Consider the following 288,358-nt stretch of genomic DNA (forward strand, 5'->3'; position numbering starts at 1 on the left):
TTCTAACCTGCACTAAACATCCTACATAACAGCAGTGATAACAGGGTTGGCTGTGTTGGGAACACTTGGGGTGCTTCATAAAGATTTGAAGATGGAGCCCATCAGTTCTGAGTCTGGGTTTTGGATTCCTTTAGCATCATCAGAAACCAAAGGGATAACAGGCTAGAAGCTCACAAGATGTCAGGGAGGGAGCAGAACCTGAATCTTCAGACTGGGAAGCCGTACATCTTCCTTTGGGGATGATCACTATGAATGAAACAGTAATCTAGAATTGAATGTGTGGGGCTTCACCACCTATGGGTATAAGTGGGCAGGACCTGTCAGCAATAATCCCCAAGAGGCGGTGGTGACTGGACCCTGACTGCAGGGCACCATCGCATCTTCGTTCTTGAAAGTCTTCCCGTTGTACCTGAGAATCCCTAGAGTACACCCCCCCCAACCATGCACAACAGGAGCTGTTTCACCTGGGAGAGGTGCCTCAATGCCCCTGTGCAGCTGGTGGGAGACACCTGCTCTCTCTGAGCCTGCAGGGTGCTGGGGCTGCACGTGGTTTGGAGGGACCAGGTGGGTGATGGGAGGAAGAATACCTCATACCTAAACCCCAGGCTTCTTAGCAGAGCTATCTGAATCCAGATAGACAAAATTCAGCCTCTTTAGCCTTTGGATCTAACTGCCCCCTCCTCCCTTACTGAAAGTCAATCACCTGACATAAGCAGGAGGAAGATGGACCTGCCCCCACTGTTCTCTTCACCACAGGGGGCCCGTATCTCCTCTGGTGCCCTGGCCCATCTAACAATAAGAGATGCAAAAACAAAAAGCTGGTATCTAGAAAGAGAAGAAAATTCTTTTCTCAATATTTTATAAAAAGGCCTAATATGGGGCAAGTATGCAAACTGCAGGCTCCCTGGACCCTCATCCCACTGCTTGCACAAAGATCAAATAAACCCGGGCTCTGCTGGGCCACTTGGCTGCAGTTAATTTGTTTACCCATTTCCACCCCAGAAAACACATATATTATCTCAATTGATTCTTATAAGAACTTTGTGTTGAGGTCAGTGTTTTTATCCTGCGTACACTGCTCAGAGCGTAGAAAAGAGTACCAAATTAAGGAGGCTTAAGCGTCAAGTGCAAAGGACAGTTCCCAGATGGGAGCTGGAAGCGTCTAAAGCTTATGCAGAAATATCAAGGGAATGAAGTGTTTGGCTCCTGGGGCAAATGTGCATGTGAGCATATGTGTGTGTGTGTGTGTGTAGACATGTGTGTGAGTGTGTGTGTATATTTGTGTGTGCATGTGTATATGTATGTTTGTGTGCACATATGTATGTGTATATATGTTTGTGTGTGCATGGGAGCAGGCATCTGCATATGTGTGTGAATGCATGTTTGTGTGTGCACATGTATGTGTGTGTGTATGCATGTTTGTGTGTGTATGAGCAGGGACACTGAGGTCTGGCTGAAATGCCCTCTTGGAGGTCTAGGCTGAGAATGGAGAAGGTAAATTGTAAAGAATCCGGGCTTAGAGTGGTTTCATTGTTTCTTACCATAACAAGGGCCCTCGAAAGCTCCTGGGCACTGTGCCACCCTTCCTCTGGCCAGGGCACAAGCAATCCTGGCATGGTTTACCTACCTTCTGGTGAAGTTTCCAGGAACTGTTTCTTCGCTGACCGTCTTCTCAGTTTCCATCCAAGAGAGAGGCTAGATGGAGGAGGTCAGTGGAGCGGCAGCCATTCCCTTGGCTGTCCTCCAGGCTGTCAGCCCTAAATGATCAACACGGAGGAAGGAGGAAGAGCTTTAGCTAAGATGATGTCAGATGCTCGGGCGAGACGGTGAACAGGGGAAGGGGTGGAGGAGCCTGTCCCCTGCTGTGGAGCAGGTGTTGGCTGCCACGTGAAGGTGGGGAGAAAGGGCTTGAGTGGGCATCTCTGAGAGGCAAGACAGCAGAGAGAATGACACGTGCTCATCATCCAAGGGCCCCACCTGCTCCTGAGACCCCCTGAAATCAGTTTATCTTCTCCCACATCATTCCTAGGATGAGGAGGAACCTTCTGATGCCAGATGGCTGACCATCAGGACCAGCAGTGAGGATGCAGAAAGCAAGTCCTAGAGCGAGTTACAGAATAAGGAGAGAAGCAAGGAAATAAAGGTGGAATGTGAGAACAGGTCTTGTTCTTTCCACACCCATCACCTTTCCTGGCAGTGATTAAGCACTTAATGAGGGTCAAGATAAAGGGCAGTGAGTTGGGACATCAGGGAAACTCTAGGAGGTGGGATTCAGGATACAAAGAAGAGGAGAGGGAGGAAGGCAGAGAAGAAAGGACATGTTGAAAAAACTGCAAGCAAAGCAAGGGGGAGTTGTGGGGGAAGTACAAAAAAAAAGGCAGAGAAGAGGTGTGTTGGGCAGGCCTTCAGTGGTGAGCTGATCTAGCCTTTAATTTGATAGAGGAAGGTACCACAACCCACAGCAGTGAGCACGTGCAGAATGCTTTGTGATGGAGAGACCACGGACACTGGAATTCCCATGGAGCCCCTTAGCAGCTGTGGGACCTCAATCCACTAACATCCCTGAACCCCAGTTTCTCTAGCCATAAGATGAAAATAGAAGAACCCCATCTTAAGAGTTACTGTGAGGACTGTGAGAAATCATGGCTATGTAAGTAATAGCACAGAACAGCCCTAAGGCAAGGGTTCAAAGGTCAGCTCAGGCATCATGTTATGTTTCCAGTGCCACATAACAAATTGTCATACGTTAGTGTGTTAAAAAGCCACTTACATTTATTTGCTCAAGTTTCCATGGGCCAGAACTCCTAGCACCACTTAGCCGGGTCCTCTGTTCAGGGTCTTGTCAGGCTGCAGTCACGGTGTCCACTGGGGCTACAACCTCATCAGAGCCTGGGGTCCTCTTCTAGCCTTGCTGGGTGTTGGCAGAATTCAGTTCCTTACGGTTATAGGACTGTGGCCCTCAGCTCCTCGAAGCTGCCCAGAGTTCCCTGTCACGCGGCCCTCCCCACACTTGGCAGGGCCATGCAAGACTCCTAAGACAGAGTCTTACATAAGGCAGCATAATCATAGAATGACATCCCATCACCTTTGCCATATTTTATTGGTTAGAAGCAAGTCTCGGCATGTTCCTCCTTGGGGAAGCAACCTAAATGTCCACTGACAGAGGAATGAATAAAGAAGATGTGGTACATATATACAATGGAATATTACTCAGCCATAAAAAGTTATTAGCCATAACTAATAAGAACCTACTGCATAGCACAGGGAATCCTACTCAATACTCTGTAATGACCTATATGGGAAAATAATCTGAAAAAGAGTGGATATACGTATATGTATAACTGATTCACTTTGCTGTACAGCAGAAACTAACACAACATTGTAAATCAACTATACCCCAATAAAAATTAATTTAAAAAAAAAGAAGCAAGTCACAGGTCCCCCTGCACTCTAGGAGGGGGGATTATACAAGGATGTGACTCTTAGCTGTCACCCTAGGGTCAGTCCCTGGGCAAGTCAATCTTCTTGGGCCTCATTTTCCTTCTTTGTAAAATGACACCATAAGACAGTTACTAGAGTTAAATGAATTAATATCCATTAAGCTCTAAGACCATGACTGGTCCATAGTCTGTATTACATGCCTTTATTAAATATTTTAAAAATAAATTAAATTTAAACATATCTGTCATGCAGCAAGCACTCAAAATAAAGGAGTGATGTCTGAGGTCAGGTGGCTATGCTAAAGGTGGGCCCAGACCCCAGCCCCCCTTGGATATGCACTCCATCTCTCCCTGCTGCCCCCTCTCTTAGGAAGCAGATGGTAGAGGAAGCTGGGAATCTGAGGTGAGGCAAGTACAGGGTTTTTCTCCTTTTGGTCAGTTGTCAGAGTGCATTGTTTCCTTCTGGGGCCCTGGGATTCTCCCTCACGCTCAGTGTGTGGGCTCAGCGCACCCCTCCCCCGCCTCCCCCAGACCCTGTGGACACAGCCCCCCACCTCCCTACCTCCCTTTTCTTTCTGAGACAGCCAGGGCCTGGCCTCCCAGCCCTTCCCTTCCCATCCCTCCAGCAGAAGGTCAGACAGCCCCCTCCCCCAGAGCTCTCCCTCTTTTTAATCTAATTTATGCATAGCATTTCTCATATTTGCAAAACGTAAAAAAACAAAAAAACCCTTAAAACTAAGAGGCTGTTTTCCATTCCTGAGGTGGGCTTGGCTTGCTGCCACGCACGCTCCCATGCATATATTTGAACAAGTTTGATTCAGTGTAGCTGACACAGAAACCACTTAGCCGTTTCTCCTACATCATCCTAAGTTAATACTCCTGACAGGCTGCAGGAGGCCTTTCAGCAATTTTTCTATTTCAGCTTTTTTCCTCTGCCTCCCTTCCCCCTCCCCAGTCTCCCGCACTCCCTCCCCCTGCTGGAAAATTTGCTTCCACTCAAAAGCTGACCAAAGCTTTGCAATTTGTAGCCACTGCATCTTAAGACCAAATTGAAAGGCGAGCAGCGGCTATAAATGGGAACAGCGCAGCCCCGCCTTGAAGGGCTGGATTCTATTTGTGCTGGAATGGGAGGGGCGGCGGGGGCGGGGGTGGGGGGATTTAACTGTTGCAGAAAGATAAGAGATTTGCCTGCTCCACTCCCTTCATTGGGGAGCTCTGACTTAGTGGGCTGCTGCAGCCCTAGGCATTCTCTAAAGTTTACCTGCTTCAGCTTCCTTCCGAGCTGGTCTGGCCTTTGTGTCCTGCACTGGACACAGGAGAGATTTCCAAAGCCCAAAGGGAGAGGGCTGAATGGTGCTATGTAAATACATCTATATTCTCCCTGTGCATCTCTCTCTGTCTCTTTATCTCTGTCTTTGTCGCTCTCTCTTCCCCCTGTCTCTCCATCTCTTTAGCTCTTGCACACACGCGCGCACACACACACGCACACACACACACAACCAAGCCTTGTGTAGGGGCCCTGATGCACACTTTTGCCTTCACCAGGCCCTCCTCCTTCACTCCTTTCATCCACCCCTGACCCGTTCTCATTTCCCAGTGCATCAAGCTGCCCTCAGAGTTCATGTTCAGCAGGATAGTCTGTGTGTGTATGGGGTCGGGGGGCGGTGGTGGTTGCAGATTGACCACTGAACTCTGTTTCACCCTAAAGTGTTGCCTCTTTCCTGGAGAAAGTGGTTGTGGCCCTGCCGGGGCCACCGAGTCCTAGGCTGGCCCCCTCTCAGCCCTGGCTGAAAGCTGACCCCTGACCCTGTAGCCCCACACCAGGAGGCCGGCTCTCCCAGGCTGGGCTGCCAGCAGGGGGCAAGCTGGCCTCACAGCCGCTGGCTCAGGAGACAGCGACAGGCGGCAGGGAGGCAAGGGGAGCGGCTGCAGCTCACCTTGTGCGGGGCAGGCAGTTATTTAAGGCCCAAACTTCTCTGCTGCTGGCATCGTATTTCCTGAGAAGGAGGCCTAAGACTCAGGGCCAGCCAGGAAGAAGCCTGGTTGAGAAGCATTAAAAAGGGAAGCATAAAATCAGCACAAACTGCCTCTGGGATGCAGTGTCACGTTACAGGTGAAGGGCCTGGGCCACCGGCCTCCCCCAGAATAACAGTGAAATACAAAGAACAGCTACCGGGATTTAACTTCCATGCCTGTGATCTCCTTTCTTCCACCACAAACATAAGCCTTGCTATTATCTCCATTTTGAAGATGAGAAAATTGAGTCTCAGAGATGTTAATTAACCTGCCGAGAGAGTCACATGGATGGGAAAGGATTTGCTCTAGAACTGGCTGACCTCTGCTCCTCTTCATGGGTGAAAACCCAAGGCATCCTCCTCGCTGATGCAGGGGCTATCTTGCCCTCAGCCAGCTGTCTGCTCATCCCTGCTACTTTGGAGCATACAGTTAAAGGTGTCACCCCTGTAGGCTATTCTCACTTTCAGAGGGAGCTCAGAAAGCCTGGAAAAGGTCCATACTAAGCATATAATGACGCTTTGGAGAAGTGACCCCGGGCAAGCTGCTTATTATCGTCTCTGCCTCTATGGCTAATCTAAGAAATGTAGAGATAGGACTAGACCAAGGGGCCTTAACCTGGGGTCCATGAATGGGTTTGGGGAATCCAGGAATTTCCTATAAATTGAAAAGAGGATTCACGTGTATGGTTATTTTGTACACGTGCCTGCGAAATAGTTGGTAATTTCCATTAGATTTTCCAAGGGGTCTGTGAGCAGAGAAAGTTTGAAAATGAATGTACTAGATGACCTTCAGGTCGCTTCCAGATCTGACACTCTGAGACAGAAGAGTGACTGTTTAATGAAGGAACTTCACGACATGGTAGGTGAGGTATCTGATACCTACCTGCCAGATACCTCATCTGCCTCAGATACCTCATCTGCCAAACCGTAACATTTAGGTGGATGGTAGTCCAGCTGTGAACAGAGCCATGGCCTCAGGTCATCACTACCATCTCCGAGCCTCCCTGCTTCTCGCTGGATGACAGATATTCTTACATGGGTTTGTGTTGCTAAAAAAACAGGGAAAAGCATTGCTCACAGGGCACTCTGGTGAACGGAGCACCCCCAACTCAGCCCACTGGGGGCAGCAGCCCACTGGTCATGTCAGCTGAATTCCATTTCAGCTGCCTGTCAGTCTCACGTGGACCAGGGCTTTCTCTAGCTAGATCACCAGAGATACCTGCAGCGTCCTCTGCAGAAGTTTCGGAGAGTGCTGGAAAACACCCACGCCTTCTTGGGGAACCAGAATCCCACACTGTGTTGGGTGAGAGGGAAGTAAATCCTATTTTTCTTTATCCCAGAAAAAGAAACTTATGTGTTCTAAGATCAGGTCAGGTTAAAATAGACATCATCTTTATCCCTGATGAGAAAGAAGATAGAGGGTTGTCATAAATTAACCTCAAAGTGAGTTTAAGAATGTAGGAAGTGGATGTGGAAGGAAAGGATGGTTCTGTCTGCTTTGCATTGTGATGGGGGGTAGTTATGAACCTAAAAGTCTCAAATGTATTTGGCACCACAGCCTTCACCCCCAGGCACCATCCCTGGTCATTGTCAGAAACTCAGTGACTGAGAGCCGCAGCCAGACGGCCCACTTTTGCCATCCTAGCTCCTCCAGCCTGGTCAGTTTCTTTGTCCTTCATATAACCTGTGAGAGGTCTTCTCTGCATGTCAGAAGACATTCTCTCCATGTCTCTGCGGTGTCCAAGCACAGGATAGGAGTTGGAGACATCCTCAGGTACCAGGAAGCTCTGTCAGACAGGCTGGGGCAATGTCTGGACCACGAGGAATGGCTTTGTGCTATGCTGCTTTCATTAATGTAAGCGAATAGGATATCATTTCATAATGACTTGACTTTCTCTCTTATTTTGTAAATATTGGTGTAATATGAATTGTGCTCAAGTTTCCCTAAAATTTATGTTTGGATCCCCTGGGATTTGAAATTGGACTTCTTAACAGGGCTCCAAATCAGCCAACGCCCACCCGTCCAGGGAGCCCCGTGCAGCACTGGCATAAAAGCTGAAGTTGAGAACAGGAGAATCGGGGATCTGTAGACATATTGTGAAGCTCCAGGGTTAAGCAGGCAAAAAGGAAAGGGTTTGATTCTGAAGCGTATGGTCAAAGGAGATGGGCAGTGTTCAGTATCAAGAAGGAGCTGCCAGGGTCAATGGGAGTGACATGGAGAGGAGGTGGGGCAGCCTATGATATGGGGATTCAGAGGCTGCCATGTGTGAAGGTGAAGATGCAAATACGTGCTCATGATCAGAGAGGCCTGGCTGGAGACAACAGGGTCCCTGGGGTTTAGGTGCAGAAACTCAAAAGATTGGTACAGAAACTGAGGTAGGGACCCAGTCATGAGGCAATGGAATACTGGACAAGTAATCTAGGTGAAGACTCCAGTCCAGACACTAGAGCTCATGTATACCAGGAAAGGCTTGGCCTTGAAAACCAAACTAAAAATGCTTCTGAACCATAGCAAAAGGTCAAGGTCACCTTGATGCTGAATTCTGAGGCTGGAAGTCCAATAACATGGTGCTGGTCGATTCAGCACCATTGTGAGAGCCCTCCTTCTGGCTTGCAGACAGCCTCCTTCTTGCATGATGAAGAGATAGCTTTTGTCTCTTCTTATTAAGGCACTAATCCCATCATGGGAACACTAACCCTCACCACCTTGTCATCTAACCCTAATTACCTCCCAAAGGCCCCCATCTCCAAATACCATCACACTGGGGGTTAGGACTTCAATATATGAATCTGTGGGGGACATAATTTACTCCATCGCAGGCATTACACAGCAAGTTGGCTCAAATGGCTCCTGGTGGTGGAACTGTGGCCCCAGCTCCAGGGAGAGGAGACAAGTAGAGGCAAGAGCGTTATCTCAGGAAGAAAGTAAAAGAAAACAAAATAATTGTCTTCCCACATAGAGGCAGAATCCAGGGTAGTTTCTGGTGAGCCATTCTGAGTCCTCCAGGGCTAGAGCTGGACAGTCAAGAAAGCTTGACCAAGGTGCCAATCCCAGCGACACTCCACCATTTGAGATATTTCCAGAAGACACAGGCTTTCCCTCCCAAAGAGACATACACGTGTAAAAACTCCAGAGAGGCTGCAGATACTAATTTCCTGGGTAAGAATGGGGAGCCAGGCCAGGCTGCCCCAGGAGATGCCTACGGCAGAGGGGGAGTGAGTATGGGCTGGAGGCAGGGTGATGCTCATATAGGCTTGATTCTGCTTGGGCTTCTCAGGGAGCTTCCCAACCCATAGTTGACTGCCCAGCCAACACACTGATGACTTTCCAATGAAGGTGTTACAGAGACGATTAGGTTTCAATTATAGGAGTGAGTGGATGAGCTCTTTGCCACCCTCTCCAGCCCTGGCACCTTAACCTTTCAATGTCCCTTGGCTGAGATCCAAGAACCCTTGTCTTCACCTGGCAGCTGAGCTGCTCTGGCAACAGACATGGTGGGAAGAACATAGACTTTAGAATCAGACTGGAATTCCAATGCTGACTCTCCACCGACTAACCGTAAAACCTTGGAACAATGACATAATCTCTCTGAGCTTCAGTATATTCATTTATGTAATGGGAATAACAAAAAAAAAATAACAAAACCTATCTCATGGAGTTTTAATCAAGATTCGCTAATAGTAATTACAACAAAAGCCACTGTGCATTTACTGCGCTCCAGGCACTGCTAAGTCACTTAGGGCCATCGTCTTGTCCAAATGGACCATGAGCTTCATTTCAGTCCCCTTAGTTTTCTTTGCCTGGGAATGGCCAGAAATTGGCACGTGGGCACATCAGGCAATAGCTGCATAATTGTGGGTCTTTTGTCCACAAGGCAATGACTAGCCCCTTAGGGGCTGGCCTGGCAAATCTGATTCTATTCCATGAAGCCAGACGTAAGGGTCTAGCAGGTGAATGTTCTCATTGTGAATTTAGGAAATCACTGGCAACTGCATGTTTACCAGGAAAGGGTTGGCCTTGGAAACTGAACTAAAAATGGTTCTGAAACATGGCAAAAGGTCAAGGTTACCTTGCTGCTAAATTCCGAGGCTGGAAGTCCAGTATCATGGGCTGGTTGATTCAGTTCCTGGTGAAAGCCTTCCTTCTGGTTTGGAGACAGCCTTCTTCTTGAGCGATAGCCTTAAACATGTACCCGAGTCCCTCACTCTGCCTCACAAAGACCACCACAATCTGCTTTGGATTGCCTTATTCTTAGCTCCCTTGACCCTTCCCTTTCTTTACCTGGAAAGCTCCCTCAAGAGTCAAGGCCTTGCTTAAACTGTATGTTTTACATGGGGCCATCACAGATGCTCTTGGCCAGAACCCAGTGAACCCTTTTCTTTTCTGCTCTCCTCATCTATTTGAAACTTCTGTTTTAGTCCTTATCACATTTGGTCTTATCTCAGCCATTTGTGGATGAATCTGCCCCCAACACCTGACTCTTATCCTCTGGACAGAGCAAATAATACCTTACTTATCCTTTTTTTCCTGCCCTCTCCTCTAAGAATGGAACCTAGCAGAAGATACAATGAATGTTTGTGAAACTGCAGTTAATTGAATTGAGATCAGTCTCTATGTCTCCTGACATGTAATATAGTCTTGGGGTGGAGGAGGAGAACATTTTGGAAGGTTCCAGGGCTAGAGGGGCAGGGCCAGGATGGCCTCAGATTCCTAAATGAGATGAGAGTCTTGGCAAGTCCACTGGCCCTGCTAGGGAACAAGGACCAAGAATGCTCTATTCTAGGTTGGCTTTGGACAAACAGTGAAGTGGGCTTACCATCAGGAGTCTCCACTTTACTTTCTAGACCCATTTTCCTGACTCCATGCCCCCATCACCTCTTGCTCCTCTAGTGCCCCCCTCAAAAGTCTTCCCTAAATAGTGCCCCAAGCTCTAGAACATGCCATCTGCTCTGATCCTAAAACCTACTGAAAACTTATTTACCTGGTTTGCATCTCCTGAGAGCTTTATTTTATATGGAACTGGATCTGGCAAATGAGGCCAGTCAAGTGGCATCTACTGTCTTTACGTAATACTCCTGATCATGGGGGTAGGCAAGAAAAGCCTTGGAGGGAACCTAGCCCCCTCCCACAACTTCCCTCACCTCCAAGATCTCCCCAAGGGGTCATAGTAACTGCTGGATTGGAAGGACAAGAGGGGGCAATCCCTGAATTTGAATGGCAGATCTCCCTCTCTCCCACACTCACCCCCATCCACTTGAGGACTTTGCCCTTCCTGACAGTGACACAGACTGCTCTGCAACCCCCCATACCCCCTCCCCCCAGTGACCAGCAAAGAGCTGGGACAGAGCCTGATGCTCTCAGACAGAAGCAAAGCTGGTGGATTTTCTCTCCCAACTCGTCTCCCATGGTTTGGACAGATCTGCCATTGCAACTACCATCTCTCATACGTGTCTTCTAGAAGAGAAGATATTTTGTTATGAATCCCACCCCTCTTTCTTCTGACACTAACAACTTGAATGATACTCTCCAAGTGAAAAATAATGTGTTCGCTTGCTGAGCTTCGAGACAAGTCCCTTTTCATCTCCTCCCCATCCTTCCAAGCTTCCTGTTGCCCCAAGCCTCTGTCATCTCCATAACCAACAATCTGGAGCTGGCTGTCTCCAGGGCTCCAACCCAAGGGAGTGAGTCCGGTGGAGATTTCCAATCTGAGACAGGCTCATGTGTGGGAGTGGAGATTAGAGGACAGAGAGTGTTGCCAGAAACTGGGGAGAAAGTGCTAAGGAGGGTTGAAATGTACAAAGAAATGGAACCTTGGACAGAGATGGCAAACTCAGCTGAAGCTTGCCTGGCCCCACCTTGGGGCGCGTGCCTCTCTGTGACTCCACCACTCAGGCGTGACAGCTTGTGGCCAGAGCCAATAGGATGCTCCTGGCAGCCCCGTCCCCAGCATCTCTCCTGCTCTGCCCTCCCGCATCTTGCCCTGGCAGCTCATTTGCTTTCAGCAGCCTCTCATTTCCCTGTGTTGGTTTAGTCTCAGGCCCAGACCCTGTTCAATATTTGTCTCCCCGGCTCCACTATTTGCTCTCATTTCCATATGTTTAACATACATATTAGCCGCCTCCAGCCTTGTCCCATAGCTGTCAGTGGATCTTTTCAGCCTCAGGCTGGGTCTCAAGATCACTGGGCACCCTAGTTTCTGCTGCTTCCCTCTCCTCCCACCAGGAGAGAACTGGGGGGCTGAGGCCCAGAGCCAGGTGACTTGTGCCCACTCATCACTCCCACCTCCAAACCCCAACACACAGGGGACCCAAGTCTGGTCAGCAAGGCCTCAGAGCTTTCCCTTGGGCTTCTCCCAACCCCTCAAGTTGTCCATTTTTGCTTCTTGCAACATAATATTGATTGATATTCTAGAACTATCATTTTTCCTTTAATGAGAAGTCACGGTAAGAATACAATTAAAAGTTCTAAAAATGGACTCTGTTGCCCAATTCTGAGTGTCCCTTTCCTTACCACAGCCATCATCTTCTACTAAACTCTTTTTATCCTCCCCACATCACCTAGGCCAAGCTGCCTTCCTCATAGGAGTTCAGAATTATCGACACTTTGAAATGAACCTTAGAGGCCATCGAATCCATCCACTGAGCCATGGCTTGACTGCTCCTTCAGTGATGCTCCCAGCATTCCCTGAGCTCCTCCTGTGCTCCAGGCCCTGGACCAGGTGTTGGGGATACAGGATGACAGGCCCTAGGTCTCACCTGGAAGAAGCTGACATCTAATGCAGGAGGCAGAACATTCTAACTGCAGTGGAGGACCCTAACTTAACCAAGGGCACCAGCAAAGGGTCCCTGCAATCCTTTAGTAATCAATGACCTCAAGTTACGGGGAACTCACTGCTTCCCAGAGCCTCATTCTTTCTCTTTCTAAGTCTTGACACACATACTTGTTTCTGTGAATATGTTCCTATTGCCTGGAATTGGCAATCTAAAAATTTAGTGAAAAGTTTCATTAGCTTTGAATGAATCCCTCTGACTCAATGTCCCCTTCTGTAGAAAAAAGAAAATCAAACTCAGTGATTTCTAGAACTCCCAAATCCTGTTGTTTCTATAGCAGATTGTTCTCAAACAGGCCTCCCTCTGCATCCTCCCTGCCATGCTCTAACGCCCACCCTTGTCACCTTTTCCTGGCTTTTCAGTAGTGTCTTGTCTCTTCTCACTTGAGCCCACCTCCATGCTTCTGTGTTACCTTCCTTAAATGCTGCTCATCATGTCAGCCAGGCTCCCCATTGCCTCTAGGAGAAAATCGACACTATTTAGCTTCAGACGTATTCAGGGTCTTTTATAATCAGGCCCCAGCACACCTTCTTCTTACCCTCTGGCACCACGAGTTGTCTCTGCCATGATGAACTTCTCACAGTTCTCCAAACATGAGAGTCCATTTCAAAACTCTGTGCCCATGAGTGCAATTTCCCCTCAACTTGAAGTGCAGCCAACTTGAAGTGCTGACAAGCCCCTATTTTTACTCAAAGCTCAGTCCAAAGCCTGTTCTCCTGAAGCACGTTGTTCACACTTCCATGATGGCAGTGTAGCCACTCTCCACATGGTTCCACCATCACCCTCTTGCCCTTGTGTTGTCCCACCTGCTTTGAACAGGGCTGACCATGTAGCCAATAGGATGTGATGTGACAATGTGACAATGACCCAAGATAGTTCTGAAAGACATTGCAGCTTCCACTTGCCCTCCCTCTTATCGCTCACCTTAGGGAAGCCAGCAGCCTGTGGGGAGGCCACAGAGGGCAAGAACAGAGGCCTCCTGCTGACAACCACATCAACTTGCCAGATCCTATGAGTAAGCCATTCCTCTAGCGAGTCCTCCAGCCCCAGTCAAACCTTCAGATGACTCGACCCCAGACGACATCTTGTCTGCAACCTCATGAGAGACCCTGAGCCAGAACTACCCAGCTAAGCCACTCCCATTCCTGACCCACAGAAACTGAGAGATGATAAGTGTTCATGGGTGTTTTAAGCCACTAGGTTTGGGGGCTCTTTATTACTCAGCATTAGATAACAAATACAACAACTTTTACCCTGTTGCACTAAAATGGATCTTTTTTTTTTTTTTTTTTTTTTTTATAAGAACAGTCTATTGGTCTTTTTTTTTTAAATTTAATTTAATTTTTATTTTATTTATTTATTTATGGCTGTGTTGGGTCTTCGTTTCTGTGTGAGGGCTTTCTCTAATTGCGGCAAGTGGGGGCCACTCTTCATCGCGGTGCGCGGGCCTCTCACGATCGCGGCCTCTCTTGTTGCAGAGCACAGGCTCCAGACGCGCAGGCTCAGTAATTGTGGCTCACGGGCCTAGTTGCTCCGCGGCATGTGGGATCCTCCCAGACCAGGGCTCGAACCCGTGTCCCCTGCACTGGCAGGCAGATTCTCAACCACTGCACCACCAGGGAAGCCCTAAAATGGATCTTTTTATAGACCTCTCTGTCCAGTCTGTCAACATCTTTGAGAACAGGGCAACCTGTCTTTCATTGTTAGGTCTATAGTAAAATCTGCATGATGCAAGAAGTAGGCTATACATAAATCCTTGTCTAATGTATTAATTAATTACTAATTCACTTTTTAAACCCTAAAGATATAATCTGTTTCTCTTCAACTTCTTGATACTTCAATTTGTCTCTCTTTCAGGGTCAATCTGTCCCCTGTTTCCACCTCCATATGCTATAGGGCTTTACATCATATATGCAGTTTGTAAAAGAACTTTTATATGCTGGTTCAGTCCTACAATGACCTTCTGAAGTTGGCAGAGGAGATATTATTATTAGGCATGTTTTACATATAACTGAATGGAAGTATAAACAAGTTAAGTTGCTTGCCCCAGTTTGTAAATGGTAGAATCCCAGTTTTCCTGACTGGGAGCCCAATTCAATGTCTGTGTGTAACATTCTGCCCACAATAGGTAAGCTGGAGGCTGCACATGCCTCTGCTGCTTCCCCCTAACAGCCCATTATGGGGGCCTCTGAAGGAGCCCAGCCCCCTGCTCCTAAATAAGGGTGAAGGCAATCATTCATGCTTAGAAGGGTCCCCTGCCGGGACGTCCTCTTCTTCCCAGGCCGGGAAGCCAAGCCATCTGGGGTATGGAGAGACAGAGCCCAGAGCCTGGGCTGGGACTTAGTGTTCTGGTTCTTCATTATCACCTACTAATGCTGCTGAAGCCTGTCGGTCTGCACACACATACTGCAGCCTTCCTGCAAGGGCTGTGCTTGTGTTTGCTTGGAGAAATTATCTGGAAAATAACCTCTCTCCCAGGCATCTAGAAATAGTTCTTGATGCTATCTCAAAAAACAATTTTGGAACCATAATATAGAAGAAAGCTGAGGGCCAGTAAATGCCTATCTGGCTGCTTCCAAGGGAGACCAGGAAGGATTTCTAGAGCAGCCAATGCCGCATGTTACTGCTAGCGTGTGGAGTTGAAAGACCCCTGGCCTGAGCAGCAAAAGACCTGTTTCCCAGTCCCAGCTCTGGTCCCTAGTAGCCGTCTGATGACACGTGAGGCACTCTGACTCTTTGAGTCACATATTTTTCATCTATGGATTGTCAGTCATCCTACTTTTCATATTAAATCACAAGATGAGTGAGCGGATGGGTAAGTGGAAATAATACTTGCCATGTACTACATACATAGTATGTGTTACACACTATATTAGGCATTTTGCATCCCTTAACCCATTTAGATTTTGCAGCACTACCATGAACTGGGCATTTTCCCTACTTAGTCACTAACAGAAATCTAGAGTGGTTAAGGAAGCTTTTCCCCATGCAGTAAATCAGTGTCGAGCAAGGATGCAAACCTCAGCTCTTTCACTACACCGTGATGTCAAGTAAGAGAATATATCCTAACACGCTTTAAACATTCATTTAAACATCCTTTAAGAGAAATGAGTTCATGTAAAAACAAAAGGATCTCATCATTGGAAGGAACAGGGAATCTGGAATTAGACCCAGTGATCTGTGCCATTCTTCTTAGTTCTCCTCCGTCAACTCCCTGAAGCAAAGACTACACCCTAGAGGCACAGAGGGAGGAAGCCCTCCCCTCATCCTGTGCTTCTGCAGATGAGGGTGATAGGACAGACCCCCTCACAACACCCCGTCCCCAGATCAGCAGAAGCCCTCTTTTACCTTCCAGTCTGCAACTCACCTTGGACCCTAGACCTTGCGGAGCAACCGAGATTCATGGTCTTTCTGCGAATCTACAGGTGGCTCATTTCTGCAATAGTCCCTTTTCTTAAAAGTTCTGCCCATGAATTTTTTTAAAGTAAAATTGATTTAAATTGATTCTATTTAAATTTTCTTTTATTTTAAAGGTTTCACCATGCCTCTTAGGATAACTGCAACCTCTTTATGTGTTCAAAAACGGACTTGGGATCCTGGATTGGACACACATACAACTCCTTGTAGGTCATCACAAAGATTTTTCTTTCCAACTTTAAAATTCTAAATCCTGTCAATCCCCCACTCTCTTCTTATGAACTCTGGGATTGGCACAGAGCCCAAATCACACCTGCTTAATACTCAGGACAGAATGCAGAATTCAACCTTTCACCTGCCAGACGTTTTTCTCCCAACCCAGATTTCAGACCTCACTTGTACCTCTGTTTGTCTGTCCAGGGCTCCCCAAACAGAGAGCAAGCTCTCTTCTTAATCTGGCCACCATGACTTTGAACATGTAGCTGAACTCTCTCTGGGCCTCAGTTTCCTCTTGGTGATAACTGCCATAAGCCCTCCCCACAGCTACTGTGACAGTGAAATTAAAAATGCCACATAGTGAGCCACGCCATCCATGCTTCTTGCAGCCACTGTGCTGAGTCTTGCAGTCACTCGGAACTAGACTTTTGTTTGTCCCCCAAATGCTAAGTTTTGGGGAGGGACTCAGTCGACCGCTTCAATTTTCCCTGCCTAGTTTTCCTGGCCCTCATCCTCAGCCCAGCCCCATCCTTCACCTGGCTAACTCATTCACCTCGTATCCTGGTTCTACTCTACATGTCACTTCCTCTAGGAAACCGCCCTGGTCACACCCAGTCTTGGTTGGGTCCCCTCCCACAGAGGTCACCCAGCATCCTATCACCGTCCTCAAATGGGGTTGTAGTTATCTATCCATCAGTCTCATCCCCCAAACTCTAAGCTCTGTGAGAGTCAAGAACACATCTGCCTTGTTCATCACTGTATGCTCAGAGCCTAGCAGAGTGGCCAGCACCTAGTACCTGCAGAAGATACACAAAATAAGACCACTTGCCTTGCCACCTTCCCCAGGCTGTGATGGGGAGTAAGAGGACATCTTTCAGCCACTTTATGTCTCTTGGCTTCAACTTCCTTATTGGTGAAAAGCGTAGTTTGGACTAGATGTTCTCTACCATTCTTCCTGCACAATAATCTATAATTCTGTGATTCTAAATAAGGTAATTCACTAAAAGAACATGGAAAACTGTCACACTTCAACCAACAGAAGGATTATGTTTAACGTTACTATTACTATTCCATATGGTTTTTCTGAGCTGTGCATCCTGGCAGCTCATGCTCAGAAGAGATGCAGCCTTCCTCCCAGGGCCAAAAGACTGGTCTTGCCCACAACTGCCCACAAATCAAGAGCAACACTGTGATGGGCCCCTATGGGTCCAACCTCTTCTTTCTTCCTTCCTCAGAAGAGCTTTGGGAAATTTGTGACAACTCCTTTATCTGCTGACATCTGAATATCAACGAGACAACAGTTAACTAGCTAAGACTACATGGACCAAAGAAACCGATTCAGTTCTGTTTATTCTATTTTATGGGTTTGTTAACATAGCATTTTTGCTAACCTCTAAACTTTGGTTTACCAGGTCTTACCTAGAAACTGGAATAAAACGTCTCAAATGGCAAGCAAACAAACAAACAACAAAAACAAAAAACCAAAAGAAACAAAACCCAGCCCTGACCAAACTGAATGGATCAGACCTTGCCCTTTCGGACTGTAGGTGAAGAGTTCACTGAACTTTCACATTTGGCCTGTTGGTTTTGAGGATCTCTTTCTTTTTACAGCAACCTTATAAAAGGAAATAATCAAAAATCAATATGCAAAAAAAACCCCACCAAAAAACAGAAAATACTAAAGGAGAAGAGAAACCAGACAGTCAGTGGGCCTGAAGTTTCAATTAGAATACAACGGTTTAATGCTCCCAAAGACCAGACTATTGTTTCTTATCAGATTTCCCCTTGAAGGAACAATTGTGAAGCCAGCCTATCCAGAGGAATGAGCTGTCACTCCGCCAGATGAGCAAACACCATTGATTTTAATGTGTGTGAGGGAAACAGCGCCCAGCCCTCCCTCCTCCCACCCTGTGCCTGGACACTACTCGGCGGAAAATGACTCCCTGTTTGGTTAAGGCTGAAGCTGAATCTGGCCTCTGTACACCGAATTAAATCTCGGAAACAGAGTTTTGGGTGAAGTAGAAAAGAATAGCTTTATTGCTTTGCCGGGCAAAGGGGGCCACAGCGGGCTAACGTCCTCAAAACTGTGTGTCCCAACCCCGGGGTGGCAGTGGGGGGCGGGGAAGCGGTTGTGAGGAGTTTTATAGTCAAGGGGGTGGAGTTACTGATAAGGATCGGAGTGTGGCAGGGCCCGCTTCCCTTCAATCCAGAGATCATCTGGCGTCAGGTGATGATGGGCAAACTGTGACCTTCTCTCTGGAACGAAGAGTGCTTCATCAAGTAGATAGCACCTTCCTTCGGGTGGGGGTTTTAGTTCTGCAGAAGAGCTCAAGGATAATGATATGTGCATCCCTTGAAGGGGAGCCAGGACCCTGCCCCAAGGCTGCATTATTTTTTCTTGACTGCTCCATCCTTGTCTCTGTATCCCCTCCCTTCCCTGATTAGCAACTGTTTGAACTTGCCCTTTGGGACTCAGGGAAGGAGACACAGAAAACCTTTTGTGCCCAGGAACCCCACAGGGTTCTGCTCAGTTTCACGGCTTGGGGGGTTGGTGGGGAGCATTAAGCAGGAGGTGACCAGGGAGGGTCCAGCGCCGGACGGAGGAGTACTCCATCAGACCATGCCCGGGGAGCCTCCAGGGACAGGGCGAATGCTGAGTCATGGAATGTGGGCTGTGGCCATGGAGATCCAATGGTGGGAAGGACTGGGGAAGGGGTCCCAGTCCCCCATGAGTATGTGGAAAGGAAAAACTAATGTACCGTCTCCTGGAAATCTGTGACAGCCACCAGCTGGGAGGTCTGCACTGGCCAGAGCTGGACAGGAGGTGATAATTAGGGCCAGCAGCTTCCTCAGGGCCTGCTTCAGGGACCTTGTAATCCATGCTCAGCCTCACTGCCTCCACCCATGAGAATGGATGAGTTGAAGAGTTTGTGTTGGTTGGGAGCTTGGCCAGCGATAATCCATTATCGGAAATGAGAGGCCCACCACTCAGAGAGATAGAGGCAGTTCCCTTACAACCAAGGAGCCTCCTCCACATTCCCACAAAGAGATTCTAGGGCTTATCATCACTAGTCATTTCTGCTGACCCAACACGCAGGGGTTTTCTCTTCAAAGACCATGACTTCAGATCTGTGGCCTTCTCTGTTTATTTGGTTAATTAGTAGGCATCAATAAATATTCATACCACTCACTGACAGATGTTCTGCACCAACTGGGGAGTAGACAGCTGAAACAAACTTACGGCAATAATACGAGAAGCAACTCTCAGGTAACAGATATCCAGAGATCAGTTATGTAAGGGGCTTCCATGAGCCCAAATAAAATCTAGACAGAGAATATTGGGCACATGATCAAGTAAGCATTTCTTGAACTTCCCTACGTAGTTTGCTGCCTTTGCACTCAAGGGAGGGAAGAGCAGTCTTTGTAGTGAAAAAGGCTCCTGTCTGAAAGCTGCGCTCTGAGGTCTGGTTTTCTTAACAACTCAGAGTGATGACATAGCCCAAAGTTTGAATAACCCTTGATGGCTCTGAAAGTTTTTCCATCTACATTTACAGTCTACAAAGTGGCGACAGTGGGAAACTGAGACCCCCAAGAACGTGATGATGAGGGAATATGGTTTTCCTCTGAGAGTTAAACCTAGTAAAATCTATACACAAAGGAAGTGATTAGGCAACTGTGGAAGTCAACAGAGATTATCTGTAATTGTGGGTCTCAAGTATTTGGGAACACACAAAACTCCAGTCAAGGTGGTCTGGGAGCAATCTCAAGGAGATAAAATTGGAGTGAGACTGTAATTTGGTAAGAAGAAACCTAATCAGCTGTATTGTGCCCTCCTAAGGGAAGGACCATTTCAAAGACTGGCTTGTCAGGCTGATACAAGTGTCCGTCCATCTGACAGGCAAATACCTGCTGTGGAGACAGATGTGTCAGGCTGTTCCAGCCAGTAAACATTTGAGTCATAGAATTATTTTTTCTGCTTCTGATTCCATGATCCTTGGACTCCCTTCTGATGATTTTCTTTTGCCCATAGAGCTTGCTGGCAGAGAAAGAATGGGCTGGAGAGGCCAGAGCAACTTCAACGCCCCCCTCTCCCCATTTGGAGAACCATTTCTACAAATTCCGCTGGACACTTGTTAGTGTGAATCTGTCCAGTTGACAGTGTAGGGCTGATGAGGTCCCGGACCCAGAAAGGGGGGAATCTTCTAAGGAAAACAGCAGCTTTCTCAGACCGCACTCCCAAAGAAAGATAGGTGTTGAATCAACCTCTTCTTTCAGAAAGGCAGCAGTTGGTCCTCTAAACCCCACATGTATGACAGAGATCTTATTATTATCTGTCCTATTTACAGTGAGGAACTAAGCTCAGAACAGCTCAAGGTCACGTAGCACGTGGTGTTTTGACTTTATATAATCCCAAGCCTCCCTTGGTACAGACAGGTCTTCACATCATAGAAAGAGCCACAGATGATTTCCAAAATCCCCACCAGTCTTTTTCAAAATCCCAGGCAAACACTCCCCACAATCCTAATCAAAAGGGCTGACCAGATGGAGGAAACCCCATCAATCAGATTTTCTTTGTAAAGACAGATGTCAAAAGGAGGCACACTGAAAACACCCCCACTGCCTACTGTTCCACATCCTGGCTGCTACGGCCTCTGCTTCCTTTCTGGGCCCTCAGGTTCACTTCCAAGATCCTGGGCATTTGGGTTCCTCTTGCTGAGGACCAGGAAGCATGGCCAGGAGGTATCCATCAGCTTCCTCTGAGCTGGACCCTTCAGCACTCCCTCATTGTCACATATGGACCTGGAGCCCATGAGTGGAGAACAGCATACAGACTGGTCCCGAGCCAGTGGCATCAGGCACTTCGGGGTAGTCAGAGGAGCAGATCTGCTCTCCCCCTCCTAACTCTGCTGGTCAGCCGGACACCCACTGGCCAGTCTCCCAGGGAGATATAGCCGCAGGGTCACCTCTTTCCACAATCTCTGTAGCTGTGCTCTTAGATAATTAGTGCATCAGGATCACCTCCAACATCCAGGCTTTCTCAGGGCCACTGGCCATCTGAATGGTGCTGGTGGGGACAGCACAGTCTTGGGCTTTTATGGGGCAGATTAGATTCTGAGTTGTGCCTTGAAGCTTTTCCTTCTTGGTCCTGATTCCCCACCAAACCCTAAATCTGCCCTTTACTCGAACCAGGACTCTTGCTTATCTCCCCACAAAGCTTTTCTCTCCCCGGAAGAAGTCCTTCTCTTCCCTCATCTCAGCAACTCTTTCCAGTCTACCAGCTCCCTTCCTCTCGCTCCCTCTGGGGCAATGTTTCCCTTTTAAATTTCTATCACCATCATTCAATGTCTGTTTCTGCTTCCATTTCTTAAAGCCCCGGGCAGACCCCCAAATCCAAACCCCAACCAACCAATGTCCCTGCTCCCTACGCTCCTTCTTTCCTCCTCTTCTGGTCTTGGCACTCAATCTACCATCTCTTAAAGTATTTGTGCTTGACCTGCAGGAGAGCTTCCCCGTGCTTGGTTTATTTATTTCTGAGAAATGAGGTTCTAATTATGGCACATCGGTGCAGCAGAATGCTATGTAGCCATTTCAAATGATGGAGTAAGAAGAAAATGTAATGAGGTGGAAAAATGTTCACAAAAATATATTCAGTGAAAAAAAGAGACTACAAAACGGTGTGTACAGAGCTCGCATTTTTTGCAAAAAAAAAAAAAAACAACAAAGCAAAACAAAACAAAACAAAAAAATGTGTGAATTTACACATACATGATTGAAAGGATATGTCCCTAAATGTTCATGTGGTCATCTGAGCATCTGAGTTGTGCTATGAGTGCAGATGATATCTTCTGTATGCTTTTCTGTATTTTCGAATTGGTTTCTCAATGAGGTAAGATTACTTTTGTAACAAGAAATAACACAATAAATGTGCATTTTTTTCTTGAGACACCAGTAAAATACCTCTCCATCCCCTCTCTCCTCTGTGACCTTTCTGGCTTCATTCACATTGGCAGGTAGACTTGTTATTCTCAGCAAATGAGCCAACTGAAATAAGACTCAATTTATGCAAGCAGACTGTGGCTGTTTGTAGTGTAAAAAAAAGTGGTGTCAGCACCAAATAATGGTCCCTCCAATTGTCTGAAAGGCACTGTCTTCTGCAGTCTGTCTTGCTCTATACTTGGACAGGCAATGTTGCCATCAGAATTCTTACATATAACTAGAATCCTCTCTTTGCCTTGGCAAGGCAGCATTATATAGGGGTTACTGGTGTTGGTTTTTTTTTATTCCTAGATTGACAACTTGGGTTTGCGTTTCAGCTCTGCAACTTACTGACTATTGACTTTCTGAGCGTTGGTTTCCCCATCTGGAAATTGATAATAATGACAGCACCCACTTACAGGGTTGTTTTGAAGACTGAATAAATATAATCAAGTGCTAAGCACAGTGCTTGGAATATAGTAAATATTTAACAAATAGAGTCATTATTAACCCCTGAAAACCCTTATTCCTTGGAGAGACAAGACTTTGAATTGTTTTTAGTCTTGTATGCTTGAGCTTGAAGAAAAGACGTAAGAGCAGATTTTGACAGCTTAGAGAGGACAAAGTGGGGATGGCTTGAAGTGGATGGTTCTGTTCCCTTGTTTTTATTTCAGAAATATTTACAGACACAAGTCCCCAGCCCATAAGCAGTTTAAGTTCATTCAAAGAAGCCATCTTTAAAAAGATCACCTTTGACCAGTCTAATATTGCTGGGCCCTGAGCAGGAGACCACATTCCAATAATGATCTGCTTAAAAATCAACAGAAATTCTGTCCTTTGGTTCAGGGGAACAGAACCTGAGTGTTCAAAGGAACCTTAATCCTCATGCAGTCCAACCTTCAACCCGATGGATGTTTGAATCTTTCCTAAAACATTCACACTATGTCACCATCAAATCTGTGATTCACAAGTCATGCCATGACTTGACACTGAAAAAGTAAACTCTGAATGGAAGTTCTTCCTTGTATTAAATCTAAATCTGTGTCTTTGTAGCTTCCAACTTGTTGAAAGCTACATTTCTAACACTTGGAAGGAAAAGAAAAGGCTAATCCTTTTCCCTCATGGCATTCTTTTAAATATTTGCAGCCAGGGACTATGTATTTCTCTCAGCTTTATCTTTTCAGACTAGACAGCACCAATTTCCAAGATAATTGCCTATGTGTAAGGCTTTGTGGATCTCCGCCACTCTGGTTCCTCTCCTCCAGACTTGGTCTAGCAAAATATAGCGTCTAGAACACATTCCTCCATCCTTGACGCCACTTACACAGGATGTGATGAAATGGTCACCTCTGTTACTTTAGACACTGCAGTTTTGTTCATGTAGCCAAGAGTGCATTTGCTTTAGGTGACCACAATGCATTTACTCTCAACTAAATCCTAGGTATTGTTTGTTTTCCTTTACAATTATATTACAATCATCCCATCCAATGATTGTTAAACTCCAATCCTAAACTCAATATAAGATGTTACATTCTCCTTGGTTAAATTTCATCATTTTGGATTCATTCCATTATTTCAGCTTGTCAAGAACTTTGGGGACCTGATTCTGTAATCCAGCATATTCACTAACCATCCCCAATTCATGTCATCCACAAATTTGATGACTATTGCTTCTGTCTTCATAGAAGTCACAGATTAACGTTTTGACTAGCACCGAGGTAAGTCAGAGCCCTGGGGAATGTCACCGAAAACCTCTCTCCAGTTTATCACCGATCCAAATCTTTGGCTCTTTCACTAAGTTATTATCTTTCTAAAATCCTTTTTATCATTTCTTGGTACCTCTTAGGATAGAATAGACTAAGATAGGATAGATAGGATAGGACAGGATAGGATAGGATAGAATGTAATGGGATGCAATAATTTTTTTCAGAATGTCTTAATGAAATCCAGATACACATTTTCCTGATCTACTAATCTAAAATCCTTACTTAAAAAAGAAAAACAAAACAAAAAAATACACAAGTCTGACATGACATGCTCTGGGAGAACTCACTCTGGAACATAGGATTCTCTTGTTTCCTTTCCTGGATGGTCTCAAGCTATGCTTTTCTATAATCCATTTTACAGTTTTATTTTATTTCTCCTTCCTTTTTTGGAAATTGGCCTAACACTGGTCCTCTGGTCTCCTGACAATTCTGTCTTCTCCAAGATTCCTCAAAGATCACAGCAACCTCAGGAATGTGATTTAGACAATTGTGAAGTTTAAGGTGCTGAGTCCAGGAGATTTATATATGTTTAGATCAGTCAGACTTTGGTCATAATTTATTTATTTATAATTAATTTACCCATCAGGAGCTGAGAAAAGTAAATATATAAACAAATAGAAAAAAAAGTTGGAAAATAAATCTGTCGCTTTGGGTTTGGAATGATTTCTTAACTGTAATCCCAAAGGCACTAAAACCAGAAGGTGAAACTGATGGAAATTACTACATCAAAGTTAATTTGGGACAACTCTGAAGGACCATCCCAAGCTTCCTGCGGGCTGGCTGAGGCTTCTGCCACAGCCGCATCACAGTATGCCATCCGCCTCTGCCCAGTCCTGCATCCGGTACTCCCTTCCAGGTATGGTTCCTGCGAGCACTCCCAGAAAACCTCCTGCACACAAGTCTCCATCTCAAAGTCTGCTTTCAAGGAGCCTGACCTAACACAATTGGCATCAAGAAGCAGACTTTAAAATGGGATTTTAGAGTTGTACCACTGTGTAGATTCAGCTGTAAATGAGGCCTGTCACTGGTGGTGGCTGGAGTCCTGGCATCCCCTGGAATTCCGTAGAGGGAGAATTATTATAATTTTTACCAGGTGGTGAACTGGGATGAGGTACCAGTGGAAGGGGAAGCATCAGAGGGTGAAAAATCTTAGGCATTTGAGAAGTATCAGGAAATAATAACTTTTGAACCTATGGGATTGAATGGTTGTTGCTGAGTGCTGTTGATGCATTGGAGAAAGACAATGAAGGCTGAGGGTGATTAATCACCAATTTAAGGCAAAGTGTGAAAGTCAGAGAGCCTCCTTAGCAGCATATAAAGAGGGCCCTCTCCTGCAGCAGGAGGCAGAAAAGGCTGAGGATCAGGCCACAAGCTTAATTATAAGGGTAGCAAGACATTAGAAAAGTTTGAATTCTTGACCTCAGCAAGTCTGCTACACCAAGGTCAGGGATGCGACTGGAAGACAACGGAAACATGAGTGTTAGGATGGGGACATCTGTGTTGAAAAACTCAACTTTTAAACCCCATATTCCCTGAATTCTATAGAAGTGGCTCACTCCTCTCTATTAGAAGCTGACATTCTCCCTCCTCTTGCTTAAAAGTGTTGCAGAGGCCTCTTATTTGCCAAACACACACCTCCCTCAGGATATAACCCCACCCACCTGGCCTCTTTGGTACAAGGCCCGTAGTTAAGGTCATGTCTTAGTATAAGGTAATTGGGGAAGTTCAGGGCCCACCAAGGGAGAAAGGGGACCACATGTCAAAGGGGCTATGAGATCTAGTCTATGTGTAGCAGCAGAAGATGGGACTGACTCCTGAGAGTGTTGGGTCAAGGGTGGCCGAACATAAAGTTGTGTAAGAGAGAGTTTATTCATATGGGTGCATCTGTCCAGGACGCAGGACTTAATGTCCTGGCCAGGTTCCTAGGAAACAGTGCTAATACATTAAAAGGATGCATCTTGGAAGACTGGAAAAAGAAATGGCCTATGCTAAATGAAGTAGAAATGCCAAAATTGCAGTGGCAGATAATGGAAGAAGCTAAGAGAAGTGGCCATGCTAGAACAGGTCCACTATATAAAGCAGGAAAAACCCATCAGCTGAGTAGGTTCCATGGGAGAGCCTTGAAAGGCACTACATTCATCAAAGCAGTAAGGAATGCACAGGTGACAGCACAGGTGCTATGGACTGAACTGTGTCCCTCCAAAATCCGTATGTTGAAGCCCTAAACCCTAAAGTGACTGTATTTGGAGATAAGGTCTTTGGAAGTAATTTAGGTTAACTGAGGTTATAATGGTGGGACTCTACGGTTATAGGATTAGAAAGCAAATTCTCTCTCTCTCTCTCCCTCTCTCTCCATGGGCATGCACTGGGAAAAGGCCATGTGAGGACATGGGACATAGTGAGAAAGTGGCCATCTGAAAGACAAACAGAGCTCTCACCAGAAACTGAATTGGCTAGAACCTTGATCTTATATTTCTAGCCTCCAGAGCTATGATAAATAAATTTCTGTTTAAGTCACTCAGTCAATGGTAGTTTGTTATGGCAGCCTGGAATTTGCTAATACAGAAAGGTACCAAAATTGTTGAAAAGTTCAAGCCTGGCTGTCCTTTGCAGGCTAGAGCTTATAAGAGAAGACTCTGTTATGGAACTGAATTCCCTAGTAGGAACAGGGATGACAGAGTCATGAAATAATAGAGGCCAAGGAGTGGCATTTAACCATCTAAGGCAAGGTGGGTACAATGTCATAATGATTGACAAGGTCACTGTGGCAGCCAGGTAGAGGTCTGACCTGCAGAGTGCTATGAAGATTAAGGGACTTGTCATATCAGTAAAAATTTTAGGAGTCCAGTGTCTGGGGCATGCCAGGAGATTCCCTTCAAAGAGCAAATGATTGTTTTGCCCATGCTGCAACAATAAGAAGGAAGTACAATGCTTAATAGGCCTTCTGGTGCTAGAGGAAACATATGCTACACTGGAGAGTCCATGTCATGGCTGAAATGGAAGGCCTCCAGCTTTGAATGTGGCCTAGAGCAGGAAAGGGCTCTGTAGCAGGTCAGGCTGCTGTGCAAGCTGCTTTAAAGCATGTGCCATAGACCTCACAGACCCTATGGTACTAGAGCTGTCTGCAGAGAGAAAAGACACCACGTGGGGTCCATAGCGGGTCCTCATGGAAGAATCAAAATGTATCAAGGCCATACCATCTACAACAGAAACTACTGTAATACACCATTTGAAAACCAGCTACTAGCTTGTTAATGATAGAAACTGAACATCTAACCATGGGGCATCAAGTGGCTATGCAGGAGAGCTGCCCTTCATAAGCTGAGTTCTATCAGTTCTACCAAATGATAACTTTAGGCAGACTCAGCAACTACCCAACAATTCATTTGGAGGTTGAAGCAACTCCACATCAGACACAAGCAGTGACCCACAGGGGCTTTTCTTGACACTTTTCTACTCATTTGACTATAAATGGACATGTGCTCCAGTTACAGCCCAAGAAGGGTTTGATGACCAGAAGTTTAAATCCCTTAAGGACAAACGTATGGGTCACTGCGGTCTGTAAGTCTCATAGACCAGCAAAGGTGCTGATTCAGGGCAAGAGAAATTTAAAGTATATAACAAGTAGGGAGAAAATAGGTTTCCTGAGGAAATGAGAACAGCCAGAAACTTGGCGAACACAAATCTCCATCTCAGAATCAATTTCCAGGGAACTTGACCTAAGATAGTGTTAGTTGTTTCGTGATGATTATCAATCTACCCACTTCTATGCTTTTCTCCTACTATGCTCAACTGCTCAGGTGTGAGCACAGAAAAGGTGGGTTGTTTCCTTCCAGATGAAGGTTTTTCAAAGTAAGTGAAATGGAGAAAGTAGGGAACAATTGCTTGGAAGTTATTGAATAAAAAATACTAAGCTGGAAAAAGCAGGAAGTGAAGACGGGAAGGGACTGATGGATAAAAATAGGGTTCAAAGGCTTGAAATTTTGAGGTCAGAGTACCCATGCATGGAAGTATTTGAGTAACTGGGATAGAAGGATAGCAGGTTATAATATAAAGTGAATGTTCAAGTACATGTATTTTGGAGGCAAAGTTTCTGGTGATGACGTGGTCCAGCATCTGATCCTGGAGCAAATGGCTCAATAATAAGGTCACTGAACATTAGAAATTCAAGGAATCAAGATAACAGGTGTCTAATGTGTGGTCCATGTGGTTGTTGACTTTGCCTAAGACAAGGAAGGGCAAGTATTGAAAAGTAGAAGATGATGAATCAAGTGTTAAATCTTAATAAATAAAGAAGCATGACAAGGATCTCCTCAAATGATTATTAGGTGAAGGGGGAGAAAGCAGTGTGGTCATTTGGTCTGAGCCTTAAAGGCTACGGGCTTTTACAAAAAAGAGAGAGGAATCGTCTGGAAGTGGCCATGGGAGACAAAGAGAATGGTTACCAAATATCCCAACTCTGAGATATGAGGGGTTTGAGAAAAAAGACCTCAATTTGATAGAAGTCAGCCAAAGTTTAGTTAGAGCAAGAGACAAGAAGGGAGGAAGCGTGGAGTTTAACATTATTTATCCAGAATCACACAGACTGCAATTGATAGAATCAGGATCCGATCCCAGGCAGTCTGATTCCAGAGTGCCTCCCAGTGGGTTGTCACAGAAGGGAAATTGAAAGAAAATGAACAAAGCATACCTTGCACTCCTATTGATGTTGCATCAATTAAGTACACCTTTATAAGTGCCTGGTGGTCAAATACCTTTGAGAAATGTCGATTAAACTATTGCGTCATGGAATCAAAGACACTACTGTGTAGATGATGGAGGTCTTAGCGTCATAGAGAAGATGGATAAAATGCGTCATGAAATACTTTTGTAATACATGTAAAGACCCAATCTCAAAAACATATATGGGCTTACTGTTGGCAGACTCAGACCTCCTTTTGTATTCTCTATCTCCACTCTCAAGGGGCGAGAGTCCTCAGACTGCTAGCCTGGGTCACCCACTCTGGGCCCTGGTCTGTTATTACCTCCTATCCATAGCATTCTGCACTCTGAAACTTTGTTTCCATTCCATCAACAAGGGTTGGCCAAAGTGCACACTCTCCACGCATTACAGGTGAACTAGCTTGCTAAGACAGTAGCATGTGATTAACCATTTAATAACCATTTTCCTTTAAGACAGGAGAGAAACTATATTACAGGTAACATATACAACAGTTGTAAGACACACCTGATTTATGAATCTTAACGTGTGCAAGCTAGTATTTTTCCATTTAAGAAAGTAAAAGGGCTTCCCTGGTGGCACAGTGGTTGAGAATCTGCCTGCTAATGCAGGGGACACGGGTTCGAGCCCTGGTCTGGGAAGATCCCACATGCCGCGGAGCAGCTGGGCCCGTGAGCCACAATTACTGAGCCTGCGCATCTGGAGCCTGTGCTCCGCAACAAGAGAGGCCACGATAGTGAGAGGCCCGCGCACCGCGATGAAGAGTGGCCCCGGCTTGCCACAACTAGAGGAAGCCCTCGCACAGAAACGAAGACCCAACACAGCCATAAATAAATTAATTAATTAATTTTAAAAGAATACCGACGCCTGAACTATTACCATCCCACCCCCACCCCACAGACATTTAAAAAAAAGAAAGAAAGTAAAATACGGTATTTAACAAATTTTATCTTTTCCTTTTTTATAAATTGAGACTATTATTGATATCACTTGGGATGCTTTATATTAAAATTATCATGTATATGTGAAGGATGGTGTGGATATTAAATGACATTTTTAACTAATAACAGACAAGAAAAAAATATCCTTTAAATGCCTTAATGTGTTATCTCACCTGGAGGAACTTGAAAAGAGGTCACCTATCACTCGGTGACCAAAAATGCAATTTCTCAGAGCAATGAATATGTGATCCTGGGAATTTTAGGCCACGCTTCAGAACATAGAGGATTTATGTTTTAGCAGGTCAGACATTTATTGTCGTCTTAAAATCTTACCAAGTAGATATTAGCCAGTCATCTCCATATGTATCTGGGATCTGTCCTGTCTCTTGCTTCCCTGCAGTCAATCTGTCCCTTCAGATGACAAAAGAGGCTGCCCAGGGCTGCAGAAATGAGGTTCCACCTAGAGTCACTTTTGTTGTTTGTTTATTTATGCTCATGACATGGGCAGCGCCCAAGACTGTCATGGGGTGAAGCCCAAGGTCTCAGCATTCTTCAGTCTGTGCTGCTCCTTTGGTCAGCAGAAGCCTGGAACAGCACAGGCTATGGTTCCTCTTCCACAGCCAGCTGCAGCCTCCATACACCGTCTCACCAAGGAGCCTGCAGCTGAGAGAGGGGGCTATGCCTGCGGCTGTAGGGATTGATTGCCTGTTAATGCAGGGGGACAGCTGCATTGTCTCATCTTGACAATGCTGCTATTTAACATCCTCAGGGGCGGGCACTGTCACCCAACCACACAGCTAATGAGGCTTGGCACGCCCAACTCAGCCTACCCTCTGAATATTAGTTAACTTCAACGTCTGCAAGCACAAATGCTCAGGAGGTCCACGATGGTGTGGTATGATGTACAGTGACTCTTGCATATGGAAGTGGGGCCCCTGGAGCCTCCGACTTTTTGGAGAGAAATCCATGCTAGGCATGGGGGCACCAAGGGGACCAGAGAGATGAGCATTTCCCAGGCCTTCCTCATATAGAGTTTTGCATGAAAGTCCTAGAATGGATCTCAAAGCACTTTTTATCAGCCCTCAAGCCTGGAGGTGGGGCAGGGGTGACTTGGCTAAAACAAATATGGACATAAAAAACTTCACCCCAAGGCTTCTGGATCCCTAGGTCACTGCCTCTTCCCAATAGAAAAGTCTTTCACCTAGAGCCTATTCCAAAAGAGGATGTTACCTTGATCTTACCCAGGCTTAAGCCACGGAGTCATCCTTAATTCCTCCCCCAGCTTTCCCTTACCCTCCATACACACTCAGTCACAGTTTTCCTGAACTGAGCCCCATTCAGCCCTCCTTTGCTTTCCCACATTTGCCTTGGTTGAGTTCTCATGACCTCACTCCTTGATCATGGCAATATCTTCCAAATGGTCTCTCTTCCCCCAGGATTTCCTCCACCACTTTCCCTGCATGCCACTCCTAGTTTCAGTTTCTGAAAATACCTTTTCTTACAGCCTTTCTCTGCTCAAGAAGCTGCCATGGCTCTCCATGGCCATTGGAATAAGGATCACACGCTAGGTTAACATTCAGACCTAATGACCTTACTTATCAAATCTTCAACTGTTTCCTATGCACTTCCAATCAACATGGGCACCTCATCATCTCCCCAAAACTGTAAGCATTCTCCCTTCACACTTAAGTATTTCCTCCTCCTCCCATTTAGAAGTTCTCCATTTCTTTCTTCTCAGGCAAATACTACACTCTTTCAAGCCCAGATCAGTCTTGCTTCCTGCACTGGATACTGCAACTGCTCCATCTCTCACACCTCTGGCCTCTGACTTCTTATTGTCTTTACTGAACTTTTATGCCTTTGTTATACTATACCTGCATTTTTAGTTGTAGTTGTGCAACTGTATCCTGTGTCTTTTCAAGCAATTTGTAAATTGCATAAGGAAATTGCATAAGTATGTCTCCACTTTGGTCTCCCATAATGTCTAATAGAGGACTATATCACAACAGGTGCCTCATACGTCCTCACTCTACTGAACTGTAGGCAAAACTCAGGTGCACTTCTTCTCTCAAGCCAGCATTTATTGGCACCTTCTCCATGCACCCTCCAAAAGTTGGCACTGATGCTACAGGAAAATATCCTATAACTCCTAAAACCAATTATAGGTATCAAGTCACTATTAACCATAAAATGATTCAAAGCCCATGTATTTCAAACAACATGAGGCTCAATCAAAATCCAAAGAAGAATCAAGAAAATTCTCTAAAATTTATTATAATGGGATTGGTGTACGTGGTGAAAACACTTCATGGTTCAGTCTAGGACATTGTGTAATACACTCAAAATCAACCACAGCTCAGCCCTGTACTAAGTTATATAACATTTCTGAGCCTTGGTTTCCTTATCTGTAAGACTCGATAACATCTTGCTTCTAACAGAGTGGAGGATTAAATGTAAGGGCAAGTGTGAAAGCTCTTAGCATGATCTCTGGATATGGTAGGTGTTGTTACATCTTTTGTTTTCTTCCTTGTGATTGATCACCCCCAGAGAGCACTGAGGAAAGAGCTCCGTGCACCATTAGCTGTCCTATGTCGTGCAGTGGGGTCAAGGTGATGAATAAGTACCCGAGTCTTTTCAGAAGGACAGAAGGATTCACCAGCCTCACAATGTTTTAGTTGATGATAGCGCAGTAGGCCCTAAAGCAATGATTTTTCCTCATCCCATGTCCACCTATCTGACCCTTTTCTCTAATTTCTGCAATTAGGTTGACCAGCCTTCAGACACTGGCAGCCCAGCTCCCTAGAGCTTCCCAGGTCCTCTCTCTGTCTTGTTCTCTGCTGCAGAGTCTGGGCTGGGGCTGCAGAAACAGGCAGGAGGGCAGGCAGCTGAGCTGAGCGCTTGAATTTCATTCCCCACCCTGTACCCCTTTGAAGGCAGGACACGATGTCCACCCTGAATGGGCCTTGAACAGAATGTCCTGTTAATTCATGATGTATTCATAGAGCTGTCTCTAGAAAGAAAAAATTATAGTGGATAGAGGCAGTTCAGAGATTACAGGAAAAAAAAAAAAAAAGGAGAAAAAGTGTTACTTTTTCACCTCAATGCAGCAAACTGTCCTCCCAGGACATCTGGACCTCGGTGTGGGTGTGGTACCCCCTCATACAGACCTTTATAAAATGGCTTTCCCTTCTCCGCTTTGCAACAGGAGGGAATAGAACAGGCCACATCTGTACCATTCACCACCAATGCCCCTGGCATCTCACAGATTTCCTTCTTTCTGGGAGGAAGATGGCATTTCAGACTTGACAGCTTCTCTCTTAAGCTATGTGCTTGCTTTGATGATACCACCAGGGCTCCCTCAAGGGTGGGTTGTTATGAGCAAGGACTGCTCAGATAAATCAGGGTGATCTAGGGGAGAGGAGTGGGATTGGGGAGACTGTTTGGCTTACTCTCTACCAGACAAACATTGCTAGGAGAATCATAGCAGGGAAGCCAAGGGGGGGTGGGTCCAAGTGACAGAGCACAGGAGTAGTGTCAGGGATACACCAAATCTGATCTTCCTCTGCCTCATCAAGACAAAAAGCATCACTAACTGGTGCTCTGTAAAGCAGGATCCCTCAGCCCTTGCTGCTTCTTGCACCAGGTTTATCTCTATAAGTTTGTAGAAGTAAATCTTCTCTCCTCTGCCTCGACGAAAGCTGTTTAGGATGAATGGTCTAACCAAGAAAGCAAGCTCAGAAACCTGACTTCCACAGCAGGTTTAACTACATTGTTGTAGCCGGGGCAGAGGGATTAGAGGAAGCAGATTTCAGCAACATTTAAGGCAAAACCCAAATGATCGTAGCTGCTCACTACAATGGAACCACCTGTCCAATAAGGCAGTGAGGTCCACATTAATGAAGCTGTCCAAGAGGGGTCTGGCAGGGTCATTTGTGAGAGTATTCCCTGCCGGGTGGGAGGTTGGACCAGGTGGTCTCCAGTCTCAGGCATCTTCTAATTCTCATCTTCTAGGGGAAGGACAAACTACCCATAGAAGCTGATACGAGGGGACAGAAAACATTGTATTCAACTCAGGTCTGGCATACAGATGCACAGGGCTTAGCATTGGAGGCTCTGTGCTAGAGCTCCCTCTACTTCTATCTCCTTCTCCAATCTAGTCAGTCAGTTCTAGACAAGTTCCTATTTCCTCCTCTGGTGGAGAGGAATATTAAATGTTAATGGCATTCTTGGGGGAAGGCCTTTGCTTGGACCACCATTTTGTGGTTACTCGGAACCACATTTAGACAGAAAGAGAACAGAGGTGACAAATCGTGCTGACTCCAACCTCTTGACTCCCATTTCACTCATGGCTTCTGCTGGAAACTGATGGACCTCTAGGGAGGTGCCCGGTGATTCTCCCAGAGATCCATGCCTAAGGGACCACAGACATATCCCCTAGAGAAATAGCAGAGAGCAGAGATCCCCACTGTGAGTTTTGGAGTCAGAAAGACATGGGTTTTGAGGCTGCCATCACCACTTTACCAATTGCCATCCTTGGTGTGACCTTGGTCAAGTTATTATACCCTCTGAGCCTATTTCCTCATCTGTAAACTATGGAAGATAGTACCCACCTCATCGGGATTTTTGTGAACCCCTGTATACATTAGGTGCCTAGCACATCCTAGGTGTGTAGTAAAAAGTGGTTATTATTATACCATGACATTCTGCTCACTAGCAGTTTCTGTTTCCACATGTTCTGTTGTCCTGTCTGTTACCTAAATCTGTGTCCCTATCTGCAACCAGGCTCTGCTCTCCATCACTTGCTTCCACTCGCCTCTTGCATATTCAAGGACATTATCTCAGCAATTCTTCCCCCTACCCTTGCATCACCTATTTTTTTTTCATTTTCTACTGAAACAGTTCCATCAGCATACAAAAATATTGCTATATTGTTACTTCTCTCATCTTAAACCCTTCTTGTGATCCTCACTTCCCTGCCAGCCACTAACCTATTTCTTTGCTCCCCTCTGCAGCAAAATCCTTGAAAAAATTATCTCTACTCACTGTCTTCAATTCCTCTTTTATCATTCTCCCCTAAACACATTCCAATCAATCCTTTGGCTACACCAGTCCTTTGAAACTGCTCTTATCATTGTCGCTGACCATCTCTGCACTGCTGGACATGTCCTCATCCAAACTGACCCTTTAGTAGCTCTGACCCAATTGATAACCCCCTCCTCATTTATACATTTTCTGTGCTTGGCTTTCAGGACACCACTGTCTCCTGATTTTCTGTCTGCTTCACTGACCATAGCTCAGGCGCCTTTGCTTCTACCTAATAATGATGGAAGGGGGCGCCCACTGGGCTCATTCCTTGGGCCCTCTCACCTCTATCTAGTCTCAACTCTTGTGGCTTTCAGTTTTATGGCCTTAAATAACATCTGTATTCCATTAGCTCTCAAGTTTTTATTTCCATTCCAGATCTCTCTTGTAAATTAGCATTCCACTAACAGACTAGCATAGTCAAACTTCACTTGGATATCTAATAGAAATGTAAAAAGTATCATGTCAAAAAATAAACCCCTTATCTTCCATCCCAAATCTGTACCCCCTGGAGTCTTCTTCAGCTCAGTAAATGGCAACTCCATTCTTTAATTTACTCAGGTCAAAAACCTTGGTAGCATCCTTGACTCCATTCACTTACATCATATATCCAAATCATCAGGAAAAACTGTAGGTCCACCCTTAAAAATGTTTCAAAATATTTGAAATATTTTTTTAACAAAAAAAAGTGTTATTGTTAACACTTGTAAAGCTACTACCCTGAGCCATGGTCACCTCTCACCCAGATTACTGCCATTGGCTCCTGCCTGGTCTCCTAGCTTTCTCCATCACCCCGCTTCCGTCTAATCTCAACAAAGCAACAAAATAAAACTCGTGAAAGCAGATTAGTCCATGTCAGTCTCCTGCTCAATTTCCTCTGATGGCTTCCCATCTTACTAGGAGTAAACCTGAAGTCCCACAATATTCTCTAGAGTTCTACATGATCTGGATCCCTGCTGGTACTCTTACGTCATTTCTTCCCATTCTCTCCCTCTTCTCCACACCAATCCCCTCACCTTCTTGCTGCTCTTTGAGTTCTCCCGGTACATTTCTGCCTCAGGACCTTTGCAGGGGCTCCACGTAGAACAGACACGGGCATATCTAACTCCCTTAGTGCCTTTCAGTCTTTGCTCAAATGTTCCTGTTCATGAGACCCTCCCCAACCACCTTATTTCCAAGTGTAACTCCCTACCCTTGTGCAACACTTCCAATGACCCTTCCTCATGTCTATCTTTTAAAGTTTTTCTATAGTACTTATCTCTTTTAATATACTATATAATTTACCTACTCTTTATATTTAGTGTTTCATATTTGCCTTCCTCCCCTCTCTCCACATCCTGCTTGCCTATAAACACCATCAGGACAGGGGGCTTTGTTTTCTTTACAGATTTATTATCAAAACATAAAAGCAGTGCCTGGCACAGAGTAAGCACCCAGCAAATCTCTGTTGAATGCAATCATTAATTATTATTAAATCATTTCATTTCCCCTCACAATAACACATTTAGACACAAACCTGGCTCAAAGAACTATACGCAAGGGTCCATTTCCTCAAAGATCCTTGCACAAGGCAAGGATAAATCAGGTAGTCAATACTGTTGTGTGACTAGCAGGTCTAAGGGGGTCAGCTACACCAGCGTATATATTAGAAGGAGTCTGGACCATCTTCCTAGTAAGGGTGGCTTCTCGGTCAATCCATCTACGTAGCAACTGCACTACTCATTGTGAGAAGACAGGAGACGTTAATACAAGGTCTCTGCCTAAAAGGCAACACTTAGCCACATAAACAATAAGCAAACAATACCAAGAAGTATATCATCAAGTGCTAAATTGGTAGTTATGAGTCTAAGTGTTGTTAGGGGTTAGAAAGGGGAGTAATCGAAATGCACTGAAGCTGTGCTCAGAGCTCCAGGCCATCACTCCTCACGTTCCTTGAGGGCAGAGGCTACGTCAACTTTTAATTTTCTTTCTATTCCTTTTTCTTTCTTCCTTGCTCGCCTACTTGCCTGCCCCCTTTCTTTCTTTATCTTCCTTTCCATAGACCTAGCACAGTGATGTGCCTGTAATAGATACATAAAAACTGCTTTCTTTGTATTTTCCCTAACTTCTCTCCAAAAGGATTTAAAGTGGCTTATAAGGATATAAAATAAACAAATAAACAAGCTTAAAATAGGTGACAAAGAAAAAGCAAAACAAGGGGAGAGACATAAAGTGGACTGAGAAATGAGGAAAATACTAAATTAAAATACAAGCCACAAACGACCATGCCTTTGCAATAGATGAACCACAAATTTGGCTGCAGGGTTTCACATGGACTATTTGAAAAGGAAAATCTGATTAATTTATGCAATTTACACTGTCCTTATGACAAAAACATACCAATTGTTCAGCAGATACTAAACTATTCCAGATCCTTCAGAAATACTGTGTATTTCCCCCTAGAGTCCTCACACAGCAGATACGTTATAATGTAATAAACAGTATCCTCAAGGAGCTTCTTTGTGTAGACTCAACCATGAGTGTCACAGGGCTGTTTATTGCACACATATTTTCAACTGTTTGGGAGTATTCCTACTTTGTTAAACTTAAGGGTTATGGACAACCGATACATTTAACTGTGGCCTATGTCTGTAAATTTAACAAGGTAAAAGGGAGTAGGACAATTTTAAGAAGGGGACTGCTCTTAGAACTTTATAGTTTATAAACACTTACCTTACACACACACACACACAGAGTCTTCGACCAAGCTGGAAATAATCTTATCATCTCTTGCACGTGCTACATTTTATACTTAACATTGTAGTGATATCTGTAGTCCCTTGATTCCTCTTGCTAGATTTTAAGTTCATCAAGGCCAAGTGTGAAATGGCATCTTGTATATCTTTATATCCCTCACAGCGTCCAGCATCATGTCTTGTTCTAAATGAATAGAATTTTTAATTCAACAGATATTTATTATTTTTCTACTAGGTGTTAGACACTTGTTTAGCGATGAACAAAACATGAAATTCCTTACCCTCAGTGGAATTTACAATGAGGGGAGAGATTGAGACAAGACAGATAAGAACAGCAATAAATTAGTAAATTGCATAGTATATAAGAAAGCAAAATTTGTTATGGAAAAAAATAAATAATAGAGTCGGGAAAGAGGGATTTGGAGTGTGTGTGTGTGTGTGTACGTGTAGGTGTAGGTGAAGTTGGTGGTATTAACTAGCATAGTCAGGGTAGACCTCATTAAGGAGATGAGACTTAAGCATAGAGTTAAAGAAGATAAAAAAGTTAGCTAAGCAGGTATCTGGGGGAAGAATATTTTAGGCAGAGGATACAGCCAAGGCTCCAAAACAGGCCATATATATACGGATATATATATGGATCCATTGAATGCATATATATATGGATACATATATATATATGGCATGACCTAACCCCCAAATAATTTTGATCTATTGGAATTAGTGTTAAGGATAACAATATAGACAGAAGTATAAGGCACACAGAAAGACAAATATGGAATAATAAAAATTCTTACATTCTCTGCAATAACAATGGGTTGTTTAAAAAGTAGAACTGTATATTTTCAATGACAAATAATATTGTTGTGATGGTCAGGTTGGAAGGAAAATGTCTTAGTCAAAATAGGCTAAGTGAGGCTGCAGTAACCCTGAAATCTCATTGGCTTAGTGCAAAATGATTTAGGTCCCACTCTTAAATGAGTCTGCATTATGACATGACAGCAGTTCTCAGAGGAGATAAACCTTGTCAAGCTCATAATCAACAACAATATCTGGAAAACGTTGTTTTATACCCTGGATCTTAAAGAGTTAATAAAGTGTTGGTTAGAAAATGCTTAAACCCATACTCTTCAATAAGAACTATATATGCATTACCCCCATTTATTTAATAAAATTACATAAAACAAACTACATATATTCTACAGGGGATTTCTATATGTTCGGTATGTTAGAGATGTTCTGATACAGACTTTTAATTTTTCATCACTAAGGATTCATCGAAAAATTTTATCAATATGTACCTGAGAGAAAATCTCTACCCCATAAAACTTTTTCTCCTTGTAATTCCTTCTGATATTTCTGTGATCTACCTGTTGTTGACTTGTATTGGTCAAAGCCTCTATGTTTAATTATTTTTATCAGATTTCTTTTTGCTAAATTCAGATATCTTTTAGCCTCCATCTTTAATTGCTCAAGCCTTGGATATTAAATAATGGAATGAAATTATGTATTTGGAATAAGTTATACAAAGATGATGGACTATTTTCTTGCTTCATTTTCTGCTCATATGGTTTTCTGCCATTCCATATTTGTGTACCATCTGCCTGTTTCTTCTGGTCTCTAACCCTGCAAAATGCACTCAGCCTCATGGATCAGAGACGGAAAGAGTCTTGTAAGCTTAGAAAGAATAAATTCCAGATTGGGGATGAGACTTACTCATTGGATAAAAACATGGTTTTGGACTCTGGTAGAGTTCAAGATTCCTCTCCAGATATGTTTTTAAAATGTTCTGGAGTTATAATTTTAGATTGTAATGCCTTTAAAACTTTGGGCCCATCCAAGACTTTTAGAATAACACAGCTTGAAAGAGATGTGTTAGTTCTGGAAGTTTGCCTGGGCTTCAGCTGCTGGAGGATGGGCCCATCCTGATGGAATCCCTGAGGGTCGAGAATGGGATAAATAAAATGAAACAGAGTCAAAGAGAATTTGGTCCATTTATAGTGAGACTATAAAATAATTTCAGAAAGTAATTTAAATTTCATTCATCTGTTGTAATCAGTCTATGAAGGTTGACTTTTTCTTTCTGAGTTCTTTTAGGTCACTGCATTTTATTAGAAAGTCGTCCGTTTTAGTAAGATTTTCTAACTAGATAATACAGGTTTGAAAAGTGTATTTTTTGAGTTTCAAGAAATATCCTTAGGATTTCATGCTCTATCTTAAGGATGTTTGTGTTTAATCTCACTTTTTCTTGTTATTTATTATACTTACCAGCTATTTATCAGATAAGTTTTAAAAGGCTCTTGGATTTTTATTTCCAATTTCTATTGTTTTTCAATATCTAATTCATTAATTCCTGTTCTATCACTGTTTATAATTTCTGATTTTTCTATCGTTTTGGTTATTTTTCTAATTTCTTTATTCTTGAATTCTTAATTTTAAAAAAATTTTATTCTTTTTTATTTACTGAAAGCAATGAGATTTGAATTTACCTTTATTATCTGGCAATTATTGATAGAAAATGTGACCAGAAAATGTCTCCTTTTAGGAACTTATACTTTTCTTTGCGATCTAGGGTATGATGAATTTTTTATAAACATGTCATGGTTACTTGAAAAAACATATATTCTCTCAAGTTACACATTTTGATATTCATCCATAAAATTAACCTTACATGTTACATTATTCAATCCTCTCTATCTTCATTTGTTCTAGTCAATTTAATCTAGCAAAGACTGAGAGTTATGCTAAAGTCTCCCTTTTTTGTGTGATGCAATTATTCATGAATTCCAAAGTCAATTAAAAAAAATTTGTATTGACGTATAGTTGATTTACAATGTTGTGTTAGTTTCAGGTATAGAGCAAAGTGAATCAATTTTATATATATATATATATATATATATATATATATATATATATATATATGCATATATATATATATATATATATATATATATATATATATATATATATATATATCTCCATTCTTTTTCAGATTCTTTTCCCATATAGGTTATTACAGAATATTGAGTAGATTTCCCTGTGATATACAGTAGGCACTTGTTAGTTATCTATTTTATGTATAGTAGTGTGTAAATGTTAATCCCCATCTCCTAATTTTTCACTTCTCCCCATGTTTCCCCTTTGGTAACCATAAGTTTACTTCGAGCTCTGTGAGTCTGTTTCTGTTTTATAAATAAGTTCATTTGTATCATTTTTTATCAGTCCACATGTAAGTAATATCATATGATATTTGTTTTTCTCTGACTTACTTCACTTAGTATGATATTTAAAACATGAATATTAATGACCGTTATATCTTTGTTATGAAGAACGACCTCATTCACCTGTGAACTTCTTTTGTCTTGAATTCTCCTTTGTCTATTATTAATAACATCTTTTCTGCATTTGTATTTACTTGATGAATCATTATACATCCTTTTATTTTTAAATTTTATGTGTAATTTTGTTGTAGTTTTAGCTAACTAATGGTATATAGTTGGGCTCTACAGTTTTGTGTTTAGTGCTGTTTTAACACAATCTATAAATCCATGTATTTTAATGTGGGCATTTAACCTTGTTGCATTTTTAAATAATATTTTTATTTTAAAATCTTTTTTATATATTTAACTTCTTTTTTATTTTATTTTATTTTTTGGCCGCACCACGCAGCATGTGGCATCTTAGTTCCCAGACCAGGGATCCAACCCACACCCCCCTTCATTGGAAGCGTGGAGTCGTAACCACTGGGCCACCAGGGAAGTCCCCTGAAGTAGTTTTAGACTTACAGAAACATTGTGAAACTAGTACAGATTCCCATATCCCCTACTCAGTTTCCCTGTTATTAACTATTATTAACATAGTACATAACTAATGAATCAATATTGATACATTATTGTTAAAGTCCAATTTTTCTCAGATTTCCTCAGTTTTACATGCTGACCTTTTTCCGTTCTAGATTTCATCCAGGATACCACATTGTTAAATTGTCATGTCTCCTTAAGCTCTTCTTGGCTGTGACAGTGTCTCAGACTTTCCTTGTTTTTGGTGGCATTGATAGTTTTGAGGACTACTGGTCAGATATATTGCAGAGTGTCTCCCAATCAGGATTTGCTTGATGTTTTTCTTAAACTTAGATTATAGGTTTGGGGGAGGAAGACCACAAAAATAAAATTCCATTCTCATCACATCATGTCAAGGGTTCTTACTATTAACATGACTTACCTCTGTTGATATTAACCTTGATTACCTGATTAGATAGTGTTTGTCAGCTTTCTCCACTGTAAAGTTACTCTTTGATTTCCTTTTCCATATTGTACTGTTTGGAATTTAGTCTCTATGTGCAGCCCACTCTTAAGGGGGAAGAGGTAGGCTTCATCTCCTTGAGGGTAGAATATTTACCTAAATTGTTTGGAATTCTGAACAGGTGATTTGCCTATTCTCCCCCATTTATTTATTTATTCGGTGACTTCTTTTTCATATCAGTATGGACTCATAGGTTATTTTATAATTTGTGTTAATTCAATGTTATTTTGTTTATTTTGTTGCTGTAATCTTTGCAGCTTTGTCTGTTTAGAGTTCTTTCAGTTGGCTCATGTGTCGCTTTGACAAACCCCTATTACTGTTTCATTTGTTTGTTGCTTTAGCACTTTCTTACTTTCTGATACTTTAAGATGCTCTCAACAAAAATCAGATCGTATAATTTATTTTTCAGAAACCCTTCATATAGTTTTGTTCCCCTGACTTCTGAAATTCTTCCCCTCACTCACATGGCTCCTGTGTAAAAAGTGTGAATCTAAAAATCCATAGATATGACAGCTAACTTTGTCAATAAAAATGAGATCAACAGCTCAAATTTGAATCATTTCATGAAATGCAACTAAGTAAAATGCTCTGACCGAAAAGTAATTGGTCAAAATTCCAAACCTTTAAACTACTTGATCATGACAGTATTTTATTTTATTTTCAGTTTGCTAAGAGTACCTGTCGGTCAAAATAAGAATTACTGTAGTTCTAGGAGACTTTAAAACAAGTCTAGAGCAAATAAAGAAATAAAATAATCCAGTTGTACTGATACTACTTCAAATTGTAGTATAAGTATTTAATACATATTTACTCTATTTGTTTATGTTTTGTTATTTTATACGTGTGAATTGTTTATATGAGTCAGTCATAAATATATAATCACCATTTAAATTATTAAAGTGAATTTAATTTTTTTTGTAGTCAATGTTTAATGTTTTAAGAAAAATTAAATTTGTAAGTCTTGTTTTAAAGAAAAAGGTGCTCCAGACTCATCTTGTATATTTCTTGCCCCAGTCCTAAAATCAACAATTTCTCAAGGAGCCCTGCTTCCTTTTACTGGAGAATGGTATTAGAATCCAAGATCTGGATTCTAGACCCTCTAAGCAGACAAACAAGGAAATATGTATCATTTATTTATTTTTAACTTTTAGAAAATTCTGTAATGATTATAGATTCACAGGAAGTTGAAAAAATAGTACATAAAGTCCCTTGAATTCTTTGCCCAGCTTGCTTCAACTTCTATAACTGTCAGCTTCGATATAGTATAAGCTAACCTGGGAAATTGGCATTGCCACAATTTCATTAACTAGACTACAAACTGTATTCAGATTTTACCAGTGTTTTACACCGACTCATTTGAGTGTATGTGTGTATATACAATTCTGTGCAATTGGATCCCACATGTAGGTTTGTAGAACCACCGCCATAATCAAGATATAGACCTGTTTTCTCACCCAAAGGAACTCCTTCGTGCTACCCCATTATAGTCAAACCCACACTCCCAACCCCATCCTTGTCCCCAGGAAACCACTGATCTGTTCTATATTTCTATATTTTTGTCATTTTGAGGATGTTGTATTTAGAATTATGCTGTGTAACCTTTTGGGATTGGCTTTTTTCACTAAGCATCATAACTTTAAGATTTTTCCGAGTTGTGTTCATGACCTACTTTTTTCCTGTTCATTGCTGAGTAGTATTCCATGGCATAGATACGCCAGGGTTTGTTTAACCATTTACCCACCAAAGGACATTGGATTGTTTCCAGTTTGGGACTATTGCAAATAAAGCTGCTATGTATATTCCTGTACAGGTTTTTGTGAGCAGAAGTCTTGATTTCTCTGGGATAAATGTCCAAGAGTGCAGTTGCTAGGGTCATACTATAAGTGCACGTTTGATTTTATAAGCAACTACCAAACTACGGTCCAGAGTGACTGTATCATTTTACACTTCCATCAGCAATTCACACCAGATCTACCTTTTCCACATCCTTTTCAGCATTTTATCTTATCTTTTAAAAAGTTTTAGTCATTCTAGTGGGTGCATAGTGATATATCACTGTGGTTTTCATTTGTATTTCTCTAATAGCTAATAATGTTGAACATCTTTTCAGATCCTTATTTGCCATTCGTATCTCTTCTTTAGTGTTTTTTTTTTTTTTTTTAACTGTTGGTTTTTTACTGTTGAGTTTTGGGGGTTCTTTATATATATTCTAGATAGAAGTCCATTGTCAGATGAGTGGTTTGGTAATATTTTTTCCCAATCTGTAGTTTGTATTTTTATCCTCTTAACAGGACATTTCATGGAGCAAAAGTTTTTAATTTGAAGAGGTCTAATTAGTCTATATTTAATGGAATTTTTTGGTGTCATATCTAAGAACTCACCTAGTCCTAGGTCTTGAAGATTGTCTCCTACGCTTTATTCTAACACTCTTATGGTTTTATGCCTTACATGTAAATTTGTGATTGTTGATATTTATTTTGAAGACTGATATATTTTAGTATCTTCTGTCATCTTACTTTATGCATTATTCCTTTGGTTTCTTTTGATTTTTTTCCTCCTTTTTTCCCTCCTGTGAGTTAGCTGATCTACACATTACATTTAGGCTATACAATTTCAGTCTGCAAAATAATTGACTGTGTTTTCCTAATTATTAATACTAATAAAGAAACTAAATCCAATAACTTTGATCTATTTAAAATTTAGCCTGCTTCTAATTTTTTTCTTTCCTCACAAAATTATTATTCATATTATGTATCCTCTCTTACAAGAATATACTTTTTGACATTTGTCTTACATTTTATAACCATAACAATTAATTAGATAATTCTATATTTACTTAGTTTTATTGATGATTAATAATTCTATTTTAAACAACTATCATTATTTTTAATCGTTTCACTCATTTCCATCATTATTATTCATTATCTCCTCAATTCTTTGAGTAATTTTAATTCGTAAGAGATAAATTGGTGGTTACATTTCTGAACCACATCTAAAAATAACTTTTTCTGACTCTCACATATGAATGCTTACTCTTGGGGATATGAAATTCTTAGGGCTCTATTTTTTTCTTTTGTTTTGTTCTTCGTTTTAGTATTCTGGAGGCATTCTATGATTTTTTGATATTTGGTGATGGGGAAGAGAAAACTGGGGATATGTGAAGAGTGTCAGATGAGAAATCTTAAGTGAACAAGAGAGCTGAGGGCCCTGAAAGGAAAGGAAGTAGCAAGTTCCAGGAAGGAAAACTAAATCAATAATTAAATGTTGCCCCAAAGGTCAAGTAGGTTGATCACTGACAAAAGTTATTGGATTTGCAATTAGAAAATAATTTTAACCTTTGAAATAACAATTTCAGGGAAATGTTGAAGGGGGAAGCCTATTTCTGAGCCCTGGGAAGAACCTTAGAGATCACCTAGTCCAAAGTCTTCTGTTAGTCAGGGAAATGACTTGTCCATGGTCCTTAACAGACACCAGGGCCTGACTCCTGCTTCAGTGCTCTTTGTATCTATGACAAGACCTGAAGTGAAGGAATGAAGCCTACAGAGAAGAGGCAGAAGAGGTGGTCCGGTGGAGGGAAGGAAGCGGCAACAAAGAGCAGTTGAAAGGGGTGAATCCAAAGACATGGATCTCTGAAGGAGGTGGGTAAAGCAAAATTAGAAAGAGAGAAAGAGGGAGAGAGAGAGAGAGAGAGAGAGAGAGAGAATGAATACCTGGGATGTTCATGTCTTACAGACTTTAGATCAGAGACCAAAAAAAAAAAAAAAAAAAAAAAGCCTCCAAAGAGCTCACTTATCCAGGGTCAAAATGGAGGCTAACACAATTGCTTTGCTAGACCTGGAAGACAGGAAAGGAACATGAAAACAGGTTGTATCTAGAAAAGGCCACTTAGTACTTTAAATTTGCGCCCTCTCCTGTGGAAGCACAGGTGCCACTGAAAGGTTTCAACCATAGCTGAGTTGATAGAGCAGCTTCATTATATTCATTGCATTCCTCTGTTGCATGTGGCAGATATCCTAAAAACCCTTCTGGCATCAAAGCCAAGCGATGCACCTAAACTCTGTGGATTGGATCACAGTGGGACGTATGGAGGAAAGCAAGTTCTACTTAAGTTATCAGAGTGAAAATAGGTCCAAAATATAGAAAAAGCCTTCAGTAGAATATGAATATATACTTATTATATATAACATGTACATATATATGTACATTATATATACCTATATAATACGTATATATTCATATATATTTTTTCACATATATATATATATAGATACAATGAACACAGTCAAACTCACTACCAGCTAGAGTCGATAACTTACCTCAGGTATTAGGCAATATCTATTTCACCATTCCTTTGATATTTTACTGCTTAATTTTCCCATTTTATATCATACTTAACTTTATATAACATCTTAAATCACACTGAATGTAGAAAAGCTATATCCCCTCCCCCCCCCACCACACACGTACACATCAATAAAAGTGGAAGCATGAAAGTACATCAAAACAAAGGAGTGTGTCTCTTATCATTGCAGGGTCTTTGACAGTGGTGGATCTGTGCTGTCCTGCAGGCCACAGAGGCGCTGGGGTCAGTGATCTTCTCTGCTGGATCCCCAGCAACTCCAGTTTTGCCATCTAGTAAGCAAACTGGGACTGCTATCCATTAACATTTTTCAGTCTTTTGCAGTGTACTGTAATTTATCCCTGTCATTTAGACCCAGGCAGTGGTCTTTAGCTTATTTCTGAGATCTTATTACATTTTTTATTCATAGAGAAGTAAGATTTAGGTATCGAAGATCAATAGCGACCTCCATCATGCTTACATTTTTAATAAGAAAGATGTTGTATGGAGACAGACTGGTGTATTTGATTTGCTCAGCAGCTGGGCTCATTTCAGACAGGTAAGACACTTTGCTTGCATTTCACTCTGTCTATTCTCTCCTCCAGTCTCTATGCAATATTCATCCCTCTGGGAGTGTGGTCTCTGGCACTGGCATATCATTTCACACCTGATTTGGTCCAGCCAGACGTCAAAGAAGGGAAGAAGTCTAATTATTGGAAGAGGTCTTGAGAAGCAAAGAGGTCTAGACTTTCTTTGGTGTCCTGGATTCCTTCTGTGGTGTGGGCTGTCTTGGCTCAGTTAATATCAACACCATCAACAAGAACAATAACACTAGGTGAATGTTTTCCATTTACAAAGCTCTTTTTTCCATACACTGAAGGTCAGGATTTCCTCTCCCAAATCCACCATTGTCCAGCACCAACTGCTACAGCTTAACGTTCATGCTTCTCTCACACTGTAAGTTGTCTTAATGCACTAATTACTCTAGTGCTCTGTCCCACCCAAGGCAAGATTTTGTTTTCCTTTTCCTCTAGCATTTTCTGGAGGAAGTAGAGAAAATTCTCAGAGGTTGAGAACAATCAGTGTTCCTTGAGGTAGAAGGGCAAGAACCAAGGAAAAATTTGCTGTCAAGCAGCAGGGCTGACTCTGCCATTGTCCTGTAATGACCTGACTCTGTAGTTGAGTGAAATCCTTCAGAGTTGTCTACAAATCTCTCATTGGCCTGAGATCAGGTGAGGCCAGTAGACAACTTTCCCAGTCTTCTTCTTAGTGACTCCTGAAATCCACTCTCTCAGATCTTTTTTCACTTCTCTGACCAATTTTTCTTAGTTTTGTTTTCTCATACATTCTCCTCTGTCCCCATCCCTTAATGGTTGGACTCTCCAAGTTTCCATTCTTGGCCTTTTTATCAATGTACATGCCTTTGCTAAGCAATGTTATCCTTTCCATGTTTTTCAACTACCTCTATAGGCCATTGACTCCTAAATAATTATCTAACTCTAACCACTGCTTGGGCATCCAGACTGCATTTGTGATTCTCTACTTGATGCTGCCATCTTGAGCTGCCAGAGGCATTTCAAAACCAACATGTCTAGAACAATTCAATTTTCTTCCCCAAACTCTACTCCTACCCCTGTCTCTAATTGATTGGCAGCACTCAGGCAACCAATGTACATTATCTTCCCTTATCTCCATTTTCCGTCTTCACCTCCCTTGTATCTGTCATACTTGCCCCCTTACCCCATGTCAGGCCTCAGCTTTCTCTTGTCTTCACTGTTGTAAGATGAGAATACCTTGTCTTTCTACCTCCTAACAGGCCTTCCAGACTTACTGGACCAGGACACAAATATGATCCTGCTGTTGCTATAATAAGAAGCTTTATTGGCTTCTTGATACTTTTAAGAGAAAATCAATCCCCTCAGTATGGTTCCAAGCCTCTCCCCAATTTCTGCAGATGCCCCACTTTCTCCATATCATATCTTAATACCAGTCATGCCAAACAGTTTGCAGTTGACAAACTATGCCTTGCTATTTTATACCCATGAACCTTTACTTTTGTTTCTTCCTCTGCTGACCATATCCTCCCATTGGCTATCCCTCCTTCCCTGTCCACCTGGAAAACACCGCCTCACCTTCAAGAGTCAGCTGATGGTTACCTCTCCCTTGAATTCTTTCCTGGCTATACCACTTCCTTCCTTCCCCCTGGGTAGAATAATGCATTTCTCCTTTATAAACCCAGCAAAATTTCTACTATAGTGCTTCATTGTATTTATGACCTATTTCTGTTTATAGAATATGTTAGTTTTCTTTGTATCCCTACAAATAGTGATAATAATAGCAAATATTTATCAAACACTATGTCTCAGGTACTGTTTCTTCCAATACAGTAAGTCCCTTACATACTAACTTTCAAGTTGCTAACTTTCAAAGATGAGAACGTGCATCTGGTTCCAGCAAGGAACAAGAACCTGTGTCATCAACCCATCAACATCAGGTGTGAGTGAAATTGCAGCTTGCCCTCCATCTCCTATTGCTGCCAACCCTTCATCTCTACCATCTCCCACCTCCTCTCCATCCTCCAGTCAGTAACTCTTCTTGCTTGTTCACTCCACGCCAGCCCCTGTGTGCCAGCTGTTGTACTGTACTACTGTACTTTTCAAGGTACAGTAATGTGAGATTAAAAAGGTTTTCTTTATTTTTTGTGTTTGTTTTTATGTATGATTTGTGTGAAAAGTATTATAGACCTATTACAGTACAGTACTATATAGCCAATTGTGTTAGTTGGGTACCTAGGCTAACTTTGTTGGACTTACAAACAAATTGGACTTACGAACAAATTGAACTTATGAATGCGTTCTCAGAAGAACTCATTTGTACGTAGGGGACTTATGGTACATTAATCTTTACATGAATTAACTTGATTAACCCTCACACAACCCTACAATGTAAGTATTACATTGGCTTGATTTTAAAGATGAGGAAACAGAGGCACAGAGTGTTTACATAACTTATCTCAAGGTCACACAACAAGTAAGTGGCAGAGACAGGCTTTAGAACCATTTGGTCTGACTCCAAAGCCTGTGAGTTTAACCACTACATTTTACTGCCAATGTCTAGCATATAATGTGCACTTAATGAGTGTTTACTGGATGAATTAATGAGATTAGATGCTTGGGAAAGAGCAAGATGGAGGCCAAAACTTATGAAGGGGAAGCAAAGCCATGGGCTAAGCAGGGTCACGTAATCTATCAGGAGCATTAATCTTGGCTGGGAATTTGCAAAGATCAAAGCCTATGGACATATTGTGAGGCGCAAACTAGGGATTTGGCAGGAAGGCAAGGTTCGAGTTCTGGAGCAAGCTCACAGCAGACCAGATGACCTCATGGGGTCCAGAGCTAGTACCGTAGCAGCTCCTTTGAAGAGCTGGGGCCAGACTCTGATGGCCTCAGAGGCAGTCACCTGACCACATGCCTGAGAATCAGCAAGTCGCCAGAGAGTCCCTCCCTGCCTGTGCAGACTCCAGTGAGGGGAGCCCAAGCTCTCCATTGATCGTGGGCCCACAAGGGCAGGAAGAAGTTCTTGTGTGACTCTGAACCTTTCAAGTCCAGCAAGTGACTCATGGTCAGCACCCATTAAGAGTAGCCTGGGGAAGGTGGGGTCATGCCCAGTGACCTTTCTTCCTTCTGTGGTTGAGCTAGTGCTACTTGCTTCTCTGTGCCTGCCCAAGTCCGGATAGATTAAGCCCTGGCACTTTCCCCACTTCTTCCCAACCCTCTCTCCCCCTTCTGAATGCCAACCAATGGGCAGCCTAAACATGTTTCTCACAGTCTAATTAGCATCAACAATAGTTCAAGCTAATCTCCATTATTAATGGAGAGACAAGGTTATGACTGGGAGAATTATAAATGGGAATAATCGAATGTGATTGAGTCTGGAGCAGCCTCTATTGAGCAAAGCTGGAGGGGGAACAAGTCAACTCATCCTCTATTCCTTTCCTTTCTCCTAACTGGGCCCCCCACGACCCTGGCCCCGCTTCAGGCAGCATGAATACAGAAGCGTCAGTCTCAGTCAGTCTCATCAAATCAGATTCCATCCACAATGCAAGCAGTGACCTCTTCCAGTGAATTACCGTTATTAGATTTAATTACATAATAATAGTTACACAATGGCCTGGGGCCCTTCCTCTTCTCCAACAATGCCTGTGCATCCACAGTGACAACATCCTTAGAATGGAACCATGTTTTCTCTCCTTCCTTTCTTCCTTCTTCTCCAAAATCACATTCTTTTTTAAAATTCTTCTCTTTATTGTTCTTAATGTCCCCATTTCTTTCTTTTTCCTTTCACCCTGCCTTCTCTCCTTCCTCGTCTCCATCTTCTCTTTCCTTTCACTCCCTTTCTCTCTCCCCTTCTTTTAGTTTCTCTCTCCTCCCTCTCCATTCTCCTCCCTCTCTTTTACAATTCTTATGTAAAGACCAGGCTTCAGGAAAGCCACAGACATCTTGGCATTTACTCCTACCTCCCTTTATGCACTTGTGTAAGAGAAAAATGTGGTGATGATTTTTGTCGTCAATGGGGGCTTCTTTCTCTTTGGTACCACTTTAGCAGATGCCTTCCTGGTTTTACTCTAACATGACATCTCCAAGTCTTCATGAGATGATCCTTCCTTCCTTCATTTTTCCCTCCCTCCCTCCTTTCCTTCTTCCTTCTTCCCTCCCTTTTTCCTTTCAATAAATCTCTAAAATATACCACGCACATATAGGTATGAAAATAGAAAACTATGAAACAAAAGCAGATCTACTTCACCTCTGAACTTACTATCTCTTTGCTAAATGAGCTTCTTTCCCAGCTAGATTATTCAGTAAGTGGTTCTGACATCCTGGGTTGGCTTTACATGTTGAAGTCTTTTTTTTCTTTTTTATCTTTCTTCCTTATTTCCTAGATGGAAATTGTCAACAAGCTAAGCTATGATATTTTTTTCATTTGAAATCCTCCTAATATTCTGATCCTCTCCAGCCTCACGTCCACCAAACAAACCTGTCTCTAATTCACCAACAGGTTTTGTTGGGGCCCAATTCCCAGCATCGCTCTGATATCCAAAGCCAAGGGCTGAGTTCTAGACTCTAACAGGGTAAGACTTCTTTGTGCCCAATGAATGTGAGCTAAATGATAGGGGGTTTTTTATATTCTCTACTTTGAAGAAAAATCCAGAAAATGTAGTTGTAATTATGCAAAGCTGAATGGTATAATCTTAAATGCAACCTATTCCAGTCTACAGCAATAACAGAGACAACAGGTGGATTATAATCTGGCTCTATCTTTGGACCTGTACCCAGACATATCCTGGGGACCTGATGAGAATTTCAAAAGGAGTATAAGGGCAGCATTTGGTGGCTTAGAAAGCGGTCAAATAAGACCAGGAAAAAATCAGAGAGAAGAGGCCAGTTTTCACTTTTATGTAAAAGCTATTAACTCTGTAAAGCAGCAGAGGAACAGAAGGAAGAGAGAGAAAGAAGGATGAAGTTTGGCCAAGGCAGGAGTTAATCTATGAGACCATGTTGGCACTTCATTAGGATGAGGAAACACTTGGAGTTGGGAGCTTTTCTAGGAGAAAGGATGATTTATTTCCCCTTTCATTTATATATGCAACCCAAGGGTCAGCAAGATTTTTGGCATTCATATTACATACAGTTCTAGCTATTTCAGCAATAATCTTCAAACACCCTTCTTCTGATAGCATGTATTTGTAAGAGGCAGACTGCAACTGTGAAAAGAGCACAGGATTTAGAATCCAAAGACCCGGCTTCATGACATCACCAATTATTAAGTGTGTGACCTGGAGCAAGACACAGTGTTTCTGTGCCTCGGGGTTCTCTCTGTAAGATGAAGATTGTAATAATGAAGATTAAAATAACATAAAATTATATTCATATTTATATCTATATTTTGCTTGATGGTACAGGTTTGTTGTGAGGATCACAAAATATATGATAAAGTGTTCTGTGAACTGTTGGATATTATTCACATTGGTTATTGCTTTATATCCCTCACAGAGCTCAGCTCTCCAGGTGCTGGGCATGTATTAAGTTGCAGAGTAAATATGTGTGGACGGATTGATATCTGCTTCTATCACTTAATATAGACGAGAATGATTATGGATGAAGTAACTGTTTCTAGTCTATGAAGGTCATATGACATTCCCCCCACCCCGAAGTGTGGACCGAAGAAAACCAGTGTAAAGTACAGCATGAGGATTATGGCTGGGTATGCCACTGTCTGCAGCAATCCCACGTGTGACCTATCTCAGTTAGCTGAGATTGTCTGCCTCCACATCAGAAGACGCACCCTACCTTGAAATTTTGAATGCCTGTGTTTCAGTTTGTTTTAGCCCTTTGAGGGCACACACCTTATCCTGCGGTGTTTTAGTTTCCTGGGTACTATCTGAAATGTGCCCTCCACAAAGCAGGATGACAGTCTTTTTTTTTTTTTTTTTTTTTAATTGAACTATAATTGATTTACGATGTTGTGTTAGTTTCAGCTGCACAGTAAAGTGATTCATATATATATATATATATATATATATATATATATATATATATGCATAATATGCTTTTTCAGATTATTTTCCAATATAGGTTATTAAAAATAAGCATAGTTCCCTCTGCTATACAGTAAGTCCCTTTTGTTTAACTATTTTTTATATAGTAGTGTGTATAAGTTACTCCCCAAAGTAAGGATGACAGTCTTATTCATCTTTGTATTGACTGTGTCTGGCCTGGCGTCTGGCACAGCACAGGGACCCAGGTCACAGGTGTTGCACTGAGTGAAATAAAAGTCATCTTGGCAATAAAGTTTGCTAAGCAAGCTAAGAAGAAAGGTTGAGATTCCTCCTCTTTCCCTTGAGAATCGGAGTGATTGTCATTCAGTGTAGATGTGAGCCAGGAGCAGAGAGTTCAGGTGTGACTGTGAGTAACTCCTTTCCATGGTCTGCGTGTTACCACCTCTGGGAAGAGGGGAGGGTGTGTTACTCCTTCCTCGGTGCCCTCACCACATTCTATTCTCCCGTCCAATTTAGGGCCATCACAATGTACTGCTTACATACATAGCACTGCTTAGAATCTGGTGGCTTGAGGGGCAGGGATGGGACTGTTTCATCTCAGAGCCAACCTAGTCCAGTCCTCTGCTTCCAGACGGGGTTCATACCTGCACACACCTCCAGGCTGATGCATGTGTTCAAGATGCAGAGGCTACTTGAAAGTTAAGATCTCCTTGTCTCCAAGACAAGAAGCTACGCGGAAGCCCAATTTTCATGACCCATTCTTTTAGGAAAAACATTGCCTCTCCATTTACTCCAGAAAGGAAGGAAGTAGAGGCAGAAAAAAATAGCAAGAAAGGAATAAAGGATCATTGAGTTCCTATTATAAGTCAGACACTTGGCTAACTATGAAATCTCATCTAATTCTCATAATAAATCGGATTGGGCTGGTGTTATCCCCATTCTACAGGTGAGATATTGCAGATCAGAGTGGTCGTATGACTAGACAGTGGTGGAATCAAGACTGGAAGACACCAGAGTTTCTATCTTTGTGCCATTCCTGTGGACCCTCTGCATGGAAGGCTTAAAGCTCTAACAGGGCAAAGACATGGGGTCGGGGTCCAGGGCTGGCTGGGGTGCACCACCAGAGCACAGCTGTTCCATCTAGTTGGAAACCCACCCAACATTCACCCTGGAACATTCACTCTCCTGTAAAAATCCAAATTCAGTTGTAATTGTCTCTCAATTCTATTTATTTATTTTTTAACATCTTTATTGGAGTATAATTGCTTTACAATGATGTGTTAGTTTCTGCTGTATGACAAAGTGAATCAGCTATACATATACATATGTCCCCATATCTCCTCCTTCTTGCGTCTCCCTCCCACCCTCCCTATCCCACCCCTCTAGGTGGTCACAAAACACCGAGCTGATCTCCCTGTGCTATGCGGCTGCTTCCCATTAGCTATCTATTTTACATTTGGAAGTGTATATATGTCCATGCCACTCTCTGTCTCTCAGAATTCTAAATTGTTGATATACTTTTTTTCCTCCACTAGAAATAAACTGAGTTCCTGATGGGAATGAAATAGGGAATTGAGAAATGTTAAGAACTTTAAAATACACAATTTATTGTGCCACGAATTGTATTTTGTTACTGAGATTCTTCTGTCATTATGTGATTTTGGAGAAGGTTGGGTTCTTTTTACATGTGTTTTTTCTCCCTGTTCTCCAGGGAGCTTGTAGTACTTAAAACTGTTGTATAATGGATAGTATAATCACTGTAAATTAAATGTGCCTCTGCCGAATTGTGTTTTATGTTAATTCCATTGTGTGGTGGCAGCTGCTTGGGAAGAAAGCTATAGATTGGCAGAGGACCTGGGTTTCCAGCTCTGCCAAGTGCCCACGGCTACAGGTTCTGTGCCACAAGTGATGTGTTAGCCCAGGAAGGAGCTAGTGCTTTGAAAGGGGTGGGATTTGTACCCCATGAGCTGGACTGGGAAAGAGTAACATCAATTCCCAGGACAATAGCCAAAGAGATCTTTTCTAAGGACCATCAGAAAATAGGGCCAGGAAAGGACCTTGGTCTAGTCCATCCCAGACCCAAGACTCTGAGAGCAAAGTGATTTCCTAAACATGTGATCTATCACTCAAATTCCAGCTATCCTAAGGCAATCACCAGTGAAACCCTCAACATCAAAAGGGGTCTGTGAATTTGTTTAAAAATGGGTTGGACTAGAGGCCTAACCAGTCAAGGCCCCCAGAAGATGCTCACTGAGCATGGACCCCAGGAGGCTGAAGACATTAGTGTGGAGAGAGCATTCTGGAGGACAAACACCTACTTTTGTTTGAGTTGAGCATCTACTATTTACCAGCCACTATGCTGATAAATATTTTCCTACTTAGTCCTCACCGTATTCATGAGATATCAAAATTATTAGCCTGCTTTATAAGCAAAGACATTGATTTGGGGGGAGATAAATTTGGCAAAGTCACATAACTATAATCGGTCATGCCAAAATCACGACTACAGATTGCACGTTATGTCTATCAGAAAGAGTCAAGCTGGGTGGAGAGGGCAAGATGAAGGAAGTCCTGCAACCAAGCAGAGAAATGAAAAGGTGATCAAGGGCCACAGAGGTTCCTGAGTGTGGGAACAGTGTGACAAACTTAGCTCCTTCCAGGAGGTCATAGGAGTATGTGTGCTAGAGAGATGTGTATGACGCATTAAAGCTGAACATGGAGGCAAAAGGAGCAGAATTCTATGTAGAGCACGTGCCTTGATCTGCTGATGCTGCCATAACAAGATACCATAGACTAAGTGGGTTAAGCAACAGAAATTTATTTCTCATGGTTCTGGAGGCTGGAGGTCCCAGATCAAGGTGCCAGCCTTTTCGGCTCCTGGTGAGATTCTCTTCCTGGCTTGCAGATGCCTGGCCACTTTCTTGCTGTGTCCTCATTTGGCAGAGAAAGAGGGAGCTCTCTCATATGCCTTCTTATAAGGTCACCAATCCTATTGGATTAGAGCCCACCCATGTGACCTCATTTAACCTTAATTACCTCCGTAAAGACCCGTCTCCAAATACAGTCACATATGAATTGGAGGGATGCAAAAACATTCGGTCCGTAACAGCATGGTTTTATTTTTATTAAAAAAGTGCATGTGTATATATATATACATTACTCTATATATTTACCCTTGGAAGCACAGATAACAAAATATATATAAATATTAGAAATGTTTCTTCTCTTTGCTTATCAGTATTATCCAATTGACCTGTAGCAAGTATGTTTTCATTGTTTGTTAAAGAACAAAGTTAAAAATAATTTGAGCCTATTTGCCCTGGGGCCCCAGTGCCTGCCCAAAGCTGTGTGCGCAGTGACTGCCCATCTGCTCTGCCCTGCCAGCTGGCTCCAGTGACTCCTGCTTAGGAATCAGGTGTGGGAGGGGCAGAGAGGACATCCCCTAGCTCCACCCAATTTCTCCCTGCTTCCACTTGTTTTCCTTTACATTTCAGGGTCATCCCTCCTTCCCTGCCTATCTCAGACCTTGATGTCACATTGAGACCAGGGACAGCTGCCCAAAGGGCAGGCTTGAGATAAGCAACAGGCTGCCTCGGAATTGATATGCAAGAAAGAGCAGTGGCAGCCTTTGTATCAGAGCCTCACAAAAGCAATTCTCTGCAGTTGATATAAAAAGCTGTCAGTTCTGGTTTAAGTACTGTATTACCAGCAAAGATTTATCTGCCTCAAAGCCAGGCCTCACGCCACCAAGGGAATAAACAGCTCTTCTGCTTATCTGTTTCACGGAGCACAGTATTTCTGCGGTCGTCTCTGCCTCCAAAAGGACTTTTTTTCTTTGCTTTCCCCAGTTTGTCTCCAGCAATTTGCAAACACAAATCACTCACGCCCAAAGATGATGACAGACGCCCTGGTCTACAGCCCTCTCACCTAGTGTCTGGGGAGACCACACAGAGAAAACAAAGATAAGAAAGAGGGTCTTTTAAACTGGGAGCAAGTGGGAATATCAAATCTGTTGTGGAGAAGCTCAAGGATATAGAGGGGCAAGGAAAATCCTTGTGCCCTAAAACATTAGTAAGAGATTGGCTGGTTTTGGTGGGGGGAATCCTGTAGAATTCACTGATAACTGCAACTTTCAGTATTCCTCGTATCCTTTATGGTAGCCTAGATAGCCAGGTGTCCTGGTACACAGGATATGTAATGATATGGTAGCCTAACATGCTGGATACCAGGGTCTGGCACAGAAGAGGGTAAGGTCACATGAGGCTTTGTCACTTAGAAGATCCTGGCTTTATGGAGCTCTGGGCCCATTTGCCATCCAATGGCCATGGGACTCTTTTTCCAACGGGGTCATACCTGCTCAATCACAACGACAGTTTCTTTTTCTGTGCAGTGAAGATGCCAGGAATATCTATCTCTTCTGTCTCACATGGGTGTTGTGGAGATCAAAGGCTGTGAAACATCAGAGTTTAAATGTCACAGATGTGTGCATCTGCGTGTGCTCGTACTGTGTATCTACTCACGGGGGCTGGAAACTTTAACAGAGAACAACTTCTTTCATTCTACAAGTCATAGCAGATTTAATTGGCAAGTGCTCCTAGGAGAGCCAATAGAGGGGTTTAAATCTGTGGTCAGGTGTAAATGATGAAGATTGGAGCTTTTCCTGAAAGCCCTGTGCTGGGTGAGATGGCTGAGTGCCCAGGGGAGGAGGAGGAGAGACAGAGTTTCAGGAGAGGGAAAGAGCACAAAAGTGGCAGAAGTGGAAAGGGTATCTGAAGACGAAATTCCCTGCCTATAGAATTGTTTTGTTCCCACCTGACTGGGTCTCAGATTTTCCAAACCGTATTAGCGAGGCAGGGGCACTGGAAAAGCTGGGGGAAGGAGGGTGTGCTGGAAACCCTCAAGTGCCCACCAAAGGCACAACTAACTTTAAAGGAAAAGTGGTCTCAACAGTTCCCTTCTCTATAAGCTGTAATGGCTTTTGCAGTCTGCTTTATAAGCACAAACAGCCCTGTCACAGTAGCCATGGCCGGCTGGCCTGGGGACAGGAGGCCAGCTGAAGACAGCCACACAAGGGCGGGGAGGGGGGGCCCTCCCAGGTGCCTTTAGCCTGACCTACAGGAACTCTGACCACTCTGGGTGAATAAATAAAAGTGGGCCACTCCCCAGGGTTCCTGCTGGGCTTCTGGGTAACTTCCATTGCTGTTTTACATTCCGATGCATCCCTGCCAGGAGCACAGGTGCTCACATTTCCAGTTAGGGGCTCAGCCTCCAGGCAGCCATGAGCTACATAGATTTGTGTGTACACAGAAGGCCACTTTTCCCAGGAACTTGGGCAGGATCCAGCCCCACATCAAGGCAGCACCTCCTTTAAAGTATCACCATTGTACATGAATGCTGCTTAGGAAAAAAACCACTTATTCTCTTAAGTCCCCTTATTGGTAGAATATTCCACGGCTTACATCAATTGACTGCAGCATTTGGTAGGGTGTTCTCAAAGATTCTGATCTCAGAGAATATTGGTGTTTCCTTTGGGGGCAGTGGTGGTGGAAATAGCCTTGCTATGCCGTCTTCTGCCCTATCTTTCATTTATAAGCTTCCTTCCAAACACTATCCGGTCCAAATACTATCTTGTTCCTGAGACAGGCATTGGAAAAGCTGGGTATCTTCCCTGAGTGCAGTGGTCTGAACAACACTTGAAGCGTCAGTGAAGAATTGTAAGTATGTATTGGGAGGGGAGAGAAGACTGACTGCAACAGAGAAGGCATTACCTAATCGGGTACAGCTACCTATAATTAAACCTGCTTAATCAGTCCTTGATCCAACATACACTTATTGAAACCTATGATGCGCTCTCTGGGTCCTGGCCATATAGAAGGTAGCAGGTTTCCTGCCCTCAAAGAAAACACAGTGCACAGTAGGAGCTGCAATGGAGCCATGCTAGAAGAATGCCAGATACGAGGGAGGTTGAACAAGCCAGGATGCTTTCCTCCTCAGCACCCAGGTCAGGTCTCTGATAAAATGTCAGCAGATAACAAAGGAAAGTAACCAGATTCCAGGTTTACAAAAGAGCTTAAGAAAAGAAGCTCAGAGGAATAATACAGAGTGTTGAGATTAGGGAATGGAAGTAGTTTGGTGCAGTTGAAATAGAGATGGAGAAAGATGGCAGGCAGGCTTGGGTTGGAGTGGGGTTGTATGGGTACCAATAATGCACACAGAACAACCGGCAGTTGTTGTTTAAGAATGCAGTAGTAATAGGCAGCCCTGTTGCTTGACTATCCAACAGTCATCCCTCCCCTCCTTTTCATTCTCACTAATGTTATAGAGTTTCCATGTGATTTAGGCAAGGCTCAGGGAACCAGTCTTCCCATTCCTCTGGCCCATGAGTGGTTTAGACAGGGCATATAATGTGATCCTACCCAATGAGACATGAGTTATTCTAGAGGTCCACTGGAATGGATTTTTATGGCTCTTTAAAAGAGATGTTCTAATAGAAACAGTCCCCTTTCTTGTCTTTTGATTTTGCATATTCATACATCATCTGGAACTGCTGTGGTTATCTGGGGACCCAAAGGGGAACCAGTCCAAAAAACCAAGCCAATACCCTGAGGATGGAAAAATGAAAAAATGAAAAGAAACTGGTCTCTCGATGCCACTGAATCAACCAAATCTAGAACTATCTTGTCCCCACACTTATCAGTATATAAAATAATAAAATTTCATTATGTGTAAGCTGTTTTTAGATCAGCCTTCCACTATCTATAGCCAAAACCATCCTAACCGATCTACAAAAGGGTATGATAGATTCAGCTGGGCATGTGGATTTTGAGGTACTTCATGGTTAATGGAAAGGTATATAAGGGAGCAGTTATTAATGAAGAACTGGAGCTTGAGACAAAACAGATCTGAGAACATCTGTACAGAGGTGGTATTTGAAACTATAGGTGGTTGAACAAGATGATGCAGCCAACATGGCGCATTCAATGCCACTGAGAGGATAGAACGATGCTTCTTAATGATGTGGAGAGTTTGAAGAACTGTTGGCTTGCCAACAGTTGGTGGCCATTGGTTACTTTTTTTGGGAGCAGCTTTCATGGAGTAGTGAGGTTATAGACATCATGTTGTAACCTTGATGTCTATCATGGTTGTAGACATGGGTGTAGAGGGGTGTAGAGAGAAAATGGGAGCAGAGAGGGTATCCTATATTTTCAAAAGTCTGTTGGAGAAGGAAAAGGAGGAGATAAAATGGTAGCTTAAGAGAACAGCACTACTGAGGAAAGAGATTTTTAAGGATGAAATGATGGAAGCATGTGTATAGACAGAGAAAGGGGCTGGTGGAGACACTGAGAGTAAAGGAGAGGGGAGATACGGTGCAGTGGCAGGAGTAGAACAGATGGAGCAGAAGAGGAGGGATGGCTCCTCCCCAGAGCTTGAGGGAAAGAAGATGAAGAAAGACTCTGGCGAGGAGGGAGGGTCACACTGCACAGTCCTTTATAGATTAGAAAGCATGTTTGCCTATATCACCACATTCAGTCCCACCAAAACCCTGTACATTGAGTACTACCATGAACTACGTTTTATTTTATCTTTTTAAAGAAATTGCAGCTGACCCTTTTTATTTTTTAAATTTTTTTGGCTGCACCATGCAGCTTGTGGGATCTCAGTTCCCCAACAAGGGATTGAACTAGGGCCCTCGGCAGTGAAAGCATGGAGTCGTAACCACTGGACCACTGGGGAATTCCTCATAACCTACATTTTAGAGGTAAAAACCCTGAGGCTTGGGAAAGCCCACAAGCAGAAAATTATAGTGTTAGAGTGAAACCAAGCTCTGCCAGACCACAAATCCTGAGCTCTTTTGTTATACTGGATCAGGCCAGTTGATTCCTTCCTGGGAACACAAAGTGGAGTAGAGCGGAGGTCCTCTCTGGCTGCCCATGAGAGTCTCTGTGCAACTTTAAAACACAGAGTACTCGACTCTGTGTTTCATGCCCCTTTGATGTTCTGATTCTGTTGGCCTGGGGTAGGTACTGTATATCTGTGTTGTTAAAAGCCCCCTACTTTTGAAAGCCTTAATTCCTAGGAGGCTCTGATTATTCATCCTTGAAACCTTAGCATAGTATTCTGTGCATGTGAATTTCTCAGAGTATTTGTGGAAGGATAGAAGGAAGCAGAAAGGAAGGAAAGGAGAGAGAGAAGGCAGGAATATCTCTCTTTTATTTCATCCATCCCCACTATTCCATTGACCCAGGAACCCTTATGTCCTCATCTCTGGGCTTTAACTTTGCAAATGGACTATATTCCAGTCCCCAATCCCAGACTTCGTCTTCTGAGAACAGATGCTCTCCTTCCTCTGACCATCAGTCCATGAGCTGCTTCTCAGCTAATTCTCAGGAACAATTTGCTATGTGTCTCCAGTTAAGTTTCTTTAACGTCCTTTGATGGAAGAGTTGAGAAAAGACATGGTGGAAGACATTCTAAAGAAAGGGCATGTAACATGAGGGCCAGGTACCTGCAGCACGCCACCAAATTCTCCTTCCTGGAGCACGGCTGTGAGCCTGGCATAAATGTTCATGAGGTCACCTTCCAACAAAAGCGCCTGTAAGTTCCCGGAGAACTAGGACTGGAAGGGCATTATACACATGCATGTGTGCATACAGGTTGGCATATGTCACTTGAGCTAAATATTGTGTGCAGATATGTGAGCGGACTGACCAAACCTGTAAGACTCTAAGGTTACCCCATCTCCTAAGAACTCAAGAAGTTGTAAGCTGTATCCCAGCAAGTTGCAAGCTGAGTCCCAGGTGGGCAAAGTGAACAAAAACAGGCTTTATAATATCATTTCTGTTTATTATTATTATTGTCACCTCTGTGCTGTCATCTGCCATGGAAGGTCAAAAAAGAAGCTACATTTGGAGGACTTCTCAGTGTTTGTTGTCCTTATTCTCAGAAAATTTTAAAAAAAGAGGAAAAAGAAAGCTCTCTGCTTTGCTGTCTTCCAGCCCAAAAAGCATGAGGAGTCAGGGGCTGTACCTTTCCCCGTTTCATAAGTCTGCCCAGTCCCATATATTTTACATGCCTGCACAATGCATTTTATGAGGCATATAAAAACCAGACGGGAATTATCTCCTTCCTTTGTACGGGCTGTCTCTTTTTGGGGGCGAGATAACAGAGACCTGTTTCATTTTGCTGCTTGCTCCTGGATGCTCTGCCATAAATTGAGAAAAGAAGCTCTTTTTAAAAAATGCTTTCTTTGACCCCATTGTCACTGGGAAACTGCAGTGAGAGAAATACCATTTTCTGTAGGATCTCAGTTTAGAGCAGAGCAAGTCAGGGGAGAAGTAGTGCTTTTTCTTTCTTTTTCTTCTCTTCTCTCCTTCCCTTCCCTCCACTTTTGTTCAGGGGAGGGGGCCGGGGAAAGAGCGCAGGTCTCTCACTTAGAGGAGGGGCTGTCGAGTGGTGGATATGAAGAACACAAGGAAGCAAAGTCCTGGCTTTTCTGAGCACCCAGCCCCCAAACTGGGCAGACAGGGGCGCAGACGCCCACAGGAACGTGTTCATTCAGCTTGAGCTTTGTGGCGGGTACATTCTGCACATTATCAAATATGCGCCACCAATATTTCATTATTGGCCTCCTATGCGGCCCGGTCCACGCCTGGGTGAGCCTAGAAATTAAATTGTACTTTTACCTCTAAAGAACGTTGTTCTTGCCAGTGCTGAAGGGGAGAGATTGCCAGGCCACTGGGTTGTCAAGTGATGTGAGTGGAGAGCAGCAGCGTCGGATGCAGAAGCACTTCTGTTGGGGCTGGTGGGGAAGTCTATTCATGGTCCACATTCTTGGAGCTGAAAATCTCATGTCAAGCATTTTCAACCCCCCTCTTTGTGTGACTGGGCCAGAAGGTGAAACTGTGGTACCACTGCTACTGCTTGGAACTTCTCTTCTTATAAGATGAATTTCCCTATACTCTTTTCTGCCTTCTCCAGGCACCCTCTGTTAAAACCCAGATACCCCATCCTACCCTCCACCTACCTAGTAGGTTATGTGTATTTTCTCTGGTAATGTAGCATGGATGAATTGATCACATCTTCCCTTTCTAAAGGAAGTCATCTGAAACTGTTCAAGGACACTGAATATTAGAAGGGATGGGCGAACACTGACCCCCCCCGCCCCCCAAAAAATGCAAAAAACAAAAAATGAGATAGGAAACACACTGAGTTACTATTCCAGTTTTTCAGGGACTGACCTACGCACTGAGCATCACTTTTGTAGCTGGTAGACTGCTCTCTGCAATGTCAGAAGAATGAGAGGGTGGCGCTATGGCATAAAGGGGCAGCTGCCTTGCACAAGCCAGCCAGAGCCAGAGAGGCTGGGAAGGGCCAAATGGAATAACATCTGTGTTCTTTTCAAAATCTTAAGTCTGATCATGTCACTTCTCTGCTCAAAAGCTTCCAGTGGCTTTCAGCCACTTGGAATCCAATCCCAAGCTCTCCAACCTGGCTCCTGGTAACTCCCTCATTCTCAGTTCTCCAGCCTCACTGGCCTCTTTGATATTCCTAGAATAAGAGCCTGTCTCACGGACTGTGGTAGAGACAATGCTACAGGCTTTTCACGTGACTCCCGTTTCTTGGGTACACAGGAAGATGCACAGGAAGATGACCTTTCCCAACCTTGTGTGCATTAGATGGAGGGCTGTGAAACTGTGTTCTGCAGAAGGAATGTAAGCAGAGCTTATAAGTCCTGACTAGTCCCAACCCTTTAGAAATCCCACATGATACTCCTGCTCTCCATCCCCAATCCATAGTGTCCTCAGAGGCAACAGGCCACAAATGAAAGAGTTAGGTCCTCAAGTCACTGCTTGCAAGAGACCTGAGAAGGGGAGGCACTCCACCAGCACAGGACTCTGATGTGAGTGAGACATAGACCTTCGCTATGTTGAGTCTGTGTCAGGACAAACACATCGGTGCTAATCCCATCTTCCATGATGGCTTCTGGGCAAGAAGACTTCACACCATCAAGTCAGGGCCTTCATGAGAATGGCAAGTCCTGGTTGATAATTTCAGACATTTAACAATCTGGAAAATAGAAACAGGGTGCATGATGGCTGGAATGTGTTTCTGGAGTTCTCATTCACTCCATACCCAGCACTGATGTAGGATCCTTGGGGGACTCCAAGATAAGCACATACAACAAAGGGTCTGCTCTCAACTTTGCTGGGGTATTAAGCCTTAAACATATAAAACTTTGAGAGAAAAACAAGAAATATATGTGATATGTTCTAGAACAGATAATGAGTGATGTAGCTGCTCAAGAAGAGAAGAGTTCAGTTTTGCCTGGGGGATAAGCAAGGGATTTATGGGAGGATGATAACTAAAGCTGATTCAAATATGGATCAGATTTAGAGAGGCAAAGAGATATCAAGAATGTTCTTATGAGATCAGGTATATTTTGCTTGATATTACTGTACTTCATGTATGGGAAGTAGGACACCAAGTACCTAGATAACACTTGAAATTGTCTAAGACCTGGAATTCTGAGGCTTTGCCCATCATATTTTATGCAGGGGATCTGGTCCTCTCTTGCTCATTCCCTAGGGAAGAGGAATGTCTCACATGGAAACCACAAACATTTTCTGCTCCAGTGCCAAACTCATAGCTGAGAACACAATAAGACTCCTCTTTCTCCAGCTCCGGGTGGTACCAGTAACAGCATTTGCAGTGATTTTCTAGATTCCTGGAATGGGATACTGCAGAATGGTCAAATCTTAGAGGTGCCCTACTGTGGCCAAGACAAGGTCCTGGGGTCAGTGCTCTTCTCCCCAGACATCAGAAAGCAGGATGGAAAGGATGGGCCTTGTTTGATGATTGAGAGTACTGAGATGAGAAACTCAGGGCCATGGAGGCCATCTCTCACCCTTGCTCACAACAGCCTTGGAGACACAAGAGGGTAAGGGGAGGAAAGTGTCTTTAACTCATTACTTTGGGATTGCTGATAGGAGGCTTTAAGTGGGTGATATCACATTAAGCTGAAACCCCTCAAGGGGTGTCTATATGTATGATATTCACCCCTGCTTTTACTCATGAACATTTCTACATGAGGTTGTTTTAAGAAAGGAAAGAATGTAGTTCATCCTAAAGTTTCCATTTGATCAGGTTTTGTAATGAGATTTTGGTCACGAACTCTGTGTATTTCTATGTAAGTTAATACACAAATAGAGAGTTACGCAGATATTGGTATAAAGATAGATAAGTAGATGGATGGATACATAGATAGATGATAGATGATAGATAGATAAATAGAGATGGACTATAGATGACTTCTCGCCATATTTATGCATTCAACATCCTAACTCCACTTAACAGAAGCCAGTCTGTGCTTTCTGAGCAATTATACATGCAGACACAAACCTCTGCAGTGGATGCCAGAAGGACATCATGTCCCACCTGAATGCAGATGAGGTCTGGAGTCCAAAGGAGCCCCAGTCGCCTGCATCCACAGAGGACAGACAGCCACTGTTGCACCCTCAGGTACAGGGCTCTTGGCCAAAGATCTGAATATGCTGAGCTTTTTAGAGGCAACAGCTGCTGGAAGCCAAGATCTCATTAAACAGTTCTTACCCACAGAGTCTTAAAAGTCAGGACTCTGTGCCCTCCAGCCCTGGGGGATGCTCTGATCCCATGTGTTTATTGACAGAAGCCAGGTTTCTGGCTGACACCTACCTGGGCTTCCTCAGATCTCCTAGCCAGACTCCACCATCCTGAAGAGAAACAGCTCAGTTTCCAGGCTCTGAAAATCTGCATAAGGTGATGAAAAACCAAGGCTTTCTCAAAGCTGCTGGTGGGGTGGCCCTCTTCCCTCTTATCTCCTGGAGCTGTAAAGATCATGAAGAGGAAAATGAAGAGGAGGACAGGAAGGGAAAATTCCCCAAGCCAGCTGAAGAATTTGGCCAGTGGCTAGCAAAGAGAAGAGAATGCTTTAGAAGAAGGGGAATTTATTCATGGACACCTGTCACAGACTGTCATTCCTCTAGCTGAACTATAGTCTGAATTTTACTATGACATACGTCATTTCCTCCTGGACTTAATAACTCTTCTTTATAGGTTTCTTCCCACTCATAAATAAAGCTCATTCCATATGTATATACTACAAAAGGCCTCCCTGTTCATTGGGAGAGGTAGGTGCCAGCTCCATTTTACATAGGGGTTTTTCTATGGTAACCCCTTCCAAGGGGGCACCTCTTTTCCCTGGGGTAACATCAACCTCAAGGAAGAAGATTCCTTTCTATGTCCTCACTGGGTGCATGGGGTGAGTCTGTCTGTCAAAGATGGAGAAGACCATGAAGAAAGGATATTTTCTTTCAAAGAGCCAATAGTGACTTTCAGGATGGGTCCAAGTGCAGCAGAACTGCAGGCACAGATGCAAAGGGATTTATGCCTCTCCTTGCTGGGGGGAAAGTTGGGCTTGGACAACATGTGCCTGGCCAGTTTTGCTGGCAGATTTAAGAGGTTACAGATTCCAAGGAGATGGGCCAGCTAATGGCAGCCAGAGCCCAGAGATGCTCTGCAAGGCTACTACAGATCTGGGGAGTCAAGCTGGGAGACTCACTTACCCTTTCCATTCTGCTAGCTCTCCACGGAGCAGTGATCCTTGGCATTTTGAATTGTGACATCCCATCTAGGTTGGGTTTTGGGACACTAGTTCCCTTTCTACTCTAATGTGGCAAGATAACAAAGTGCATTTCTTAAACTATGAATTACAATGTTCTCAGGGTTTTATACATTCTCAGAAAGGTCCCCATAAATATTCAAATTCTAATTTTAAAAATGTAGTTGGAAAGGACGTTAGCAAGCATTCTTGTCCAAGATCCTACCCAAAGAAGTAGATACCTCCACAGCAACCCTAACAGATGGGCACTCAGGCCTTCCTCGTCCTCCTAGCAGGAGAATCATAAAAAGAATCAGTTGTTATCTCCACTGCAATATCAAACTTTAAAATATATTACAATTCACTTGGCTTAAACCGTATTTTGAAATTTTGTCATTAAGATAGTGAACATTCCCTGGGAATTTAGCCTTTTAGGAGAAAATATATCAATAAAGTGTTTAATGGCACAGATTATGTGCCTTGAATTATGCTAGGTACCATAATTACAAAAATCAAACAGGTGAAAATGTAAGAAAAATCTTGTAACCTCCTAAGATAAGAGCACTGAAAGTCAAAAATCAGTGTTCACAAGAAAGTGGAAAATAGCAAGTGTTGGCAAAGATGTAGAGAAATTGGAACCTACATACATTGTTGGTAGGAATACAAAAGGCAGCTGCTGGGGAAAAGTTTGGCAATTCTTCAAGTTAAATGTAGAATTATATGATTCAACAATTCCACACCTAGAATATACCTGAAAGAATTGAAAATAGGGACTCAAATAAGTACATCTACATGAATATTCATAGCAGCAGTATTCACAATAGCTAAAAGGTGGAAACAGCCCCAAAGCCCATCAATGGTTGAGTGGATAAGCTGTGTTACATTCATAGAGTGAATTATTTTTCAGCCATACAGGGGAATGAAGTATTGCTACATGCTGCAACGTAGATGAATGTCAAAAACAGGATGCTTAATGTAAGAAGACAGACACAAAAAGTTGTGTATTGTATGATACCATTTATATGAAATATCTAGACCAGGTAAATCCATAGAAACCAAAAGCAGACTGCTGGTCGTCAGGGCTGGAGTCAGAGGAGAATGAGAAGTGACTGCTCAATAAATACATAGCTTCCTTTTGGGGTGATAAAAATGTTTTAGAGGTGGATAGAGGTGGTAATTGCACAACATTATGAATGTAGTAAATGCCACTGAATTGTTCACTTCAAAATGCTGAATGTTATGTTTTATGAACTTTACCTCAATAAAAACTTCAGAAAAAAATTTTTTAAAGATCTCTGCTCAAGTCTCATTTCTAAGACTAATATTTCATGTGTCTTTGAGCAAGACGATTCACTTCTCTGAGCCTAAGTCTTCCCATCTACATGTAACCCAGGTGAAGCTGTTCTGCCTTGTGGCCAGTCTCAGCACCATGTCATATCTAGAAGCACAAGACTGATATCCCAAAAGAACAGAAAAATACTTAACAGTATTTCTGGGTTAAAAATCATCACTGGAAACTGCAAGAATTTCTCTCACCTACTATGCAACAAAATGATATTTTAAAAGAAAACTATCTTCCCTTCCTCCACACTAGCAGACAGCAAACAGACACATAATTGGCCCATCACCTTCTTTTGTAAATAAAGTTTCATTGGCACACAGCCATACCCATTGGATGATGCGTTCTCTGAGGCTGCCTTCATGCTACAATGCAAAGTTGGGCAGTTACAACTATGGCCCACAAAGCCTAATATAATTACTATCTCGCTATATCCACAAAAAGTTTACCAACCTCTGTTATAGAATAACCTAATAAGAAATTGCCAACAAAACAAGAACTTGTGAATGAGATAATAAAAGAATAAAATGGCATGGAAAATGAGATTGAAGCTCTAATGAAAAGAAAAAACTGGTGCCAAAACATCATTCGTAACCAATAAATCCATTGAAAAGTAGGGAACCAAATTACTGCCACAGAAAAGTAGCCTAGATAATTATTGTGAATATTAAGGACAAAAAATTTAATTAAATTTTAAAAAAAGAAAGAGATTAAAAGGCCAAATGCCACTTAAAAATCATAACTCTCACCTCTTAATGTTTTTAAATCTCCCCTTTTAAACTTAAAGGACTCTTTTAGGAAAAGCTTTCCGCTGTGGTGACAGAGTTATTTGAAGTTCAGAGATTCTTACAATTTAACAACAGGTTCTTTTTCTTTATTTAAGCTCAAGTAAAATTAAATTAATTACATTTATTTCAAAATAGGATCTATTATGTAACTCTGTTTCTCTAAAAGTATATCCCCACTTCTCTTCTATCTGTATATTTGCAGAAAAACATGTTGAGAATGATGTTCACTTAGTTATAATGATGATCATTTCTGGGTGATATAATTTGTAGTGATTTTTTTACTGTCATTTTTGTATTTTCCTATATTTGTTTAAAAAGTTAAATCATTCATTCATTTTTTTACAAAAAGAGGTTTTTTTCTTTAAAAAAACTCAAGGCCAATAGGTAAACTGTTATCTTTTTTCCTCCCAGTTTTATTGAGATATAATTGACATAGTTCACCGCATAAGTTAAGGTGTGCAGCATAATGATTCGACTTATACACATCATGCAATTATTACCACAATAAGTTTAGTGAGCATTCATCATCGCATAGAGATACAAAATTAAAGAAGTAGAAAAGAAGTATTTTCTTTGTGATGAGAACTCAGGATTTACTGTCTTACCAACTGTTGTATAGAACATACAGCAATGTTAATTATATTTATCATGTTGTACATTACATCCCCAGTACTTATGTATCTTATAACTGGAAGTTTGTACATTTTGACTGACTACATTCAACTCTCCTTTCCCCCACCCCCACACCCCCTCCCTGCCTCTGGAAACCACAAATCTAATCGCTTTTTCTATGAGTTTGTTTGCTTGCTTGCTTGTTTGTTTTTGAAGTATAATTGACCTATAACACTATGTTAGTTCCTGTTACACAACGTAGTGATTCGTTATTTCTATACATTTCAAAATGATCCTCACAATGAGTCTAGTTACCACCTGTCACCATACAAAAATATTACATAATTATTGACAATATTCCCTACACTGTATGTTTTATACTCGTGACTCATTTATTTTGCAGTTGGAAGTTTGTATCCCTTTATCTCCCTCACCTATTTCTTTCTTCCCCCATCCCCTACCCCTCTGGCAACCACCTGTTTGTTATCTGTATCTATGACTCTTGTTTCTGTTTTGTTATGTTTGTTCATTTGTTTTGTATTTTTACATTCTGTGTAGAAGTGAAATTATATAGTATTTGTCCTTCTCTGTCTGACTTATTTCACTAAGCGTAATACCCTCTAGGTCCATGCGTGTTGTTGCAAATGGCAAGATTTCATTCTTTTTAATGGCTAATATTCCATTGTATATATATATACTACATCTTCTTTATCCATTCATCTATTGATGAGCACTTAGGTTGTTTCCATATCTTGGCTATTGTAAATAATGCTGCATTATTACATAGAGGTGTACATATCTTTTTGAACTAGTGTTGTTGTTGTTTTTTTCCTTCAGTTAAATACCCAGGAGTGCAATTGCTGGATCATACGGTGGTTCTATTTTTAGTTTTTTGAGGAACCTCCATACTGTTTTCCTTAGTGGCTGCACCAGTTTGCATTCTCACCGCCAGGGCAGGAGGGTTCCCTTTTCTCCACATTCTCACCAACACCTGTTATTTGCTGTCTTTTTGGTAATAGCCATTCTGGTAGATGTGTGGTGATACCTCATTGTGGTTTTGATTTGCATTTCCCTGATGATTAGTGATCTTTATCATCTTTTCATATGCCTGTTGGCCATCTGCATACATGTATTTTTCTTTGGAAAAATGTTAAAGCATTATCTTTTAGGTGGTGGCATATGGATGATCATTACCTTCTTCCTTGTAACTTTGTATATTTTTAAATGTCCCTGATTTGTAACCAATACTTTAAATAATATTTTTATTGATTTGTTTTTTGAAATTGCCCACAGTACATAGCATAAGCAAGGCACAAAATCCATGTTCATTAAAAAAATTTTTGACACATTTTTCTAAAATTTCCCAGGGGGTGTTCACTGTTCTCAAGGACAAGAAGATTTTAAGATATTCTTCACACGCAGTTACCTGTAATTTATTTTATATTTTATTAATTGCAGTAGAATCACAACTGAATTCCTTTGTAATAACAAAGAAAGAAAAAAAAAAAAACGGTTTACAGAGCTTAAGATGCCCCCAACACTTTGCATTTTATGAGAAACTGAAATATCCAAGTTGTCTCCACCCATTCTTCACCCCAGTCCTTTCCACCACAGGACAGCAGTTACCCGCCAGATGTGCTCCCCCTAATTCCCCAAACCTCTGACCAAAGTGAACCCAGGCTGTTCTGGTTTCCCTCATCCCTTTCTCCAACTTTTGTGGAGTTATTTATTTCTTCTCTCTCTCAAGTAGCGCTCTGTCTTTCCTAATGAAAACGACTTGAACCTTCTAGGATTTGTTATCCTTCTTTCTACCAGTGACCTAGATCAACCCCATAGAAGGGCAGCCCTGGCAGTGCAGAGGCAAGGAGAGAACTGCGGATACTCAGAAACAAGGGCCAATGGTCTCCAAGAGCTCTTCCAGCTCTTAATTCTGCTTAGGACTATGCTCTCCCCCCAAGGAGACTGCAATTTCTTGAAATCATTAAGAAAGAGTACGGGGGATATATAAGTCCTCAAATGTGTTGCTATTCATTCAGTGAAGAAGGGCGAGCAACTGAGTGGGCTGGAATAATTGGGTAAGGTGACCTGGAGAAGTTAGGGCTTGGGCTGCACCCCCAAAGAAGATAAGGCTTATGTCAATGAGAGGGAGAAGGAGGAAGGGCATTGCCATGAGAGAAACGCCATTAGCAAAGTGCAGAAGTGGGCAGGGCATTTCAGGCTCTGGACCCAGGGTGAAAACCACATAATTGGTAGGGGGAGCAGAGAAGATATTGAACTGGGAATAACAAGAAAAAAATTGAGAGATCTAGTGTCCATAATCCTATGTTGAACCATGGTATAAGTATTCAGAAATAGGTACTAATTGATAGGGTCCCATCCGCATTCAGCCACAGCAAGTCTCCTGTAGGGAATCATCCTTCTCTCTTCTCCCTCTGCCTTAGGGCCTCTCCCAATCTCATGGCTGCTGTACCAGTCCCTTCCCTCTTATCTTTTACTCCGCTAAGATAGGGAGGTAGATGGAGTTGGGTTGGCAGAATGCGCATGGCTGATCAGAGTAAGAAAACACTGGCAAGCAGAAGGAAAAAGCCAAATAGAAAAAGGAGAAAAAGGAAGGAAGAAATTGGCCCTTCTCTTTTCCTCAAACTTTTTCTCACACCCTGGAGTTTCCAGCTGTTGACAGGAAACTTGAGTATCATCAAACAGTGTGTGTTTGATGCAGACATCCATCCTGAAGCCTGGCTGCCCTCCTGGGATACAAGTTTGTCTATCCAACTGCCTACTTTGGTAGCTTCCCTTGAATGTCTCGTAGGAATTAAACATCAAGCTCACCATGGCCAGAACGGAGCCCATCTTCCTCCCCATCATTTGCTCCTGCTCCTGTGTACATTTTCTCACTTCCATCCTTCTAGTTATCCAAGTTGGTCACCTCTCTCTCCCTCAAGTCCCACATCAAAGTGGCTGCCAGGTTAGTTACAGTAATCTCACCTCCAGAGCTTCTCTTGATTTCATCCCATCCTTTTTCACTCCCACTGTCATTGCCCATTTTGGTCCCTTGTTACATCTAGGACAGTTATCTCTTAACTGTTCCCCCTGTATTCATCTTCATCCTCATCTCTACCACCTTTACCACTTCCTTGATGCTGGGGCTAGGGTTGGCTTTCTAATGCCGCAAGTATTATCGTGTCATGTCTTTGCTTAAAAAATCCACGTGGATCTTCATTGCCTTCAGCAAAATGTCTAGATTCCTTGGTATGCTATATCTGGTCCTCTGAATTCTGACTCTATCCACAGTTTTGGCCTCATCCTTCACTTCTTCCCCACAGCTAATTTACCACTCCATCAATTTGCTTAGCTTTTACTAGTGGTGTTCTTATAGCTGCAATGTGTGTGTTAACTTCCATATCTCTCCCTACCAAGATATTTTTGTTTCTTTCAGGCTCATTCAAATTTCGTCCTCTTCCTTGAAACCATGCTGGATTCTCCCCAGCTAGAATGTGCCTAGAACACTGAAAACCACAATGTATTTTGGTGAGGGATGAATGATTCAATCAACCGATTCCATCAAAAGATGGAATTCTTGCCTGTCTTTGAGGGATTCTCTTGCATTCCAAGCCATTTTTTCCTGCCCAAGCTGAGCTCCCCCAGAGCCTGTCTGTTCTGATCGATCCACAACACCTACTAAAGTATGAATGATGCACCAGTTAAATCTAGGATTTGACTACTTTTCTTTGCAAGCACTTCCTCTCAGGGCATGTAAAAGCAGCTGCAGTTTGGGCTTCAGCACCGTGCTCTAAGCCTTCAGTTTGACACTCCAGGTATGAAGAAACTCTAGTAAGTTCAAAGGCAGATCAAACCTGAATGCAATATTTAGAGGGTTTCTCTAAGGCTTTGTTCCTGGACCAAAATGTTTAATGTACATGGCAACTCCCTTGGTTCTCCACGGTGGGCAAGTGCTGGGAGACAGGCTCCAGCACCGGTGAGATTTGTGGCTTCTTCATCTGTCTGTTCCCTCCCAGCTAACCTGACCTGCAGGCTTGGAGAGCTTGAGGAGCAATGACATTAGGATGCCTGCCTGAAATTCCTACACTAGAGATCCATTTCTTCATAATATTACATACTACGAATTAGCACATCCTCCAAGGGTGACAATTACGTCATTACTGCCATACCCTGAGACAATCTTTACTTTTGGATGACTGAGGACCCTACAGCCCTTAGGGAAATTAACAGAATAAAAATGTTTGAATTTGGGCATAGAGGATATGAGCAGAGTACAGAGGAATCCTCCATAAGGCACCTGGGAGCAATTTAGGCAGCTGCAGAAAGGCTTTAGGATGTGAAGGTGGAAGGGACAGAGGGGTATAAGGGAAGGGAAGTAAGAAATTTCTGCAGAGGCCAATAGTGTCGCGTGTTTGTTAAATGGTCTTACAGCTTATAAAGTCATCTGAAATGTACTCTTTCTTTTGATTCCCACAACACCACTATGGGTTAAGAGAAAGCAGGTACAATTTTCCTTCATTTCATAGGTATGGAAATGTAGGCTCAGTGAGGTTTGGTAACTTACTTTGGGTCAACCAGCTAGTTAGGGACTAATCCAGGATTCCAAACCAGTCTTCTGATCCCTAGTCGAGTGACCTTACTACCACATCACCCTGCCTCTGAATGTGTATTTCCAGTAGCAAAGTAAGTCTAGCATACAACCTGTAAACCTAGCATCTAACCAGCTTTCTATAAACTGGTTACCGGGTCTGGGGACCTAAGGGGGACTCCTACAGACCTGGAGACTTACTTCCTCCTCTATCCCCTGGTCTCTCAATTGACAAGTTCTCAAACATGATCAAAACATGATTAATTTTACTAACCTTTGTGGACTTCTGACACCCACGTCAAAAAATCTGTCTCCTGGTATCCATATGCCAACAAGCACCCCGTGTCAAAATTGAACTCCAGTGATGATTAAAATGGCTGCAGTGAGTTCCTGCCTGCTACTCCTGCAGCCATATTGAACTATTCAAAATGATAATCTGGCATGTGGCAGTAACTCAAACTGAACAGGTCCATCACTCACAGAGGGGGAGGTGCAGCCCCCAGGGTTCCTGTGTCTTTTGCCAGAGCCAGTATTTCCCCTCCAAGCCTTCACTCATCCTCTGCACAATTTATTTCTCCAGGGTATCCTTCATACAACATCAACACTGCTCACTTTACCCAAAGAGTCAATCTCCAGTTGCCAAGAGAAAGGGAAGGTTCTTTGGGGGAGATTTAAAGAGAGGCTTAAACTCAAGGTCTGCAGTGTGGTGCAAGCAGGAGAAGGGAGGGGTAAAGTTGGAATGAGAGAGAAGGCAGTGGATGGACCCTGAGAAGGGACACAGGTGAGGGAAGGTGGATGAAGTTGGACATGTGGGGAAGAGAGAACAAAGAACTGAACCAATCCAAGCCCCTCCCCACTGCATCAGGCAGCTGCCTGCATTTGCTCTTCAGTTTCTAGAGGCCCAGCTCAAGTCCTGTTGCCCAGGAGTGGGAACTACGGAACACCACTCCCAGGGATTCAGAAATCAAAGAATTCTGGGATGGCTCTTAATAATAACAACCAAAGCCCACAGATGTTGGGGTTGAGTGGACTCAACTAATAATAATTCCTTTTTTCCACCTGAATTCAGAATCGATTGAAAGAGAGTTTCAGGAATCAGACAGATGAAGATATATCAAAGCAGTGATGTTATTACCAATAAAGGCCAGGCTGGAGACTGTATCTTAATCAGGTTAGACCAGTTGGCTTAATATAACTCTGCCCTTGATGTTGGTTATCCACCAGCCTCAGAGAGCTCTGGAAATTCGGGTCTGCCCCTGTAGACACACCAAGAAGAGGAGCTGAAAATACGTGCTTCCTGTAGGCCGTCTGGCTAGAGACAGAGGAAGCAAGAGGAAAGTAAGCATCCACATGAGCTCTACTCCTTCTCCCAAGTTCACCAGTCAGAGTGGTCAGAGTAGGGACAGAGGCCCAAAGAGCTCTCCCAGTGGAAGAGCCTCCACCTGAAGCAGCATACTTGGGGAATAGGCATCCAGTCCCCCAACACCTAACATTTGTATGTCCTTTACAGAGAAAAACACTGCAGTCCATTCAGAAGAGAGGTATTTATAATAATCCTCCACATGGTCCAGATGATGATTTTCATACCTACTTTGTCAATGAGAAAAATGAGGTTCAAAATAATAGGTGAATTGACCCCAGTCACCAAGTGGTAGAGCTGGAATCCAAATCAGATTTCTGACAAATTTTTAAAGCAGGTTTCAAAACATTTAACAAACAGGTCAGGCCAGACATTCTTGCACCCAGAGTTGTTAATAACTACAGGAGAAGTGAGCAGGCAGACTGGCTGAGTTAATGCAGGTAGCTGAAGCCCAGAGAACACGCTGTCATTTGACAAATACTTACCTACTGATGCCGAATGCTGTGCCGCACACTGGGGACAGAGCGGCAAGCAAGACAGGCATGATCCCTGCCTTGGAGAGCTGGGGTGGAATAGGGAAGTGTCTAGCATTCTAGAAGACCCTTTGGGGAGGAAAGCAGCTCACAAGGGAAGCCACCTGCAGCCTGGGGCTCACAGAGATGCCGCTAGGCTCACATTCCAAGAGGTCACTCCAGACTCAGGGTCAACACCAATGGAAATTGGCCTTGGGTCTTGGGTTTGAGAAGCTGGATCTGGCCTTGGGGTCCAGTGTAAGTGAATGAAGGAGTTGAACCCTGGGTCCCCGTTAAACTATAGCAGCCAGTCTGACTATAATAAGGGAAAGCTCTTTGCTCTGACATTTCATCATTTCTTTTTGTTCACATTTTTTCCTGTCTGGCTTATTTTATTTTTCTCTGCACCTCTTAGTAAAGTTCCTTCTCAAAAACTCCAAAATTTTATACAATAAACCAAAATAAAGGGGAATTACCCATGCTTAGGTTAGCATTGCTAGAGAAGGACCTAGAAGTTAGATGTGGTGGTAACCAGAGCCAAACCTTGGAGACCCTGAAAAAACCAGTGAAGTGGGCAAATGGTGTGATAAAACCTCACAAAGGGGTATGGTGGGGGGATCCTGGGCAGCTTCCAAACAGCTAGTTTGGTTTGAAACCCACCTAAACCCAGAGCACTGGAACACAGGCTTTTCTTCACTGGGCGCTCCAGGTTCTCCCATTTTCAGGTTTGCTGAAAAGGCAACTGTGACCAATGGCTGGAAATTACTTCTGAAATGCAAGAATGGAGAAACACAGAGGGGGTTCTGTCAGCATTTATCACCTTGTGCCATTTTGAGGAGCCTCATGCCTCAGTCATGTTTTTCCAAAGGTGTGTAGTTTCCCCAAAGGGCAGAAAGACCATGCACTTCCCGTCTAAGTGTGATGATGTTCCTCAGTGGCTCTGCATAGCCCTTTCATTAGACACGCTTTCCTGAGTCTATCCTGTGGATAACAGGCCAGTCAGAGAGAGCAAGGCAGGGTTCAGCTCACGCTCAGTGCAGAGGACTATTTGGAACAGGTATGTGATGTCTTATCAGAGAGTAAATTCATCATTTTTTTCAAGTCTTCCCGATGTGCCAAATCTACCTTAGACTTGACAGTTATCATCTGTGGATCCCGTTATCCTTGTATCACACCTTAAAGGTTTTCTGGTTGGCTTTTTCCTCCCTCAAGATGTTTAACTTTTGGACAATAAGTGCATCCACTCTATGGGTCAGATCAATGAATTTTTTTAGCATCAAGTTATTATTACTTGTTTAATGAAAATTATATAAATATCATGTGGAGTGAATCAACAAATATGGATTTCCCTGAGTAGAGTATCTCTCTAGATGTCTGGTATAAAGCCTACTGCCTTTGCTATCAATTAATCAAAACCTATCTATTATTTTATTTGTAGTTTCTTCAACAGCCTTATTGAGGCATAACTGACATACAATAAACTGCACATATTTTTTTCTTCCAGTTTTTTTTGAGATATAACTGACATGCAGCACTGTATAAGTTTAAGGTGTACAGCAAAATGATTTGACTTACATACATCATGAAGTGATTATCACAGTAAGTTTAGTGAATATCTATCATCTCATATAAATACAAAATTAAAGAAATAGAAATAGTTCCCTTGTGATGGGAACTCAGGATTTACTCTAACTTGCATGTATAATGTACAGCAGTGTTAATTATGTTGATAATATTGTACATTACATTTCTAATGTTTATTTATCTTATAATTGGAAGGAGGAATTGGATGAAGGCAGTCAAAAGGTAAACTGTACATATTTAAGAGAACCATTTGATAAGTTTTGACATATAGCACACCCACGAAACCATCACAATAATCAAGATAATGAATATAAAGCCCCCCCAAGTTTTCCTCCTGACACTTTTCCTCCTTCCTGCTCTCCCCACTCCACCACCAATAAGCTTACTATTGCCAAGGAACCCATAATCTGTCATTATAAATTAGACCGTATATTCTATTAATTTATATAGATGGGATCGGACAAGATGTATTCTTTTTTGGTCTTTTTTTTTTTTTTATTTCACTCAACATAATTATTTTCAGATTCATCCATGTTGACATTTATCAACATGGGTGAAAAAAATGTCAATAAATCATTTCTTTTTATAGCCCGGTCGTATCCCACTGTATGGATATACCACAGTTGAATGATCCCCTTCATCTGTTTATGGACATTAATTTAGTTGTTAGTTGTGGGTATTACAAATAAAGCTGCTATGAACACTTAAGTATAAACCTTTGTATGGACTTAGGCTTTCCTTTCTCATAGGTTAAATACCTAGGAATGAAATGGCTAGATCATATGATATGTGTATTTTTAAATTTTTAAAAAAGATATCCAAATATTTTCCAAAGTGGTTGTACCATTTTACATTCCCAACAAAATTTATGAGAGTTCCAGTTTCTCCATAACCTCTCCAATACTTAGTAATATCAATCTTTTTAATTTTAGCCATTTCAATAGGTATGTAGTGGCTTCTTATTGTGTTTTAATTTGCATTTACCTCATGCTTAACATTGCTCAGCAAATTTTCAGTTTTTTTTTTTTTTTGGCATCTGTGTATCTCTTTGGTAAGGCGTCTGTTCAAATCTTTTGCCCATTTAAAAAAAAATTGTCTATTTTCTTACTATTACTTATTATTAATTGTCTATTTTCTTACTATTACTTACTAATAGTTTTCTTACTATTGAGTTTGAGAGTTACTGAATATAACTCCTTTGTCAGATATGTAATTTGCAAATATTTTCTCCTAGGGTATGGTTTGTTTTTTCATTACTTGAACAGGGACTTGGAAAGAACAGAAGTTTTAATTTTGATTAGGTTCAGTTTATCACTTTTTTTTAATGGAACAAGCTTTTGGTGTCATACCTAAGAAGTCTTTGCTTAACCCTGTCACAAAGATTTCCCTAAGTTTTCTTCTAGAAGTTTAATAGTTTAAAGTTTTACATTTCGGTCTATGATCCACTTTGAGTTAACTGATTACTATGATGAGAGGTATGGATCAAAGTTTATTTTCTTGGGTATGGATGTTTAACTGTTCCAGCACTACTTTTGGGAAAAACTATCATTTTTCCACAGAATTTCCTCTGCAACTTTGTAAAAAATCAGTAGTCCATATTTGTGTGGGTCTATTTTGAGGCTCTCTATTCTATGCAATTGAATTATTTGTCTATCTTTATGCCAAAATCATACTGTGTTGATTATTGTAGCTTTATAGTAAGTTTGGAAGTTAGTTAGTGTTAGTTCTTCAACTTTTTCAAAGTCGTTTTGGCTATTCTATACCCTCTACATGTCCATGTGAACTTTAGAATTGACTTTTCAATTTCTACCTAAAAGCTTATTAAGATTTTTATTGGGATTGCATTGAATTTATAGATCAATTTGAGATCTGACACCCTAACAATATTAATCTGCCATTTTTTGAACACGGTATGTCCCTCACTAATTTAGGACTTATTTAACTTCTCTCAGCAGTGTTCTTCAATTTTCAGTGAATAGGAAATCTTTTGTCAAGTATTTTATATCTTTGATGATATTATAAGTGCTATTGTTAAAATCTCAACTTCTGATTTTTACTTGCTAGTATATAGACATATAATTGACTTTTGTACATAGATCTCATCTTGCAACTTGCCAAACTCACTAGTTCTGGTAGAAATATTATATATATTATATATTATACATGTAATATTTCATGGAATTTTCTACATTATATATTATATATAATATTTCATTCAATATAATTATATATTATATATAAAATTTCATATAATTTTCTACATAGATATTCATGTTGATATAGACACTTATGTTGTTTGTATATAAAGACGTTTTACTTCTTTCTTTCTTTTCTTTTTCTTGTCTTATTGCACTGGCTAGCATTGCCAGCACAATGTTGAACAGAAGTGGTAGGGTGGACATTCCTGATCTTAGGGGAAAAGCACTAAGTAAAATGTTAGCTGTAGGATTCTGAAAATTATCATTATCAGGTTAAAGAAGTTTTCTTTTATTCTCAGTTTGCTGAAAGATTTTATCAGGAATGTATATTGGATTTTGTCATATAAAGCATTATCATAATTGCTTAAAATGAGTGATAAATGTTAAAACCCTAAAAATAGCCAGAGAAAAAGACACACTGTGTACAGAGGGATAAAGAGAACAGCATATTTCCCATCAGAAACAACATAAGCAAGAAGATAGTGGGAAAACATCTTGTAATTACTGAAAGAATAACACTGCCAACTTCACTTTCTATACCAAGTAAAAATATCTTTCAAAAAGGAAGGCAAAATAAAGACATGTAAAATCTAAAAGAATTCAACACCAGCCATCTGGAACTAAAAGAAATGCAAAAAGAAAATGATACTAAATAGAAATACATATCAATACCAAGGAGTGAAGAATACAGAAAATAGTAACTATGTGAGTAAGTATAAGTGTATATAATTTTTTCTCATTTTATTTAAGTTACTTTAAAGGATAATTCATTGTTTAAAGCAAAAATGTAGTGCTGTGTGTATGATGTGTGTAGAAGGAAAATATCTGACAACAATGGAACAAAAGAAGAAATAGACATACACCATTGTAAGGTTCTTATACTATACATGAAGTGGTACAATATCCTTTGAAGGTAGACTGATAAGTTAAAGATGTATCCTATAAATCTAAAAACAATTATTAAAATAATACAACAAAGAATTATAGCTAATAAGTCAACAAAAGATATAATACAGTATAATAAAAATTAATCAATACAACTAAAATGAGGTATCACCTCACACCAGTCAGAATGACCATCATCAAAACGCCTACAAGTAAGAAGTGCTGGAGAGGGTGTAGATAAAATGGAACCCTCCTACACTGTTGGTGGGAATGGAAATTGGTGCAGCCACTATGGAGAACAGTATGGAGGTTCCTTAAAAAACTAAAAATAGAGCTACCTTATGATCCAGCAATCCCACTCCTGGGCATATATCTGGAAAAGATGAAAACTTTAATTTGAAAAGATAAATGCACCTGAATGTTAATAGCAGCACTATTTTACAATAGCCAAGACATGGAAGCAACCTAAATGTCCATAGGTAGATGAATGGATAAAAAGGATATGGCATATATATATATAGGAATACTACTCAGCCATAAAAAAGAATGAAATAATGGCATATGCAGCAACATGGATAGAACTAGAGATTATCTTACAAAGTGAAGAAGTGAAGTAAGTCACAAAGAGAAAGACAAATATCATATGATATCACTTATATGTGGAATCTAAAGATATGGTACAAATGAACTTATTTACAAAAGAGAAACAGACTCACTGACATAGAAAACAAACTTATGGTTACCAAAAGGGAAAGGGGGGATAATTTTTTTTTTAATTAGTCAGTACAAAAGAAGATATAAAACGAACAGAGGGGGGGCAAAAGGAAAAAAACTGGAGCAACAGATTTAATCCATTCATATCAATAAGCACATGAATTGCGTGTTCATTCAGGTCAGGACTGTGACTTCTCATTTCCCCCCATGACATCTAGCATGGGTTACAGACATGGGCTTGTGGAATAATTACTATCTCATTTGGACTTGAGCACAAAAAATTGTCATCCCATTTTACTGAAGAGATTGAATTGTGAAGTTCAGTTACTCACCCAAGCTCACACAGAAAGCTGTAGCTATTTCTGGCTATAGCTCCATCTCCAGATTCCAAGTCTGAGCTGTTTCTATACAGCAAAAATTCCCTGTGGAAAGCAGCAGGAAGGCTGGGGGAAATGGGACAGAGGAGAAAGAAGTACCACAGCTCCAGAAGTGGCAGACTCAAGGTGAGAAGCAATCTCTTTGATCTTCCTTCCTTTGGCCCACCTGCTCCTTGGACCGGGCCATGCTTCATATCCGCATTTGCCCTTCTGGCCTTCTCTCAATGGGCTCAAGGTACTACATCTGCTCATTCAGGCTCACTATACAAGGGTACCTGATGAACTGAAATCCCCCGGATCCACTTCCCTAGCTATGCTTCCTGGTACATGGCGAATGAAGAACATCTTCCCAATTTGTCCAGAAATTCCCTCTGGGCTAGCAATGGCTCTCCTATTCCCCTGGCCCATCACTCAACTGGAAATTCCTTGAAAATAGAAGCTGCTGAACTGTGCTTTGTGCTCTCACAGAGGATTGTCACTCAGGGTCCAGCTCCTGGTTCATGATCCTTGCTGAAAGGCCCTAGCCTTATCCCAAGGCTAATGGGGGTACTGGTGTTTCTCCTCCCTACCTTGGTGTATGTGCATGAGCTGCTGTTAGTTATGACTATGGCCACTCTGACTCTAGCAGTCAGGCTGTTTTACTCACTCACTGACTTTTCCTTTCCTTTAACCTCCTCCCTCCCTCCAGGGGTGGGGGTGAATCTGGTTTCACGATCTCCCATCTTGAATGGCAATCAGTGTCCCACCAGATGTGACGTCTCGTATCCTTGACTTTATCTTAATAAATAATCCAACGTATTTAGCAGAAACATTGCATCTTTGTTTAGGGATTAAACCTGGAGATATATTTAAACTCCACTAAGCACTGATAATCCTGAAAGGGCTGAAGCAATCCTGGTAGCATGATGGGGCCACAGCAGTTAGTGCGGTCACTCAGCTGCAGATGTTATTAAAGCAGCTGTCTGTGCTTAGCGCAGAGCAGATAAGGGAAGAGCAGTATGCACGTGGACATGTGTACACAGACTCACTCCAGCATTCCTGGGTGCATGCAAATACACATGCCTATATACTCGAAATGCACGAACTCATGTAATTATGCTCGCCATCCTATGCAAATGCATATGAGCTTGCACACACACTGGCATATATGAAACATGTCTGTTCATGCATATGTAAGCATATATGCCCGCTCATGTAATTTTGCAAGTAAATGTAGATAAGTATCTATGTGTACATGCAAACATGACCACCTCCCAACACTTCTGATGGTACAAATACTCAAACAAACAGCTGTTCTGAAGCCATCTGGTACAAGGTACAATGCTGAGAACGTGAGTCCCTGGGCTCTAGATGTGCAGTTTTAGACCCAGTGCTCTGGGTCTGCAGTAGATGTTTCTTCTTGCATTTGTGCACAGTAGTCTCTATCTCCCGGGAGTTGTAGCAGATCCTTCCTTGGCTGCCTTCTGATGTCAGGAATTACTTGGAAACCCTACTGCAGCCAGATCAATTCAGTATTCTTTTGCCCCAGGAGTTAGGACACCTGGTGCTACATAAATTAAAGCATATCAGCTACCTGCCCACACAGTCGGCTGTGAGGCCACTGCCCCAACCACTGGTGGCCTTGATGTTTCTTTCATTTATTCACTCATTGTCTCAGCAGGTATTTCTTGGGCTTCTCCTGGGTGTTTTGTGCAATGAGTTGTACAAGATGGAAGTACGTATAAGGCATATTTCTGTCTTTCAGGCTCTCATGGGAGGGGATACAAGGCCTACAACAAAGAATTAATTATGTCACGATAAAAAGCAGTCACATAATGGTACAGTAATGCTAAGATTCCAAATGAGCAGGTGTCAGGTGTCCCCAGGACCGTGTTTGGATGTTCACTAGAGGGACTCACAGGACCCAGCATATAATTGTACTCATGGCTAGTATTTATTACAATGATGTAGTAAGGATACACAATTGGATCATAAGGAAAAAAGGCACATGTGGCTTCTGGAGGAACCCATGTGCAGATTTCCCCAGGCTCTTTCCTTCCCAAGACTGAGTACACAGCACACACTCTTCCCCTAGCAATAAGAATGCAGCAACACATGTGTGACCTTTCTGCCCAAAGAAGCCCATCAGAAACTCAGTGCCCAAGATTATTATGGGGGCTGGTCACATAGGCACATACCTCTGCATATGCCTAGCACAGACCGAAGCTCCAGTCTCCTAGAAGGAAAGCACATATTCAGCACAAACAGGCTAGACACAGTAAGACACTCTTACCATTTTGGGAAAGTATTTTATGACTGTAGGGACCTGCTTACCATCCAACGACCAACCTTGCAAGCAGGCTTTTCTAAGGACAGCAGAATCAGGCCTGCTCTGTCAATTCTTTTCTGCACAGAACAGTAAGAAAAAGTGAGGAGTCCCAGGGAGAGAAACGTGAGCGTGAGCTGGGCATCCCAATGGAGCAGAGGGCCCTTGAACTTGGTCTTGAAGGCTGATCGGGATTTGAACAGGCAGAGAGGACTGAGGTGGGGACTTCAACAGCTCAGTCCCAAGGGAGAACAGAAAGGTATCTAGGAGGCTGGGGAATGGAGGGAAGAGGCTTCTTGACCTAGTCAGCCAGCTGGGATATCTTGCATGAGTTGTAAAATCCACTGAGCAATGGGGATTTAGATCGGTCCTGAAAGAGCTATAAACTAAGAAGAGAAATAGACAAACAGCACAGCAATCTCAGTAGCAGGATGGAAGGAGAACTCAGCCCTGTCTGAGGAAGTCCTGATCATCCATATCTAGCTGGGACCTGAGGACCAGGAAGGAATGTGCCAGCTGAAGGAGGATGAGAAGGAGAATGGGGTCCCAGGATTGCACATGCAGAGGCTCAGAGGAGAAAAAGAACATGGCAAGTCCCACAATCTCCACAAAATTATTGTCCTTGGCAGGCTAGGGAACTATGGGTAAGCTTTTCCTTATTTGTTTTGTTGCCAAAATAAGGTCCCAATCATCAGAGCCAGGTTCACATTTAATTATACAGGCCTTACGTTGTTTAATGCCCATTGAAATATGTAGCCGTTTTATAGGGAGGGCACCAGAGTTCATCACAGGTAGGGGACTTTCTTGCGCTTGTCTTTGATGCTTCCTTTCTCTAACTCACATCTAATATATCAGTGAGTCCTCTTGTCTCCACTTCCCAACACATCCCCAAGCAGACTGTCTCTCGCCATCTGTGCTGGTGTCACTGGAGTCCAAGTCACCAGCATTCCTCTCCTGATTTCAGTGCAGCATCCAGAACGTTCCTCTAAAATGTAAATTAGATTGTATTTCTCTCCTGCCTAAAAACTCATACACATTCATCATTGCATTTGGTATAAAATCCACCATGTCCTAATGTCCCAGGGATCTGGACCCTTGCCTACCTCTCCACCCTTGGGGCATCACTCCCCATGCTATTTGCTGGGCTAAACTCACCCTGGTCTTCTTTCTTGTCCCTGAGACACGCCAAGCTCATTCTTACCTCAGGACCTTTGCACATGCCATTCCCTCTGCCTAGAGCTCTCTCTTCCCAGCTCACCAAGCTCCTGGATCCTTCTCCTGATGCAGTCCCTGCTAAGAAGCACCTCTTCAGACAGAACTCACCCAGCTTCTCTAGCTCAAGTTCCCCCAACAATACTACCCCATCTCAATGACTTACTATTTGGTTATTATGTCATTTTCTTTATATGACTACTTATTGCAATTTGTATTTTTTTTTTCTTATTTGGATTTTGTCTTCTGTCTCCCCTCAATTTCAGTGTAAATTCCTGATGGCAGGAGCCCTGTCTAGCTTGCTTATCCAGCACTTTAAAATATGCCTGGCACTGTGCTCAACAAATATTTAAGGAACGGATGAATGGTGACTCAACTAGTAAGTGGCTGGCCTGGGGCATTTCTGTCTTCCATCTGTGTTGAGGCACAGAACATACAAAGCACTCTAGCAGAGGGATGGGGTATGCCCGGGGAAAGCGTCACAGAGAGGAAACCTGGGCAGCCAGTGGACAGCAGGACAGTGGGTCCTGAGGAGGCCTGCAGCACATCTAGGGGGGCAGAACAGGCGTCTGCAGACAGTCCCTCTACAGGCAGTATGTGGGAACCCAAGGACACAAGCTGAGCAAAGAGCCTTAAGAAGAAGGAGGTAGGATCTCTGTGGAGTCCAGATAGGTGGTCATAAGGCTTATCCAGGTTAACAGGACTTTCTTATTGACAGGGGAGGAAGGCAGCAAGGAAGGAGACTGAGGCAGACAGGCAATGTCAGGGGTGGTAACTGGGCACTAGCTGCTAGTCTGGACTTTAGGGTCAGATCTGACTTCCCTGGGAGAACTGGCCAGAGAGGTAGGCTTGATCCTGGAGAAACAGGGCACCCAGCAGAGCAACAGTTCAGAAACCTCGATCTGCGTGGGGTGCAGTGGGTGGAATCACAGGCATGGGTGTTTGGGGTGTTTGAACTGGACCATGAAGGTGGTGGGTAAGGAGCAAAGGAGGAGTTAGCATAAAGCCCAGGGTTGGTCTGAGAGGCCAGGGAGGCAGGAGCCTGCATGAAGTAGTCATGAGGCCACAACTGTGGCCGCTAGGAGGCAGCACAGGGGGGCAGGGAGCATGGAGACCATCACACCGGGAAGCCAGGCACAAACTTCACTCCTTCACACTTTTGCCAGGGTCAGCCCTAGATGGACTTTTCTGGAACCAACAAAAACAGAGGCTGGAATAGGGCTTTGGAAGCGCATCTCTTTAGCAGGAGAGAAAGCCATGCCAATGGCCCTTCTCACTGACATCCAGCCAGGCGGGCCCCATAAAGGCCAGGAGCTCGGAAACTGCAGCGGTTTTCACCAGAACTCTGCTCCAACTCTGCTCAGAGTCTGGGAAAGCTGTGATTGTGTTCTTCTACATTTTATGGCAAACCACTGGCCTCCAGATCCAGAGGGTTAAGCAGGGGGAAGCAAGGGAGTTCCAGGGTCTACGAGTGCAGCCCTTCCCCACGTGCAGTAATTAACAATGGAAGAACCCTGCCTGTTGGAGTCTCTGCGGCCCGGCTGGGCTGGCGTCCACCCTCTCACTGACAGGAACAGCACCGCTCTGTTTGCACGGATGGGACTGCCCAGCAGATGGTGAATCAGACCTCGATGTCTCTCTGTGTGCTCTGTACATTTTACTTGTTGGTAATGAATTTACAAATCCTTTAAGTACAGAAAACAGAACCTTCCCACGAGCTGAACAGATGGGAGAGAAGGCTTTCTAAAGGCTTTTCAAAGTAGCCTTTTTTTTCCCCCTCCTGGTTTAACATCTCTCTCTATGTCTACAAATGCTTTAATAGCTGGAGGTGAGGGGGAAATTTGCCTTGCCTTTCTTTCTTTGGGTCCCTGGAAAATACTGGGCAGGCCTGCCTGCCACAGCCAGGAACCCATGAGCAGGATAGCGCCAGATCCCGGCAGGGAACCTTCACCATCCTATCGATACCTCCTGGAGCGTGTGTGGCACAGTCCACAGAAGGAAGAAGGGAAGGAGAACTTCTTGCAAAGCTGACGACACCGATTGATTTCTCTGGTGGGGCAAGAGCCCCAGGGTTCCTTCTAAGTCGGATTGATTGAATGGCTTATAATTGCAAACCTGTGGTAGATTGCATTTATGGCCCCAATATTTTACCCTTCCCTTTACAATATCTCTCTACAGTGGGCTCCCACCTCAGATGGGGTCTCTTGCCGCACCCCCCCATCAACCATGTGACTTGCTTTGGCCAATGGGATGTTAGCAGACTGGAGGCAAACAAAGGCTTTAAATGCACTTGCCCAGTGAAGCTGGTTCTCTTGCTCCATGAAAAGGACATGCCTAGGCAAGCTTGCTGGTTCTAGGAGGAAGAGAAGCATGGAGTGGAGTCAATCCTTTGCCAGCTAGACAGGAACACAGGACGAGACAGGTAAATCACGATCCCACAGTCAAGAGTCTAGAGGACATACGGTATTTGTTTTTCTCTTTCTGACTTACTTCACTCTGTATGACAGACTCTAGGTCCATCCACCTCACTACAAATAACTCCATTTCATTTTTTTTATGGCTGAGTAATATTCCATTGTATATATGTGCCACATCTTCTTTATCCATTCATCTGTCGATGGACACTTAGGCTGCTTCCATGTCCTGGCTATTGTAAATAGAGCTGCAATGAACATTGTGGTACATGACTCTTTTTGAATTATGGGTATGCTAACACATATATATGGAATCTAAAAAAAAAAAAAAAAAATGGTTCTGAAGAACCTACAGGCAGGACAGGAATAAAGACACAGACATAGAGAATGGACTTGAGGACACGGGGAGGGGGAAGGGTAAGCTGGGACGAAGTGAGAGAGTGGCATGGACTTATATACACTACCAAACGTAAAATAGATAGCTAGTGGGAAGCAGCCGCATAGCACAGGGAGGTCAGCTCGGTGCTTTGTGACCACCTAGAAGGGTGGGATAGGGAGGATGGGAGGGAGACACAAGAGGGAGGAGATATGGGGATATATGTATATGTATAGCTGATTCACTTTGTTATAAAGCAGAAACTAACACACCATTGTAAAGCAATTATACTCCAATAAAGATGTTAAAAAAGAATGAAAAAAAAAAAAAGAGTCTAGAGGACAGTCTTCCTTCTACCCTCAGCGTCCCCAGCACAGAGCACCCCACCTAGAACAAACAATAATTACAGAAATGGCTAAGGTTTACCAAATGTATATGAAACGAAAAAGGATAATCGTTACAGTAACCTTACATAGTTGTTTGGAAGGGTAAGTGAAAGATAACAAACCTAAAGCATTTAGCACAGTCCTTGGCCCATGGCAAGCACAGAGTAAATGTCAACTAGTGCATTATCTACACGCATTAACTTTGATCATTAAAACCACCCCGAGTGAAATACTATTATCTCATGTTACAGATAGGGATGTTGAAGCATAGAATAGTTTAGTGACTTGGCCATAATTACACAACTAGATAAATGAAAGAGCTGGGATCAAACTTCACATTCATTCCGCGATGGAAACAATCGAGAGGACAGTACAAAACCAGATGCAGGATAAGTACATGTCCAGAATTAGAACACACAGAAAATGCTGGTAATACCATAAGGGAGAAAACTTAGATTGGTCTGGAGCAGAGTTTCTCAGACTTGGCACCACTAACACTTGACGCTAGATAATTCTTTGTTTGGGGTAGTCTGTCCTGTACATGGTAGGATGATGTTACCAGCATCCCTGACCTCTACCCACTAGATGCCAATACAGCCTCCTCCCCAAGTGGTTACAACATTGTCGCATGTCCCCTGAGGGGCATAGTCACCCCACATAGTCATCCCCACTGGTCTGGGACTCTCAGGGAAGGTTACAAATAGAGGGTAAACGTCAAGATGTCCTGATAAGAATACACATAGCAATTCCCCGGTGTGAATTTCAAGGACCAATAAACATGTACAAATTAAAAATAAATTAGGAGAGACCATGTCAGGGCAAAAGACAGTCCTTTCTAAGAAAGCATTCCTGGCAATTTTAAACTAATACTCTAAAAATAATACCATATTTTTGAAAGTTTATAACAGGAAATTTATAGAATCCAATTTGGATGTAAACTATACTGTGTGTGTTTACTTCACAAAGTGTATCAACTGCATATCTCTATTAGTACAAGAGGAAATGTGGTCCAAAAGTACGACTTATTCTGGTATTTTTATTTAGCTTTACAGCATGCTCCCCGCATGGCGGTTATTGTTATCGTTTTAGCAGCGACAGTGATACTGTTGATATGGGCTGGCACCAGAATGAGAACTGGCATTTGGTTAACAGTTGCCTTGTTTGGATACAGTCTTCAGTCTCATTCATCGTCTCATATTTCTGGCTTCCCTTAATGTGGAAAAAAAGACATGTGCTGATTTACAAGATCTAATTTCCCTTTGATAACTGTATTCGTTTCCTAGGTCTGCCATAACAAAGTACCACAAACTGGATGGCTTAAGACCATAGGAATGCACTCCCTCACAGTTCTGGAAGCTGGAGGCCTGAAATCAAGGAGTCAGCAGGCTGGTTTTTTTCTGAGCATCCTAAGGGAATCTGCCCTATGCCTCCTTCTTAGCTTTTGGTGATTGGCTGGTAGATCCTTTGTGTTCCTTGGCTTGTAGATGCATCACTTCAATCTCTGTCTCATCACATGTTTTCGCTGTTGTTTCTCTCCTCTTATAAGGACACATTGTAATCATATGGGATTAAAGACCCACCCTACTCCCACTATAATTTCACTTTAACAAATTACTCCTGCAATGACCCTATTTCCAAATAAGTTTACTTTCTGAGGTACTAGAGGTTAGGATTTCAATACATCTTTTGGAGAACACAATTCAACTCATAATAATAACCTATTCTGTGGGACCCACTTTTAGATGACATCTACTCCACCCAATCTACCCCCTTTATGAACATTGCCCCCTCTGATCCGTAAAGGAATATGGCTAGCAGAGATCACACTCTTCTGTAATCCTAGAATCCCATATATTCTAACAACTCTTCCACCAAATTGTAACTACAGGATTTTGCTGCTACCCTGCCATATGCATTGGAGTTGTTTTTCTCCAACATCAGGGGTGTTTTCCACTGCCTTATCCATCCCTCCTCCCCAGACCCCCTTGTAAGCAGCCATGATTTGCATTTGTAGAATGATGACAAGAGAGGTAGTTTCCGTCTGAGGTCATGGAAGAGGTTTTGCTTGGTTGGATGACAAGATGCTATAATAAAATGCAGCCTTTCTTCTGGTATCACAATATGCTGTTGTTGTCACGTACTTCGCCTTCGAGAAGCCTCATAGCCACTTAAATTAGAAGTTTGCCTCAGTTACCAAGCATGTAAAATTTAGGTTAGTATGTAAAATTTCTAACTGCCCTGAAGTGGGTAAAAGGTAAATGGAGGGGAAAGAAGGGGAAGGGGAGGAATTGGAGGAGGTCCCAGGAAGGCAGGCTGGGGCCGGGGGAGGATTATCCCTGCAAAGAAAGAAATAGTAACGCTAGATAAAATCAGTGGGAAACATTTCTTAGGGACTGATATTGAAAAAATGGGACAAGAGAGTCAATGACAGCTGCCTATGTAGGGCATGAACTGGCATAGTGGTGATGGAGCCTAGCCAGCTGGGACATGACTTAGCTCCCATCAACTTGGGCAAGTGCTGAGAGGAAAGACCGTGATGAGTGTGGTTTAGTTCTCAGCTCTAAAATTTGTTATTGTAGCAGGTCAACATGGCCCTGTAACCAGGCAGATCCCTGCCAGGGAAATCCTAGTGATAGTAACAAAGAGACCCAACCAGGAAGAGTCAACTTCAGTGCATGTTGAGGAAATAGCTCTGACTGGGTTAAGCGTCACTAGCTTAGCCTCCCTGACCTCATCTGTAAAATGGGGACGTATGAAAACCTCTAAAGTTCTCTCCCAAATGTACGGACCCTGCATTAGACCCCAGGGATAGAAACAGAGGGGAAATCCCCTCCTAGTGCTTTCTCCGACCTGCTCTCTCTTCTGCTCCTCTTTGATAACTTCCCACCTTGCTGAACCAACTGTGGGTTTCTTGTTAGAGCTCCAGCTTAATAAATGCCTCCATGGCCGGCAATTGATTTTCTAAAAATGTAATATGCATGCAAGCTCAACCACACAGCAATTGAATGCTTCTCCGCTTAAAATCAATTGTAAAAGTGTATGTAAAGCTACAATAGTGCTAAACTCCCCATAATGAGGTGGTTGTGCTAAGTGAGCATCTGATTTACGAAGTGGCTCAGCGGTGCAGGGCTGCCTCATGCCACCTAATCAGGTGACAGCAGGACATGCGTTGGCTCCCAGGTGAGCAGGCAGCCCTGGAGGTACAGCAGCAGGACAGTGGCAGTCAGAGTTGCAGGGGGAGAATCTGGGCTCACAGGTGAGGGGACACCCCTTATTCAGGCCCCCTTCCTTCTTTAACCTCTTCCCCATCCCACCCCCAAAATGGAAATTAAAGCTCAGAGGACTGGGAGAGAGCAAGAGGAAGAAAGGATAAATAAAGAGTGGGCAGGCAGACAGGAGGCTGGAGGGCTGGATCTAGAGTGTACGCAGGCATTCTAGCTGGGCAAGAATGGGCTCCCAGGGAGGGAGTATGGCAGGAGGAGTCTGAGAGCCAAGCCATGTGTACAGGTCTAGCCTCAACTATCTTGCACAGCAAAGCTCCACGTCCTCATCTGCTGGACAGGAGATGGGTGCAGAGGGCTGGGATGGGTGTTAGCCATGGGGTTGTTCTCTGAAGGATCTGAGGTTCAGCTCAGGGATCCTTCACCCAGTGGGCCACCTCTGTCACTCCAGAGCCCTTCAAATCCCCAACATATTTCCCCACTCTGCTTAACATTTTCTAAAATACCGCCATTAGGTTAGTCTTTCCAATACAACTCTTGCATCACATCGGGCTCTCTCCCTCTGTTCTCTTCTTTAAAAAGCAGATATTCCCAAGAGAAGTAACTCTTAATACCCTAGTAGTGCAGGTACTCCTAGGGGAATTGGGGGTGCGGCCTGGAACAAAGCATGCATCTTTAGATATGGACTCAGCACCCAGCGTGTGCCAGACCCTGAGCAATATGTGTGGGCACGACATACTCTCGCAGAACCCCCAGCTTAACAGTTTAACAAAGAAGAGGGTTGCAATCCCAGATCCCAAGCACCGAGGGAGGCATGACGAGGTGGGGCAGTCATGGGGAGCAGAGTCAGCTTTACTACTTAGAGGAGGAGGAGCTTCATGCTGAGTCTTGAAGGAAACGTAAGATTTGGTGACGTGAAAGAGGGGGGAAGAAGAACATCTCCAAATGCAAGGAGGCCACACCACGCAGACCTGCCGGAAGCCATGCTCAGAGCTATGCGTAGCAGGGCTGGAATTGGCATCTAGAGAAGAGGCAAGAATTATGGTGGGAGAGATTGAGATGGATAAGGACTCAGCCTGGCTTGATGACTGAATTTGCAGGGTGCGAGGAAAGGTCTTCCCCAGTCTAGGATATTTTCCAGGTTCCTCTTTCCCTAGAATCCCTTAGAATCTCAAAACTGTCCCTGCTCTTCAGTCCTGGACCACCTAATGGACCAGAGCCTTGCTCTATTGAGTGGGTTTTCTCCCAGGGTTGTGGGATAATCACTGAATCCACCTCTGGACAATCCACCCACAGGTGGCTAGTGACTCCCTAGATACTTTGAGGCTCTGCAGCAAGGAAGATGCTCGAGGTCATGGTGATGGTGATGGGCCCTCACTCTCTTGTCTGGAACACTGGAGGCTGACCAGGAGTTCAATCTGTGTGAGACTAACCATATACTGTAGTGAACTGTGGAGTCACGCAGACGGCCCCAGTTCTGCGACCCCCAGATGGTTATTTCAACCTCTGTGCCCCAATTTCTTCATCAGTGGAAAAGAGATTCTAGCAACCTGGATTTGGGTGTCACTGTGCAGATTAGATGAGATATGCATGTAAAGCCTTCAGCCTAGTGCTTGGCACAGAATAAACACTCAGACTAGCTAAAATGATAAGATGTTGTATAAGGACAGAGATCTCTCCTCATAAGGGCTTTCCATCTACATGGTGACACAAATAACTGTAACACAAAAGAAAACTCACCATGCCACTAGAGATGGGGACACGTTTTGGACTGGTCTCACAGAGGGATGGCCATTGGGTCACTCACATCTGAAGGATGAGAAAGATTTGACAGACCGATGGAGGAAGAAGGGGTCCATGCAATAATCATGACCTACACACGACAGCGGGCACTGCCTTAGGCTACTCACATTTCTGGTTTTCCAAGCTGAATTTAGACCCTGGGACCAGCAGCTGAATCTTCCATTTCTTTGTGTCCCTGGTGACCCCCCCCCACGTGCCCTGTACATGAGCTGCTCAGGGAAGAATTGCCCATGATGATGCGACACATGGCTTGAGCAGGCAGCAAGCTCACAGAAGAGCCAGGAAGGGAGACCCATGCCCCCAAAATGCCCCTAACAATGCTATCTGGCCTCAAAAGCAGGCCAGGTTGCTGAGCAGATGCACCTGGGCTGGAACCCTGACTTCACTCATTAGAGGTGTGGCCCTTCATCTATAAACTAGGGATAATAACAGGAGGAGGCCATGTGCTGATGCATGCCACGTTCTTAGCACAGAGTCTGGCGTGTAGACATGCACAATAAATATTAGCGTAAAACATAAAACAACAAAAAATAAAATAAAAGCAAGTAAAGTCACTTAAAATGTTGATGTGGCTCAGCTCTGCTTTGAGACTGGGGCTAGAAACTTGGGCCTCAGGCTTTTACTGATCTGCCCAGTGTCAGCCCAACTTCTAAGGAGAGGACAGTCCCAGCCCCTTGGGATGTTTTCCTTCCTGCTTTTCTATCAACAGTGGAGGTTGTTGATAGAAAAGACTTTCCCCAAGCAGACCTGAAGCAGGGAGGGAGGTGACTAGCAACCTGTCCTAGGGCAGGGCAGGATTTGCCAAGCTTCCTGGTAGAAACCAGCAAAAATAAACCTTTAACCCTGAAAGGCAATTGATTGCTGGGAAAAAAAAATTTACAAACAATTGTCAAAAGTAGCGTGGACTAGTGGCATTATCCCATTTTATCTTCAAGAAGGAAACTGGGGTCTTAGGAAGCAAGTGACTTTCCCTAATAGCATGTGGCTAGACCACCTAACTGTTACTCTTGTCTCACTTTGCCTTCCATCTGGTTCCTGAAGTGTCCTAGCAGCAGATGGAGAACACGAGTGCATGTTTGGCATGGTCACTGCTGCTCTGTGTGGTGAGGGGAGGACACCTGGTAGGGTCTGCCTTGGCCCGGGCAGAGCCCGCTGATGAACACTGTTGCCACACCATATGCTCAGTGAGTCCTCAGCCAGTGCCCTCCAGACCCACATTGGCCACCTCTGGGGTGGGTACACTTGGCTCAGAGACAGGAAGATGGGTTTGAGGGCCTCTGGCAGTCAACTGGGTTCTGATTCACTCATCCTTACCTTTAAGAGGAAGTTGTTGCTACATCGTTAGCCCAAGGTGATACTGATCATCCCTGCTAGACCCCAAGGCTGAATCCTTCTCCAGGTGGGTTTTTGTCAAAGACCTCTATCACTCACCCTCCTTTTCTCCTTCATCTCTCCGTAGGTGGGGGGCACCCTATAACTGTCATCTAAATGGCAATACTTTTAAGAGTGAAAGGAGGTGCTACTTTGGACCGGATGCCAGGCCAACAGGTATAAAATGGGGGGCACAATCTAGGCCAGCCAGACATATGGTCCCCCAAATAAGGACCCATCATATCCAACCCTGTTTCTTCCCAACCCTCCAATTGAACCCCCCCACCCCGTCTTGATGGCAGAGGCCCTTCTTGTACCCCAGTGCAGTCACAAGAGAGCTTCTTCCATATGGGGAGCAATCAAAGGAGACAAACTTTCCAGGGAACTGGCTCTTTGTCTGCCTAAATGTTCTCTCTTGGGAAAAAAGAACCAAAGAAGTCTATTCCAGAGATGTCCTAGAAGGAAAAGTAGGGGAGAATGATGATTCTGAACAGAGCAGGAGTCCCCAAAAGACAAAACACTCCAATGAATGCCTCTCCCCTGACTTCCAATGGACAGATTCTGCCCAACCTTCAAAGTCCAGTGCACATTCCTCCTCCTCTGTGATGTCCGCCTGAATTTCCGGGCACAGGGACCTCCTTCCTCAGATCTTTGTAGTTCTACTCTTGGGACTTGTAATATGCCTTATCCAGGCATCTAATCACTTATCCTTGAGTATGCCTTTTAGCATACTAGAAGGACAGAGCAGTCTTATCATTAGATTTTTGTGATATATATACGTGTGTGTATATAAAATGTATGTATTATATAATATATTGATATGTGTGTAAAAATATATATTTTGTATTATATATATTCCACTAAGTTTATATACATTCTGTTAAATATATATACATATAAACATATATGTGTACATTATATATATATATATATACATTTATATATATAAATGAAAAGAAGAATGGAAGTTTAGATGGAGAGATGAGCCTACTGAATATAAATTTATCTCAAAATAATCAAGGGAACTATCCCCAGAGAACAAGAAGTCGCTTTACCTAGTAATGAGTGATGGAATTTTCACTGTGGAGAGTTTCTAAGTTTGGGAAAGGCTGACACTTGTGCTTTTTACATCTGGACCTTTGGTTTGTGACCTGACATTGTGAGGATTTACCCAGGTGGTTTCCTGGAGGCGTTTGACCTTGAGAGGAAGAGAAACAATAAGAGAGTAAAAACAGCGGTAAGACCAGCTATCGCTGTTCAGTGGGCAGAGTTTCCTGGAAAGGGTTACTCACTCCTTTTACCAGTACGAATAGTGGCCTTGGCAGTTGGGTCATTAGCACCCACTTTTGACACTCTTCTTTATTGATTTCTGTTGGGCTTCAGCCCCTTTGCCAATCAACTGCTTAGAGACAGAAGATTGGACACAGAGATCTACTAAGATCCCGTTTCAGATTTCTAAGATTCTGAGGATCATTTTCGAGAGATTTCCTGTTTATTTAGGCAGAGATGGGTCTTTGTTTTTCAAGCCTCCTGCTTCCAGCCTCCGTGCGTAATAAAGAATGCCTATGCTTGCATTCCCATATTGAAAGCTTTCTTCCACAATTAAGTTGCTAATTAGAAATTATTTATTCCCAGAAACATATGCACATGTACCACTGCTCAGCATGTTGTTTTCATGATCACCCCGATGCACCTGCTGCTCTTTAAATGTCCCCATCACTCTAGCTCTGTGCACTGATTTCGACAAGCACCCTGCCCCTTGAATCCCTATCTGAACAGCTCTCATAATCAGTGTATGCCAGAGACCGGTTACTTCGGCTCCATCCATCTTCCCAATGGTGGTTTGTCACTGGTCGGTATGTGCTGGAGACAGTCATGATTGAGATGACTTCCTCCACTCCTCCAGTGAGGGTAGAGCTGGGTCAGTGACTACCGAAGATTAGCGATCTCTGTGAACCGTGTGAGGAGCCTCAGGAAGCCACAGAGACCCCAAGATGGCAGCCTCAGCATAATAATCCAATAGAATTTTTAAAAATCTACTTGGTGATCTCCATGAGTCCAGTGGCTAGTAGGGAGGTCACAAATTTGGACGCCTGTAGCATCTCAACTCTTGTCTTTTTGGTGTGACTTATTCTCATTTAAAAGGGCAGTTTTCATCAGCTGTAAAACAAAACCCAAGGAGGTGTGTCCAGAGCTTAGAGGAAAGGGAAAAGTCTGACAGAGAATGTTGGAACAATTAAATCCACTGTTGCTCATCTAATTTACAAATTGGAATCACCTGCTCAGGGTGTGCCTAGCTCACTCCATCCCTCTCTCTGCAGCCTGATTAAGGATGCCAGGCAACTGACTAGAGCTCCCAGATATACATAAAGTAAACTCCCTGATCTGCAAGCCGATTCACACAACAGCTTCCCTAATAAAGCATGAGGTGAAGCTGCCAGGCACATCTGTTTTTATCACAGATCTTCAGCATATCCTAGGAAAACAGGACAGATAGAGGCAAGGCTAGCCCCAAATGAACTTATCACATTTCTGCGAATGGGCTCAATGTTTAAGATGTGGCCCCAATCACTCAGACCATACTGCAAGTAGAGCTGGGTTCAGATGTAGAATTAATTATGAAATTGTCTAATTCATTTCTTGAGCAAACTTTTACTGAGTGTCCACTCTGTGCCTAGCATTGGGTTAGGCACTGAGGATGTTCACCTAGGGGAGGAAAAGGAAGTCATACAGAGAGTAACTACCACACAATGTGATAGGCACTATAACAGAGGTTATTTGCCAATTGCTTGTAAGACTAGAGTGAGGGCATGACCATCTCAGTGAGGAGAGAAAGGATAAAGAATCAGAAAAGTCTCCACAGTGGAGCAGTCTGGAGGATAGAATTTGGGGAACCATTATGAAACCTGAGGGGAAACCCTAGCTTGACATACATTACACCTTCTCTATATATTTCTAGTATATAGCTATCTGTTGGGTGTGGTGACAACTCACTTTTATTTTCCAGTCACCAACTGAGTCTGGAGTAGTCTTATACCCATACCCATAGTGTTATTTGCCAATGTTCAGACTCTACCCCCACCCCTACCCAAGTCCCTTGAGTGCTTTAGAAACACTATTTGCTTTAGTCACTGAATGGATACAGAACCTAGTCTTGGGGATGAGGCCTTTTCAGCATCCCATGCCCTTTTCCAGGGTGCTTCAGTCTGGAAACCACCCCCAGTTTCCTGAAAATCTTCTGATTTCTAATTGTCATCTCTTCCTAAATGAATGGTCTCTTAATACTCTTCATATCTTTTCAGGTCAGGGACACCTAACAATAAGTGGTAAAGCACCTTGTATAATGTCTGGCATGTAATAGGGGCTCAACTGCTATTGTTAAACTTATCTATTATAATCATGTGCTCACTATCTATAGGTAAGAGAGGGTTTCGCTCCCCTTGAAACTGTCATCTTCTGTCTCAGCATGTACTACCCACAACACACAAATTATAATATTTACACATAGGACTGTCCAGACATTAGAACATATACAATTACATTCAATTCACTATGCCAAGCCACAGATAGAAAGCCTGGTCCTATCTCTGTCTGGGAGCTCACAGGCAAAATGCTACTTGAATTCAGGACAACATTCTGTGCATTTCCCCTGATGGAGTGAGAAGATGAATCTGCCAAGGAAGGAAATGCCTCCCCACTCAAAAAATTCAGAGTGAGATCCAGCTGTGTTTTCCAGAAGGTCCCAGTATATTCTAAGAACAAGAGAATTCTCTGACATTTCACATTTCTCTTCCTTTGGTAGAGGCAGAATGGAAGCTCCTTGATACAGATATACTTAGTCATCTTGGAGTTACTGGTCAACAATGGGGAGAGAAAAAGAGCCTATGAGTAGGATCTCTCATACTCATACCTGGGGGTGGGTCTGAGAGACTGGATGACTAGCCCAAGGCCATAAAGGACCAGGTGAGAACTTAGACTGGACATGGGGGTAAGTAGCTCTCAAAGCGCAAGTCTGAGTCATAAATGGTGATACTCCCTTAATATTCTATTCCCTGACCATCTACAGAATGAGAATGAGGAAACTTGAAGGCAGATGAGGATTTTCCCGAAATGGCAAAACAAGCCACTGACCCCAACCCTTAGTCCTTAACCTGATGGGACTCCCAAAAAACTTGCCCAGAGTAGTATTACTGATCTACCCCAAGTCCTTCATTTTATAATCACAGAGTACATGATTCCCAAAAAGCCCATATTCTAATTTTCTTCTTTTTGCACAAAACATATCCTAATTAAGCATGTTAAAAATATTCCAGAAGGTTACTTTTATAAAAAACTGGTACAGAGGAAATGAATTATATAATTTTGCTCAATTATATGTATTTCAAAATCTGAAAAAAATAGCTAATTTTCTAGGAAAATGTAAATTACCAAAGGTGACCAGAGTAGAGATGGACAACTTGAACAGATCAATTACCAAAAGAAAAATTTGATTAAAACATATATATATTCAAGGAAAAAAGTTAATAAGTTTCACTGACTAATTCTGTGTAACATTCAAATAATATATGCTTCCAGTGCTGTTTTAAACTTCTCCAGAGCACAGAAGCAAAAGACCACTTCCAAATTATTTTTATAAAGTTGGAATAGCATTGATAATAAAATTTTGACAAATCATGAAATAAACATGTAGACCAATTTCACCTGATGAATATCAGTGAATATCAGTTCATGAATCCTGAATGAAATATTAGCATAAAGAATCAGACAAAAGATGAAAAGAATAATTAACCATGACTAAGTGTGTTTATTCCAAGAATGCAAGGGTAATTTGACTGTTAATATAATTGGCCATATTATTAAATCAAAGGATAATCTCCATAAATGCTGAAAGGGTTTCAGATAAATTCACCATCCTTTCTTGACCTAAAGTGTTTTTTTTTACATCTGGGTGCCCCCTTCAAAAAAAAAAAAAAAAAGTGTTTTATACAGACACACTTCCTCATTAAGGTAAAACTTCATATATCTCAAAAGTTTCATGCTTAATGGAAAACCACACTGGAAGGATTTCTATTAATGTCAGGAACAAAATAACGATGTTAGTATTGCTACTATCATTTAATGTTGTTTTAAGTTGTTATTAAATTCAACGTAAAATAAGAGTGTAACTAGAAAAGAAAGAGATTTTTCATTATTTTGGATTATATAATTGAATAACTGAAAGTTCTAGAACATCAGCTGAAAATCTCTCATAAAAGAATTCAATGAGGTGTCTCAGGGGAAAGCAAAAAATATATAGTTTTTCATACAGTTGGAAGCTATAAAGGGTGGAGAGATCTTATTTATAATAGGCACTCAAAAAATGTATCTAGTAATAACTTTAACAAATGTGTAAGATTTACATGAAGAAGAAGGAGGAAAAAAACCTTTAACAAGCGTTATGAACTAAAAAGAGACAAGAACAAATGGAAAGACCTGTTCTGTCTTAGGAAGACTCAGTCAGATGAAGATATGAAGTCTGTTTAAATTATTCTGTAACATTAAAATTTCCCCACCAAATACACCAAATTTTAGACAAGCTAAAGTTTACAAACAAGGTAAACTTAAAAGATTAGCAAGAAAAAGTAGGAAAACTCTAAAAAACCCACAGAGGACTATGAAGGGACTAACTTTATCAGATACTAAAACGTATTACAAGGCTACAGTAATTAACACAGTATGGTACTGAGTCAAGAATAAGTATACCAATGAAATGGAGTGGAGAATCCAGAAATACAACCAAATACTACATAAAAATGTAGTATATAAAAATTTACTACATAAAAATGTAGTAGGTGATAAATATGGTTTTGCATATTAGTTGGAAAAAGATAGGCTATTCAATAAACTGTGCTGATAAGATAGCTATCCAACAAAAACTTGAAATCAGAATGCCTACCTTCTACTGTACAGATTAATCAACTCCTTAAATATATAACATGGAAGCACCAATGTACTAGAAGAAAACATGAGAGTGTTTTTGTTTTAATAATCTTAATTTTGAGAATCTATTTTTAAAAGATTTAACTACTATTATAATTTATCAAGATAAATTTTGCTACATAAATTTCCATTTTTTCTCAGTGACAAAAATGCCATAAAAATCCAAATAAAATGAAAACCACAAAATATTTTTAGTATTTATCCTAACAAATATATAAAGACCTCTTACAAGTCAGAAAGAAAAAGACCAAAAATTCAATTTAAAAATGGACAAAAGTCATGAGCAATCATTTCACAGAAAAAAATTACAAATGTCTTCTAAACATTTAAAAAGATGTCAGCCTCACATGTCAGTATGATGGAATCTCAATAATACATCCTATTTTACATATTATATTGCTGATAAATAGAATATTTAATAACACTATTTGGCAGGACTATAAGAAACCAAGTATTTTCACTCATTGTAAGTCATTGTGTAACTTGGTACAATATTTTGAGGGGCAGTTTCATAGTAACTATTGAAGTCAAAGTGTATACATCCTTTGAACCAATGATTTCTTTACTAAGACTTTTCTGCAGAGTAACTTGCTCGTGTAAAATCAATGTGTATGCAGGGGTTATTCATTACAGCATCCATTGCAATAGGGAAAGAAATCTAAATGTTCATCAAAAGGGAACTGGTTAAATAAATTATGATATATATTTACAATGGAAGATTATGCAACCATTAAAAAGAATAAAGCAGCTTTATAGATACTCATATGAAAAATAAACTCACAGTGCAGTTTTAGCTTTAAAAAGCAAGGTACAGAGCAAGGTGATTAATGTACTACCCACTTACTTACAAAAAAAATGAAAAAAGAACAAATGTTTATAAGTTCTTGCATATGCACAAAGTTGCTCTAAGACATACAAGAAATGTAAAAGAGGTTCCCATCAGAGAGGGGAACGGGGCAGTGGGGAGACAGGGTGCACAAAAGACTCACTATCTCCCACTTATCGTGTTCTACTTTTTGAATGTCCTACTACATACATGTATCCTTTATTCAAAGTACTAAATGCCCATAGATTCCCTATGCCCAGACAGGCACTCGTTTGGGTGACACTCATCTGTGTCATCTGTGCCAGAATCAGCCTTGTGGTTCTATGGCTCCTATTCACGGACCCCACTCCAAACAGAGCCCTCTATTCACTGCTTCTTCCACATCTTGTCTCTTCCCCATCCCGCATCTTCTCTGGTGTTTTCATCCTTGACTGCAAACATCTACCCTCCCACCCACACAACTTCAAATCCTGCCAAGGCTTCAACACCAGATACAGTCACACCACCTCCCTCGGGCTCTTCCTCTCCACACCCCAAGATCCCTCCTTCCTCTGAACACATAGCCCCTTCCTGACATGTTTCCTGCTGCCAATTACACTTTCCTGACTTCAGCATAGTGCCCTGAGATCACAGATGTGTCCTACTCATCTCTGTAACTCCACAGTGCCTTAAAGGCAGTAGGTGCTCAACCAAAGAGAGAAGATTGATGACTTGCTCCTACTGCCCTCCACTGATCATCTCACTCAGCCAGCAATTCCGGGGATCTGGTATGATCCAGACACTACAGGGACCGAAAGATCCACTTTTACATACTTGACCAGTGGGCTGGCTGGTGGGGCTCCAGTGCCTTCAAGCCTGCCCCTTCCTCTGACTCCAAAGATCCATTCCAGGGCCCATCTCACCTGTCCTCCTTAAGCCAGGAATCCCATGAGCCCCAGAAACCCATGCTCTGTATCCCATAAGAGTTGGAAATCACTCTTTCTGCTGAATTTACTGTGTATCCCAGATACACCACTTTCAGCCTCCAGGACTTAAGGGAATTCAGAGGAGAGATGGGGGAAAACAATGCATGCCCAGCAGTATAATCAGATCTGACAGGTTAGTTTAAACACCAAAATGCAATTCCGACTGGATCAGAGAGTGTGAAGATGGGCAGGGTTAGGAGGCTGGGGACCCAGGCCTGGCAGTCTGGTTGAGTGGGGTGTCTTTTCCTTCCTTAATCACTGCCCCACCAAACAGACCTACAAAAAAAAAATGGCAAGAATTAGATGACAGAGAGGATGAGAAAGTGTCAGTGAAATAACAGTGGGAAAAGGTTGGGCTTTATGATGGGGAGAGAGCCTCACTGGTTCATGCGGCTAGTGTCTAGGGAGACTGGGGGTCTGAAGAGGAGCTCTATGCCCTCTCCTCTTCCGAGGGCTCAATTATTCATTTTGGGGGTGGCTTCTTTTTCCTTTTCTTCATGCCCCTCTTATGATCTCTTTGGTGCAATGTTGCTGTTAACAAAAAATACAGCATTTTTGAGACAAAGTGTGTGAAATCCCTCTTCCAGAAAGGAGGGCTTTGAAGAAAAAGCGAGTGATCAGAATAAAGAGAGGGACCCAGGAAGGAGGGGCTGGTGGGAGGCGGGGTGGAGGGAGGGGGTTGGTCTGGGCTAGGAGGGTAGCTTTGATTTCTCTGCACAGGCTTTTACCTTTTGTGGTTTCTTTATTTCATTGTTGGGGTGAGGGGAGTCCTCTGCCAGGGTGTGGAGTGAAGTGGCTGAGGAAGGGAGGTGAGGCTGCAAGTCTTTAAAATGATAGACTAGATGCCAGTGACTCTCCCCACTCCATCCCCAAAGGGCATCCTCTAGAGTCACTGGTAAGGGTCTGGCAGGGAGACAGGCCTCTTCCCATCCACCTTCTCCAAACACACCCACACTCACACCCAGACTCACACTCATGCACACACAGTCATACACTCACACACATTCCCACACATGCACACACTCATATGGCATCTCCACATCCACACACACACACACACACACACACACACACACACACAGGGAGTCAGACCTGACAAGATTGTTTGTGCAAATGTGATCGACGGCAGCTTCTGTGATATTCCTTCCCTGGAGCCTATGACACGTCCTTCCTCCAAAGACCCCCCCAGCACCAGGGCCAACCCACCCGTTTCCTGCAAGCCCTAGGCCTCTGATTTAGGTCAAGTTTCTCTCCACTGCCCTTCCTCTGGAACTTCTCCACTCCTCTCCTCACAGCACCTGCCCTCAGCTGCCTAAACTAATCCCCTTAAGCCAAGGCAATAATGACTAATAACAGCTTCTTATGCAGTGGATCTCAGTGAGATCTGAACTTTAGTGTGATCCAGGCTCATGGCCCAAGTTGCAGCAGTGATGGGGGACTTCCAGACCTCAGCAGCAGGGTGGTGCAGAGGTTCCAGGGAGAAGCAGATGTGGGCGAGTCTCTCCCTTTCAAATCATACCAAGTGTCCCATGGAACATGAGCTCGGCCTCTGAGGGGGGTAACTCCACTAGACATCCCTTTAGAGTGTTCAGACTCCTGGAAGAGGGAACCATCAGTCCTAACAGGGTAGACCCATCCACGCTGGGTCCATCAGAGGGGAGTCTCTGGGTGTCCTCAGAAGGCCTCCTGTCTCCAGAGACTCCAGGCATCAGAAAGGCATTCCTTCCACCCCCCGATATTCCATAGAATAAGTGTTTCTTAAGATGATGATGTTTCAGGGCAAAGTCAGACACACAGACTAATTGGGATCTTCCCCCAAGTCAAGGACCACTGTGGATAGGTCACATATTTGTTCAGCAAATAGGACTTGAGTGATATGAAAAATACTATTCCACTCTTGCTGGACCCTTCAGCCCAATCCAAACTTAAATCAACAGGCTCGTTTCCCATTGCTGAAGGTTTTGGGGGGGCAGTGCATAATGTCCTTGGTTTGTCAAGTTCCAGGTCCCTCATCCTGCCTCCACAGCCTGTGAACAACATACTTCCTCTTTCCTCCCCTACCTTAGTAGGAGGACTCAGGCTGTCTCCAGGGTGAGAATTAGAGCAGAGTGAATCAGGGCACAGCTTCATCCAGCCCCACCACTTACTAGCTCTCGGCAGATTACTCAATTGCTCCAACTCTTGGTTTTGTTTATAGGTAAGTGGAGTTTGCGACTCTCAAACTTATAACTCCAGCACAGACACCCCTCTCCCTGCAAATGGTAAATGAAGCAAAACACTGCTTAACGTTTCTACTTGGATATATAATAGGGATCTCAAAACCAGAAGGTCAAAAGCTAAACTTCTTGTCTTCCACCCCAAACCAGCTCCACTTGTCTCCTCATCTTGGTGAGTATCAACTTGGTGGATATCTCCTCATCTTGGTGAATATCAACTCCATCCCTCCACTTGCTCAAGCCAGAACTCTCAGAATTGTCTTTTGCACCCTATAATCCAATCTTCCAGGTGTACCTTCAAAATATCCAGAAACAACACTTCTCCCCACCTGAATCTCCACCACCTTGCTCCAAGCTACCATCATCTCCTGCATTAGCACCCCTCTGGTCTCCAAGCTTCCTAAGATCCCCATGATATGGCCACAGGAAAGTAGTGGAGTGAGCTTATTAAAATTCAGTTGTTTATGTCACTCAAATCCTATGAAGAGTCTCAATGTCACTCAGAGTAAAAGCCAAAACCTTCACAATGGCCAACAAGTCCTCATAGCCCCTGCTGCCTCCCAATCCCCACTCAGACCTGATCCTTTACCTCTTTCCCCCTGGTCCTTTCTAGCCCAATCACACCAGGTTTCTTGCTGTTCCTGGAACTTACCAGGCACTCTCCAGCCTCAAGGTCTTTGCACTTGCTGTACCTTCTCCCTGGAAATCTTTTCCTCCAGATCGACACATGGGAAACACAGGCCCCATCTGTTTCATGAATTTGCTCAAGTGTCGCCTTCTCAGCCAGACCCTTCCTAAAGCCCAGGCCCTGGCACCCTCCTCTGTCTTCTCGACTTTGTCTCTGCCCATGGTCCTATTACCATTTAGCACATTTTTAAACTTATTTATTTGTTCATTGTCTCTCATTACTTGATCTCCTTGAGGGTATCAATTTTGGTTTGTGGTGTTTACCTATGTATCCGCAAAGCGTAGAATAGTGTCTTTTATATGGTAGTACACAATAAACCTTTGTTGAATGAAAGAATAAATTAGTGGTGTTTATTAAGCATTCACTAGGTATCAGGCACTTTGTAAGCACTTTGTGTGAATTAACTCCTCTGGTCTTCACGCTGACTCTGTGAGGTAAGCATTTTTCGTAATCCCTGTGATATGAGTGGGAGCCTGCTGTAATTTGCTAGGAAGAAGAAATGAGATGATGTATACATAGGAAAAGCTCAGAGTAAATAACCAATAAATGGTGACAATGACTATTATTATCAACAGCAAGCAGGCAATCTATACTCACTGAGCACTTCCCCCGCAGCCAGCCCTATGCTGGGCACGAGAGGGCTGACGGCTGGGCTGGATGGAGAGGGAAAGTCCTCACTGAAAAGGGCCACGGAATCAGCCTCTGACTCAGTGAGAAGTACAGTCCACCTGCCTCAGGTGCTCTGCACTGAGCTGGGTGAGGGTCCAGGCTGAATCCCCAATGTGAGGGGCAAGCCCACTGGCAGGGATGTAGTGGGCAGGGAGGGGTCCCTTTCAAGCGGTGGAAACAGAGAGGGAGAACTGCGTTTCAGTTGTGTGCCTGGCCCGCCCGCCTCACCCCACTCCCGCCACTCAGCTGTCCCTCCTTGTGTGACCCCAGAGGATAAGCAAGTCCCCTCTCTTGGCCTCTGGTTCCTCATCTGTAAAAATGGGGATTGCACTGCAGCCTTCTAACGTTTTCCTTCAGCTCTGAAATGCTGTCTTTCTGCTTCCTCTGGTCAGAGGTATCAGAATATGCAAAACAGCCCAGGTGGCAGTCTGCCCAGTGGGCAAGATTAGAGAGAGGCTGAGGGCATACACTGGGACTGTGCTGGCTGGCAGGGGTAAGCTGGTACTTCCCAGGGGGCACCCACACGCAGGCAGGCCAGTTTAGACCTGGAGCCCCTCAAAGTGCTGACTCCTGACAGCCTGGCCTTGCTCATTCTCTATGTGTTGAACTTCAAACACCGGAGAGGCAGCAAGTGGGGGGATTTGGCCATTATAGTCTCCCTCGTTCCTTTTCCCCTTCATCTCCTTCAGGACAGGATTATGGGCTGCACCTATTAATTCTTGTCTGGAAGCAACAAGCTAACCTTTTTTCTTTGTGGAGATTTGTTGATTTATTTATTTATGGCTACATTGGGTCTTCGTTGTTGCACGCAGGCTTTCTCTAGTTGCGGCGAGCAAGGGCTACTCTTCGTTGCAGTGCGCAGGCTTCTCATTGCGGTGGCTTCTCTTGTTGTGGAGCACCGGCTTTTGTTGCGGAGCATGGGCTTCAGTAGTTGTGGCATGCAGGCTTCAGTAGTTGTGGCTCGTGGGCTCTAGAGCCCAGACTCAGTAGTTGTGTTTTGTGGGCTTAGTTGTTCCACGGCATGTGGGATCTTCCTGGACCAGGGCTCAAACCCGTGTCCCCTGCATTGGCAGGCGGATTCTTAACCACTGTGCCACGAGGGAAGCCCTGTTTGTGGAGTTTTATATTCTCCTTCTCCCCTCTTCTGCTGCAGTGGAGGGGATGAGAAGCTGTTCCTTTCCCCAAGAAGAGCCTGGATGAAGGCTTGTGCTCTAAGTGAGCTGGCTGAGGAGTCAACGTGTGATTCCCCAGGCCTTCTCCCCAAGGGCAGTAGTACATGGAAAAACAGGTGAAGGAGGGCATGCCTGGTACTTAGGACCCTCCTAGGGGGAGACACCTGTAAATCCTCCTCCCAGTCTGCCCCCCAAGGACAAGCAGAACACTCAAAATAAAACTGTGCCCAGGGAACTCATGTATTCACTCATCTGCTTTTGGCTAAGGGCCTCCCAGTTCCAGGCACTGTGTGAGGCCCTGGATGCAGAGATAAACAGCACAGCCTGGTGGGGGAGCAGACAAAGGAAAAAGGACAGTGTAATCCGTGCTGTAAGTGCTCTGATACTGGAGAGCTCAGGGGGCGTCAGAGTCTGCGCGGAGAGACGAGGAAGTCTCACCACTGAAAGCGATGCCTGAGTGGACTTCTGAAAGTTAAGCGAATTATGGGAGGTAGGGAAAAGCAGAGGAAACAAAATATAAACAGGCTAGTGGCTAGGAGACTTAACATCACAAGGCAAACAGACTTGCAGGCATAGAAAACAATCTTATGGTTACCAAAGGAGGAGGGGAGGGATAAATTAGTAGTTTGGGATTAACAGATACACACTACTATATATAAAATAGATAAAGAGGACTTACTGTATAGCATTGGGAACTATATTTAGTATCATGTAATAACTATAACGGAAAAGAATCTGAAAAAGAATGCATATATATATGTATAACAGAATCACTTTGCTGTACACTTGAAACTAACACAACATTGTAAATCAACTAGACTTAAATTAAAAAAAAAAAAAACTACAAGGCAAATTTCTCCAATCACATGGACGTCCACATGGCTGAAAAGAACGGTACATATGGGAAAGAAGCAAGAAATGATTAAAGAGAGAAGGGAACACTATATATCATGCCAAGGAGTTTGGATGTTCTCCCAAAGAGATGGGGAAGCCACTGAAAGGTATTAGGAAAGGACTGACATGACCAGATTTGTGTTTTAAAAAGATGACTCGTGTTGCAGTGGGGAGAAGAGATGGGATTGTGGTTGGGCAGTTGTGCAGGACTGAAGACCAGAGGGAAATCCATGAGGAGAACATTCTAGCAATCATCCAGGGCACACTACTGGAAGCTGAGCTAGGCAGTGGGTACGGGACAGACCAGAGCCATATTTAGAAGGTGGAATTGGCAGATCTTGGAAACTGACTCAACGATGGATAGGGGTGGGAGGAAGGAAGGAGGGAACCGAAGGAAGAAGAAAGGGAGGGTGGAAAATTCTAGATCACTCATTTTGGTGACTGGGTGGATGGTAGTGACATTTGCTAAATGAAAATATCCAGCACAAGGACCAGATGTGCAGGGAAGATGACAAGCCCACTTGCAGAGAGGATGAGTCAGAGGTGCTCACGAGCCAAGTAGAAGAGGCTGAGAAAGCAGTGCGGTGGGTCGCAGGAGAGAGGCTGGGTTGAGACAAATGGACAACACAGTGGTCAGTTACAGAGGCCACCCACGGCCCTGGGAGTGGACGCAAATTTCCCTTGCGATTTTCATAGGCTGGAAAGAGAAGCAGATGAGGATTTAACTCCAGGAGATGCAGCTATGAGTTGGAAAGGAGCCCCACACAGGAGATGCAAACATCCCTGGGTGCAAGAAGGGAAGCCCACCCAGAGCTTTAGGGGATGCCTCCGTGCCACTGGCTACTCTGCTTGCAGAAGCTCTGACAGAGGGAGAAGCTCATCAGGTGTGTCCTTCCGGGGCCCTGGCTTCTGCAGCCGTCATCCCCCTGATAGCAGAGACTCTGCAAGCTCAGCACTATCCCAGGGTCCAGGAGCAACCGTGATAAAGGCCACCTTGGACAGAGCATCCATCCCTCTCACTGCTGGGAGGAGGCAGAGTTCCAGCGCTGAGAGACGAGCCCTCCCTCACAGCTGACAGCATTCCCACCACGCCCCAGACCTGCTCATGAGTGCCTGCATCTAGCTCCTGCCTCAATCCTAGGGCCGAGTTACTGTTCTGACACACTGCCTTGTCTCTGCAGGTTCTGAGGAGTCCAATCAACCTTGTACCTCACCTAATCCTGGCTCTGAGGTCCAGGTCTGAGCCCCTATCCGGTGGCTAGAGCCCCATACCCTACAAGCAAATCAGGAGGGTGTCTGAGGCTATCTGCCCGCAGGTTGGGTATCTGGACTTCATCGTTCCTGGAAGTGTGTTCCTAAGTTTCGTCTTTTGGGGAGGATGTTCCAGGGAAGCCTACGTGCTTGGCCCATAACTAGACGCAAGCTTGTCAATGAATACTGAGCTTGTCAACCAACTGAGCCAGTGAGGTTGAACCCCGTTCCTCCTCAGAAGGAATCTCGGGGCCCTACGTCAGGCCTCTCTTTGCCTGCGCCCATTATAACTGACCTGTGTCTTCTCCAGCGCAGGCCCCCCAGACCCTGGATATGATCGTGTGCGTCCATCTCCTTCATGCTTCTCTCCATCGATTGCGAGACAGTTCCCACAGCACTGCCTGAGTACACAGCAGTCACTTAATAATGATTCTTTGACGGCAGTGGTGCATACAGTGATCGTGCCGGTGGACAGGATCAGCTGGAGAAAAAACTTCCCTTCCCCAAGCTTCTTGCTTCCTTGATTCCCTCCCTCTCCCACCCTCTTAAAAATAGCAAAAAATCCTGTTATCTCTTCTCCCTTTCTCTATCAGATCTGTTCTTAGAGCCTTTATTGTTGTTAAATTGCAAGACTGCCAACAGCCTGAAGTGCTCTCCACTCCAGGAACGTGGCTGTTGAAATGGGGATCCAGGGCTCCTTTGCCCTTGAGAAAGTTGTTGTCTAGTTGGAAGGAGGGGCTTAAGGTCTCCCAGGTGGTCCGCTGAAGAGCTGTGCTTACTTCTAAAGTCTGTGCGTTCAGCTACCTCGTGAAGGACCTTTCAAGAGAAGGGAAGCAAAACAACCATGTATCAGTCACCTCCTGTGTGTACCCGGCCCTGCACAGGATTTCAAGTCAGGCATGTATCTCAGTTCATCTTCACCGAGGGTGTTGGGTGGCTACTCTAGAGGTTGGCAGAATGCTTCCCCCTTTGGTCCTCAGTTTTCTCATTCGAATGTCGGAGCTTTGGACTCAATAGCCTCTGAGAACATTCCAGCTCCTTTTCTCCACCCCCCCCCCCAGAATAATGCAGCAGACTTTGGGAAGCCACTTCAGCTGGAGGAGGACCAGATGAGAGGTGCAGTCTGCACGTACCCTGAGGGACTTTCTCAGGTTGCCTGCTCAAGGTGTAGGGGTAGGGGTGAGGGAAAAGGCAAAACTGAGAGCGGGCTTGAGAGGATGACAGTGAGTCAAATCTCCGAGGAAGATGGAGAGCATTTCTTCTGGGGCTGATCCCCTGCGGTCTGGGGGTGCAGGCAGTCCTTCTGTGCCTCTTCCCATGAGAAAACGTGTTTGCTGCCACTTCTCTTTCAAGAAGGCACAGGCACCTGCATTCAGGAAACCACAGGTTTTGGTTTTATTTAGCTTCCCAAGAGGAGGCAGGATGATCCACTGCACTCGTTTTCAAGCTGTTTCTTTGTTTGATCAATGGGACCCTTTAAACTCTGACATGGGGGAGGGGCTGCTGTGTGTGAACACTGTGTAGCAGGCAGGCCAGGCGGATAGGTCCTCCCTACCCCACACCCACTTCCTCCCAAGCCGGCCCTGAGAGAGCACTGAGGATTCCCCAGAGCTTGGACGAGGACTCTTTGAAAGCAATAGAGCAGCTAGTGATAGATAACTCGCAGCCAACAACAAAATACAATCTTACACCTCAACTCGTTTAAAGCAGCAGAGATGTTACAATCTTGCTTAGCAAGAAATCTATCAACTCCACAACCTCACAAGGACCAGGGTGTTTTGTGTTTGTCTTCGATGCTGTGCCACATCCAGGATGTTCAAGGCGTGGACGTTTCCTTTAGCTGCCTCCCCTCATAGTCATGAGAGGGCTGCCATGTCTCCAAACGTCACTTATAGAGGCAGAAATGGAGCCGCATAGTCTTACCATCTTTTTAAAAATTAGGGCACTTTCCCAAGGGGTTCTCTCCTCAACCCTCCCACCTCTCATGGGCTGGGGATGCTTCACACGTGGGTGCTGGACATCTTCAAAACCCATCGTGAGGGGGTGAGGCTCTTCTCCCTTGAACTCTATGACTAAGTGGAGAACGCAATGCAGATTCTACCAGGACTGGGGAGATGAGGCCCTTGCATAGCTGACCGGCAAAGAAATCTAAAGAGGAACAAGCCTACCTCATCCCAGGATGGGAGATTTAGGATGCACCAGTCTCTGCTACTAATTGGTGTTTACCTGCTTGGGATCTCCACCAGCCACTTGCCTTTTGCTTTTTTATCCCACCAGCCTTGGGGTCAAATCCTAACTGAGGTCTAAGCCCTTTCTCTCCCAGGTAGTGAGTGTGGTTGTGAGCCTAACGTCAGCTGGAGTGAGAGGATGTGCCGCTGTCCAGGACCAGCAGGATGGCGCAAGGGTCCCTGCACCTTAGTGTCCCCATGAGAGCATGTCTCATCATCTGGCTGCCCAGGCACCAGGCTGGAAGGGTGTGCATTATGGCACGAGGTGAAGGGAACCCTAGTCATTGGAGCTTTCCGCATGCGGGTACAATACAGGCTTTATCAACACGTTGCCACTCTCTAGCTGTGTGGCTATGGCAGGTTACTCAATCTCTCCAGGGCCTTAATTTCCTTACATATATGCAATAGAGATGTGAGTGTGTGCATTTAATATGTAATATATATAACTATGTATGGAATGTATAACTTCACAGGCATAGGTGAGACCATCTGGGTAACACATAAAGCGGTTAGCACCCGGTAAGTTCTCATGAAACAAGATCACATCATCGTTCCCACCACCATCGTCATCATCATTATATGGTTCCACACACACATATTTATATATGATTATACATAATTATACCATCAACACGGCCTCCTGATCCCCAAACGGACATCTACACAAGGGGGCTAGAAGGGGCAAACTCCAGGAGGTTTCAGCCCCCAGCACTGGGAGACGGCTGAACTGCTGGGAATGGAGGAGATGGACACACTTTTGGCAGAAGGTCCATGGGTGGGAGGAGAAACAACCCCAGAGCAGAAGCAACTCCGTAATTCGTCGGAGGCTTGCACTTTGTAGGCTCAGCAGCAGCCGTGGGAAAAGGAGGCGGTCAGCAGGTGGATAATTAGCATCATCACATTAATCACACCAAGCCACCCCCAGCAGCCATGAGTGCCCCTCACACACACACACACACGCACACGCACACAGAGTTACTCCTTCCTGACCCCCCTCCCCCATCTGCCTTTCCCACCGCTCCATTGCTCCACCCTCCCGGGCTGATTCTGAGGCCCAGGCTGCCTGGCTGTGTTGTTGATCTTGCCTGGAATCAACACTAGGGGAAGGGAAGGCACTTGCAGGTGATTCGCCTCAAGCTCTAGGACCGGCCCCGGGAAAACTAGCGACGGGGAGGAGCTGGGAGCGCAGGATTGTCTGCGCTTCCTCATCCAGAACACCAGGCAGGGAACATCAGGCAGCCCATATGCTGCTGTCTGGATGGGTTTGGGGCGTGGAGAGCCGGGTGGACAGCGCTCGCCCCCTGCGACACTTCTGGATGCGGAAGTCAGCCATGCGTGCAGCTTTGATAGGATGGAGCTGCATGCATCCAATGCACAGTCTGGAGCCATTTCCAGAATGTTCTCCCCTCAAAATGCTCAGCCTGACTAAATTACCTTTGCTTTCTGAAAGTGCAGTTCTTCTAGCTGGGTTTTCTCCCTCCCTCTCTCTGCATACTCCTCTTTCTCAGGCCCCCTCCTTCCTCTGCATACACTCCGTACTTCCTCTCTGTGTCCAGTTCTTCCCCCCTCAGCACTGCCACCCACAGCCCTTCTCCAGATGCCCTCTCTTCTCCTCTGTCTGTGGGACCCCTTCTCCCTAGTGAGATCCTAGCCTGTCCTGGTCCCTGGGCTCACACCTGCTCCAGCCCAGGGGGACCCAGCCCTCAGCCCCCTCCAGCTCCCCGTCCAGCTCTGGCCAGCTGGTCCCCCAAGGGGCTGCCTTCTATAAGTCGATTCCACGAGCACCCGGTGTCCTATTGATGTGACCAAGCGCACGGCGAAAGGAGAAGTGGCTCCAAGTCCGCGGGCCAAGCAGAGACACGAATTGCCCCTGTGTGTTGGGGCAAAAAGGCAAGAAGAAATGGGAAAATCTCACTGTGCTGAGTTTCTACCCCAGACCCTCAGCCCGCACCCCAGCTCCACCGAAAGGCAGCAGGAGGCTCAGTGTGCAAGGATCTTGCGGCAGCAAAGACAGGTGAAGAGGTCAAGTCCAAGTGCACCCAACCACGTGCCTCCTGTTTGCACATTTGCAGTTACATAGATCCGGCCACCCCCAACATGCCCCTGGATTTACAAACACATTCGCTCGCAAGTGCCAGCTGACCTCCCCTGTCAGTACCCAGATGCGCGTGAGCATATGCACACTGATCCAGTCTCCAGGCACTGCCTGAATGGGGTCTCCCTGGATGAATAGACAGTGAGGGGCCTGGCGCTGCCAGTGACCGAGGCACATGAAGGAAGTCCCACTGACTTGACACTGGAGAGCACAGGGAATGATGAAAGAGCAAGGGAGGACAGAGTCTCCACTGGAGAAATAGAGCCAAGGCACACGTGAGTAAAGAGATTAGCCTTTATTTCCATCCCCTCCCAGGGCCCGGGGCTCCCCGGGCCATTGTAGAGCCAAGAAAACTCAAGAGAGTTTCTCTCTGGGAGCTGTGGGTGCCTGGAGTCAGGACCCTCAAGCTGAGAACAGGGGCCAAGTGGGATAAATCAAAGGGACTCAAAAACAAGGGAGTGAGTCTAAGACAGGTATTGGAGACTGAGGCTAAGGCTGGAGGTGGGAGAGCCAGGGAGGGGAGAGTAGAGAGTTGCAGGTGGTGTGGGCAAAGCGGAGAGACGTTGTGGGGATATACCTAAGACAGACCCACGTTCTTTGTGCAAGGCTGTCTCAGGCACTCCTGCCTCAGACCCCATGTTTTCATAACCAAAACTGCCAGACAAATTTAGAAGTAATTCCTAAGGGAGCGCAGGGCCTCCTCTGAGGATCCACAGTGTAAGGCATGCGTGTTCTGGCAATACGAAGACCACATCCCACCACAGTGAGGTCAACCCCACTGACAGAGAGCCTGGGGCTGGCACTTTCCCTGGGAACATGAGCCAGCATGTGACACATCTGCTAGCATCAGCTAGTTGCACTTGGATGCTTGTTGGCTTTCCATACTCTTACCTGATTCCAACTTTTCAGCCCTCTCCTTCCCTTCTTGCCTTCAGTGTACAGGCTTTTGCAGATGCCCCTTTGCCTTTCCTGTGGACAGAGGGCCTCAGCAAGGTACAAGCACACCTGCCTGGCTCTCTGAGAAAAGGGATATGGGGCCATTTTCCTCCTCATTCCTGCCCCTCAGATCCTAGCAACTTCACAGGTGAGAAATGTTCTCTGAGCTCTAGGTACACAGACTTCCGATTAAATTGAAGGAGTTAGGTGATGAACACCAATACAAAGATTTTCATATTTTTTATTATAAATAGCTCAAATATTTAGTCCCATTTCCAGTTTAAATGGGTGAACCATAATATTGATGGTTTGCAGCGGATACAAGATGAATTGAGCTTCTCTACCAGCTAGCTGAACCACTTTTAATGGGGAATATATCGAAGCTATAAATTCCTGCAGACAGGATTGCCATGCAATAGCATAATATATCTCCTATTCAATCTTTTATACATTACGTTTCGTCCTGCATTCCAGTGGATATATTTATGAATCTGGAGTCTTTCTGTGAAGAAGCACCAAGTACCTCCTCTTTGCCTTCTCTTAGTGTGTTCATGGCCTCTGGAGATAGTCATCCTCGTTCTTGTTCTTGCTCTTGATAGGAGAGCTGGGGTGTGGTACCTTGATCCTCATGGGTGAGTTTCCTCTCTGGGAATGAGGCTCTGTGGCCCCACACCTTTCTGCGATTTTATTACCCAGTGGGAGGCAGAGGCACCAGAGGAAATGAGTGGATGCTTATCCTAAATAGGAGACCCAGCCCATTGCCCTCTCTCCTGGCAGAACAGTGGATAGCATCAGGTACATTTTTGGTTCTAGGCACATTTTTGACAGCATCAGGTGTCAGAGGGTAGACCCTCTGCACCCATAATGCCCTTTCATTGTTGTCATGGTTTTTTCCCACCAGACAATAGTTCCTACAAACCTGGTCTCTCAGTTACCACCCCTACTGCCCCCATCTCCAGCTCATGAGCTGTATGGAGCCAAAATGTAGCTTCATTCTGAGAAAAAAGCAGTCCCCCAACTGGGGTCAGCATCTTTGAGATGGCTCCCTCTGGATCTGTCTCTAAGCCTTGCCGCTTCCTTCAAAACCTCAGTCATCTTCAGCACTATTGTCGGGGAGAATGGTACTTCCAGGGATGTGCTGGTAAATATGTAATTACTTTAGTGTGGTTATTACCTTTGTTTTTAATGTAATTTATTTAATTGTAAATTTATATCATTTTATTTTTAGGAACAGCTCTGTTTAACAACGGGGTCCCTGGATTTCTGAAAATGGAACTATCAGCTCTCAGGAGCTGAGAGGAAGGAGCTCACTCTGGATACCCCCAAGTCTCATAGAGCATGGTCTTGAAGACTAAGTCACGACCCACATGCAACCAAAGCCTGGCACAGAGGAATCTCTACTTTAGGGATAGTTGTCCACATTAATAAGAATGAGGGGAAGGGGGAGGGAGGAGGAGGAGGAAGTTGGTACTGGGAGGTAATTAGGACCATCTTCAGCAGGGACGCTCCAGTGGAGGAAGGCTCGTGACCCCTTACCCTTCTGGCATCGGAACATCACATGGTAGCTTCCTCATTTGGCTCCTAGGAACTGCTCTGGGAATTCCCCAAATGTCACATACAGCTACTTTCAAATCCAAGGCCAAGGACCACATTCCAAAACAAAATAGAAGTGATCTTTGCGTTACTCCTCATCACCCAATAAATGGTTCCCAAGTTGACTATGAGCAGACGTACACAACCAGCTTTATTTTCATCACGGTAGACCCCGAGTGATTAAAGGGCAGTGACAAGGATACAAGGATGGAGCTCTTCTCTTTGGTGAAGTGTGGCTAATATGAACACCTGCCTCGTAGGGTTGTCGTGAGGATGAATTGAGCTAATCCATGTAAAGTGATTAGCCCAAGGAATGTTTGCTGTGGCTCTTGTTGTGCCTCTTAGGCCTGAGGAAACCTAGTCTAATGGCGTAGGAGTTCGGCAACTGTTTAGAAACAGTGATTAAGTGTCTGACCAGATTTTATCCTCCTTGTATTTTGAACCTAAGGGATCCCAACCTCTTTCCTCCTTCCCCTTTTTTTTCCACCATATTCATTGGTAGAAATAAAAGCTCCCTGACCTAGAGATCCAAGGAACCAGGAGTGTATCCAACTGGGCATTCACAGCGTTGAACATTATCTGCTACTGCCCTCCCTCCCCCCACCCATCTTGCAGGACGACACTGAAGATTGGTCCTCTGTTGATCTAAGACGATTACTTTGTAAAAGACTTTCTAGTGTACAAGACACAACTGTGTCCAACTGTATATAGCCACCAATGAGTTTGCTTTGTTTTTACTTTGCCTTTTGCTATCTGTGTCATGGCTCAATATGGATTTGTGTTTATACACATTTTATTTGTATGATTTCACGTTAAACCTCAAATAAGTGCTTCCTTATGTGGAAAAAAAAAAAAAAAACAGAAAAAGCACAGGATCTGGAGTCCAAGCCCTGGGTCTGACAACAGCCCAGCAGCGTGCTGAGCAGCTGAGCTCAAGAAACCACTTCGCCAGTCTCAGCATCCTCAATTGAGAACCAAGAACAGTAATTCCTAATTCAGAGGGATGCTGTGAGGAGGAATTTAAAATTCTTTGTAAACTGATCTGCGCTCTACCTGGGTTAGTGGATTCTGCTGTCGGTGTAGCAATATGTGCCCTGCAAAGCATTTCACGTCCATTATCTCATTGGAAGTTTACAGCCTTAAAGTAGGAGCAGAAAATGGTGATCTTGAAGTGGCTGAGTGAAGCTGCTGGGCTGGACTGAGAGCTTCTCATTGGGCTGAAGCAGGAAGTACTAGGGACAAATAGGGTGAAGCCACATTGAGTTTCGACTTCATAATGCAGGTGAAGTGATGTTTAGGATCTCTGAACAGAGGAAGGATATGTAATTGAATTTGCTGAACCTTGTCAAGCTGACTTGCTCTTCTGTCTCCATTGCTTCAGAGAGCCAGTTCTGGAGTTTAACATCCAGTCATGTGCTTTGCTCCACCCAGATGTACTGGGTATTGGAAGGTACTTTTCCTGGTGCCCCAGAGTTAATAACAAGACCCCCAAGCTGGCAATAAAAAGGAACCAAAACATGCCATGCTCTAAGAGCTTCCAATCATTGGAGCCAGACCCTACCCCTACCCAGACCTAGTGCCAGGTGGCCCAGCAGGCTCTGAGTTACCAGTTCAGTGAGGTGGGCAGTGAGGGTCTAAGAGCCAAAGAGAACACAGGTAGGGATCTGCTGTGGTGCAGAGCACCTGTGCTTGAGACAGCACAGTGGTTTCAAGCAAAACCCTGGGGGCTAGCCTACGCATGCTCAACTCTCAGTTTTGCTGCTGCACCAACTGTATAACCTTGACCAACTTGTTTAGCCCTTCTGTGCCTCATTTTCCTCATCTGTAGCATTGAGATAATAGTAGCTGCTTCATATAGTTACTATGAGGATTACACGTTGCTATGGATTGAGGGTTTGTGTCCCTCCAAAATTTATGCACTGAAGCCTGAACCCCCAGTGCAATGACATTTGGAGATGGGGTCTTTTGGAGGTAATTAGGGTTAGATGAGGTAATGAGGGTGGAGCCCCTTTGATGGGATTAGTGCCCTTGTAGGAAGATGAAGAAAGTTTTTTTTCTCTCTCTCATTGTGCACATACACTTTCTCATTTTTTTCCACTGGTATGATTTATATTTTTGCCTTAGACTGTTATTTCTATTTGACTTAAAGTCATTTTGGGCTTTTTCTTATTGTATACAAATAAGCTGATCTGTTAATTTTTTTCAGTTTATAACATTTTATTAGGAAAATTTTCTCTTTTTAGTTATTATTGATATATAATTGATATGCAAAAAATTAGATACCTTTTATGTGTGCTTCTTGATGAGTTTGGACAAATACATACACCCATGATACCATCACCATAACCAACACACTAAAAGTATCCATTACCTCCAAAAATTTCCATGTGTTCTTTTGCGTATTTTTTGGTAAGAACAGTTAACATGAGCTCTATCTTCTTAACATATTTTAAAGTGTGCAATACCATATGATTAGCTGTAGGTACAATGTTGTATAGCAGATCTCTAGAACTTATTCATCTTGTATACCTATTGAAAAATAATTCCCCATTTCTCCACCTGCCAGCCTCTAGCAACCACTATTCTATTATCTGCTTCTATGAGTTTGACTATTTTGGATCCCCCATATAAGTGGAATCATGCAGTATTTGTTCTTCTGTGACTGGTTTATTTTACTTTGCCCAATATCCTTTAGGTTCAAACATGTTGTCACAAATGGCAGAATTTCCTTCTTTTTTAAGGCTGAATAATATTCCATTGTATTTGTATACCACGTTTTTTCCATCCATTTATCTGTTCGTGGACATTTTGTGTCATTTCCAAATATTAGCTATTATGAATAATGCTGCAGTAAATATGTGGGTGCAGAAAAAGAGAACTACCATATGATCCAGCAACCCCACTTCTGGGTAGATAGAAAAATAATTGAAATCAGATCTCAAAGAGATACCTGTACCTTAATGTTAATTCTTATCCTAATAGTGATTTTCATTTTAGCATCCACCCTTACCTCTGCTCTTTCCTTTTCCTTTTCTTTTTTGTACAGAATTTCCTCTGATCAGTTCTTGAATCCAGACTTATTCATTATCAATACAAGTAAGCATCTGACTGCTTCATGAGGGCTTATAGTGTGGTCAATGCCAAGCATTCATATATAGAAATAAATACCGTTTTGTATCAGGTTTTACAATTCCAAGCGTAGAAAATATGAAAGTGAGGGTCCCTCTTATCCCAGTCCCCCAGTTTCCTTCTCCTAAAGCCACTAATGTTAGCTGTTTCCTTTGTGTCTTTCTAGAGATACTCTATGCATTTACAAGCCAATGGGTAGACAGATAACCAATGATAGATGTTAGATAGATAGATAGATAGATAGATAGATAGATAGATAGATGATAGATAGATAGATAGGTAGATAGATAGGTAGATAGATAGATAGACACAGAAATTCTTCATTTTTTTCCTTATGTAAATGGTTGCATACTATACCCACTATATTACAGTATTTCATGGAGATATTTCCCTGTCAGTACTTGAGAGTTTCCACATCCCTCTGAATAGATACGGATCATTCCACTGGATGGTGATCATCATTATTAACTAGACCCCTATTGACGGACATTCGAGTTATCCAAGTATTTTTCCTTAGTATATGCAAAATACATTAAATAACAATATTATGCACATGTGCTAATGCAGTTGCAGGATAAATTCCTAGAAGTGGAAGTGAAGAGTCGGAGGGTATACACAGGTAATTTTGGTAGAGAGTGTATAATGAAGTTCCCACCAGTGATGATTAGGAATTCCCCTTACTCAAAACCTGTCCAATATATTGTGTCATCAAGCTTTTTCATTTTTGTCAGTCTGATAGGTATCTTATAACTGTAATTTCGTTTTCTCTCTTCATATGTATTATTTGACATATTTTCATACTTAGGGAGTATTTGCATTTCCTTTTATGTGAACGCTTCATATTCTTTTCTCATGTTTGACTTGGACTATTAGGCTTTCTTTTTTCTTAATCATGTTTAAGTACACGTTATATTCAAGACGTGTTAAAAATATTTTCTTCTTTGTCATTTTTTATTTTATTTTATTTATTGTATTTTTTCTGTAAAGAACACTGTTATTATAAAGCAGAAACTAACACACCATTATAAAGCAATTATACTCCAATAAAGATGTTAAAATAAATAAATAAATAAATAAATAAATAAATAAATAAATAAATAAATTTATAGGAATTTGGGGGAAAAAAAAGAACACTGTTACATTTGAATAATCTAATTTTCAGTATTTTCTTTTTAAAGATACTTGAGTTTTGTGTCAAACTCTAAAAGAATTTTCCCATCCTGAGATTATTAACAACAAAAGAACATTCTCATGTATTCTACTGGTATCTTCTTTGGTACAATGTTGGTTCATTGGAATACATTTTGGAGTAAGAGGTGATTTGGAAAGCAGATTTTATTGTTTTCTGGATAACTACATAGCTGTTCCAACATTATTTATTGAAGAATTTACTTGATGCCTTTTATCTCAAATGCACTATAGCAAAAAAGACAGGCAGTAGATCCTGGTGGTTAAGAGTATGAACACTGGATCCTGACTGCAGGGGTTCAAATGTCAGGTTAGACTGAATAGTAAATTCCCTATGTGTTAGTTATTGTTATTATTATTGTTACTGCACATTATTTTCCCCTATGCCTTGTTGCTAGTCCTAGAACCTTCTACTTTAGTCTATTGATCTTTGTAGTCCTGCGTCAGTACTACATGCCTCAAATTATTGGAGCTTTGGAATATTTTTATATTCGTATGTTATCATTCTGGTTGCTATGATAACCAGCATGTTTCTTTCAACAGTTATTAGTATATATGAAAGATTCTGATATCTGAATATGTTTTTCTACCAACCTCCTTACCAACTACTCTTATGGTTCTTATAGTTTATAACTGTCTTATGTTGATTCACTTCCTTTCCCAGCTATACATTGATATAGTCTGCAATTACTAAATTTGACCTCCTCCTTTTCAATATTTATACCACTTCTTTCTTTCTCTTCTTTAACTACATTGGCAAGTACCTCCAGTAGTGGACATTCTTATCTTGTTTCTGATTTAATGTGACTGTGTTACTCTTATGCATAATCCTGTCTTGAGGATAAAGAATAGATACCAAATTAAGGAAATATCTGTCTATTCTACTATATTAACACTTTTAGCATGAATGAAGTTTGAACTCTACCTTAAATTATTTTTCATAATATTTTTATCTATAATATTTATATATCTATTGTGAGTTATATTCATTATTCCATCCAACAGCTAGGTATTGCATGCCTAGAATATGCAAGGGACTCTTATGAGCCCTAGGAATTCAAGAGAAAACTTGTAAAATGGTCCCTCCCCTCAAAGAGTTCACATTTGAAACAGGGAGTCTGTCAATGAGCAAATAAACAAAAGGTTGTAAAATATGATGTCAGGTACTATGTCAGTGTTATTATAGTAATAGGTTGCTTAATATTGCATTATTCTTGCATTCCTGTATGGACTAAGTTTTTATGATTGAAAATGGCTAGAAATATTTTGGATTTTCAACATGTTGTTTAGAGACAAGAAAGGGAATGTTACCAAGCACCCTTAAAGGCAGTCATTGAAAAAAGTAATTTGTGTGCCCTGATAAGGTCAGACAGTTCATTAAACTGATTACAGAAATTTTTCATGGCATTGCATTAAAAATGCTGAAAAAGTAAGAATTAGAGAGTGACTAACTGGTTGTTTCAAAATGCACAATTTCTATGAAAACAAGGAGCGTATGGGATCATTTTCTGGGAAATGGTTAGTGAAGAAAAAATGGGAATTTAGCTTCCCTAGACTATCTGCTGTGAATCACACTCACTGTCGCCTATGAGATATATCATCAATATGCTTCCTTTTCTCTCTTTACCAAACTCTTTCTTATCCACCAGACAGAAAGCTGCCTCTGTTTAGAAACCTCTCTGATTTGGGGCTTCCCTGGTGGTGCAGTGGTTAAGAATCCGCCTGCCAATGCAGAGAACACGGGTTTGAGCCCTGGTACAGGAAGATCCCACATGCCGCAGAGCAACTAAGCCCACGAGCCACAACTACTGAGCCCGCATAACACAACTACTGAAGCCCACGTGCCTAGAGCCCGTGCTCCATAACAAGAGAAGTCACTGCAACAAGAAGCCCGTGAACTGCAACGAAGAGTAACCCCCGCTCTCCACAACCAGAGAAAAGCCCACGCGCAGCAACCAAGACACAACACAGCCAAAAATAAAATAAATAAAATGTATTAAAAAAAAAAAAAAAGAAACCTCTCTGATTTTCCCTGTGCTAGTTGCTCCCACCTCTTTGGTACCAATGGGCTCTGTTTATTTCTCTTTACACTTATCACAAGACACTAATGCTTTTACTTATATGTCTGAGGTAGATTACAGAAGTACTGGATTACAGAAGTATTGCCCCCAGTATGTTCACTACTCCTTGCACTCACACCCTAGTGTGGTCCACACCGTTTTTGACTCTGGGCTTAGCTGTGGGACTTGGTTTGGAAAATGTGTCAATCACAGATGTTCTGTAAGCAGACTTAAAAAATGCTTATGCATTGGGGTTTGCAGTGTCTCCTGTTTAGGACACTGAGACAACCATCTGAAGAGTCCATCCCACTGGGGGTTGAGAAGACCATGGGGATCTGAGACAAGCCACCTGGCCAAAGGCCGTACACCAGCCAGCCTGCTTGATACATGAGATAACTCATCCTATACCGTCCAGTCCCATCCAAGCTGCCAACTGACCACAGAGATCAGTCAAGCCAACTCAAAGCAGAAGAATCACCTACCTGACCCACAGAATTGTGAGAAATAACAAATAGTTGCTGTTTTAAGCCACAAAGTTTTGGGGTAGTTTGATACACAGAAAAAGTAAACTGTTCCTCTTACTCAATTTTGACCACTTTGAAGGTCAGAATGATGCCTTATTCACTGAATTCTGGGTCTAGCACCATGCTGGACACATAGAGTCTGCCTGACTAATATTTTTTAAATGGAAACCCTGAAGCAGCAATTCAGACTTCACCATATCCCATGCCATATCAGCTAACATGCTACCACTAGTCACAAACTTCCCCTGTGATAACACATATCATATTTTCTGTGACTCTTTTGTGTAAATGTCTTCCCCATTGGACTGAAAACTCTGTGAAAGCAGGGCTCTCCTTTGTGTTTACTCACCATTGTGTCCATTTAGCACCTAGCACAGTAACGTAATAGGCCCTTGGCAAATATTTGTGGAATAAGTAAACCGACACCATTGGCATTTGCAGTATTCAGTAATGTGGCCTGGTGGGAGAGGCAGGATTAATCACTTCTCTCCCCCCAGACCCGGCCTCTGGAGCCTGTGGTCCCCTCATGGCATTACCAACAGGCATGCATCCCTCAAAGGGAAAATGTGGATGGGACAGAGAAGTGGGTGGTGGTAGCCTGAGGGGACATTCTTAGAAGTCAGACACAGGTGGTCATTTTCTCCTGAGTCTAGGTGGGTACTAACATGCACAGTGTACAGTCCTCTCCAATGGGCACTAATCTGGAAAGTTCCCTGGTCAAGGAAGGAGCAGTGGCTTAAGAGTCAAGAGACTGGAGACCCAGGCCCTGCTCTGCTGTGTGACCTATTTCAACTGACCTAACTTCTCTGGGGCACAGGAGAATGCCCTACCAGCCTAATACACCATCTCAAGGGAATGTAGTGAATAGTATGAAATTGCTTTGTGAAAATAAAAGCCAAATTGACCACCTTCAACTCGTAAACAGGCTGTGTCATGTTTCGGAGTGTGTTTGGAAGTGGGTATTACATTTTCCCAAAGAAACCATATTGAAAATCATGGTTAGGTTCTCTGGCTCCCACTCAAAATCCCATTTAAATACCACAGTGTAACTGAAATAACATATATATGCAAAGAAAAACGACAAGAAAAATACTGCTGCAGTACTAGTAATTAAAACAAAAACAATACCAGGAGCGGTGTTTCTTATTCATCTCGAATGCTGGTGCTTGAACAAAAGTGGATTTAATTAGAAAGGAGGGGGAAAGGAGTATGGTTTTGTGGTGTTCCAGGGGCATCTTTCAGTCACAGATTCAGATGCTCCAATATAGAGTCGGTGACACTGTGTCCCCCCAATGCTGGGATGTCCCGTTCTCAGTGCTGCATCCTAGGTGTGTGCCTTTTGCTGTGAGCTGGTCCATATTTTGAGTCACAGGTGGATATGAGGAAACGAAAAGGAGATCATCTGGTCGAGAGCTGCAAGAGAAGAAAGAGGATGCAAAGAGGGGATTGCTAAGCCTGAGAACAGCAAAGCGACGTTTCTGAGACTTGCTATGCAACATTCTAGGTAAGTCTGCCATGTTCCCTTGTTCTCCATGACAATCTGCAAAAGGCTTTTCCCATTTTGTAAAGGAAAGCACGGAGTCTGGACAGGAAGGCAATTTGGCCAAAATTTCCGTGATGGAGACAGAGTTGGGTCTCAGGGCTGCCTGACTCTAAAGCCCATTTCCTTTCTTCTCTCTTCCTCAGTGGGTGAGGAGGACAGAAGGAAAGGAGAGCATTATTTCTAAAGAGATGTTGAGGAGGTCATTTGAGGCTCCCTGCAAGGTGTCAGGAGGCAACATCCTTCCAGGGCCTGCAGTTGTCAACCAGAGCAGGGCACTGAGGAGGCTTCAGGCTTGGGGTGGGAAAGAGAAATTCACAGAAAACTATCTGCAACAAATGAGGGCTTGCGAGTCAGGCTTGTGACTCTAGCCAGAGCCAGAACAAATGCAAGACACCGCTAACCAGACAAATACAGCCCCTACCCTTAAGAAACTGCTGCCTAAAATCAATGATCCGCAGTGAGATTAAATCCATAGAGAGACAAGGAAGAGAACAATCTCAGAGCAGAGCACAAAACCCTAAAGGAAAGAGGTTAATTAATAAATAAAGCAAAATTAATGATAGAAGTATAGGTGCCGAGTGGAAAATGCACCTTGCCAAGAAGATGCTTTCTCCTCAGGTAAACAACCAGGAAGAGAGCTCAGGGAGGAAAAGAAACTTTGCAAATTATCATTTTCTCTCATGTTGATCAACCCAGGGGTTCTCGCTCATAAAATTAAAAGAAATAAAATTCAACTGTAACCAGCTCCCCAGGGCTCCTCAGAAGCGCTCACGTGGCAGGGAGGGGACAGGCGGGAGGAAGCACATTAGGCTCCTTCATCACGTTCACTTCTGTATGTTCACATCTGTATGTACCAGTGATGACCAAGTTATAGGATCAGAAAGAATCAGCATCCTCCAGGTACAGGGCTCTGATGCCCTTGGGCTCAGGACCACCCACCTGGACCCCAGACACATCCTCCAAGCTGAGGGTAGCTCTCCCTTCCTTCCATGGCTGCATCCTTCCAGCTCAGCCTGGCAAGTACGCACATGCAGCCACTTGCTCTGTGTGATGGCACAACAGTGCCATTGGGCACGCAGATGTCCCCGGCAGGGTGCCTGTGCTCAAAGAACCTATGACCCAGCTGCAGAGAAAAGGCTGATATGGGGGGAGCAACCAGAGAACAATTTTTAGACACATTCCATGCACTTTCTCTGAGCCCTACCACCCAATTCATTCCCTTCCTCACTTCCTCCTGACTTCCTGGAATCCTCACTGAGATGCCCATATTTGCAAGGCATGTGGCAACCTCAGAGCTTTGGGTTTCCCAGATGGAAAATTGATTGATGTAAAAAGTGAAGAGGCCAATGAAACCTAGCTCTTCACTTTGCAAGTTAACTCTGCAAATAAATCACTCATTTGTTTTAAAAAGTGATTGCGAAAATGCAAATATTAGCGGTTATCATTGGTGGGTCAAAGGTGACATCAAAAGTGGAGCAGAAATTGGACTGCTGGGCCATCCCTGATATTTGTGCTTAATACCAAGTGAAGTGTACGCTTTGAGAGAGAAACCTTTAGCTTAACGACCAGAAAATGACTCTGAGCCCCTAGCAGCTCAGCTTCATTCCTCTCTCTTAAAGGGCATTGACTCTTCCAAGCCTAGAAAGTAGTGCAATAACAAGGGCTTTCCTTTGCTCCCCCTCCTCCTCCTCATTCTTTCTTCATCCTTTCTCTGTCTTGGTCTCTCTTTCTTTCTCTCTCTGTCTCTCTCTCTCTGCCTATGTCTCTCTGTTTCTGTGTCTCTCTCTCTCTCTGTGTGTCTCTCTCTGGGTGTCTCTCTCTGTCTCTCTGTGTTTCCTCTCTGTCTCCCTCTCTCTCTGTAAGTGTGTGATCAGCTGGAACATACAGACTGGAAAAAAGAGGAGGAAACCCAGAATTAGAAGAGCAAATAGTGGTTGATTATCAGGCCCACTAACTACCAGACATTGAAGGAAGCATTTTACAACCATGATCTCAGGTCTCATAACCACCCTGCTCCTCCAACATTCTCTCCAATATATTAAAGAAGAAACGAAACCTCTGAAATGTCAAGTGCCCCACCCTACATCCCACAGCTGGTAAGTGGCAGAAAATAGATCTGAATTAACTCACTTGCCTGAGAAGCCCAAGCTCTTTTTTGTTTTGTTTTGTTTTAACATCTTTATTGGAGTATAATTGCTTTACAATGGTGTGTTAATTTCTGCTTTATTGGCACGAAGTGAGAGAGTGGCATGGTCATATATACACTACCAAGCTCTTTTTAACACACTTTACCCTCGGAGCCCTCACTTTTTCAGAAGTCTGAACTCTCTGAGTAAGAATCTCTGGCTGTTGCACTCTGATGTCTCTTCTCATCCTTTCTGGGAACACTTGTTTTAGTCCCAAGTTCAGAATTTTTCACCAAAATAATATTCAGGAGTGTTAGCCGCTCCACACAGAAAGAAGCCAAATTTAGGCTACAGTGGTCCTGAGGGTGACTGGTAGAGGGGTGGCTCTCCTTCCTACCTGACAACCTACCACCCCTGCCATGGTCTCTCTGTACATCAAAAGACAGTTGGAAGCCCTTTGAGGCACCCCTTGGATATCCCCCTTTCCTAACCTGTGCCCTCACCCTTCTCCAGGACAGCTGCCATGTGAGAATACCTTCCCCCTGGTGGCTGATTCCTAAGTACAAAGAACATTCAAAATGAAGGGCCCTGGGAGGTCCTCTAGTCCTGGGGGTTCTACACATGGCCAAGCATGCCTGTCACCTGGGGAGCTCTTAAAACAGGTCATTTCCTGGGCTCCAACTCTCACAGTTCTTAGAGAGTAGGTTTAGAGCTCAGAAACTTTTACTTTTTGAAGCTTACTGAGTAGTTCTGCTGATTGACCAAATTTGGACTCTCTTATGGGCTGAACTGTGTCCCCCCTAAATTCATATGTTGAAGTCTTAACCCCCAATATCTAAGGACTATATTTAGGGACAGTGTCTTTAAAAAGGTAATTGAGTTAAAATGAGGTCATTTGGTGGGCCCTAATCCAATATAACTGATGTTCTTATAAGGAGAAGAGATTAAGACACAAACACACAAAGTGGGACCGTGTGAAGACAGAGGAAGAAGAAATAGCCGTCCACAAGTCAACGAGAGAGGCCTCAGAAGAAACCAACCTACTGAGCCTTGATCTTAGACTTCCAGCCTCCAGAACTGTGAGGAAATAAAATTCTATTGTTTAAGCCCCCAGTCTGTGGTACTTGATTATGGTAGCCCTAATGAACTAATACAAGCATTTTAAAGTTAGTTCAGCCTTCTGGTAAAGATGCAGAAACTGAAGTCTAGGAAGGTCAATTGACTTACCCAAGGTCACTGAACACATCAACAGTGAGCTGAGGTTCAAACCTATGTGTACTGACGTACACCCCAGAGCTAATTCTGTGACCCTATATTGTCTTTAGGGACCAGAGAGCCAGACCAACCTCAACCCTCCATGAAGACTTTCTTCCCTTAGGACTGGTGGAGTCATACTGATACCTCAGTCCTCTGAGAATCTATAGTACTAATTATCTGAAGCCTCTGTTCAGCACTGGACAGTGCAGGCTTTGTATGACAGTCATCTGGCCTTCCCTACTGACTCATGTCCCTTTGTTATTTAGAAGAGTGCTTGTGTAGGTAACCTGGAAATGTGGCAGCAGGGGGGCACATAGAAGAGGAGATGGAGGACCACAAGGCTCACAAGACTTCTAAAAGGAAGAGCTAGAGCCCCTGAATCACTTACGTCGGTTCTGCCTAGGTGTCCACCATAGACCTGGGTCTAAGTATTCAAAAGGGGCCACTATCCATATACATCCTTTGAAAATGCAATTCCTCAGTCAAAGGACACAGTCCCAATTCTGTCACTAATTTTCTCTGTGATCTTGAATTCATCACTTAGATTATTCATGCATTCATTTTTTCAGATGGAGAATGGGGGAAAAAGAAATACCTGCCTCACCTACCTTACAGACATACAGCGAATATCAAATAAGATAATGTACAGGAAAGCACTTGGAAAAGTATAAAAATGTTATTCAAATATGAAATGTGACAAATCCTTCATCCTCAAGAATATATGTGGATCAGAATGAATCTCTGTCTGGAGGAGGCAACAGCAATCATAGTAGAAATGTAAGGCCTGATTGATGGGCAGTCTACATGAGTGGCTTTCAAATTTGGGGAGAGAACTGTGGTGCGTAATGAAAAAAAAATTGAGACTAGAAATCCCAGCCCCACCAGGAACAATGTGTGTGATCTCATATGGGCCCCTAATTCCTCTGAGGCTATGCCTCTCATTTTCTAACATGGGGATAATAATTATCTTGCCTTCCAAACAAGGTTATTGTAAAAATCAAACAAGATTTTATATATATATGATTTTATATATATATAAGATTTTATATATATAAGATATATAACTATATATAAGGTAAATATATATATATATATATATATATATATATATATATATATATATATATATATATATATATATATATATATATATATATGCCTGGATTTAAAAGAATACTATGTTAAGTAGATTGAGGACAGGAACCAGGGGGTGTTAGGGGAGAAACTGAAGATCAAGAAGTTTCTAGTTGGAGACACTACAAGTTTAGCCACAAAGTACTCTGACCAGGTAGTCAGTTAGAGAGTATTAGAAAGGGCTTGGAGGTAGGGAATTACCTAGATAAGCAGAAGTAGACCAACCAAGAGATTAAATGTAAATTCAGCAAGACATCAACAGGGAAAGACAGTGTGACTTTCAGAATTACAATATCAGGGGGTTGACTGGAGCAAAGCTAAGCCATTTTTCAGGTATAATACTTGAATAAAACATGCAGGTCAATATTTCCTCGTAAACAGGGCAGCAGTGAAAAACAGATATAATTCACACTGTGGACAGGAGTTAAAAACCTTGGAGTGAGACAGAATCTAAAAGCCTGATTAATTATTTTACCTTTGTCAAACTGAATCGAGCAATGAGACTGTATTTGTAATTTGGTCACCTATCCATATAGTTCATCCCCTGATTGCTCTAAATATTCTTGTCACATGGTTTTTATTCCCAACTACTTGTGTATATAACACCTTGAATTTATTAAAGGGGAGAAAGTAGTAAGAACTGTCCTGTGTGCTTTGAATCCACTAGACATCTATTAAATGTTCAATTCTCAGAATACCTTAGAAAATTATAAAACTGGAAACCTGTGAGTCTTATAATTAAGGAAACTGAAGCTCAGAGGTTAATATCTCCATAAAAGATGATAATTAAACCCAGAATTAGGCCCAACTTAGAGTAACAAAGACTTGAAAAATGGTGAAGTCTCATGATAGAGGTTTATTTCTCTCTTAAGTAAAAGAAATCCAGAGATCCACAGTCATCAAGGACCAGGCTCTTACTAGCTCTCTGTTCTGCTATCTCTAAGGTGTGGTCCTCATATTTATGGTCCTAAAAGACTGCTAGAGCTCCAGCCATCACCTCCATGTCCAAGGAGCAAAATAGAGAAAAAGAAGAAAGACATTCTCCCCTCTTTTCTAAGTGACTTCTCAAAAGCCCCACACTAGATGTCCCCTTGCATCTCATTCGCTAGAACTTAGCCACATAGCCTCACCTAGTCACAAAGGAATTCTGGGAAATGTAGTCTTTTATCTGGGAAGCAATGTGTCCAATTAAATTTGGTTCTGCTACTATATAAAAGGAAGTATGAATATCAGGAGGCAACTAGGAGTCTCTGCCATACTACAATTTACTAATTCCAAAGCTTGTGCTCTTTGGTAGTAACAGAACCCCCTAAAATACATCTGTTTGAGGATTTCCCAGACCCATTTGAACACATGCAGTGTCAGCTCAATCTAGTCCTGCTGCTAGATGGGAAAATAAAAACAACGTATTTTGATTGCTGTTACTATTGCTATTATTTAGGACACAATTGGCCTCAATGGAACATAGCGTGCAGTGAACATTGACGAGAAACCCAGGAAGTTATCTTCTGCCTGCTCAACCAAGATACAGCTTTTACGTATGGTCATGAAAATTATGGTCAGAAATGCTTCCAATATAAATGTAATTTGGAGGGAGAAATACCAAGACTGGAAAGAGAATGGCTAAAATCTAAGTTAAATTTTGTTCTCTCTGTTGGCTTTCAAGCTTGCTGAACTGAACATTTCAAAAAGGAAACAGAACAGACAAATTTTACCATTTTGAGAAAACAGGTCTAGATGTATCTTGCACCTATAAATGATCATGAAGACATACCACGATTGCAACAAAGCACCTTACAATCACATATGGGGCCGGCATTCTAGAAACCAGACTGAAAAAAACACCTATTGTGTTCACTCACTGCATCATTTTCAGAGCTGTAGCATCCAGTTAGGTCTGGGACAGTGGTGCTATGTCCAGCCCAGACCCCACAGCATCCCTCAGCATGGCTCTAGAAATTTGTCCTGGCCCTGTTCTGCTTCATTCCAAAGCCAGTCTAAATGAGCTCTTTCTGGACATTAGACAAGTACCCTGAAAGCTAGGGAAGGTTTCAACCATCCCAAACGGAGTCATCTCACCCTGGACATGTTCCTTCCCCTGTCTGGACCTAAATGCCCTCACGTATAAAATGAGCAAATAGACCAGTTAATCAGAGGTCCTATTAGCACCAAATTTCATGAGCACTGAAATAGGTCACAGTGTAAGCTTTGGGGAGAGAAGCCAAGAAGTGACTCAACCATTCTAGTTCTTTTTAAAACTCCCACACTATGTAGGTGAATCTGTTTGAGAACTGTCCTCCAGCACCCCATTCAATCCTACAAGAAAAACCAGGCATTCCCCATTGTTTGAGTCCTCTGCCTTGGAACCCTGGGTAAGGAGCCTTTTGCTGTCTCCAGAGATGCCCAGAGGATAAAGACAGCACAGTGTTCTGAGCTTGCTAAAAGCCTGAACTCTTGACTCAGCCGTAAGTTCAAGTCCCAGATCAGCAGCTTCCTGTCTGTGGTCCCTCAGCAACTTTCTTAACCTTTCTCTTAATTTCCTGATCTCTAAAGTGGAGATCATAATGACACCTGTTGCTGTTAGAGTGAATGACATGATGCACTTAGGACTCCTAGCACAGTGTCTGGCACATACTAAGCATTCATCCAATATTAACTATTATTTGAAGCCTTACTTACAACACTTAGAGACAGAAAAAAATTCTGCTCCCTGGGAATCTGGAGTTTGTGAGTTGCTTTGAGCCTTCTGTGCCTTAAACCTCAGAAAAATCTACATGAATTAAAATGTTTTGTCCCCAGTCTGGCAGGAAATAGTCCACAGTTCCACCAAATAATTCAAAACCCGTATCAGATAGGGTGTGTGTGTGTGTGTGATGCGATGAAAGAGGTGAACGAAAGGAATCATGTTCTCTAAAAATATAGGGTGAAATCCCTGGCGGTGCAGAGGTTAAGACTTGGGTTTTCACTGCTGTGGACCCCAGTTCAATCCCTGGTCAGGGAACTAAGATCCCACAAGCTGTGTGGTGCAGCCAGAAACAAACAAACAAAAATATGGGGGGTGGGGACACTAGCAGCCACTTCCAGGAAGAATCAGCTACCTGTAGACATTACCTGAAGCTATAACATAAAGTTCATCTTAATCAATGGAAGCAACATTGCTGAAAATCCGGTGATTTTCATCTGGAGCTGACAACATGGTAATTTATATTCTGCACAGCATAACCAAAGAGCTTGTTATGCAAACACAGGCCACTGATTTGACAAATCTCCTGGAAACAGAATTAATGTCTGTATTCTGTGCAGAGATGTAATTTATTTTAATATTTTAAAGAGATAATATCTATCTATCTATCTCTGTATATTCAGGGACTGAGATATATGCACACATCGAGATATATATATTTAAATAGAGTCGAGCTTGGGAGCTGGGGCTTGTGTGTTCTGCATTAAGAGGTCCAAGAACTACAATGAAAATGGCATTGCTGATTACTACCAGCATCTTTCATTTGGTGTGTTTCTCTTTCTATTCCTGGTGATAACATAAATATTATTCTTTTGTGAAAATGCTTTATTTATGGTGCCAGAGCAAGGAACGCATTTCATGGTAATTGAGGTTTTTTGATGGAGAGCAAGCTGAGTTCTGCCCAACTGCAGAAAAAGTTTTAATTGGGTGGAAGGCTCCAATGGGTATTTCCTAGTCACCTTATTTTCTTTTTTAAAAGGAAAGGTTTTGTTAAAGGAAAACTTAGCCCTGTCTGGTTATAAAGGATTGATTCTGAAGGTTGGGGATCAGTAGAATCCTGACCTCACCCCACCCCCTGCAAAATATGAGACCAACAGAGCTTGGGGAACAATTCCAAAGAGATACATTTTAATGGTTTCCCTCAACAAAAAGTGTATAGCCCCTCTTTTGGGGGGCGGATCATTTAGGTCCTGGGCTTCACCAAAGTTTGACAGGTATTTGCCTTCAGAAAGAGCCTTTAATCCTTGTTTTTTCCAATGGGAAATAGAGAAAAGAATTGGCTTCTCACCGAATCCTTACAGCCCTTCATCCCCTCTTTTCATTCACCTCCCATGTCCATTTCAAAACTATGATTTGAGGAATTAAAACCATTCTACCCTGATTCCCCCAATCCCCTTGAGTCTGAGCACTTCTTCCTCCCTTGTCTGACTCCCTTGTGGAGAAAGCTAATCAAACCTGCCACATCTGTTGCTGCTGCATAGCTAAGGGGCCTAAACTAGAAATCGATGTTCCATGGCCCAGGGGACCCATTTTGCTGTTTTCTCTGTTAATGCCATGTCAGGAGATGTCACCAGGAAGCCAGGCTGCTGAAAAGAACATCAGTTCCCATTTGGAGAGACCCCTGATGGCCCTCAGGCAGGTGAGGCTGGGGAAGTGTGTCCCACCGGGAGGCGCTGAGGTGGGTAGACAGTGGGCCTGCTAAGCTCTGTCACTTCTGCTGACCGAAGAAAACAGGCTCAAAGGCAGGGAGGCAGGGGGCTGCCCTCTTCCATGGTGGGAGTGGGCAGTGGGTTCCCCCAGTAGGGGCCCCGTCTGTGCCAGGGGTTAGCCAACACAATGTGCCAACTCCATTTCCATCATGGCCCCGCATTCACCCCACCCTCACTCTGTCCAGGTGTGTTTTGAGAAGCAGGTAAATGTTAGAAAACAAACAACACAGGCTTTTACTGAGTGTGGTTGACCAGATGGCCTCAGAAAGCAGCCTTGGGACAACCATGGTCTGTCCAGTTTCCCCACCTCATGCCCTGTAGACTGACCCAGGTTCATTGTACACTCCCTGACCACCCAGATCTCCCAGTGTTCTCAAGGTTTTTCTTCCCCCTGCCTGTCCCTCACTTCTCACTGCCAACTGGGTCCCGGCCCTCAGTGGAGCTCTGGTCACTTGCTAACCACTCTGATGGTCATGATGCAGAATTCAGACTTAGATTTAACTGGCAGTTACGCAGCAGCTGCTGGGGTCCAACATTGCTCCATGTGCCATGTACCAATCAATCGGAGTTTCAGGCCTGGTTCTGCTGCCCATTGTGACCTTAAGCCGATCAGATATTGGATCAGGGTAAACATCATCTCCTCATTTAAGCCTTCCCAGACCCTAGCCCCTACCTCTCTCACACACAAGGAGATGTTATGTACTCCTTCATCTCTGCCCCTTCAACACTCACTATTTCTATAAGGCTGCAGTGCCTCCTACCCTTCTATTTCTCTCCATCCCATTTATGAGATTTCTGAGCATGCAGATTGGTCAATTTAGAGTTGTATACCCAATGCCTAGCATAGAGTTGATACTCAGTAAGCACTGGTTGAACACATGAATGAATTCAAGAGAGAAAGGAGATAAAGATCGACACACCACCTGGCTTTTCAGCTACCTCTCCTATACTTGCTAGAGTAAGGAGGAGGTTGATGCAGAAATTGCTGAAAACTTGGGTTTTGAGCTAAGGGTCCATGTTTCCAATTTATAGTTCATAGAAGAGATTTGAGAGCTTAGCAGAACATAGTAAGTATTCCCTACACTATAGCACACTGGAAAAGGTATTTTAGTCAAAGTCTAGACCCTGATTCTAAAACAATTCAAACCAAATCACTTAAAACCACACAGACGTTTTCACTACCTGAAGCACATTTCTGCTAAGATATGTCTGTGCAAAAATAACGTGAAGTTTCCTCTTGGGTGGTCATTCTTTACACATCACAGAGAATAAATCTAATTTACATTTTTTGTTGTTGTTGCTCAAAATATTCAGGCAGGATTGATGGGACTGGGGTGATGCAGGAGGGCAGAGCCATAGCCTGTGATCATTTCATGGGTCTTTCCCTATGAGGCTGGAAGGTAGCTCATCCCCCGCCCTCCAGAGAGAAAGTGCAAGAAAAGTCCTGCAGAGATCAACTCTGTACTGACTTGAGGGGTAGGATTACTTGGCTCCTGGCCCTCCAGGGTGTCACTCTGGTTCAGCAGCATTCACAGTTTCCAGGAAAGCAGTCTGGGAGGGCCCTGAATTTACACACAGACACACAGCTACCGAAGAAGTGGAATTTTTGCCCTCTACCTCATGCGGTCCCAGAAAATCAGGAATTTCTCCAAGACCATTCCATATAAACCTCACATGCAAGAGGTTTGACTCTAGAGACAGTTACCCAGAATAGAAGCAGAGCTCCAAATTGGGCCAGCAAAGAGCATTACCCAGGGAGAGGGCAAAGGAGGTGGGTAAGAGCCGGAACTAAATACATCTTAGCTAGAGGGAAGAGCAGAGGAGATTTTTCTCAAAGCAACAACAAGGAAAAAAAATCTCTTCAGGTTCAAAAGAGGGAGGTGAAGTCTGCCATGCAAGAGGGCTTTCTAATAGACAGTTTTTATCTTGACAGTGGTGTCCTCTTAACATATATTTACTTTCCAATCACCCAGAACTGTGTAATTAACCTGTCACTAGACAGTGCTTGCCACAATAATGAATGGATAAGGATCTGAGTCCTAATAATCAGCCCAGTAGAGGGAGGGGGGGTCCTTGTTCTTATGACTCGGTTGACGTGTTTCTCTAGCATAACTTTATCTTCCTCACACTTTTATTTCCTCTATATTGGGGTGTCACCTCAAAGGAAACTTCTTTTTAATACGAAGATGTCCTAGGACCCCAGCTCATACAGAAGAGAGTTAGATGCTTTGAGCGTGGCAAGCCTCAAGATGAGGGGGTGATGGCATCATAGTTTTAGATGAGCAGAGTTCTCACCCCAGGACTTTGGCCTATGGTAGAATAACAGAGGAAAGGATGGATTTACCAGAAGAGGGCCTGGTGGGAGCTAGAATTGGGGTGTGATTCTCTTAGGGGTGCAGGAGTGCTGAGCAAAGAAAACAGCCCTGTCACAGAGCATGGTCATGGAGCAGGTAAATATTAACCATGTCTTTGATTTTCTGTATCCTGATGCTTTGACATCTGGGACCTTGCTGACACTGCAGGGGCAGCCTCTCCCAGGCTTAGCTAATTCCTAGAGATAGTAAATAACTAGCCAGGGTGCATACCTTTCAAATGCACACCAACTGATCCAGTCCCATCCTCTCAACCACTCAGTACTGCATCCACTTATCCCGATAACCTGAGACAAGGCACCAGACAGGAAGGGACAGCCTCTGTACCCCAGAGCCTGCTGAACTGACTCCAACTAGCCAATCTTAAAGTTGCTTACGCTGCCTCACCCAAATCTTCTTGCAGAAATTGCAATAAAGGCTCTTGCCCACAATTTCCCCCTTGTTCCCTCTGCCTCCTGACCAACCCTCTTTCCCCTCCCTCCACCCCTAGCCGACGGCGACATGGTGTGGCCCTTTCTCTTGGGAACTGTGAGCATGACAAACTATCTTTTTAGTGGTAGATGTCTATTGATCCGTTGGCCTCACCATACCTGAATAATAAAACCTCTGTTTTAAAACAAGGCTTCAGGGGAAGCTGTGACATGGTGAGCATGAAGGCGTTCTGGGCACTCACCAGTCAGTGCTGATGCCAGGAAACCCATTCCCCATAGACTGATGGGCTGAGGCCGTGGACATACTTCCTTTCTGGTCCAGATTGGCTCAGAGAACAAGTGGGACTGAGCCTAGAAACAGGGAGCACTAGAGACCACCACTGGTGACAGCAGGTCAGGGAGGAGCTGCGGACAAGCCTGACATGGTCAGCGTGAATCAAACACTTTGAAGGCCACTGTCCTGGGTTAAGAGACAGAAGCCCTTGGTTCCAGTTCTGATCCTGCCACTAACTGCTCATTCTGATTTGGGGAGAGGATTTAACTCCTCTGAACATCAGTTTCTTCATCCGTCAGGTGGGGATAGTTGTGCTGATAGGTGTGCTCTGCTCACTGGAAAGGTGAAGTTAGACAAAGGAAAGCATTGTATAAAGAAAACCACCATCATCCTCAACATGTCATAACTGTAGTTTTGATATTATTATTCCTCCTTGTTTTTATTTTCTCAGTATATCCACCAGGGGAGGAACTACACGCTGTATTTATCTGCCTGTTACTCAGAGCTTCACATGGCGTAGATGCTGGAGAAGGTCAACTGATTCAACAAATAATTACTAAATTTGCCCCAGCAAATTGCCTTTTTAAATTTTTTTGACATTTCAGAAATAAGAAGGGAAAAGAGAGGGGTGTGTGTGGAGGACTGTGGAGGTAATGACACCTGGGGACACCATGATAAGTTTCTGCTTCCAGGCACCAGTATGTTCACACTGTAGGGCTTGATGGCCAGGGCTCCTTGACCCAGACAGAGAGGAAGATCTCTCCAAGCAGACGTCCTGACAGGCCTTCATCTTGCCTTTCAGGAAGAAATTTGATTAAAGCATGGGTCAGAGCTGGGAGGGGTCCAAGGATGAAGCCGGTGCCGTGGTCATCCAAGCAGCAAATCCAGACCCCTCTCTGAACCTCTCTGAGGGACCTGGGCCCCATTATCTCCCGCCGCCCCTCTCCACACTGCAGGTAGACTTCGAGGCTTCCTACGTGAAGACGCGGTCCAGGCCACGTGATTTGATTTCTGGTCAATGTCAGTGCAGAGCCACTGAGATCCCATCGACAGCCCACAGCTGGATTCATGATCGCAGGCTGGAGTGGTCCATTCATTCATCTGGAGGTACCCCCGCCCCCAGGCCATCCTGTCTGCACTGTCATGTAAACACGGGCCAGAGTCGTGACAGGGACTGAATTCTGGAAGAGAAAATCTTTCCCTTTCTCTTCTCTTTCCCTTTTGTTCTACCGTTTATTTCCTTCCCTCCGGAGTCAGGCAGACGTGGCTTTGAATCGGGTGCCTGTCATTTCTCAGCCGGACCCATCACATAACCTCTCTGAAGGTCACCTGCATTGGTGGGTTAGTTAGTGATAACACTCATGTTATCTCATGTGTGTGGCTGGAGAGAATGAGATGTGTGTGAAGGGCACAGTTCTTGGCACCTCGTGGATGGTCCATAAACCCACTTTCCTCCTTTCCCTCAGCTTCAGCCTTTGGTCTCCCTCCCTCTCCTACATTTTTTTAAAAACCAGGGCTTTTCTTTGAACAATCTGCCTGTTTCCAGTCTCAGATGCTTTGTGTAGTGCAACAGCGGCTGATGCTGCAGATGCCTTGCTAATGCCCCAAGGAGAAGCCAAGACTAGAGACAGGCTCTAGCCTCTTTGTTTCTGTTTTTGAAAAATCTCTCCCCCTGAGGGTGCAGCCTGGGGATTGGGAGATGCATTAGGGAGGTGAAAGAGAAGTGATGCCAAGGTTCCTCTAGAGATCAGCCCGTAAAAATAATGGTTCATGAAGAAACTTGCTGCCCCTGGGGACTCCCTGCCACTGCCATCAACATCTGCTGGCGCGGTTCCTGAGAGTCCCATAGCTGCCCTGGCTCCTGGGCCCTCAGACAACCAGGAAGGAGGTGTCACGGCTACTCCGACTGGTGGGAGGCCTGCCCTCCCCACAGCTGTGGGTCAGCCCAGCCTCTGGGGCCTTACGCCCCTCCCTCCATCTTCTCTCCTGACAGGTGTGCATTTCACTCACCTTCCCTCCTAAGTGGTCAGACCCAAGCCCACGGCCACATCACCATCACCCCGCCAGCTCCCTCCGCAGGCTGGCTTCCCAAGGCAGCCCCACTTTTCCTCTTAGGGCTTTCCTGTCTCTCTTGCCTTCTCTTCCCTGCCATCAAACTCCTTCTCTACTAAATCCAAATCCCTCTCAGCTAGGTGTCACATCTGAAAGAGGCCTGATAAATTAATCCCCATTAAAATGTCCCAGCTAAAACTGACAGCGGTTTAATGTGCTTTTAGCTTAATGCGTTTGAGACCCTCCCCAGGGTGTTAGCCTTTTATCAGGGGATTCCTTCAGACACAGCGGAATGTTCCTCAAAGATGGAGATGACGCAGCCTTGTGTGCAGTGGGGACAGCAAAGGAAAAGCTTGAGGGAAGGAGGGCTCTTGTGGATCCTACCACCCAGCTGGCTACCTACCCATTTCTGAGCACTCCTCAAACATGTAGTAAGAGATTACTCTCCACTGGGCACTCTGCTAAGCACTGGAAGATTGGGAAGAGGGGGAAAACTGGGAAAGATTAGTATTTTTTGATTTAATATTCAACGTTTATTCAGCTTTATGTGGTAGACCAGAGATTGACAGTAGGTAGGCTGTATATGAGAGATGGAAGCAAGCCAAGTTCCATGACCCTCTCGTGATGCATTGCAAAGCCACACCCTAGTGCAGAGAACCACGTGTTCAATACCTCCCCATCACTCCCATGCCCCACACCTTAGCCAGCTGCAATCAGCATGGACTTTGGGAAGCCTGCCCTTGCTAAGTGCCCAGCACTAGTCAGGCACAATCTCATGAGGCACAGTGGGGCGGAAGCAGCCACTGAATTCATCTGTAGGGCATAGAAGGAAGGCAGGGGCAGGGAAGGTAAGCGTTCATGCTGCTGCATCACATTTGCAGACTGTTCATAGGGAGGAAAGGAGAAGCTAGTGGGCAGTGAGCAGCTGGCAGGGACGACAACAGGGCATGCATTCTGCATCGTACTCATCACCAAAGAGCTCTCGCAGGGCATTGCCCTTCCGGCTTCTATCATTCCAGCGTTGTCTCCTCTGACTCAGAACGGCAACACTCGATTCTATTGGGCTGGCAAAAAAGTTCGTTCAGGTTTTTCCGTAAACTCGTACGAACTTTTTGGCCAAACCAATATAACCTGTTTACATGGGTTCCAAGCATCTCCTGTTTTCCAAGGCGTTCTACCAGTAGGAAGTCTATTATCTCTCCATTACATGATAGAGCATCGGCCGGTCAGATTATATGATAATATGTCCTACTTGCTGGTTCAGAAAATATGCTTAATGAACCTCTCTAACCATATGGTGGGTTTGTCCTTTGGGCAGGATACAGGATTACTAAGGAATGACCTAGAGGTATTTCTCCAGGCATTTTCCACTAACTTTTCCTCTCCAACCACGCTTCTCAGAGGACACAAACCCCAGGACCTGAATATGCGCACACTGGTGGGGATGAAGTCAGCTAGTTCAAGGACCCGTCTCTTTGTGGCGCTGAATAGATCCTCCCCTCCTCTACTGGGCATCGCTCACCCCCTGAACTCCTCCAATGACTCCTGCTAAGGAAGTCCTCCACACGTCCTGCCCCTCTGCTTGCAGCCTCCTAGCTTCTTGTCCAAGCTCATTAGATTCAACCCAGGTCCACATTCTCTGCTGCACCCTCCCTCCCTGATTCCCTGGCAGGAGGATTGAGGTGACCTTTAAATGTCACTTATAAATGCCAGCTGGTGCTAACTGGCTCCAAACATCTGCACAGACGTGGTTTTCCCAAAAGCCAGCCGGATGGCAGCGCTCAAGCCCAGGAGAGGGGAAGCTGGCTGCTGGGGACAGGTCTGTGCCTGGAGCAGGCACATGGCCTGCACTCAGCCAGAAACCCCGGGTTCCCCTGGCCAGACCCTCACTGAACCGGGAAGGTGATGTCTGTATTATTAAATGTTAGAGTTGGAAGGGTCCTTAGAAACTGCCACCCTTCACGGTTCCTGGGACAAAACCGAGGTCTCAAGAAAGAGGTCAAATAGATGATTTTGAGAGCCTAACATCTGCCAGGAAGTCTGCTAGGCACTCATCTCACCCTATACTTTCTTTTTACTGAATTAATGAATGGATGGGTTGTTTCAGTTAATTCTCACAAGGGCTCTGTAAGACAGGAACCATCCTCACGTTAAGATAAAGAAACACACAATCTGTGAAGTTGAATGAGTCGTCTAAGGTCACGTAGCTAATAAGAAGTGAAGCCAGAATTCAAATCTAGGTTTGCCTGACTCTAGAACAATTTCCAGTGGTCCCCCCTGCTCCCCAGCCCTCACTCCTTCTCTCTTCCCTCATCAGGAACGGGTCTGGAGCTTTTGATTGCTCCATGCCCACTGATGATTTTCCTGAGTCACTGGTTTCATTCACAGTTATTTATTTATCAATTAGCATTCTCCTGTTCTACTGCCTGAAGCTTTCATTTCCCATTACCCAGCTTCCATGTGTTTGTCAGAATGAATTGCCTGCAGGAAGAGTGGGAGGGATGAGTGAGGGGGAGACCCTCTCTCAAGAGACATCCCACTACTAGACTACAATCACTGAACACCGTGGGGATGGTGCACCTTTCCCCTTGCTCTCTTATAAAGGGGAATCCCAAGACACAGCATGGGGCCCTGAAGAAGGCCCTGCAGGAATCATAAAGGGGAAAATGCTGACGGGTTTGGGGAAGGCACTGGGCCTGAGAAGTGAGACCCTTGGGCCAGATTCTAGTGTGACTCCAGCTAACAACAATTCAGTTTCTTGTTAGCTCAGTGAGTAACACAATGGGCTCCGAAATGTGCCATCCTGCATATCCTCAGTTTTCCACCAGACATCTCATAAATGCGTATAAGAGAGTTCCTGAAAAGTAGCCCCTGGCTGACAACACAGTCATGGCCACCTTGCCTCTGAATCATGGCAGAGTCATTATATAAAGAGTCCCAGCACCTAGTCCCACTCTCCTAGCCTCTTGGGAGGCTGGAAGAGTCACATGAAAGGGCCCTTAAGAGAAAGGAATGATTCTTAAGGTACAAAAAAGAAATTGGATTGTTTAAGGCATATCTTACATCGGCAAAATTTGTCACATTCGACTACTTTTAAGTGTCATGAAGCTATTAAGGTTCATAGTATCCGTAGGCCCCCAACTTACAAGTAATCAATAAAATAAGAGTCAGACTGGACTCAGTGAATTATCACACTGACCAGGTTTTTTTCCAGTGACTTGTTTATTCATTCACTTATTTTTTTTTAATTTATTTATTATTTATTTTTTATATTCATTTTTGGCTGTGTTGCGTCTTCGTTTCTGTGCGAGGGCTTTCTCTAGTTGCAGTAAGCGGGGGCCACTCTTCATCGCGGTGCGCGGGCCTCTCACTATCGCGGCCTCTCTCGCTGCGGAGCACAGGCTCCAGACGCGCAGGCTCAATAGTTGTGGCTCACGGGCCTAGTTGCTCCGCGGCATGTGGGATCTTCCCAGACCAGGGCTCGAACCCGTGTCCCCTGCATTGGCAGGCAGATTCTCAACTACTGCGCCACCAGGGAAGCCCCCCATTCACTTATTTATTTGTTCTTCCCTGCATTCAGTAAGTCATTCATTCATGAATCAATACCCACTGAGCTCTCAATGTGTATGTGGTCCTTTGGGAGAATAAAAAGATGGAGAAGATGCTGTTGCTGCCATCATGAAATGTACAGTCTATCTGCCAAGGACACTAATGCAAGGGCCAGAGCCCTCCAGTTCCAGCCGACCTGCATTCTGGCCTCAGAGGCACCTATCTCAATTGGATATGGGTTCACCACTGTCTTGTCTTCACTCTCGGACTTTGCCCACCAACTTTCATTTTTCCTTTAGTAATATCAAGATGCTTTATTAAAAATATTCTTCAGGGACTTCCCTGGTGGTGCAGAGGTTAAGAATCCGCTTGCCAATGCAGGGGACACGGGTTCGAGCCCTGGTCTGGGAAGATTCCACATGCTGCAGAGCAGCAAAGCCCGTGCGCCACAACTACTGAGCCGGCACTCTAGAGCCTGTGAATCAAAACTACTGAGCCCACGTGCCACAACTACTGAAGCTCACATGCCTAGAGCCCATGCTCTGCAACAAGAGAAGCCACTGCAACGAGAAGCCCGTGCGCTGCAACGAAGAATAGCCCCCGCTCGCCGCAACTAGAGAAAGCCCGCACGCAGCAACAGACCCAATGCAGCCAAAAATAAATAAATAAATTTATAAAAAAATAAAATAAAATGGTTAATTTTTAAAAATAGTAAAATTAAATTAAATTGAAATATTCTCCAAGCCCATGAATACTTATACCCTCCCTACTATCAGAGGATCTCCTGAATCAGAGAGAAAATAATCAAAATAATGAGAAAGAGCACTTTTGGTGAAAAAATTTTAGACATTTGAATTGAATATTTGAGTAAATAAGTGAGAGGACTCGTCTCCCTACTTAAGAACCTACAGGATGAACTGCAGAAGACTGTCCTCATTAATGTCTCTTAGGATGCTGGTGCCCCAGTAATGGAGCCACTGGTGAAACAAACAAAATGGACAGGCAAGGAAAGTGACATCATCTCCCAGGAAGTCTTAAACATGCTTATGATTTTCTGATTCCATAAAAAGAGAAGATTGAGACTCATTTATTTTATTTGAAGTAGTTGGCATAGCCCCAATAATAATTGCAGGTACTACTCATATTGGCTGAGTGGGTGACAGTCTGTGTTTATTTTCCATTCCAGCAGAGAAAGGCATGTTGAGAAGCTATAAAGGACCTGTTCTAATTGCCCCAGGATGTGTCTCTATTTCCAAGACAGCATGCATGCATGGAGCAATGGAGAAAGAAAGGAAAAATTGACTCTGGGGAAAAAAAAAGGCCAAAAGATGTTCAGCTAATGTAATAGTCTTTCCAAGAAAGCAAGAGCAAGTTGGGGCAAGTTGGAAGACTCAACGCTGCAGCCCATAATGCTTGAAGCAAGGTAAGTGGTGAGGGACCAAGAGTCTAAATTGTAGGTAAACAAGGTTTTTAGAGGTAGGAGGAAATTTTTTTTATTTTTTTTTTAACTGACAAATTTAGAAATCTAATCCTAGAGCTGGAGAAAGTGGAAGTTTGGTTTAGGAAAATTCTGTGGCAAGAATCCAAGAAGGACACTAACACTGGAGATCTAAAACCCAGCTGAGGACTGCAGACTCAATTCGCAAAGACTTTTCTCCCTCTGTTATTAAGGGAGATGAGTGTAATCATTCTAGCCACTTTAACTTGAAAGTAAAAATGACAAAATGTACTATTTTGGGGGAGGGGGTCGATTCTGCCCAGCAACGATTCCTCCTCCATTGATAATTTAATTCTGAATTTTTTCTGGGGCATCCCTTTTCCATTCTCATCCATCCCCAGCACCAGATGTGAAGCACACGACCATGGCCTGACCAATCAGCTCGTTACAGACTGGTACAGAATGGACACATGACTTCACCAAGCCAATCAGAGGAATTCTCAGGGCTTCCACAGAAGGGTTCCCACAGGAACCACCAGGAGAAGCCTTTCTTCATTCTCAAAATTTGAAGTTGATGGGAGCCGCTGCAGTCACCTTTCAACCACAGGGGGAGAGCTTGCCTGAGAATGGAGGCAGTGCCAAAGAGAGCCAAGCGATGGAGAGAAATTGAATCATGGTGACATCCATCTCTTGCATCTCAAGACATATCTGATGCCAGACTTAGAACTGTGACTTTTTGGTTATGATGAAGCCAGTTTGAGTTGGATTTCCACCACTTTAAACTAAATGAGACCTAGCTCACATGATAATTGAACTATTGCAACAGGTAACTAAAACTGAGACCCTTGCCAAGAATATGGAACTATTTACCTAAGACTTACCTACTGGTATTTATCACACTCTAAGAATCTCTTATACTTTAATAAAATGTCATGTGCCTTCCTGCTGTGCATGGACTGGAGAGGGCAAGGGAAGGGCATGGAGAATTGTGACACGGGTCTAGCACCTTGTCATTTTGAACCTCACAGGCTCAGCGTGGCATCAGTGAATGTTTCCCAAGTAAAAAAGACCCTTCAGCATAATGGTGACCACAGGCCACCTTTCCAACTGGCCCTGCTGGCAACGGGCAGCATATTATCTCACAGGAGTTCTCACAGAAAGGAAAACGAGTTGTCACGGAGAAACTCCTGATCTACAAGATAGCTTTGGTTTGGATCTCACTCCCCCTAAATGTGTGACCAGGCACAAACCAACAAAAACCCCTGTGGGCCTCGGTTCCTCCCTGTCTACATGGGGGATGGCCCTTCCCTCGCTGCCTCAAGACGTTGACTTGTGAGGCCAACGTGAGGGCACCAGGAGAGTCCTAAAGTGCTGCTTAACTAGGTGGCATTATTAGGAAAACTAGAAATCTCTTCCTGAGGACACACATATCAGCATCAGCTTCTCTTTTAGGTAATAAACAAACAAACAAATGAATCTTTGGTATAATCACAACTAAATTAGAAATGTCGGCATTCCCCAGAACAAGCTATCTATCCAGAGAAGCCAAGAGGCCTCAGATGCACAAAATCATATTTCCCCAGGCATAGGATTAATTAAAACTATCAAGTGTTCTCAGCTTTTTGAAATTAACTTTGAAAGTGTTTGGTGTGAAGGGATAAAGAAAGAGGCTAGGCAGTGGGGGAAGCAGCCCAGGGGTGGGGTGCTGGGAGAGAGACACGCCAGGGCTGTGTGTTTACTTTAGTCTTCTTAGGAGAAAGGGAGAACAAACGGAGATGTGAAAGTGTCTTTAGGAAGGACAGCAAAGATAGGGACAGCTGTCCATTCACCCCTCCCCTCTGTGCAGACCACCTCTTTCTTCCCTGGTGAACAGGGTATCACCACTCAGCACACCTGGGGCAAGGCAGGTGGTGTGGACGGAGGGGTGGGGAGGAGAGTCCTCAGAAGACAGATCCGCCACCCTTCTCTCTCTCCCCTTCTGGGCTTCCTTCTCTTTTTCTTCCTTGTGAATAAACTCATTTCTGAGCTCTTGGACAGATGGTCATGTTATGAGTAGAAGCAGCAGAGAAATGCACCAGGAATCCTGAGTCCAGCTCTTGTTCCCCCACTTATCAGTGGTGTGACCTCAGCTAAGTCACCTGCTGCTTCTTAAGACTCAAATTCTCACCTGTAGGAGTGGAAGGAAGGCTGAGGCATTTCTTCCTCAAGAAGCCCAAGCGAGACATTGGAAGTGAGTCACATAACACATAAAGGATTGCCATAGAGTTCCAGAAGCCCTAAAGATTCTTCCACATTTCACGTTTACTCAAATCACTTTAGGCTGGTGAAGCCCTGGTGGTGATGGAACCCAAGGACTTGGAAGACTCTGGACTAATAACTAACATCCTTCCTTTTGGGGTTCTGTTTTTAGAATGGTAAGGAAATGCATGTTCCTTGCCTCTTGCTGTCACTGTGATACAAACCCTCAAAGCATACCCAATTTCCTTTTACTCTCACTTTGGCAAACTAGAGCTCTTCTCCTGAGCCCACTCACCAGCTGCTTGTCTCTAAGCTCCCTTACATCCCAGAAAGAAGTGCTGTGGGTCTGTAGAACTTCACTTCTCACATCTCCCATCTCCTTCCCCTGAATTTGTACCTCCAAACTTCAAGCATTGTGAGGCTTTGGACTCCACTTTCTGGAACTAAGGGATCTGCTTCTTTATGTACTAAGCCCCTACTTACCTTCCCAGCCATATTAGAGGTCTACCCAACATTCGATGTCTTTCCCTCTCCTTCTTAACAGAAGTCAGGGTTTGTTCAGCTTTCCTACTCTCCTCCATTCAGCCAGGTGATTCAGAGAACACCCCTGTCACCTTCTCCAGGCACAAAGGGTTTGTCTTGATTAGTCTAAGCCAATCATGGTGGTGCGATTCCCCTTTCCAATAGTTGAGCCATGGACATGTCAATTCGGGCCAGCAAGAGATGGAGGGATGTTTGTCGAGGACTTCTGGGAAAAGTTTCCTCATTTTGCAAAAAAAAAAAAGAAGACATAAGGAAAGAAGCCATTTGCTGCCCTTGGAAGTCTTCAGGTATGAATATAGTGCCCAGCCATGAGGGCAGCTAGACAAGGACAAGCTCTTGTGCTGAGGATGGCAGAGCAGGAGAAAGTGTGCAGAGACATTGACACCACTGAGCTGCAGGATTAGCCAGCCCGTGAGCCACTCTGCCTGAGTGATTACCTGAGATAATCGTATCATTGTTTAAGTCCCCTGGAGTTGGGATATCCTCTTACTTGCAGCCTGAAGTGCTCCACATATGCACCAACTCCCACCATTTTCCCAGGTGGAGTGTCCTCAGCCCCCAGTTGTAGGCTCATCAATCTGGGGGAGGAGTTTGCTGACACCACATCAGACGGGCTGCCATAGGTGTGCAGATGCTGCTGGGGAGAGGAGGGGACACAGCCTCCCATGGGAGGCCCAACATCCAGTGGAGAGCCAAAGCCAACGTAGTCTCTTCAATTGTTTTCAATCTCTTCCCATCCTGGTCAAGCTGCTCTTGCTTGGACTAGTTCAACTATGTTTCTAGCTACTTCTCCTCCTATGAGCTTGGCCCAGCTGAGCTCTGTTAATTTAATTGCCATGAGAGAGAACCAAGGTCTATGTGTCACCACAGCCCATCTGCTGCTTAATAGCTCCCCACTGTATATGGGATAAAGTTCAAGCTTCTTTGCAGGCTAAAGAACGTCACCAGGTCTAGCTCCAGACCTCATTTCTGGTCTCATCTCCCACGACTGTGCCTTCGCTTACCCTCTATGCTCAACTTGACTGTAGTCCCTACGCTGTCCCAGGCCTCCATACTCTTTCCCACACAACATCCTGTGCCCAGAATGCTGTTTCTTCCTTCTGCACCTGGCTGATAATACTGATGATTCTTCCAGATTCAGCTCAGGCCTCATTTCCTCCTAGAAGACTTCCCTGAACCTCTAGGATATTCCAGACCCCTTCTGGGCTTCCATCATACCCTGTGCATATCTACAGCATGGCATTTACCACGTAATATTAAACATTTCTGTTTGAGTTAGTCTCCCCCGCCAGATTTTAAGCTCCTTAAAATAAGACAGGAACTGTTACTTATTCGTTTCTGCACACCTATAACCTGACATAGTACTTGGAACATAGTAGGTCCTCAATAAATAGAGATTGAGCTGAAATTTGAACTTTGCAGTTGTCAAGCACGCACAAATACTTAACATGAGGAAACAAAACAAAACAAAATAAAACAAAACATGCGCCCTGAGGAATGACTAGATAAGAGAACTACATTCTTCACTGCCCCATTTGGGCACACAAAGATTATTGGCAAGAAAGAGAACTGGGCCTAATAATATGACATAGGCCAAGTTAAAGAAAAGGTGTTATCTCAAAGCTTATACTAGTCCTTTGTGATATAGAAATTGGAGGTAGGATAAATCATTCTATGATTTTTTAAAAAAATTAATGTCTTTGTTAATCAATGATAAGGACCAGCCCAGACTGGGCAGAAAAATGTTGAAACAAAGATAACTAGTTTGTTCCGGTTAATAAAGTGGGCGGAGTCTGTGCTTGGGGCTGGTAACCCTGTCAGAGATGCACACACCCTGAGAAAGAGTGAGGGTGGTAGTAGGTTATAGAAAAGTGGCAGGAAGAGCCAAAGAACTTTGGAGGGAAAATTATAATATGCAATTTGGGGGTGTTTCCTATGCTGGGCTGGTCTGCAATCAGTCTCTTGGAGTCAACTCCGAGGCTTTAGTAAGAGCTTCACCCACAAGTGTTCATATCAATGCTGCTCCGTGGGGCCGTGAAGGAAGGAGGTTGGTACCCCAGCCCCCAATTCACTGGGCGACTTAAAGAGCAGCCACACTGGGTAGGACCCAAGTAGAAACTGAGAACACAGCAGGAGCAAAATTCTGGAGTGAAAGCTGACCACGGAAACTTAATCTCCTTCTCTTTAACGTACGCTCACCCCCATGCAAAATACGGGGTTGGGTTTGATGCAAAATATCCAACAGTGCAAGGGATGGAAGCCTCAAATCATTTTATTTACATAACAAAAGAATGGGTGACCCAAGACTAGAGGATTTGGGAATACTTGGCCTGCATATTTAGATACACAAATGATACGTATATAACATATGTATATATGTGTATATATGTATATATAGTTACATAGATTGTACCTTTTATTTTAAAACAAATTAGCAGTTAATTCGTTAACTACCATTTAACTACTATTAAACTTTTTAAAAATAGTTAATATACTTTTTCATCCCTGAGCGAAATAGTAAATCTTCAGCAAAGAAAAGATAATTCAATAAAAACACAAAAAAAGTGCTCTTTTCTTTCTTGACCTGTAAGTACCGAACTTAGAGTGTCATTTAGAATTTTTTTTTTTTTTTTTTTTTACTATCGTCAGCTTTTTTAAGCAGTTAAATTCAGAGTGATAATTTCTGCCAGTACCCCCTGCATTTCACTCCTGCAAAGTCACAAGTTTTCACATGTACCTTACTTGGCCCATGGAATGAATTATGTGTGTGTGTGTGTGTGTTTTCCTTCTGGAAAATCTAAGAAATATGCTCTTCAGCCACCTCTCTTCTTCTTTGCTTTACCGCTCTCAGTCCCTCAGGAACAGCTGATGGCTGTCTCTGCCTGCATCTCTTTTTCTGCCCAGTCCTGCCAGGATCAGGAAGCACTTGTAATCCAAGTCAACGGGACCTTACTGAACAGAGGTGAGGTACCCAGTCTTCAGCCCCTGCCTGATGCCCTGAAACCTGTCCTACAGCCATGAGCCCACGTGCCAAGTGCCAGGGGAGAACGCTCTGTTCTTTAAATCCACAGATTCCTCAATGCATATCATTCCCAACCCTTTCATTGCAAAAGGTTGCATTTCTGCCTCTCTTTCCCTAGTTAGCAATTTTACTTCCCACCACCACCAGTGATGTGCAAGATCCCCAGCTTCTTACTTGGGATCTTGGTGCCCTCAATTCTGGAGAGTACTCGAGTTGTTTGTGGTTTCCTATGTTCCCTGCCAATTTATGCCGTTGCCGGGCATCCCAGACATTAGATAAGCTGGATTCCACCCTGTGTACATCGGATCCCGTTGAATGGAGCCAGAACTCAGCATGCTGGTTATGGCAGCCACTGGGCCTCCCCCTGCCCAGTTGCCCTCCACCCAGGGCTCCAGGCTCAGCAGCCAGCCTGGCTCCTCTGCTGCAGCTGACCCTGCGGACCCCTCCCAGCATGGATGAGCTCTGCCTGCACTTGCCCTCTGGGGCTGAGGGCTTTCCTCCTCTGCCAACTGCAACAACATCCTCAGACGGATGCTGGGAGACAACTGAGCAAACACAGTTTAGCAACTTAGCATTTTTCCGGCCTGACTTTCTTTTTCACCCAGACTGTTATTCAAAAGCAGAGCTTTACCTGTACGCATGGTCTACCTATGCATATACGTGTTAAACGGATTTCTTCTCCACTCATCCCTGTGGCTTCATTTATCCAAATATGACCTAGGCCTTAAAACTCACATCATGAGTTGCTTCCCTTCTAAAGACTTTCCTGAAGATTTCAAACTCTTTGACAGTTTTAAACTCTTCATTTCTTGGGGTGACTATTGGTAACACAGTTTAAACCTTAATTTCACCATAAACTTTCCTGCATTTCCTCAGACCTTTTATATAAATACAGTATGTGTGTGTGTGTGTGTGTGTGTGTGTGTGTGTGTGTGTGTGTGTGTGTATGTTTCCAACCAAGACTAAAAGCTCTCTGAATGCAGGGTTATGCCTTACTTTCTTGTTTCCTCTTCCCAGTGTAATATTCTTTATTGCCAAAGAAGGAAGGGCTTTGACTCAGAAGAATTAAGTGTGAACTTTTTTCACTGGGCATACATCAAAATGTCCAGGTAGATGGGCTATGGGACCAAAAGGGCTGACGAATAGACCTAAGGAAAGCAGAGGAGCATAACAGAAGCTCTAGGAGTATCATCATTACCTTCTGTTAGCCGTGGCCCTGAATCTCAGATCATATAATCCAGAGCCCAAGAAGTCTTGCCAGCCCATGATGGCTGCACTCTCCCAGAGATGACTCAATGCCAAAAGCCCATCAATTCCAAGCCCCAGTTCAAGCCCCCAACCCATCATTAAGTTATCTTCACTGCAAATCAGGCAAGGATTGGAGCCAATGTGTCTCTTGTTGGGTAGAAAACAGATGGCTGGACCAGAGAAAGCTGACGGAAGGAATCGCAAAACAAGTATCAATCAACCCAAGCAGCTCGCATTAGCAAACAGGCGCCTCGCAGCTCTGGGGCAGGGCTCTCTGGTGGTGCTTTTAGCGGCTTTCCTAATTAAGGATGAGATGTGGAGCTCATCAGCCACCATAAGTCCCTGTTAGAAGCGGCAGGTGCCTCTGAGAGCCCCCCTTCTACCATGACTTCCCGGTTGTGCTCAAGAGGGGCATACTGTGTCAGCCAAGGAGCTGTGGACAGAAATGGAACAGGGGAGGAATTTAAAGGGACATCAACCCTGGAAACAAGACCCTCTTGTCTTTTTGTCTTGTGTCTCCAAGTCCAGCACTTCCATTGGTGAGTGCAACTTGGTGTCCACTGTGTGTTTTGTCGCTCTTCCCAGATGCAAATTCTTTTAGGAAAAAGGCCTCCTTTCACAGTTTTGGTGATTCCCATAGCACTTAGCACAGTGCTAGAAACACTGAAGAATGATTCATTGAAATATGGCCAGCGTGATCCATTGAGTTTTATTTAGATTCCTAAATGTTCCGTCTTCTAGAGAATTTTCTGTGTCCCACTTATCCGTCCCTTATCCTCTTCTACTTTTAATAATTTATGTGTATTTCTATTGTTTCCCCTACATTTGTAAAGTCCTTCAGGGAGGCTATGAGGACTTCTGCTTTACTCTGGATCCTTCTGTATCTCCCTAGTAGCTGAAACAGGACCAAGCAAATCACAGGTTCTCCGTTCATGCTTGCTGATCTGAATCGATGTTTAGGGCTGAATGTAGCCATGGGTTACACTCATGATTCTCCGAGGCCTTGGGTCCTCTCTTACCACTTGTTCTATTTCAGATCTATAGCAGGTAATGTGTAAGGCACGCCAACACCGCGACTGACTCCATCCCCGCTCCCTTCAGTACGAGTCTTTGTGTTCCGCATTTTGTCCGGAGGAGCCAATGGTCCTCAGTCAAACTCGGAATAGTCTTTTAACCCAGAGTACTGACTCCCGACTCTTAAGCATCTCATTTGTGTCATCCTTATGTGCTGATCAAGTTTGTGTTATTAAACTAGATGAAATCTATAACATGTCCAGCATTGTCTGGCACATGGTAGAAACTTAACTTGTAGTCTCTATTTTAAACTACATTTACATATTTTGTTATAAGCATTAAAAGACTTTTTATTTATTTTATTATTATAAGATTTATATTTGCCTGTGGCCTTTAGCATAGGTTTCCAGAGCTGAAAAGGAAAAAGGCAGATACTTTTTGTAAAATAGATGAAACACGGCTATGACCTCACAGATTTCCTGCTAAAAGTATTTGGATTTTAGAGTGCGTGAGTGACGAGAATGAGCACAGATCACAGATAGAGCCAAATATATTGTCTTCAAGGTCATTCTGGATGATTCACACACTCTGTTGTTGTTATCTCTTGCAAAGCATCATGGTACCAACTTTTGGACAGCAAGGAAAACTTGACAAGCAGATATGATAAATCTGAAGAGAGGCAGCTGGGAGCAGGATCCCAGAGCAACAACCTTAAGGTGAAACTTCATGGATGCTCTCGGGAAGTGAAACAGACAAGGGTGTAGAAATCCAAAAGTTAGTGAGGACAGATCAGGGACAAGTCACAGTAACCAGAAAGTCAAGGAAAGCCAAGCTTTAATTCTGCCAACCAGACTTTCTTTCCCCTCAAAAAAAAAAAAAAAAAAGAGATGTGGTTCTAAGATAAGGTTTGTGTATACTGCTGGATATTTCACCTATCATGCTGGGAGCAGAATCCAGGATGCACTCAGGAAAATTATGGGACTGTTGAGAAAGTCAGAAGACCAGTTCTATCCCCTGATTCACCTGCTCTGATTCTGAAGTTTCATGTTGGTTGTCCCTTAGAGCCTGTGGGTAGACAGGCTTTGCTGGAAAGGGAGACTGTATAATATATAAATAACACGTCTAAAGTAGATTTGCAAGGGTTTAGAAAAAGCCATGAAAGACAGAGCCATAGAGAGTTCTTAAAGCAAAGATAGGGAAGATCCAGGTTAGGTATTGCCTAGGCTGAATGGCCCAGTGGTCTCAAAGGGTGCTTCCCTTTATGATTCTACAAAGCCACCTCACTGGTTCACTAAGGAAGATAAACCCAGTGGAGATCCTCAATAGACCAGGGCTCAGGAATGTAGCGGGGAGAAAATCAAAGCCGTCCAAAGGCATTGGGAAAGGCAGGGATGTTCTTAAGGTCTGATTGGGCCTGTGTTCTCTGCCTCCACCTGACAGGCTTGACTTCAAATTAATTAAAAAGTCAAATCCAACTGTCATCCCAGTATCTGCTGAAGGAGCAAGCTGTTCAGAAAACACCTTGCGTCTGCATAATAATTTTATGCTTTTCCAAGTGCTTCAGCATCCATTGGCTCATTTGCACTTCATGACAACTCGACAAAATAGGCAGGGCAAGAATTGCTGAGGAGGCCATAAGGGATACTGGAGCCAGACTGCCTGAGTTCAAAGCCCAGTCCTGCCTCTTCCCAGCTGGTGACCTTGGGCAAGGGGTTAACTTCTCTCTGCCTCTACTTCCTCCTTTGTAAAATGGGCACAATATAGTACCCACACTGTTGGTTTATTGTTAGGAACAAATGAATTGACACGTATGAAACGGTTATAAGCCTGTTTGAGAGTAAGAACTGAAAAAATATTAGCTTTCAGTATGATTGGTCCTACTTTTTAGATATATCCTGGATCCAGCAGAACCCTAGATCTTCCAGCAGACACAGAGAGACCAATGCATCAGGAAAGGCTTTGCATGCTGCAAAGCACTATGTACTGCAGGGAACAGTATTCCTCCTATGCCCTCCCAAGAGAGATGGATCTGATGTGGTCACCCTGGCCAGATTCTGCTCTCAGAGTTTCTGCAGAGGACAAGCATATATTGGGCCATCTCAGAAAGGAAACTGATAGCCGTGCTTTTCCCAAAGTCCTCTGCAACCTCCAGCTCCTGCGAGGACCAGCCCAGCCTCCAGTAAAGGACAGTGAAGCAGAGACTCACAGGTAACAACAGCCCAGAGCGGGTGGGGTGTCTCTCCAGCCCCCAGAAAGATGCGCCAGAACCCAGCAAGCATTCTGAGAAGCAGACCCATCAGCCAGTCCTCCCTGACAGTTAAAAAATTTCTCCAGCCTTGGAGCATGTCACAACCTATCAAGGATCAGTCTGATGTTTACAGCCCAGGATGAGGCACAGGGCTGATGTGAAACAAGACAGCCGCAATGATGCCCGAAGCTTCCACAGAGGCACGAGCCGGGGCTATGAGAGAATGAGAGGAGGGAGGGCGGGCCCTCCTTGAGTTGTCGTAAATCCCCACCACATTATTTTTTAGGAAACGACGCTGAAAGGGAAACAGAGCGCAAACTGGTAATGTCAGATTTTAACCAAACCGTCAGGCACACACAGGGAACCTTCCAGGACGGCAGCGGACTGAATCCCCAAGTATGACAAGGTGGAGGGGCACAGCCTTCTCAGGAGGTGGCTCTAACTCCCCTCTGCAGGACCCCCTTGGGGTCAGGGAACAAGATGGACAGGCTCTCAATCCTCCTCCATCGTCTCGGGACGAGACGGGAGCAGAGGTTCCTGTGAGTAAAGGGGTGGCGAGAGGACAGGGGAAGTGTCATTTTTAGAGTCAATTCAAAGACTCATGGGGCCAAAGGGAACCTGAAAGCAGGGCAGCTGTGACCTGGATGAATGACCGAGGTCGGATGGTACTGTTCCCAATCTCCTCACCAACGTCAGCCTGGGGTAGAGAGAAGAGAAGGGAGTCGGGGAGACGGAAAAATCAGGACCAGGGAGTGAGGGGTGGCAGCAGGAGGTTCACTGCTATCAGAGTCTGGTCTACTGCTTTCCATCCTGCCACCCCCAGCCCATAAACACACAGCCTGAGGCAAAGCCAGGAGATGGAACTGAGATCAGGGTAGAAGAGATGGAGCGGGGCTGGGTGATTCACGTGGGGTGGCCTCCGGGGGACTCGGAGGAGGAAGAGGGCCCCCACAGAGGGGGCTTTTCCTGAGTGGGCCGTCTCCTCCCACACACTGCCACGTGCCCTCGGAGGTGGTGGTCCTGACAGCTGGGTGAACTCATGGGGAAAAACAATCCAGTCAAACCTTCAGTAAACTGACAAATCGAGCAGTAAATCTCCTCTGTTCACTTTTGGGGCAACAAGACACATGGTCCCTGGCAGCAGCACAGGAAGAAACCCACAAAGATGGTGCCATGGCCCTTGCCCCACACAACCTACCCAGACGTAGAGTCTTCAGGCCTGGGCAGATGTCCGCATCCCCTCCGCTCACTCCCCACCCTTGTCACACAATCAGACACACGCCAAAACATGCAAAATGTGAGAGGATGGCCCCAGTCCTCACATGCACACAGAGCACGCTCTGATCCTGGGCCCCATATCCCATGAGGTCCCACGTGGGCAGTGATGAGGGTAGGGTGACCAGATAAACACAGGAGGAGGACCAGTTAAAGTAGAATTTCAGAGAGACCGCAAAGGAATTTTAGTGTAAGTATGCCCTATTGCATGGAATATACTTATACTATAAAAAGGATTCATTGTTTATCTGAAATTCCAACTTAACTGGGAATCTTACATTTTGATTTGCTGAATTCGGGAGCCCCTAGGAAGATGACAGGTAGACGTAAGGGCCTTGGGGGTGGACAGGGGAGGGGAGGGCAGGGAGAAATAGGCCACCTACAGCTCCCTTTGTGAAAAAGAACAAAGAACAACTTAAACACTTTAGTTTGTTGCTAAAATGTAAAGGTGGGCAAGCCAGGTGAAGGTTTGGGGAGGTGGCCTCCATGGAGCACCTCTTCCCATGGTGACTCAGCAGGACACCCCCGTGGGGCAGGGACTGCTAAAACAGGATAGCACCAACCTGCCTCTATATATTTGTTTTATTTTAATACTCAACATATTGATATTCAAATCATTTAATACTCAAAATACTCTACCAAATGGTATCATAATTTCCATTTTACAGAGGTTCAGAAAAGTTAAGCGGTTTGCCCAAAGTCACATAACTTTAAATGACAGCTCCAGGATGATAAGCCAGGCCTGACCAGATGCCCAGCCTCCCGTCTCTCTACCGCCCCGTGCCCAGGCACCCCATGACCCGTCAGCTTCCTCCCAGGACCATCCTGAGTGCTGTCTAGTAGAACTTTCTGCAATGACAGAAATACTCCATAGCAGCACTCTCCCATGCAGGACCCCCGAGCCCCGCACTGCAACTGAGCACTTGTTGTGAAGGTAGCTGGTGAGACTGAAAACCAAGTTCTTCATTCAATTTTCATTTCATTTCTGTCTCTTAGGCTGCCCTCCAGGCCTGGATCTGGCGTTTCTTGGATGTAGCAGTGATTCCAAAAACACAAAATGCTCAGAGTCACAGGGTCCCTTGGAAATCATTCTCATCCATCTCATTTCCAAGATGGAGAATCTGAGGGCCAGAGAGCGCAGGGGAGCCAGAGGCCCTGGTGTTGTTAGTGACAGAGCTAGTACTGGAGAGGAGGGCTGAGGACTGGAAAGGCAAAACTCAGCGGTCCCCAGCACATGCTGGACAGCCCTAGATGTCCCCCACACCTGGCCCCAAACCCCACCTCGGAACAGCCACTGTTGTAAGAAGGGATGTAGAGGAAGCTGCATCCTTGAAGTCGGCAGTAATGAGTCTATCTGATGAATGCAGGGAATTTGCGAGACAAAGGGAAAGCTGGCAACATTAGCACAAAACCTTGCTGAGTGAGCTGCCCCCATTACCTTGGAATTTTAATTACATCGGCCCTTAATATCCACACACCCAAGTAATTATAGCTTCCCACTGCAATCGGATATTAACTTTTTATTGCACCCTCTGAGAGCAGTGTGGAGAGACAACCACAGCATCAGGGAAGTCCAAGGTTGTCCCAAGAAGGTCACAGGGACCTGCCTTCGGGACAACCCAGCCTAATCAACCCACACCACCTAGGACCACCACTTACTCTTGTTCCCATTGTGTCCGGCACAAGAGCATCCCACCAAGGGCTGAGGGTGCTGAAATGCAGCCCAGGCTCACTCCTTAAGCTCTGCACCACAAAGCAGGTCTGTCTGATCATTCAGAGGCTCCCGACACCCAGTGCACACATCCCAGAGGTCTGGGTGCAACCAGACCCTCGGGCTCTCAGCCGGATGGAAAATGGACCGTTATCTTGAACGTGACTGTGGTGTAAGGGAAAGACCTGCAGCTAGTCCTGGTTTTGGCACCTGTGCATAGAGTAACCTTGGACCAGTCACTTACCCCCGCCCCCACCGAAGTTCAGTTTCTTTAGCCATAAAATGACAAAGAATACCTGTTCTGCCATCCTCATAAGGGTGCTGTACAAATCAAATGAGGTCAAATCTTTGCAAGTGCTTTCTACTCTCTACATCCCACACGACGGTCAGGCTTTATTAATTACTTGGCTGGTTCTCACCCTTAGGGGACTTTGGGAGGCTGAGGTGCACCTTGCCCGGGTACTCACAGGCTGTCACACACTTGTCCTCAGCACACTGCAGCTCTCCATATCCGCTGGGTCCTGGGAACTCGCAGGAGCCACTGCTGTTGGGGAAAATATACATTTCTATGATAATTCTTTCGACTTTGAAAGCATTTGTGCATACATCGTCTCATTTGAACTTCACAACCATTCAGTGATTTGTAGGGAAGGCACTATCCTCACTTTGCAGAAAAGAAAACAAACTCAGGGGAGTGAAATGACTGCTTGAATTGCATAAACGCGAGTTTGTACGTCTGCAAGCAACACAGCTGGGAGCGGAACTTTGTCCCCCCCAGTCACGGTATTCATGAGATTTCAGGTCCAATAGACACTCAGACATCAAATACTTGTTGAATAATGAAAAACATGAATAAGTGGATAAATAAACAAACATCTCAAAGTCAACTCTAAACAGCACCAAATGGGGTCCACATAGCAGGAGGACTGGCATGTGTTGAGACCCATTTAACAAGTCAAGGTCAGCCTGTGCTTCCGAATCCTGCCCAGCCTCTCTTCTGATCCTTCACCAAAGATGTAAGTGGTTACATTTGTTTCACAGATTTGGAAAACTCAAGCTCCAAACTCTGAGAGGCAAAGTGAAAAGATCAGTTTGAACAGCAAATCAGTGGGCAAACTCAAATGCAACCCCACTTCCAAGCGGCCAGAACAGGCTTTGAGGCACCAACTACTCAGCCTCAGCTTGGGGTCTCTACAAAGATTTCTCAACTCTGGATAAATAAGTGACGCTTTCATATCCCTGAGCAGGATGAAAATTGCCCAGTAAAAACATCTGCAGACCTCCAAACAGATCATATTAAAATCTACCAACAGGGTCTCAGTTGGGAAGTGGAGGTGAAAAAAACGCCCAAGCCAGAGTGTTTGTAATGTATTTTCCCTAGAGGACTCGGTACAGAGATAGTTTTAATTAGCAGTGCATTTCATTTAAGCTTAACAGGCAAGTTATTGTACATTCAATAAATACCAGTTAGTTATTAAGAGCATAGTTACTTCTGACTTAACAACTACAGCAGGTTAGAGACACAGATTTCTGTGAAACCACAAGCTGGTGCATTTGTTTGGAATAATCAATTATTCTTTACTCAAGATATAATAATTGCTTTATTGAATCTGGAGAAGCTCTTTTCTTGGTAATTTATGTCAAACAAATTTCCCCAGTTAGTTACTCTCTCCTTTTTGCCCAAAGAAGAAAGAAGACAGAGCAGGGAAAATAGAGATTCTAGAACTCAGATCCTTGACTCAGGGGAACAACTTGGCCTGGGACAGATTCACTGCAGCTTTCCCATCTGGGAGATCTGGACACTAGACCAGGCAGGGAAGACCAGAGAACTGAGTTCCAATAACAAGTAATTGTCTAGTGTAGGTATGTCCCATGCAATATTTGGGAAATACTTAAGTTAAACAAGCATTCATGGTTTATCTGAAGTCCAGATTTAACTAGATATTCTGTTTTGTTTTGTTTTGTTTTGTTTTCTCAATGCTCAGTCTGTCAACTGTAGCCTTGATGGGCCATGATTGTACTGAGCAATATGTAAAAGTCACTGTGGATACCACTCTGACCCTCACCCTCACTCAGGTTCTCCATCTGTGAGATGCTTGAGGTGAGTAATATGAGCTGGACAAACTGACACTTGTGGGAGGAGTCCCCCAGCTCCCTTAAATAGAGGCCCTGCTCAGCAGTGGCCTCCACCGTGTTCTCACACTCTCTCTCCTGTTCAGTCTCCACTGTGGGTCACTGATCACATGGTCACGGAGCCATGAGGCCATCTTCCAATGAACTAATGAGGAAACTGAGGCCCAGGGAAGCAAAGTGACTTGAGCAAGGTCACAGAGCCACTTGGTGGCAGAAGGTTGGTTTTATGGTCATCGTTCATCATCATCATCATCACCATGGTCATCATCCTCATTTTCTATGATTAGAAATAGTATCTATTGAGTGTTAGTCATGTATCAGGCCCTTTGCTCAGAAAATCCTCATAATAGCACTATGAGAAAGATATTCTGTTATGTCTAGTTTTTAGAGCTGGGGTCACAGTCTCAACTCAGAATCCACGAATTCTCTCCCTGACATCCCTTTACTCTTTCCTCTTTGACTTTTTTCTCTCTTTGACTCTTCTATCCTCATCTAGAAATAAATCTATAGGATCAAACACTTACTAAAGCCCAACAGAGCCAAACACTCTAGTGGACAGGTAGAAAATAAGACAAAATGAGAAAGACTAAGGAGCTGACAGCGCAGCCCAGGGACACCCACTGCCTGGATTTGAATCTTAACATGAATACTCACATGCTGGCAAACATGGGCAAATTTGTAACCTTTCTGTGCTTTCCTTTCCTAATCTGTAAAATGGGGATGGTAAATGTTTATCAGTAGTGCCTGGCACATAGTAAGCACTGTATAAATATTTATTCTTGCTGCTAGTAAAATAGGGTGTATGAAATCTGAGAATTGAGCAAGTCTCAGAGACAACAGAGCCCAGAGAACCAGAAGATAGAGCCAAGTCGTGCTCTGTGGATAGTAAGTGCCTATCCTTCCTCTGCTTCTCTTGAGGTCATTGAGAAAATAGACCAAGTCAGCAAGAGATATTTCCATACATTGCCTATTAAACCTCCAATCCCATGCATGACTTAGGCCAATTAACATGACAGTTAAGTTCTAGGATTTTTAAGAGTTCTACTTTCAAGTATTTTCTTACATGATGAACATAAATCATGTAAAAGTATTCAAAATTTCAACATTGATAAATCCAGATTATTTCTTTCAGCCTCTCTTCCCCAACCAGAGAAAGTGCATCAAACTGTTGACAGTGCTCCCCAAGACCCAACTGCCAAAAACATTAGAAAATATGGTGGCCACACATGTATGTAACCATACCATTACCTGCAGAAACACTAGGTCACATTAAGATATAAACTCATTTTAGGTCTGACATTAAATTGTAGCTACAGAAACAAATGGCCTGATCTGTATTTATTTAGTTAGTTAATTATATCAGACTTTGTTCCCAAATGATTGAAAGGCATCTTCCAAAAATACACAGAGTACATGATGTATATTATTGGCCATCATAAAAGTAATTTGAATTCCCTGAAGTGTAATTAAAAATAAGTAGGAAAACTTAAGACCAATTATCAAAGGGAAAAATTAAAAATAAAAACTATCACAGAAGTAACAAATTATCAAAAAGTTTCAATGATCAGGTGACTTTAGTGGTGAATACTATTAGTCTTATACAAATTGATCCAGAGCATAGGCAAAGACTAAAAGCTAACTGACTCATTTTATAATGCTGGATTATGCTTTATACCAAAAATAAAAAGGATGGGCCAAAATAGGAAACTATAAACTAATTTCATTTATGAATACAGATGCTGAATCCCTAAGGAGAATACTAGCGTATGGAATTCAATAGTACATTTAAGAATGATCAACTGTTACCAAGAATGACTCATCCTAGGAAGACCAGGAGAGCTTATTAATAGGAAGCCTATGAATATGTAATATCACATCAGTATGTTCAATTAGAAAAGCTTAAAATAATCTCAATGACTGCCCAAAAGTTTTTGAATAACAGTTTTGGCTAGAAACATTTAGAAAAATAGAAATGAAAGGGAATTCCTTAACATAATAAAAACTATCAAGCTTGAACTACCTGCCTTCAACATACTGGCTTCAAGATGGGTGTATCAGTTATCTATTGCCATAATAATGCTATGTAACAAGCCAACCCAAATCTCAGTGATTTAAGACAACCAGAATTTATTTAGCTCATAAGTTTGAAGTCCTGCTGAGTGGTTCTTCTGGTCTTGGCTGGACTCACTTTCATAAAGAGAGCTGGCTGGTTTGTGAGTGATCCTGTATGGTTTCAACCGGGATAACTGGTGTAACTCAGCTGTGCTACAAGGGTCTCATCTTCTACCTCGGTACACCTGGCATATCTTTTTCACAAATATGGAAGATGCAACAGTGACAAACCACACTTTTAAAGCGTCTGTGTGCTCTATGTTTGCTCACATCCCATTGGCCAAGTTCAGGGTCAGGGTAGAAGTGCACCCCACAGTTACATGGCCAAAGGCATAGTTACAGGGAGGAATGAAGAACTGGGGCCGTTTGTCATTCCACAACGTTAGGCTTCTCAGAAGATCAGCTCTACTGAGTGATAATAGAAGTCACATCAAAAATTTTACTTTTACATAAAAAAATATTTAATGATCAAGTAAGTCTGTGATGCACTGGGTGTAGTAATAAATAATGTTAAACAGGGTTCTTTACAACAGAGCTTTTCAAGCTTTCCTGAATGTGTCATGAAAATTTCCAAGTGAAGTTCATAACCCTTCCCAAACCAGTTTGAACATAGAACTCCTTTTTTTCACAGAGCATCTGGAGGATCAAGTGCTTATAGGACACACTTTGGGAAAAGAAGAAGATATAACAGTGAAGTCTCACCTCATACCAGTCAGAATGGCCATCAAAAAGTCTACAAATAATAAATGCTGGAGAGGGTGTGGAGAAAAGGGAACCCTCTTACACTGTTGGTGGGAATGTAAATTGGTGCATCTACTATGGAGAACAGTATGAAAGTTTCTTAAAAACTAAAAACAGAGCTACCACATGATCTAGCAATCCCACTCCTGGGCAGACATCTAGGCAAAACTCTAATTCAAAAAGATACATGCACCTCAATTATCATAGAAGCACTATTTACAATAGCCAAGACATGGAAGCAACATAAACGTCCATCAACAGATGAATGGATAAAGAAGATGTGGTACATATATACAATGGAATACTACTCAGCCATAAAAAAGAATGAAATAATGCCTTTGCAGCAATATGGATGGACCTAGAGATTATCATACTAAGTGAAGTAAGTCAGAAAGAGAAAGACAAATACCATATGATATCACTTATATGTGGAATCTAAAAAAATAATACAAATGAACTTTTTTTTTACAAAACAGAAATAGACTCACAGACATAGAAAACAAACTTATGGTTACCAAAGGGGAAGTGGGGAAGAGATAAATTAGGAATTTTGGATTAACAGATACACACTACTATATATAAATTAGATAATCAGCAAGGACCTACCATATTCAGTATCTTGTAATAACCTATAATGGAAAAGAATCTGAAAAAGAATATATATATATATATATATATATATATATATATATATATATATATATATATATATATATATATATATATATAAAAAACTGAATCACTTTACTGTACACCTGAAAAATTGTATATCAACTATACTTCAATAAAAAAAGAAGATATAAAATTTTTAAGTGGCATTCACATAGCAAAACAAAAATATTAAAATAATAAAACAGCACAATACATCCAGAAATAATTCCAATAATAAATCTGCAGGATTTATATTAAGAAAACAACAAAACTTTACTGAGAGATATAAAATAAAGATTTGTTTACATGGAGACACATCATCTTTCTGAAAGAAAAGAATCAATATTGTAAAGAAGGCAATTCTTTCTAAATTGATTTATAGATTTAACATAACCCCAAAGAAAATCTCAATGAGATAATAATACCCAATTGTTGGCAAGAATACAGTGGAAGCAGACATTTCATTTGCTGGTGGGAATTTAAATTTGTTCAATCTTTTAAAAAAAACAATTTAGAGCCTTAAAATTGCTCATAACTATTGACCCAGATCTAGAAAGATACCCTAAGGAAATGATCAAATGTGAACAAAAAATGCGTTTGCACAAATTTTCATTGCAATACTACTTAAAGAAAACAAAAAATTGGCAATAACCTAGATATTCAACAATAGGAGAATCACTAAAGAGATTTTCAGGATTTTATATCAGTGAAAATTACGTATGATTAAAACCCATGATTTCAAAATCTAATTGGATATGAAAATACTTACAAGGTAACTTGTTGGGGGGAAAAGTAGGATACTACGATGTATTGCAGTAAGATTCCAACTGGATTATCCGTATCCACATCGAATGAAACTGAGGGAATAAAACAAAATGTTAGCATTTCAGGATTTAATTTCTTTTGATTTTCTATATTTCCTAATTTTTATAAAATAAACATGTAGTATATTTATATTTTTAAAACTTATCCCAGTAAGTGCTTTCAGAATGAGAAAATTTTTAAAGATCATTAAAAACAGTAAATGAAATCAGCCAAGATAATGTTGCAAAAGGAAAATTATTGAGGTGTGTGTGTGTGTAGGGGGGTGCTGTGCAAAACTGGCAGGATTTATCTTACTAAATAGGATGCAAATTATAAAATACTGTGGTAATAATTCAAGAGTTGACATACCAATGAGCAAAAGTCCCCAAAACAGTATATAAATATATAAGTTAAATGATAATAGTACCATAATTTATAAAGATGTACTATTCAATAAATGGATTTAGGAAAATTTACCATTTGGAGGAGGAAACACCCTACATAGGTCAAATATATTTTAAAAGGCTTAAAGAGTTAAATTTAAGACAATGAGACTATTAAAATATAGAATAACAATTTAGTCAACAAATTGAACTTAGAAAGGATAAAACTTTTAAAGCATAATCCATGGAATAAATTATTAAAGAAAAGAGTGAATGATTTTACTATTTAATGATTAAAAGATTCTAAACTTCAAGACGATCAAATAGAAAATTAGAAAGCATCAAAACCTAAAGGAAATGTTTGCAACAAATACAACTGGCAAAGGTTTAATGTCCTTTACGTATGAAGGACACCTACAGATGGATCCTAGATGGGAAACAGTATCCTGCACAGCTGACTCTACAAGGAGGCAGATGTGGGTGAGTCCACCACTTCCCTGATGTGTAATCTCTCCAACCCTCAGTTTTCTCACTTGTCAAACTGAGCATAACCATCCAAGAGAGCCATTTTGTGGATTAAATGAGATGAAGGATATAAACTGCTTTGAGTGCTCAATAAATGTCAACTCGAAGAATTTTTATTCATTCGATAAATATCTATCTGGTATCTACTATGAGTGGATGTTGTGTTAGGCACTAGGGATGAAAATGTGCACAAGACAAAGGATTTTACACACATAAACAGACACACAAACAGGCAAGGATCACATAATGTGATATTTTACAATGGGATGGGGACGGGGTGACATGGAATAAGTAAGTTGGTTCATCCAATCTACAGGGGGCATAGAGGCCTCCTAGAGGTGATGGTTTTAAGTACAGTTCTAAAGAATAAAATGTTAGGCAGGCAAAGGGAATAGAAGGGCAATTGAGGGCGAGGGGAAAACATGTGTGAATGCTGGGAGATGAAACAGTGTGGAAATAATACTTCGACCATGGAAGTGGTCACCACTGCATGAAGGCAAAGCTTAAGGTAGAACTGGAAAAAGAGGAAGCTGGGGGAGTTACTGGGGCTTCAGGGGCTGGGTTAGGGAGTTGGGACTTTCACACTGAGGGTGACAAGAAGCCCTGAAAGGGTTTTAAGTAGGGGTGTGACGTGCACAGATTTATACTCTGAAATGACTGCACTAGCTGCAGTGTGGAGAATGGGTTGGAAAGAGTCAAGGTCAGAGGTGGAGGGTCCAGTTAGGAGAATGTATTGCCAGAGAAAGACCATGTGGCTGAGCCAAGACAGAGGCAGTGAAGATGAAGTGATGTAGACAGATTGGAGGGAGGGATATTTAGGATGTAGAATAAACAGATGTGACTGATTGACTGTAGAAAATGAGTGGCAGCCGTTTGTCAAGGATGACACTCAGAAATCTGAAGGCTTTCAGAACACGAGTATGACAATAATCAAAAATAGCAAAGGTCAGAAGGAAATAGTTCAGAAAAAAATACAAATGGAAGCAGGAAAATAGACATATGAGAAATATTCAATATTAGCTATAATTACAGAAATGCAAATTTTAAAAGAATATAATTTATCACCTATCAAATTGTATGTATTAAATTTTTACTCAGCAAAAAAAAGTTAGTTTAAGGCATATGTGTAGTGTGTATGTTACCTGGACATATTGGTAAAGGAGTGGGCATTTATTGTTCTATGTTTCTTCTACTTGATGGGTTCACCTAACAAGTCTTGATCGATTGATTACCCACTATAGACAGGTACTATGATAATGCCCAGGATGCAAAGTCAAATAAGAACCTCTCCTTCCCCTCAGTACAGTGCAGAACAGATGCTGTAAGTCCCTGGTTACAGGGTGGTATCATTGAGCAGTTATTAGCACCAGATGCTTAGAGGACAAAGGCACACGTGGTGGAAGGGAAGAAATATCAGAAAAGAAGATGCTGGAGCCAAGGTTTTTTGGGTTCTGGAGTAAACATGAAGAAGAAGGATGTTAACCATCCTACTACAGAAACTCATGGAGAGATTTTAAAAAAACAAGTGATTCTGCTAAAATCTCTAGTCCAGGGACTTCTCCAATGGGGCAAATCAAGATTCTGTAGCGTGATGGAGAGGTGGCTTCTTCAGGGAAGGCATACAGGGGTGTACTGCCATCCAGTGGCAAGATGGGAAGTGCAGCCCAATTGTTTTTTTCATTTCTTCCTTCTAAGCCTCGGCTGAGAAGATTTGAGGGCCTTTCATAGGAAGGAAGTGACTTAAAGTAAATCAAAGATGGTGGCTAGGCGAGATGGGCTGACGTTTTGTTTAAACGCCTAAGATACCACCTTTATTACATATGTATTTTTCTAAGAAGTGCTGATGTTTGTAACTAAATGCCTCTCTCCCTTCTCTCCTCTCCCATCCCCACGATTGATGGACACAAAATCTCGTTTAGGTACCAGGAGAGCTGAGTAGACTGGATCGGTCCATGGCACATTCATCCACCTGAGTGGTAGAGTCCAAAATGTATTTCTTTGTGTCTTAAAAAATTTTATTCTTAATATATTATTATATTGTATCCATCACTGTGAATTTCTAACTCTAGCTATTGGTCATGATTTATACCAAATCTTGCAGTAAGATTATTCAATCAGAGAGACCCAGGACTTATTTATTCAACAAATATTTTTTCATGGCAGGTGTTATTTGAAGTCCTAGAGATATGAGCATGAAAAGACCTCTTCTCCTCCTACAGCTCAAGAACAAAAAAGCAAACAACTGAATTTAAAAGTAGGCAAAGCACTTGAATAGACATTTTTCCAAAGAAGATATACAAGCACATGAAAGCACATGGCCAACAAACATATGCTCAACATCACTAAACATCAGGGAAATGCAAATCAAAACCTCAGTGAGATATCATCTCACACCCATTAGGATGGCAACTATCAAAAAAAGAAAAGAGAAAGAAAGAAAATAAAATTTGGCAAGGATGTGGAGAAACTGGAACACTTGCACACTGCTGGTAAGAATGTAAGATGATGCAGCCACTAGGGCAAACAGTATGATGGTTCCTTTAAAAATTAAAAATAGACTTACCAGCAATTACAATTCTGGGTATATTCCCCAAATAATTGAAAACAGGGTCTTGAGGACATATGTGCACAACCATGTTTGTAGTAGCATTATTCACAATAGCCAGAAAGTGGAAGCAACCCAAGTGTCCATCGGCATATGAATGGACAAGCAAAATGTGGTCTATCCGTACAATGAAATATTATTCAGCCTTAAAAACGAAGGAAATTCTGACGCATGCTACAACATGGATGAACCTTTGAAGACATCAGGCTGAGTGAAATAAGCAAGTCACGAAAAGACAAATCCTATATGATTCCACTTATCTGAGGTTCCGGAGGAGTCAAAGTCAGAGACAGAGAGCAGAATGGTGGTTGCCAGCGGCTGGGGGAGGAGGGAATGGGGAGTTGTTGTTTAATGGGTACAGAGTTTCAGCTTTGAAGCATGAAAAGAGTTCTACAGATTGGTTGCACAGCAATGTGAATCTAATTACCATCACTGAACTGTAGACTTAAAAATGGTTAAGATGATAAAGTTTATGTTATACAGACTTTATACAATTTAAAAAATATATATCTGTTCTCTATCTTCAGGATGCTTACATTTTTGTACCAGTAAGGTGATTTAACACTCCACAATCTAAAGCCTTCCATTGTTATTCAGTTTAGATAATTCATCCCCATATAGATGGATGTTTTCCACGTGGATACAGCTTTCCTGCTTTTTCTATCAATCTGATGGTTTGAAACTTCTTCAATTTACAGGTCAGAAACAAGAAACTCAATGAAGGGGACTTGTTCAGTGTCAGAAAACTACTGCAGAGCTTGATGCATCCCTCTGGTTTACTTGAAGGCACTGTTCTTTTTTATCTGGAAGGGACCTTTGATTACAAGCTCCCCCAGCATTTCCACAAGGTCATCAGCTGTGCCAAACACACTGGCAGTTAGTGCCCCACAAAATGTCATGGTCTTACTCCAGAGTCAAGCTCCTCAGGGTTCCCCTCCTGGCTCTTCAGTTCAGCCAAAGGCAGGGTGTCTCTACAAGAGAATTTTTCATTCCCCAGTTTCTCTTAACCTTTCCTTTCAAATGGAATTGAAGAGTCATCTGGGCTGTGAGCCGCTGCCCCAGTGTTAACGGTGGGGAGAGAGGTGGGAAGCAGGCTCAGGAAAGAACAGTCTTCTTTTCATAAGCCTCTACCTGAGCAGGTCTACACCTACCTGAGCAGATCACTCAGAAAGACTTGGAAATGCTGGATCTTGGAGTTTCTAACAGAAGAATCTTTTTCTGCTATGAATAGCGATATCCAGAAGTGGTCCACCCTTAGGATGCTTGAGTATTGGGGTGATACAGGCAGAAAGAGTGGAGGGGGTAGGGAAAAAGGGAGACACGGAGAGAGGGACAGAAGAAGGAGAGACAGAGACAGCCCACGTCAGCTTTGGAAATGACCTGATAATTTAAAAGTTTCTGCGTCATCTCCATCAGCCTCTCTCTGGGAGTTTCCTAAATGGCTGTGACAATGAGAGGGTGAAAAGCATTTGGGCTGTTCAGTCTGCAGCCTCTCTAGCCAGGGTAACTCCAGACGTTTCAGACAGATGTGCACCAGGGCTGCTCTGACAGCAGGAGCCCTGGCTGCCTGGTGTGACTTCTCCCTGTTTTGTGCACCGACATTTGGAACTTGGCCAGAATCAGGCTTATTGGTATTTTGTAGGTCACTTAGATTCTGTATTTTTAGATTCAATAACAAAAATAGCTCACCCTTCCCTTCTCACCTCGTTCTCCTTGCACTCGTTGTGGATGGCACCATCATATGGTATGGAAGAAAAAGAATAGAATCAGGATCAGGCCAGAGGCCTCAGTCCATTAAAGGATGCATTGGCTATAAGGCCTTATGCAAGTAATTCAGCCTCTTGAAGACATAGTGAATGTACTGTGAAATGGACATATTAGTAATTTCTGCCTCAGAAGATTGTTATAGGAATCAAATGAAGCAATCCATAAATATACTGTACACTGCCACACAGTTGTTATAAGGGTCAGAGGTCAAAATGTGTGGTCTTCATGCCAAGTCCAGTCTGCTCCATCCCTTGCTTTTAACCCTTTTGAATGTCTTTAAATAGTTGCCTACAGACCCCATTTCTCCATACATGTTATCTCACGCCAAGCCTGTTTCACCCACTTTTGCTACCAGCTTTGTCTGAGATCCCTGATATGGAATTTTAAAGGTAAGTATCATACAGGAATGCAGAACAAGCATCCATGCTTCCCCACAGCCTGATAGATTCAGAAATGTGACTTTGCAAGCATATCAAGAAAGAGTATTTTAGTCAGGGCAACCTCATATTCATTAGGCTGATAACAGTGGTATAGAAAGTCAGAGTATCCAGTTATGAGTTTGCACTGACAAAGAAAATGGTCCTGAAGACTGGAACACTCTTGTCACTATCTCAGTAATGACAATATGCTACATACAAAGCACCACTACAGTAAGAAGTTCTTTGGTCTATATGGTACTAGCAATAAAATAGACATATCAATGGTACATGCCAGAAAGCCCAGAAATAGAACTTGGCATGAATAGGGATTTTAGTATCCAATAAAGGTGGCATCTCCAACCAGTGAGGAGATGATGGATTTATTCCATAAATGAAGTTAGGATAATTTCTTAACTGTTTATTAACATGAGTTGTCTACATTGTACTCTTCACACTATAAACCGACGTAAACTCCAAACAGATAAAAGCACTACAACTTTTTACTAAAAACATAAAAGAACTAGAGGAAAGTGTAAGTGAATATTTACCTACTCTCATGTAGAAAAGGTACTCTTAAGCATAAAAGTAAAGGAATAAAGTGTAAGGAAGAAAATCATAAGCCTGACTACATAAACATTTAAATATTTCTAGAGATCTAAAGATACCACAAACAAAATCAAGAGGAAACAACAAACTAAAAAGAAAAAAGAAAGCAGTCCAGGGCTAGGGATCCAATCATGAACAAAACACATGGGATTGCTACCTTCACAGAGCTTTCAACCCAGGGTGCAAGGCAGGCATTAAAGTCAGAACCACCCTCAAATGAATCATTATAAATAGTGGCAAGTCCCTCTGAAGCCAAAGAATGGGGAGTCAGACTGGAGAGGTCCAAGTCAGATGGGACAGTCAAGGAAGGTCTCTTTGAGAAGCGTTATTTGTGCCAAGAGCTACAACACAAGTAGGAGTGAGCAAGATGGAAAGTAGGGAGATGTAGAATTCAGGCAAAGGGAAGACCTCTGAGGCATGTATCAGAAGCAGCAAGAAGGACAAATTATCTGGAGGTGGAAAACTGCAAGAGGAACAATCGGACAGGTAAGATATGTAGGCTGACTTAAGAGATTTGTATATTTAATTGCAATTACAGAGTTAGTCTTTGAGTGGTTCTTATTAATCAGTCAGACAAGCCCTAGACTCCCATAGGCAAATGGGCAAAGTGGGCAGGTAACCAAAAAGGAAATAGAAACGAATCTATAGAGACAGAAGGTAGGTCAGTGGTTGAGTAGGGCTCAGGAAACAGGAAGTGACTGCAGATGGGCACAAGGAATGCTTTGGGAGTGATGGAAATGTTCTAAAATTGGATTGCTGTGATGGCTGCACAACTCTAAATTCAGTGAAAAACCATTGAATTGTGCATTAAAAATTGTGTGCATTTTATGGAATACAAATTATACCTCAGTAAAGCTATTTTTTTAAGTATTCAACCTCTCTAGTAACCTAACAAATGTAAGTTAAAACACTACTTCATTTCTTTTACCTTTCAATTTTGCAGACAATTTAAATGACAACATTCAGTTCTGGTGAAATGTTGGGAAATGGGCATTTGTACAATTCTGATAAATTTGGCAATAGTGTCAAGACTTGTTACTTTGTCACAAACCTTGGAATTTAATACAGGGAAATAATACCAGTGTATAAAAAGGCTTATGAATGAGAATTTTATCACAGAATTATTTCTAAAGGTGAAAAATACAGAAAAAGTTCAAAGTTGAGCATTAGACAATTGTTTAAATATGCAAGGATATAATTCTATCTAACTAAGATTATGCTGTGGAAAAATGCATAATTACATGAAGTGGAGAGGAATTAAGTTAAAAATGATAAAATTGTATAGTGTAATCCAACTTTGGGGAAATAATATACGTTTATATTGAAAAAGACTTGAAGGACAAGCATCTGTATCAATCATCTATTACCATGAAATGCTGTGTAACAAACTACCCCAAAGCATGAAACAGTAAGCCCTCATTTTTGTGCATTGCTGGGGTGTCTGTCCCTCGGAATGCAAGGCAATGGAACTGCCAGGCTCTGATCCACATTTCTCTCAAGCTCCTGTGCTATCTGGGGCATTTCTTCTCATGGGTGAAGCACAAAAGCGCAGCCCAACAGCGTAAGCACACCTCGAGCCTCTGCTTGCATCACTTCAGCTCACATTCCACTGGCCGAAAAGCAAGTCACAGAACCAACGACAGTCAAGGGGCAGAGAGGTACACCTTGCCTGTGCGGTAGACACTGCAAGTCATGGCGGGGATGGGAAGAAGTGATTAAACATGATTATCTCAGAGTGGTAGGACTGTGAATTTTGCTTGTTTATGTACTTACATATATTGTATTATTCAACTTTTTCTAGGTTTATTTCCTGCTTCCGTTACACGTATTTGTGGATCAACAACAGTTCTGTTTCACATGTCTTTTATGCTCAATAAAGAAACCTCTCCTATCTGGGAAAGGCAGTGGAAAAAAGAACAATGGCAGAGATCAGAATGGTTCTTAAAGCTTCTGCTGGGAAGTTGCATGCCACTTTCGGTCATATTTCGTTGGTCAGAAAAACTCATATAGCCAAGCCCGGTGTCCTCAGTTGTGGAGGGGATCATTTGCCTCCCACAGGAAAGGGACTGCAATTCACATGCCAATGGACATGGATGAAAGGCAGTGAATAGTGAAAGCAGGAGTGCAATCTACCATATTTACAAGCTTTCCTTAATGGCCATGTAATGCCTTTATTTTTATTTATTTAATCATTTATGTACTTATTTTTGCTTGCAAGTTGGATATGGACAGAAAATTTACTTTTATTCCTTTTTATTTTCTTACCTTTTTTTAAGTTTTTTCTTTTTATCAGACATGCGTTCGACCATCATTTCACATATGCTTTAAAAGGACATGCAGTTACTCTTCCCTTCTTTCCATTCCTCTATTGCTCAACCCCAGAGCCACACACTTTTCAATACTTGTAGCTGATTTGTTCAATATATATCTCCATTTCTCTAAGTTGCATGCATGTTTAGCTACCTCTTGAATTTTACCAATTTTAGGCCTGATTTCTGACGTGAAAGACGAGGCATGGGCTTGCTTTCATCCTCTCACCCACCACGTACACATGTTCCTGTCCAGTCCCCACATCCTACCAACGGGGATACATTGTGATTGGGGTCATCATATTCAGCAAGTGTCCATTATTATCACCACTATGTAGACGCTATGGGTGGATTGAGCCTTATATCACACTGTGATTACTTATCCTTCTCAGCAGAGTTCTCTGTTTTGTCTTGACTTTTGCTTTTGTTTGTTTTGATTTTACTTTTCCTTTGTTCATTTTTGTGTGTTTATCTCATTTCATATCCAAAATCTCTGCCCATTGGCTAAATCTCCTCTCTAAATATATTTGGACCCATGAAGTATTCTGTTACTTCCATTTTCTTAGAGAAGTGTGTCTCAGAGCCTTCTGAACTACTCCGATCCTGGGTTATTTGCCCTCTATGTGAGGTCTTACTTCACTGTCATCCTAGGATTCCCTTTGCCAGTCTCCTGTGCACAAACTCATATTTTCTGTAACACACCTCTTTCTCTCCCATGGTTTACAATCTCATTTTGGTGGAGCATAGCTTCCAACAGTTTCCTAAGAAAGGGTGCCTTGGAGGTAAATATCTTGAGATATTTCATATCTGAAAATGTCTTTATCCTACCCATACACATAATTGATCATGTGAATAGACATAGCATTCCAGCTTGCAAATCATTTTGCATCAAATTTGATCAGTCTTAACTTCTGGCTTCGCTGTTGAGAAGTCAAAGTCATTCTGATTGCTTTATATTTTGTGTGTAATCTAACGTTTTTCCTCTCTGGAAACTCTTCCTTTAGTCCGAGTGTTCTAAAATTTCTCAAATGTGTGCCATGAAGTGGGTCTGTTATCATTCATTGCTCCCGCATTCACTGGCTCTTTCCATCTAGAAACTCATATCTTTCAAATACAGAACATTTCCTTACATTTTTCTTTTTATCCCCTCTATTTCCTCTGTTTGCTCTTTTTGAAACTATTATTCAAATATTGTTGTTCCAGCACAAGTCCTCTAATTTTCTAATCTTTTCACTCCTGTTTCCCATCTTTTTTACTTCTGGCTCTCCATTCTCTGAGAATTTCTTAACTTTATCTACCAACTCTACTGTTAAGTTTTTATTTGCTGCTGTCATAGTTTTAATTTCTGAACAATCTTTTTCTCTGAATGTTTCTTTTTAAAATATCATGTTCTTGTTTCAGGATTGCAATGTATTCTATTTCTCTAAAGATATTACTGATGGTTTTAATTTTATTTTTGTGCTGTCTGTGCCATCTCTGTTCCATCAAGTTTCCTTTTTCTATTTCTTTATTCTGGTGTCTGTTTTTTCTTTGGAGATTTTCCTCAGATTTCCAATTCTCTTTAGCTGTCTGGTCGTCTTTAATACTGGGAGTCTAAGAGCATGGAGGTTATGGATGGGCCTCTTTGACTGGCCCTGTCACACTAGGGTTATGCAGCTGGCCTGATTCATTGGGAAACTCCTAATTCAGTGACTTTATATCATTCTTCTTGGGCTGATTGGATCCCCAGAGAAGGCTTAGCTGGTGTCTTGCTTGAAAGATAAAGTTACAGCTACCAGTGTACAGGGAGCCAAGTGGGGAAGCAGGCTGGGGGTAGGAGTCCCATTAGATCCTCTTGTTTTCAGTGGGGCCCACATTATCAACTGTGCCTGGGATCCCCAAATCCAAAGATCTTCTGTATTATCCTTGTAGAAATAAAACTCTGGTCTTGTACAGAGGTGGAGGAGTTGCTCCTCTGAACAGAGTAGGAAAGAGAATTTGGGGATCTAAATTATTATAAAGAGATTTTAAACCAATCCTCCTCATGTTAGACCCTCTCTTCACCTCTTGTTCCAGGCATGCCTGCTGCAGCCTATTGGAAACATAAATCTGGTTGCTTCTCCATTTTCCTCAAGGTTCCATAGGGTTCTGTTTTCTGGGACCTGCTAACTTACTGCTCAGCCAAATACTTTCCACCTTTAAAGTTTTGTTGCTGTTATCTCCTCACCTTATCTCATTTTCCTTTTGGGTTTATATCTTTTTGAAAAATCCTTTTACTATGAATTAAATACAGTTTCAGAAGGAGGCAAAAGTAGATGCATGTGTTTAATTTTCCATTGTTATCCTCTCATTTTTGCTTTCAAAATTAAAAGAAAACTGCCTATAAGGAAGTTTTCTTGATGATCCCAAAACCAGAACACGGAGAAGTGAGACCATTGAATGTTTAATGGAATCAGATAGCCTCGTGCATCTATCTGTCCCTTAGGGATAGATGGTCGAGCCAATAGCACACTAATATTTGAAGTCCATGCTTGCCCTGGACAGTCCTTAGATGGGCAATGCCAGCAGCATCCTTTGTGAGTCTTCTATTCCTATACTTCCATTTTCCACCAGTCTTTTTTTTTTCCTAATGTCTTTCTTTCAACATGTTAATATTTTCAGTAAAGTAATAGACAAGTCTGACTGACCTGGGAGGCTTCTTGTATAACATTACTAAAATCCTTCATGAGTTGATGCTATGTGCTACACACAGAGGCAAAACTATTGATAACTTCTAAGGTTTTTCATAAAGACTCTTTATTTAGAAATAATTGAAACATCATCTTCTCCAAGTCTATATATCTACAAATTTGGGTAAATATAAGTCCAAAATTCCAATCCAGAACATTTTATAGCTAAGCCATACACCTGAAGGGGAAAGAAGTAATCCTAGCCCCTTTAAAAGAAGGAAAAGTGCCCTGAACATGAAATATCACAAATATCAAATATAAATTTAAATCACTCAATATTGATTCATTTAATGAAAAGCTATGGAGCAGCCACTACACGAAAAGTCCTGTCTTGATCTGACAGTGATAAAGGGTAAAGAGCAGATATGAAGAAGAGTAGAATATATCTCTGACCTCACGACATTATACTATAGTCATTGAAATAAAAACAATACTGAAATAGTAAATGTAAGCCACTGTGAGCAAACCTAGTTCAAATAAACCAAAAGAAGGTAAGAAAGTGGAAATAGAGGAAGGAAAAGTTGAGAGAACAGAAAAAAATGATAATAAAATGGAAGGCCTATGTCTAAATATAACAATAACTACATTGAGTATAAATGACCTAAACCCATAAATTAAAAGATAGGAATTGTCAGAATAGATTTAAAATATGACTTAATTATGTGCTGTCTATAAGAAACTTGTTTCAAATATAATTATATAAGAAAACCAAAGTTAAATAAAGGGAAAGGATATATGATTAAAATACTAATAAGAAAGCTGAAATGGCTATTTGAACATCAAACAAAGTAGATTTCAGAGCAAAGAAAATTACAAGGGATTAAGAAAGATGTTACATAGGATAAAATGGCCAATTCACCAAGAAGATATAATAATCCTAAATGTGCATGCACCTACCAACAGAGCTTCAAAATACTTCAAAAATTGGCAGAACTATAAGAAAAAGTAAAGAAATTCACAATTATAGTAGGAGACTTTAATACTCCTTTCTCATTAATAAATAGAACCAATAGATAGAAAATCAGCAAAGATTAGAAGAACTAAACAGACCACCAACCAACTGAATCTTGATATTCATAGAGCATTCAATCCAATAACAGCAGAATACATGTTCTTTTTTAATGCACATGAAAAATTCGTCTAGATAGACCATATCCTGGATCATAAAACAAACCTTAACAAATTAAAATAATTGAAATCATACAAACTTAGTTCTCTAAACATAAAGAAATGATATATCAAAATGTATGGGATGCAGCTGAAGCAGTGCTCAGAGAGAAATCTACAGCATTAAGCGCTTATATTAGAAAAGAAGAAAGGTGTCAAATCAATAATCTAAGCTTCTATTTCAAGAGAAAGAAGAACAAAACACTCCCTAAGCATGCAAGAGGAAAGAACTAGTGGAGATAAGATCAGAAAACAATGACATTGAAAACAAAAACAACAGAGAAAAATGAATGAAGTAAAAGAAAATCTCATGATAAACACCTAGCAAGACTGAAAAAAAAAGACAAAAAATATCTTGCTAGCATTAGACTTCACAGACATTGAAAGGATAGTAAGCAAATACCATGCACAATTCTATGCACATTGAGTTGACAAATTGAACAAAATGGGTTTATTTCTCAAAAAAACTACCAAAATTCACCCAACATGAGATAGACAACCTGAATAGTCTTATAACTATTAAAGAAAGTTAAAAACCTCCCGAAATAGAAAACCCCAGACCTAGATGTTTTTGCTGGCAAATTCTACCAAACATTTAAGGATCCACAATTTCTTCCAGAAAATACAAGTGGAGGAGACAACATCTAAACTTATTTTATGAGGTCACCATTATCCTGATTCCAAAATCAGACAAAGATAGTACAAAAAAGAAAATTATAGATCAGTATCTTTCCTAAATATAGACACAAAAATTACCCAAAAAATTAACAAATAAAATCCATCAATAGATAAGATGAATAATACACTATGACCGAGTGGGATCTATCCCAGGAACACAAAGCTGGTTCAGTACAGGTATCTCTTGCTTTTCAAAATTTCACTTTACACCACTTTGCTTTTACAAAAGACCTACATTAGCACCTGTTTTGGCTAACCAAAAGAAATTCGAAGAGGGTTTTCACTTTTACAGAAAAAGGCAAAAAGCAAAAATAGTGTTCAGTGTTGGTTTTGCAGTGAGCTTTTGGAGAGACAACACACAATCTAAGCAGCAAGAGTGGCACAGCCAAGCTCCTTCCCCAGGAACTACACTCAGCATCTCATCAAGCTACCACAGCTTTGAACTGTGTCTGTGAGCATCTATACTTTATTTATTTTGTTCATCTATTAGTAAGATGCATCCTAAGGTAATTGCTTCTTCACTGTACACCATTTCAGCTTATGAAGGATTTCATAGGAAAGGTATACATTCAGATAGTGGGGGAAACCTGTAATTGAAAAACCATATGATCATATCAATCGATGCAGTAAAAGAATTTGAAAAATGTAACATGCATTCATGATAAAAATTCTCAACAAACCTAGAACAGAAGAAAATTTTATCAATCTGATAAAGGGCATCTGTAAAAACCCTAAAAATAACATAATGTGTACTGGTAAAAGATTAAATGATTCTCCTAAGATCAGGAACAAGGCAATGATGCACACTAAAACCAATCCCATTCAGTATTGTACTAGAAGTCCTAGCAAGTGTAATAAGAGAAGAAAAGTAAATGTAAGGCATAAAGGTTGGAAATGAAGAAATCAAATTGTCCCTATTTGCAGACAACATGATTGTTTATGTATAAAATTCCAAAGAATCTATAATGATAATAATAATAACTCTTCTAGAATGAAAATTAGAATTTAGCAAAGTTACAGAATACAAAGTCAACACACAAAACTTATTGTATTTCTATATACTTACAACATATAATTTGAAACCAAAACAGTGTCAGTTAGAGTAGTTCCAAAACAATGAAATTCTTTGTTATAAATCTAATATAACATATATATTATAGAATTTATATGCTGAAAATTACAAAATGCTAATGAATGAAATCAAAGATGATCAAAATAAATGGTTAGACATATTCTATCCATGGTTCAGAAGACTCAGCGTAGTAAAGATGCTGATTCTCCCCAAATTGATATTTAGGTTTAATGTAATTCTATTAAAATCCCCACAAGGATTTTTATAGATACTTTGTAGAATGAACAAGCTTATTCTAAAATTTATAAGGAACTAGAGCAGCTAAAAATGTTTTGAAAGAGAAGAATAAAGTTAGAGGAATCAAACTACACAACTTTATGACTTCCTAAATAACCACAGTAATCAAAGCAACCTAGTATTGATGAAGGGATAGATACACAGATCAATGAAACAGAACAGAGAGTCCGGAAACATACCCACACAAATACAGACAATTGATTTTTTATAAGGGTGCAAAAGCTATTCAATGGAGAAAGGATAGTCTTTTCAACAAATGCTGTTGGAGCAATTAGACATACTTCTGCAAAATAATAATAATAATAAACCTCAACCTAAACATCACACCATTTTGTATACAAAAATTAACTCAAAATACATCATAAATCTAAACGTAAAAAAATGAAATTACAAAGATTTTGGAAAAAAGCATAAGAGAAAATCTTCATGACCTGGGAGTTGCCAAAGAGTTCCTAGATGTTACACCAGGAGCATGATCTATAAAAGAAAAATTGTAAGTTGTACAACATCAAAATTAAAGCTCTTAAAAGACACTGTTAAAAGAATGAAAAGGCAAGCTATAGAATGGGATAAAATATTTGCAAAGCACATATTCGGCAAAATACTTGTTCCAAAATATAGAAAGAGCCCTCACAACACAAGAGTAAGAAAACAAAAACCCCAGTTAAAAAATGGGCAAAAGACTTAACGGATACTTAGCAAAACAGATGGCAAATAAGCACATAAAAAATTGGTCGACATCATTAGCCATTAGAGAAATGCAAATCAAAGACATGATGAGATACCACTACATACTTACTGGAATGTCTAAAATAAAAAATACTGACAATACCAAGTGCTAGTGAGAATACAGGCTGACTGGAACTCTCATACGTTGCTAATGGGGATGCAAAATGATAGAGTCTCTCTAGAAAATCATTTGGCAGTATCTTATAAAGTTAAATATATATTTCCCTAAGACCCAGAATCCCACTCCTTGGCATTTACCCTAGGGAAATGAAAATTTAGGTTCAAACGGAGTCTAAAAATGAATGTTTATAGAAGCTCTATTCATAATCATCTAAAAGTGGCATCAACCCAATGACCTTCAATGGATGAATGGAAAATAAGTTATGGTACTTCTACACAATGAAGTAGTACTCAACAATAAAAAAGAGCAAACGATACATGGGACACCTTGGATGAATCTCAAAGACATGTTGAGTGAAAGAAACTAGTCTCAAAAGATTACATGCTCTATGATTCCACTCTTATGACATGATGGAAAAGACAAAATTATAGTGATGGAGAACAAATCAGGGATGGGGGAAAGCTCAAGGAATTTTTGGGGGGTGATGGAGCTGTTCTGTATCCTGACTGTGGTGATGGCTACACAAATACATACATATGTTAAAATTCATAGAATTGTATGTCCCTAAAACACTCAAAGTTATTTATGATAATTTTTTTAAATCAAATTAAAATTAAAACTAAACAAAAACAAGCACGTAGTAACTGGGGAGGAGGGCATTGCTAGACTCTCCTGGGCAGACAGGGCTGTAGCTAAGCCAGCTCCTGTTTTTCTGACTCCAAGTTCAATGCAGAATCATGCCTGCCATCTGAGTGGTCTTTAGACTCTACATCTGCTGTGCCCGCAGATCTAGTTTATACTAGCCTACCAAACAAATCTGACCTCCTTCTCAATACATCATTCATAAACAGTTCTCTTCCTGACCCTCATGCTATGTGCCCTGAAGCTTCCAGGAAGCAGGCTCTCTAAATCAAGGCAGGGAGAGAGGGTGAGCAGGAACCCGTTCAGACATCCCTCTCCTACCCCCACGCAGGCTCTCAGCTGGACCTTCTAAGGAAACAAGGAGAGGGTGGGTGGCTTTTAGGGCTGACATCAGAGGAGGAGGAGAGCAAGTGGCAGTCCAATCAGCTTCCTCTGTGAGTGTGTCTGTGGTTATTTTTGCCTTGTGAATAGACTGCAGGGAGTGGGCCAAGCTGGGCCCGCAGCCATGTGTATTTGTGTGTATGTGTGAACATGTGGGTATGAGAGAGAACGAGAGGCTTTCAGAGAGAAACTGAGTGGGTGGCTGCCACTGACGGGGTATATGTAGACAAACACAAAACATCAAGCAATTACTGCAATCAGGAGCACGGGGTGTCCGCCTGCGTCAGCAGAGCTGTCTTGCTCCCCCATGCCTGCTGCAAAGGAGCTAGTGTGCTCTGGGTCTGTAAGGGAGGGGCTCAGGCTGGGCCAGGAGGGTGATTTTTAGGCTCCTTGGAGAGTGAGCGCCCTCCCGACACAGTGGGAATGCAACACCCGGAAACACTTGGTACATGTGCCTGCACTAGTCCCCAAAGCAAATTGAGGCACACAGTGAAGCTTGATTCAAGCCCCGCTTTTCCGACGCAGGTCCTGTCCTTCTGCCTGTTGACTCTCCCCATCATACCCTCCCATTGTCTCCCTCGTTCTCTCAAAGAGTCTGGCCAGTGGAAGGGCCTCTGGATTCCCCCTGTTCCTGTATCAGTAGTGAGAGCTCCCGGAGAAAGGGTTCATTCAGCATAGCCCGGGGAACCCGCAAGTCAGGGTGTAACAGAACCAGCAACAGAAGCACTGTCTCCCTGTCTCGGATCAGTAAGGGGTGCCAGGGTAATACACAGCGATCCAGCTTCCACCAAAAGCCCCTTTGGTCAATTTCAGGAGTTCTGGATCTGGGTACCTCTTGACTACTTGAGTATTGTTAAAAAAAAAAAAAGAAAACAGCACTCAGAGTCTCAGTCTATGTGGTTGGAGCCCTGGAATCTGCATTTCAAGCACCCCAGGTGATTTTGACGTGCCCCTAAGCTTGAAAACCAACAATCTGTGAGGAAGGGATGTGGGCCAAGGAGCCAGGAGATGGGAATAGTGGGTCCACTCATGTCACTGGCTGTGTGGGCAGCTCTAAGCTGCTGGGCTGGCTCAGTTTTCTCATCTGGTCGATGCAGATAATAATACCCATGTAACATAACCTCGGGAGTCTGGGGCTGGTTTTGAAGGCATCCTCTGGCTGTAAGTGATGATTTACACTTGACCCGTGTAGAGCATTGCTGGAATATCCCACTGGCTCTAGTGGTGGGCACTTTCAGGCAGCCAAGCAGAGGAAACACACCTGGATGGGGTGGTCCCATCAGAACAGCTTCATGAGCTTGTGAGAGGAGGACCAGAGTCTGGCAGTGTAAACTCTCAGGTGAGGATGTGAGGGCAGGAGTTATCCTGGCACAGACCTGGACTCAGACGTGTCTAAGGTTCCCTGTCCAGAGCACAGGGTCACAGCAATTAACCTGTGACAGTTCACTCTTCCCCAACCTACAGACAGGGTCTTCATCCTGATGCTGGGAAGCCAAACTCTTCACAGTGGGGATGTTAGGAACATCACAGGGAGCCCCTGGTGGGAGGGACCTCTGAGATACAAAAGTGAGGTTACATTAGCCTCCTTCCCCAAAACCACATGACTTCCAGGATTCAGGGCCCTTCCCACACTCAAATCTAAGAAGCTCAGGAGAAGTTAAACCTGGGCATGGCATAGTTACACCTACAATTGTGCAACTTACATCATCCGTAACCTTTTTTCACAACGGGCTGGTTTCAAATGGCTGTAATTTATGGATGTTCTTCCGAGAGGAATTAGTCAGTATATTTGTTTTCCCTTTGATATATAGTCACAGGAGCACGTCAGGCATGAGGTTTATTAAGTCTTGCCAATTTTCTACCACTTCTCAGAGCTACAGATTTTGTTCATGGAGTGGGCTGTTTCCACCCCAACATAGAAAAAAGCACTTAGAATACTGAAAAGCCTTCCAGCTCTCAGAACGCAGAGCGCTCTAGGAGGGCAGCAAGAACCTTGGGAACGAGACTCCTGACTCCCACTGTCCTGGTTGCGGGGGAGAGAGGAGCATTATAGGACCAGGGAGGAGGAGGCTGCAGGTCAGGTCATGTTTCCCTGGTGGGCTGCAGACAACCACAGGGCCTAAGGGGGACAATGATATTCCTTCCACTGGGCGTGACTTCCGCTGTGGGCAAGGCAAGTTCCCCATCCTAAGCAGTTTGGAGAGCAATGACGGTCTATCCACCCCAGGTGGTCCCAGGTCAGGAAATAATGCTGTCAACCCTGCCCCTCCTTGCCCTACCACCTTGAAACAGGGCATAGCTTCCAGAGTTAGCCCAGGGAAACTGCAGGTCCAAGGAGACTCCCTAAGGGGAAAGGCAGCCTCAAGCCCTCCACAGGTAAAAAGGTGGAGAGGGAGTCCTGGTCCTCAGACTTCAGGATGCATGAGAACTACTGGATGTCCATGTCAAATGCAGATTCTCAGGCACCACCCAACACCATCGTGTGATTCAGTAGTTCTGGATGAGGCCCAGGACTCTGCATTTTACACAAGAGCCCTCCACAAATTGATTCAAACCCACTGATCACCCACCTCAACTTGTCACTGCTTAGATGAATCAGGTTTTCCTGTATCTGAGCAGAATGGTGTTTCTTCGGGCAAGGCACAGTGAAAGACATGAAAACCAGAAAAACATTAAAAGCTATCCAATTTTAATGTTACCAGTGTGGGAGATGTGCCCACCGACCCGATGACACTGGATAGATCTTCCTGGATCCATAAACGTAATCACAACGGTTACTTATCAAGTGCCTAGGATGTGCCAGATGCTTGGCGGCTGTTACCTCGGTTACCTGAGCTAATGGTCCTGTAGGCAGGTTCCATTCTGGAGAAGGTAGATGGATGGGACAGATCATTCCACCTGAGAATCCGATGCTCTTTCCAGACACACCCTCCTCCCAAGGGCCTTCCTTGCCATGCCTCTGTGCCAGCACAAACTGCCCCAACACTCCCTAAAGAGTATTTTCAGAATCACTACTTTCCTTTTCCTTTGCTCTCCTTCACTAGGATCTGATGACTTTCTTCTCAGGAAATCACTTTATCCTTTGAACAACAAAGCAATGGCTATCTTGGTCTCAGGAGCCAGACTACTTAAGTTCGAAGTTCAGCTCTGCTACTTTCTAGCTGTGTAATGTTGGGCAAGTTATTGACCCCCTGTCTGCCTTTGTGTTCATCTGCAAATCCTTACACCTACCCCCACAGAACGTCAGTTTGATTTACATGAGTTAATGTATGCAAAGCTCATATTTAGCACATTAAAAATGTTCCTTATTCTCTCTGTCCTCCTGAACATCATTTGGTAGTCATAGGCTGTCTGACTGTGTGCAGGGTGATAATGGAAAAGACTCATCTAAGTTATCTAATTTGGGAGATGAGGCTGGACCCTGGGAACTTGAATAGTTTTAGTTTCTAATCCCAAGAGGGCAAAGACACTACACATTCGCACGAATCATGTGTGCACACACACATCCCTTTGGGTCAGCAAATTTGAACTGCTAACATCAGAGGGTGTGGGTGTGGCCAGAGAAGGTCTGGTCCCCAGAAGAAATGGGCAGTATCTGCATCCCGTGAGGAATGAGAAAGAGGAGGGGGACAGGACCGATGGGTCAGCAGAGAATGAGCGCAAGTGTGGAGCAAGACGGAACTGACCAGGGCAAAGGCAGGTGGCTGGGAGCAGGTATGAGAAGGGCATGGCACACAACATGCAAATGAGAGACATCTGGGGACATGCGCTGTCAGGGACGGTGAGGATCAGGGATCAAGGGAGGACTGAAAATATGTGCCCCCAACCACATCCAAACTGCATCCAAACAACTGCATCCAAATGGCCACATCAGAGCAGTCTACATACAGGCATGCACACACACACACACACACACACAGACAGACACACACACACAGATACACATGCATGCACACACACACGCACCCATGCTTACACAGGAACACAGAGACACACAGATGTGCTTATACAGACACTCAGGCAAACACACACAGGAACACACAAAGGCACACACAAAGATACATACACGTCTGTGTATAGCCTGTGTGCTTTCCATGACATGGCTGTCTGAACGTAAGGAAATGGGGCAAGAAATCCAAGTTCTGCTGATAAAATCAGGGATCAAGAAAAATCAACAACTTTAAATTTACACAGAAAACCAGGGGACTCTGAGTCTTCCAAAGAACTATAAAGCAAAAATCCGTGTGTGCTTTAACCCTATGCATATTGACTCTGCCATGACAACTGACTCTGCAGAATAACCGGATCCACCTCAGCAGCACCCAGCCACCAGGGCACCAGGGAGCCAGGGTGGTGTTGACTTATGTTAATGCCTTGTTGTAAAGCGCCCCCCAGGGAGGCCCAAGCCACTTGGGGGAGGGAAGAGGACTGAGCAACTGGTGGGGAGGCAACAAGCTGGACACTCATTTCTTCCCAGACCTCCCTCCTCCCTTGGGGTCCCTCTGATACCTGCTTGCCTGGCACCCAGTGCCTCTCCCTAGCAGTGGCCAAGATCACAACGAAGTAAAAAAGGCTGGTTAGCGCTTTCATATCTCTCTCCCCTGCCAGAATGTAGACTCCAGAAGGACATGGAGTGTACATGTTTTGCTCACTGCTCTGCTCAAGTGCCTAGCATAAAGTAGATGTTCAATAAAGATGGAAAAGTAGAAATGGATGAATAAATTAGCAGTGTTGAAGTCATGAAGGCAGCTAGATGCCAAAGCCAGTGATCAGCATCCTCCTTAGTCAGGCAGGTTCCTGCCGTCATCCACAAACAGCTCAGGTGCCTGATTCGAGTCCTGGACATACTCCCCCTTCTTGCCACCTCCACATCCCCTCCAGGGCAGGGCTAACCTGAGTCTCCTGCCTCACTCAGAGACTTCTGTTGTCTTGATGCAAAATGAGAAAAACACAAGATTGTACATCAACTATGTCAAGTCTGGGACGAAACTCTCTCAAAGGGACACTATGGGGGATGGAATAATGCCAAATGGGGTGGAGATGAAAATCACCAAGATGGACCTTTGATAAAATAAGGACGATTTCCATCCTACATCCTCACTGTGCTCCTCAGCCTGCCCCTTCCCTCTCATGACCTCAACCAACCACAGCTTCACCACAGCTTGCCACGCCCCCCCAGACCCCCTCCATCTATTTCATCTCTTGCTCACAAAACACCTGTTCTCAGATTCAAGGCTTAGCCAACAACTGGAATTCATATTAAAGAATCAAGACTTCTACTTCCAGCCAAGATGAAATAAGAGGAACCAGATTTACCTTCCCTCTTGAAACAAACATAAAACACAAAATATATAAAACAATGGTTCTCAGATAATTGGAGCTCTGGTAGCACAGGACAATGATACATGAGAGAAGGGATACAAACAAGGTGAGTCCTGTGATTGCTCCACCTTATTGCCCAGGGAAAGTTTCCAGGTAGCAGAGCAGGGAGGGGGAACAAAGGAGGAGACCAACATCTAAGTTGAAGAGACAAAGCTGGGAGTCCAGGGAGACCAAGGTGTGGTGGTCAGCCTTTAAAGGCTTAGGATGACTCTCAGTGATCTTCGCCTCCGGGTATTCATACTCCTGTGTAGGCCCTCCCACATTGTTCCAAGGCTAGTCTGTGTGGCCAATAGCATGTAGAACAAGTGATGGTGTATTAAGATGGCAGGTTATAAAAGGACTGCAGCTTTCATCTTGGAGGCTGGTGCTATCTATCTGTCTATCTGGCTGTCTATCTATCTATCTATCTATCTATCTATCTATCTATCTATCTATCTATCTATCATCTATCATCTATCATCACTTGCTCTGGGGTAAGTTAGATGTCATTATATGTGAGCAGCCCTGAGAAAAGGTGCACAGAGTAAGGCATGGAGGCTTCTTGGGAGATTTTCCAGCACCTTCAGATGACCATAGCTCAGGTCAACAAATAGACTACAACCTCACGAGAGACCCTGAGTCAGAACCACCCAGCTAAGCTGCTCCCAATTACTAACCCACAGAAACTATATTTGTTGTTTTAATGATGCTATCAAAAATCTACACAGATGAAGGAGTATCAGAAATAGTAAATATGTAGGTAAATATGAAATGCTTTCATCTTTATTTTATAAATCTCTTTTAAAGATAAATGACTTTAAATCAAACATAATAACATATTTTGGATTTTATGACATATGTAAAGTAAACACAGAATGATAGTAGAAGACCAAGTATTGTCATAAAGTTCATGTACTATATGTGAAGTGGTATAATATTACTTGAAATTTCACTGTGAAATATAAAAAATGTACACTATAACACTAATGTAAAAAAGGGAGAATATAGCTTATAAACCAATAAAGGAGATAAAATGGAATACTAAAAATTACTCAATCTAAAAGAAGGCAGAGAAAAGAAAGGGAGAAACAAAGAAAAGATGAGACAATAGAAAACAAATTTCAAAATAGGCTTAAACCTAACCACGTCAATAATCACATTAAATGTAAATGAAACAAATACCCCAATTAAAAGGCAGATTACCTGATTGCATAAAAAGCAAGACAAGTATATGCCAATGCTTAAAAGAAATTCATTTTAAATATAGGGACTCAAATAGTTTACAGTAAAAGTGGGTGGGGAAGAAACACCATGCTAATATGTGTCAAAGAAAGCTGGAGTGGAGTGGCTATATCAATATCAGACAGAGTCAGTTTCAGAGCAAATAATATTATCAGGGATACAGAGTGTTAGTTCATATTGATGGAAGAGTCAATTCATAAGGAAGACATACAATCATGTTTCTGCACCTAAAACAGAGCTTCAAAATGTATGAAACAAAAACTAATGAAACTGTAAGAAGAAATAGATAAGTCTACAATTACAGTTGGACTTCAACTCAATGAGCTGGGTAGAGGTGGAAGCACACATAAAGCCCATCATGTCCCAGTTATGAGACAGAGGGTCAGGGGCAAATGGAGAAAGGGGCTGAAAATCAACAAGAAAATTCTGGTCCAAGGTGGAGGGGGTAGCTCCGGTTTGCGTTGTGGAAGAAGGCAACAGACAGAGGATAAACCATCTTTATCCTTCTCTTGTGGTCATGATAGCTTTGACTTCTAGAAGTCTCTCAGGGCAGGGAGCACCCATAGGATGTTGTCATTCCAGAGACAAGCTCTGCTTTCCTAGGAGGTCAGAACCTCCTACTCCAGGCCCTACAGCTTCCATTCTTTAGCTCAGAGAAGAAACTTTCTTTTTTGCTTGTTTCATAGCTTTCTTGAGGTATGATTGCCATATAATAAACTACTTATATTTAAATTCTAAAACTTGATACGCTTTTTATATGCGCATGAGACTATCACCACAATAATGATAATGAATATTTCCATTACCTTCAAAACTTTCCCCATTCTCCTTCACCACCCTTTCTCCCCACCCATCCTGCCTCTTCTCTGAGCTACAGGCTATCACTAATCTGTTTTCAGTCACTGTAGATTAGTTTGCATTTTCTAGAATTTTATATAAACAAAATGGTACCGTATATAATATTTTATTGTCTGGCTTCTATAACTCAGTATAATTTTTTGAGATTCATTACTGTTATTTTAAATATTAATAATTCATTTTTTATTGCTGAATAGTATTCCATTGGATGGATATGACACAACTTATTTATCAATTCACCTACTGATAGACTTTTTTTTCAATTTGGGGCTATAACATATAAAGCTGCTGTGCACATCTGAGTGCAAGTTTTTAAGAACATATGTTTCTATTTCTTTTGGGTATATACTAAGGGATAGAAGGGCTGGGCCATATCTTAGGTGTGTCTTTAACTTTTTAAACTTTTTCCAAAGTGGTTATACCAATTCTATCTCCACCAGCAGTGTATAAGAGCTCTGGTTTAGTCACATTTTCACTAACACCTGGTAATGGTCGGTTGTTTTTTGTTTTTTTGTTTCTTGCTTTTGGTTGTTTTTTTTTTTTTTAAATTTGAGCCATTCTAGTGGGAGTGCAGCGAAATCTCACTGTGCTTTGAATTGGCATTTCGTTAATCAAAAATGATGCTGAGCATCTTTTCATGTGCTTATTTGCCGTCTATATACCTTATTCTGTGAAGTGCTTTTCAATCTTTTTGCCATTTTTTTTATTCTTTGTGTTATTATTGAGTTCTAAAGCAGGATAAGGAAGAAAAATATAATAGAGAGGGCTATTTTGTGATGGGATGACTAGAGGAGTTATCTCTAGGTGATATTTAAAGAGAAGACTGAAGGAAGTGAGGAAGTAAGACATAAGTATATCAGCAGGGACATAGGAGGTGCAAAGGCCCTGAGGCATCAGGGTTCTTGGTGTGCCTGAGGACTATCAAGGAGGCCAGTAAGGCTAGAAAAGACTAAACACAGAGAGAGAGAGAGAAGGTGAGGAACATTCATATAAGATAATCTATTTCGCAGCATTAAAATGAGACACCAAATCTTAAAGGGCCTCTGACATAGTAGACATTCCATTTTTTAAAATATTTATTTATTTATTTGGCTGCGCCAGGTCTTAGTTGCAGACTGCAGGAACTTTGTTGCGGCATGAGGAATCTAGTTCCCTGACCAGGGACTGAACAGGGTCTCAGCAGGACCAAGGGCTCAGCCAGCTTAGGCAGCTTAGGCAAGGGCAAGGGCTCCAATCCACCCGCTGCAGGAGAGGGCAGCCTGATGGGCTACCCACCCAGGAGGTTTCTCCTCTCTGAGCAAGGCCCCTGCCCGGGACAGAGAGCCTGGTCAGGGTTATCAGGTCCACAGCCCAGGAGGCCAAAGCCCAAATCCTAGAAGCTGTGCTTCTCCAGGTGTGATCCCAGGACCACCTGCATCAGAACTAACTGGGGGCCTTATTAAAAAAGCAGACCCCCAGCCCCACCCCAGACTGACTGAATTGGATTTTTATTCTTTAACAAGCCCTCTAGGTAATTCTTTTGCATGCTCAGGTTTGAAAAGCATTTTGAGCTAGAGTACTTTTCAGTCTTTAAAAGGCCTACAAATCACCTGGAGATCTTATTAAAATGTAGCCGATTCTGATTCTGTCTGCCTGGGGTGGGGCCTGAGATTCTGCATTTCTAATAAGCTCTCAGGCCGTGTTCATGGTGCTGGTTCATGGATTCCACTTGAGTAGCAAGGACTGAAAGAGTTTCTTAAAGTCGGCTGCATCTTACAATCACTAGAGAAGCTTTAAAACTCCCGAGGCCAGGGTCTCACTCTCAGAGATTCTGAATTTGTCTGCGGGGTTGCCTAAGCATGGGTTTTTTAACAACTTTCCCCCATATGCAATATACAGCCATGGTCGCAACTCACCGATGCAGAGGGAGACTGGGGTTCTAAGTAGATGTCCAGGTAGATTAAGGAGTGGAAATCCAGGGGGTTTCTATGGATATGAACAATGCAGGGGGAGTAAAAACCACTTCAGTTTCTGGGCTATACACACAGGAGGTCCTGGGTCTCACCCCTGGAGTGTGAGAGAGTGAACACGGTACTAGAATGGCTATCTCCAAGCCCAGCAGATGGGGGGAGCAGGGTGCTTCTGCTGCTTTCCTGCCTCAGTCCTACATGGCTCAGAGGCTGGGCCTGAAAGTGGGGTCCATCAGAAGATCCAGTTTGAGGAAGCTGTGTGGGCAGAGGCAGGTACCTGGTGCCTCCCACCTTACTCAGAATGTCCCAATTATTGAAGTCACCTTAAATCCAATGAACTATATTTCCCGGGAGGTCTTGGGGCTAGGGAGGGGACATCAGCAGGGCATCATCTGCTTGATCCCTTCACCTCTGTTGTCCTGCACTGCCCCCAGCAGCAAGGGCAAACTGCTTTTGATTGGAAAAGTTTGAGGAATTGGGACCTTCACATCCTTCCAGGCTTGCATGGGGGGACTCTTAGCACTTGGGGAAAGACACACATGCCAGGAGGAAGAAAGAGGTGGAGAGCAGGGAACCGCAAGGGCTGTTTGCAGGGAAAGTCAGAGACAGATGTCAAAAGCAACACAGAGGCACATTGGCAAGATTGTGCCTGAGCTGCATGGAGCAGAAACACAGGCCATATTTCAGTGGGAAATAAAAATGTGTCTGTAATTAATGATGCTCTAGGAACACACAGCCCTTATTAATGTAGCAATTTGGAGAAACATAATTCACTAGAGTCAGGCTTGAATTGCCAGAATGGTTTTTCAGCTGGAGGAGGGTTCAGGGAGAGCAGGAAGTGGAGGAGGAGGAAGCTGTGATGACAGGTTCTCTAGGGACAGGGTGCTGGGGGCAAGCAGGGACTGGACTGGGGAAGCCACATTGACCCCTGGGACACTAAGGGGAAGACAACTGCCTTCTTGCCAGGCCTCAGCGCCCCACCTCCACATTATATTCACAGAGGTACGTGTGCAGGCTGTGGAGCCAGATGGCCTTGTTCATACCCAGGGCCCTCCCCTTTGCTGGGTGACCTTGGCCAAGTTGTTTGATGTCTCTCTATGTACCCCAGATTGCTCATCTGTCAATCAGAGCGTAATAACCGTACCTACTCATAAAATTAAATAAAGTGCTTTAGCACAGTGCCTGGCACGTCATAAGTGCTAAAGAAATCGTTTTTATTATCATTGGCAGATTTCATCTGTGTGTGAACACGAAGGATGGTAGCAGTATGGGGTACAATGAGGATTTCTGTGGAAACCCCTTGCTAAGCTCTCTGCCCAACCGGCTGTGTGAGACAAAGTGTCTTGTGACAAAAGAGGAAAGAGCAAAGCAGAAATGGCCTCTGTCCCACTTAGTACACAAATGGGGTTCGATGACAAAAATAATAATAATTCTAATCAGGAAAACAGAGTTATTGCATGTCCTAGGCCAGCACCCAGCAAGCAGTGTAAGGCTGATCCATAACATGGAAAGAGCACAGGGCAGGGAACTGGGAAGCCTAGCTTCAAGTCCTCACCCTCCTTTACTAGCAGTATGGCCTTGGGTTAGCTGCTGTTTTAGATCTGCACTTCCTCATCTGAAAAATAACTCATCAGATAGTTTCTAAGGGGCCCAGTAGTCTAACTTTTTTCTTTTTAATTCTGTGGTTAAAAAGGGAGAAGAGCACACAGTTTGAGTAAATGCAGGGGACTAAACCAGGGCAAGCAGAGTCTGTACATCAACAACTCATATGTCCTCCCAGGCAGACCCCTGGATCTGGGGCACAGATGCTCGCCTTGGCAATCCAGACACAGCCACATTATCTGGATTTGGACTGTGCTTCCACCTGCCCCTGACCTGCCCTCCCAGAAGGTCCTAGGGAAGAAGCCACATTCTCAAGTCCTGCCTTTCCTGAGCTCCATCCAGGGGTCCATGTGGTCCCAAATGGCACCAATTCGGACCTTTTCTCCATTTTTACTTTTCTCTCTTCTGCATCATCAGTTGCTCTCACTGGCTCCTTCCTTTCACCTTATCAGCACACTCAAGTCTGTCTTATCCAGAAACAAATAAACAGAGAAACATTCCTTGGTTTTGCTTCTCGACTCCTGGCTTCTGCCGGATCTCTCTCTTTTCCCTGGCAGGCAAGCATCTTGAAAAATAATTAGCACTAGATGTCTCCATTCCTCATTTCCAATCACTGTTAGAGTCATCACTCTGGCTTCAATCACCTCCATTCCATGGAGACCACTCTGACCACATCTGTCATCAACATTCCTACTGCCAACTCCAAGGAGCCTTTTCCATTACCTATCTTAATACTGAGCTGGATTTAAAAGGTGGGCCACTCTCACCGTTTTACAACTTACCTTTTTTGGTTTGCTTGGTGATTGTCCTTCCTGGCTCTTCTACTTCTCTGCTCCTTTGTGATTGCTGGACCCTCCTCCTGCACCCACACCCCATTGCTCTTCTGCCTATAATGCTGCACTCATCCACCTTCTCCCCTTGTTCTATATCTTTTTCTTACAAGATAACATTCATTCCCATGCTTTTAACTAACACCTAGCTATTGATGGTCTCCACATCCTTATTTCCAACCAAGACTACTCTCATAGATATAAAACCCAAAAAGGATAAAAGTAAGTTATAAACCTACCTATACCATGTTTTTCTATGAATTTCCCATAGATATCTCAAACTCAGTATATCCCAGAAAACCATCTCACCATTAGCAACCTCAGCCTTACACTCAGCTTTTCTCTTCTTGGTATTTGATGGACTACCCCCGGCATCTACATCATTCCCCAAGCCCGAGAACCGTGCATCACTCATAACCCCACCATCCGTCTCCAAGCGCGGCCGGTTTTACCTTCAAAATATTTCATTTGTCAGTCTTCTCCCTAATCCATACTCACTGTCACTGCCTTAGTTCAAGCAAATCTCTCACCTGGATGTGTCAATAGTCTCCTAACTGGCCTTACTGTCTCTCGACACCTCCAATCCATCTGCCTCACCACCACAAAAGTCATTGATCTGTGTATCTCATCATATCTTTTTCATGCTGAAAGTCCTTCATTGGCTTTGCTAACTGTAAGATAAATGCAAATGCCCTGTCCTGGCATATCATGCTTTTTCATAATCTGGGCCATCCTCACCCTTTTCTCTGGCCCCATCACTTGCTGAATGACTTTAAATTCCCCAAACACAGTAGGTAATATTTCATGTCTCAAGAACTCTTCCTAGAATACTCTTATCCTTTGTTTGCTGGGAGGCTAGGTGTGGGCTAGTTACTTCCCTCCTTTTCTTACACTCTTTTCTGGATTTGACTGCTAACCTTTCTGATTTTTGTAATCTATCAGCCACTCTCTCATCCAGCTAGATGCCTATCCTTGAGCCTCCTCTCCTGCCATGGCTTGTTCCTCATAACATCTTAGTGAGACAAGCTCTCAGAAAACTTCAGAGATTCATAGGTCTCCACATTCAACAAGTAGTATGTGGAGACATTTTTCCTAATTTCTTCTTGTTTTTTAAAATTATATTCATCATGATGTGTTTGTATTTATTTCTCTTATACAGATAAAATCTAGCTAATCCATAATAAATCCATACATAAGTAATATAACATTTTTATAGGTAAAAACAAAAAAAAAACAAGGTTATAGTATCATTTTTTTAATTGTTCATACTTTAGAAAAGACAAGGCACAGATGCTCTGCTACACATTCTGTAGTTCTGGGTAGCAGCTCCCAGAAGTACATACAGAGCAAGGATATTTTTTAAATTGAGGTATAATTGTTTTACAGTATTATTTAGGTTTCAGGTGTACAAGATAATGATTCATAATTTTTAAAGGTTATACTCCATTTATAGTTATTATATAATATTGACTATATTCCCTGTGTTGTACAATATATCCTTGTAGCTTATTTATTTTATAAATAGTAGGTTGTACTTCTTAATCCCCTACTCCTATCTTACCTCTCTCCCCTTCCCTCTCCCCACTGGTAACTACTAGTTTGCTCTCTATATCTGTGACTCTGTTTCTCTTTTGTTATATTCATTAGTTTGTTGTATTTTTAAGATTCCACATATAAGTGATATCATATTTGTCTTTCTCTATCTGACTTATCTCACTAAGCGTAATACACTTCAGTTTCACCCATGTTGTTGCAAATAGCAAATTTTCATTCTTTTTTATGGTTAAGTAGTATTCCAGTATGTATAATGTGTGTGTGTGTGTATATATATATATATATATATATATATCATGCCTTCTTTATCTATTCATCTGCTGATGGACACAGGTTTCTTCCATATCTTGACTATTGTAAATAGTGCTGTTATGAACATTGGGTTGCATGTATCTTTTTAAATTAGAGTTTTCTCTGGATATATGCCCAAGAGTGGGATTGCAGGATCATATGGTAACTCTATTTTTACTTTTTCAAGGAATCCCCATATTGTTCTTCTTAATGGCTGCACCAATTTACATTTTCACCAAAAGTATATGAGGGTTCCTTTTTCTCCACATTCTCACCAACATTTTTTATTTGTGGTCTTCTTGATGATAGCCATTCTGACAAGTGTGAAGCAATATCTCATTGTGGTTTTAATTTGCATTTCCCTGATAATTAATGATATTGAGCATTCTTTTAACTGTATCACATAAGTTTCGCTATGTCACGTTCTCTTTTCCATCAGTTGAAAATTTTTTCTAATTTCTCTGGTTGATTCTTATTAAGAAGATATTTTGTTTAATTTTAAAATATTAGCTGATTTACCAAATTTCTTTTGATTTTTTAAATTTTTAATTTAATTCTATTGTAGATAGAGAACATACTTCGAATAATTTGAATTTTTTAATATTGATGGAGACCTATTTTAAGACCTAGCATAGAGTCTTTTCTAGAAAATGTTCCATGTGCTCTTGAAAAGAATGCATTTTCTTCTCTTCTGGGGTGGTATTTCTATAAATATCAATTAGGTCACACTGGTTGATGAGGTTGTTCAAGTGTTCTATATCTTGGCTGATTTTATGTCTAGCTGTTTTTTCTAAATATTGTAAGTGTGGCATTGAAATCTCCAACTATAATTTGTGAATTGTCTACATCTATCAATTCTATCAGTCTTATATTAACACATTTTGAGCTTTTTTATTAGGTGTTCATACATTTTAACTATATAGCTTCCTGATACATTAGCCCTTTTATTATGAAATGTCCATTTTGTTCTCTAAAAATATTAAAAATCTATTTTGTCTGATAATAATATAGCCATTCCAGCTCTCATGTGGCTACTATTTGCCTGCTCTATCTTTTTCATCCTATTAATTTCAAAGTAATTGTTTTTTCTATCTGTAATGTATCTCTCGTGGATACCATATAGCTGAATCTTGATTTTTTTATCCATTCTGACAATTTTTGCCTTTTTAGTGGCCTGTATAGTCCATCCTATCTAATCTAATTATTTCTTTTCTGAGATTCTTTGTTGAATCATTGTTATCATTTTTTCTTTAATTTTTAAAACATTTATAAAAGCTGCTTTGAAGTCTTTGTTAACTATCTGGGCCTACTTAGAATATGTTTTACTCTCTGTATTGTTTTGTTCTGTTCTCCTGAGTGTGGGTCACAGCTTCTGTCAAATACTGGATATATTTAGTGAATATATTGTAGCAACTCTAATCAGCCTTTGACATCTGCCACTGGGCCACTGCAGCTCCCTCACAAGCCTGGTCCATATACTTACCTGACTCGGCCCTGCCTACAGATTTAGGACTGAGTTTTTCAAAAAGAGATGCAGTGAAAAAGAATAGGAAAGGAGAAGAAGGGGAAAGAACCCCTTTAGTTCTTTGAGCTTCAGTTTCCTATCTGTAAAGTAGAAAAATAATAACTCATGTTGTTGTGAGGATCAAAGATATTATATATCACAACATTTTATGAATTTTAAAATATTACACAAACGTGAGAGAATAATATTGATGTTACCATTGTCTTATCATTGCTTTTTTTCTTCTGTAGTCAGATAATTAACTTCAAATGTGACGTATGGGAAGAGAGTCAGGGATAAGGAAAAATATCAGGAGCAAACACCTATAAGAACTATGTCTTTGATAGGGGACCTTCAAGATGGCAGAGGAGTAAGACATGGAGATCACCTTCCTCCACACAAATACATCAAAAATACATCTACATGTGGAACAGCTCCTACGGAACACCTACTGAACGCTGGCAGAAGACCTCAGACTTCCCCAAAGCAAGAAACTCCCCATGTACCTGGGTAGGGCAAAAGAAAAAGCAGAGAAAATAGGGATGGGACCTGCACCTCTGGGAGGGAGCTGTGAAGGAGGAAAAGTTTCCACACACTAGGAAGCCCCCTTCACTGGTGGTGGGGGGGAACTTCGGAGCCACAGAGGAGAGCGCAGCAACAGGGGTGCGGAGGGCAAAGCAGAGAGATCCCCGCACAGATGATCTGTGCCAACCAGCACTCACCAGCCCGAGAGGCTTGTCTGCTCACCTGCCAGGGCAGGTGGGGGCTGGGAGCTGAGACTCAGGCTTCAGAGTTCAGATCCCAGGGAGAGGACTGGGATTGGCTGTGTAAAGACAGCCTGAAGGGGGTTACTGCACCACAGCTAGCCAGGAGGGAGTCCGGGAAAAAGTCTGGAGCTGCCTAAGGGTCAAGAGACCATTGTTTTGTGTTTAGGAGGTGTTAAGGCACCTCCTAAATGAGCTTCAGAGATGGGTGCAAGCTGCAGCTATCAGCAAGGACACCAGAGACAGGCATGAAACACTAATGCTGCTACTGCAGCCACCAAGAATCCTGTGTGCAAGCACGGGGCACTATCCACAGCTCCCACCCCCCCACCCTGTAGCCTGTGCAGCCCACCACTGCCAGGGTCCTGTGATCCAGGGACAATTTCACCGGGAGAACACACAGAGTGCTTCAGGCTGTTGCAACATCACACCAGCATCTGCTGCAGCAGGCTCGCCCCACATTCCAATTACAACTACCATACCCCTCCCTCCCCCTGGCATGAGTGAGCCAGAGAGGCCTCATCAGCCGCTACTTTAACCCCCTCCTGTCTGGGCAGGGAACAGACACCCTCAGGTGACCTACACACAGAGGCAGGGCCAAAACCAAAGCTGAACCCCAGGAGCTGTGTGAACAAAGAAGAGAAAGGGACGCTTCTCCATGAAGCCTCAGGAGCAGAGGATTAAATCCCCACAATCAACTTGATGTACCCTGCATCTGTGGAATCCCTGAATTGACAATGAATCATCCCAAAATTGAGGCAGTGGACTTTGGGAGCAACTGTAGACTTGGGGTTTGCTGTATGCGACTGACTTGTCTCTGATTTTTATGTTTATCTTAGTATAGTTTTTAGGGCTTGATATCATTTATGGATTTGTTTATTGGTTTGGTTGCTCTCTTCTTATTTTTATTACTTTTAAAAAATTTTTTATTTTAATAATTTTTAAATTTTTTTATTTTAATAATTTTATTTACTTTTATTATTTTTTTCTTTCATTTTTTTTCTAACTTTTCTTCTGAGCCATGTGGCTAACATGGCTTTGGTGCTCTGGCCTAGTGTCAGCCATGAGCCTCTGAGGTGGGAGAGCCAAGATCAGGACATTGGAACACCAGAGACCTCCCAGCCCCACGTAATATCAATCGGTGAGAACTCTCCCAGAGGTCTCCATCTCAACGCTAATACAAAGCTGCACTCAACGGCCAGCAAGCTCCAGTGCTGGAAGCCCCATGCCAAACAACTAGCAAGATAAGAACACAACCCCACCTATTAGCAGAGAGGCTGCCTAAAATCATAATAGGTTCACAGACACCACAAAACACACACCAGATGTGGCCCTGCCTAGTAGAAAGACAAGATCCAGCCACACCCACCAGAATACAGACACCAGTCCCCCCCACCTGGAAGCCTACACAACCCACTAAACTAACCTTACCCACTGGGGGCAGACATCAAAAACAACGGGAACTAAAAACTCCTTTGTGAAAGGGAGACCCCAAAAACAGTAGGTAGAAGTAAATGAGAAGACACAGAATTAAGCAGCATGAAGGAGGAAGGTAAAAACCCACCAGAGCAAACAAATGAAGAAGAAATAGGCAGCCTACCTGAAAAGGAATTCAGAGTAATGATAGTAAAGACGATTCAAAATCTTGGAAATAGAATGGAGAAAATACAAGAAACATTTAACAAGAACCTGGAAGAACTAAAGAGCAAACAAACAATGATGAAAAAAACAAAAATGAAATTAAAAATTCTCTAGAAGGAATCAATAGCAAAATAACTGAGGCAGAAGAACGGATAAATGACCTGCACAATACAATAGTGGAAATAACTATCACAGAGCAGAATAAAGAAAAAGAATGAAAAGAATTGAGGACAGCTTCAGAGACCTCTGGGACAACATTAAACGCACCAACATTCGAATTATACGGGTCCCAGAAGAAGAAGAGAAAAAGAAAGAGTCGGAGAAGATGTTTGAAGAGATTATAGTTGAAAACTTCCCTAACATGGGAAAGGAAATAATCAGGTCCAGGAAGCGCAGAGAGCCCCATACAGGATAAATCCAAGGAGAAAAACGCCAAGACACAAAGTAATCAAACTATCAAAAATTAAATACAAAGAAAAACTATTAAAAGCAGCAAGGAAAAACAACAAATAACATAAAAAGGAATCTTTCAGCAGAAACCGTGTAAGCCAGAAGGGTGAGGCAAGACGTATTTAAAGTGATGAAAGGGAAACACCTACAACCAAGATTACTCTACCCAGCAAGGATCTCATTCAGATTCGATGGAGAAATTAAAACCTTTACAGACAAGCAAAAGCTAAGAGAATTCAGCACTGCCAAGCCAGCTTTACAACAAATGCTAAAGGAACTTCTCTTGGCAAGAAACACAAGAGAAGGAAAACACCTACAATAACAAACTCAAAACAATTAAGAAAATGGTAATAGGAACATACATATCGATAATTACCTTAAATGTAAATGGATTAAATGCTCCAACCAAAAGACATAGACTGGCTGAATGGATACAAAAACAAGACCCGTATATATGCTGCCTACAAGAGATCACTTCAGACCTAGGGAAACATACAGACTGAAAGTGAGGGGATGGATAAAGATAATCCATGCAAATGGAACTCAAAAGAAAGCTGGAGTAGCAATTCTCATATCAGATAAAATAGATTTTAAAATAAAGACTATTACAAGAGACAAAGAAGGACACTATATAATGATCAAGGGATCAATGCAAGAAGAAAATATAACAATTGCAAATATTTATGCACCCAACATAGGAGCACCTCAATACATAGGCAAATGCTAACAGCCATAAAAGGGGAAATCGACAGTAACACAATCATAGTAGGGGACTTTAACACCCCACTTTCACCAATGGACAGATCATCCAAAATGAAAAACAATAAGGAAAAACAAGCTTTAAATGACTCATTAAACAAGATAGACTTAATTGATATTTAAAGGACATTGCATCTAAAAACAACAGAATACACTTTCTTCTCAAGTGCTCATGGAACATTCTCAAGGATAGATCATATCTTGGGTCACAAATCAAGCCTTGGTAAATTTAAGAAAATTGAAATCCTATTAAGTATCTTTTCCGCCCACAACGCTATGAGAGTAGATATCAATTACCAGAAGAAAACTGTAAAAAATACAAACACATGGAGGCTAAACAATACAATACTAAATAACCAAGATATCACTGAAGAAATCAAAGAGGAAACAAAAAAATACCTAGAAACAAATGACAATGTAAACACGAAGACCCAAAAACCTATGGGATGGAACAAAAGAGGGAAGTTTATAGCAATAAAATCCTACCTCAAGACACAAGAAAAATCTCAAATAACCTAACCTTACACCTAAAGCAATTAGAGAAAGAAGAAGAAAAAACCCCCAAAGTTAGCAGAAGGAAAGAAATCATAAAGATCAGATCAGAAATAAATAAAAAGAAATGAAGGAAACAACAGCAAAGATCAATGACACTAAAAGATGGTTCTTTGAGAACATAAATAAAATTCATAAACCTCTAGCAAGACTCATCAAGAAAAGAAGGGAGAAGACTCAAATCAACAGAATTAGAAATGAAAAAGGAGAAGTAACAACTGACACTGCAGAAATACAAAGGATCATGAGAGATTACTACAGGCAACTATATGCCAATAAAATGGACAACCTGGAGGAAAAGGACAAATTCTTAGAAAAGCACAACCTCCTTAGACTGAAACAGGAAGAAGTAGAAAACATAAAGAGACCAATCACAAGCACTGAAATTGAAACTGTGATTAAAAATCTTCCAACAAACAAAAGCCCAGGACCAGATGGCTTCACAGGCGAGTTCTATCAAACATTTAGGGAGGAGCTAACACCTATCCTTCTCAAAATCTTCCAAAATATAGCAGAGGGAGGAATACTCCCAAACTCATTCTACGAGGCCAATATCACCCTGATACTAAAACCAGACAAAGATGTAACAAAGAAAGAAAACTACAGACCAATATCACTGATAAACTTAGATGCAAATATCCTCAACAAAATACTAACAAACAGAATCCAACAATACATGTAAAGGATCAACAACCGTGATCAAGTGGGATTTATCCCAGGAATGCAAGGATTTTTCAATATATGCAAATCAATCAATGTGATACACCATATTAACAAATTGAAGGGTAGGAAACATATGATAATATCAATAGATGCAGAAAAGCTTTTGACAAAATTCAACACCCATTTATAATAAAAACTCTACAGAAAGTAGGCATACAGGGAACTTACCTCAACATAATAAAGGTCATATATGACAAACCCACAGCCAACATTGTTCTCAATGGTAAAAAACTGAAACCATGTCCTCTAAAATCAGGAAAAAGACAAGGTTGTCCACTCTCACCACTATTATTAAACACAGTTTTGGAAGTTTTAACCACAGCAATCAGAGAAGAAAAAGAAATAAAAGGAATCCAAATAGGAAAAGAAGAAGTAAAACTGTCACTGTTTGCAGATTACATGATATTATACATAGAGAATCCCAAAAATGTTACCTGAAAACTACTAGAGCTAATCAATGAATTTAGTAAAGTAGCAGGATACAAAATTAATGCACAGAAATCTCTTGCATTCCTATACACTAATGATGGAAAATCTGAAAGAGAAATTAAGGAAACACTCGCATTTACCACTGCAACAGAAAGAATAAAATACCTAGCAATAAACCTAGCTAAGGAGACAAAAAACCTGGATGCAGAAAACTATAAGACACTGATGAAAGAAATTAAAGATGATACAAACAGATGGAGAGATATACCATATTCTCGGATGGGAAGAATCGACGTTGTGAAAATGACTATACTACCCAAAGCAATCTACAGATTCAATGCAATCCCTATCAAAATACCAATGGCACTTTTCACAGAACTAGAACAAAAATTTTCACAATTTGTATAGAAACACAAAAGACCCCGAATAGCCAAAGCAATCTTGAGAAAGAAAAATGGAGCTAGAGGAATCATGCTCCCTGACTTCAGACTATACTACAAAGCTACAGTAATCAAGACAATATGGTACTGGCACAAAAACAGAAATATAGATCAATGGAACAGGATAGAGAGCCCAGAGATAAAACCATGCACATATGGTCACCTTATCTTTGATAAAGGAGGCAAGAATATACAATGGAGAAAAGACAGCCTCTTCAATAAGTGGTGCTGGGAAAACTGGACAGCTACATGTAAAAGAATGAAATTAGAACACTCCCTAACACCATACACAAAAATATACTCCAAATGGTTTAAAGACCTAAATGTAAGGCCAGACACTAGAAAACTCTTAGAGGAAAACATAGGCAGAACACTCTGACATAAATCACAGCAAGATCCTTTTTGACCCACCCCAAAAATTTCTCTTCACCTAGAGAAATGGAAATAAAAATTAACAAATGGGACCTAATGAAACTTAAAAGCTTTTGCACAGCAAAGGAAACCATAAACAAGATGAAAAGACAACCCTCAGAATGGGAGAAAATATTTGCAAATGAAGCAACTGACAAAGGATTAATCTCCAAAATTTACAAGCAGCTCATGCAGCTCAATATCAAAAAAAAAAAAAAAAACCCAATCCAAAAATGGGCAGAAGGCCTAAATAGACATTTCTCCAAAGAAGATATACAGATTGCCAACAAACACATGAAAGGATGCTCAACATCACTAATCATTAGAGAAATGCAAATCAAAACTGCAATGTGGTATCACCTCACACTGGTCAGAATAGCCATCATCAAAATATCTACAAACAATTTAAGCTGGAGAGGGTGTGGAGAAAAGGGAACCCTCTTACACTGTTGCTGGAAATGTAAATTGATACAGCCATTATGGAGAACAGTATGGGGGTTCCTTAAAAAACTGAAAATCGAACTACCATATGACCCAGCAATCCCACTACTGAGCTTATACCCTGAGAAAATCATAATTCAAAAAGAGTCATGTACCACAATGTTCACTGCAGCACTATTTACAATAGCCAGGAAATGGAAGCAACCTAAGTGTCCATCGACAGATGAATGGATAAAGAAGATGCGGCACATATAAACAGTCATGTATGAAAAGAAACTAAAATTGAGCTATTTGTAGTGAGAAACTAAATTGAGCTATTTGTAGTGAGGTGGATGGACCTAGAGTCTGTCATACAAAGTGAAGTAAATCTGAAAAAGAAAAACATATCATATGCTAACACATATATATGGAATCTAAAAATAAAAAAACAAACTGATAAACGTAGGGGCAGGACAGGAATAAAGACATAGATGTAGAGAATGGACTTGAGGACACGGGGAGCAGGACGTGTAAGCTGGGATGAAGTGAGCGAGTGGCATGGACCTATATACACTACCGAATGTAAAATAGATAGCTAGTGAGAAGCAGCCACGTAGCACAGGGAGATCAGCGCGGTGCTTTGTGACCACTTAGAGGGATGGGATAGGGAGTTTGGGAGGGAGACGCAAGAGGGAGGGATATGGGGATATATGTATACGTATAGCTGATTCACTTTGTTATACAGCAGAAACTAACACAACATTATAAAGCAATTATACTCCAGTAAAGATGTTAAAAAAAAAAAAAAACTATGTCTTTGACAAAGAGAAAATCACAGGTAGAGATAAAAAGAAATATTAAAAAAAAAAAACAAAACAGAGGGATAAAAGGAAACTAAAAGGAAAGAGAGAAAAAAAACAGAAAAGAACACCCTTCATGCTTCTTCTCTTTATTTCTCTAGAAACGTATCCCAAAAGTAATTATTAGTGTTGTTAATCTTGTAGTAAAATTTTAATGATCCCATGGAGCCCTATAATCTATTTATTCTAGTTCTATAAACCAGACCTCCCTGAGAGGCCAGTTGTCCTACCTACCAGGTCACAGGAAATGTGGAGTTATGTCCAGAAAATTGGTTTATTTAGTACATGTCATTCCCCTCCCACTCTGCTCTTACTCCCTTATAGAGGTGCTGCATCACTACTTTTCCTCACCCCTGCTAGACCCTGGCTGCCTTGCATGGGGCTACATGTAACAGTAGTCTGACCAGGGATCCAAGGTCACCCAAGATGAAAGAGAAATATCAGACTCCCAACCTGGATGATGCAGGATGTGGTCAATGTCGGGAGATGGAGGCAAGGCAAGAAAGGGATTCTCCCTGAGATTTAGGTTAGCGGTTTTTAGCTTGCAATCTTATCTCAGTAATGGCTCCCAGCAATTATTAACTCTTTTTAACTTTTGGAGAGCACATTTACATTCATTATCTCAGTTTTTGATAATGGATAGCATTCCCAGAGATCTCCAGGTTTTCTCCATTAATTTCATTTTGAATACTTGAGTTTTTGTCTTTATACTCTAAAATAAATTATATGAAATAATATGTTTTATATAACTAGGTAACTACTTATAAATGAGCCTGGTACATTGTTCTGATGCTCAAGCTTAAATTTGTGTTAATAATCACAAATAAGAAATATTGTGCTAATTGTTTGGAGCTAAAGAGAAAAGAATGCTTAGTTACTGAACAGAGGCCAAACACTGTCACTCAACAGAACTGACAGTAAGGCAGCCAGTACCATTGTAAGCAACAATTAATTTTCATTTAAAAAATCCATCCAGTTTAGTTGACTTTGTTTATTTGAACTTTATGAGTTTTGTGGTTTTGTTTGTATCTCATTTATAAATTTCTTTTGTTATTATAGTGATGTGAAAAGTATAAGCATAAGGCGTTTATGCCTAGTTTTGTGTTTGTAAATATTTAAGTAACAATATAACAACAAAAAAGTTAAGTCAACAATGTAGAGGAGAGGGAGTATAACAGCTTTTTTTTTTCTTTTAAAAGGCTTATATTTATTAGTAAAATTTGGGAGAGGGATGTGTATAATCTCCTTGCTCATCACTACAGCCCAACAAGGAAAGTAAGCAAGTAAGATATAATTATCTTGGTTTGCTGAAACCGATGTTCAGAGAGGCTGAGTGACACGTCCTAGATGACATGATAAGAGCAAGCCTATTAATTAGTGATTGTATTCCTAGGCCACTCCATCCACCTGTATCACTCAGGCTTCTCTCCAGGCAGACATCATGGGATAATAGAATCTGAGTGTGAGAGGAACTGTAGGGTCATTTTATCTTGCCCCCACCTAATGTAGGAATATCCCCTACAATATTTCTGCCAAGTGGTCTGCAACAGAGACAGGGACCTGACAACCTCTCAATGAAACCTTCTCCACATAGTATGTGATGGAGCAAAAAGGCACAGAAATGTCACCACAGGTGCAGAGTTTGAGTCACAATTCTGCCATTAGCAATGGATAAGTACAGAGGACACTATTAAGAACACTCTTCTAACTTATTCCTCACAATGACCTTATTACTAATAATGAATTTGGTACTATTCTCATCCACATTTTGCAGACGAGGAAAGTGAGGCACAAAAAGGGAAAGTGATATGCCCAAGTTCTTGTGGTGGACTAGGCAGTGGAGCTAGAATGCAAATCCAGGCAGTCTGATTCAGGAGGCTATGGTTGTGGCAGCCATAAACACATGCCATCAGGTCTCCTGCAGTGTGAAATATAACTGATGGATGACCCCAGTGCCCACTACCCAGGCAATGACTGTGAGAGACAGAGACCCTAAGATCCTTTCTTGGGAGAAACAGACTCTTTGGATGGGCAACTTTAGCTGAAAGACCTCTGCTTTGCCCAGCCAAAACTTTCTTAGAAGTGTGCTACAGTCTGAGCTTCTTACTCTCCAGTTCTCCTTCCTGCCCTCTCTCCTTTACTGGGGAAAGATCTTGTTGTAGGCTGAATAACGTCCCCTGAGAATGTCTACTTCCTAATCCCAGAACCAGTTAATATGTTACATTATATGGTAAAAGGAACTTTGCCTGTGGGAATAAGTTAAGGATTTTGAGATGAGAGATTATCCTGGATCATCCTAATGGTCCTGTGTAATCATCCTTATAAGAGAGAGGCTGGAGGATCAGAGAAAGGGATGTGACAATGGGAACAGAAGACAGAGTGATGCAACTGTGACTTTGAAGATGGAACCGAGGGATGCAGGCTACCTCTAGAAGCTGAGAAAAGCAAGGGACAGATTCTTCCCTGGAGTTTCCAGAAGGAACACAGCTCTGTCAACACTTTGATTTTAGCCAGTAAGACTTCTGACCTCCAGAACTATAATATAATCAACTTGTATTGTTTTAAGCCACTAACTTTGTGATAATTTGTTACAGCAGCAATAGAAACTGACATAGAACTGCATGATAGTCTGATGACTCTTCCTGCCTCCTCCAACTTCTTCCTCTTTTTCTCTGATAGGTGTTTCCCCTCAATAAATCTCTTGCACATCTAATCTTGTCTTGGCATCTGCTTTTAGGAGGATCCCAACAGGCAGTAAGTGGTTGTGGGGGGGCGGTGGGGATGACTTTGGACCAGCTCACTACTTCATCTTGAGTAGTAAGTGGTACAAAGATAGGCTATAGTAAAAGGGGTTGGCCCAGTTGCTAAAGATTCCACTGGTGCTGAGCTGGGAAGGCATCTCGATATAAGGGAACACTCTTGGAGGTGTTAGAGAGGAGCGCCATTGTACAATGATTCCGGCATTTGAAAATATGGGGAAACTGTACCTACAAAGAAAATGGAGTTGGCTGGTTACTGATGAGTTGTGTTGATGTCCTGCAAAGGGATAATGAGAAACAAGTAGTCAACAGCTATGTTTGCAAGTTTACTGAAACACCCTTCTATAGTGTAAGAGCAGACATGGCTGAGCAGCGGGCTCCAGCAACATTGTAATCTCAGACAAGGCAGGTCTGTTACATTAAGATCAGGGTACTGGTGGGGAAAACCTGGGACCTTGGAACATATAGATCGATACCCCTAAAGTTGTTAGCTCTCTGGGCTCTCCTGAACCTTCAGAGCTTGCAGAGGGACTCACTCTTCCCTAGCAAGAGCTAGCACTTTCACTGTGATGGAAGATGCTGTAGCCGTCTCCCTCCCAAAAGGCAGCAGGTGCCTCCCTCAGGAGCTGCCCCTAAATCCTCTCCTGCTTTCTGAATTGATAAGTAAGATTAATCTCAGCATAATAATCTGGCTACAGACATGCTGAGCCTAATAATGGAGGGGAAAACCATACGTCAGAGGTGTTTTGAGAATTAGCTGGGAGGTACCAGCAGGAACAAGGGGAGTACAATTAGGATTAGATTTTGAGGGTGCTTTATCAAGGGGGTCAGACTGTAATAACTTAAGGAAGAATTCACTGACTTGGGGTGTTTTCTTGGGAGATGAGATTTAACACCCTAGCAAGGACCCCATGGGATGGGGCAAAATTTCTGCTGGATAGGGAGGAGGTGTTAGAATCCTGGAGAAAGAGAGAGTCAGTGCTGGTAAAGTAGAAATGCCTGAGTTGTACTAGCAGGAGACAGAGGAAGAAAGAAAAAGGCTGAGGGAAGTGGACCTGCAGGAATGGAGATGGTGTAAGGCCAGAAGACCCACCAGAGGACTATGGTCCATGGAAGGGCCTAAAGAGCATCCAAGGAAGCTTGACCCACAGGGACCCGTGGAGGTGGTTAAAAGAGCATGGTGTCCATGGAGCAAAAGAGACAAGCAGCCAGGAGGCTACTGCTTAGCATTAATAGCCACAAAAATGAGAATAATGGAGGAAGAAGAAGCTGAAGGTGGTCATCCTAAGAAGAAAACACAGTCTCTTACTCAGTTCCCAAACCTGAGCCAATCTTCAAATCCCAAACACACTGACTGAGGAGGAAGAACCCTGCAGTATTCTGACAAGTGCATACTGTGATGATTCCCCCAGTCCTTTCCCAAAGGGACCTAAGGTCATTTATCTGGGTGACTTTACACTGGGGAAAGGGGAAAACCAAGATATTGTGAGGATTGTTCACACAGGGTCTGAGTTAACATTGATATTCAAAGACTCAAAGCATTAACCCATTCCTTCTGTTAGAGTGAGAGCTTAGAAGGGCCAGATAATAAAATCCTAGTTGAAGTCTGACTCCAGGAGGGTCCCCTGCGTCTGGGAACCTACCCAGTAATCATCTTCTGTCCATGAGTGTAATTAGAATTGATATACTTAGCACTTGAAGCAACCCCCTAACTGGGTCATTATCACAGTGGGGAAAGCTAAGTGGAAACCTCTGAAATAGTTCTACCACTAACCACAATAGTAAATTTAGAACAATATTGCATAAAAACAAGAACAAAGGAGGAGTCTCCACATCCTGCTTTCAAAATATATTACAAAGCTACAGTAATTAAAACAGTATGATACTGGCATAAAGAATGACATATTGAGTAACGGAATAGAATAGAGAACCCAGAAATAAAAGTACACATGTATGGTGTACTGATCTGCAATAAGGGTGCCAAGAATACCAAAAATAAGGAAAGGATAGTCTCTTCAACAAAGAATATTGGAAAAAATGGTGTCCACATGCAAAAGAATGAAATTGGATCCTTATCTTACACCATACACAAAAAGCAACTCACATGGAGTATACAATTAAAAGTGATGTGAAACTTCTAGAAGAAAACAGAAAAAAGCTTCATGACATTGGCCTTTGCAATCATTTAATGGATATGACAATAAAAGCACAGGCAACAAAAGCAAAATTAGACAAGTGGGACTATATTAAACTAGGAAGCTTCTGCAGAGAAAAGGAAATAATCAATAAAGTACAGAAGCAGCCTGCAGCATGGAAGAAAGTATTTACAAACCATATATTTCATAAGGGGTTAATTTCCAAAATACAGAAGGAAGTCCTACAATTCAATAGCAAAGAAAAAAAAGCCAATTAAAAAATGGGCAAAGGGCTACCCGGGCTATTTGGTGGGGCTAATGGCGACCCTGAGAGGGCTCACACCAAGGAGTACTTCCCAGAATTCCTGCTGCCAGTCTCCTTGTCCTCACGGTGAGACACAGCCACCCCCCGCCTCTGCAGGAGACCCACCAACACTAGCAGGCTGCCCCTCCAAGAGCAGAGGCAGTGAGAGGAAATGTGTGCACTGGTCCACACGGGGAAGCAGCAGAGACAGAGACCAGCACCACCTCCTGGTTCTCCCTCCAGGGAAACCAGGAAAACAAGAACTAGCAAGAGCTTGACAAATGCCTGGCTTTAAATTGGAGACTATTCACCTGCCTGTTGCTTCATTCCTGGAAATTTCGTTGCAACTAAGTAAGAGGACACTGGAAAAGAAGGAGGTGACATTCATAGAAAGATAGACAAGATGAAAAGGCAGAGGGCTATGTACCACATGAAGGAACAAGATAAAACCCCAGAAAAACAACTAAATGAAGTGGAGATAGGCAACCTTCCAGAAAAAGAATTCAGAAGAATGATAGTGAAGATGATCCAGGACCTCGGAAAAAGAATGGAGGCAAAGATTGAGAAGATGCAAGCAATGTTTAACAAAGACCTAGAAGAATTAAAGAACAAACAGAGATGAACAATACAATAACTGAAATGAAAACTACACTAGAAGGAATCAATAGCAGAATAACTGAGGCAGAAGAACGGATAAGTGACCTGGAAGACAGAATGGTGGAATTCACTGCTGTGGAACAGACTAAAGAAAAAAGAATGAAAAGAAATGAAGACAGCCTAAGAGACCTCTGGGAACAACATTAAACGCAACAGCATTCACATTATAGGGATCCCAGAAGGAGAAGAGAGAGAGAAAGGAGCAGAGAAAATATTTGAAGAGATTATAGTCGAAAACTTCCCTAACATGGGAAAGGAAATAGCCACCTAAGTCCAGGAAGCACAGAGAGTCCCATACAGGATAAACCCAAGGAGAAACACTACAAAACACATAGTAATCAAACTGATAAAAATTAAAGACAAAGAAAAATTACTGAAAGCAGGGAGGGAAAAATGACAAATAACATACAAGGGAACTCCCATAAGGTTAACAGCTGATTTCTCAGAAGAAACTCTACAAGCCAGAAGGGAGTGGCATGATATACTTAAAGTGATGAAAGGGAAAAACCTACAACCAAGATTACTCTACCCAGCAAGGATCTCATTCAGATTCGATGGAGAAATCAAAAGCTTCACAGACAAGCAAAAGCTAAGAGAATTCAGCACCACCAAACCAGCTTTACTACAAATGCTAAAGGAACTTCTCTAAGTGGGAAACACAAGAAAAGAAAAGGACCTACAAAAACAAACCCAAAACGATTAAGAAAATGTTAATAGGAACATACATATCGATAATTATCTTAAACATGGATGGATTAAATGCTCCAACCAAAAGACACAGGCTTGCTGAATGGATACAAAAACAAGAACCATATATATGCTGTCTACAAGAGACCCACTTCAGACCTAGGGACACATACAGACTGAAAGTGAGGGGATGGCAAAAGATATTCCATGCAAACGGAAATCAAAAGAAAGCAGGAGTAGCAATACTCATATCAGATAAAATAGACTTTAAAATAAAGAATGTTACAGGAGACAAGGAAGGACACTACATAATGATCAAGGGAACAATCCAAGAAGAAGATTTAACAATTATAAATATATATGCTCCCAACATAGGAGCACCTCAATACATAAGGCAACTGCTAACAGCTATAAAAGAGGAAATTGACAGTGACACTATAATAGTGGGGGACTTTAACACCTCACTTTACACCAATGGACAGATCATCCAAACAGAAAATTAATAAGGAAACACAAGCTTTAAATGACACAATAGACCAGATAGATTTAATTGATATTTATAGGACATTCCATCCAAAAACAGCAGATTACACTTTCTTCTCAAGTGCACATGGAACATTCTCCAGGACAGATCACATCTTGGGTCACAAATCAACCCTCAGTAAATTTAAGAAAATTGAAATCACAGCAAGCATCTTTTCTGACCACAATGCTATGAGACTAGAAATCAATTAGAGGGAAAAAACCGTAAAAAACACAAACACATGGAGGCTAAACAATACGTTACTAAATAACCAAGAGATCACTGAAGAAATCAAAGAGGAAATCAAAATATACCTAGAGACAAATGACAATGAAAACACGATGATCCAAAACCTATGGGATGCAGCAAAAGCAGTTCTAAGAGGGAAGTTTATAGCTATACAAGCCTACCTCAAGAAACAAGAAAAATCTCAAATAAACAATCTAACCTTACACCTAAAGGAACTAGAGAAAGAAGAACAAACAAAACCCAAAGTTAGCAGAAGGAAAGAAATCATAAAGATCAGAGCAGAAATAAATGAAATAGAAACAAAGAAAACAATAGCAAAGATCAATAAAACTAAAAGTTGGTTCTTTGAGAAGATAAACAAAATTGATAAACCATTAGCCAGACTCATCAAGAAAAAGAGGGAGAAGACTCAAATCAATAAAATTAGAAATGAAAAAGGAGAAGTTACAACAGACACCGCAGAAATACAAAGTGTCCCAAGAGACTACTACAAGCAACTCTATGCCAATAAAATGGACAACCTGGAAGAAATGGACAAATTCTTAGAAAGGTATAACCTCCCAAAACTGAACCAGGAAGAAATAGAAAATATGAACAGACCAAACCCAAGTAATGAAATTGAAACTCTGACTAAAAATCTTCCAACAAACAAAAGTCTAGGACCAGATGGCTTCACAGGTGAATTATATCAAAGATTTAGAGAAGACCTAACACCCATCCTTCTCAAACTCTTCCAAAAAATTGCAGAGGAAGGAACACTCCCAAACTCATTCTATGAGGCCACCATCACCCTGATACCGAAACCAGACAGAGATACTACAAAAAAAGAAAATTACAAACCAATATCACTGATGAGTAAAATGAATATAGATGCAAAAATCCTCAACAAAATACTAGCAAACAGAATCCAACAACACATTAAAAGGATCATACAACATGATCAAGTAGGGTTTATCCCAGGGATGCAAGGATTCTTCAATATATGCAAATCAATCAATGTGACACACCATATTAACACACTGAAGAATAAAAAACCTATGACCACCTCAATAGATGCAGAAAAAGCTTCTGACAAAATCCAACACCAATTTATGATAAAAACTCTCCAGAAAGTGGGCATAGAGGGAGCCTACCTCAACATAATAAAGGCCATATATGACAAACCCACGGCAAACATCATTCTTAATGGTGAAAAACTGAAAGCATTTCCTCTAAGATCAGGAACAAGACAAGGATGTCCACTCTCACCACTATTATTCAAAATAGTTTTGGAAGTCCTAACCACAGCAATCAGAGAAGAAAAAGAAATAAAAGTAATACAAATTGGAAAAGAAGAAGTAAAACTGTCACTGATTGCAGATGACATGATACTATGCCTAGAGAATCCTAAAGATGTCACCAGAAAACTACTAGAGCTAATCAAAGAATCTGGTAACGTTGCAGGATACAAAATTAATGCACAGAAATCTCTTGCATTCCTACACACTAATGATGAAAACTCTGAAATAGAAATTAAGGAAATTAATTTCCTCCCATTTACCATTGCAACAAAAATAATAAAATACCTAGGCATAAGCTTACCTAGGGAGACAAAAGCCCTGTATGCAGAAAACTATAAGACACTGATGAAAGAAATTAAAGATGATACCAACAGATGGAGAGATATACCATGTTCTTGGATTGGAAGAATCAACATTGTGAAAATGACTATACTACCTAAAGCAATCTACAGATTCAATGCAATCCCTATCAAATTACCAATGGCATTTTTTACAGAACCAGAACAAAAATCTTAAAATTTGTATGGAGACACAAAAGACCCCGAATAGCCAAAGCAGTCTTGAGGGAAAAAAACGGAGTTGGAGGAATCAGAATCCCTGACTTCAGACTATACTACAAAGCTACAGTAATCAAGACAATATAGTAGTGGCACAAAAACAGAAACATAGATCAATGGAACAAGATAGAAAGCCCAGAGATTAACCCACGCACCTATGGTCAACTAATCTATGACAAAGGAGGCAAGGATATATAATGGAGAAGACACAGTCTCTTCAATAAGTCGTGCTGGGAAAACTGGACAGCTACATGTAAAAGAATGAAATTAGAACACTGCCTAACACCATACACAAAAATAAACTCAAAATGGATTAGAGACCTAAATATAAGACCGGACACTATAAAACTCTTAGAGGAAAATATAGGAAGAACACTCTTTTACAAAATCACAGCAAGATATTTTTTGACCCATCTCCTAGAGTAATGGAAATAAAAACAAAAATCAACAAGTGGGACCTAATGAAACTTAAAAGCTTTTGCACAGCAAAGGAAGCCATAATCAAGATGAAAAGACAACCCTCAAAATGGGAGAAAATATTTGCAAACGAATCAACGGACAAAGGATTAATCTCCAAAATATATAAAAAGCTCATGCAGCTCAATATTAAAGAAACAAACAACCCAATACAAAAATGGGCAGAAGACCTAAATAGACATTTCTCCAAAGAGACATACAGATGGCCAAGAAGCACATGAAAAGCTGCTCAACATCACTAATTATCAGAGAAATGCAAATCAAAACTACAATGAGGTACCACCTCACACCAGTTAGAATGGGTTTCATCAGAAAATCTACAAACAACAAATGCTGGAGAGGTTGTGGAGAAAAGGGAACCCTCTTGCACTGTTGGTGGGAATGTAAACTGATACAGCCACTATGGAGAACAATATGGAGGTTCCTTAAAAAACTAAACATAGAATTACCACATGACCCAGCAATCCCACTACTGGGCATATACCCAGAGAAAACAATAATTCAAAAAGACACATGCACCCCAATGTGTTTGCAGCACTATTTACAATAGTCAGGTCATAGTAGCCACCTAAATTCCCATCAACAGACGAATGGATAAAGAAGTTGTGGTACATATATACAATGGAATATTACTCAGCCATGAAAAGGAACAAAATTGGGTCATTTGTAGAGACGTGGATGGATCTAGAGACTGTCATACAGAGTGAAGTAAGTCAGAAAGAGAAAAACAAATATTGTATTTTAATGCATATTTGTGGAACCCAGAAAATGGTACAGATGAACCAGTTTGCAGAGCAGAAATTGAGACACAGGGGGAAAGTGGCAGGGGTGGGGGTCGTGGTGTGATGAATTGGGAGATTGGGATTGACATGGATACACTGATGTGCATAAAATGGATGACTAATATGAAAATATAAAAAAATAAAGAAAATTAAATTCAAGAAAAGAAAATGGGCAAAGGACCTGAATAAACATTTTTCAAAAGAAGAGATAAAAATTGGCAAAAAGTGTATAAAAAGGCACTCAACTTCACTAATCAAGGGGAATGCAAACCCAAAGCCCAATGACATTATCACCTTACACCTATTAGCATGGCTATTATTAAAACAATTTTTTTAAAAGACAAGTGTTTGTGAGGATGGGGAGAAATTGGAGCCCTTATACACTGTTTGTGGGAATGTAAAATGGTACAGCCACTGTCGAAAACAGTATGGAGATCCCTCAAAAATTTAAAAATAGAACTACCATACAACTCAGCAATCCTACTTCTGGGCATTTATCCCAAAAAAATTGAAATCAGGATCTCAAGGAGGTATAAGTACTCCCATGTTCATTGCAGTGCTATTCACAAGAGTGAAGATGTGGAAACGACCTAAATGTCCAGCAAAAGATAAATGGATAAAGAAAATGTAGTATATTATTCAACCTTAAAAAAGAAGGAAATTCTGCGATATGCAACAACATGTATGAACCATGAGGACATCTATCACCTAAGTGAAACGAGCCAGTCACAGGACAAATACTGCATTATTCCACTTATATGAGATCTAAAATAGTTGAAATCATAGACGCAAAGTATAGAATGATCATTTCTAGGGACTGGGGGTCAGGGTGTGAAATGGGGATTGTTAATAAATGCGTGTAAGATTTCAGTTATGCAAGGTGAATAAAGTTCTAGTGGTCAGATTTACAATTTTACACCTGTAAGTAACAACACCATTTTGCACACTTAAAAATCTTTTAAAGAGTAAATCTCATGTTAAGTGTTCTTACCAAAATAATTAATTGATTGATTTAAAAAAAAATAATACTACATTTCAGATCCAGTGACAGATATTGGTGTCATCCTTAAAGACATAAAGAATGTAGGGATAGTAGTGCCTATCTATCACACTTCCGTTGAGCACCCCAATCTGGCCTCTGCAGAACCTGAATGGATACTGGAAAATTACTGCAAACGAATGTAGGCTTAACTCAATTATAGCCTTAATCATAGCTGCTGTGTTAGACATAGTATTTTTGTTAGAGCAGATTAGTAAGACTTCGGGTGCATGGTATGTGGCCATTGATTTTACAGACATGTTCTTTTCCACACTGACCAAAAAAAAAAAGAATCAGAAAGTTCCCATTCACATCAAATGGACAACAATATTTATTTACAGTTTTGCTTTGGGGTTATGTTAGTTCTCCCACCTTCCGCCATAGTATCATCCAAAGAGATCTGGGCTGCCTGAACACTCCACAGAATATCATCCTTACCCATTATATTGGTGACATCATGTTGAGTGGTTGGGATGACAAGAGCTAGTCTGCTTGGTAAGACACAGGTGTTCCAGAGGGGAGTAGATTAACCTGATGAAGATTCAGGGATCTACCATTTTAGTAACATTTTTTAAGGTATCCAATGGTCAGGGGTATGCCAGGCTATCCCTCCAAAGTAAGAAACAAATTACTGAATCTTACATCTCAGTCACCAGCAGGAAGCAAGGTGTCTGGTGGACTTTCTTGGGTCCTGGAGGCAACACATTTCACACCTAGATATATTGGTCCAGCTCTTAATATGGGTGGCTACCAGCTTCAAGAGGGACCAGGAACAGGAAAGAGCCCTGTGGCAGTTGCAGGCTATAGACAAACAGCCCTGCCACTTGGGCCATCCAATCTGGCAGGCCCTACGGTGTTGGAAGTGTCAGTGGTGGGAAATGAACCAGGATGGAGCTTTTAGGAAGCCCCAGTGAGACAAACACCACACAGGCTCCTGAGATTCTAGAACAAGGCCATGGTGTCCACAACAGAGAATTCAATACTTTTTGAGAAACAGTTCCTGGCATGATACCAGGCCTTGGTCAAGACAGAAGACTTGACCATGGGGCACAAAGTGACCATGTATCCTCCAGAACTTCCCATTGTGAGTTGGGTTCTGTCAGACCTGCCAAAGCATGAAGTCAAACATGTCCAGCAACAGTCATCATATATTGGAAAAGATACATGCGGATCAAGCTGAAGGATCAAAGGGTCCGAGTAAGCTGTGTGAACAGGTGGCTTAGAACCCCGTGTCAGCAACCACGATTGCATCAGCCTTTCCCCCGGGTCATACCTATAGCCCCTGAGGGTCCAGTATGACCAGCTAAAGGAGGAGGGAAAAGCCAGAGCTTGGTTTGGCATATGTGAGCAAGCCAAAATGGGCAATGGCCACCTTATAGCCTCATCCATGGGGGATCTGAAGGATAGTAAAGAAAGAAAATTTCCCCAGTGTGTGGATATATAAGCAGTGTACCTGGTCGTCTATTTTGTGTGGAAGGAGAATCAACCCAAAGTGAAAATATATACAGATTACTGGGCCGTGGCCAATGGCCAGGCCATCTGATCAGGAGCCTGGAAGAGAGAAGACTGGAAGATCAGGAGGTCCAAGGCAAGGGCGTGTGGATGAGAAGCAGGCATGGAGTGTGAATATTTTTTATCACAAATTAATACCCAGTGTGTACGTGTCAATCCCAAACTCCCAGTCTATCCCTCCCCCCTGCCCCACAACCCTTCCTCCCTGGTAGCCATAGGTTTGTTTTTTAAGTGTGTGGATCTGTTTCTGTTTTGTAAATAAGTTCATTTGTATCATTTTTTTAGATTCCACATATAAGCGATATCATATGATATTTGTCTTTCTCTGCCTGACTTACTTCATTTAGTATAATAATCTCCAGGTCCATCCATGTTGCTGCAAATGTACTGGTATATTTAAAATAGATAACCAACAAGGACCTATTGTATAGCACAGGAAACTCTGCTCAATATTCTGTAATAAACCTAAATGGGAAAAAAATTTGAAAAAGAATAGATACTTGTATATGTATAACTGAATCACTTTGCTGTACACCTAAAACTAACACAACATTGTTAATCAACAATACTCCAATATAAAACAAAAATTAAAAAAATATTAAGCCCTCACTACAGAAGATGCACGGACCAAATAAACAGACAAAGTAAATGACATAGTCATTTTAACATTAGCCAGCCTTCATCACTGGTCATCTTGGAACCGGGCTGATGAACACGTGAATGGAGTAGCCACAGAAACAGAGGCTACATAGGGGTTCGACCATATGGCCTCTCACTTATTAAAGCTGATCTGGCTATTGCACCCTCTGAACAGAGACCATTGCTAAACCCCTTTTATAGCCTGATGTACTGCTCAAGGAGACCAATGGGCTACTTGGTGGCAAGTTGACAACTTTGGGCTCCATCCATCCTGAAAAGGCCAGCAGTTCATCCTCATCAGGATAAGCACCTGTTCTAGGTGTGGGTTCGCCTTTGCTGCTCACAGAGCTGCAACCAGCATCACTATCCAAGGGCTTATGGATGTCTGATCCACAGGCATAGGGTCCCATGCAGTATAACATCCATCCAAGGATACACCCCTCCATCCTTCACAATGAGGTGTACGGTTAGGTCCTAAGCCTAGCCAGCACTCCCAGGCAGTGGTTGGTCAGCAATAGGCCCCTGGTGCCATCCTAACCAGCAAAACACAAGAGTCCCTACTCAGGGACTCCTGGGAATAGTTCCCCCAGGTGATTTTTTTTTTTAAGAGGAAGAAGAGAAAGAAAGAGAGAGGTGCAAGGGAGAAGTACTTCCTTTGCAGCTTCTGGGGATGGTTGCCTGCATATCACCTATGGGCCTGCCTTAGCCATCTTAGAACTGAGTGGGCGGAAGGGGAGAAGAGCTAAGAGGACCAGTCGAAATACTGAGATGGCATCATGAGTCTCTGATGACATCACTGAGCCACTGAATTATCCAAATCTGGAGCCACCCTGCCCAGCCAGTCTTTTAAACATGAGATTAAAATGTCCTTATTGTTTAAGAGGACTTCAGGTCTCCAGGATTTCACCTGGTTCCTCTTGTGTCTGAGGATCAATTATTTAATTTAAACTTTCTTTTATTCCATGAGCTGCCCAGTTTCTCCACTGTGAATACCTTTCGGCTTTCAAGGTTGCTTTGTGGTTTGCTGCTGCTTAAAACCGGAACCCTGGGAGAGGTACTGTTTATAAGGAGACAAGACAGAGAGGAACATGTGCCAGGAGAGGAAAGGACAGCAGCACACATGTCACTTAGATTAAAAACAAACAGCCATTTATGTATACGGAGATACATTCATTGCTGAAATTGAAATAACGAAAGAGACATAATTAGCTTCGGAGAGCAGAAGAAACCAAGTTGATCTCCTAATGAGGTCTGAATGGGCCTCTCATTAACCACATGGCTGGGGACTCGTGGGAAGTGCTGGAGCTCGGGGAAAACCCAGAGGGAATGAACAAGCCGGCAGACAGATGGGGACCCGGTTGCCCTGGTTCTGAGTCCTCAGGGTGAGCATCATTCCAACAGGAAAAGAGAAGCAGCCTAAAGTAAAGAAGACCCAGTGACAGAGGGTGGGGCTGCACAAAGGACCAACGCCTCCTCGTGGCCCCTTCCTTTGCTCATAACCCTACACCCCCCATGTGCTTTTTGCCCTTCATGTGCAAAGGGCCACCAGTTTGCCATGGGAGCCTCAACCTAGCGCCTCCCAGGTTGAAGTGCTTGGATGGCCCAGGGTCAGAACCAGTCGAGGTTGGGGTTCCAAGCCCCATCCAGAGGTACTGAATTGAATCTCGGGGATGAGTTCCTGCAATTTGTCACACAAGACGCCATCAAAATGTCATTAGGACACTGTTACAAACCCTAAGCTAATTTGCAGTTTTACAGAAGCCCATGGGAAAAGGGGAATGCTTGACCCAAATAAATAAATCTCTAATTTTGAAATATTAGGCACTGTGGCCTAGGACTGGAGAAAAACAGACACGAGAAAGATAGTTACACCACACAGAGAAAAACTGCCTCCGTCTAAAAATAAGAGCAGCCAAGTACTTTTGTTTCCACCCAGACCACGTTAGGTACCCTTTCTTCAGTTCTTCCAAGCTGCCCTCTATTGCATTCTTTTAGAATGATTTGAGCGCATGCTTTTCTCCTCCACTAGGTCGAGTGCTCCCTTAAGGACAAAGACTGACTTGTCCATCTCTCCGTCCCCAGATTCCAGCACAATGCCTGGGACACAGTGGAGTTTAACAAGCTCCAGGAACATCAACAAACGCTTCTACAGCACTCTTTGTGCTCAGCACTCTGCTGGAAGCTCTACACCTATTAACTCACTTAATCCTTAAACCGTCCCATTCACAGACAGTGAAAATAAAGCTCAGAGAGGTTAGGTGACTTGCTCAAGGTCACACAGCTGGTACAGAGTTCACATTCCTCACACTCGTCACTGCTGTGCTATCCTCACACAGCCCTAAGCTAATCAGAAAATCAGACCCTTGAGAAGGAAAGACCAAGTTTCCAGGTTTTAATATAACCCACTGCTTTCCCATTTTCATCATTGCCTTTTATAATTAAAAGTCGTATACTTCAAAACATTTTTGGAAAGAAGCAAGGTATGAGGGACATAGGGCATTATCTGGAAGAGAGTGGATTCTGGAGGGAATTTCACAGGTTGGGATCTGGGCTCTCACAGTTACTATGTATTTAACTTCCTTATGCCTGAGTTTCCTCATAAGATTATTAAAGGTAAACTAATGAAAAGACACAAAGCATTTAAAAGAGAGTCTGCCACTGAGGTAGCAATAATAAATGTTAGTTATTACTATTATCTAAGTAATAATCTTCACAGAATCTTGAGCCCTTTGAGTTCAAAGGAACCTTAAGCAATATAAACAGCCAACACAACACGAGACAGTTTAAACATTTGGTAATCATTCGACCCACCCTTGTTTTGCCTGTGGTTACAATGCAACCCACCCACATGGTGATGAGACCGTGGCTATGTGTTATAAACAGTCAGATTTTGACAAGACATGGATAACAGGGAGTAGTATGACTTTTCAGTTTGGGTGGTTTTTTTTTTAAAATATACAGCCTTGTGGAAATTGTAACTAATTTTTAAAAGATATACATTAAAACTAATGTTTGAAAACTGAGGAGAGAATCATCATCTGATATTCTTTTCACTGATTTCTGTTTCTATCGCAAGACAATCTAACCTCCATTTCGTCACTGGGCTTCAAATTAGTTTACATAAACATATGTTTCTTGACACTGTGGAGGACACAATGTAGACACCAAAAATGTACACATTTACTGCCCATAAGAATCCTATGATGTCAAACCTAATCTCCCAATCCATCCCACCCTCCTACCATGTGTAAAATAGATAGCTAGTAGGAACCTGCTATATAGGGAGCTCAGCTCTGCACTCTGTGATGACCTAGATGGGCAGGATGGGGCGGGGGATGGGAGGGAGGTCCAAGAGGGAGGGGATATATGTATACATATAGCTGATTCACTTCGTTGTACAGCAGAAACTAACACAACTTTGTAAAGCAATTATACTCCAATTAAAAGAAAAAAGAATCCTATGAAGTAACCTGGGGGGACATGGGGAGGGTTGGAAAGGAGAGAGGCTAAGGCAAGCGGGAAGGCAAGCGTAAGTCTGAATATAATAAATGTTTATGAAACTTGAAAACTGAGTACCTGATGGGGGATGGAATGATCAATACAGACTTTATAGAAAAGCTGTCCTTTAGGGTCAGCTTTAAAGGACCCTCTGGATGCCCACAGGTGGTGGAGTACACTCCAGAAGGAGAAAGCAGCCCAGGCAAATGTTTCTACTCATCCAGAATCTACTAACTCATCTTGGCGGTTCCCTGCCAGCAGGAGTCCTTTGCCTTGGCCCAGCTGGGGTCGCCTTGATGCTCCGTCTGGCTCCTCTGCTCTCCTCTTGTTGTAAGTCTCTATCGTCCCACCCTTGACCTGGTTCTCTCTCTCTTTCTCTCCCCTTCACTCTTATTCCTGCTCTCATCTTACCCACTCTGGGTGATGCCTCACGATTCATATTCCTTAATAAGATGAGGAAAAATGTCTCCTCTCTGCTAATAAGAAAAGGAAACATTCCTCCTCCCCAGTAAATCTACATCTATTTGAAATGAACATAAACTGTAAGAGTTTCTCTCAGCAGATAAATTGGTCCCTAGCCAACTGGTATCATTTTTGCCCCCAGAGTGATGACGGATAGGCAAAGGAATATATTCTTTCTTTTGCAGCATCAAACTTTATGAGGGGGACCTTCAAGATGGCGGAGGAGTAAGACGTGGAGATCACATTCCTCCCCACAAATACATCAGAAAATACATCTACATGTGGAACAACTCCTACGGAACACCTACTGAATGCTGGCAGAAGACGTCAGACTTCCCAAAAGGCAAGAAAATCCCCAGGTTCCTGGGCAGGGCAAAAGAAAAAAGGAAAAACAGAGACAAAAGAATAGGGATGGGACTTGAACATCTGAGAGGGAGCTGTGAAGGAGGAAAAGTTTCCACACACTAGGAAGCCCCTTCACTGGCAGAGACGGGGGTGGGCAGGCGGGAAGCTTCAGAGCCACAGAGGAGAGCGCAGCAACAGGGGTGCAGAGGGCAAAGCGGAGAGATTCCCACACAGAGGATCGGTGCCAACCAGCACTCACCAGCCTGAGAGGCTTGTCTGCTCACCCACTGGGGCGGGTGGGGGCTGGGAGCTGAGGCTCGGGCTTCAGAGGTCAGATCCCAGGGAGAGGACTGGGGTTGGCTGTATGAACACAGCCTGAAAGGGAGTAGTGCACCACAGCTAGCCAGAGGGAGTCTGGGGGAAAGTCTGGACCTGTCTAAGAGGCAAGAGACCATTTTATCAGGGTGTGGGAGGAGAGGGGATTCAGAGCACCGCCCAAAGGAGCTCCAGAGATGGGTGCAAGCCATGGCTATCAGCACAGATACCAGAGACGGGCATGAAATGCTAAAGCTGCTGCTGCAGCCACCAAGAAGCCTGTGTGCGAGCTCAGGTCACTCTCCACACCTCACCTCCCGGGAGCCTGTGCAGCCCACCACTGCCAGGGTCCCGTGATCCAGGGACAACTTACCCGGGAGAACGCACGGCGCGCCTCAGGCTGTTGCAATGTTATGCAGGCCTCTGCTGCCACAGGCTCTCCCCACATCCTCCTGTACCTTCCCTCCTCCTGGCCTGACTGAGCCAGAGCCCCCAATCAGCTGCTACTTTAGCCCTGTCCTGTCTGAGCGAAGAACAGATGCCCTCAGGTGACCTACACGCAGAGGCGGGGCTAAATCCAAAGCTGAAACCCAGGAGCAGTGCAAACAAAGAAGAGAAAGGGAAATCTCTCCTTGCAGCCTCAGGAGCAGTGGATTAAATCTCCACAATCAAACTGATGTACCTGCATCTGTGGAATCCCTGAAGAGACAACGAATCATCCCAAAATTTAGGCAGTGGACTTTGGGAGCAACCGTAGACTTGGGACTTGCTTTCTGCATCTAATCTGTTTCTGGTTTTATGTTTATCTTAGTTTAGTATTTAGAGCTTATTATCATTAGTAGATTTGTATATTAATTTGGTTGCTCTCTTCCTTTTTTGTTTTTGTTTTTTTACTATACATTTTAGTGCTTCTTATCATCAGTGGATTTGTTTTATGGTTTGGCTGCTCTCTTTCTTTCTTCATTTTTTTATTACTTTTTATTTTTTTATTTTTAATAATATATTTTCTCTTTTAATAACTTTTTTATTTTATTTTATTTTATTTTTCTTTCTTTCATAGTTTTTTTCTCCCTTTTCTTCTGAGCTGTGTGGCTGACAGGGTCCTGGTGCTCTGGCTGGTGTTAGGCCTGAGCCTCTGAGGTGGGAGGGGTGAGTTCAGGACATTGATCCACCTGAGACCTCCTGGCCCCACATAATATAAAACAGCGAAAGCTCTCTCAGAGATCTACATCTCAACAAGAAGACCCAGCTCCACTCAACAACCAGCAAGCTACAGTGCTGGACACCCTATGACAAACAACTAGCAAGACAGGAACACAATCTCACCCATTAGCAGAGAGGCTGCCTAAAATCATAATAAGTTCACAGACACCCCAAAACACACCACCAGACGTGGTCCTGCTCACCAGAGAGACAACATCCAGCCTGATCCACCAGAACACAGGCACCAGTCCCATCCACCAGTATGCCTACACAAGCCATTGAACCAACCTTACCCACTGAGGTCAGACACCAAAAACAACAGGAACTACGAACTTGCAGCCTGTGAAAAGGAAACTCCAAGCACAGTAAGTTAAGCAAATTGAGAAGACAGAGAAATAAGCAACAGATGAAGGAGCAAGGTAAAAACCCACCAGATTAAACAAATGAAGAGGAACTAGGCAGTCTACCTGAATAAGAATTCAAGTAATGATAGTAAAGATGATTCAAAATCTTGGAAATAGAATGGAGAAAATACAAGAAACGTTTAACAAGGACCTATAAAAACTAAAAGCAAACAAACAATGATGAACAACACAATAAATGAAATTAAAAATTCTCTAGAAGCAATCAATAGTAGAATAACTGAGGCAGAAGAACAGATAATTGACCTGGAACATAAAATATTGGAAAAAACTACCACAGAGCAAAATAAAGAAAAAAGAATGAAAAGAATTGAGGACACACTCAGACCTCTGGGACAACATTAAACACACAAACATTTGAATTACACGGGTCCAACAAGAAGAGAAAAAGAGAGGGTCTGAGAAAATATTTGAAGAGATTATAGTTGAAAACTTCCCTAATATGGGAAAGGAAATAATCAATCAAGCACAGGAAGCACAGAGAATCCCGTACAGGAGAGAACCAAGGGGAAATACGCCAAGACACATATTAATTAAACTATTAAAAATTAAATACAAAGAAAAAATATTAAAAGCAGCAAGGGAAAAGCAACAAATAACATACAAGGGAATGCCCATAAGGTTAACAGCTGATCATTCAGGAGAAACTCTGCAAGCCAGAAGGGAGTGGCAGGACATATTTAAAGTGATGAAAGAGAAAAACCTACAAACAAGATGACTCTACCAAACAAGGATCTCATTCAGATTCAACAGAGAAATTAAAACCTTTACAGAAATAGCAAAAGCTAAGAGAATTCAGCACCACCAAACCAGCTTTACGACAAATGCTAAAGGAACTTCTCTAGGCAAGAAACACAAGAGAAGGAAGAGACCTACAATAACGGACCCAAAACAATTAAGAAAATGGGAATAGGAACATACATATCCATAATTACCTTAAATGTAAATGGACTAAATGCTCCAACCAAAAGATATAGACTGGCTGAATGGATACAAAAACAAGACCTGGATATATGCTGTCTACAAGACACCCACTTCAGACCTAGGGACACATATAGACTGAAAGTGAGGGGACGGAAAAAGATATTCCATGCAAATGGAAATCGAAAGAAAGCTGGAGTAGCAATTCTCATATCATACAAAGTCGACTTTAAAATAAAGATTATTACAAGAGACAAAGAAGGACACTACATAATGATCAGGGGATCAATTCGAGAAGAAGATATAACAATTGTAAATATTTATGCACCCAACATAGGAGCACCTCCATACATAAGGCAAATGCTAACAGCCATAAAAGGGGAAATCGACAGTAACAAAATCATAGTAGGGGAATTTAACCCCCCACTTTCACCAATGGACAGATCATCCAAAATAAAAATAAATAAGGAAACACAAGCTTTAAATGATACATTAAAGATAAATTTAATTGATATTTATAGGACATTCCATCCAAAAACAACAGAATACACTTTCTTTTCAAGTGCTCATGGAACATTCTCCAGGATAGATCATATCTTGGGTCACAAATCAAGTCTTGGTAAATTTAACAAAACTGAAATCATATCAAGTGTCTTTTCTGACCACAACGTTATGAGACTAGATATAAATTACAGGAAAAAAACTATAAAAAATACAAACACATGGAGGCTACACAATACACTACTAAATAACCAAGAGATCACTGAAGATATCATAGAGGAAATCAAAAACTACCTAGAAACAAATGACAATAAAAACACGGCGACCCAAAAACTATGGGATGCAGCAAAAGCAGTTCTAAGAGGGAAGTTTATAGCAATACAATCTTACCTCAAGACACAAGAAACATCTCATATAAACAGCCTAACCTTACACCTAAAGCAATTAGAGAAAGAAGAACAAAAGAAACCCCGAAGTTAGCAGAAGGAAAGTAATCATAAAGATCCGACCAGAAATAAACGAAAAAGAAATGAAGGAAATGATAACAAACATCAATAAAACTAAAAGCTGGTTCCTTGAGAAGATACACGAAATTGATCAAACACTACCCAGACTGACCAAGAAAAAAGGGGCAAAGACTCAAATCAATAGAATTAGAAATGAAAACAGAGAAGTCACAACTGACACTGCAGAAATACAAAGGACCATGAGAGATTACTTCAAACAACTATATGCCAATAAAAGGGACAACCTGGAAGAAATGGACAAATTCTTAGAAAAGCACAACCTTCCGAGACTGAACCAGGAAGAAATAGAAAATATAAACAGACCAATCACAAGCACTGTAAGTGAAACTGTGATATAAAATCTTCCAACAAACAAAAGCCCAAGACCAAATGGCTTCACTGGAGAATTCTATCAAACATTTAGCGAAGAGCTAACACCTATCCTTCTCAAACTCTTCCAAAATATAGCAGAAGAAGGAACACTCCCAAACTCATTCTTCGAGGCCAATATCACCCTGATACCAAAACCAGTCAAAGTTGTCACAAAAAAAGAAAACTACAGACCAATATTATTAACACAGATGCAAACACATCTGTGCAATAAACACAGATGCAAAAATCCTCAACAAAATACTAGCAAGCAGAATCTAACAGCACATGAAAAGGATCATACACCATAATCAAGTGGGGTTTATCCCAGGATTGCAAGGATTCTTCAGTACACGCAAATCAATCAATGTGATACACCATATTAACAAATTGAAAGAGAAAAACCATATGATCATCTCAATAGATGCAGAAAAAGCTATCGACAAAATTCAACACCCATTTATGATAAAAACTCTCCAGAAAGTAGGCACAGAGTGAACCTACCTCAACATAATAAAGGCCATATATGACAAACCCATAGCCAACATTATTCTCAATGGTGATCAAAGGAAACCATTTCCACTAAGATCAAGAGCAAGACAAGTCTGCCCACTCTCACCACTATTATTCAACATAGTTTTGGAAGTTTTAGCCACAGAAATCAGAAAAGAAAAAGAAATAAAAGGAACCCAAATTGGAAAAGAAGAAGTAAAGCTGTCACGGTTTGCAGGTGACATGATACTATACATAGAGAATCCTAAAGATGCTACCAGAAAACTACTAGAGCTAATCAATGAATTTGGTAAAGTAGCAAGATATAAAATTAATGCACAGATCTCTCATATTCCTATACACTACTGATGAAAAATCTGAAAGAGAAATTAAGGAAACTCCCATTTACCATTGCAACAAAAAGAATAAAATACCTAAGAATAAACCTAGCTAAGGAGACAAAAAACCTGTATGCAGAAAACAATAAGACACTGATGAAGGAAATTTAAGATGATACAAACAGATGGAGAGATATACCATGTTCTTGGATTGGAAGAATAAACATTGTGAAAATGACTATACCACCCAAAGCAATCTACAGATTCAATGCAATCCCTATCAAAATACCAATGACATTTTTCACAGAACTAGAACAAAAAATTTCACAATTTGTATAGAAACACAAAAGACCCCGAATAGCCAAAGCAATCTTGAGAAAGAAAAATGGAGCTGGAGGACTCATGCTCCCTGACTTCAGACTATACTACAAAGCTACAGTAATCAAGACAATATGGTACTGGCACAAAAACAGAAATATAGATCAATGGAGCAGGATAGAAAGCCCAGAGATAAACCCATGCACATATGGTAACCTTATCTTTGATAAAGGAGGCAAGAATATACAATGGAAAAAAGACAGCCTCTTCAATAAGTGGTGCTGGGAAAACTGGACAGCTACATGTAAAAGAATGAAATTAGAACACTCCCTAACACCATACACAAAAATATACTCCAAATGGTTTAAAGACCTAAATGTAAGGCCAGACACTAGAAAACTCTTAGAGGAAAACATAGGCAGAACACTCTATGACATAAATCACAGCAAGATCCTTTTTGACCCACCTCAAAAATTTTCTCTTCACTTAGAGAAATGGAAATAAAAACAAAAATTAACAAATGGGACCTAATGAAACTTAAAAGCTTTTGCACGGCAAAGGAAACCATAAAGAATACGAAAAGAAAACCCTCAGTATGAGAGAAAATATTTGCAAACGAAGCAACTGGCAAAGGATTAATCTCAAAATATACAGGCAGCTCATGCAGCTCAATATCAAAAAAACAAACAACCCAATCCAAAAATGGGCAGAACACCTAAATAGACATTTCTCCAAAGAAGATATACAGATTGCCAACAAACACATGAAAGGATGCTCAACATCACTAATCATTAGAGAAATGCAAATCAAAACTGCAATGAGGTATCACCTCACACCAGTCAGCATGGCCATCATCAAAAAATCTACAAACAATTTATGCTGGAGAGGGTGTGGAGAAAAGGGAACCTTCTTACACTGTTGCTGGGAATGTAAATTGATACAGCCACTATGGAGAACAGTATGGGGGTTCCTTAAAAAACGAAAAATAGAACTATCATACGACCCTGCAATCTCACTACTGAGCTTATACCTTGAGAAAATCATAAATCAGAAAGAGTCATGTACCACAATGTTCATTGCAGCACGATTTACAATAGCCAGGACATGGAAGCAACCTAAGTGTCCATCGACAGATGAATGGATAAAGAAGATGTGGCACATATATACAATCAGATATTACTCAGCCATAAAAAGAAACTAAATTGAGCTATTTGTAGTGAGGTGGATGGACCTAGAGTCTGTCATACAAAGTGAAGTAAGTCAGAAAGAGAAAAACATATATCGTATGCTAACACATATATATGGAATCTAAAAAAAAAAAAAAAGTTTCTGATGAACCTAGGGGCAGGACAGGAATAAAGACACAGATGTAGGGCTGGGACAAAGTGAGAGAGTGGCATGGACATATATACACTACCGAATGTAAAATAGATAGCTAATGAGAAGCAGCTGCGTAGCACAGGGAGCTCAGCTCGGTGCTTTGTGACCATCTAGAGGGATGGGATGGGAAGTTGGGAGGGAGACGCAAGAGGGAGGGGATATGGCGATATATGTATACATATAGCTGATTCACTTTGTTATACAGCAGAAATTAACACAACATTGTAAAGCAATTATACTCCAATAAAGATGTTTATAAAAAAAAAACTTTACGAGTGTCCTTATATACTGCAAACATAACATTTTGTACTCTGAAAGAAACGTTGAGACATATTTTAAAGAGCAAAAAACTCACCCGTATTGTCACCTGTAACTTTAATATAATCTTGCCACCCTAATGAAACTGTTAGCAAGTTTTAGATCCCTTCCCAGTCTCCATCCATATGCACTGATTTCACAACATTGTGATCATTTCTAAAACTAATTTCATGAAGAGCTTCTATCCCTACCAGCAACCCAAGCTTAACGCATCTAAAATAAATTTAATGTAACAAGACGACCCTGTGTGACATGTATTCTGAGATTGTTTGTTTGTTTTTTTCAGACCTTGAAACATACAAGAAAACAGTGGCCTGGACAGAACTGGCATCCCCAGCCTTGGAGAAATATAATGTTGAAGAATGTGATGATTGATGGCATTCGAGCTCAGAGCCTGCAGATGGGAGTGGCTTCTTCATGGAGAGAGAAATGTTAATTCTGGAGCTGGGAAGAAGGATGTAAGCAGCCAGCTTTAGGCAACTGTGAGGGAAAGAACTTCCTCTTCTCTCTAGTGGGGGAGTGGAGTGCTAATTGGGCCAGTCCCAACATTCTTGAACAGCTTGACAACTTCAAAATGCTGCTCCTGGCCACAATAAGGCAGGAAGAGTCCCTGGTGTGGACCCAGTCCTGGAGTTTCCCGGGGTGCCTCTGGACCTACCCTCCTAATTACGGAGAGTAGTTGTAATTATTCTCTGCATTTGTCTCCCCTTCTATGATCCCCTAACTTTTAGTAAAGATACTTAAAGTTTACAGCCTGATCTCAGGTATCTGAATTAGTTTCCCAGGGCTGCTGGAACAAACTACTGCAGACTTGGTAGCTTAAAACTACAAAAATTTATTTTTTTACTCTTCAGGGGGTCAGAAGTCTGAGATCAAGGTGTTGACAGGACTGTGCTTTTTACAAAGGCTCAGGGAGAATCCTCCCTCCCATCTTTCTGCTTGGCTCCAGGCATTACTTGGATTGTGGCTCTATCCCTCCACTCTCTGTTTCTATCTTCAATAATCTCTTCTGTGTCTGTATCTTCTCCTCTTCTACTTCTTATAAGAACACTTGTCATTGGATAATCTAGGATGAGCTCATCCTCAGATCTTTAACTTAATTACATTTTCAAAGACCTCTTTTCCAAATAAAGTCACATTCACATGTTCCATTGATTCTTTTTGGCGGGGGGTGGGGGATGACCATTCAACCTGCTACAGCTGTGGTGTAGAGAATTAAAGCCAGAGATTATACCACTTTGGGACAAAGACGAGTGAAGAGCAGTATCCTCACTCCCACAGCCAGAGTTATGGGACAGCAGCCCCAGCAGGGGACACCTGGGCACAGTGGAGGTCTCACAAGGGCAACATAGGTAAAAGGATCAGCAGAAACAGCACAGAACCATGAAAAAGAAACCAGTTCCCAGGACATGGGGGACTGGTGATTTCTCCAGAATTTCTGCCTATTAAGGCAGTGGGGCAGCAAGAAACCACCTTGGTATTCTAGTGCTGATTCTGGTTCCTTCCAAGCTGGTAAACCAGTAGGAAGGCTGGATCTCTACCAAGAGATCACAAAGGTATTCTGGCCTAGCCTCCTCCCATACTCCTTGCCTGACAAAATAATCAATATCTTGGGGCAAGGGGAGGCACACATGCCAAAATAAGAAGACATTTGCGAGGTAGCACCACTTCACATAAAAAGCAATATGTTGGGTTACTGTGTGCACTAAAAGTGGAATAATTAAGAGAAAAGTACCAATTATTCAAAATTAATTTTAAAAACATTCAAAGAGGTTGCAAAGAATAATTTTCAAAAAATTGAAACTATGGCTCTCACACAGATTACAATGAAGACATATCTTAACTCTGATTTTTTAGCTCAGTAAAACCAGCAGAGTAGTAAAGTTGGTTCAGATGAGAAGTTGAGAGATTGGCTATGTGTAGTTGTTGGAAGAAATATGACTGGAATATGACTGCTAAATCAGACACAAAACTGGCTAATGTCTTATAGAGCAAAAGGAAAAAAATAATAATAACCTCTCAGGTTATCTTTTTCGACCAGACAGAAATTAGCTTGTATTTATCAACTATCTTAGTTTAACCTGAAGCTTCACACAGCATGAGCCCTAGTCAGTTATAAATAGTAAGTCAAAAGTACATTCTCCTACAGAGTTAGATACTCCTCGAATGGGACGAGACTCTACTCCAGTATGACATTGAAAGGCCTTGCAATTAGCCCTTGCCTTAGTTCCAAGTTTCATTCAACTTTTCTGAAGAGAGATCAGAGAAGATGTTAGTCACATGAAATAGAAATAAGATATGAAAATTTAAAAACAGAAATATTTGGCATAAAATATGTAAATGTTGTTAAATAAACACAAAAGGCAATAGCAGGAAGAATTCAACTAAGAGAGGAATTTGTGATTTGGAAGACCAGATTGAGGAAATCTCTCAAAATAAAGAATGACTGATAGGAAATATAAGAGAAAAGCTAAGAGAAATGGGGATAGAATTTAAACTACTGACATTTAGATTAAAAAGAAATCCCAGAAAGGGTGATAAACATAAATAAAAAGAAGAAAATATTTGAATAGTGGAGATATATTTTCTGGATTGAAAAGGGATTAATCTATCAGATAGAAAAAAAGTCTGGTAAAGTGACAAAGAAAGGAGATAAAGAAAAACCACATCCAAACACACCACAGAGAAATTTAAGAATACATATTAAAAAGATAAGTCATAAAATCTTAAAGAGAAAGAGCAAGTAACATCCAAGAAATAGGAATCTGATCAATATCAGATTTTTAAAAATAACACTACATGCAAGATAATAATGGAGTAGTGATTTCAAAGTACTAAGCAAATAGACATAAAATTTAGAATGGTATATTGAGTCAAACTGTTTTTCAAATATGAGGACATAACAAAAAATATCCTAGGTATACAAAGTCTCAGATAAATTACCAAAGAAATACCCACACTGAAAACAGTTTAAAATAAAGTATCTAAATAAATGAGAAATAAATCCAGATCTTGGAAGAAATTCATGAGGTAAGGTGATCAAAACTTTCATAAGAAGAATACTGGAAAAATTGAAATAATGTATTAAAATATTATAAATTGGCCCAAATATATGAGTAATTAAAATATATTTTAGACAATTATTAGACAAAAACTGACATTTTGATTTTTTAAAATTCTGGTATATGGTGTCCTAAAAGAGAAAAACTAGATCTTACAGAAAAAGAAGCTGAAAATAAAAGGATGGAAAATAGTGTATCAGGAAAATTCTAGCCAAAGAAAGATGATATAGATATTTTAAAATGACTTAAGCTAGACTAACAGAAAAAAAAAATGTTATTAGGGATAAAGAGAGCCACTTCATAATGATAACAGTTTTGATTCACCAAAAATATATAGTAATTTTAAAAGAATATATTCATCTAATAAAATAACCTTAACATGCATAGAGGAAAAATGATAGAACAGCTGAGAAAATTTGATAAATCACCATTATAGTAGGAAATTTCAACACTCCTCTCTATGTTATTGATAGGTCAAGTAGAGAAAAACTATCAAGGATAAAGATAATATGAACAACAAAATTAGTCAACTTGACTTCAGGAACATATATAGATTTCAGTATCCAACAAGTATATAATATGCATTTTTCAAGCTTATGTGAAATATTTACAGAATTTAATCATGTACTAGTCACACAAGAAAACTGTCAACAAATTTCAAACTGTGTATCATATAGACCATGATTTCTGGCCATAGCTCTTTTAAGTTAAATATTTATAATAAAAAAATAAATATAAATTCCCACAATTTGAAAATCTAAAACTGCACTGTGCTTAGCTTGTGAGTTAAAGAAGAAATCATAAAATTTTAAAATTTTCAGAACTGAGTGATAATGAAAACATTTGATAATGAATAAAAGCAATGCTACAAGAGAAATTTATTGCTGTAAACACCTATATTGCAAAAAAAACGAAGCCTCAAATTACTGAGTTAATTTTCTTTCATCTTAGTGAACAAAAGAATAAACCAAAAGTAATATATAAAAGCAAAACAATAAAAATAGGAGAGGAAACTAACAAAATAGGAAACAAAGATATAATAGAGTTTATCAACAAATCAAAGCTGATTCTTTGAAAAAACAAAAACATAAAAAGTGAGAAACCTCTGAATACTAACAAAAAGAGAAGAAGGAACATAAATGAAAACTACTGTGAATGAAAAAAGGGGCAATCCAGAAAAAAAAACCTTCAGACAAAAAAAAAAAAAAATGTGATAATAAAATAATACTATCAGCAACTGTTTGTCAATAATTTTGAAAAGTTCCATAAACTGGATAAAGAAATTGAAGCTGTGCTTTAAAATCTTCCCACAAATAAAATACCAGATCTGGTTTTACAGGTGCTATTTTTCCAAACTTTTAAGTAATAGACTATCCCAATTTTACGCAACTACTTCTAGAAAATAGAAAAGGAGGGCACATTCTCCAGCTTATTGATGTGGCTCCAATAGTAAAACTGCAACCCTAATACTAAAACCACACAAAGTTGTTCCAGGAAAGGAAAAAAAAAAAATTATTTTGAATATACATGCAGATATTCTTTAAAATATTAGCAAATCTGACCTAAAAACATTAAAAACACACCTTGACCAAATTAGCTTTATCCCAGGTATGGAAGAATGATTCACTACTTTGAAAATCAAGAAATATAATTCACCATATTAAGAAATAAATAGGAAAAACCAGACAAATTTTTCAATAAATCTAGGGAAAATTTTTGATAAAATTCAACAACCATTCTTTTTTATTGAAGTATAGTTGATTTGCAGTATTATGTTAGTTTCAGGTATACAGCAGTGTGATTCAATAATTTTACAGATTATACTCCATTAAAAGTCATTACAAGATAATGGCTATACTTTCCTCTGCTATACAATATATCCTTGTTGCTCATCCATTTTATACGTAATAATTTGTATCTGTTAATCCCATATCCTTAATTTTCCCCTTCCCCCTTCCCCCTTCCCCCTTCCCTCTCCCCTTTGGTAACCACTAGTTTGTTTTCTGTATCTGTGAGTCTGTTTCTGAGTCTGAGTCAACACAAATACATTCATTTGTATTGTCTTTTAGATTCCGCATATACATATTTGTATTTGCCTTTGTCTGACTTTTTGCTAAGCATAATATTCTCTAGGTACATCCATGTTGGTGCAAATGGCAGAATTTTATTCTTTTCTATGCCTGAGTAATATACATATATATCACATCTTCTTTATCCATTCATCTGTTGATAGACACTTAGGTTGCTTCCATATCTTGGCTATTGTAAATAATGCTGCTATGAACATTGGCATGCACATATCTTTTCAAATTATTGTTTTCATTTTCTTCAGATTTATACCCAGGAGTGGAATTGCCAGATCATATGATAGTTCTATTTTTAGTTTTTTGAGAAACTTCCATACTGCTTTCCACAGTAGCTGCACCAATTTACATTCCCATCAACAGCGTACAATGGTTCCTTTTTTCCACATCCTTGCCAACATTTGTTATTTGTAGACTTTTTGATGATGGCCATTCTGACGGGTGTGAGGTGATACCTCATTGTAGTTTTGACTTGCATTTTTCTAATGATTGTTCCACAGGTATTGATAGATGTAGTTTTTGATGTGTTGGTAGTGGGAGATGAGTTCCATGTCCTCTTACTCCACCATCTTAATCTCAACAATCATTCTTAATTCTCACTAAGTTAGTAATAAACAGGAACTTCCTTATCTCATGAAGAATATCTATTTTAAAATCTAAGGAAAGTATGATCTTATGCCGTTCCTATAACTGTAGAATAATTACAATTACCACTTACATTCCAGACTTTAATGGAAATATTAAGCAGCAAAATAAACCAAGAAAAATAAATTAGACTCATAAGGACTTATAGATGATATGGTCTTTTTGATAGACAATCTAAAAGAATCTACAGATAAATTACCAGAATATGAGAATTTAGCAAAGTAGCTGGATATAAGATCTATCTTTACTGCATTAAGAAATATAAAAAGAAGACATTATTTACAGTAATATCAGAGAATATCTAAGAATGTATCTAACAAAAGACATGAAAGACTCTATGAGGAAAATTTTAAAACTTTATTAAGAGATATTTTTAAGGAATTAAATAAATTGTGAGATTGATAAATTTAAACATGTTAAAATAAAGAACTTTTATTCTTTATAATATTCTTTAAGTACAAATAAAATTAAAATTGACAGAATATATTTGTATTACATGGCTCCAACAAATAATTAACATATAAAATTTATAAAGACTTTCAAATCAATAGGAAATGTACAAACAACCTATTAGAAAAATAGACAAACACAAATAGACATTTCACAGAAGAAATATGTGACCAGGAAACATAAGAAGATACCTTTAATCATAGAAATGAAAACTAAGACTATGTTTTATAGTTATTTAACTGTCAAGAACATTTAAAAATCTGACAAAACCAAGAATAGGAGAAGACAGGCTGGGATTGATGCAATAAATTGATGCAATCATTTTGGATAAAAGTTTGGTGATATTTCCTAAATTTGACCATTTTTACATCATATGACCCAGCAATTTCTCTCTTAATGTATACTTAAAAGAAATTTTTGAGCATGTACAAAAGGAGATGTATACAAGAACATTCTAATGATCACAGTTCTTCATAGCAAAAAATCTTGAAACTACCCAAATGCTCATCAATGGGAGAATAAATGAACCAAGTGTGAAACGGTCACAAGATAGATAAGCAGTAGAAGTGAATAAACTTGCAATGATATGCATAAATCTTAGCATTTTTATATTAAGTGGAAAAGTAACCCCCCCCCCAAATTACATAGATCTTGATATTTTTGTAGAGTCTAAAATAACTAAAATCAAAATAGGCTTTTAAAGACTACATACAGGTGAAATAAAACGATTTAAAAAGCAAAGCAAGAAAATGATGGATACAGGATTCAGGATAAAGTTTGTCTCAGATGGGAGGAACCAGAGATGTGATGGGATGAAATGCAACCATGTGGTTAGATATAGGTTACTGTCTATGTCCTAGCTTTCATTTGCATTGATGGTTTTGTAAATGCTCATTACATTATTAAAAATACTAAATAAAGTTGTATGTTCCAGTGATGAGAGTGATGTACTAAGGACATGATTAATCCAATTCTGTGCGCCTAAGATCCATAGAGAGTTTAAAAATAGGAAAAAGGAAAAACAGAGCAATTTGGTGGAGATACTATCAGATGTGGAGTCACTTGTGGAGAGTCAGGGAAAAGTTGAGAAAGAAAAAGTAAAATGGAATAAAATAAATAAATGAAGAGGAAAGTAAAGAAATAAATAATAGCTGTGAAGGGGCTTTCCCCATCATATCTGAGTTACACTGATGTTAATAATAATCTGAGTTATCTGATGTTTTGTAAAAGGCGTTTGTTTGATCCACGATACCAGTGAGCCATTCTTGCCTTTCCTGATAAAGCCAGTTGACATGAAAACGCTCTGCTCTATTATAAAGAGATATTGCTAAGTTGAACTCTGTTTCTAGGGCAGCTTCTACTAGAAGGCAGTTGCTAAATGTTTCTAGAGGGAACCAGCTGTGGGAAAACTATTAATTAGTCCCAGTCATTATATGCAGATTAAATTGGTTAACTCACTATAGAAAGCAGATAAGAAGAGTTGGAATGATGTTCTCTTGATACGGTAAGAAAAGCATGCAAGGTTTTTATTGTTCCCAGTGGACTAGAAAGAGGTTTTTAGCTACGAGAAAGCTCAAAGTAGCTCCTGACTAGAGAAGTAAGACAGGATGTTTCTTGGATTGGGGAAGAAACAGTGACATTACCCTTGAAGAAAAAGGCAAATTATCAGTTGAGAGCTATGCTTAAAAGACTATGGTGGCTCAAACTCATAAAGGTGGGCTCCAGAAATTTGTAGAACATTGATAACCAAAATAAAATTTGAGGCAAGTTCCGAGACATAATACAGATTATTTTTAAAAGTTACAGTAAGGGTTAGTAGGAAATTACATTTAAATGTGCCACATAATTTTTTTCATTAAAAAAATTCTAAACCATCTCAAACTTTTCCACCATTAAAACTAAAAAGAGTGACCTTGAACCCCTAGGTGTCCAAGGACACAGCAGTGGCTCACCACAAGACAGTTTTTTATTTGAAGTTCCATTTTTAATCTTAAATATTCATATAAATTTTGCATTCTACTATGTATATATCCGGATTTGTTTCAATGGAAAAATTTTAATGCCTTACTATTTTTTTTCAAATTGCTGGAAAACTTTAATCTTATTTTTAAATTGATTTGGCTATTTAGGTTTATATTAATATCAAAGGCCAGAAGTGCCTAGATATTTTAGTATACAGGAAGTCCTATAGACAACTAAATGTTAGGGAGCCTTCCAAAAAAAAAAAAAGAAAAATGTTAAACAGGTATTAGGTGTGGGTACAAAGAGTTCCCCCATTGAAAGGGAGAATTTTTCTTTCCTATATCCATTTTCTAACATTTGTTATGGCACTAAATTATAGAGATGAATGAAAACCACAGCATTAACAATTCAAGAATGAAAAAACCCCTCCCAAAATATCAGAAAGTAACGAAAATTAATGGAAACCTTGAAAATAATGCTGACTCGCTCTTTAAATGATGGTACTAGATATTACATATAACATAATTTGCAAAGGGCGATGTCACTCTTTCATATCCTTACATCCACCCAGATTTTGCCCTACCGCTTTGCTGTTGAGCAGTGTATAGCAGTTGAATTTCATAGGTATCATTTATGAGTGGAGATCTCTCTAAAGATTATAAAGCTAAAAGAACTTGGTAGCACTATATAGCCCTTTTAGTGGTCATTTATATATTATAACCAAAAGGCTAAAATCAATTCAACTGAACAAATCTTCATTAAGTCACTACTATTAAGAACAAGATTGCTAGATGCAATATTCAAGGAACTCACAGCCTAATGAGAGTAGACAAAAAACACACATACATACATATACAAACAAATAGTAAATGTCTTACTATTAACCAAAAATTAACCATTCAGGTGTGCCAAGCTTATCCTAAGGTTTTTGCAGCTCCTGGCTCTTTAACACATACTCAATTTTGAGACGAATTGCTGTAATTATCCTTTTGGGGTTCAAGTTTTGCCCAAGTTTGATTTTTGTTTAGTAAAAATATGTATTTCTGGTATATACTTGGAAATTCAAAAACATAATTCCAAGCAGGTTGAAGAGAAATGAAACTATGGCCCAAACTGAGAAATTAGCTCCCCTGTTTACTTTGTGTGCCCACTCATTTCCTCATTTGTAAAATGGGGACATTCATACCTACCTGTGGCGGAGATGTTCCCCTTCTTTCTGAGAACATAGTTAGACTCTCCCAGCTCGCCTGGCAGGTAGGTGTGGCCACATGACTCAGTTCCTTCCAAAGAAACAGGAATGTGGGAAGTGATGCCTGTGTCTGGCAAAAAAAAAAAAAGCAAAACATCCTGTCACGGGCAGTGACCCCTCTTTCTCTCCCTTCCCTTTTCTACAGTCTCTTTCCACAGCCAGGGCCACCTGGGAAGCCTGGTGCGAAGACTCAAAATCCTCATCAGCCCAAGTCCCTGTGGGCAGAGAGAGTAACCTCCCGATCCTGGGCTCCACACAGTGGAGGGAAAATCCCTCCACACAGGGATTTTCCTTTGCAAGAAATGAAGTCATGGACATATCAGAGTTTATCTATTATAGAAGATTAAGCATTTCTTAAACTAATACGTACCTCTGAAAACGTGGTAAGGAGTGAGATAATTCACATAAGGTAATTAACACCTCAGGTATTATGGAATGTGCACTCCTGTCAATTTGAGGCTGTAGGACCCTGGAACTAGGCTATCACCTCTTATCAATCTATTTCTTAAATTACAGGGTAAAGTTAACCGCAAATAACAAAGTCATGGAATCAAGCTGTCACAAATTGGCCTCCACGTTCCTAAGGCACTTGAAGCGTGTGTATTGACAGGAAAATATCAGGAAGAACTCAAGAGAGGAGAGGTGGAGAATGTAACTGGAGTTGGAAAATAATGTTCAATGTATTTGCAAACCTAGCTGTGGCCCCAAAGAGTAGGAGAAATAGAAGGGGCTTTTGCTGAGATCCATTAGATGCCAGTTGGAGGAATGAGCAATTCACATTAGTTGTCTCATTTCTTCTTTGGAATAATCCTAAAGGTACATACTCTTTTCTCCATTTCCAATTAAGAACTGATGCTGTGAGAAGCAAGATCTCACAGTTTATAGGCAGCAGAGCTGTATTCAAACCTGAGTTGGTCTGGTTCTAACATCCTTGCTCTTTCTGATGTAAGCACTTTCTTTCTGATGTAACCTTTCAACACCTCCGATTCTATGCTGAGGACAGGCCAACCATTCCGCTTGGGGGACAGGGTGCCTGTGATGACACAATTCATTACTGACAGTGTTCAGTGCGATGCCAACACAGAGGCCATTGAAAATGGGCTCTCTGAAATGAAAGCTGGGCTCAAACAGCGCCCACTTGCAAAGGGGGCCTGGTTTAAATGGCCGACTGCTAGAGAAGAAAGGCATTAAAGGAAGCCCCTTTCTGCTGGGCTTGCAAAACTTCAGGTTCATGAATTCAAGAGCAGATTAAAGAGGAGAAAACAGGGTTTCGACTGCAGCCTCAGGAGCTTCCTGCATCTCTCAGGCCAGGAGGTTGCCTTTTCCAATGGTGCAATTAAACTGTGCTATCCAGCCTCACTCTCAGTTTTCAATTAATCTGCTGTAATGAATCCATCAACTAAAACGCATTTGCTAATTGAGGTGCATGCTGGCCAGGTCATCTCCCCTTCCCCATCCAACAGCAAACTCCCCCAGCTAAGCCAAGGTCAAATGGGGTGGTGGGGCCCACGGTTACCCCTGGCTAAGGGGAATGCCCAGTGGACAGGACAAGGAGATGCCTGGGAGAGAGTGCCTCAAAATACTAAGTCAGAGATGGAAATTGCTTCTTGGGGCACAACCTTTGATTTTTGCTTCTAAGTGAAAGCTCATGACATCTCCCAGCTGTATCATCTCCCTGGCCTGTGGCAGCTGTTATGTAACAGTAAGGGCATTCAACTTGTTGATAAAGAGCGCGGACTGTTGTTTCAAAGCAGATTGACTTTGTAAAGTTAGTACCTCTCTCTCAGTTTGCTCATCTAGACAATGAAAAGAATAGAACTGACCTCAGGGGTCAGAGTGAAGAATAAATGAAGGTGATGGGAACTCATCACACTGTCTTATTAGATACCAAGGGATAAGATCAGCCTGGGCCCGCAGGGAATGGTGCAAGAGGAGCACAGTGGCAAATGTATAATGTATGACGAATGGGGCAGGGTGTGAGCTGGGGAGGAAGGAGTCAACTGGCAGGAAATCACTGGAAAGTGAAGATCAAGGGGGTGCTTGACTGGAGAGTTGAGATCCTCCTTGAAGGAAATGCACAGGCAGGGTTGGAGAATGAGATGTAAGGAAGGTAGAACAGTGGGAGGACAGAAGCAACGTCAGAGTGTCCCCGTGTCCTTCTGTCCCAGCCTCTCGGCCATCTGCAGATTACAAATTCACAAAGTACAGTGACCACAGGTGCTGGATGTGAAGATGGGCTACAGAACTCTCCAAAGCCAATTTAGAGCCTCAAGAGCTTTTTCATTTCTTTTCTTTTCTCTCCTTTTTTCTTTTCTGACATAAAGTACTTGAGAGGATCAGCCCCCTGGCCAACCTTCCTTTGTCTCCATCTGTCTGGGGAAATGTCTTCAGCCAGCTTTAGTCAGTAGCTGGGAGCCTCAGCCTGGCAGCCAGCTCTGGAGATCTGCAGCCCAGACCATCCACTTACCACAGCACTACCCTTGGGGCTGTGATTTATAAAAGAAAGGGAAAAAAGGACTTGAATACATTTCCCCAGGGGAGGACAGGGGCCTGGAACACCTGCCAAAGTAGAGAGGGAACATCAGGTCCCTGAGCTCAGACTCATTTCCCTCAGTCAGAAACGTGGGCCATGGAAGGGGAGGTCCTGGGAATTTGATTTGACTTCAGTTCTAAGAAGGGTGAGGCTACAGGACAACAGAGGAATCCGGTCCAGGGGCTGGGAGTCAAGGAGGATGTCCCGTGTAGGATGCCGCCTTGGAGAATGCAGTGGGTCTGGCCAGAAAATTGCACAGTGACTATGGGATGCTGTTGCCTTTGCTGACAGAGACAATATGCCTGATGCTGGGATAAGGGACAGCGTCCAGCATATTCCAGCTGTACTCGCTGCCACTGGAAGAGGATGTAAGTCACATAGGCTATCTTACTGACATCAGATTGCCCTCTGCAGACATCTAACTCAGACTTAGGTATCTGTCTCTGGATTTACCATGCTTGAAATGGGGAATCAATTTCTTTAAAAATCATCTTCCCCAAGAAACATAGCTCAGGAACCATGAGCATCAGAGGAAGAAATGTCACAGTGGGAGAGGGGAGGGAGCTGACTCTCCCTCATGATGGCCCCATGTGTCAAACCTATGGGTAGGTGTCAAAGAATATTGGCCGCTCTTCATACATTCATTCAATAAATATGTATTGAGTGCCTCCTTCATGACATATATACGCTATGAAAAATAGAGGCAAATTCCCTGCTTTCAGAGATCTGGGAAAGCAGATATTAAACCAGGAATTACAGAAGACTATGAGTAATGTGTTCAAGCACATCGATGACAGGCAAGGGTGGCATGTCACAAGAGGTAGAACTGGGGAGCAATCCTACAAATTATTTAGTTCAAACTCAGGGGTTTCTAATAAGGAAAGAAAATCCTCAAAAGGGGAACTTAGTATAATTTAATGCTGATGGGAAATAATGAAGGTGCCTCCAGATATTATCATCTGGCTGATCCTGATCCTTGAGAATTAGAGGAGATGAAAACTTTTGAGTCTGAGTCTTAGTTCTTCCACAAAACTGTCACCAATGACCTCAGCCTTAAACAATCCCTCTCTTCTCTGCAGTCAGTTCTCTGCCTTCTGATTGTCTGGCCTACTCACCTCTAATGCACCTTATTCCAACTAGAGTGGACTGACTAGATGCCTCCATAATGAGCTGTTAGGCTCCCTACATTCTGCTCACTTTAGAGCTATAGTTACTCAACCCTGAAATATAGTCTCACTTCCCTACAGAAGAGGGAATTAATATCCTCAGGGAGATGAGCTGTGAGAACCATAGATCATTTCCCCAGAGATCTTTGGACCGCCCCCTCTAACCTTGGACCTCTACTCCTAAGAAACCAGGTTTCAGATTTTACTCTTTAAGCTCAATACTTTGTTCCCTATAAGCCAGGACTGAGTTTTCCTTGATTCCTTGGACTATGCCTGACCTGGAACCTATGGCTAGACTTCCCTTCCCAGAACTCCCACCTCCTCAGGTATGGCTAATTGTTGCCTCCTGCCTGCCCTCACCTGAGCTGACCATCACCAGTCTGGACGCTGCACAAAAGGGTGAGTTCTCTGAGCCTTGTCTGGATAGATGCTCCAAACTCAATGTCTACTGGATTTCTGGTTAAGTAACTCACCCGTTACCTCTCCTTTGCCCCTCGACCTCTGATTTGTCAGTTTCAAGTTTCCCGTCATTTCCACATATGCAATTCGCTCTGGTTACAGGTCTGTAGCTAACACCAACCCTTCCTCAGAGTCCCACTTCTGGATTCTCAACAGCCTGCCCTTCCAGGACAAGGCTGCATCATGGGATTCTTTGTATTCCACGGCTGGTCTCACATACAGATGATTCTCAGGGGCTCTTTGAGTGATGGGCTGGTCCTTCTCATGTGGGTGCACTTCCCAAGGGGTCACGGAAGCAAGGGTACATCGAATGACCCAGTCAACCTCCAACTGCTGTGATGACTGCACAGGGGCCAGGGAGTCCATGTCTCCTCTGCCAGCCCAGCCTGGTCCACTGTCCTCAACTCCAATTCCCAGCCAAGTGTCATGCTGTCAACCCCCAGCCGCCCTCATCACAGTTGCTTGGGAGTCACCAGGACGCTGCCCATGCTCAAGAGGCATAGAAAATAAAAACACTGCTCAGGCTCTGCATTTTTCCCCATGTTTCCACCGCACCCTGCTCTCCCTTCCTATTTTCCCTTTCTTCTCCTCCCCCTTCCACCCACTACTTACAAGGAAAAATATAATAACAAATAGGAGGGCTAATTCTAAGTCTGTGCAGTCCCAGCATGTATCCCGGTCCACCTTTAGTCGTTATTTTCTCCTGTGTCTGGCTTTGAGAAGACCGATGACATTTATGTTTTCCAAAAGCTTCAGTAAGAGGCACTTTAGCTGCAATCACCTCCATCTAATTCCCCTAGTCAAATTTTCTTTTTGGCTTAAATCACACAACAAAACTACGGCCTGAGCTGTTCTGACAACTTGTCACCAGATAAGGCTCAGCCTAAGTGGGCAGTCTTGAGAACCAAGGACATAAGGGGAAAAAATGGACTAAGTGGCCTGAAACGAAGTGGGAATGGCTGGAGGAAGAGAGGAGATTGGTATGAGTCAATTTGTTAAAGTTCTAGAACAAGTGGCTCGGTACTCTTTGGGGCCCAGAACAAATAGAAAATGTGTTTTATTTCTCTAGAGAGGAAGTAATAGGGTGCTGTGGCTGGAGGGGTCTATCACCCAACTGTGTATGGGAGCCTTCATCCCAGAGAAGGAAGGCAGCTAGCTCTGGTGGCTCTCCAGCTTATGGGATAGAACCCCTAGGGGAAGGTAAGAGTACCTTGCTTTCCACATAACTCTGGATAGAAGGATTAGTGCCCTGGGGAAACTAAGGCCCAGATGTATTGCCCATAGCTGCACAATGACTCAGAACAGGGAGGAAACATTGCATCCATTTTTTAAATAAACGTATTTATTGCGGAATTATATACATACAGAAATATATTCAAATTATATGGGCTCATCTCAATAAATTTTTGCAAGATAAACTCACTCATGCAACAACCCAGATCTAGGGAACGACAACACTTCAAGAAGCTCTGCCCATACTCCCTCTCAGTCACTAAAAAGGACTAAAAGTCTCCAAAAGATATCATCATCCTGATCTCTAAAACCATGGATTAATTTTGCCTATTTTTGTACTTTATATAAATGGAATCATAGAGGTAATATATACTTTTCTTTGTCTGATCCATGTTGTTAGATATGGGAAGTCATTTTCGTTTTTATGTAGCATTCCGTTGTGTAACGATGTCACAATTTATTTATTCATCAAACTTTTGATAGACATTTGAGTTATTTCCTGTTTGGGGCTCCTGTAAATAATGTTACTAAGAACATTCCTTATGTCTTGACACATGAGTATGCATTTTTGTTTTGGTGCACACCTGGGAGTAGAATTGATAGCTCACAGGGTATTTGTATAGTCAACTTTAGTTAATGATGCCAATCAGTTTTCCAAAGTGTCTGTAGCACTTTATCTTCCCGCCATCAGAGTATGAGAGTTTCAGTTGCTCAGCAGTCTCACCAGCACTTGGTGTTTCACTTTAGCCACTGTGATGAGTGTACGTGGTTTTAATCTGCATTTCTCTAACGCCTAAAGGTTTGCATCTTTTCCTACGTTACTGACTGGATATCTTTTGTTAAGGCTTCTGCCTATTTTGTTCTAATGGATTATCTGTCCCTTTCTCATTGATTTAGAGGAATTCTTTATACAATCTGGAGACACGTTCCTTGTTGGTTATATGTATCCAAACAGAAAGTGTGACGTGTCACTTACAAAGGGAACCTCATGCCAACAATCTCAACTCCCCACTCTTTTCCGCATCCATCTCCCAGCTTTGTTTTAGGCTCAATGTCACTGTTGACTGGGGGAAAAAAATGCACAACGTGAGGGTTGTGAATTAAGTTTTATTTGGGGCAAAATGAGGACTATAGCCCAGGAGACAGCATTTCAGAGAGCCCTGAGAAACTGCTCCAAAGAGGCGGGGGGGCAGATCAGTGTATATGTGATTTTGGTGAAGGGAGATCCATGCAATCAAGCACACATTTTGGCAGGAAGTTGCTGATAGTCACAAGAAAATTGCTGCTAGTCACGAGGAGCAGATGTCTCCGTTAATGACTTTAGTGTTTTTTAGATATGAGAAGATGCAAGAATTTATGTTCATAAAATCTTCTCCTGAAAATATCTAACTATCTGAAGACCTGTTCTGCCAGTTTCTCCCAGAGCACAGAGTGCCTCATTCCTAATCTCTGTCCTGAACTCCTTTCAGGGTGTGTTGAAAGTCAGTGACTGCAGTGGCTAGTGACTTCATCCCAGAAGAGGCAGGTGACGAGTAACAAGTTTTAGCTGGCTTCCCATTCTCCCTACTGTCAGCCCAAGCTCCCGCAAACATTTCTTATTCTATCTCCTTTCCCTGTGGCCTGGATGCGGGTACCCCTAGCATCCCATCCCAGAGGCACTATGGCTCTCAGCAGACAGATGCACACTTACCCAGTCCTTGTTCTCCAGTCTCGGGTCACATGCTGGCCCTACCATGCCAAGGCTCACCTGTGACTATGAGCTCAGAAGGATCGGGGTAAATGCGGAGGTAAACCCAGTGGAGAAAGTAGTAGAGAGCTCACATATCCTCTGAAGCATAAGAACAGCATAGGGTACCAGACGTATCAGTGGGAGGACATTTTCAGAACAGTAAGCACTAGAGAACAGATCCACTTGTATGGATCATTTGCTTCATAAGTGAAAAGGCTGCTGGTTTGGCTGGAAAACAGGTTGCCAAGACCTTGTCTCATCACTGCTTTGGGTGACCAGCTTATTTTGGTTTGCCCAGGATGGTCCCAGGTTTAGCTCTAAAAGTCCTGCGTCCTGGGAAACCCCTCAGTGAGAGAGAGTGAGTCTTCACCCTCTCGTTGCCTCTAAATAGCTGTGTGCCATGGGGAAAACTACTTTCCTACTCTGGGCTATAAAACTACCATCTATAAATTGAGCTGGGAATAGGATAGCAGAGCTTTACTTTTCCCTCCATACCTGACTGTGTTGTTGTTCTAGGATCTTTCAGCAACTCACAGTCAAGAGGCAGATGCAAAAATTCTATAATGGAGGTGGGTGTATGCCTACCTCTGTGTTAACCTTCCCCTAATAATAATGTACCAAGTACTGAGAGCCACAGTGTGCCAGACACTGTGTTACGTGTTCTGTGTTCACAATTCCCTTTAATCCTCAAGACATCCCTGGGATCTAAGCATTACTGTCATCATTTCATTCCTGTATGGGGAAACAGAGGCTCAGAGAGTTTGAGCACCAGGACAAATATAACACATCTAGTCAAAAAAAGACTAGCATTCAGCCCCCAGTCTGCCTATTTCTAAAGCCCCTGGCGTGCTCTACCAACTCACATCTAATTGCTCTGTGCTTTCATGTCATTGCTTGTAAAATGATGCTCTTTCACTCCCCACCTTACACCTGTCCCAGAACAAGGTGCTTTCATATGCGCCATCTCATCTGATAACTACGTGACAAGGTTGTCATGTGATCAAGTGAAAACCCTTGAAAAATGTAAAGCTTTCTCTAAATAAAAAGGATTATTATGCATAATGCCTTAAGAAAACCAAAGCACATCCACAAGGTTTGGACAAGTAGGATATGGCAGGTCTGAACAAATGCTTCCTCTCTGAAATAAGCTGTCCAGATTTGATGTTCCATGTGCCTAAAGAGACTGGAAGCTCATCTAGAAGACGGAAAAAAGATATGAGAACAAAAGAGAAAGCAAGAGTCAGGGAACCCAGCAACCGATTTCCGTGACTCTACTCCCAGCAGCAAGAGAATTTACTGGAAACGTAAAGGTTTGGACATTTAAACCATGTTGCCCAGGCTGTCTGCACATCTTGAATGGTATGAAAATTTATGTCAGATCAGATTTGAATATGGAGATTGGACTCCTCTAACCATTGAAAAGCTAGATAAGCCTTGGTCCAGATGGCAAGGAAGAGAAAACAACAAAAACCAACACCAACCAAAATCAAGGTAATAATAGGCCTAGAAGAAGTGGGTGAAAAGCCCAGCAGAGATGGTCTGGGATGGTCACATGCCTGAGCTGTGGACTCTGAGAGGATTTTTAGCTGTCAAGGGCAACAGAGAAATGCCTACTCCAAGGACCTCCACTTGAGGTCCTGAGGAAAGTTATAGACCTTTGCCCCAGAAAAAAATATACAAACGTAAAATCACATACACAGAATGTTCCATAGAGTGCAGGGGATCTACAAACCCAAAACCTATCCCCAAGACCTCTAACCACCACCAAACCCCATTTTTAAAAGAAGGAAACTTGGGGCTTCCCTGGTGGCGCAGTGGTTGAGAATCTGCCCGCCAATGCAGGGGACACGGGTTCGAGCCCTGGTCTGGGAAGATCCCACATGCCCCAAAGCAACTGGGCCCGTGAGCCACAACTACTGAGCCTGCGCGCCTGGAGCCTGTGCTCCGCAACAAGAGAGGCCGTGATAGTGAAAGGCCCGCGCACCCCGATGAAGAGTGGCCCCCGCTTGCCACAACTAGAGAAAGCCCTCGCACAGAAATGAAGACCCAACACAGCCATAAATTAATTAATTAATTAATTTAAAAAAAAAAAAAGAAGGAAACTTAAGACTCATAAAGGTATGCTGGTTTCTCCAAGATAAGCCAGATCGTGGATGGTAGAATCTAGACGGCTGCCTAGGTTTCCTGTCTCTAGACCAGAACTAGTCCCATGGAGGAAGCTGGAAGGAATTCCTGTCTTCAAGGCTAGAGTCTGCACCTATTGTACTCCTTATAGACAGCCCACAACTGTTCTCAACCTTGCTGTCTATGTTGGAAAGTCCACTTCTGCCCCGATGTACCCACCAACCTGGGCATGTATTTCTGGTGTGATTCTTCACCATGAAGGTATCTTAAGATTCAGGGGAAACTGAGCTGCCTCCCTGAAGCTAATAGAGATTTCCTGAGCCCTTGGATGAAGACAGAAAAGGTAGGAACAAATGGCCAAAACAAACTCCAGAAGTGGCACTGGTCTTGATTTAAAACCCACTTTTCCATCCTTTGTCCTGGCTCCAACTGTGGATGTTTTCCATATTCCTGGAGCCCATCAGGGAGGGAAGGGGCAACTGGCCCTTTACCCAGAGGATGCCTAAAAGCCCCGTCCCCTTCAGCTTCTTGAGGCCATGGCAGGGAGGGTGGGAATGTGAGTTGCTGTGCAGCAGTCCTGGGGGCAGGGGGGCATTGGTGGGGAATGCCAGATGGTGGTCACCCTGAGGGAGGCCACAGCCACAGCAGGGCCCAGTGTGGTGAGGTCCAGAGGGAAATTTGCCATCTTCAAGCCCAGTGCCCTGGCTTAGCAGGAGCTTCTACAAACCCCTCAACAGCTGGCTGATGTCCACACGGCAATGCACCCAGATATAGCCCAGGCCTTGGGGGAGAGTGTTAATTTTATTATCACTGTTCATTGTGATCATAACTATTGGAAAGTTTCCCATGCTCCCTGCCATCCCAGCCCAACCTCTGCCGTGGCTTCTTCCCTCTCTCACTTCCCCTCTCTCTCCTCTTCACCCTTTCACACAGCTGCTCATTTAATGCACTTCCAGAAAGCAGAATCCACTGTTGGGAGTTTTGCTTTTGAAGGCCGATTTCCTGCAGCCTCACGACTACTCCTAACAGCAGCATGGCTGGCAAGAGAAAGTCATTAGGAAGGAGAGGCAGTCTCCCCAGCTCCCTGGTACCCGTGGGCTTCTGTTCTCTGCTGGGGCTGCAGAGCAGCTTAGAGCAGGCGGAGGCACAGGTGGAGAAGCTGGAGAAAGGAGGAGGAAGGGAGAGGCTTCGGCCTGGGAAATGGTGTTGCCTGGGGGGAGCAGGAGCTCCAAGGCCTGGATCCAAATTCCAGAGAAACAGCGGTGGCCACTGGGAAAGCCTGCCTGTCCATGTTAGACCCCTCTCTCTTAATCCAAGCTCACATCTCCAGTGGCCTGCAGTTAAAATCGATACCTCATTGGCTGTTTGATTGGTTGGTTGGTTGGTGGGCTGGTTGATTGACTGGCCGGTAGGTTAGCTGGTTGGTGACTGGGTGGGTTGGTTGGTTTTAGGCCAAGACTCATCTGTAAACCTATAAGGCCATAGAGAGGTCACCACATCTCTCGCCTCCATGGCCTCTGCTCTTCCATCCTCTGCTTTCTGCTCAAAATTTGGCACAAAGGAAAGAAAACACTTCACAACGTTACAGCTCACACACTGCATCACGGACTTTATTGTGACATCTGGAGGTTTTCCACGGCCCTGCCTGGGAAGCCCCGGGCTTGTGTGACAGCTCTTTGGGGAGAGCCCCTGCCTCCTCCAATCTATCACGCCCCACACCCCATGCCTCATCGTCTCCATTTCCTCTGCACCATCTAACAGGGGATGAGCGCTTGCATCTTCTTTTTTCTTTTCCAATTTTATTATATCCTTTACTTAACACATATGCAAGGTTTACTATGTACCAGGCAGTATCCTGAGCATTTTGTAAAGATTGACTGATTTAAATCTCATCCCAAACCTCATGTTACAGAGAGGGAAACTGAGGCAAGAGTAGTTTAAATAACTTTCCCGAGGTCACAGAGCCACAGGTAGCGGAGCCGGGATTCTCAGGTAAAGCTGTCCCCCAAGCCCGTGCTCTCAACCATGATGATATGATGCTTCTCTCCTGCTGTGGCCAGAGGCCTCCCCATCCAAGACTCAAATGTCTGCTCACCAGCCTCCCTGCCTTCTCTCCCCCCACTCCCAATCCACACCATATTTGCTGCCATAATGTTCTGTCTCAAGATCTATTTCCTTCTGCTGCTTTTGCCTGGATTTCCTGGCTCTGAAATGAACAGTGTAAACCACCAGCTTGCACACGTCCCAGCCTCACCTTGTCACTGCTCTCCAGTTGTTTTAATTGTATAAAAGCTCATCTCCCCGTGTGGCAAACTGTGACAGTTATACCTGGATGTGCTCAAGGCCAAGGCCTTCAGACCTGCAGGGACGTTGTTGCCCAGGCCTCGAGTTTAGCCTCGAGGCCTTCTAAAAACCCACCCATCAGAACCAGCCGTCAGCAGAGTCTGCCCCTGAGAATCTGCCCAAACCCAACAGACACACAGTTCTGAATTCACTCAGCTTGCATTCTCAGGATGTCCTCCAGCTCAGACTCCAGCTCTCCATTGTCAGTCCCCACCCATCTCTGCTTCTGGCAGCTCCGTAGACTTGGCAGCTACAGGCCGACCATATCAGTACCTGACCTTGGCTCTTTCCCTACACATGAGGCTGAGGTCTGGCTTAGCCAGACCCTGCTGGGGTCTGACTTTGGCCCGTTCACATTTGCAGCCTTGTTACTCTCACTCTGGTGCCAAGATCTTGAATGGCCCCTCTGTTGCCCCTTCTACTCAGCCTGGGCGAGGCCTCTCCAATTTCAGCCTAATTAAAAAACACCCCATCTTGTAGCTTTCACTAGGAATAAGGAACTGCCTGCTTCTCTTCCAAAATCTGCATCTCATTTGTTACCAGTACTTTCTCCCTTTGGGTCCCTTCAGTTTTCCAGAGCCTATTAAACCAGCCACGTCTGCCTTATTCATATAAGATTAGGTTACAATATATGCAATTCCCTTCCTTTCATGTCTCAGGCAATTTATTCTTCATCTTCTTCAGTGTGTCACATGTGTTTTGTCCTTCTCCAGCATTCTGTATTTTTTTCCCAGGCTGGGATTTGAGTTTGATATGAATATTGCCACCAGCTAGGCTCTCTATTACTCAGTTTGGGTGGAATGGGAGGAAGAGGGGTCCCCATGTTTCTGATGTGGAAACTGGGTGCTTTATTGAATTTGGCCCTCCACAGAGGAAAAGAAATGCAAGCCTTGGGCACCAGATTACTGCTAACTGGGGATGAGGGTAGGGAATGGAAAATAATCCTGAGATAGTTTTAGCTGCAATGCACTGGTTTTTGCATCCTTCTCCACAATGCCTGTTTTAGAAATGGGTACCTCCAGATTCATAAATGCTGTTGAATATATGAAGGAAGGGGGAAGGAAGGGAAGGGAAGCGAGGAAGGGATAAAAGTAAGCTTTGTGAGATGTTGAGAATAAGCCTCTAGCACTTCCTTAGCTGCCCAGGGAATCAGCCAGAAAAAGTCTAGCCTGAGTTAAAGAGCTGCATCTCTAATCTTCAAGCCATGAGTCTTAGCAATTGTAATTATTATCATTAGCTTCTTAGCTAGGCTCAGAACTGGCACACTGGCACTTCTAGCCACATTCCTCTGCCCAAAGCAAATCATGAGCTTCACTCAATGTCAAGAGGTGGGAAATTCACTGCACATCTAATGGGAGTGGGCAGACTTCAGGTACATGGCAAAGAGTGTGATGGGATGAAGTGAGAGAAGAAGCAGGACCAATAATTCAGTCCACTACAAATGGGTCTACTTGCGTCATACCCTCTGTGCTCCTCCCAATATCTGTTCTTTATCTATCAACCTCTTAGTTTCCATTCTCTCCAGGCACAGCAGCCATCTATAGACACAGCTGATTTGCAGGCCATCAGGGGTGAAATTGGATCTTTTTCTTTGAAATGTGGGCACTTCCAATGATCAGAACTATACTTTGGTACCTGACAAAAGTCCAGACCATGAGGGGCTCAGCCAACTGCAGAGGGTTCCCTAATAAGCCAGTGCCAACACCCACCCCTAGGAGGCCAAGGCTTGGGTGGGCCAGCAGAAGGGCTGGGAGCGTGTGCCTACTGCACTTCAAGCTCAGATAGGAGTGGAAGGGACCTACTGCCCTCCCAGAGCTGGACCTACCCCCAAGAAGCATTTGACCCCCAAGTAAGGGTTCAGCCCTATTTTGAGGACAAGGTACAGTTAATAGCTTTGAAAACACACAACTGGGATAAAAATTGTTACCAGGGGCTTCCCTGGTGGCGCAGTGGTTGAGAATCTGCCTGCCAATGCCGGCGACATGGGTTCGAGCCCTGGTCTGGGAAGATCCCACATGCCGCGGAGCAACTAGGTCCGTGAGCCACAACTACTGAGCCTGCGCGTCTGAAGCTTGTTGCTCCGCAACAAGAGAGGCCGCGACAGTGAGAGGCCCGCGCACCGCGATGAAGAGTGGCCCCCGCTTGCCACAACTAGAGAAAGCCCTCGCATAGAAACGAAGATCCAACACAGCCAAAAATAAAGAAAGAAAGAAAGAAAGAAAGAAAGAAAGAAAGAAAGAAAGAAAGAAAGAAAGAAAGAAAGAAAGAAAGAAAGAAAGAAAGAAAGAAAGAAAGAAAGAAAGAAGCTTTAAAAAAAAAAATTGTTACCAAAGTGGGGTCTTCAAATTTTAGATAAAAGTAATTGCCTTTGAAAGCTTCAGTCAATCAAGTTGAGCTGAATGCAGTGAGATGACTTAATGCAGCTGGGCTAGAGAGTCAGGAAGAGGCCAAGGGAAAGGTCAAGGGGACAGTGCATGTCTGAAGCACAATACCCATCTGTGTTTGCCACCAGAAGACAAGAGAAGGCCGGAGGGTGGAGGGAATGGTTCCTCTCCTTAAGATTGGTCCCCGGGCATGTCTGCATTAAAGAAGCTTGGTTGGTGAGCTCTGGGCATGCCTGGCAGTGGTGGCCCTGCACTTCCTCCGATGACTGCATACCCCTGCTCAAACCTGTTGCGTTCCTCAGTGTCAACAAGAATAGAAGCCTTGAAGGCAATGAATAGTGCCTTCATTCATTCTAACATTTATTCTGGGGCTTCGTGAATAAGACAGATTCTTTTCCTTCAAGAAGCTCAGGGGCTCTTCAAGCAGACAGATGAGAAGATCAACATTTCAACTGAGGTTGATAAGTGTTGTGATAAAGACCTGCTCCCGGTGCTATGGGAGCATGGAGAAGAAGCCCCTGGCCAGAGCAGGATGGGCAGACCAGGCAGGAGATGCTGACATGAGTCGCCTGGTTGAGGGAGGGGCTACTGAGCAGTCTAGAAAAGAACAATGCAAGCAAAGTTGAGATAATTGCGAACTATAGGTGAATCTCCATGCTAGGACGAAGGCTGTGTCACCCAGGACAGGACCAGTGACCAGTCCACAAAAGGGCAGGCAGTGACCAGTCCATAAAAATTCAATTTCAACCACCAGAAAAGCATCAAATAAGGGCTGTGTCCAGGATTCAGGGTACATCTGTGCTACTCCATCCACCTCTGTCCCCTCTCTAGTTCCCACAGAAAGATCCCACATTTCCAATTGCCTTTTTTTTTAAACATCTTTAATGGAGTATAATTCCTTTACAACGGTGTGTTAGTTTCTGCTTTATAACAAAGTGAATCAGCTATACATATACATACATCCCCATATCTCCTCCCTCTTGCGTCTCCCTCCCATCCTCCCTATCCCACCCCTCTAGGTGGTCACAAAGCACTGAACTGACCTCCCTGTGCTATGCAGCTGCTTCCCATTAGCTATCTATTTTACATTTGGTAGTGTATATATGTCCATGCCACTCTCTCACTTCGTTCCAGCTTACCCTTCCTCCTCCCCGTGTCCTCAAGACCATTCTCTACGTCTGCGTCTTTATTCCTGTCCTGCCCCTAGGTTCTTCAGAACCTTTTTTTTTTTTTCAGATTCCATATATATGTGTTAGCATACCGTATTTGTTTTTCTCTTTCTGACTTACTTCACTCTGTATGACAGTCTCTAGGTCCACCCACCTCACTACAAATAACTCAGTTTCGTTTCTTTTTATGGCTGAGTAACATTCCATTGTATATATGTGCCACATCTTCTTTATCCATTCATCTGTCAATGGACACTTAGGTTGCTTCCATGTCCTGGCTATTATAAATAGAGCTGCAATGAACATTGTGGTGCATGACTATTTTTGAATTATAGTTTTCTAAGGGTATATGCCCAGTAGTGGGATTGCTGGGTCGTATGGTAGTTCTATTCTTAGTTTTTTAAAGAACCTCCATACTGTTCTCCATAGTGGCTAATCTCCAAAATTTACAAGTAGCTCATGCAGCTCAATATCAAGAAAACAAACAACTCAATCCAAAAATGGGCAGAAGACCTAAATAGACATTTCTCCAAAGAAGATATACAGATTGCCAAGAAACACATGAAAGGATGCTCAACATCACTAATCATTAGAGAAATGCAAATCAAAACTACAATGAGGTGTCACCTCACACCAGTCAGAATGGCCATCATCAAAATATCTACAAACAATAAATGCTGGAGAGGGTGTGGAGAAAAGGGAACCCTCTTGCACTGTTGGTGGGAATGAAAATTGATACAGCCAATTGCCTTTTGATTTCCCAGCCAGCCAGCAGGTTCCCCAGGCTTTCCTGGCAGAAAGACTATTTCAGGTTCGGTGTGAGCAACAGCCCAGGGGCAGGGTCACTGTCAACGTCCAGTAACTGTGAGTCCCCAGGACGTCCTCTGCCCTGTCCCTTGAACTGGAATTAGTTTGAACAAGTCCACTTGTCCCATGAGACTATGAGCTCCTTGACAGCCTCTGCCAGACACAATATCTGGCCTGTAGTAGGGGTCAGATGAATAACAGAAGGAAAAAAATGATTGATGAAAGAACAAATCCATGAAGGAAAACTTTCTCCAGCAGTGTGAGAGAATAGTAATGTAAATTTTACCCTAAATGTCATTGGATGAGAAACTATGTTCTTGCTTATAAAGGTATAAAAATACTCTGTTATGGAGACAGACTATAAGAGAGGTGGGGCGTGGAGGCTTATGGGAAAGAGGCCCTTGAAAGGCAGACTTTGAAGAAAAAGATTGACTCTTTACATCATGTATTCTGGGGGTGGCTGGACACATACACCTTTAGTGAGTGGTTATTTTCTGTCAAGCATGATGGTAAGTATTTTGCACGTACAAAGATTCCTGTAGTAGATTTGGTATTTTCACCATTTTGCCTATGAGGAAGTCAAGGCACAAAGAAGTTAAGTAAATTAAACAAGAAAATATAGGTAGAAAGAAGAGGAACAGGGTTAGCAATCCAGCTGTTAGACTCCAGATCCTGCCATCCTAACCCCATGGCTACACAGCTGTGCTGTACACACATGTGCACACACACACAATTGAGAAACGGCCTGACTTGCCCCAAATGCAAGTCATTCCAATAGGGTGACAGACATAGGCAGAGGACCAAGGAGAGGCATAGGTGTATATGGAGATATGGTGATCATCTTACACAGACAGATGTCAAGATCCCAGGACCTGAACTACCCTTCATGCCCTATCAAGGGCACCCGTCACTGTGAAGTTCACAAGGGAAATCTATATGCAGAAGACAAGCTCTACTTTATAACTTTGAGGACCGAGGTCCAGTGCATCTCCTGGTGACTTGGGCTGGACCACGGGATGAACTCCTTCTGCCTAGACCACAAGCATTCCTTCCGGCCTCTCTTCTGTATTTTGTCTCTCCAAGACTGAAAAATATCTAGGAAGAGTAAGCCACCCAGGGAGAAGCAGGAGCCAGAGAAAGCTTACCCCAATGGCAGGGTCTGTTCTACAGACCTTGAGCACAGAGGCTGGATACTGAGGCCTGTGTTCCAGACCAGACCTCCACGTGCAACTGTGTCTGGACAGTTCAGAGGCAGCTCACACTAAACAAGCCTCAACTCAAATGTAGGACCTCCTTTGCAAACTGGATCTCCTATGCTCCCTCTTTCAGGAAGTGGTGCCACTGCCCCATGAATTGTACAAACCAGAAACGTGGAAATCACCCTTGACACCCGCCTTTCCCCCACACCCCAGATCCTACCCATCAGCTAGTGATGTCAGTGTTACCCCCAAACAGCACTTGGGTTTATTCACTTTGCCCCTTGCCATTGCTATCACCTAAGCTACTGTCCCATCTCACCACCTTTGGGGATCTCCAAAACCGGCACTATGTGTCACTTTAGAATCCAAAGTGTCCCACAGGAAGCGGGGGGGGCACGACTCTGCAGGAAGGGCAATGCCATCTCTCTCATCCTCCTGACATGCTCTGGTCTTGTTTGGTTTATGATGGTATTTTCTTATTTGGTACTAGAATCCTCCTAATTCTTCTTAACAAGATGGGACGTGGCCGTGAAAATATTTTGTACTTTTTTTTTTTACCACTCAGAGATTAACACCTACCCACATGCATAGGGTCATCTAACTTAGTAATTACTAATTTTTCCTTTACAAAAATGCAGGTGCTCTCAATTACCTGATCTTTTATGACAGCATGTAGCTATTAATAATGTGCCTCCTGGCAGATAGTTTCAAAACACAAACATAAAACACTGAATCAACTTCCTTCAATGTTTAATGTTTTAGGAATGAGTGAGAGGATTCTTTTCAAAGAAACCTGTGCTAAGGCAAGAGCATCTTGAAATGAGTATTTGAAATGTTAATATTATTACATGGTTTTATGGCCAAAAATGATATAAATGATTCACTTCTAAAATTTATCATGTAGACACACTTTACAAAGTTGAAAATGGACTATTCTACTATGTCTAAAGTCTTTAAAATTAAGTATTTAATTTTTTAATCCATTTGTTAAAAGTATAAAAAGGAAGAACCTTCAGATTTGTTTTCAAGAACAACTGACTTGACATCAAGGAAAATAGAAATTTATTAGCCAAATCTCAGCAAAAACCTTCATATATTTCATGGATGTAAAAGCAGCCAATGACATACACTTGACCTTCTTGTACTCTGACCTACATATATTTACAAAATGGTTTTTTCCAGCAATAGACAGACGATAAAACTAAAGATTGAAATGAACTATTTAAAAATTGAATTTCTATATTGCAAAATGATACACTAAGATTCAATAAATATTATGAAGCATATTCAAGCATATTTTTGAACCATTAACAAAATAAACAAAAATATTTTAAGTATTATTTCATTGTTATGTCAATATTATTAATTTCTGTATATTATATATGTGCATATATTTTTTTATAAGGCACATTATATGTCAGTATACTTTTTAGAAATAAAGAAGCAAATACATATTGTGGGGACACCTGCTCAATGTTATCTTACTGCTAGAGAACATAATCTAACAATGTGGGCACAATATTGTAATCTGAGCTGCTGCAGAGCCCCCTAGGGTCTCCCCACACCCACCCTTTCACCACTTCAATCCACTCTCCATCCCACAGCCTGACTCATCTGTTCAAACTCAGCTCTTATTATGGCCCTCAAGACAAAGACCCACATCTAATGCCTTGTCTTCACTCATTGTCTATGGTCACCTCCCTCCTATAAGGCAGGGCCTTTGCACAAGCTGATCTCTCTGCCTGGAATGCTTCTCCCTTTCCTCTCTGATGAAAGGGATCTGGAAAGGATCCTTGGTCCACTACCATCCACTCCCAGCGGCCGCATGGTGCCGCTGTTGTAGAGTAATGCAGCACAGTGCAAAAGGTGTGAATCCATGGTGCGCTGAGGATCCAGACCCCACCGAAGTGATGGGAGAGCCCTAGATGGGATCCCAGCCTCGGACTCATGCTTAGCAATGGTTCTCTGAACACACCCACATTATAAACACTCCAAGGATAGAGGCCGTATAGGCTTTATCCATCAACATACTCTCAAAGCCCAGCACACTGCCTGGAATATTCAAAACATGTTCATTCAATATTTGTTGAATAAATCAATCACTTTGTGGAGAAGTTGGGGCCATCAACCACATGCTGTGTCAAAACATCCTTCCTCCTGCAATGGGTCCAGGCCCCCAGGCTTGGCACACTTTTCCTTAATTCTGTTTCATTGCACGGCATGTGTGGCCCTTCCTACACCCTCCAGCATGCCATAGTATTTTCTGGATCCAACTCCCAGGGAGAAGGGATTAGGAGCTTCCATCTCTTCCCTCCCCCTGGACCCTGGAGCTTCTTATGCAAATCAAACCACCTTCTTCTTTGACAGTCAAAGAACTGACCACAATACCAAAGGTTATAATTCCAGAGTAATGGAGGTGTACTAGGCTTTGCAAAACCAATAGAGCCACCTAAGAAACCCTCAGCTGTCTAAATGTCAGTTTTCCTTAGAGGAAACTCTACTCTGATACGTTTAGAGCTGATATCAGCTCCAGGGGGTTGGGGGTGAGGGTGTTGTCAGATGTGTGTGACTGGCCAGCCATGTGCAGACAGTGTCATGCAGGATGTTCATCTCAGCAGGTCCACAGGCACGCTCTTCCTCACTGGGGGTGACACAAGGCCTTCTTAGCTATGAGGCTCCCTAGAGGATCCAAAGGTGGCTTTTGAGAGCCACAGAAAGGTATAGAGAAACAGAGGAACAAAACAGCCGCCACCAGGAAAACAAGTTACTTACTCTTCTCCTATCACGAAGTAAGTGCAGTGATGCACCAAGTTCAAGCACAGAGCAGACTGGACTGCAGACCCATGGGCTTCACAATCCAAGGATGTACCAAGGTGAAAAGTAAAGACCACAGGGGATGCCAGGCTGACTCTGCAGAGAGAAGAGATGGCAGTTCTGAGAGGATTTTCCTGCTACCTCAGAGACTGGGGTCAGGGCAGGTCTGGTGGGCATGTGCCCAGAATGGGTCTAGAGGCAGGAGGGATGAGAATCAGTGGATGCATGGAATTCTAGAAAAGCTGGGAAGATGAATGGCTTAGCTAGAGAAGCAAGCCTCTCTCCAGGTCTCATGTGCCATCCTGGGGTGGGGGGGTGGCGGATAAAGAAAATACCATTGGCTGTGGATGAGATGAATGCATTTCTAAGCTTGGGGCTGGCCAGGAATTGGTTTCTCTGTACGGACTCTACATGTAATGCTTGATATTTCCACTATGGAGTGTTTTTCCGTGAATTTAACTTCTAAATAAAGCTATGTGGTGAGATTTCTTTTTAGGGAGTTCAGATATTCCCAGGAGTGCTTGGAATGGAGAGAAGATGTGCCAAATGGCAAAACTCCATAAAACTAATCACCTGGGAAATTTTATGGAGAAAATGCATTGTGATACTGGTGTTCCATGTAGTTTATAAGTCAGGACAAGCCCTGCACTGATGAGCTATAAATGAAAATACTGAACATGCAGTGTCTATTAAGCTGTGGCCGCGGAGTCTGAATCACTTGTTAAATGTGCCCTCAACACATGAGTAACACCAGCCACAGTGATGAGACCACCAACCCCCTCTCTGCTCAATGCTGAAGCGCTAGCCTCCTTTCAGTTTGGGTTCTGACTTTCCCTGTGGTCCAGAGCTGAATGGGTCACCTTAGCCTCACCTGAAATGTTCCCATCTGGCCTCTGGCCACTCTATGCTAGAGTTCTAGGCTACCCATTCCGCCCCCATGTCCTCTGACACTGACTCTATAGATTCTCTTTCCCATCTCCATAAAGATGGGAGTACAGAACAAATTAAAGTGATGATATAAATGCATTATACTAAACATAGAAATATATATTAGCCGTATGATAAGACATAGGAACACATATTGAACTAAACCTCCACCACCTCCTCCTGCATCCTCATATTCACCCAATGCCCTTGCCCCTTATCTCACTGAGAACGTTGAAATAGAAAGAAGAGAGGCCTTCACCAAGCTCCATCATCACACATATCCAGCTACGGGCATCCAATCACTTGGCCTCCCTTCCTGCACTCTGTCCATGGATGTTTGTATTCTGAGCTCAGCCTAATGCCTCTTCTTGTGCGCTGAAGCCCGTCCCTTCTCACCAACTTGGCCTTGCTCCAGCATTCTTCCCCTTTCTCTCTTACATCATCAAATTTTTTCCTCTCTACCGCATTATTCCCATAGATCTATGTTAGACACACCCTAGAGTGACTCATCCAGGGAGTCACTTTCTTGGGTAATCCCACCCCTGTGAGTGCAAGCAGAACCTATGACTTGATTCTAACCCATAGAATAGGACAAAGTTGGGGAAGGGGGCAATGTAACTCCCTGGATTATACTATGTTATCTGGCAAAGGTGAAAGGATCTTGAAGACGTAATTAAGCTCCCTGCTCCTGTTGACTTTGAGTCAATCAAAAGGGAGGTTATCATAAGTGGGCCTGACCTAATCAGAGTGAAGCCCTTTAAAAAGGACTTAGGTGCTATATAGTAGGTCCTTATTAGTTTTCCATTTTATATATAGTAGTGTGTATATGTCAATCCCAATCTCCCGATTTATCCCTCCCTCTCCCTTTCCCCCCTGGTAATCATACGTTTGTTTTCTACATCTGTGACTCTATTTCTGTTTTGTAAATAAGTTCATTTGTACCATTTTTTTTAAGGTTCCACATATAAGTGGTATCATATGATATTTGTCTTTCTCTGTCTCGGCATTATTTCATTCTTTTTTATGGCTGAGTAAATGACCTATATGGGAAAAAAATCTAAAAAAGAGTGAGTATGAAACAGAACAGGACCCTGTGGTCCCTCCCCACCATGTCCTCAGCCTGTCTTTTGTCCGTAGAAAAACTTTAGCCAAAGAATAAGTTTAATCAGAGAAGTGAGAAAATGCAGAAACAAAGGAAAATAGTCAAAGGAGACCAAATAATAATATTTTAGTCTTTAAGCATTATCAAGGACCCTTAGTTCCTTCTCAGGGGCTATAGATAATATTATGAGCCATATCCTGTGAGCTCTCCTATAGATACTGAAATCTCCACCAGGTGGAAGAAGTCAACCACATGATGCCCAGACTGTAGTCATGACATAAGCTGCCACAATTCTGAGAACTGGCTTCAAGGAAATGGGAACAAACCGATCCTGGAACTGAAGATTAATTGTACTTAAAACCATCAAGATGACACTGGTTAGACCACCGATGACCAATTTCAAGATGACTCTCAGAGCTGACAGTGCTGTTTCTGCATGTGGCCCCCTCCCTCTGTCTATAAATGCTCTTGATCCCTGATTGTCGGGAGAAGGGAGTCAGCCTTTGGACAGGTGTCAGCCCTCCCCCTTCCCCAGTTGCCAGCATCCAAAATAAAGCAAAATTTCCTTTCCACCAACCTTGCTTTTTTATTGGCTTTTGAGCAGCGAGCAGCCGGACTCCACTTTCAGTTACAGATATATTTATATTTATAACTGATTCACTTTGCGGTATACCTGAAACTAACACAACATTGTAAATCAACTATACTCCAATTTAAAATTTTTTTTTAATTATAAAAAAAGGATTTAGGTGATCGCCAAGCTGAGAGGTCCTCCTGCTGGCCTTGAAGTGACCTGTTGTGTTGGGAGAGGGAACTCTCAGGGGCCACAGGTCAAAGAGCCACAGGTGGCACCTGGCTGCTGAGAGAGGCCCCAGCTGACATACAGTAAGGAAACAGGGACCTCAGTCCTACAACTGCAAGGAACTGAATTCAGCCCACAACCACATGAGCTTGGAAGGGGACCTCGAGCTCCAGAAAGGAAGGAGCCCAGTGATGCCTTGATGGCAGCCCCATGAGAAACCCTGAGCCAGAGGCACCAGCTGAGCCATGCCTGCATTGCTGACCCTCAGAAACCATGAGATACTACACGTGTTGCTAAGTGTGTGTAATTCACCACATAGTGACAGAAGACTAATGCAGCATACAACACATTATATCTTCCATTGAGAAAACCCTCCTCTGACCTTACCTCTACTGGAGGTACCACCTCTTTTCTCTTTTTCCTCTGACAGAAAAAGCCCTTAAGACAGTGGGCTGACTTCTTCTCAAATTTCCTCCCATTCTCTCTGGAACCCACTTCAGTCAGGCTTTTACTCCCATCCCTCCTCAGAAACTGTTCTTTCCTGGAGACACCAATGACCTCTCAGTTTCCAAACCCAGTGATAAATTCTCCGTTCTCTATCATTGACCCATCAGCGACCTTTGGTACAGCTGATTGTTCTCTTCTTGTGTCAGTTCTTTTTTCCTTGGCGTCTGTAACCCTGCAATTGCCTGGTTTTCCTCCCGTCCTTCTGCCTCTCCTCCTCAGTCTCGTTTACTTGTTATCTGTCCTGTAAGCACTGAAATGCCCCATCCTCAGTCACTATCTTGCACTCTCTAGACTGATCTCATTCAGTCTTGTGGCTTCCAATACCATCAATGGGTTGATTCCCAAGTGTCCATCTCAGCCTAAACCTTTCACTTGAACTCGAGACTCACATGTCTGACTGCTTTCTCATCATCCCACTGTGGGGACGGGCGGGTCTAAGAGGCATCGCAAACTCATATGTAGAAAATGGAACTCCAGAATCTTGCTCCCCATTCCTGCTGCATCTCACCTCCATTTTAGTTCATAGCAACTCCATCCCTTCAGCTGCTCAGTCCCAAAACCCTGGAGTCAGTCTTAACCCCTCTTTATCTCACACACCACATCCAATCTGTCAGAAAATCCTTTCTGCTTTCAAAATATGTCTAAAAGCTGACCGTTCTTCACACTTTCTACTGCTACCCCTTCTGCCTAAGCCATTGTAATGTTTCCCAGATTATTGCAATATGTGCCTGTGTGGTAACTTGACTTCTGCCCTTCCCCACTGTAGTCTATTCTCAACACACTATCCAGAATGCACTATCAATATATGATGCCATATCTCTTCTCAACTCTTCCAGTAGTGATCCATCATGCTCAGACTTGGAGCAGACAGATGACATCATATTATGATGTCCTTCCATGGAATTCAAGCCACTACAATGATCTGCCCCTGCTGCATCACTAACCTCAGTTCCTACCACTCTCCCCTTAGCTGTTCCTGCTCCAGCCTCATTGACATCCTTGATGTTCTCAGTACTTGCCAGGCGAGTTTCTGCCTCCAGGTCTTTGCACTAGGTATTTTTGCCTGTCTTTCAGACTTTGTTCTCTAGATAGTCAATGATTCCCTCCTTCAATTCCTTCACGTCTTTATTCAAATCTCACCAGCTTCTCTGGCCATTTTGTCTAAAATTTCAACATCCTCCAACACTTCCCATTGCTCTTCTCTGCTTTATTTTTCTCCTTAGCATTCATCACTATTCAACATACTCCATACTTCATTTAATTTTGTTTGATGTCAGTCTCTGATACTGGAACATAAGCTCCATGAGGGCAAAGAATTTTGTCTGTTTTGTGAACTGATGTGTTTCTAGTGCCTAGAACAGTGTCTGGCAAGTAACACTCAATACATACTTGTTAAGTGAATCATTGAGTGAATATGAAACCTTCAAAAACATTCTGCAACACAGGAGAGCAAAGTGCTCAGTTGTCAGAGAAGAATCCTTTTTACGAAGTAGATTAACTATAAGAAACAGAAGAAAATTAAAGAAAATACCTTTTCGATGTTTGAAATAAAAATTTGGGAGTGCTTTGCCAACTTTAGACAAAAAATGAGACATTGATGATGAAACACAATAACTAAGTTACATTCAACATTAGATTCATTACTATAGAAAATCAATCAGTCTTTAAAGGATAGAACTGATAAAAATCTCTAACCAGAAAGAACAAAATCTATAGAGTAAAAAGGATGTGACCTAATTATTTTATACACAAAGACATCAGTCTTTAAATAGTGTAGGTTGAGAAAATATACTTGAGTTCTCCTTCTTAAAAATATTCATGGGGGGGAATCGGCAAGATGGCGGAAGAGTAAGACGTGGAGATCACCTTCCTTCCCACAGATACAGTAGAAATACATCTACACGTGGAACTGCTCCTACAGAACACCCACTGAACGCTGGCAGAAGACGTCAGACCTCCCAAAAGGCAAGAAAATCCCCACGTACTTGGGTAGGGCAAAAGAAAAAAGAAATAACAGAGACAAAAGAATACGGATGGGACCTGCACCAGTGGGAGGGAGCCGTGAAGGAGGAAAGGTTTCCACACACTAGGAAGCCCCTTCGCAGGCAGAGACTGCGGGTAGCAGAGGGGAGAAACTTCGGAGCCACGGAGGAGAGCGCAGCCACAGGGGTGCGGAGGGCAAAGCGGAGAGATTCCCGCACAGAGGCTCGGCGCCGAGCAGCACTCACCAGCCCGAGAGGCTTGTCTGCTCAGCCGCCGGGGTGGGCGGGGCTGGGAGCTGAGGCTCCAGCTTCGGTGCTAGCCGGGAGGGAGTCCGGGAAAAAGTCTGCAGCTGCCGAAGACGCAAGAGACTTTTTCTTACCTCTTTGTTTCGCGGCGCGCAAGGAGAGGGGATTCAGAGCGCCGCCTAAACGAACTCCAGAGATGGGTGCGAGCCGTGGCTATCAGCGGGGACCCCAGAGACGGGCAGGAGACGCTAAGGCTGCTGCTGCCGCCACCAAGAAGCCTGTGTGCGAGCACAGGTCACTCTCCACACCGCCCCTCCCGGGAGCCGGTGCAGCCCGCCACTGCCAGGGTCCCGTGATCCAGGGACAACTTACCCGGGAGAACGCACGGGCGCGCCTCAGGCTGCTGCAACATCACGACGCCTCTGACGCCGCAGGCTCGCCCCGCCTCCTCCGTACCCCTCCCTCCCCCCGGCCTGAGTGAGCCAGAGCCCCGGAAGCAGCTGCTCCTTTAACCCCGTCCTGTCTGGGCGGGGAACAGACGCCCTCAGGCGACCTACACGCAGAGGCGGGGCCAGGTCCAAAGCTGAACCCCGGGAGCTGTGCGAACAAAGAAGAGAAAGGGAAATCTCTCCCAGCAGCCTCAGAAGCAGTGGATTAAAGCTCCACAAACAACTTGATGTGCCTGCATCTGTTGAATACCTGAATAGACAACGAATCATCCCAAATTCAGGAGGTGGACTTTGGGAGCAGGATATATTAAGTTTTCCCCTTTTCCTTTTTTTGTGAGTGTATATGTGTAAGCTTCTGGGGGAGATTTTGTCTGTATAGCTTTGCTTATACCATTAGTCCTAGGGTTAGGTCCATCCGTTTTTTTTTTTGTTTTTTTTTTTTTGTTTTTCTCTTTTTTTACTTAAAAATTTTTTTTTCCTATTAAATGTTTTCTTAATAATTTTTTCCCTATTTTCTATTTTTAGAAATTAAAATTTTTTCATAAGTTTTTCATATTTTTTATTTTTAAAAATTAAAAAAAAATTTTCTTAATAAATTTTTTCTTATTTTTTATTATAAAAAATTAATAAATCTATTTTTAAAAATTAAAAAAACATTTTTTTCTTAATAAATTTATTCTTAATATTTTCTCTTATTTTTTATTACAATAGTTCTATTTTATTTTATTTTATCCTCTTTCTTTCTTTCTATTTTTTTCTCCCTTTTATTCTGAGCTGTGTGGAGCTGTGTGGCTCTTGGTGCTCCAGCCAGGCATCAGGGCTGTGCCTCTGAGGTGGGAGAGCCAACTTCAGAACACTGGTCCACAAGAGACCTCCCAGCTCCACGTAATACCAAAAGGCGAAAATCTCTCAGAGATCGCCATCTCAACATCAAGACCCAGCATCACTCAATGACCAGCAAGCTACAGTGCTGGACACCCTATGCCAAACAACTAGCAAGACAGGAACACAGCCCCATCCATTAGCAGAGAGGCTGCCTAAAATCATAATGAGGCCACAGACACCCCAAAACACACCACCAGACGTGGACGTGCCCACCAGAAAGACAAGACCCAACCTCGTTCACCAGAACACAGGCACTAGTCCCCTCCACCAGGAAGCCTACACAACCCGCTGAACGAACCTTAGCCACTGGGGACAGATACCAAAAACAACGGGAACTACGAACCTGCAGCCTGTGAAAAGGAGACCCCAAACACAGTAAGATAAGCAAAATGAGAAGACAAAAAAACACACAGCAGGTGAAGGAGCAGGGTCAAAACACACCAGACCTAACAAATGAAGAGGAAATAAGCAGTCTACCTGAAAAAGAATTCAGAATAATGATAGTAAAGATGATCCAAAATCTTGGAAATAGAATAGACAAAATGCAAGAAACATTTAACAAGGACGTAGAAGAACTAAAGAGGACCCAAGCAATGATGAAAAACACAATAAATGAAATTAAAACTACTCTAGACGGGATCAATAGCAGAATAACTGAGGCAGAAGAATGGATAAGTGACCTGGAAGATAAAATAGTGGAAATAACTACTGCAGAGCAGAATAAAGAAAAAAGAATGAAAAGAACTGAGGACAGTCTCAGAGACCTCTGGGACAATATTAAACGCACCAACATTCGAATTATAGGGGTCCCAGAAGAAGAAGAGAAAAAGAAAGGGACTGAGAAAATATTTGAAGAGATTATAGTTGAAAACTTCCCTAATATGGGAAAGGAAATAGTTAATCAAGTCCTGGAAACACAGAGAGTCCCATACAGGATAAATCCAAGGAGAAACTTGCCAAGACACATATTAATCAAACTATCAAAAATTAAATATAAAGAAAACATATTAAAAGCAGCAAGGGAAAAACAACAAATAAGACACAAGGGAATCCCCATAAGGTTAACAGCTGATCTTTCAGCAGAAACTCTGCAAGCCAGAAGGGAGTGGCAGGATATACTTAAAGTCATGAAGGAGAAAAACCTACAACCAAGGTTACGCTACCCAGCAAGGATCTCATTCAGATATGATGGAGAAATTAAAACCTTTACAGACAAGCAAAAGCTGAGAGAGTTCAGCACCACCAAACCTGCTTTACAACAAATGCTAAAGGAACTTCTCTAGGCAAGAAACACAAGAGAAGGAAAACACCTACAATAACAAACCCGAAACATTTAAGAAAATGGGAATAGTAACATACATATCGATAATTACCTTAAAAGTAAATGGATTAAATGCTCCCACCAAAAGACACAGACTGGCTGAATGGATACAAAAACAAGACCCATATATATGCTGTCTACAAGAGACCCACTTCAGACCTAGAGACACATACAGACTGAAAGTGAGGGGATGGAAAAAGATATTCCATGCAAATGGAAATCAAAAGAAAGCTGGAGTAGCAATTCTCATATCAGACAAAATAGACTTGAAAATAAAGACTATTACAAGAGACAAAGAAGGACACTATATAATGATCAAGGGATCGATCCAAGAGGAAGGTATAACAATTGTAAACATTTACGCACCCAACATAGGAGCACCTCAATACATAAGGCAAATGTTAACAGCCATAAAAGGGGAAATCGACAGTAACACAATCATAGTAGGGGACTTTAACACCCCACTTTCACCAATGGAGAGATCATCCAAAATGAAAATAAATAAGGAAACACCAGCTTTAAATGATACATTAAACAAGATGGACTTAATTGATATTTATAGGACATTCCATCCAAAAACAACAGAATACACATTTTTCTCAAGTGCTCATGGAACATTCTCCAGGATAGATCATATCTTGGGTCACAAATCAAGCCTTGGTAAATTTAAGAAAATTGAAATCGTATCAAGTACCTTTTCCGACCACAACGCTATGAGACTAGATATCAATTACAGGAAAAGATCTGTAAAAAATACAAACACATGGAGGCTACACAATACACTACTTAATAACGAAGTGATCACTGAAGAAATCAAAGGGGAAATCAAAAAATACCTAGAAACAAATGACAATGGAGACACGACGACCCAAAACCTATGGGATGCAGCAAAAGCAGTGCTAAGAGGGAAGTTTATAGCAATAAAAGCCTACAGCAAGAAACAGGAAACATCTCGAATAAACAACCTAACCTTGCACCTAAAGCAATTAGAGAAAGAAGAACAAAAAAACCCCAAAGCCAGCAGAAAGAAAGAAATTATAAAGATCAGGTCAGAAATAAAGGAAAAAGAAATGAAGGAAACAATAGCAAAAATCAATGAAACTAAAAGCTGGTTCTTTGAGAAGATAAACAAAATTGATAAACCATTAGCCAGACTCATCAAGAGAAACAGGGAGAAGACTCAGATCAATAGAATTAGAAATGAGAAAGGAGAAGTAACCACTGACACTGCAGAAATACAAAAGATCATGAGAGATTACTACAAGCAACTCTATGCCAATAAAATGGACAACCTGGAAGAAATGGACAGATTCTTAGAAATGCACAAACTGCCGAGACTGAACCAGGAAGAAATAGAAAATATGAACAGACCAATCACAAGCACTGAAATTGAAACTGTGATTAAAAACCTTCCAACAAACAAAAGCCCAGGACCAGATGGCTTCACAGGTGAATTCTATCAAACATTTAGAGACGAGCTAACACCTATCCTTCTCAAACTCTTCCAAAATATTGCAGAGGGAGGAACACTCCCCAACTCATTCTACGAGGCCACCATCACCCTGATACCAAAACCAGACAAAGATGTCACAAAGAAAGAAAACTACAGGCCAATATCACTGATGAACATAGATGCAAAAATCCTCAACAAAATACTAGCAAACAGAATCCAACAGCACATTAAAAGGATCATACACCATGATCAAGTGGGGTTTATCCCAGGAATGCAAGGATTCTTCAATGTACGCAAATCAATCAATGTGATACACCATATTAACAAATTGAAGGAGAAAAACCATATGATCATCTCAATAGATGCAGAGAAAGCTTTCGACAAAATTCAACACCCATTTATGATAAAAGCCCTGCAGAAAGTAGGCATAGAGGGAACTTTCCTCATCATAATAAAGGCCATATATGACAAACCCACAGCCAACATTGTCCTCAATGGTGAAAAACTGGAACCATTTCCACTAAGATCAGGAACAAGACAAGGTTGCCCACTCTCACCACTATTATTCAACATAGTTTTGGAAGTGTTAGCCACAGCAATCAGAGAAGACAAAGAAATAAAAGGAATCCAAATCGGAAAAGAAGTAAATCTGTCACTGTTTGCAGATGACATGATACTATACATAGACAATCCTAAAGATGCTACCAGAAAACTACTAAAGCTAATCAATGAATTTGGTAAAGTAGCAGGATACAAAATTAATGCACAGAAATCTCTTGCATTCCTATATACTAATGATGAAAAATCTGAAAGTGAAATTAAGAAAACACTCCCGTTTACCATTGCAACAAAAAGAATAAAATATCTAGGAATAAACCTACCTAAGGAGACAAAAGACCTGTATGCAGAAAATTATAGGACACTGATGAAAGAAATTAAAGATGATACAAATAGATGGAGAGATATACCATGTTCTTGGACTGGAAGAATCAACATTGTGAAAATGACTCTACTACCCAAAGCAATCTACAGATTCAATGCAATCCCTATCAAAATACCAATGGCACTTTTCACAGAACTAGAACAAAAAATTTCACAATTTGTATGAAGACACAAAAGACCCCGAATAGCCAAAGCAATCTTGAGAACGAAAAATGGAGCTGGAGGAATCAGGCTCCCTGACTTCAGACTATATTACAAAGCTACAGTAATCAAGACAGTTTGGTACTGGCACAAAAACAGAGATATAGATCAATGGAACAGGATAGAAAGCCCAGAGATAAACCCATGCACATATGGTCACCTTATCTTCGATAAAGGAGGCAAGCATATACAGTGGAGCAAAGACAGCCTCTTCAATAAGTGGTGCTGGGAAAATTGGACAGCTACATGTAAAAGTGTGATATTAGAACACTCCCTGACACCATACACAAAAATAAACTCAGAATGGATTAAAGACCTAAGTGTAAGGCCAGACACTATCAAACTCTTAGAGGAAAACATAGGCAGAACACTCTATGACATAAATCACAGCAAGATCCTTTTTGACCCAGCCCCTAGAGAAATGGAAATAAAAACACAAATAAACAAATGGGACCTAATGAAACTTAAAAGCTTTTGCACAGCAAAGGAAACCATAAACAAGACCAAAACACAACCCTCAGAATGGGAGAAAATATTTGCAAATGAAGCAACTGACAAAGGATTAATCAAGATTTACAAGCAGCTCATGCAGCTCATTAACAAAAAAACAAACAACCCAATCCAAAAATGGGCAGAAGACCTAAATAGACATTTCTCCAAAGAAGATATACAGATGGCCAACAGACACATGAAAGAATGCTCAACATCCTTAATCATGAGAGAAATGCAAATCAAAACTACAATGAGGTATCATCTCACACCAGTCAGAATGGCCATCATCAAAAAATCTAGAAACAATAAATGCTGGAGAGGGTGTGGAGAAAAGGGAACACTCTTGCACTGTTGGTGGGAATGTAAATTGATACAGCCACTATGGAGAACAGTATGGAGGTTCCTTAAAAAACTAAAAATAGAACTACCATATGACCCAGCAATCCCACTACTGGGCATATACCCTGAGAAAACCATAGTTCAAAAAGAGTCATGTACCAAAATGTTCATTGCAGCTCTATTTACAATAGCCAGGACATGGAAGCAACCTAAGTGTACATCATCTGATGAATGGATAAAGAAGATGTGGCACATATATACAATGGAATATTACTCAGCCATAAAAAGAAATGAAATGGAGGTATTTGTAATGAGGTGGATGGAGTTAGAGTCTGTCATACAGAGTGAAGTAAGTCAGAAAGAGAAAAACAAATACAGTATGCTAACACATATATATGGAATCTAAGGAAAAAAAAAAAAAGGTCATGAAGAACTGAAGAACCTAGTGGCAAGACGGGAATAAAGACACAGACCTACTAGAGAATGGACTTGAGGATATGGGGAGGGGGAGGGGTGAGATGTGACAGGGTGAGAGAGTGGCATGGACATATGTACACTACCAAATGTAAAATAGATAGCTAGTGGGAAGCAGCCGCATAGCACAGGGAGATCAGCTTGGTGCTTTGTGACCACCTAGAGGGGTGGGATAGGGAGGGTGGGAGGGAGGGAGATGCAGGAGGGAAGAGATATGGGAACGTATGTGTATGTATGGCTGATTCACTTTGTTATGAAGCAAAAACTAACACACCATTGTAAAGCAATTATACTCCAATAAAAAAAAAAATATTCATGGGGCCTTCCCTGGTGGTCCGGTGGTTAGGAATCTGCCTTCCGGTGCGGGGGACGCGGGTTTGAGCCCTGGTCAGGGAACTTAGGATCTCACATGCCGCAGAGCACTAAGCCTGCATGATGCAACTGAGACACGACGCAGCCAAATAAACAAATAAATTTAAGAAATATATATATATATTCATTTAAAACATTCTCCAGATCAGTGGAATCAATAATAGGGAAGCTGTAGGGGGTGGGGGATACTGAAAAAGCCTGGTGATGAACGTCAAAACTAAGTAGAAATAGGTGTAAATAATTTGCTTTAAATGTGGTTATAAAGTTGATGAAAAAAGATAAATCGAGATTACCGTAACAAAGAGTAGAAAGTGAGGAGAGGTAAGGGAAACAAAATCCTCACATTGCTTAGGGAAGTCAGAGTTTTTATTTTTGGCTTTGACTAAACAGTTAGAAATGTGAAGGTTTTTAAGCTTTAAAGTATCCAGTACTTTAATTAAAAACTGCGTGTTAACTCTATCAAATCATCATAGATGCTAAAAGCAAACAATACATAACCTATTTAATAAAGGCATGATTAAAAAAACCTTCTGAGTACAAAGTTTATAATGCTTATTAAAACAAAGTTATTTATATATCATTCAAGTCATCTAAATTCTTTTATTTGATCTACTTGATCAAAGACTGAACATGGTTTATTAAACTGTCCCACTATGGTTATGGTCTTATCACGTGTAAGCATATCTGAAATCTCTTGTAGATATTTCTTATGAAGTACTTTTCAATAAAGAAGTGAGGACATTTGACCTAACAACTTACTTCTCAAGAAGGGTGCTCAATGGCCAAAGTAGGGAATGGGGCTCTCTCTGGCTAATAGAACAGAAAGATCTCATCTAAGATAGCAGAACACCTGGAGGTCGGAGGAGGCTGGAAAGGGGGGAAAAATCCAGGTGGCCAAGGCCTGAGATGCTAAAATGCATGTGAGAAAGATCAAACCTTGTGGGAGGTCAGAGACAGGTGTCAAAGTCAAGAGGCTGAAGCAAGTGCTTGGAGCAAGAGGCAAGAATAAGAAGCAGGTCGGGAGCAAATTTTGGCAAGAGGTATATAAGCAGGGATGGCCTAAAAGTGGCCTCGAGCAATGAAATCCAAACAGTTTTAGCAGTGAAGACTTTCCTCAAGTGAAAGTTGAGAGTAACACAGCTAAAAGAGCAACAACCCTATCAAGAGTGGGGGACCTGGAACTCACCCACCCAGGGGCAGCCTCAAAGTTACTGCCATTGAACCCCTACTGCTCCTGAAGCCAACTTTGTAAATTGTAAACAGGATTACCCTGTGTTTTTATGTGGAGTTTTGTCTGCATAAAAAATTTTGATTTTAAAATGTACTATAAATCCATGGATCCAATGTCAATTTCCTGATTTAATATTTTACTACAGCTATGTAATTGGTTACCATGGGAGTTATGAAGGTTAATTTTTTGTGTCAATTTGGAGAGTGCTTTTGAATCAGATTAACATTTAAATGAGTGAACTTTGAGTAAGCAGATTGCCCTCCACGATGTGTGTGGGTCTCATCCAATCAGTTGAAGACCTGAATAGAATACAAAGGTCAGCCTCCTTGGAACAAGAGGGAATTCTCCAGTAGACTGCCTTTGGATTTTATCCATACCATCAGCTCTCCTGGGCCTCGAGCCTGCCAGCCCATAGGTCAGACTGTGGATTCACCAGCCTCCAAAATCACGTAAGCCAATTCCTTTTAATTAATCTCTTTATATACATATACATACACACACACCATTTGTTCTGGTTCTCTGGAGAACCCTGACTGATAGAGGAAGAAACTGGGCAAAGGGTACATGGGCCATTTCTGTACTATATTTGAAACTCCCTGGGACCATAATCATTTCAAAATAAAAGCAAAAAAAAGGAAAAAAAAAAAAAAGCTCAGTCATGAAAGTGAAGGACAAACTGAGGAACTGTTCCAGATGGAAGGAAACAGGCAAGACATGGCAGCTGGGTACAATGTGAGACCCTGGACTGAATCCTTTTGTTGTAAAGGACGTTGTTGGGATGATTGGAGAAACTTGAAAGGGGTTTCTGTGTGATGAATATATGAGAGTTGTCACTACTATGCATGTGCTTTTTCCTTGTAAGTCTGAGACTATTCCAAAATAGAGAGTTAAAAAATAATCCATGGATTCATGTGAGTTAGCGTGATTTATCAATGAAGATTTAGGACAGGGGCCAGATAATAAACATTTTTTTTCAGCCTTGTGGACCATATGGTCTCTGCTGTTACCACTCAACTCTGTTGTTATAGCACAAGAAGCAGCCAGAGAATATATGCAAACAAGCAGGGGTGGCCAGGTTTGCCCTGTGGTAAGCTCAGGCTGGCAGATCTTGATAATGGGGGAGCTATGAGTGTGGGGTGGGGGCAGGGGGTATATAGGGAATCTCTGTGCCTCCTTCTTTATTTTATTATAAATCTAAAAGTGCTCTAGAAAAATAAAGTTAAAAAAGAAAAGATTCTTTATAAAGTCCAGACGGCATCTCTTCCTTTTCAGGTCTAGAAACCAGTTCCTCATGTTCTTTATGCTAAAATGTGCTATTCCTGGCTGATTTTATATCTCCCACCTTAAGAAAAATATAGAAATGTTGTTATTTACTCACAATGCTCTGGTTCTTTGAAACCTGTTTGCATTGAAAGAATTAAGATTTTCTTGCCTCTGCAGGTCGCTAAAATCGTGTATTTAATGCTGGTTACATCATACACACGGTGCCCTGAACACTGGCTTCCAAAAACTCTCAAAGCTGCTGCAGTGCTTCATTGGTAATGATCACAAAGGCAAGTCTACCCAGAGCATACAGGAAAATGTAAATGTTAGCTCATTTTGTGTTATCATGTGAGATTTACCATTTTGAGTTTTAGAGCATCAATGCAAAACAACGCATCTCCCAAGTTTACCTTCTCTTGAACTTTTGAAGCTATAATTACTGAATTCCTCTTATGTGATTTCTTGATCTATTTGAGTGTTTATGGCACACCTGCCCTCCTATATTACCATCTGGGGTAAGGATAGGCAAGGGGCCACAGGAGGAGTGAGAAAAGAGGCCTCCTTCACACAAGGAATGTCCGTTGCTCATCGGACACATGACACAGAGGGCATGGAAGGACACTTTGGGTGCCAGCAGCAGGGGTGCTCAGTGGGAGAGACACCTGCCACCACCCCCATCACCCTCGGGTGCTGTAGGTCAGAGGTAGTCCTGCAGGCAGGACATGTTCAGGCAAGAATCAGTGCACAAGCCCACACACATAGCTTATGCCTACAGTTTGCTGGTGGACCACAAGAAGATCAGAGCCCAAAACTCATCCTCTGACATGAGAGAGAGTTACCCAAAGTCCGTGGCCCAAATCATGCCATTTCAAAACAGAAACACCCTGCTGGCCAGTGGGAGAGATACACTCACCAGGTGTTCCTCCTGGAGCCCAGCCCACAGGGCCCTGGGACAGCCCCATAAGTATGTGAGTTCTGGAGCACTCAGGATATTGCTTCAAGCCCATGCAGGGGATAGAGTGTCAAAGAGTGTCCCCAAAGGACTGGGACCCACGTGAGTCTTGGTTCAGGCTTGGGGCACCCCGTCTAGACACACTACCAGCTCCAGCTGGCCCCCAGTATGGAAAGGGACTTAGGGTACTAGAAGCAGCAATGAAAGGGGAAGTTTCCCCAGCCTATATCACCCCATCCCAAGGTAATCATCACAAAATAGAAGACAATTTGATCACAACAGACAAACCAACAACACCACGGGAGTGCAGGGAATGGGGCTATTTATTTCTGCTTAGGGGATTAGGATAAACTGTGGGAATGTAAACAGGGTATCTAAGGACAGCATTTGAACCGCTGAATACAGTCAGCAGAAGACTTTTTAGGGGGCAGGCTTGGCAATAAATGCTGTTTGAGGAAAGGGGGTCTGGGAGATGGGCCTGGATGGGCAGTGGGGGTCAGAGTGCAGAGGATCCCAAATACCAGGAACTTCCAGGAAGGCCTTGGCACTGGATTCTGAAGATGGTTGAGGAACACTGAAAGAGGAACATAATCTGAGGGCAGAAGGGCTGGAGAGAAAAGGCAGAGGTAACACCTTAAAGAGCCAGTGTGGGGTCAATGCAACCCAAGCCTTTTCCACCTGGCCGGATCTCTTTCAGACACACACCATTCACTCTGCAGAGAAGGAGGTATGTTCTAAAATGACTGTCAACAGCTGATACTGTGAGATCAGAGGGTAATAATTGACCAGACATTGAGTGTGAGCAATAAGGGGAAAGGAAGAACCTTTTATTCATCATAGATTAATATTGGATTAATCATGGATTTTTTTTCTGTATTTTATGAGGTTTTGACATCTTAAAGTGCTTGCTGGCAAAGGAGAGACTGCCTCTCCCAGGGGTAGCCAATTCTTAGAGATTATAAAGAACTCTCGTTGGGAGCATGTCTTTCTCATGAGTCTAAACCCTCCAACTCTTCCTTATCTGACACACCAAACCAATATTTCCCCTGCCTTAAATCACCCCAGGGCCAAGTACCAGGCAACTGGAGACCACCCCTGTGGCCTATAGCCAGCTAGAATTATTCAAACTAGATAATCCCCAAAGCTTTACTCTGCCCTCCCTTGCCTTTCCCATGGAAACCCCCATAAAATATCTGGCTCAGGCTTTCCCTTCCTTCCTGTCTTCTGCCCCCTTACCAAAACCTGGAACTTCCCCTGTAGCCCTGTGTGGTGTGTGATGAACCCTCTAGGACTCATGAGAATAATAAACTCTTCCTTCCAAGCCTAGTTCTCATTTCCTCCTGTGGCTGAACCATTGTTACCAAATTATATCCAATGTGTACATCCTTAGAACAACCATCTATTCTTTTTTTATTATTTTATTTTTTATTGAAGTATAGTTGATGTACAATATTATATAAGTTACAGATGTACAATATAGTGATTCACAATTTTTAAAGGTTATACTCCATTTATATCTATTATAAAATATTGGCTACATTCCCCATGTTTTACAATATATCCTTGTAGCTTATTTTATACATAATAATTTGTACCTCTTAATCCCTTACACCTATATTGCCCCTTCCCCCGTCCCTCTTCCCACTGATAACCAATCATTTGTTCTCTATATTTGTGAGTCTGCCTCTTTTTTGTTATATTCACTAGTTTGTTGTATTTTTTAGATTCCATGTATAAGTGATATCATATAGTATTTGTCTTTCTCTGTCTGATTTATTTCACTTAGCATAATACCCTCCAAGTTCATCCATGTTGTTGCAAATGGCAAAATTTCATTCTTTTTTGTGGCTGAGTAGTATTTCATTGTGTGTGTGTGTGTATATATATATATATATATATATATATATATATCACATCTTCTTTATCCATCCATAAATGAGTATCTGGTGTCATGTTCTAAGTGCCACCTCTTGAGGTCTTACACTGGGGAACTGGAAAAATGGTGGCTCCTTCCATAGAAATAGAAAATGAGGAAGCTGACTAAGTTTGAGGGTCAGGATAATGAGTCTGATTTGGGGATGCTGAGTTTTGAGGTGCTGGCAGGACATACACGTATAGAAGCCCCCCAAAATGGGAAATATAAGCCCGGAGCATAACCAAAAACACTTTCCCTCTGGCCTAGGACCTACTCCAATCATTCAGAAATTCCTACCTCTAGGTTAGTCCACACTCAAATGTGCGGGGGACATGTCGGTGTTCAGGAAGTGTTTGATGAATGCATGAATGAGTGAATGAACGTGTGAATTAGAAAAGACAGTGGATGGACCACCAGAAAACATGTGCGAAGGCTCATCATTGTCCCTAGTTCTCAGTTAAATCACTCTCCTTTCTAGACTTCAACATCCTTCTCTGTAAAATTTGAGAGTTAAACTACTTGATGTCTAATGCTCCTTCCAACCATAATCCCCACCCTCCTTTACAATTGTGTCTTGTCTTCGAATGGAGCTCAAGTTCAAGTAGAAGAGTCATTTGGAACTTTCTCCTCCCCAAACTTCAAAAGGTGCCCCTTTATTGACCCACCCTGTCCTCAACACCACCCTGTGTGATAAAGCTCGCATGGCTCCTTACCCGGCGAACTGGTCCTTTACAAGTTCATCCCAGCCTGGCTTTCCAGCCTGTCACCTCCATGTGTCCCGTGCTCCATTCAGACCCACTGGGACTTGTCCTCATCCTTAAACACCTGCTCATCCACACCTCAGAGCCCCGGATAGCTGGCTCTCTCCACCCAGCAAACTCACCTCATTCTTGGGACCAGATCAAAGGTGTCCTCCTCTTTGAAGCCTTACTTGAGCCCATCAGGAAGTTAGTCACTCACTCCACTCAGTGGTAAATCCACATCAATTTGCATGATTCTTTCATTAATATCTGCCTTCCATGCCTGCATTAGAATCTCCGTGTCATTGGGACTGACAGAGAGTTTAAATTCTTCAGGCTCACTTCCATAACCTTTACACCCACAGCGTGCAGCCCATTACTCTCCAGAAGTATTTGTTGAATGAATTGATGAAAACCCCCACGGACCTTGGAGCAACCTCTACGATAGCACCTACAGAGCGTGCTATAAGAATTTCCGGTCTTCTCCCCCAATCTCCCGGAAACTAAATACTGCAGGTGGTGCTAGGTGTCTTTGCCAGAGGCAGTAGAGAGGCACGGTTGCATCACTGGCTCTGGACTCAGGTTCCCTGAGTTTGAGACACTTACTCTCCTACTTTCACTGGTACCCTTCAGCAGGGTAACCTCTCTAAGCCTCAGTTTCTTTATATGTAACAGATACAACTACTGTGTATAAACGAGATAAGCAACAAGGATCTATTGTAAAGCACAGGGAATTACAGCCATTATCTTGTAATAACTTTTAATGGAGCATAATCTGTAAAAATACTCAATCACTATGTTGTACACCTGAAACTAATATAATATTGTAAATCAACTATACTTCAATAAAAAAAAAAAAATATATATATATATATATATATGGACTACCTACACCATAGAGTTGTTCTGAGCATTCATTGTAACAATTTGTGTAAAGCACTTAGCATAGCACCTAGTAAACACTCTAAATATTAGCCAGCATCAGTAGTCTCAGATATAGTACTCGTGCTAGTGGGAGCAAAGTTTTCCCCAACACTTCACAAGGCCCAGGTGCAGTGAGCAATCAATCATTTCCATGTGTGGAACTGCCATCTGTATTTCTACCAGCACTGAGCTCTGGGAGGGTCTTGTTCCGGCTTCCAGGTCAAGTCTTTACAGAATATTCCTCCACCCAGGCAACAGCAGTTCACGACTGCAACTCAACCCTGCATCCTCTCTCCTGAATTTGATCCCATAGATTGGTTGCCCTAAAAGGTAGAATTGGCAGCGTTCATATTGCAATAAAAGTCCTTGCCTCGGTGCTCCTGTTATTTGTGAAAACATGGAATAGCATTTCTAAGAACCTTGCATTAGACGACAGAGGCAACACACCTGGACCCTTGGCTGCCAGCTTTAACTGAAGCTTCTCTGAGCTCAGGGAAGGAGCTTGGACAGGTCTGCATGTGGGCATATGGGGGAGGGGTGAGAAGCACACCAAGGCTGAACTGGGTTCCCCAAGGTTCTGTTCATGAGTTTAGGGTCCTGGAAGTGGGGGGTGGAAAGCGGGGGGCTGAAGGAGGGGAAATGAAGTTGAATACTGAGTTATGCAAGCAGGCAGGGCCCTCCAAGCCTCAGCACAGTTGGGATGTTGGCCCTAGTTGCTCATTTGCAGGAATAGGGGTCTTGCCCTGAACTTCACCTGGGCCCACCTGCCCCACCAGCACTCCAGACTTTCCCATTTCCCAGCTCCTTCAGAATGTATCTACCAGATTTGTGATGTCCTCAGCCAGCTTCCTCTCTGGAAAGTTGTCTGCTAAACTAAACTCCTGAAATAACTAGCGCCAAAATTCGTTTCAATTGAAACTCCTGAATTCAGTAATGTCCCACTCCAAGGAATAACTTTCTATGATGAAATTTCCAGCTAGAAGCACGGAAGTCCAGGAGAGATTTGGGAACAGATTAGCCGTTAAGAATAGCTCAGATTATACAAGGAGAAGACCACTCATCCCTGCTGTCTATTCACCCAGCCCTGCTTCCTGCAGGGATGGCACGGCAAGGAAACAGTAGTGCTATTGGGAAAAGGAAGGATGTTTCTATTTTGAGAGTTTCTTGCAAGATGCCTTTCCACTCCCAACCCACAACAAAATCTCAGAGCCATCAGAGAACCATAGGGCTGTAAGGAACATTTTCAGACGGAGCACCACAAGTAATTTTGTGACTTATCCAAGATCACACTGCTCGTGAAATGCTTCCCTCACTGCTCGGGAGGTGTTCCTTCCACTCTGTGTGAAAGACAGGTAACATCTCCACCACCTCCACCAGGGACCACAGAAAAAGGTAAAGATGTCATGCAGAACTTTGTCTGTTCTGCCCATCCCCTTCTAAAACTTCATTTAGTGGAAAATCAAACAGTAAACACTTCCTCTGCCACACTTTTCCTGCTAACTACCATGACTTAACCACTTAAGGTAGCAAGGATGCTAAAAAAGAAAATTCCAAAAGAGTTCTGGGCACCAGCGCTGCTTAAAAAGATGGTGCTCGAAGCTCATCTTTTTTAGTAACGGGAAGAGTCACCCTGACCCACATAAAGCAGAGAACCTGAGTGCTACAACCCTGCTTTGAAGAAGAGCTGCCTCAGTTGAGTTCAAAGGGAATGAAAAACTAGGTCAGTTGCCCAGGGTTTTTAAAGAAGAAAAAAGGAAGGGGGGAAAAGTTATATTTTTAATGAAATTGGTATATTCCATCCTCCATTGTCTTGGTTCCTAACCAAATGTAATAAATAAACTAGTAAGTTTTGACTTTATATCAAAGGTGTAAGCCTGAGTACCCAAGAATCAGCACTTAATTCACTTTTCGGTCACTTCTGCTTTGGTCCACTCCCTTTCCTCTAGTCCCTGCCTGGGAGCCATCTGTATAGAGAACATCACGGTGGGAGGGGGAATTGATCCCTCTCTTGTTGGAGTTAGAGCTCTGGGCCGCTCACCATGGAGCCCACTCCCACACATGGGGACAGCTGCTTCTCTATTCTCTCTCTTCTTTCACTCATTCATTCCTTCACTCATTCATTCCTTCACTCATTCATTCATCAAATGTTTATACATCAACTCCATTGTGCCAGGTCCTACTCCCCGGATCACCCTGGGACTTACTAGGACCCCCTTCCAAGCCTGCCAGCAAGTTATTTTTCTCAGTTCACCCACAAGGCTCAGAGGGTTATTAAGGACCCCAAAGACCCAAGCACATCTTCCTCCTCCAAAGCCAGAGTTCTTTCTCCATCAGGGTCCTTTCCAGTCTGGAGGCATGTGGCTGGTGACTTCCACATCCAGCCACACCTGGCACATCTACCTTGTCCCCTTCATATACCTGCCAGTGTAATTCGTTCATGTGTCTCTCATTCCCTTTATACTGTGAGCTCCTTGGAGAGTAGTGATATCTTACTCATTTTTTTGAATGAATGCCTCTTTAATGAAATAAAAGCCCCCCCAAAGACAGGTGGCCAGCTAAGAAAGGGGAGGATGGGGAGGTACTCTTCTGGCCCACACTGTCCCCCATGTCCAAACTGAGGGGCAGGCTCAGTGAGATCCCCAGGTGTTCCTCAACATCTGGCATCATTGCCAAAAATACTTGGTCCCACACTATCTTCCTCCTCACCAGTCTGGTCTTGTGAATTTCCTTAAGACTTTACATCACACCAAATCCCAGCAGAACAGATGGCTTGCTCAAAGAGGAAGTTGATCCAAGGCCTATTAGAGGGTGTGGGGAATCAACAAGGGATGGAAGCCACCTGTGACCACAATAGCAGGAAGACAGCATGGCTGTGTAACCTGAGCCAGGTGAGAGCTAGAGCCTGAGGAAGCAGCCACCGCATGAAGTGGAGGCAGGCATGGAGGGCTAGAGTCAGCGGAATAAATACCTTGACCTTCCACTCCTTTCTCCACTGGCTGAGTCCACCAGAAGCCAGCCAGCAAGGGAGTCCAGGTGATGCCCTCTAGGTGAAGTCAGATTCCAGGACACAGAGCGGGCAGAGGAAGACAGAGAATGGATCAGGGAGAAGGAAGGGTGTGGCAAGTGGAGAGAAACCAGCACAGACCCCCTCCTTCTAAGGACCCTCAGACATTCCCAAAGGATGGTCCAGACCTGCCTTCTGGGAGACCTAAAGGCACACCCTCAACAGCCAGCCCCCCTGCTCTGGCTCTCACCTCATGCATCTAAATCAGTGATCTTTTCCCCCAGCCATCACTGCCCTAACGGAGAGAGCAGACGCGGATGGAGAGCAAAGAACTACTTCCCATCTGAAATGTCTCGCATCAATGATTCTTTATTGAATAACTACTATGGGTCAGACATTTATACTCAGATAAATGAGATGTTCTATGGTTCAGGTTTCCCAGGAGCTTGTGATTTTATTGGAGGAACTGGTCATGTGCTGAAAAGTTAAGTAGTACAAGAGACCCCATGCCCAAGGGCCTGGGTAGGCAAATGCCGTGAAGGGAAGAGCAATGGGCTTGGGCCAGGCCATAGGGAGTGTGGTCTGGTCTTGCTGCCCCCCACCTGTATGACCCCAACAATTCATTCCCCCTCAGTTTCCCCTCCTATTAAAAGAGGGGGTGGGCCCACGTGACCTCCATGGTCTGGCTCTATGTTCCATGAGTATTTGAAAGGCAGAGAACATGAGCATTTTGTGAGTCCCACAGAGCAAGATGGCCTGCAGTGGTCAGGGCGACTCCACGGAGGCAGTGGGCCTTAGACTGGACCAAGAAGGACAGGCAATATTGGGAAAGGCAGGGGTGGTGGGGAGGGCTCTCGGGCAGAGGAAACAGTGCAAGCAATGGCATGGAGGCAGGGCAGTGCACAGCAGCCCACGAGGTGGAACAGCAGGGACACAATGCCAATTGTGCCTTAAAATCAAACTGGGTAATGGGAAGCCTGTTAGGTAGAGTGGGGGCAGAGGGAGGTGACAAACAGAAGATGATGTGCCCCACTGAGTTATGAACCTGCCCACCACTGAAACCCAAAACTCATTTTCCTTCACTTTGCTTAACTGGGAGGGTGAGAACTTGGGAAATCAAACAAGAGCCAACTTTGGATAGTTAACGTGGGAATCAATTGCCCTAGAGTTTTATTTCTAAAACACAAATCAGATTAAGTCACTGTTTTGCTCATAAGCTTTGCATGGTTCCTTTTGCCTATGGGACAAGGTCCAGACTCCTTAGCTTGACATGAAATCTCACCCAGTCCCACATGGCAAGGCTGCTCATCCCTGCAGTAGGCAAGCTACTTGCTACTGGCCACATTCACCACGTCCCTGAAACAACCTCTTGAAGCATGATTTATGCAAAGATTTATGCAGCATTTAGTAAACACCTACTCTGGGCCAGGCCCTGACGTTAACAAAGTGGTCAGGAGAGATACAGTCCTTCTTTTCATGGCACTTCAAGTCTGGAGATGGGGAGATGGGTTTTAAACAATAATTACAACTGTGATCATTCCAGGAGGAGAAGCACAGGCTGTTGTGGGCTCTGAGTTGTGACTGGAGGGCCTAACCCGTTCTGGGAGGCCAGGGGAATTTTCCCTGTAGATACCTGAAGGATGAGTAGGACTCAGCCAGGCAATGGCAGGGGCAGGCATGGGGGTGAGGTGGGCACGAACAGTCAGAGGGAACAGCAGGTGTGAAGCCTCGAGGCTGGACCAGGCTCAGTGAAGCCACACCAGCCTTCCCTGGGGTGAAAATCAGGGAGCACATCCTAGATGTGGCTATAGAGGTCTGAGGGCGATGAAATGCCCCTGGGGTGGTAAGCATGGGAATAGCATGACCATATTTTTATCTAATTGTTCTATGGAGAATGGAACATGAGGCAGAACAACATTCTCTCTTTTAGCATCTGCTTCCAATCCCTCTCTCCCTATAGCAAATGCTTGGTTTGTCTTTCCAGAACATACCTTCTTTCCTTGCTCCATCAGGCCAAGTAATCACTCCCTCGTTTGCTCCCCATCCTCACCCCATGGGCTGCAGCATTCTATTTTCGTACGTATTACACTGTACAGTGAATTCTTATTCTACCAGTCTCCCCACAGTAGGTGATCAGAGCAGGGACTGCACTGTGGGGTCTTTTGGTTGTTTTTCATTGTTGTTCTTTTTTTTAATCCTTGTGCCCTTGAGGTGTAACAGATGCTGGAACCCTGCAGACAGCCAATACATATCTATTAGTTAACTGATTAAATGAATGAAATATCCACATCTCTAGGGAACACCTCTTGTGGTTGACTTCTCTCTGGAGCTGCATCTCCATACACATATAGTAATGTCTGAATTTTCCTCTCAAATACTGAGAGAGATCCTTTCATACTTGCACTGAGAGATTCTCAGTACATGCCAGAGCCTGCTGACCCAGAAAAAGAGCTTTATCTTAGCAGGGATGAAGGAGGCAGCTGGGGGTGCAGCAGGACATGGGCCGGTTGTTTTTTTGTGTAACTCAAGTCTAAAGAAAAAATATTACAGTGAGAATATATTCAGTGGTGAACGTGTTTAGGTTAAAGGAGGAAGGAGAGTAGGAAGTCTTCCCAGTGGCTGTGAGCAAGCAAAACACAATGGCAGATTACTTCGGTGGCTCAAGTTCAAGGCCACCCAACCAAGGCCAGCCCCCTCTGACTCTCAAGCCTTTGCTCCCCATGCACTGGACCAAAGACCAGGAGCCCCACACGTTCACTTACACAGAAGGAGGGCACACACCTCGCTGCATTTACATTCTTGTGTGCGCACCGTGTTTTCAAGTCCTGGGATGTGATGTTGATGAAAGACAGTTAATTCAATTTCTATGGAGAGATTGATTAATGGACTGGGTTAAAAGAAGTCCCTTGTGTCCATGGCCTCGGCCCAGCATACCAATTCTGCATTATCTCCCCTGGTTTTCTCCTTCCCTCCTCACTTGACATTTTGACAATACATGCTGGGGCCCAGCAGGGAGAAGGAGGGAGGCGAGGAAAGATGAGAAGCCAGAGATTAGGGCTGGAGCACACCTCTATATTTAATTAGTTCTATTAATATTTTAAAAAATAATAAAAGAGTCCTGTGGGGAATATCCTGATCTTGGGATTGTTCTAGCAACTGACAGCTGGTCTGGAGAAGGGACCTTCAGAGTGAATGAACATTTTATTTGGTGGGAAGGAGAGAAGTCACAGCCTCCTTGAAGTTCCCACTGGTGTGAGAGCAAGACCCAGAGTCACAGGAGCCCTTCCCCAAGCTGCCCTCTCAGAGCTCCTGCCTCTGGGAGAAGGTCACTGCCCACCATGACCCATCAGAGAACGTCGGTCCTGGAAATGTCAGTCCAGCCAGGGGCAGGCGGCTCACTTCCCAGGCTAGGGGGTCCTTTTGGCTCATACTTACCTGCTGACATTGATGAGAGGACTGGAGGCAGGGGAGGGACAGCATGGCCCCAGAGAGCCCTTCCTGACCTCAGCCTTGGGGTGTGAAGGAAGGGTAGTATTTACAGCAACTTTCACTCTCAGACTAATATGTGTCAGACCTTTGCACTTTTCACAGGCCACCCAAATCTGGGATCAGCTTTGAAACTACATTCTGAATCATAAAAGTAGGGTCCGGTGCTATGGTCCGAATGTCTGTGTCCCTCCCCACAAAGTCCATATGTTGAAGCCCTGATCCCCAGTGTGCTGCTGTTAGGAGGTGGGGCCTTTGGGCTGTGACTGGGTCATGAGGGTGATGCCCTCACAAATGGGATTAGTGCCCTTATGAAAGAGAAACCACAGAGGGCTGTCTCTCTCTCTCTCTCTCTCTGCCATGTGAGGACACAGTGAGAAGACAGCCATCTATGAACCAGGAAGCAAGGCCTCACCATCTACTGAATATGCCAGAGCCTTGATCTTGGACTTCCAGCCTCCAGAACTGTGAGCAATAAATTTCTGCCGTTTAAGCCACCCAGTCTATGGTATCTTGTTATAGCAGCCCGAGAAATTAATTCATCCACCTGAAGAAATCAATAAATATGCTGTCCTTTGGGTATGCACTTGCTGAGCCTGCCTTCACAGTGCAGCTGGTTACATTAGGATAATAACTTGGGATAGGTGTGTAAGTGGGCACCACCTCCTGACTCCGCCCTTCCCATGCCCTCATTAGAAATGGAATCCATCAAGTGTCCTTATAAATAACCCAGTCCTTCATAGCTTTAGTTAGGAGCAACTTGCTCTGGCTTTTGATTCATGTTGTTTGCCATGGCTGTGTAAGTCTCCTGCACCTCAGTGGCAAAGGGACCAATGGACCTCCAGCAGGCAGGAACTGGAGCATCACTAAAAAAAATGCTGATGAATAATTTATTCAAACGAGCCTGTGTATGTTAGACAATATTGTATTACAAAATAAATCAATTATGATTTTAAAAAAAGAGAAAGAAATCTCAGTTCGTTGAAAAACATTGCAAATGCGGGTGACTTTCTCTTCATTAAAAAAAAAAAAAAAAAGTGAAATCTCATTTAAATAAGAATCTGTTACAACAGCTACAGAGCCATTTCAGTGACTCCTTAATAGAATGCCCCCCTAAACACAGCACATCTGCCAGGTGCCTGCCTTACCTTTTTCAATTAAAATTCTGCTCCTATTGTTGGAAGGTTAACTTTGAACTCACAAGACTATGTAGCTCACTAGGGTATGGAGTTAGTTGCCTGTAAATATGCATAAATTAGCATCGTTTATCCCATATGAGGTTTCCAAGAAGAACTGTGAGTACCTCTGTTAAGTATCTGGACGGATCACCTTTTCCCCAATACCAGGAGAAGGAAAGTGTCATTCAAGAATGCCGAGAATCTCAGAGGTTTACATATTTGAGGGAAAAAAAAAATAAGAACCAATTTTAGCTGCAGTTAAAACACAGGAGGAGTAGAGGACTCATTTGTTCATTTAAAAAATGGAGTCTCCATTCATTCATTCAAAAACCTTCATGATCCACCTTGCCCCATCCAGCCTGTGCTTATCTCCGAGGCAGGCACTGGGATGCAGAGGCAGTGTGGCCATCAGAGAGCTCATAGGCTGTGTCCACTGTCTGCCCTGACCAGCCTGCTTCCCAGCAGAGAAGGTGCTACAAGGTGACCTCATAAATCCTGAAGATCCAGGACTTGGAATTCACCCCGTCGCCCGTGTGAGTGTTTATAAATTACAGTGTCTGGTAGGATAACTTGACAGGTGGAGATCAGACCTAAAAGCCATCCATGGAAGCAGGGATGAATGAAGGAATGGTAAAGCCCACCGAAATAGGGGGTTTGGGGCCATCGCTGAAGACAAACTATGTACCGTACAATCTTGCTTCAGATGGATCCCGTTCTCTTTGTCCCTTCACAAAGGAAGAAACTCAAGGCAGCTGCTAAATCCTCAACCCTCAGAAGATGAACCACTTTCCCATCACTTCCTTCCAACCATCACAAAGCACTCACTTTGCTTGGGGCACTAGAGAGGAACCACGAATGAGAAGTGTGTGTGTGCTCTGAAGGTGACTCAGACATGGAGCAGGCAAGTCCTGGGAGGCTGGGGAAGACAGAAGGAAGCCCCTAGCCCAAGCTCTTGACCCCACTTGGGAGGTACTGCCAGAGGGGGAGGTTGGAAACCAGGGCAGGAGCGAGCCAGGCAAAGCACTAGAGCAGAGACAGAGGTGTGGCAGGAGCAGAGTGGGTTCTGGGAGCACCAGAAAGAATGCACACATGGAGGTCTTGGCTGAATGTTTAAGGGAACTGGCTGGGCTCCTTATTTAGCCAACACTCTTCCCCATCTCTAAGCTCCTCCACCAAATGGTTTGTGATAATCCTTATACCTTTGTTTTCTCTCATTCAGCTTTGCGCAGAGGTTCCCTGGAATGCTGGAAAACACCTAGTCCAGTCCATGACAAATTATTTGCTGGCAAAGAATGGATGGTTCAATCAGGAAGTATGCCAAATTATAGAAAGCTCTCCAAAGGGAAGGAGGCCAGGATTGATCCTGGAGCATGAGGGGGACAGTGGGGACTAACTGGGGCCTCTGAGATGCCCTGCATACCTGGCTTGAGGTAGGTCAGGCAACCATTGTTTCCTGTTACCTGACAGTGGACACAGCAGCAGCCAGGGGCCTCTGGTTGGGGTTTAGAGAGGGGCCTGTCCCTTCACAACAGACCCCCAACCTGCGACAATGGGTGGAGGACGAGGTTCATGCTCTGGGGAGGCACAGGACAAATCCAGCAGTGCATCGTGGCCTCTGGCCCGAGGTTCACAGCCTGGGGAAAGCTGCCTAGGACACTCAGATTGTAAACATGTAGACAAACCCAGAGGAGAAGGTAGAAGGGCACTGAGTGTACGCGTCATTTCAATCAAACCTTAAAGGCCACAAAAGCAAGAAATATCCGTATTCTACCTCTTTAAATACCTATATTACTGGACACAAAATATAATCAATAGGGAAATGTGACCTCATCATTTCCCTGCTTAAAATCCTCTGGAAGTTCCTCGTTACGCACAGAACAAAGTTGAACTACCCTGTGATCATCTGGACTCTACCTCTCCAACCTCAAATGCCACCGTCTTGGTCATTCTGCTACCAACTGCCACCTCAGGCCCCCTGCACCCACCCAAACGTGCACACATCCTAACCCCCACCCCACCTCCCCACATGCACACAGCCCCTTCTCCGTCCCTACCTTCCAGCCAGTCTGAACTAGCTCCAACCTCTTGAACTTGCCACAGTTTCTCATGCCTCCAAGCTTTGCATGAGATCATCCCTCTGTTTCAGGAATCCCCTCCCTACACCCATGCAATCCTTATCGTGTTGGGAAATTCCTGCTGTCCTTAAAGACCCAGGTTACAGTTTACCTCTGGGAATCCTCCTCTGTGCTCTGATGACCCCTGTTTAGCATATGCCTCTGTCACACTATTTATCACACAGCTCAACAAGAAGTGAGGCTCTGATCTATTCTTCCTCCACATCCTAGACTGAAGACTAGAGCTGGAGCCGCAGTAGTCACCTCTGAATAAGCACTATGATCAATGAATGAATGAATGAATGAATGAAAGATAAGCACAAACTCGAGTTGGATTGAATAGCCAAGGAGTTTCCACAATCACGTGTGCTCTGAGGGAAGACAAAACTTTCCCCACAAGGTCTGGATCTGAATATTTCTCCTCTCTCCTTGCACCATTGTCTGGCCTCTCTCTCTGGGGCCCTTATATCTGTGGACAGAAGTAGGAGAAGGATTTAGAGAGTCCGAGTCCTATCTCAGCAGCAGTCTGGTCCCGGACATCCAAGTATGTACTTAACTGTGCCCTTAAAACGAGTTTGAATGCTCAGTGTATTCCCACTTGGCTTTCACTAGTCCCAGGCTGGCATTTCAAGCTTGGAAAGCAACATAGCCAAGGTGCAGAGATATGAGCCCACCTGTCTATGGAGAATCCCAGACAGTTTGGTATAGTCTAAATATGAGGCCAAGTGGAAGAGGTTCTTGGGGAATACGTGGATGCCAGATCCAGGTCACAGAGACACTTATAAGCCATGCAGAGGAGGCTGGCCTTTATCCTAGCACAGATAAGGGCAAGGCTTTATGCATGTTGCTGTTTGGACATTTATCCCACTGAACTTTAAGATCTGTCCATATATGTGACTCTCCCATGAGACTGAGCTTCTTGAGAATAAGGACCCTTACCACTCAGTTCAGTACCTGGTTTAAATGGTTTAAATGAGTCTTTGATAACGTTTTTTGCAATGGATGGATGGATGGATGGATGGATGGATGGATGGGCGGACAAAGAAAACGGTCTCATTTGGTCTTTGCCGAAATGTAAGGAGAGGAGTAAGAGAGTAGTTCCCATTTTACTGGTAGGGAAAATGAGGCAGGGGGAGCTCAGTGATTTGCCTGGTCTCCTGCATATACTTCTGTCCTGACTCCTTGCCCAGGATTCCTCCTCTGAAGGTGTGCTTCCTCTCTGCAAGAAAGACTTGGAGGGCCTGCCAGCCGTCCCAAAGCTGGTCCCCAGCCAGGTTCTGCCACTAGAGTTGCAGGATCCATGGTGACCAAACTGTTTTAAGAAAGAGAGGGCCTCTGAGTTTTCCTCTTCTTTAAGGGTCAAATGGCAGAGCCATGAACATTCCAAAAGCATTAACTGCTTTTCCAGGATTTTTCACAATCACATATTTGGGTTCCCTTTCCAAAACAGGTAGATTTGGGCCAAATTTACCCCGAGTCTTCTTCCTTCTTCCTAGGTCGCTTCTTCCTTCTCCATTGGCTGCACCTGCTGGTGTCCCCTGATCTTTCTGCTTCTCTTTCTCCTTCCTTTTTGTCCTCTTTTCCATCCCGCTTTCTCTCTCTTTCCCCCTATGGCAGATACCCCATCCTGCTAACCCCACCTTCCCAAATCTCCTGGCTCTGCCATAGCATTTGCCTGCCCCTCAAGGAGCTGTCTGCTAGATCTTGGCTTCTCCAGAACCCTGGCTATGACCTCGCTTTTCCCATGGCCACCCTCGCCAGCCCAGAATTGAGCAGGGCCAGAGAAGGGGGTGATGGTTAGCAGACAGTCGTGCGGGGAGCGGGTCATGTGGCGTGATCTCTTAGTTTCATCTACTGGAACTGGCCAGGTGATTAATTCCTCTCGATGGAGCCTGCTGGTCCCCGAGTTCCCTTTATGTTCACCATTTTACACTTCAAGGGCATTCCAGAGCCTGCATCTGCTCCAGCAGCACGTTCAGGTTACATTCCTGCCACCTCTCAGTGGAACCGGGGTTTGGAATTATCATCTGCTTCTTTGCAGCCCAGAGTTTCCTGCCCCAGGGGTTAGTCTGCCTGAGCAGGGCAACTTCTCCCCAGCCTACATCTAGAGCCTCTGCCCAGCTCTGATCCTGAGTCAAGACCCAGAGGAGACAGCTAGAGGCAGCACAGGTTGGGAGTGGGCATGCAGACAAAGGGTTTCCATTCATGGATCACAGAAATGGAGATCTTTGGAGTCCAACATTTTTCTCTCTTGCAGTGCTCCCAAGAAACCCAAATCCCTCCTTTCAGTGTCACTTTCTAGATCAGGAATATTTCTTGGTTCTGTCTAGCCTTAAGGACCTAATATGCACTTATGGGTAATAATGGGGGTAAATATCCAAGCAAAAGGTTTAGGGGAAAAGGAAGAGCCACAGAGGGCTATAATTGTTCCAGGTTAAAATCATGTGGCTTTGTTCTCTGCACTGCTTTTTATTAGGATTGGACTTTGGCATCATGCCCTTAGAGGGGCAAAACAGGAGGGCACGGCGTGTCCTATGCAGGATAGCAATGACTTGAAGGATGTCACAGTTAACCCTTCAGAGGAACCCATTTCATAGCAGAGAAAACTGTGTTCTCCTAGCAAGTAGGATGGGAGTAGGATTTTGATCTTTCATGTGGACCTGATAAGTCCTATTACTTTGTTGTCGTGTTTTCCTCTGCTTTGATTGCTGACACACTCTTAGCTAAGCCTGCCACTCACCTCCAGCAACATCCAGGATGCTGTGTGCTAACTTTTCCCTGTCTTCATTTCACCACCAGATCTTTGTTTCCCT

General features: G+C 42.6%; 1 long non-coding RNA gene across 1 annotated transcript; it reads right to left on the reverse strand.

The window, feature by feature from the left end:
* Positions 1–83,102: 83,102 nt before the first annotated feature.
* LOC137769797 (uncharacterized) lies at positions 83,103–236,348 on the reverse strand. The gene is made up of 4 exons (XR_011075090.1): positions 236,226–236,348; positions 162,761–162,848; positions 156,822–156,898; positions 83,103–83,141 (listed from the first exon to the last, which is right to left on the reverse strand). It is a non-coding gene; the product is annotated as an uncharacterized lncRNA (long non-coding RNA).
* Between the last annotated feature and the right edge of the window lie 52,010 nt (positions 236,349–288,358).

This window comes from Eschrichtius robustus, chromosome 10 (genome assembly GCF_028021215.1).
Source record: "Eschrichtius robustus isolate mEscRob2 chromosome 10, mEscRob2.pri, whole genome shotgun sequence".
Lineage (NCBI taxonomy): Eukaryota > Metazoa > Chordata > Mammalia > Artiodactyla > Eschrichtiidae > Eschrichtius > Eschrichtius robustus.